The sequence below is a fragment of the Triturus cristatus genome, chromosome 5_1 (assembly GCF_964204655.1).
Source record: "Triturus cristatus chromosome 5_1, aTriCri1.1, whole genome shotgun sequence".
NCBI classification, from domain to species: domain Eukaryota; kingdom Metazoa; phylum Chordata; class Amphibia; order Caudata; family Salamandridae; genus Triturus; species Triturus cristatus.
The window spans coordinates 539,833,376-540,121,733 of NC_140587.1; positions in this window are offsets into that span (position 1 = coordinate 539,833,376).

Genomic DNA, 288,358 nt, shown 5'->3' on the forward strand with positions numbered 1-288,358 from the left:
GCCTGGGAGAGAGAGTATGTGAGAGAGTGACTGAGAGAGAGTGTCTGTGAGAGTCTCTGTGTCTGTGAAAGAGTTTGTGAGAGCGTGTCTGTGAGAGAGTGTCTGTGAGAGTGTCTGTGAGAGTGAGTCTGTGAGAGAGAGAATGTCTGTGTGAGAGTGTCTGTGAGAGAGTGTCTGTGAGAGAGTGGCTGTGAGATTCCGTGAGAGAGTGTCTGTGAGAGTCTCTGTGTCTGCGAGAGAGTCTGTGAGACAGTGTCTGTGAGAGAGTGTCTGTGAGAGTGAGCCTGTGAGAGTGAGAGTGTCTGTGTGAGAGTGTCTGTGAGAGTGAGTCTGTGAGAGTGAGTCTGTGAGAGAATGTCTGTGAGAGTGAGTCTATGAGAGTGAGTCTGTGAGAGTGAGTCTGTGAGAGACTCTGTGAGAGTGAGTCTGTGAGATTGAGAGAGAGTCTGTGTGAGATAGTCTATGAGAGAGTGTCTGTGAGAGTCTGTGAGAGGGAGTCTGTGAGAGAGAGTCTGTGAGAGAGTGTGTGTGAGAGTGTCTGTGAGAGAGAGTCTGTGAGAGTGGGTCTGTGGGAGAGTGTCTGTGAGAGTGAGTCTGTGAGAGTGAGTCTGTGAGAGAGTTTGTGAGAGAGTGTCTGTGAGAGAGTGTCTGTGAGAGTCTGTGAGAGAGTGTCTGTGAGAGTCTGTCTGTGTCTGTGAGAGAGTCTGAGAAAGAGTGTCTGTGAGAAAGTGTCTGTGAGAGAGTGTGTGTCTGTGAGAGTGTCTGTGAGAGAGTATTTCTGTGAAAGAGTGTGAGAAAGTGTCTGTGAGAGAGTGTGTGTCTGTGAGAGAGAGTCTGTGAGAGAGTCTGTGAGAGAGAGTCTGTGCGAGAGAGTCTATGAGAGATTCTGTGAGAGAGAGTCTGTGAGAGTGTCTGTGAGAGAGAGTCTGTGAGAGAGAGTCTGTAAGAGAGTGACTGTGAGAGTGTCTGTGAGTGTATGTGAGAGTGTCTATGAGAGTGTCTGTGAGAGAGTTTGTTAGAGAGAGTCTGTGAGAGAGTTTGAGAGAGAGTCTGTGAGAGAGAGTGTATGAGAGAGTCTGTGAGAGAGAGTCTGGAAGAGTGTCTGTGAGAGAGAGTTTTTGAGAGAGAGTCTGTGAGAGAGTGACTGTGAGAGAGTGTCTGTGAGAGTCTCTGTGTCTGTGAAAGAGTCCGTGAGAGCGTGTCTGTGAGAGAGTGTCTGTGAGAGTGTCTTTGAGAGTGAGTCTCTGAGAGAGAGAGAGTGTCTGTGTGAGAGTGTCTGTGAGAGAGTGTCTGTGAGAGAGTGGCTGTGAGAGTCTGTGAGAGAGTGTATGTGAGAAAGTGTCTGTGAGACTGTCTGTGAGAGAGTTTGTTAGAGAGAGTCTGTGAGAGAGTGTGAGAGAGAGTCTGTGAGAGAGAGTCTGTGAGAGTCTGTGAGAGTGTCTGTGAGAGAGAGTCTGTGAGAGAGAGTCTGTGAGAGAGTGACTGTGAGAGAGTGTCTGTGAGAGTCTCTGGGCCCGATTCATAGAACAAACTTAAGACAAAATCCTAAACTTAGTACCATTTTGGTATTCACAGAATGCACCTACTACTTCTGGTATTCACAGAATGAACTTACTACTTTTGCGATTCACAGAATAAACTTACTACTTTTGCTATTCACAGAATGGATTTAAGACTACTAACTTTACGTCCGCACTCGGGCCGGAAATTCCGGCCCGGAGGCGGAGCTTCCGGCCCGGAGGCAGGGCTTCCGGGCCGGAGGCGGAGCTTCCGGCCCAGAGGTGGGGATTCCGGCCAGTGGCAGGGATTTAAAATCTCCACCTCTGGGCCGGAAGCTCCGCCTCCGGCCCGGAAGCCCCGCCTCCGGGCCGGAAGCCCCGCCTCCGGGCCGGAAGCTCCGCCTCCGGGCCGGAATTTCCGGCCCGAGTGCGGACGTAAAGTTAGTAGTCGTAAATCCATTCTGTGAATAGCAAAAGTAGTAAGTTTATTCTGTGAATCGCAAAAGTAGTAAGTTCATTCTGTGAATACCAGAAGTAGTAAGTGCATTCTGTGAATACCAAAATGGTACTAAGTTTAGGATTTTGTCTTAAGTTTGTTCTGTGAATCGGGCCCACTGTGTCTGTGAAAGAGTCTTTGAGAGCGTGTCTGTGAGAGAGTGTCGGTGAGAGTGTCTGTGAGAGTGAGTCTGTGAGAGAAAGAGTGTCTGTGTGAGAGTGTCTGTGAGAGAGTGTCTGTGAGTGAGTGGCTGTGAGAGTCTGTGAGAGAGTGTCTGTGAGAGTCTCCGTGTCTGTGAGAGAGTCTGTGAGACGGTGTCTGTGAGAAAGTGTCTGTGAGAGTGTCTGTGAGAGTGAGCCTGTGATAGTGAGAGTGTCTGTGTGAGAGTGTCTGTGAGAGTGAGTCTGTGAGAGTGTGTCTGTGAGAGAGTGTGTGTGAGAGTGAGTCTATGAGAGTGAGTCTGTGAGAGTGAGTCTGTGAGAGAGTCTGTGAAAGTGAGTCTGTGAGATTGAGAGAGAGTCTGTGTGAGATAGTCTGTGAGAGAGTGTCTGTGAGAGTCTGTGAGAGAGAGTCTGTAAGAGATAGTCTGTGAGAGAGTGTCTTTGAGAGAGAGTCTGTGAGAGTGTGTGTGTGAGAGTGTCTGTGTGAGAGTGAGTCTGTGTGAGAGAGTGTCTGAGAGAGTCTGTGAGAGAGTGTCTGTGAGAGTCTCTGTGTCTGTGAGAGAGTCTGTGAGAGAGTGTCTGTGAGAGAGTGTCAGTGAGAGTGACTGTGAGAGTGAGTCTGTGAAAGTGAGAGTGTCTGTGTGAGAGTGCCTGTGAGAGAGAGTATGTGAGAGAGTGACTGTGAGAGAGTGTCTGTGAGAGTCTCTGTGTCTGTGAAAGAGTCTGTGAGAGCGTGTCTGTGAGAGAGTGTCTGTGAGAGTGTCTCTGAGAGAGAATGTCTGTGTGAGAGTGTCTGTGAGAGAGTGTCTGTGAGAGTGAGCCTGTGATAGTGAGAGTGTCTGTGTGAGAGTGTCTGTGAGAGTGAGTCTGTGAGAGTGAGTCTGTGAGAGAGTGTGTGTGAGAGTGAGTCTATGAGAGTGAGTCTGTGAGAGTGAGTCTGTGAGAGAGTCTGTGAGAGTGAGTCTGTGAGATTGAGAGAGAGTCTGTGTGAGATAGTCTGTGAGAGAGTGTCTGTGAGAGTCTGTGAGAGAGAGTCTGTGAGAGATAGTCTGTGAGAGAGTGTGTGTGAGAGTGTCTTTGAGAGAGAGTCTGTGAGAGTGTGTGTGTGAGAGTGTCTGTGTGAGAGTGAGTCTGTGTGAGAGAGTGTCTGTGAGAGAGTGTCAGTGAGTGTCTGTGAGAGTGAGTCTGTGAGAGAGTGTCTGTGAGAGTCTGTGAGAAAGTGTCTGTGAGAGTCTTTGTGTCTGTGAGAGAGTCTGTGAGAGAGTGTCTGTGAGAGAGTGTCAGTGAGAGTGTCTGTGAGAGTGAGTCTGTGAAAGTGAGAGTGTCTGTGTGAGAGTGCCTGTGAGAGAGAGTATGTGAGAGAGTGACTGTGAGAGAGTGTCTGTGAGAGTCTCTGTGTCTGTGAAAGAGTCTGTGAGAGCGTGTCTGTGAGAGAGTGTCTGTGAGAGTGTTGTAAATTGAAACGACGATGTGATTAAGCATTTACTAAAGACATTAATTCCCTTCTCTAGATCATGTTTTCTCCGTTATGTTGACCGAAGTTTGGACTCCATTTTGTATTGTTATGCTTCCACGTGTTCCCCACGAGAAGAGTCCAACCTCTGTGTTAGTTGCTCTTGTAATCTGCCTAGTAACAGTCTATAAATAGCTCCTTTGTCTATCTGGCACATGCCCAGACTTGACCACATCTGTTATCAGTTAGCCTTGCTTGACCATGTTTTCGCGGGCTCAAGGAGTGTGTTAGTTCCGCCCACATATTGATTCAGTATCGAAAATGACCATAAATGGTAATGTTCTTCAGCCTCATGTTGTATCCACCCACTTATGAGCCCCTCTATTCTGTATAAAAGGGGACCATGTACGTAAGTTCTTTGTGCTACTCTATGCAATACTGAAGAGTGTTGTGTGGATTGTAGGACCACCCTTAAGGGTTAATAAATGCTGTCTTTGTACTTTGCAGTTTCCGTGCCAACTTCCTTATAGATTCCATTACAGGAGAGCGAACCCTTGTGTCCTGCGGGCCTAGCTGGGGCCTGTTTTCATCAAGAGTGTCTGTGAGAGTGAGTCTGTGAGAGAGAGAATGTCTCTGTGAGAGTGTCTGTGAGAGAGTGGCTGTGAGAGAGTGGCTGTGAGATTCCATGAGAGAGTGTCTGTGAGAGTCTCTGTGTCTGCGAGAGAGTCTGTGAGACAGTGTCTGTGAGAGAGTGTCTGTGAGAGTGTCTGTGAGAGTGAGCCTGTGAGAGTGAGAGTGTCTGTGTGACAGTGTCTGTGAGAGTGAGTCTGTGAGAGTGAGTCTGTGAGAGTGTGTCTGTGAGAGTGAGTCTATGAGAGTGAGTCTGTGAGAGTGAGTCTGTGAGAGAGTCTGTGAGAGTGAGTCTGTGAGTTTGAGAGAGAGTCTGTGTGAGATAGTCTATGAGAGAGTGTCTGTGAGAGTCTATGAGAGAGAGTCTGTGAGAGAGAGTCTGTGAGAGAGTGTGTGTGAGAGTGTCTGTGAGAGAGAGTCTGTGAGAGTGTGTCTGTGAGAGAGTGTCTGTGAGAGTGAGTCTGTGAGAGTGAGTCTGTGAGAGAGAGTTTGTGAGAGAGTGTCTGTGAGAGAGTGTCTGTGAGAGTCTGTGAGAGAGTGTCTGTGAGAGTCTATCTGTGTCTGTGAGAGAGTCTGAGAAAGAGTGTCTGTGAGAAAGTGTCTGTGAGAGAGTGTGTGTCTGTGAGAGTGTCTGTGAGAGAGTATTTCTGTGAGAGAGTGTGAGAAAGTGTCTGTGAGTGTATGTGAGAGTGTCTGTGAGAGAGTGTCTGTGAGAGAGTCTGTGAGAGAGAGTCTGTGAGAGAGTCTGTGAAAGAGAGTCTGTGCGAGAGAGTCTATGAGAGATTCTGTGAGAGAGTCTGTGAGAGTGTCTGTGAGAGAGAGTCTGTGAGAGAGTGTCTGTAAGAGAGTGACTGTGAGAGTGTCTGTGAGTGTATGTGAGAGTGTCTGTGAGAGTGTCTGTGAGAGAGTTTGTTAGAGAGAGTCTGTGAGAGAGTGTGAGAGAGAGTCTGTGAGAGAGAGTCTATGAGAGAGTCTGTAAGAGAGAGTCTGTGAGAGAGTGACTGTGAGAGAGTGTCTGTGAGAGTCTCTGTGTCTGTGAAAGAGTCCGTGGGAGCGTGTCTGTGAGAGAGTGTCTGTGAGAGTGTCTGTGAGAGTGAGTCTGTGAGAGAGAGAGAGTGTCTGTGTGAGAGTGTCTGTGAGAGAGTGTCTGTGAGAGAGTGGCTGTGAGAGTCTCTGAGAGAGTGTCTGTGAGAGTGTCTGTGAGAGTGTCTGTGTTGGAAGGCGTACCCCGGGGAGTCGGCGAGACCACCAAGGGGGGCCCTCACACTGTATGAAGTAGCCAAGCGCTGCCGAGAAGTCTCCTGAGAGATCCTTCTCCTATCACCTACTAGCACAGTAACACCACCACACAGGACTCACGGAGGTTGTCTTACGACAAGCAATTCTTTATCAGCAATAAAAAGGTTACGAGGTCAATATTTACACGAAGGGATCGAGGGATCCACCAAAAGTCTCAGTGTCTCTTTGGAAGGGTAGGGGTAGCGGGACAGTCTTTGGCAGGAATGCGGTACGAGGGTACCTGGGGCCCAGTTCTTATCCTCAAGCTGGAGGACCTCCGGATCTCGGAGGGGTCGAGCCGCGACGGCGTCAGCAGGGCTCTGGCGTACAGTTCGGGGACAGCCGCGATTCAATCAGCAGGGCTCTCAAGATGGTTTCTGCTCAGCTCGAGCCACGACGTCGTCAGCAGGGCTCCGAGGAAGGTTTCAGCGAGGTTGGGCCGCGACAGCGTCAGCAGGGCTCCGATGTTCCAGGTGGTTCAAAGTGTTCACAAGAAGGAGCCGCGATGCAGTCAGCAGGGCTCGTGATGGTTCCGACAAGAGTTCTTCTCCGTAGGGTCAGCCACGATTCAATCAGCAGGGCTCTCGACTCCGGGATACAACTGCCGATCTGTGGCGGCGGCGCCCCAGATATAGGTCTGGAGCCCTTTGATGTCCGGACCCATGCGCCCGGGGGGGGTGGAGAGGCCGGGTGGAGGTGGCCAGACGCCCAGCAGGAGAGGCGCCAGGCCCAAGGGAGTTGCAGGGCGATCACACCTCGAGAGGGGAGGACAGTTGGGGGTCCCATCGATACTGTCCTCCGCCGGGGGCGATGAATGGTTCCTGCGGCACCCCCTGGCCAGTCCGTGGTGCCGGGATGTCGGGGCTTCGCTGGGGTCGAGGCCGGGTTGAGCGGGGTCGCGCTGGCTGGTGCACAGAGTCACGTGGATGTCAACAAGATGGCGGAGCCACGAGGGGTATGCGACCGCGTGCAGCTCAGGATGAAGGGCCTTGGTGTAGTTCAGACGGGTGGCCCGTGAAGGCCGGGTCGGGGAACGGGCACAATCCATGGGGTTAAGGACCACGCCACGAGGCCGGGTCCAACAGTCTGTGAGAGAGTTTGTTAGAGAGAGTCTGTGAGAGAGTGTGAGAGAGAGTCTGTGAGAGAGAGTCTATGAGAGAGTCTGTGAGAGAGAGTCTGTGAGAGTCTGTCAGAGTGTCTGTGAGAGAGAGTCTGTGAGAGAGAGTCTGTGAAAGAGTGACTGTGAGAGAGTGTCTGCGAGAGTCTCTGTGTCTATGAAAGAGTCTGTGAGAGCGTGTCTGTGAGAGAGTGTCTGTGAGAGTGTCTGTGAGAGTGAGTCTGTGAGAGAGAGAGAGCGTCTGTGTGAGAGTGTTTGTGAGAGAGTGTCTGTGAGTGAGTGGCTGTGAGAGTCTGTGAGAGAGTGGCTGTGAGAGTCTCTGTGTCTGTGAGAGAGTCTGTGAGACAGTGTCTGTGAGAAAGTGTCTGTGAGAGTGTCTGTGAGAGTGATCCTGTGAGAGTGAGAGTGTCTGTGTGAGAGTGTCTGTGAGAGTGAGTCTGTGAGAGTGAGTCTGTGAGAGAGTGTGTGTGAGAGTGAGAGAGAGTCTGTGTGAGATAGTCTGTGAGAGAGTGTCTGTGAGGGTCTGTGAGAGAGAGTCTGTGAGAGAGAGTCTGTGAGAGAGTGTGAGAGAGTGTGTGTGAGAGTGTCTTTGAGAGAGAGTCTATGAGAGTGTGTCTGTGAGAGTGTGTGTGTCAGAGAGTCTGTGAGAGAGTCTGTGAGAGAGAGTCTGTGCGAGAGAGTCTATGAGAGATTCTGTGAGAGAGAGTCTGTGAGAGTGTCTGTGAGAGAGAGTCTGTGAGAGAGAGTCTGTAAGAGAGTGACTGTGAGAGTGTCTGTGAGTGTATGTGAGAGTGTCTATGAGAGTGTCTGTGAGAGAGTTTGTTAGAGAGAGTCTGTGAGAGAGTTTGAGAGAGAGTCTGTGAGAGAGAGTGTATGAGAGAGTCTGTGAGAGAGAGTCTGGAAGAGTGTCTGTGAGAGAGAGTTTTTGAGAGAGAGTCTGTGAGAGAGTGACTGTGAGAGAGTGTCTGTGAGAGTCTCTGTGTCTGTGAAAGAGTCCGTGAGAGCGTGTCTGTGAGAGAGTGTCTGTGAGAGTGTCTTTGAGAGTGAGTCTCTGAGAGAGAGAGAGTGTCTGTGTGAGAGTGTCTGTGAGAGAGTGTCTGTGAGAGAGTGGCTGTGAGAGTCTGTGAGAGAGTGTATGTGAGAAAGTGTCTGTGAGACTGTCTGTGAGAGAGTTTGTTAGAGAGAGTCTGTGAGAGAGTGTGAGAGAGAGTCTGTGAGAGAGAGTCTGTGAGAGTCTGTGAGAGTGTCTGTGAGAGAGAGTCTGTGAGAGAGAGTCTGTGAGAGAGTGACTGTGAGAGAGTGTCTGTGAGAGTCTCTGGGCCCGATTCATAGAACAAACTTAAGACAAAATCCTAAACTTAGTACCATTTTGGTATTCACAGAATGCACCTACTACTTCTGGTATTCACAGAATGAACTTACTACTTTTGCGATTCACAGAATAAACTTACTACTTTTGCTATTCACAGAATGGATTTAAGACTACTAACTTTACGTCCGCACTCGGGCCGGAAATTCCGGCCCGGAGGCGGAGCTTCCGGCCCGGAGGCAGGGCTTCCGGGCCGGAGGCGGAGTTTCCGGCCCAGAGGTGGGGATTCCGGCCAGTGGCAGGGATTTAAAATCTCCACCTCTGGGCCGGAAGCTCCGCCTCCGGCCCGGAAGCCCCGCCTCCGGGCCGGAAGCTCCGCCTCCGGGCCGGAATTTCCGGCCCGAGTGCGGACGTAAAGTTAGTAGTCGTAAATCCATTCTGTGAATAGCAAAACTAGTAAGTTTATTCTGTGAATCGCAAAAGTAGTAAGTTCATTCTGTGAATACCAGAAGTAGTAAGTGCATTCTGTGAATACCAAAATGGTACTAAGTTTAGGATTTTGTCTTAAGTTTGTTCTGTGAATCGGGCCCACTGTGTCTGTGAAAGAGTCTTTGAGAGCGTGTCTGTGAGAGAGTGTCGGTGAGAGTGTCTGTGAGAGTGAGTCTGTGAGAGAAAGAGTGTCTGTGTGAGAGTGTCTGTGAGAGAGTGTCTGTGAGTGAGTGGCTGTGAGAGTCTGTGAGAGAGTGTCTGTGAGAGTCTCCGTGTCTGTGAGAGAGTCTGTGAGACAGTGTCTGTGAGAAAGTGTCTGTGAGAGTGTCTGTGAGAGTGAGCCTGTGATAGTGAGAGTGTCTGTGTGAGAGTGTCTGTGAGAGTGAGTCTGTGAGAGTGCGTCTGTGAGAGAGTGTGTGTGAGAGTGAGTCTATGAGAGTGAGTCTGTGAGAGTGAGTCTGTGAGAGAGTCTGTGAAAGTGAGTCTGTGAGATTGAGAGAGAGTCTGTGTGAGATAGTCTGTGAGAGAGTGTCTGTGAGAGTCTGTGAGAGAGAGTCTGTAAGAGATAGTCTGTGAGAGAGTGTCTTTGAGAGAGAGTCTGTGAGAGTGTGTGTGTGAGAGTGTCTGTGTGAGAGTGAGTCTGTGTGAGAGAGTGTCTGAGAGAGTCTGTGAGAGAGTGTCTGTGAGAGTCTCTGTGTCTGTGAGAGAGTCTGTGAGAGAGTGTCTGTGAGAGAGTGTCAGTGAGAGTGACTGTGAGAGTGAGTCTGTGAAAGTGAGAGTGTCTGTGTGAGAGTGCCTGTGAGAGAGAGTATGTGAGAGAGTGACTGTGAGAGAGTGTCTGTGAGAGTCTCTGTGTCTGTGAAAGAGTCTGTGAGAGCGTGTCTGTGAGAGAGTGTCTGTGAGAGTGTCTCTGAGAGAGAATGTCTGTGTGAGAGTGTCTGTGAGAGAGTGTCTGTGAGAGTGAGCCTGTGATAGTGAGAGTGTCTGTGTGAGAGTGTCTGTGAGAGTGAGTCTGTGAGAGTGAGTCTGTGAGAGAGTGTGTGTGAGAGTGAGTCTATGAGAGTGAGTCTGTGAGAGTGAGTCTGTGAGAGAGTCTGTGAGAGTGAGTCTGTGAGATTGAGAGAGAGTCTGTGTGAGATAGTCTGTGAGAGAGTGTCTGTGAGAGTCTGTGAGAGAGAGTCTGTGAGAGATAGTCTGTGAGAGAGTGTGTGTGAGAGTGTCTTTGAGAGAGAGTCTGTGAGAGTGTGTGTGTGAGAGTGTCTGTGTGAGAGTGAGTCTGTGTGAGAGAGTGTCTGTGAGAGAGTGTCAGTGAGTGTCTGTGAGAGTGAGTCTGTGAGAGAGTGTCTGTGAGAGTCTGTGAGAAAGTGTCTGTGAGAGTCTTTGTGTCTGTGAGAGAGTCTGTGAGAGAGTGTCTGTGAGAGAGTGTCAGTGAGAGTGTCTGTGAGAGTGAGTCTGTGAAAGTGAGAGTGTCTGTGTGAGAGTGCCTGTGAGAGAGAGTATGTGAGAGAGTGACTGTGAGAGAGTGTCTGTGAGAGTCTCTGTGTCTGTGAAAGAGTCTGTGAGAGCGTGTCTGTGAGAGAGTGTCTGTGAGAGTGTTGTAAATTGAAACGACGATGTGATTAAGCATTTACTAAAGACATTAATTCCCTTCTCTAGATCATGTTTTCTCCGTTATGTTGACCGAAGTTTGGACTCCATTTTGTATTGTTATGCTTCCACGTGTTCCCCACGAGAAGAGTCCAACCTCTGTGTTAGTTGCTCTTGTAATCTGCCTAGTAACAGTCTATAAATAGCTCCTTTGTCTATCTGGCACATGCCCAGACTTGACCACATCTGTTATCAGTTAGCCTTGCTTGACCATGTTTTCGCGGGCTCAAGGAGTGTGTTAGTTCCGCCCACATATTGATTCAGTATCGAAAATGACCATAAATGGTAATGTTCTTCGGCCTCATGTTGTATCCACCCACTTATGAGCCCCTCTATTCTGTATAAAAGGGGACCATGTACGTAAGTTCTTTGTGCTACTCTATGCAATACTGAAGAGTGTTGTGTGGATTGTAGGACCACCCTTAAGGGTTAATAAATGCTGTCTTTGTACTTTGCAGTTTCCGTGCCAACTTCCTTATAGATTCCATTACAGGAGAGCGAACCCTTGTGTCCTGCGGGCCTAGCTGGGGCCTGTATTCATCAAGAGTGTCTGTGAGAGTGAGTCTGTGAGAGAGAGAATGTCTCTGTGAGAGTGTCTGTGAGAGAGTGGCTGTGAGAGAGTGGCTGTGAGATTCCGTGAGAGAGTGTCTGTGAGAGTCTCTGTGTCTGCGAGAGAGTCTGTGAGACAGTGTCTGTGAGAGAGTGTCTGTGAGAGTGTCTGTGAGAGTGAGCCTGTGAGAGTGAGAGTGTCTGTGTGACAGTGTCTGTGAGAGTGAGTCTGTGAGAGTGAGTCTGTGAGAGTGTGTCTGTGAGAGTGAGTCTATGAGAGTGAGTCTGTGAGAGTGAGTCTGTGAGAGAGTCTGTGAGAGTGAGTCTGTGAGTTTGAGAGAGAGTCTGTGTGAGATAGTCTATGAGAGAGTGTCTGTGAGAGTCTATGAGAGAGAGTCTGTGAGAGAGAGTCTGTGAGAGAGTGTGTGTGAGAGTGTCTGTGAGAGAGAGTCTGTGAGAGTGTGTCTGTGAGAGAGTGTCTGTGAGAGTGAGTCTGTGAGAGTGAGTCTGTGAGAGAGAGTTTGTGAGAGAGTGTCTGTGAGAGAGTGTCTGTGAGAGTCTGTGAGAGAGTGTCTGTGAGAGTCTATCTGTGTCTGTGAGAGAGTCTGAGAAAGAGTGTCTGTGAGAAAGTGTCTGTGAGAGAGTGTGTGTCTGTGAGAGTGTCTGTGAGAGAGTATTTCTGTGAGAGAGTGTGAGAAAGTGTCTGTGAGTGTATGTGAGAGTGTCTGTGAGAGAGTGTCTGTGAGAGAGTCTGTGAGAGAGAGTCTGTGAGAGAGTCTGTGAAAGAGAGTCTGTGCGAGAGAGTCTATGAGAGATTCTGTGAGAGAGTCTGTGAGAGTGTCTGTGAGAGAGAGTCTGTGAGAGAGTGTCTGTAAGAGAGTGACTGTGAGAGTGTCTGTGAGTGTATGTGAGAGTGTCTGTGAGAGTGTCTGTGAGAGAGTTTGTTAGAGAGAGTCTGTGAGAGAGTGTGAGAGAGAGTCTGTGAGAGAGAGTCTATGAGAGAGTCTGTAAGAGAGAGTCTGTGAGAGAGTGACTGTGAGAGAGTGTCTGTGAGAGTCTCTGTGTCTGTGAAAGAGTCCGTGGGAGCGTGTCTGTGAGAGAGTGTCTGTGAGAGTGTCTGTGAGAGTGAGTCTGTGAGAGAGAGAGAGTGTCTGTGTGAGAGTGTCTGTGAGAGAGTGTCTGTGAGAGAGTGGCTGTGAGAGTCTCTGAGAGAGTGTCTGTGAGAGTGTCTGTGAGAGTGTCTGTGTTGGAAGGCGTACCCCGGGGAGTCGGCGAGACCACCAAGGGGGGCCCTCACACTGTATGAAGTAGCCCAGCGCTGCCGAGAAGTCTCCTGAGAGATCCTTCTCCTATCACCTACTAGCACAGTAACACCACCACACAGGACTCACGGAGGTTGTCTTACGACAAGCAATTCTTTATCAGCAATAAAAAGGTTACGAGGTCAATATTTACACGAAGGGATCGAGGGATCCACCAAAAGTCTCAGTGTCTCTTTGGAAGGGTAGGGGTAGCGGGACAGTCTTTGGCAGGAATGCGGTACGAGGGTACCTGGGGCCCAGTTCTTATCCTCAAGCTGGAGGACCTCCGGATCTCGGAGGGGTCGAGCCGCGACGGCGTCAGCAGGGCTCTGGCGTACAGTTCAGGGACAGCCGCGATTCAATCAGCAGGGCTCTCAAGATGGTTTCTGCTCAGCTCGAGCCACGACGTCGTCAGCAGGGCTCCGAGGAAGGTTTCAGCGAGGTTGGGCCGCGACAGCGTCAGCAGGGCTCCGATGTTCCAGGTGGTTCAAAGTGTTCACAAGAAGGAGCCGCGATGCAGTCAGCAGGGCTCATGATGGTTCCGACAAGAGTTCTTCTCCGTAGGGTCAGCCACGATTCAATCAGCAGGGCTCTCGACTCCGGGATACAACTGCCGATCTGTGGCGGCGTCGCCCCAGATATAGGTCTGGAGCCCTTTGATGTCCGGACCCATGCGCCCGGGGGGGGCGGAGAGGCCGGGTGGAGGTGGCCAGACGCCCAGCAGGAGAGGCGCCAGGCCCAAGGGAGTTGCAGGGCGATCACACCTCGAGAGGGGAGGACAGTTGGGGGTCCCATCGATACTGTCCTCCGCCGGGGGCGATGAATGGTTCCTGCGGCACCCCCTGGCCAGTCCGTGGTGCCGGGATGTCGGGGCTTCGCTGGGGTCGAGGCCGGGTTGAGCGGGGTCGCGCTGGCTGGTGCACAGAGTCACGTGGATGTCAACAAGATGGCGGAGCCACGAGGGGTATGCGACCGCGTGCAGCTCAGGATGAAGGGCCTTGGTGTAGTTCAGACGGGTGGCCCGTGAAGGCCGGGTCGGGGAACGGGCACAATCCATGGGGTTAAGGACCACGCCACGAGGCCGGGTCCAACAGTCTGTGAGAGAGTTTGTTAGAGAGAGTCTGTGAGAGAGTGTGAGAGAGAGTCTGTGAGAGAGAGTCTATGAGAGAGTCTGTGAGAGAGAGTCTGTGAGAGTCTGTCAGAGTGTCTGTGAGAGAGAGTCTGTGAGAGAGAGTCTGTGAAAGAGTGACTGTGAGAGAGTGTCTGCGAGAGTCTCTGTGTCTATGAAAGAGTCTGTGAGAGCGTGTCTGTGAGAGAGTGTCTGTGAGAGTGTCTGTGAGAGTGAGTCTGTGAGAGAGAGAGAGCGTCTGTGTGAGAGTGTTTGTGAGAGAGTGTCTGTGAGTGAGTGGCTGTGAGAGTCTGTGAGAGAGTGGCTGTGAGAGTCTCTGTGTCTGTGAGAGAGTCTGTGAGACAGTGTCTGTGAGAAAGTGTCTGTGAGAGTGTCTGTGAGAGTGATCCTGTGAGAGTGAGAGTGTCTGTGTGAGAGTGTCTGTGAGAGTGAGTCTGTGAGAGTGAGTCTGTGAGAGAGTGTGTGTGAGAGTGAGAGAGAGTCTGTGTGAGATAGTCTGTGAGAGAGTGTCTGTGAGGGTCTGTGAGAGAGAGTCTGTGAGAGAGAGTCTGTGAGAGAGTGTGAGAGAGTGTGTGTGAGAGTGTCTTTGAGAGAGAGTCTATGAGAGTGTGTCTGTGAGAGTGTGTGTGTCAGAGTGTCTGTGTGAGAGTGAGTCTGTGTGAGAGAGTGTCTTTGAGAGAGTGTCTGTGAGTGTCTGTGAGAGTGAGTCTGTGAGAGAGTGTCTGTGAGAGTCTGTGAGAGAGTGTCTGTGAGAGTCTCTGTGTCTGTGAGAGTGTCTGTGAGAGTGAGTCTGTGAAAGTGAGAGTGTCTGTGTGAGAGTGCCTGTGAGAGAGAGTATGTGAGAGAGTGACTGTGAGAGAGTGTCTGTGAGAGTCTCTGTGTCTGTGAAAGAGTCTGTGAGAGCGTGTCTGTGAGAGAGTGTCTGTGACAGTGTCTGTGAGAGTGAGTCTGTGAGAGAGAGTCTGTAAGAGAGTGACTGTGAGAGTGTCTGTGAGTGTATTTGAGAGTGTCTGTGAGAGTGTCTGTGAGAGAGTTTGTTAGAGAGAGTCTGTGAGAGAGTGTGAGAGAGAGTCTGTGAGAGTGAGTCTATGAGAGAGTCTGTAAGAGAGAGTCTGCGAGAGTCTGTGAGAGTGTCTGTGAGAGAGAGTCTGTGAGAGAGAGTCTGTGAGAGAGTGTCTGTGAGAGAGTGGCTGTGAGAGTCTCTGAGAGAGTGTCTGTGAGAGTGCCTGTGAGAGTGTCTGTGAGAGTGTCTGTGAGAGAGTTTGTTAGAGAGAGTCTGTGAGAGAGTGTGAGAGAGAGTATGTGAGAGAGAGTCTATGAGAGAGTCTTTGAGAGAGAGTCTGTGAGAGTCTGTGAGAGTGTCTGTGAGAGAGAGTCTGTGAGAGAGAGTCTGTGAGAGAGTGACTGTGAGAGAGTGTCTGTGAGAGTCTCTGTGTCTATGAAAGAGTCTGTGAGAGCGTGTCTGTGAGAGAGTGTCTGTGAGAGTGTCTGTGAGAGTGAGTCTGTGAGAGAGAGAGAGCGTCTGTGTGAGAGTGTCTGTGAGAGAGTGTCTGTGAGTGAGTGGTTGTGAGAGTCTGTGAGAGAGTGGCTGTGAGAGTCTCTGTGTCTGTGAGAGAGTCTGTGAGACAGTGTCTGTGAGAAAGTGTCTGTGAGAGTGTCTGTGAGAGTGAGCCTGTGAGAGTGAGAGTGTCTGTGTGAGAGTGTCTGTGAGAGTGAGTCTGTGAGAGTGAGTCTGTGAGAGAGTGTGTGTGAGAGTGAGTCTATGAGAGTGAGTCTGTGAGAGTGAGTCTGTGAGATTGAGAGAGAGTCTGTGTGAGATAGTCTGTGAGAGAGTGTCTGTGAGGGTCTGTAAGAGAGTGTTGGACCCGGCCTTGTGGCGTGGTCCTTAACCCCATGGATTGTGCCCGTTCCCCGACCCGGCCTTCACGGGCCAACCGTCTGAACTGCACCAAGGCCCTTCATCCTGAGCTGCACGCGGTCGCATACCCCTCGTGGCTCCGCCATCTTGTTGGCATCCACGTGACTCTGTGCACCAGCCAGCGCGACCCCGCTCAACCCGGCCTCGACCCCAGCGAAGCCCCGACATCCCGGCACCACGGACTGGCCAGGGGGTGCCGCAGGAACCATTCATCGCCCCCGGCGGAGGACAGTATCGATGGGACCCCCAACTGCCCTCCCCTCTCGAGGTGTGATCACCCTGCAACTCCCTTGGGCCTGGCGCCTCTCCTGCTGGGCGTCTGGCCACCTCCACCCGGCCTCTCCGCCCCCCCCCCGGGCGCATGGGTCCGGACATCAAAGGGCTCCAGACCTATATCTGGGGCGACCCCGCCACAGATCGGCAGTTGTATCCCGGAGTCGAGAGCCCTGCTGATTGAATCGCGGCTGACCCTATGGAGAAGAACTCTTGTCGGAACCATCACGAGCCCTGCTGACTGCGTCGCGGCTCCTTCTTGTGAACCCTTTTGAACCACCTGGAACATCGGAGCCCTGCTGACGCTGTCGCGGCCCAACCTCGCTGAAACCTTCCTCGGAGCCCTGCTGACGACGTCGCGTCTCGAGCTGAGCAGAAACCATCTTGAGAGCCCTGCTGATTGAATCGCGGCTCTCCACGAACTGTACGCCAGAGCCCTGCTGACGCCGTCGCGGCTCGACCCATCCGAGATCCGGAGGTCCTCCAGCTTGAGGATAAGAACTGGGTCCCAGGTACCCTCGTACCGCATTCCTGCCAAAGACTGTCCCGCTACCCCTACCCTTCCAAAGAGACACTGAGACTTTTGGTGGATCCCTCGATCCCTTCGTGTAAATATTGACCTCGTAACCTTTTTATTGCTGATAAAGAATTGCTTGTCGCAAGACAACCTCCTTGAGTCCTGTGTGGTGGTGTTACTGTGCTAGTACGTGATAGGAGAAGGATCTCTCAGGAGACTTCTTGGCAGCGCTCGGCTACTTCGTGCAGTGTGAGGGCCCCCCTTTGGTGGTCTCGCCGACTCCTCGGGGTGCGCCTTCCAACATTTGGTGGCCAGCGACGGGATCCGAGCCGAACGCAGTACGTACCAGCCAGTACCCACTAGCTACCCATCCAAACGAACGGCATCATGAGCAGCCAGGAAAACAACGCGACAATGTTGTTCCAGCCCGAACGGCTGGAGGAATATACGCACAAAGAGTTAAACAGTTCTGCAAGGACAAAGGCATTGCAACCACCGGCCTAGGTACCAAAGAGGAGATGCAGAAAGCGCTAAGGGCATGGTGGGAGGCCGGGGCAGGCCCCTCCCAGGAAGAAGATCCCTTGCCCCTGACTGAGACCACATCAACCGCACTGACTCCGGCAACCGGAGGAAGAAAGAGCCTAGAAACCGGCCTCTCCGAAGACGAAATACGAGAGCGGGAGAAGGTCCGGAGCCACGAGCTAGAGCTCACACGACTGCGGCTGGACGGCGAACTCCAGCTGGCAGAAAAGAAACTGGCCCTAGAGCAGCTACGGCTTCAAGAGGAGATAGAGGAGAAGAGACGACACCGGGAGTTGGAGGAGAAGAAACTGACTCTTGAGCACGAGCGCAGTCTCAAGGAGCTCGAGATCAAGGCCAAGAACGGAGGGACCAATGCCCCCAGTACTAGAGACACTCTACCGCCTTCCGAGACCAAGGTACATATCCCGAAAGAGGTCGTCAAGGAGTATTACAAGAATGACGACATCCAACAATGGTTCAAGGCCTACAAGGTGGCCATGACCTCTCATCGGGTGCCCCGAGAAGACTAGGGCGCGGGCCTGTGGGGGCGGTTCCAGAGTGAGGGTCGAGACACGCTGCTCCAGCTGCCGGAGGAGGTGATGACCTCCTACGATCACATGAAGGAGGCCCTGCTCACCCGCTACGGGCTAACCGCGGAAATGTATCGCCAGCGGTTCAGAGACTGCAAGAAAATCCCGGGTACCACATGGGTGGAATATGTGGACTTTTTCAGTCGGGCCCTAGAAGGGTGGATCAAAGGGAGCAAAGTAACCACCTACGGGCAGTTGGTCGACCTCATCGTGTGGGAACATCTCTCCAACAATTGCTTCGTGGAACTGAGACAGCACCTCCTCGACAGCAAAATGACCGACCCGCGAAAACTTGCCGTCGAGGCCGATCGATGGGTCAACTCCCGGGTCCCCCGGAACTCAATGGGGGAGTACCAGAGGAACCCCAACGGACCCCCCCGCCAGCGCGGCGGAGGAGGAGGGCCGAACAGGAACCGAGACCCTCCCGTCGGGGCCCCCCGGAGCCCCCCTCAAGGGCCACCGCAGCAACAACTCTCCCCGAGCCTAGCCCGAAGGGGGGCGGGCCCGGCCTGACCCAGACCACGGCCACCAGTGACCTGCTACGGCTGCCAACAAACCGGACACTATGCCAGCGATCCGGTCTGCCCCCTGAACCGAAGAAACGGGGCCGGCGGGCCCCCGCCCGACAGCTGGCAGCCGCCGCCCTGGGAGAAGGAGAAGAGGAAGAGGAGGCCCTCGACCGAGGGAACACTGAGTGGGAGCCGGCAGCCATGTCCCTGGTCTGCCTGGGTAGCCGAGAAATGGTACCCTGCACCCCCATCCCAAGCAACACCCAGAAGTACCGGCAGCAGGTCACGGTCAATGGACAACGGGCCGAAGCCCTTCGTGACACAGGTGCCAGTATCACCGCTGTCCGCTGCCACCTGGTGACCCCTGAACAGATTCTACCGAATGTACTGTGCCCCGTACGGATGGCCGACAACAGTGAAAGCCTGTGCCAGATGGCCCTGGTCCCCTTCGAGTGGGGAGGGGTGACGGGCCTGCTGAAGGTGACGGTGCGCGACGACGCCCCGGTCGACTGCCTCCTGGGGAACGACTTGGAGAGTTCCCCATGGGCTCAAGTAGAGCGACAAGAGCACCTCCGAATGTTGGGACTGGCTGACTGGGCCTGCGCCATCACCCGGTCCATGACCGCCCGGGCCCACCGCTCATCCTCGACCTCCGGGGCCGCCCAAACCGAGGGGCTCACACCCCCTCCCACCAGCAGCGAGGAGGAGGCGGACACCGACCCTGGACCCAGCGAATCCTCCCCCGAAGAGATGGCTTCCCCGAGCGCCCTACCAGAGCTGACACAATGGCGACACGAAGGGGGCCCCACCCGAGAGCAGTTCCAGCAAGAACAGCAGTCCTGTCCCTCTCTCGAAGGGGTCCGACAACAGGCATCCGCGCAAGCCAACGGTGACCAGACCGGCACCCACTGGGTCTACTGGGCCGAGGGCCTGTTGTACAGTGAACAGAAAGTGGCAGAACTCGGGGCCAGCCGCGCGTTGGTGGTCCCCCTCCGCTTCCGGGAGTTCCTTCTCAACCTGGCACATGATGTGCCCCTCGCCGGACACTTGGGGCAAGACAAAACGTACAGTCGTCTGGTGACCCACTTCTACTGGCCCCGGATGCGGAGAGACGTGGACAACCACTGCCGGTCCTGCCAGACCTGCCAAGCCAGCGGGAAGACGGGGGGTCGGGTCAAGGCCCCCCTCCAGCCCTTTCCAGCCGTCAGCACCCCGTTCGAACGGGTCGGAATCGATATTGTGGGGCCCCTGGACCCCCAAACCGCCCTGGGCCACCGCTTCATCCTGGTCCTCGTGGACCACGCCACCAGGTACCCGGAGGCGGTCCCGCTAAGAACTATAACGGCCCCTGTGGTAGGCCGGGCCTTGATGGGGATCTTCTCCCGAGTGGGATTCCCCCGCGAAGTGGTGAGCGACCGCGGCACGAACTTTATCTCCAGGTACATGCGGTCCCTGTGGCAGCAGTGCGGGGTCACATACAAGTTCACGACCCCCTATCACCCTCAGGGGAACGGACTGGTTGAGCGGTTCAACCGAACATTAAAAGGGATGATCCAGGGCCTGGAAGAGCCCCTCAGGCGGAAATGGGATGTCCTGCTGCCGTGCCTCCTGTTTGCCTATCGGGAGGTCCCACAGAAGTCTCTGGGGTTCAGCCCGTTTGAACTATTGTATGGACACCCGGTCCGCGGACCGCTCAGCCTGGTCAAGGAGGGCTTGGATATGAAGCCCCAAGGCGCCCCTCCTGACGTCTACCGATACCTCCTGACCCTCCGAAACCAGACCCGCAAGTTCCGAGCCATGGCCGAAGCCAACCTCGAGGCCAGCCAGGAGGACATGAAGCGGTGGTACGATCGAAACGCCTCCACCATAGAATTCGAGCCAGGTCAGAAAGTATGGGTTATGGCCCCGGTCGAACCCGGCGCCCTCCAGGACAAGTGGACCGGGCCCTTCAAGGTGGTGGAGAAGAAAAGTCCCGTCACCTACCTGGTCGACCTGGAGTCCCCCCGGAACCCCCTCCGGGTCCTACATGCTAACAGGCTAAAACCCCACTTTGCCCGGACCGAACTGAGCCTGCTGCTGGCGACCGACGAGGGGGGCGAGGACGACTCCGAGCCCCTGCCCGACCTCTTGCAGTCCGACATTCATGATGGATCGATCGAAGGGGTCCAACTCGCCTCTTCCCTGACTCCGGAACAGCGCAACGACTGCCAGCAATTGCTGCGGGACTACGCAGCCCTCTTCTCCCTCACCCCGGGGGTGACCCACTGGGGCGTCCACGACGTTGACACCGGGGAGAGCTCCCCCGTGCGACACAGAGCCTACCGGGTGCCTGACCGAGTGCGGGCCTGCATCCAGGCCGAAGTAACGAAGATGCTGGCCCTGGGGGTCATCGAACCCTCCGACAGCCCGTGGGCCAGCCTTGTCGTCCTGGTGCCCAAGGCCGCAGCTCCCGGACACCCCCCAGAGTTGCGATTCTGCGTGGACTACCGAGCCCTGAATGCCATAACCAAGACAGACGCCCACCCGATACCCCGGGCCGACGAGCTCATCGACCGCCTGGGGGCCGCTCGCTACTTTAGCACGCTGGACCTCACCGCCGGGTACTGGCAAATCCAGCTCACCCCCGGCGCCCAAGAAAGATCCGCCTTTTCGACCCCGGATGGGCATTACCACTTTCGGGTGATGCCCTTCGGAATGAAGAACGCCCCGGCCACCTTCCAAAGACTGGTGAACAAGGTTTTGGCCGGGCTTGAGGCCTTCAGCGCGGCCTATCTCGATGACATTGCCGTGTACAGCAACCACTGGGCAGAGCACCTCCTTCACCTTAAAGCCGTCCTGAACGCCCTCCAGCGGGCCGGGCTCACAATCAAGGCCAGCAAATGCCAAATCGGCCACGGATCCGTGACCTACCTGGGCCATCAAGTGGGGAGCGTGCAGGTGGCCCCCCTCCAAGCGAAGATAGATGCCATCCAGGCCTGGGAACCCCCCACTACCCAGACCGCTGTCCGGGCCTTCCTGGGTCTCACCGGATACTACCGGCGGTTTATCCGGGACTATGGGAGCATTGTTGGCCCCCTCACAGAGTTAACGTCCAAAAAGCAGCCCAAGAAGGTGCACTGGACACCCCGCTGCCAAGCAGCCTTCGACACCCTAAAGACAGCCATGTGTACGGCTCCGGTGCTGCAGGCCCCGGACTACAATAAGGAGTTCGTAGTGCAGACGGACGCCTCCGAGTATGGGATCGGGGCCGTCCTATCCCAAGCCGACGAAAAGGGGCTCGACCGACCAGTGGCCTTCATCAGCCGACGACTACTGCCCCGAGAGCAACGATGGAGCACCATTGAGCGTGAGGCCTTCGCTGTAGTGTGGGCCCTCAAGAAGCTCCGGCCCTACCTCTTTGGTACCCACTTCCGGGTCCAGACCGACCACCGGCCCCTGCGGTGGTTAATGCAAATGCGGGGCGAGAACCCCAAGCTGCTGCGGTGGTCCATCTCGCTACAAGGGATGGACTTTGACGTCGAACACCGGCCCGGCAATGACCACGCCAACACCGACGGCCTGTCCCGCTTCTTCCGCCTTGACGAGGAGAATCCCCAAGGAGATGGGTGACTCTCCATGCCTTCGGCTGGGGGGGACGCCTGTTGGACCCGGCCTCGTGGCGTGGTCCTTAACCCCATGGATTGTGCCCGTTCCCCGACCCGGCCTTCACGGGCCAACCGTCTGAACTGCACCAAGGCCCTTCATCCTGAGCTGCAAGCGGTCGCATACCCCTCGTGGCTCCGCCATCTTGTTGGCATCCACGTGACTCTGTGCACCAGCCAGCGCGACCCCGCTCAACCCGGCCTCGACCCCAGCGAAGCCCCGACATCCCGGCACCACGGACTGGCCAGGGGGTGCCGCAGGAACCATTCATCGCCCCCGGCGGTGGACAGTATCGATGGGACCCCCAACTGCCCTCCCCTCTTGAGGTGTGATCGCCCTGCAACTCCCTTGGGCCTGGCGCCTCTCCTGCTGGGCGTCTGGCCACCTCCACCCGGCCTCTCCGCCCCCCCCGGGCGCATGGGTCCGGACATCAAAGGGCTCCAGACCTATATCTGGGGCGACCCCGCCACAGATCGGCAGTTGTATCCCGGAGTCGAGAGCCCTGCTGATTGAGTCGCGGCTGACCCTACGGAGAAGAACTCTTGTCGGAACCATCACGAGCCCTGCTGACTGCGTCGCGGCTCCTTCTTGTGAACCCTTTTGAACCACCTGGAACATCGGAGCCCTGCTGACGCTGTCGCGGCCCAACCTCGCTGAAACCTTCCTCGGAGCCCTGCTGACGACGTCGCGGCTCGAGCTGAGCAGAAACCATCTTGAGAGCCCTGCTGATTGAATCGCAGCTCTCCACGAACTGTACGCCAGAGCCCTGCTGACGCCGTCGCGGCTCGACCCATCCGAGATCCGGAGGTCCTCCAGCTTGAGGATAAGAACTGGGCCCCAGGTACCCTCGTACCGCATTCCTGCCAAAGACTGTCCCGCTACCCCTACCCTTCCAAAGAGACACTGAGACTTTTGGTGGATCCCTCGATCCCTTCGTGTAAATATTGACCTCGTAACCTTTTTATTGCTGATAAAGAATTGCTTGTCGCAAGACAACCTCCTTGAGTCCTGTGTGGTGGTGTTACTGTGCTAGTACGTGATAGGAGAAGGATCTCTCAAGAGACTTCTCGGCAGCGCTCGGCTACTTCGTGCAGTGTGAGGGCCCCCCTTTGGTGGTCTCGCCGACTCCTCGGGGTGCGCCTTCCAACAGAGAGAGTCTGTGAGAGAGAGTCTGTGAGAGAGTGTGAGAGAGTATGTTTGAGAGTGTCTTTGAGAGAGAGTCTATGAGAGTGTGTCTGTTGTGAGAAGTTGGCCTGATATGTAGTGCTCACTATTCTAGTGATCACTGTGTATCATTCCAAACGACCCTTATTGATGATTGGTTGTAAGTCAACCTTATAGACCAGCTATCCTAGTAGCGTGGATACGAGCAGTCTTAGGCTAAACTCTAGAGGGCGTGTTAAGCCAGCTGTTTACCATCACATATACCCCTTGAACACCAAGTGAAAGGACACCACACAAGTTGTTATGAAAATAAAAGGATATTTATTTATAACAAGACTACCCTGGCTCTTTATGAGTCAGGGAGCTAAGCACACTACAAAACTCTTAGGAAAATACTTCAGTTGCACAATTTACACAAATGCCCGAGGGGCACGAGAGACCATCTACACTAACAGTGAAATGCGAATGGTTAGAGTCTGGAGGTACTGATTCCGGAGTGTTCCGATCAGTGGGACTAAACGAAAAAGGAACTGGACACTTGTAGAGCGAACCTGCGATGGAGCACCGAGATGCTCGAGTTACCTAGCCCGGAGGCTGCGGCTGCGTGAAGTTCGGCAAGATGTCGGGAGTCCTCGTGTAGTCTCAGGAGCCTGAAAGAAGAAGTTGCTGGCAGGCGACCAGTGACGATGTTCAGAGCGATCCAAGCCTGGATCGGTGATGAAGGAAACCTGAAAGCAGAGGGGACTCAGTTCTCAACCGCTAGCCAGCGATCGTGTGCGTACCAGGGGGGTACCGGCTGAAGTCACCTCGACCAGGTGAGTGGGTGACGTCGGACTCGGCTGTTCCTCGGACCAGGAGGCGTGGCGGCGACCAGGATGGAGGGCGAGCTGTCCCACGAAGGTGTCTGCTGTCGATGATGCTGGGCCCAGGAAGGGGCAGCGGATCTTGGCAGTGGCAACCAAAGCGGGGGAGTCAAGATGGCGTCGGGAGTGGACCAGGAGGGTCCGTGGTACTCCTCTGTTGAAGGGGAGCAAGAGCCAGTCTGGAGCAACCAGACCGGTGATGCAAATAATCTTGGAGCGTCGTGAAGAGGGCCACAAGCCGGTCGGCAAGTGGTCGGACAACGCTGGGAACAGCAAGAAGCGGAAGGGCCCCCACGCAGATCTCGTGGATGCTGGGGAGACAGACTTCGATGCTGGAGCTGCTCAGGGTTTAGGGCTTCTCAAACCCTAGGTGCACTCACTCGAGGGTCCCTCGGTGGGCGTGCTAGATAAGCGTCGTGCAGGTTCTGAAGATAGCCGGTCCCGCAGGTCTCGTCACACCTACGACTCTCAGCTGGGCTGATGAGGTAGGTAAAAGGTCAGAGATGGCAGGGAACTCGGGTCTCGTCGAGCTGGGCAGTCTTGATCCGTAGGAGACGTACAGCAAACCGCAAGCGCTTAGGTGGTGCCTGCTGGTGCAGGGTGGCTACTCCTTAGCCACAAGGGAGAGTCTTCAGAAATAGTCAAGAGTTCCTTTCGTGGAAAGTGGTTCGTGATTCGGAGTTATCCGATTATCTGATTATCCAATTTGGGAAGGGGACTCGCTCCTACCTTTATTCTAAGAAAAGGGGCTGGCCCGTGACTAGGTTCTACCTATGGGTGGAGCCAGGACGGGGGTGGTTACACCCCTATCCTTTGTCCGGCTTCGCGCCAGCTCAGGGGCTGGTGTGCCCCCGAAACTGGTTTGAGCCGGGCTATGCACAGTGTGCACCGGGGTGCCACTTGCAATCACCTTCCTTTCAGCCCTGCCTACCTGGGATACACAAACCCTGTCTGGGATGGTGCTAACACCGCCCTCGACAGGAAACCCTTTGTCCAAGCTCCCCTTGCTGGAAGGTCCCCCAGCAGCAGGAGGTCAGACTTGTGTCTGGTGGCAGCATCCATTTTGTGATGCTGAGGCTTGAGTCAACTTTAACCGGGGTTCAAGGTTACTTCCATGTCGTGTCCCTCTAAAAGGGGGGAATGCTAACCCCGTCGCCAGGACTGGCGAGGGGTTCGTATTCCCATTCGTATGACACCTTACTCGACATGTGTAGGTGATGTGATGCCAAAGTTAGCAAATAACCGCAAGGATTATAATGCATTAAAAGTAGTTGGCCCGCGTCACCATGGAACGGCTATTAGGACTTGGTTCCGCAAGCCGTCGACGGGCTCAGCTCGCGCCAGAGCACCGTCCCACATGATTCCCTGCACTCTGCCTTCAGGATTGATAAGGCCTGCTATAGGAGTGACTGATAGGAATCCATGTGTCCATTTTAGGGTTTAGGTGTAGGAATACTACACCTACAGCAACGGGTGATTACACCACGTGGCCCCAGCTGTCGTGCAGCCAGTTGTGTCAGATTTGGGCGGCCATTCCAGGGGTGGCATAATACATGCTTCAGCCCCTGGTAGGCCCTGGGTACACCGATGCCCTGGATACCTGTGGTATGCTGAGACAGGGACTGACAAGGCGGCCCAGTTCCAATTAGTGGATGCACCTAATGTACATGTGTGTTAATTTCGAGAGAGAACAGCTAGGCTGTGGGTCTGATTGGCAGGCCCACAGCCGGAGAAAGTCGTAAACCAATGAAGCAAAAGCAAAAAATCTGGGTGATCATAGGATTGCAGACCCTACTCTCCTACATCTGTGAGAGTGTGTGTGTGAGAGTGTCTGTGTGAGAGTGAGTCTGTGTTGGACCCGGCCTCGTGGCGTGGTCCTTAACCCCCTGGATTGTGCCCGTTCCCCGCCCCGGCCTTCACGGGCCACCCGTCTGAACTGCACCAAGGCCCTTCACCCGGAGCTGCACGTGGTCGCATACTCCTCGTGGCTCCGCCATCTTGTTGGCATACACGTCACCCCGTGCACCAGCCGGCGCGACCCCGCTCAACCCGGCCTCGACCCCAGCGAAGCCCCGACATCGAGGCACCACGAACTAGCCAGGGGGTGCCGCGGGAACCATTCATCGCCCCCGGCGGAGGACAGTATCGATGGGACCCCCAACTGTCCTCCCCTCTCGAGGTGTGATAGCCCGGCAACTCCCATGGGCCTGGCGCCTCTCCTGCTGGGCGTCTGGCCACCTCCACCCGGCCACTCCGCCCCCTCGGGCGCATAGGTCCGGACATCAAAGGGCTCCAGACCTATATCTGGGGCGACCCCACCACAGCTCGGCAGTTGTATCCCGGAGTCGAGAGCCCTGCTGATTGAATCGCGGCTGACCCTACGGAGAAGAACTCTTGTCGGAACCATCACGAGCCCTGCTGACTGCGTCGCGGCTCCTTCTTGTGAACCCTTTCTGAACCACCTGGAACATCGGAGCCCTGCTGGCGCTGTCGCGGCCCAACCTCGCTGAAACCTTCCTCGGAGCCCTGCTGACGACGTCGCGGCTCGAGCTGAGCAGAAACCATCTTGAGAGCCCTGCTGATTGAATCGCGGCTCTCCACGAACTGTACGCCAGAGCCCTGCTGACGCCGTCGCGGCTCGACCCATCCGAGATCCGGAGGTCCTCCAGCTTGAGGATAAGAACTGGGCCCCAGGTACCCTCGTACCGCACTCCTGCCAAAGACTGTCCCGCTACCCCTACCCTTCCAAAGAGACACTGAGACTTTTGGTGGATCCCTCGATCCCTTTGTGTAAATATTGACCTCGTAACCTTTTTATTGCTGATAAAGAATTACTTGTCACCAGACAACCTCCTTGAGTCCTGTGTGGTGGTGTTACTGTGCTAGTACGTGATAGGATAAGGATCTCTCAGGAGACTTCTCGGCAGCGCTCGGCTACTTCGTGCAGTGAGAGGGCCCCCCCTTGGTGGTCTCACCGACTCCTCGGGGTCCGCCTTCCAACATTTGGTGGCCAGCGGCGGGATCCGAGCCGAACGCAGTACGTACCAGCCAGTACCCACTAGCTACCCATCCAAACGAACAGCATCATGAGCAGCCAGGAAAACAACGCGACAATGGAGTTCCAGCCCGAACGGCTGGAAGAATATATGCACAAAGAATTAAAACAGTTCTGCAAAGACAAAGGCATTGCAACCACCAGCCTAGGTACCAAAGAGGAGATGCAGAAAGCTCTGAGGGCATGGTTGGAGGCCAGGGCAGGCCCCTCCCAGGAAGAAGGGCCCTTGCCCCTGACTGAGACCACAGCAACCGCACTGACTCCGGCAACCGGAGGAAGAAAGAGCCTAGAAACCGGCCTCTCCGAAGAAGAAATACGAGAGCGGGAAAAGGTCCGGAGCCACGAGCTAGAGCTCGCCCGACTGCGGCTGGACGGCGAACTCCAGCTGGCAGAAAAGAAACTGGCCCTAGAGCAGCTACGCCTTCAAGAAGAGATGGAGGAGAAGAGACGACACCGGGAGTTGGAGGAAAAGAAACTAACTCTTGAGCACGAGCGCAGTCTCAAGGAACTCGAGATCAAGGCCAAGAACGGAGGGAACGACACCCCCGGTACTAGAGACACTCTACCGCCTTCCGAGGCCAAGGTACATATCCCGAAAGAGGTCGTCAAGGAGTATTACAAGAATGACGACATCCAACTATGGTTCAAGGCCTACGAGGTGGCCATGGCCTCTCATCGGGTGCCCCGAAAAGACTGGGGCGCGGGCTTGTGGGGGCGGTTCCTGAGTGAAGGGCGGGACACGCTGCTCCAGCTACCGGAGGAGGTGATGACCTCCTACGATCACATGAAGGAGGCCCTGCTCACCCGCTACGGACTAACAGCGGAAATGTACCGCCAGCGGTTCAGAGACTGCAAGAAAATCCCGGGTACCACATGGGTGGAATATGTGGACTTTTTTCAGTCGGGCCCTAGAAGGGTGGATCAAAGGGAGCAAAGTAACCACCTACGGGCAGCTGGTCGACCTCATCGTGTGGGAACACCTTTCCAACAATTGCTTCGTGGAACTGAGACAGCACCTCCTCGACAGCAAAATGACCGACCCGCGAAAACTTGCCGTCGAGGGCGATCGATGGGTCAACTCCCGGGTCCCCCGGAACTCAATGGTAGAGTACCAGAGGAACCCCAACGGACCCCCCTGCCAGCGCGGTGGGGGGGGAGGGCCGAACAGGAATCGAGACCCTCCCGCCGGGGCCCCCAGGAGTCCCCCTCGAGGGCCACCGCAGCCACATCTCTCCCCGAGCCTAGCCCGAAGGGTGGGCCCGGCCCGACCCGGACCACGGCCACCAGGGACCTGCTACGGCTGCCAACAAACCGGACACTATGCCAGCGATCCGGTCTGCCCCCTGAACTGAAGAAACGGGGCCGGCGGGCCCCCGACCCGACAGCTGGCGACCGCAGCCCTGGGAGAAGGAGAAGAGGAAGAGGAGACCCTCGACCGAGGGACCACTGAGTGGGAGCCGGCAGCCATGTCCCTGGTCTGCCTGGGTAGCCGAGAAATGGTACCCTGCACCCCCATCCCAAGCAACACCCAGAAGTACCGGCAGCAGGTCACGGTCAATGGACAACGGGCCGAAGCCCTTCGTGACACCGGCGCCAGTGTCACCGCTGTCCGCTGCCACCTGGTGACCCCTGAACAGATTCTACCGAATGTGCTGTGCCCCGTCCGGACGGCCGACAACAGTGAAAGCCTGTGCCAGATGGCCCTGGTCCCCTTCGAGTGGGGAGGGGTGACGGGCCTGCTGAAGGTGACGGTACGCGACGACGCCCCTGTCGACTGCCTCCTGGGGAACGACTTGGAGAGTTCCCCCTGGGCTCAAGTAGAGCGACGAGAGCACCTCCGAATGCTGGGACTGGCTGACTGGGCCTGCGCCATCACCCGGTCCATGACCGCCCGGGCCCCCCGCTCATCCTCGGCCTCCGGGGCCGCCCAGCCCGAGGGGCTCACACCCCCTCCCGCCAGCAGCGAGGAGGAGGCGGACACCGACCCTGGACCTAGTGAATCCTCCCCCGAAGAGATGGCTTCCCCGTGCGCCCTACCAGAGCTGACACAATGGCGACACGAAGGGGGCCCCACCCGGGAGCAGTTCCAACAAGAGCAGCAGTCCTGCCCCACTCTCGAAGGGGTCCGCCAACAAGCGTCCGCCCAAACCAACGGGGACCAGACCGGCACCCACTGGGTCTACTGTGCCGAGGGCCTGCTATACAGTGAGCAAAAAGTGGCAGAACTCGGGGCCAGCCGAGTGTTGGTGGTCCCCCTCCGCTTCCGGGAGTTCCTGCTCAACCTGGCACATGACGTGCCCCTCGCCGGACACTTGGGGCAAGACAAAACGTACAGCCGTCTGGTGACCCACTTCTACTGGCCCCGGATGCGGAGAGATGTGGACAACCACTGCCGGTCCTGCCAGACCTGCCAAGCCAGCGGGAAGACGGGGGGTCGGGTCAAGGCCCCCCTCCAGCCCTTTCCAACCATCAGCACCCCGTTCGAACGGGTCGGAATCGATATTGTGGGGCCCCTGGACCCCCAGACCGCCCTGGGCCACCGCTTCATCCTGGTCCTCTTGGACCACGCCACCAGGTACCCGGAGGCGGTCCCGCTAAGAACTATAACGGCCCCCGTGGTAGGCCGGGCCTTAATGGGGATCTTCTCCCGAGTGGGATTTCCCCGCGAAGTGGTGAGCGACCGAGGCACGAACTTTATTTCCAGATACATGCGGTCCCTGTGGCAGCAGTGCGGGGTCACATACAAGTTCACAACCCCCTATCACCCTCAGGGGAACGGACTAGTTGAGCGGTTCAACAGAACATTAAAGGGAATGATCCAGGGCCTGGAAGAGCCCCTCAGGCGGAGATGGGATGTCCTGCTGCCGTGCCTCCTGTTTGCCTATCGGGAGGTCCCACAGAAGTCCCTGGGGTTCTGCCCGTTCGAACTATTGTATGGACACCCGGTCCGCGGACCGCTCAGCCTGGTCAAGGAGGGCTGGGAGACGAAGCCCCAAGGCGCCCCTCCTGACGTCTACCGATACCTCCTGACCCTCTGAAACCAGACCCGCAAGTTCCGAGCCATGGCCGAAGCCAACCTCGAGGCCAGCCAGGAGGACATGAAGCGGTGGTACGATCGGAACTCCTCTACCATAGAATTCGAGCCAGGTCAGAAAGTATGGGTCATGGCCCCGGTGGAACCCGGCGCCCTCCAGGACAAGTGGACCGGGCCCTTCAAGGTAGTGGAGAAGAAAAGTCCCGTCACCTACCTGGTCGACCTGGAGTCCCCCCGGAACCCCCTACATGCTAACAGGCTAAAACCCCACTTTGCCCGGACCGAACTGAGCCTGCTACTGGCGACCGACGAGGGGGGCGAGGACGACTCCGAGCCCCTGCCCGACCTCTTTCAGTCCAACGTCCATGATGGATCGATCGAAGGTGTCCAACTCGCCTCTTCCCTGACTCCGGAACAGCGCAACGACTGCCAGCAACTGCTGCGGGACTACGCAGCCCTCTTCTCCCTCACCCCGGGGGTGACCCACTGGTGCGTCCACGACGTCGACACCGGGGAGAGCCCCCCCGTGCGACACAGAGCCTACCGGGTACCCGACCGAGTGCGGGCCTGCATCCAGGCCGAAGTAACGAAGATGCTGGCCCTGGGGGTCATCGAACCCTCCGACAGCCCGTGGGCCCGCCCTGTCATCCTGGTGCCCAAGGCCGCAGCTCCCGGCCACCCCCCAGAGTTGCGATTCTGCGTGGACTACCGAGCCCTGAATGCAGTGACCAAGACAGACGCCCACCCTATACCCCGGGCCGACGAACTCATCGACCGCCTAGGGGCCGCTCGCTACTTGAGCACGCTGGACCTCACCGCCGGGTACTGGCAAATCCAGCTCACCCCCGGCGCCCAAGAAAGATCCGCCTTTTCGACCCCGGATGGGCATTACCACTTTCGGGTGATGCCCTTCGGAATGAAGAACGCCCCGGCCACCTTCCAAAGACTGGTGAACAAGGTTTTGGCCGGGCTTGAGGCCTTCAGCGCGGCCTACCTAGATGACATTGCCGTGTACAGCAACCACTGGGCAGAGCACCTCCTTCACATTAAAGCCGTCCTGGCCGCCCTCCAGCGGGCCGGACTCACAATCAAGGCCAGCAAGTGCCAGATCGGCCACGGATCCGTGACCTACCTGGGCCATCAAGTGGGGAGCGGGCAGGTGGCCCCTCTACAACCGAAAATAGATGCCATCCAGGCCTGGGAACCCCCCACTACCCAGACCGCTGTCCGGGCCTTCCTGGGTCTCACCGGATACTACCGGCGGTTTATCCGGGACTATGGGAGCATTGTTGGCCCCCTTACAGAGCTAACGTCCAAAAAGCAGCCCAAGAAGGTGCACTGGACACCCCGCTGCCAAGCAGCCTTCGACACCCTAAAGACAGCAATGTGTACTGCCCCGGTGCTGCAGGCCCCTGACTACAATAAGGAGTTCGTGGTGCAGACGGACGCCTCCGAGTATGGGATCGGGGCCGTCCTGTCCCAAGCCGATGAAAAGGGGCTCGACCGACCAGTGGCCTTCATCAGCCGACGGCTACTGCCCCGAGAACAGAGGTGGAGCACCATCGAGCGGGAGGCCTTCGCTGTGGTATGGGCTCTCAAGAAGCTCCGGCCCTACCTTTTCGGCACCCACTTCAGAGTCCAAACTGACCACCGGCCCCTGCGGTGGCTAATGCAAATGCGGGGCGAGAACCCCAAGTTGTTGCGATGGTCCATCTCGCTGCAAGGGATGGACTTCACCGTGGAGCACCGGCCCGGCAAGGACCACGCCAATGCCGACGGCCTGTCCAGATTCTTCCGCCTCGGCGAGGAGAACCCCCAAGGAGATGGGTGACTCTCCCTGCCTTCAGCTGGGGGGGACGCATGTTGGAGCCGGCCTCGTGGCGTGGTCCTGTTCCCCCTCGCGAAGCCGCACGAGGTCCCCTGCACCTCGGGGCTCCTACATTTTGGATTGTACGTGACTCTACGCACCTGCCTACGTGACCCCGCTCCACCCGGCCTCGGTCCCAGCGAGGCCCGACATCGAGGCGCCAACCCCTCGCCAGGGGGATACCACGTAAACACTTCCCACTCCCGGCGGAGGGCAGTATCGATGGGACCCCCAACCGTCCTTCCACACCTAGGTGCGATCGCCCCACAGCTCTCTGGGGCCTGGCGCCTCTCCTGCTGGGCGTCAGGCCGCTCCCAACCCGGCCTCTCCGCCCCCCCGGGCGCAAGGGTCCGGACATCAAAGGGTTCCAGACCTATATCTGGGGCGACCCGGCAACAAGACGGCAGTTGTATCCCGGAGTCAAGAGCCCTGCTGATCGGATCGCGGCTGACCCTACGGAGAAAGACTCATCCTGGAACCACGCTCTGAGCCCTGCTGACTACGTCGCGGCTCCACCGTGCTTAAAGACCTTCACGAACCTTTGGGGCCCTGCTGACGCTGTTGCGGCCCGACCTTGTTGAGACTTACCATCAGAGCCCAGCTGACCTCGTCGCGGCTCGACCGAAGCAGACCTACCACCGGAGCCCTGCTGACTGTGTCGCGGCTCGACCCAAGCGGAACTACCACCCGAGCCCTGCAGACACCGTCGCGGCTCTCCACGTCCGAGCTGCTTGGAGACCAGCACGCAAGGTCCGGCGCAGAGCCGCTCCGTACCAGGCTGGTACTAAGACTGTCCCGCTACCCTGTCCCTACAAAGACATTGAGACTCTTTCCGGATCACTCGATCCCACTGTAAATATATTGAGTGTGCTACCATTGATAAAGTACCGAGATAAGCAACTGATCCGGAGTCCTGTGTGGTGGTTTTACTGGGCCTAGTACGATCACAGGAGAAGGACCTCTCCTAGGAGGCTTCTCAGCGGCGCTCGGCTCTACCTTTGCGGTAGGAAGGTGCCCCGGAGTGGTCCCCCCGACTTCCCGGTGGTCCTCCCTCCAACACAGCTCAACTTGCAAACACATGACGATGCGTAAAACGCGGTCTTTGAAACATGTCGTTTGTGACAGAAAATGCAACTGAATCATTTAGGGACGGTGAAACATAGCATTGCGGGCATGAATCAGACCCTGTTCAACCCGCGAACACATGACGATGCGTACAACAGTGTCTTTGAATCATGTCGGTTTGTGACAGAAAATGCAACTGGGAAATGTCAAATCTTGGGAAAACAAGCATTGGCCATGTCATAAATAAAAAAAATCAAACTCATTAGCCACACCCACCAATCCACCTATTTGAAGGGCAAAACAGATGACCATGATCCTTTGCAACAGCATAACTGACCAGAAGACACCAAAAGAGCCACTGCTCCCTGCCACACACACACACACATCAACCACCAAACAACTGCCACACATTATTTGGGGAGAAAGGACACCCTCAAACACACACTCCTTTACCCATTCACACTCACCCACACCTTCACACTCACCCACACCCCACCCTCACCATTCTCCCAAAGCAGTCACATTTCACAGATAAGGCGTTGGAGGTACTTGTAGAATAAATACTCAGAGTAGAGCCACAGTTATTTGGGAACCAAGTCCAACAGACCTCCCTTTCCCAGAGAAATAGGATGTGGGTAAGGATAGTTGACAAGGTGAAGCACCTTGCCTGCGCACAATGGATGATATCAGGAACAGGTACTATGATGTGCGATGGAGGGTCAAGAAGCTAATTGCAAGAGAACACACCTTAAATCAATGGACTGGCGGTGGCCCTCATGCATCACCCGTGCACTTTACTTCCTGGGAGGATAAGGTACGTTCCATCCTTCCGCCGAAGGGTATCTATGGAATACCAGGAGCACCAAGGCCTAGTGAGTACCTACTCAACTGTCAACTAATGTTAATAATTACACATCCACACACATCACTGTCAAGGACACAGTGATACAAATCAGTGTTAGCAAAGCCATAACAATATGGAGCACATGTGCATGTGATGTGTATGCCAGTTTGACAAACAAAATACCTGTAATGTAAGAGTAAATTTAACTATTTCATGACATGTACCAACTTCCCAAAAATTCCCAGCAGGGCTTTGTGCTCCAAACAACAATCACCACTGTCAGCCATCTTGCCAGCACTGTTTTACTCACTCACAGGGAAGCTGAGTCACAGGAAGGAAGGTAGGGATGGCTGGAAAGGTGAATGTGGGCACAGGCCTCATGGAAGTTGTAGTGACAGATAACAATACTCCTCCCACATAGCCCAACAACCCCACCTGGAAGTATGCTCCCCTCACTGTGAGTGGAAAAGTACCCTTCAAGATGGCTGACACTGGTGTTGGAAGGCGGACCCCGAGGAGTTGGCGAGACCACTCAGGGGGGGCCCCCACACTGTACGAAGTAGCCGAGCGCTGCAGAGAAGCCTCCTGGGAGATCCTTCTCCTATTATGTACTAGCACAGTAACACCACCACACCGGACTCAAGGAGGTTGTCTCAAGATGAGCAATTCTTTATCAGCACTTTAAAAGGTTACGGTTTCAATATTACACAAAAAGGGGATCAAGGGATCCGCAAAAAGTCTCAGTGTCTCTTTTAGGAGGAAAGGGGTAGCGGGACAGTCTTAGGCAGGAGCTTGGTACGAGGGTACCTGGGGCCCAGTTCTTATCCTCAAGCTGGAGGACCTCTGGGTCTCGGAGGGGTCGAGCCGCGACGGTGTCAGCAGGGCTCTGGCGTTCAGTTCGTGGGGAGCCGCGACCAGGTCAGCGGGACTCTCAAGATGGTTTCTGCTCAGCTCGAGCCGCGACGTCGTCAGCAGGGCTCCGAGGGAGGTTTCAGCGAGGTTGGGCCGCGACAGCGTCAGCAGGGCCCCGATGTTCCGGGGGGCTTCAAGGTTTCAGCAAGAAGGAGCCGCGACGCAGTCTGCAGGGCTCGTGGTGGTTTCAAGCAAGAGTTCTTCTCCGTAGGGTCGGCCGCGATTCAATCAGCAGGGCTCTCGACTCCGGGATACAACTGCCGGTCTGTGGCGGGGTCGCCCCAGATATAGGCCTGGAGCCCTTTGATGTCCGGACCCTTGCGCCCGGGGGGCGGAGAGGCCGGGTTGGGAGCGGCCAGACGCCCAGCAGGAGAGGCGCCCGGCCCAGGAGAGATGGAGGCCGATCGCACCTCGGTGTGTGGGGACGGTTGGGGGTCCCATCGATACCGCCCTCCGCCAGGGCGATGAGGTGTTCACGTGACACCCCCTGGCCAGTTCTTGGTGCCTCAATGTCTGGGCCTTGCTGGGGCCGAGGCCGAGGCCGGGTTGAGCGGAGTCATGAGGACTGGTGTGCAGGGTCACGTGGCAGGCGACAAAATGGCGGAGCCCCGAGGTGTAGGTGACCTCGTGCGGCCCGAACGGGTAGCTCGTGGAGGCTAGGGCGGGGAACGGGCCCAACCCCCGGGAAGTCAGGACCACGCCACGAGACCGGGTCCAACACGCGTCCCCCCCAGCCGAAGGCAGAGAGAGTCACCCATCTTCTTGGGAATTCTCCTCGTCAAGGCGGAAGAAGCGGGACAGGCCGTCCGCGTTGGCGTGGTCATTGCCGGGTCGGTGCTCAACCGAAAAGTCCATCCCTTGCAGGGCAATGGACCACCGCAGCAGCTTGGGATTCTCGCCTCTCATTTGCATTAACCACCGCGAGGGCCGGTGGTCGGTCTGGACCCGAAAGTGGGTACCGAAGAGATAGGGCCGGAGCTTCTTAAGGGCCCACACTACGGCGAAGGCCTCGCGCTCGATGGTGCTCCATCGTTGCTCCCGGGGCAGCAGCCGTCGGCTGATGAAGGCCACCGGGCGGTCGAGTCCCTTCTCATCAACCTGAGACAGGACGGCCCCGATCCCATATTCGGAGGCGTCTGTCTGCACGATGAACTCCTTACTGTAGTCAGGGGCCTGGAATACAGGGGCAGTGCACATCGCTGCCTTGAGAGTCTCGAAAGCTGATTGGCAGCGGGGAGTCCAGTGCACCTTCTTGGGCTGTTTCTTCGAGGTAAGCTCTGTGAGAGGCCCAACAATGCTCCCATAGTCCCGGATGAACCGCCGGTAGTATCCAATGAGGCCCAGGAAGGCCCGCACAGCGGTCTGGGTAGTGGGGGGTTCCCATGCCTGGATGGCATCGACTTTTGGCTGGAGAGGGGCCACCTGGCCGCTTCCCACCTGATGGCCAAGGTAGGTCACTGATCCTTGGCCGATCTGGCATTTGCTGGCCTTGATCGTGAGCCCGGCCCTTTGGATGGCGGCCAGGACGACTTTGAGGTGAATTAGGTGCTCAGCCCAGTGGTTGCTGTACACGGCAATGTCATCCAAATAGGCCGCGCTGAAGGCCTCGTGCCCGGCCAGAACCTTGTTTACAAGTCTCTGAAAAGTGGCCGGGGCGTTCTTCATGCCGAAGGGCATCACCCGAAAGTGGTAATGCCCATCAGGGGTAGAAAAGGCGGATCTTTCTCGGGCGCCGGGGGTGAGCTGGATCTGCCAGTACCCGGCGGTGAGGTCCAGCGTGCTCAGGTAGCGGGCGGACCCCAAGCGGTCGATGAGTTCGTCGGCCCGGGGTATAGGATGGGCGTCCGTCTTGGTCACCGCATTCAGGGCTCGGTAGTCTACACAAAATCGTAACTCCGGGGGATGGCCGGGGGCTGCGGCCTTTGGTACCAGGACGACAGGGCTGGCCCACGGGCTGTCGGAGGGCTCGATGACCCCCAGGGCCAACATCTTCGCTACTTCGGCCTGGATGCATGCCCGTACTCGGTCGGGTACCCTGTAGGCTCGGTGTCGCACGGGGGGGCTGCCCCCGGTGTCGACGTCGTGGACGCACCAGTGGGTCACCCCCGGGGTGAGGGAGAAGAGGGCTGCGTAGTCCTGCAGCAGTTGTTGACAGTCGATACGCTGTTCCGGGGTCAGGGAAGAGGCGAGTTGGACACCTTTGATGGATCCGTCGTGGACGTTGTTCTGCAAGAGGTCAGCTAGGGGCTCGGAGTCGTCCTCGCCCCCCTCGTCGGTCGCCAGCAGCAGGCTCAGTTCGGTCCGGGCAAAGTGGGGTTTGAGCCTGTTAGCATGTAGAACCCGGAGGGGGTTCCGGGGGGACTCTAGGTCGACTAGGTAGGTGATGGGGCTTTTCTTCTCCACCACCTTGAAGGGCCCGGACCACTTGTCCTGGAGGGCGCACGGCTCAACAGGGGCCATGACCCAGACTCTTTGGCCTGGCTCGAACTCGATGGTAGAGGTGTTCCGATCGTACCACCGCTTCATGTCCTCCTGGCTGGCCTCGAGGTTGGCTTCGGCCATGGCTCGGAACTTGCGGGTCTGGTTTCGTAGGGTCAGGAGGTATCGGTAGACGTCAGGAGGGGCGCCTGGGAGCTTCGTCTCCCAGCCCCCCTTGACCAGGCTGAGCGGTCCGCGGACCGGATGTCCGTACAATAGTTCAAACGGGCTGAACCCCAGGGACTTCTGCGGGACCTCCCGATAGGCGAACAGGAGGCATGGTAGTAGGACATCCCATCTCCGCCGGAGGGGCTCTTCCAAGCCCTGAATCATCCCCTTCAGGGTTCTGTTAAAGCGCTCGACCAGCCCGTTCCCCTGAGGGTGATAGGGGGTTGTGAATTTGTACGTGACCCCGCACTGCTGCCACAGGGACCGCATGTACTTGGAGATGAAGTTCGTGCCCCTGTCGCTCACCACTTCGCGGGGAAATCCCACTCTTGAGAAGATTCCCATTAAGGCCCGGCCTACCACGGGGGCCGTTACAGTTCTTAGCGGGACCGCCTCCGGGTACCTGGTGGCGTGGTCTACGAGGACCAGGATGAAGCGGTGGCCCAGGGTGGTCCGGGGGTCCAGGGGCCCCACGATATCGATCCCGACCCGTTCGAACGGGGTGCTGACGGCTGGAAAGGGCTGGAGGGGGGCCTTGACCCGACCCCCCGTCTTCCCGCTGGCTTGGCAGGTCTGGCAGGACCGGCAGTGGTTGTCCACGTCTCTCCGCATCCGGGGCCAGTAGAAGTGGGTCACCAGACGGCTGTAAGTTTTGTCTTGCCCTAGGTGTCCGGCGAGGGGCACGTCATGTGCCAGGTTGAGAAGGAACTCCCGGAAGCAGAGGGGGACCACCAACACGCGGCTCGCCCCGAGTTCTGCCACTTTCTGTTCACTGTACAACAGGCCCTCGGCCCAGTAGACCCAGTGGGTGCCGGTCTGGTCCCCGTTGGCTTGTGCGGACGCTTGTTGTCGGACACCTTCGAGAGAGGGACAGGACTGCTGTTCTTGCTGGAACTGCTCACGGGTGGGGCCCCCTTCGTGGCACCATTGTGCCAGTTCTGGTAGTGCGCCGAGGGAAGCAATCTCTTCGGGGGAGGGTTCAGTAGGTCCCGTGTCGGTGTCCGCCTCCCCCTCGCTGCAGGCGGGGGGTGGTGCGAGCCCCTCGGGCTGGGCGGCACCGGGGGCCAGGGACGAGCAGGGGGCCTGGGCGGTCATGGACCGGGTGATGGCGCAGGCCCATTCGGATAGTCCCAGCATTCGGAGGTGCTCTAGTCGCTCCACTTGAGCCCAGGGGGAACTCTCCAGGTCGTTCCCCAGGAGGCAGCCTACTGGTGCGTCGTCGCGGACAGTCACTTTTAGTAGGCCTGTCACCCCTCCCCACTCGTAGGGGACCAGGGCCATCTGGCACAGGCTTTCGCTGTTGTCGGCCGTCCGGACGGGGCACAGCACATTGGGTAGGATCTGTTCGGGGGTCACCAGGTGGCAGCGGACAGCGGTGATACTGGCGCCGGTGTCACGAAGGGCTTCGGCCCGTTGTCCATTGACGGTGACCTGCTGCCGGTACTTCTGGGTGTTGCTTGGGATGGGGGTGCGGGGCACCATTTCTCGGCTGCCCAGGCAGACCAGGGACATGGCCGCCGGCTCCCATTCGGTGGTTCCTCGGTCGAGGGTTTCTTCTTCTTCTTCTCCTTCCCCCAGGGCGGCGGCCGCCAGCTGTCGGGGCGGGGGCCCGCCGGCCCCGTTTCTTTGGTTCGGGGGGAGACCGGATCGCTGGCATAGTGTCCGGTTTGTTGGCAGCCGTAGCATGTTACTGGGGGCCGTGGTCCGGTTCTGGCTGGGGTCGCCCCTCTTCGGGCTAGGCTCGGGGAGAGGGGTTGCTGCGGCGGCCCTCGAGGTGGGCTCCTGGGGGCCCCGGCGGGGGGTCCCGGTTCCTGTTCGGCCCTCCCCCTCCACCGCGTTGGCGGGGAGGTCCGGTGGGGTTCCTCTGGTACTCCCCCATCGAGTTCCGGGGGACTCGGGTGTTGACCCATCGATCGGCCTCGACGGCGAGTTTTCGTGGGTCGGTCATCTTGCTGTCGAGGAGGTGTTGCCTTAGCTCCACGAAGCAATTGTTGGAGAGATGTTCCCAAACAATGAGGTCGACCAGCTGCCCGTAGGTGGTGACTTTGCTACCCTTGATCCATCCTTCTAGGGCCCGGCTGAAAAAGTCCACATATTCCACCCAGGTAGTACCCGGGATCTTCTTGCAGTCTCTGAACCGCTGGCGGTACATTTCCGCGGTTAGCCCTTAGCGGGTGAGCAGGGCCTCCTTCATGTGGTCGTAGGAGGTCTTCACCTCCTCTGGCAGCTGGAGCAGTGTGTCTCGACCTTCACTCAGGAACCGACCCCACAGGCCGGCGCCCCAGTCCTTTCGGGGCACCCGATGGGAGGTCATGGCCACCTCGTATGCCTTGAACCATTGTTGGATGTCGTCATTCTTATAGTACTCCTTGACGACATCTTTCGGGATATGTACCTTGGCCTCGGCAGGCGGTAGGGTGTCTCTATTACTGGGGGTGTCGGTCCCCCCGTTCTTTGCCTTGATTTCGAGCTCTTTGAGACTTCGCTCGTGCTCAAGGGTCAGTCTTTTTTCCTCCAACTCTTGGTGCCGTCTCTTCTCTTCTATCTCCTCTTGTAGCCGTAGCTGCTCTAGGGCCAGTTTCTTTTCCGCCAGCTGGAGTTCGCCATCCAGCCGCAGTCGTGCGAGCTCTAGTTCGTGGTTCCGGACCTTCTCCCGCTCTCGTATCTCCTCTTCGGAGAGGCCGGTTTCTAGGCTCTTTCCTCCTCCGGTTGCCGGAGTCGGTGCGGTTGATGTGGCCACGGTCAGGGGCAGGGGACCTTCTTCCTGGGAGTGGCCTGCCTCGGCCTCCAGCCATGTCCTCAGGGCTTTCTGCATCTCCTCTTTGGTACCTAGGCCGGTGGTTGCAATGCCTTTGTCCTTGCAGAACTGTTTCAATTCTTTGTGCGTGTATTCCTCCAACCGTTCGGGCTGGAACTCCGTGGTCGCGTTGTTTTCTTGGTTGCTCATGACTTCTGTTTGTCTGGATGGGTAGCTAGTGGGTTACTGGCTGGTACGTACTGCGTTTGGCTCGGATCCCGTCGCTGGCCACCAAATGTTGGAAGGCGGACCCCGAGGAGTCGGCGAGACCACTCAGGGGGGGCCCCCACACTGTACGAAGTAGCCGAGCGCTGCAGAGAAGCCTCCTGGGAGATCCTTCTCCTATTATGTACTAGCACAGTAACACCACCACACCGGACTCAAGGAGGTTGTCTCAAGATGAGCAATTCTTTATCAGCACTTTAAAAGGTTACGGTTTCAATATTACACAAAAAGGGGATCAAGGGATCCGCAAAAAGTCTCAGTGTCTCTTTTAGGAGGAAAGGGGTAGCGGGACAGTCTTAGGCAGGAGCTTGGTACGAGGGTACCTGGGGCCCAGTTCTTATCCTCAAGCTGGAGGACCTCCGGGTCTCGGAGGGGTCAAGCCGCGACGGTGTCAGCAGGGCTCTGGCGTTCAGTTCGTGGGGAGCCGCGACCAGGTCAGCGGGACTCTCAAGATGGTTTCTGCTCAGCTCGAGCCGCGACGTCGTCAGCAGGGCTCCGAGGGAGGTTTCAGCGAGGTTGGGCCGCGACAGCGTCAGCAGGGCCCCGATGTTCCGGGGGGCTTCAAGGTTTCAGCAAGAAGGAGCCGCGACGCAGTCTGCAGGGCTCGTGGTGGTTTCAAGCAAGAGTTCTTCTCCGTAGGGTCGGCCGCGATTCAATCAGCAAGGCTCTCGACTCCGGGATACAACTGCCGGTCTGTGGCGGGGTCACCCCAGATATAGGTCTGGAGCCCTTTGATGTCCGGACCCTTGCGCCCGGGGGGCGGAGAGGCCGGGTTGGGAGCGGCCAGACGCCCAGCAGGAGAGGCGCCCGGCCCAGGAGAGATGGAGGCCGATCGCACCTCGGTGTGTGGGGACGGTTGGGGGTACCATCAATACCGCCCTCCGCCAGGGCGATGAGGTGTTCACGTGACACCCCCTGGCCAGTTCTTGGTGCCTCAATGTCTGGGCCTTGCTGGGGCCGAGGCCGGGTTGAGCGGAGTCATGAGGACTGGTGTGCAGGGTCACGTGGCAGGCGACAAAATGGCGGAGCCCCGAGGTGTAGGTGACCTCGTGCGGCCCGAACGGGTAGCTCGTGGAGGCTAGGGCGGGGAACAGGCCCAACCCCCGGGAAGTCAGGACCACGCCACGAGGCCGGGTCCAACAACTGGGGACTGGTGTGGTGAGCACTAAGCCCCAATGGGAGCTGCGTGCAAATCAAACTGCAGGCCCCAGAGTCAGTCATCTTGCCAGTACATTTCCATTTAGTCTCAGAGACAGCATAGTCTCAGGTGTGATGTTTTGGCTGGCTGTGAAGGTGTTTTGAGGACAGGGCCTGATAGGAGTTGAAGTTAGTGCAAATACCATTTTGTTTCAAATCAACAGGGAGGGAAACACTTTCATTGGACAGATCAACCTTCTGCTCCTTCATCTTACTTTATAACCATTTAGGAAACAAATTAGTATGAACTTTACATCGCCTCAATAGTGCGAAAGGTGCTTCTTCTGTGGTACAATGAGTGACAATATAATTCCAAACTTTCTTTTCAGAAATTTGCCTACCTTCTGTCCAGAATTTGCAGCTGTTTGTATGCCTTCTTTGAAAATTGTATTAGTCCTCTACCTAAAACCATTAGAAATGGGAGAATATAGATCTACTGTATGATGTTTTACATCATGCTGTTTGAAAAATGAGTGATTCTTCTCAGAAACAAAATGTATGGCATTATCAGAAATTATTCCTGTTGGTGACTCTTCCAGGTTGAAAACATTTTCTTAAAATGAAATTACAGTATTAGTACACAGAGATTCAACAAAGGAAAAATAAATCAATTTTGAAAAATAGTCTATCAGTTCAATTAAGTACTTCATGTTAGTTAAAAGCAAAGAGAAGGGAACGAAAAATCTAAAACTACTTTCTACCATGCAACAGCAGGAAGCGGCAAAGGATACAAAGGAGCTTCTTTTGTTCTACAATGTTTGGCCAAAATTAAACAATCAAAACAATTGTCAATCACAACCATCACATTGTTATCTGAAGAAGGCCACCAATAAAATTGCTTAATTCTTTTAAATGTTATAGATATACTTGGGTGTCCTTGGTGAGTCAACTCTATTAACACATGTCTCAAAATTTCAGGTGGAATAAAAACCTCACCCCTCATGACCATTCCATTAACCATTGATGACTCCCCTGAAATCTTGGCAAATGTTTTAGGGTCACCAGATAACATCTAGTTTCAGACCAACCATGCACAATATATATTGAGAAACTTTACTCACATTTTCATCACATTGAATTGCTTCTAACCACCTAATTTCCGTAATCTTGCTTCCCCATAAATTTATTGCATCAAAAATTGCAACCACATGCTCCATGTCCTTAAGTACTTCCTCAGTGCCCACCTCGATATCTAAGAACATACATGATAAGCATCAGCTGGGAAATTCCACCAGAAAGGTGCTTGACTTCAAATTTGTATTCCTGGTGTTTTGACACTAAACTTATTAATCTTGCAGACGTTTTACTAGAACCTTTACTGCTAAGTATGTGTACAAGTGGTTTGTGGTCTGTGACCAATTCAAATTTGCATCCCCAAGTATACATATTTATTTTTTGCACCAGATACATACAAGACAGTGCCTCTCTTTCTATAGTACAGTAGTACTGTTTAGAATTGTTGAGTGTTTTTGAGGCAAACCCAATTGTTAACTCTTTTCCATTTGACCACTGACTGAGAACTGCACCTAAACCTGTCCAGCTGGTGTCTACAGTAATCACACACTTGTGCACAGTTTGATAGGCATGTAACACTGGTGCCAGAAACCGGTCCTAGGAAGCTTGTTTCCGGTCCAGGGAAGGCATGGCTTGGCAGTTCGGGCTGGACTGTTCCCATGAGGCACAGGGTCAGACTGATTTGCATATGGCCATGTCTGAACTGGGGTGGCAGAGTGGGCTAAAGAACGGTGATGGATCAAACCCAGATCTGTTGACTGGGTGTGAGTGTTTGATTGGTTCTGATGCTCCATCCATCACCACCCCCTTTTGTACCGCTTTGTTTGCCATAAGTTGGCAGGGTATGCTCAGACGTGAGTCCCTTGCTCACTTTGCCACTGGATTCAAGCAAGCCTGGCTGAAGACGGCTGAAATGCCAGAAACCGGTCCTAAGAAGCTTGTTTCCGGTCCAGGGAAGGCATGGCTTGGCAGTTCGGACTGGACTGTTCCCATGAGGCACAGGCTCAGACTGATTTGCATATGGCCATGTCTGAACTGGGGTGGCAGAGTGGGCTAAAGAACGGTGATGGATCAAACCCAGATCTGTTGACTGGGTGTGAGTGTTTGATTGGTTCTGATGCTCCGTCCATCACCACCCCCTTTTGTACCACTATGTAACACTGGTGCCTCCACAATCATTCACTTTACTTTACAAAACACGTCCTACAACTCCTTTGTCCACACAAATTTCACCCCTTTTCTCAACAAGACTCACAATGGTTCTACAATTCAAGAGTAGCTTTGTACAAATTGTGCATTATACTCACTTAATCCAAGAAAAGATTGGAGACCATCCCTCTCTTTTTTCATGTTTTTGCTTCCTCAATGGCCTTTAAAAGATAAAGTGCAGGTGAAATACCCACAGACAAAATGTGGTGACCTAAACATTTTAACTTTGGAACCCCAAACTGACTTTTTTTTCTTCTGATCGTCATGCCAGTTTCTGGTGACACTTTCAAAACCTTGTGGGTCAGCCTATACTTGGCAAATACCAGGATGTTGTCCTGATAGGCCTGCACACCCTGCATATCAACAAATAGCGTATGCGTTAACTTTTGAAAAGTATTTGCCACTGACACTATCATAAAAGGAAGTCTCCAAAATGTATAAGCACCAACATTGTCAGTTCCTGTGAAGCTGACATCAAGGCTATCTGGTGATATGCAGAGTGTATGTCAATTAATTTTATTTAATGCACATAAAGTAGCACATAGCCTCCCTTCTTCCTGGCTACAACAATGGGGGAAACCCATTGGCTCAATAATGTCTTGTGAACACAAGTCTTTCAGCATACTCATTAACTCATCCTTTACACTAAGAGGAACATTGCTTAACTTTTGAACCACTGGGGAAGAATCTGGTTTCAGCTTGATGTGATGTTCGAAACCCTTTCTCCTGAAACACATCTCCAAACTTTAGCAAGATATTTTCAGTATCAAGTATACAAGTTCCCATGAGGCACAGGGTCAGACTGATTTGCATATGGCCATGTCTGAAATGGGGTGGCGGAGTGAGCTAAAGAATGATGATGAATTAAACCCAGATCATTTGACGGGGGTGATTGCTTGCAATGTTCAACACTCCGTCCATCATCCCCTTTGGTTTTGCTATCTAAAAGTGTTCCCATCTCTCGTCCTATCTATTTCCTTCTACATTACCACCTTGGGATTTCCCTTTATTGTTGAGAGCTTTAGAGTATCCCACTTTTGAGCACTTGTAAATTGTGCATTTAAAACATCTTACTTCTCAGGTTCTCTTCTTGGTCACAATCACTCTGCTCAAAAACTTGGGGAAATGTCTGCCATATTGGGTCGTCCTCCTTTCTTGTGATTTTGGGAAGATGCTGTTGTCTTAAGATTGAATCCTGCCTTTTTATCTAAGGCGAACTGTAAGTTTCATACTTTGCAAGAGCATATTCTTCCTGTCTTCTATCCTTCTCCTTCTTCTGAAGATGAATAAATCTTGAGTTTGTTGAATGTTAAGCATGCCATGTTCATTTATCTTATTAGATCCAGCAACTTCACAAAAATAGATTCTTTGTTTATTACTTTTGGCCTTCCTAGAAGAGTTAAGAAGGCTTCTAAGAAAATTTGGGCCAGTGGATTAAGGAAACAATTTTGCTTGCTTATTTGAACTCAGAACAGTCTGTACCACATAAAGTACAAGGTTGCTCTACACGGAGTGTCGAGGCTTCATGGGAAGAATTTCAAGCTATTTCTTTGGATGAATTCTGCAAAGCTAGTACTTGATCCTCAAAGCACACCTTTATAAGATATTACAAATGTCTAAATGTTCAGAGCATTAATAAAAAAAAATAGATTAGGAGTATTGCAGTTTGTGGCACCCTAATAGATCATGAGCTCCTGCCTTTATGGGATTTTGATCACATTATCTGCAATTAAATCACATGGGTTTGCATTTATATCAAGCTCATGTTTATATTTGTGTTGTGTTTGATATTACCAAGGCCTTATTGGCTTTCGTACACATCACTGTTTATTGACAGTGTCGAAGATGAAGGACATAGAGGTTATGCCTTGATAATTTACAGTAATCTTCATTACTCTTAGTCCTACTCATCCTCAACCCAATCATTCTATCCTGCACACCCTCCCTAATTCCCAGGTCTTTGACAGAGCTTTGGATTACAAGAATGCTGAGGGAATGCTATTGCATTGTAGGACCCAGCTGTGGGTGGGTAGGGTTAGTGAAAGCATTTCTGTTCTGATTAGTGACTCATTGGTTGAATAGGGCGAGTAAGAATAAGAGTGATGAAGATTACAGTTAAGTAATCAGGCATTACCCAGTATGAGCCATTATTAAGTAGAACATTGAACAAACAAGTCCTGACTAACCAAACACAAACAAATACAGGCAGTGGATGAAAATCCCAAAGCCGTACGGTGAGTCCACTCATACGCCTACTGTTTTAGGTGTCAAACAAATAGTAGAATTGTGCTATGCAAATGCTTATAACGTACCAAAACAATGAAGCACACCATCCTGTCCCAAGCCCACTTGGGACCCTATTTAGTTTGGGTGCAAACAGCCATTTTTGCTACTTGGCACAAATACTAATCTTGTTCCCCTCACACACTTTGCCAGGATTACATGGTAAGGTTTGCATGGGGAATACTGCAGCCTTCTAAGCACCGTAGCTCAGAATGAATGAAAACATCTAGTGTTACTGCGCTATCTCACATATTGAGTTTACACTGTGCCCTGCGGAATCAGAATTTGAAGGATGAAGTATTACTGGGGCACTGGTTATGACGCCTTACATTAAATAATCGGGAACAAAGCAATCTTTGTTAATAAAGCAGAAAGGAACATCTGTATTTCAATCACTTCATCTGATGGAAAATCACCTCCACTGCTGCTACGTGAGGATCTTAAACAGCACCAATGTGCCCATCCCACTCAAGTTCTGCACTTTCCAAGTGAGGAGAGGGGTACTCGTTACAGACTTGACTCGCATGTTGGTGGGGTTCCCACTCGAATTTCCAATCATAACACCCTGTGCGCGAGCACACGTGAGTTAACAGGTTGTCAGTAGCTTGTCGAGCTGCATGACTTTCCTGAGCCCAGCATGGAGATTCGTGAACAGTACTTTGGATAACCCTGCCTGAGTGCACAGAATCCCTGGGTACAGCCCCAACGCCAACAAAAATACAAGCATTTGAAGTACATGAAAAGCATTCAGTTTTGCTTTTCAGGCTAATCTACTTTTTGGATAAAGAGAGGCTTTCATTTCTGATTAGGTTTGCAAAATAAAAAAATTACACATGCTCGGTATATTTATTTCTCTTCTAATCAAATAAATATAACTTGTTTAGGACTTTATCCAAAAGTATAACCGCATTTGGCAATGCCTCGTATTTACCAGTGTGTCCCAGGAGAAGACGCATTTAATATTTTGACCACAGAAAATAAATGCAATATGATTTGTTATTCTAATTGCCCCAGCACCAAATAAGCAGTGTGTAGGCATATGTGGGACGTCTAAGTAAACGGACGAAAAGGCTCCAGCCATGCTTCACAAATAAAAGGATCCAATGTGCTGAAAAACTAGATCACAAAAAAAGCTCACTAAATATAAAGCCTCCTTTAGAGAGAGAAACGGCCGTCAATGTTACTCTTCAAGGACATTTCTGCTGACAATAACCGCAATTATTAGTTTACAATCTTTATTAAACTGCCCACCCATGCATCTGCAGTCTCTCCGGTTGTTTCTCAATCTTTTTTTGAGCCATTATCCATTAGTCGGAACGTAACAAATGGTTTTTACTCTCACCTCCTCTCCTTTTACACCTTCTTCTTCCCATATTACGGTATGGACTCATTTCGACACATTGGATCTTCCTCCGGTGCATGCTTAGTTAGAGCCCTGCAGTGCAGGCTCGCCTTCAGATCAGAGTCACGGGAGGCTCTTCCTCTTTTGAAAGATAGTTTATCACCTGTCTTCCAGATATCTTGAAGTCATCATTATCTTTCGGCAGCGTGCCAGATCCTTTTAAGGCTGGGATTGTCCTTCCACTTTAACCCCTTCGACGCGCATGACGGAACGGTTCCGTCATGCACGTCGGTTGCGCTGTGCGCATGACGGAACCGTTCCGCCATGGCCCCGCCCGCGCATGGAACCTTCAGCGTGGCGCGGAAATCCGCGCCGCGCTGAAGGGGTTAATTTGAATTTGAATTTCAATTGGCATTTATTAAGCGTAAGCTGTCACTCCCCAAGGAACATCCTGGCGCTGAGGAATAGACGATAAGGGAGGGTCCTATGAGAAATCCGCCTGTGTTCCGCTTAAATTAGCACGAGGCAGCAGACATCGGAAGTGTTGTATATCCATGTTTTCAGTGCTTTCCTAAAGTGGGATTCCGTTTCCTGTAGTCTTAAGTTGATTGGAAGTGTGTTCCAAGCTTAAGACCCCAGGACGGCAACAGTTTTTCCTCCTTTTGTTATCCGTCTAAAGATGGGCGGTCTCAGGAGGTTAGCTGTGGATGACCTAAGAATCCTGGTGGTGGTATATGGGGAGAATCGTGCTGAGAGGTACCTAGGTCCTAATTTAAGCATGGCTCTATAAGTGATTAAAAGAATCTAAAAAAGGATTATTTTATGAATCGGAAGCCAATGCAAAGTTTTAAGCGCCGCTGTTGCAGATGCTCTGCGTGGGAGCCTCAGAACAAGGCGCGCTGCAGCGTTTTGGACCACTTGCAGTTTTTTTATTGTGATTTTATTTGCCCCCGCAAAGAGGCTATTGCAATAGTCCAAGCGCGAAAGAATTAGGGCCACTGCTACTGATTTCTTTGCTGGAAGCGGGATCAAATCAAAAAATGTCCTTAATGATCTAATTAGGCTAAAGCAGGTCCCTGCTGTGGCTGACGCATGCGGGAGAAAGGACAACGTGGAATCGAACTGTACCCCTAGATTTTTAGCTACTTTAACCATGTCTGGTGGGGGGGTAGTTCCCTCTGGCCAACACCTATCCGGAAGGAAGGTAACATTTCTCCCAATGGGCAGAATTTCTGTTTTATAGGTATTGCATTTCAAATGGTTATCCCTCATCCACTGTATAACTTGCGATAAACAGCAATTAAAGTTCACTTCTGCATCTGTGTTATCGTTGTCGAGAGATACGATCATTTGAGTATCGTCTGCATAAGACGTTACTTCGATTCCGAAGGAGCTTATAAGAGAGATGAGTGGGGCCATATAAATATTGAACAACAGAGGGCTCATTGAGGAACCTTGCGGGACTCCTGTTGTTATGATTTTCTCTGTCGAGAGGAAGGTACCTAGGGTCTTTGTCTACGGTTGGTTAGGAATGATTTAATCCAATCTAGAGCAGTACCTAAAATGCCGCCGCGCTCCAGTCTCTTTAAGAGGATGTCATGCGAGATAGTATCGAACGCAGCCGACAAATCGAGTAGGATCAGGACTGCTTTCCTGCCCTTATCTGCTAGAGTTTTTAGCGCCTCCGTAACTTCCAAAAGGGCTGATTCAGTTGAGTGCTTTGGTCGGAAACCCGATTGTTGTGGATGGAGAATATTAGCTGATTCAATGAATCTTGTGAGTTCCTTATGTACAAATTTCTCTGTTATTTTACCCAACACAGGGAGCAGTGAAATGGGCCGGAGATTAGAGAGCACTGAAGGATCAATATTCTGTTTCTTTTTGAGAGGTTTTACCAGGGCAAGTTTCCACTCATCTGGTACAGTACCCGTACTTAGTGAGGAATTTACAATTTGGTTTATGACAGGGTTGACTATATCAATAATTTTATGGAGAATCATGGGAGGACATGCATCTAAAGGAGACCCTGATTTGCAGGCCATGATGGCCTCATAAGTTGATTCTAGTGGTACCGGTTTGAAGGTCGTAATGCAGTGGGCACTGGGGCAGAGAGCTGACTCTGTGGAATCATTATTGCTGGGAGTGATTGGAAAATTCTTTTGGATATTGAGAACAAGGGGCATGCCGCAGGGTTCAAAACTCCCTGCGTAGAGTCATGAAGACCTGTACGGATATCGCTTCGAGGGTCACGGAGGCTGAGTCCCGGATTTCTACTCTGGAGGATGACTTAGCTACCCATAAAGCCTCTATGGATTCAATTCAGTCACAGAGGGGTGACATTGAATGGAAATTGGTTGATTTGGAGAACCGGGCACGGAGAAACAACCTTAGAGTCCTGGGGGTGCCTGAAGGTTTGGAGGGGCAGGATACGCGCCAGTTTATCATAGATCTATTTATGGAAGCATTTCCAGAAGTCAAGGAGTGGGACTGGCGGTTGGAGATCCAGCGCGCCCATCGTTTTCCCTTTAAAATAAAACATCGCCCTGGTCAGACTGTTAATAGGCCACGTGCAATTCTAATATGCCTACATAATTTTTTGGCGCGAGAGAGGATTTTTGATTTAGCCAGGCCTGATAGGCAAAGATCTGGGAAGGGATGTCAGTTTTTTGTTAGGCCAGATTTTTGCCCAGCAACAGTGGAGCGGAGGTGGCAGCTCCGCCAGCTGATTGCCCCTTTCCAGTTAAAAGGGGCACAGGTCTTTTTGCTGTTTCCCTCCAAATTGAAAGTAATTTTTCATGGCCAGACAAAATTCTTTGAGTCTGAAGTACAGGCTAAGGGATATCTTGACACGCTATAATGTTATAATGTTTGTTGATGTATCTCGGAATCTCAGTGCAACAATAGCGGGATTTGGAGTCCCTGGGTTAGAGTGATGTTTCTCGGGGGGGGGGGCCTAGTCTGCACCAGCTTCTACATCATTGGGACGATGTTCCCTGCCCTGTTTGGGGGGTGGTTAGGGTTTGGGTGGTGGGGTGGGTCAGTAGGGGTGAGGGGTGGGAGGGTGGTTGGGGGTAGTGTGTTTGGGGGAGAAAATAAGCTTGACGTTAATTTCTTGTTTTTTGGCATTCGTGGTTTAAACCAACAAAATGAAAGTATCTTCTTTGTCAGTATGTTTTGGTTAAAAGATAATGGGTAGTATCTCTATTGTGACATGGAATATATGCGGTCTCAACAATGCTAGGAAGCGAGCCTTATTCACACAGGTTATTCGTTCTTTCCAGGTCGAGGTACTCTGCCTGCAGGAAACCCACGTCCCTTGGAATAATAGAGAGTATCTTAAAATCCCAGGGTTTGATTTGGTAACATGCTCTCGGCAGTCCTCTATGATAAGGGGGGTGGCTATTTTGATGAAGTGTGGGATAGGATCATGCTTGAGGCATAGTCAGGACGTTGGGGGTCGCTGGGCAATTGCGCATCTTTTGGTAAATAATTTTAACTTGACAGTTTGCACGGTTTACAACTCAAATTTTGACGATCCTGAGTTATTAGACTTCCTAAATGTTGAGTTGGCTATGTGGCCCCAACCTATTTGTCTTTGCGGGGACTTTAATATTAATATGCCAGAAAGCTTTGACATATTAAAAGGTCAGACGTATTTAGGTCAAAAACCTAGAGTGTATAGAGCCTTGCAAGCCCTCGTCCAAGAACATTTTATGATTGATCTGTGGTTCTACTATTGCAAAGACAAGGAAGGGACTACCTATTTCTCTGCTCCCCACAAAAAAACGGTCAGGTTAGACTATTTTTTTCTTTCAGATCAGTTAGTATCTTCAGTTTCAATTTCAATTCTTCCCAGAATATTGTCAGATCACAATCCGTTGGTTATGAAATGCAATATATCAGCAGACAGGCGCATTTTAAGATCTTGGACGTTTGAGCGCAAGCTTCTTCTGGATCCTAATTATTTGGATCATATGAGACCATGGGCAACTGAGTTTTTGAATTTTAATAGGGGCTCAACTTCTAATAGCATATTCTGGGACTCGTTTAAATCTGCTATACGAGGCGAAACTAAAAGTTTTTCTTTTTTTCGCCATAAACAAATAAAAGACCGAATTAAGGAGCGGATGGAAGAATTACGTAGATTTGAAATTTTACTCACCACTACTATCAGGGAGGGTGGGGACATTGTTATAGCTCAAACGCAGGTTGCACAGACTAAAGCTTCACTGCAGGAGTTTTTTGGACAGGACTTGGCGGCTAAATATCTGCAGTTCCGCTCGACAATGTTTGAGTATGGTGAGAAGTCTGGGCGGGTTCTCGCCAAGCGACTTCAACAGCGTGGATTAGCTAACCGCATCACTAGGATTGAGGATCCCCTGGGAGTCATTTATGATACCCCCGAAGGGGTTCTTTCGGTATTTTGTGACTTCTATCGTTCCCTATACTCCGAGGAAGCCACTTCACAAACATTGGACCTCGAATTTGCTGATTTTATCGAGAGTCTGCACACAGCTAAAATTTCAGACCATCAGAATATGGTTTTGATGGCCCCAATCCAATGGGAGGAAGTGATTTCAGCAATGAATTCATTGGCTAGTGGGAAGGCTGCGGGCCCCGACCTTATCCCGTTAGAATTCTATTGTACATTTTGTTCAGAAATACAGGACGATTTTCTGCGGGTTTTGAGAGATGCCCAGCGAGGAATTATTCCTGATTCTTGGCGCTTCACCTCTATCATTCTGTTAAAGAAAAAGGATAAACCTGAGCTGAACCCCGCCTCCTTCCGCCCAATCTCATTGATAAACACGGATAGCAAAATTTATTCAAAGATCCTGGCGAGTAGATTGGCTTTGGTTATAACTCCCCTGGTCTCTATCCGCCAGCACGGATTTATTCCTGGAAGGGACACGGCGGATCATGTACGCCGTGTCATTGCTCTCTTGGACTGGGCGCAGGTTAGACATTCCCCTCTTGCAGCTATCCTGTTGGACGCCGAAAAGGCGTTTGACAGGGTAGCTTGGGAATTTTTATGGAGAGTTCTTCGGTGGAAGGGCTTCTCCGTTATCTTCATTCAGGCTCTCCAATCACTCTATATTGCTCCTCAAGCAAGTCTGTCAATTTCAGGTAAGCTTTCAAGACCATTTGCAATAAATAGAGGTACTAGGCAGGGTTGTCCCTGCTCGCCTTTGTTATTCGCTCTTTATATTGATCCTTTTTTGAGTAAAATAGAGCTATCCACTAGGATCTTACCTGTTGAGATCAATGCAGTTGACTTTAAGGCATTAGCTTATGCCGATGACATTATAATTATAACAAGGGATGTGTCTCTGGCATTTTCCGCTATTAAGAACTTAGCTCAGTCATTTGGACGGCTTTCAGGTTATAAACTTAATGTCCAAAAGACTCAGATTATTCAGTCTGCATCTATGCCACCTACGGAAGTACCGGTGGTACAGACTGCAACATATCTGGGGGTTAAAATCTCGGCAGCAGTAGAACAAATACCAGATATGAATATTCTTCCTATTATTGATGCTGCCAGTCTTACTTTACGTAGGCTAGACAATCTCCATCTCTCTTTATTTGGCAGAAGGAATGTGCTAAAGATGCTGATCGTGCCAAAATTTCTATACATTTTTAGGACTATACCCCTGGAGTTCTCGAAGGCTAGTCTTAATAGCGCAGAAAGATGCTGTAACAGATTTATGTGGAGCTATCATATGCCTCGAAGAGCTGCTAAATGGATGATCCTTACATTGGACAGAGGAGGTTGGTCAGTCCCTAGTCTCTCTTTATATTATTGGGCCGCTTTACTTCAACATCTGGCTCCTCCATTATTCGGGCTCCGCAGTTCACTTCCCTTATCCTGCAGTCCTTCTATTTTCGAGATCAGCTTAGGACAAGAGGTCAAGGGGGTGCTTCTTAAGGTCCTCGAGCCGAGTTATTATAAAAAAACAAAATTCAAGGTCATTACAGCAATGCATTCTGCCTGGAGGAAGATCTCTCGAAAATGGGTAATACCTAAAATAAATTTTTACACTCCATTGACTGCTGCTAGGTTGCTACCATCAATCTTTCAAGACTCAGTCACAATTAGGTGGGGAACTCAAGGTATTCTTACGCTGGGGGACTTACTCTGCGAGGGTAAAATGGCCTCTTTCGCATTTTTAAAAGATAAATATGCTTTGAATGCGTGTGATTTTTTTAAATATCTACAGCTACGCAGCTATATAGACCGTCTTCTGATCAATTCTCCTAATGCATTAAGTAAGAATGCTCTCATGGAGTTAATCTTAAGGAGGACTCGTCTGAGTATCCTTTACCAAACCTTGCTAAAAGGTCTTCCTGATGATCTTCTATTCCAGACGGCTAAATTAGGAGGCAAATTTGGAAAGGCAAATATAGATATCGCTTATGCATTGGATCTGTCTAATTCTGTATTAGTTTCAGGCAGTTTACGTTCACAAAGTTATATGGCTATGTATGATTTATATTTTACCCCAGCCAAGATTTCTAAATGGGGTGGTGGGGGTGTTCAGGGGTGTCCTAGGTGCGGCTCGGGGGCAGCAAATGATGTTCACATGTTTTTTTCATGTACTAAACTGTATAGTTTTCTTCAGGATATCCAAGTGTTTATCAATAATTCACTGAACATTCAGGTAGAACTGTCTTCCGAATTAGTAATTATGGGCTACATGACAGATCCTAGTATGGAGAGACCATTTTTTGAATCTGCCTTTCTCTGTATTGCAATGTCTGTAGTTCGCTTATGCATAACTTCTGAATGGATCAGCCACTTAGCCCCGTCTTTTTTGAATTGGAGAGCGAGAATGCTGGCCCTCTATAATTTGGAATCAGCAGTCATTTTAAAAAGCGGGAGAAGAAGGCGGGATAAGGGCCTAAAGATTTGGGCCCCTTTTTCGATTTGGTATAGCAAGTAAATTGGTTGGGCCAAGTGTTATATTTTTTTTCTCTCTCCCCTTTTTTGTTGAGACTGCTTGTTGTAATGTTCCGGACAGTGATTTTATATTCGGTACTGTGAACCATGATTGCCTTAGCTTTGTGCCCTTCTGTTCTTTCTTTGTTAAGTCAAGCGAAAATTAATAAAAAAAAATTTAAAAAAAAAAAAAGAGAATCTTTTCTTCAAAATAGTTTGATATTTTATTACACAAAGTTTGTGAAGGGGGTAGTTCTTTCTGCAACACTTTGGGGTTGTTGAAAGATTTTACGATCGTGAAGATTGTCTTTTGATCTAAATTGGCCTCCATTATTTTCTTTGAATAGTACTCTTTTTTTGCAATTTTAATATGATAATGATAAAGTTTCCTGCTCTTTTTATAAGCTGTTCTATGTGCACTATTATACGACCTTCTCCATTTACGCTCTTGTTGCTTACAATTGGAATGCTTTGATGCTAAATCGATCATGAACCAGGGAGCCTTCTGAGTTTTTGGTTTCTTATTCTTGTTGTGTTTCTCTAGTGGTGCTAGCTCATTACATACGATTGTAAGCCAGGAGTGGAGACAGCGCGAGTCCCTCCCTGGGTTTCCTGTCATAGGGGGTATGAGTGCCTGTGCATAGGTGATCAGCTTTGGATTATCTATTAGTTGGGCCCATTTGCGTCTGGGTTGGGAGTCAGAGGATTGTTAATCAGAACAACCTTTCTGTGGTATCCCAATTGTGAGTGGTATCAGAAAATGGTCTGACCAAATCAGCGGGACAGGGGTATCTACTGTGAGTGCCGTGAAATTGGAACAGACCCCATCTAGGATATGGCCTGCCTGATGAGTTGGGAGCTCCACCAATTGTTTTAATGTAAGGAGCTCTATACTTTGATGGAAATTATCCGCTCCTGGTGCAAGCCTAGATTCCAAGTGAAGATTGAAGTCACCAAGCAACGTAAAATTAGCATATCTAAGAAGTAGCTGACTTAGGGAGTCTCCAAGCGAGTCTGTGAAGGTGGAGCTTTGCCCTGGAGGTCGATAAATCAGGGCACCTGAGAAGGACATGGAGGCATTAAGGGAGATGCAAAAGCCTAAGCTATCTGCACCCTTAATAGTATCAAGGTCAAAGCTAGAACAATGCAATGAATCACGTAGAATAATGGCCAGCCCACCACCTCTGCCATCTAATATATCCTTCCTGTAAATTTTGTAATTCGGTGGGAGTGCTTTTGCTACATCCGGATTACACCAATCTTTCAACCATGATTCAGTGAAAAATAAAAAATCAAGTTGCCATTCGAGGATTAAGTCCCTAACATCTTGACAATGTTTGCTAAGTAATCTTGCATTAATTAGGCCTCCTTGAATTTTGGCTTTGTGTGATGTAATAGGTAGGCTCATCTTATTTATTAATATGGTGGGCCCAAAAGAAAGTCCAGTCTGCACTTATAGCAGGAGCAGGCCCCCCATATTTTTTTCAGGTACAACTTGGCATTTACAATGTCCCTTAAAATTAAGGAGCTTTAACGCCTCAGAACTATATACCCACTGTGGTTGAGGTCAGGCAGCGTTCCCAGCCCTTGTCACGTCCTTGGGGCGGACGAGCGCAGACGGGCTTGCCTTTGGCGCGCCTTCAGCATGCCAGCCGCATGCCTGCTACGCATCCGGCCCAGCATGGAACTAAAATAGCTGGCCGGGCGTGGGAGGGGCTTGGTTCAGGTTTCCCTACCGGAAGTTCCCCCAAGCCGGGAATCAGATCGGCCAAAATGGGGTGTGGTCGCTTCCCTCCAATCAAACGGCTGGAAGCCGGCATTGGACCGGGGAAGCGGAGACAGCAACAAATTCAGTACAAGTAAGTGAAGTTAAAACAACATACAGATTGGTAAAACCTAAGTGCAATATCAATACATTTCACAGTAAAAACCCGGTAATTGATTTAAAAAGTGGCAGACTTTAAAAACACACTGACTGATCGCGATTGAAAAGTGCTGGTCGTGAGCCCAAATTTAAAATGAATGAGAGTCAGGAAAAATTCTTACGGAGCTGTAGCACAATACTCTGTGAGGATTACTCTCCCCTACATATTCCGCTGCGCGTCCGGCCCAGCATGGAACTAAAATAGCTGGCCGGGCGCGGGAGGGGCTAGGTTCGGGTCTCCCTACTGGAAGATCCCCCAAGCCGGGAATCAGATCAGCCGAAATTAGGGTGTGTCTGCTTCCCTCCTAACAAACGGCTGGAAGCCGACGTTGGACCGGGGAAGCGGAGACGGCAACAAATTTAGTGCAAGTAAGTGAAGTTAAAACAACATACAGATTGTTAAAACCTAAGTGCAATATCAATACATTTCACAGTAAAAACCCGGTAATTGATTTAAAAAGTGGCAGACTTTAAAAACACGCGTATGTAATTGATGTGAGGAGATAGTAGAATGAAGAGGCAAGGAAATAGAAGTAGGGACAGATTTGTGCTGCATAGCATGAACAATCCAACCTACACAAGCCAATAAGGTACTAAAAAACATAAGAACACACAATGTTATGCCACATTGACTGTACACTAATTTACAATATTTCTTTCTCATCTCTTCCTTCTTATTATTCTTTCCCAATTTGACATCCATCCTCTAAAATTGTTGCTCACGGCAATCTTCCTTACTCACTTGGCTGTGATTATTAGTCGTCCTATGACACTGCAAGTCCTGGGGGCCTAGCCACTATACAGGTCACGAACCAAGACTCCTACCGTGACCCTGCAACCTTCACAGATGATACATGTCACGAAAGAGATGAAAATCTCAGGTGTCCTTGACCAGTCTAGGCCTTAAATTATATCGAGTTCTGTTCAGTACAGTTTGGTCCTGAAATAGTGTCTGTGGATCTGTAGTGTTCAATCGGAGATGTGGCGGTACGGCTTCTTGTAAAACGTTGTCATCTTCTTTCTCTGACCGAGTTCCATCTAGGTGTGCACTACTGAAAGGTACAAACCGGGGGACCCTTTCGCCTTCAAAATCACCTACACCCTTACGGACCCACTGGTCAAAAGGCAAGGGCAAGGGCACCTTTTTGCAGTGCACGTCATGGATCCAGTTCTTTTTCCCTTCGACTTTCACTGCTGTACGTGTCACGAGAAGAACTTGTCGAGGCGCCTTCCAATGAGGTTCCAAATTCCTTGTCCTCTGAAATTTTTTCACACAGACCCAGTCTCCCGGTTGGATAGAATGACCTGGGTCTGTGGAGGCCTCTGGTAAAGCGTTTTGAACCTGTTGGTGGAGAACACGTAATTTAGTGGTGAGGTCATGTAAGTAGTCAATCAGCATTGGATACTGTATGTCAGAATACTTTTTAGGGCGAGGGACTCCCCAGACATTAGCCGGGCGCCCAAAAACAACCTCGTATGGGCTGAGTCCCAAATGAGAATGTACAGCTGTTCTAGTGGATAGGAGAGCCAAAGGTAAAGCATCGGGCCAGGCAAGTCCCGTGCTAGCCTGTACCTTTGCAAGCTTAAGTTTGACAGTGCCGTTATAGCACTCTACCAAACCCGCTGATTGGGGATGGTTCGCCACATGGAATTTCTGCCTGATACCAAGACCGGCACACACCTTTTTCATAATTTGGCCCACAAATTCACTTCCATTGTCACTCCAGACAATGCGTGGCAAACCAAACCTAGGGAAGAACTCTTTCAGAAGAACTTTGGCAGGGGGAACAACCTTTACAACGCAACTTTTACAACGCACTACCATTACAACACATTTTTTACAACGCATAATCCATTACAACGCATGACATTACAACGCATGACACTACAACGCATTTTTAAAAACTACCTTTACAACGCATTCCATTACAACGCATACTACCATTACAACGCATACCATTACAACGCATAATATTACACTATACTATCCAACACTTACCCTACTGATGCACCCCCTGGAGTTAGAATAGTAATTTGTACCCCTATACTATCCAACACTTACCCTACTGATGCACCCCCTGGAGTTAGAATAGTAATTTTTACCCCTATACTATCCAACACTTACCCTACTGATGCACCCCCTGGAGTTAGAATAGTAATTTTTACCCCTATACTATCCAACACTTACCCTACTGATGCACCCCCTGGAGTTAGAATAGTAATTTTTACCCCTATACTATCCAACACTTACCCTACTGATGCACCCCCTGGAGTTAGAATAGTAATTTTTACCCCTATACTATCCAACACTTACCCTACTGATGCACCCCCTGGAGTTAGAATAGTAATTTTTACCCCTATACTATCCAACACTTACCCTACTGATGCACCCCCTGGAGTTAGAATATTAATTTTTACCCCTATACTATCCAACACTTACCCTACTGTTGCACCCCCTGGAGTTAGAATTGTAATTTTTACCCCTATACTATCCAACACTTACCCTACTGTTGCACCCCCTGGAGTTAGAATAGTAATTTTTACCCCTATACTATCCAACACTTACTCTACTGTTGCACCCCCTGGAGTTAGAATAGTAATTTTTACCCCTATACTATCCAACACTTACCCTACTGTTGCACCCCCTGGAGTTAGAATAGTAATTTTTACCCCTATACTATCCAACACTTACCCTACTGTTGCACCCCCTGGAGTTAGAATAGTAATTTTTACCCCTATACTATCCAACACTTACCCTACTGTTGCACCCCCTGGAGTTAGAATAGTAATTTTTACCCCTATACTATCTAATACTTACCTTAAATGTAATTTAATATTATGCGTTGTAATGGTATGCGTTGTAAAGGTAGTATGCGTTGTAATGGTAGTGCGTTGTAAAGGTATTTTTTAAAAATGCGTTGTAGTGTCATGCGTTGTAATGTCATGCGTTGTAATGGATTATGCGTTGTAAAAAATGCGTTGTAAGTGCATGCGTTGTAAAAGTGTGCGTTGTAACGTCATACATCCTTTGGCAGTGGACAAAGCAGTGTTGTCTTTCAGGGGGTAGGCCTCTATCCATCTGGAGAAGGCACACACCACCACCAAAACGTATTTGAGATTGTTGCATCGTTCCATGTGAATATAATCAATTTGCAACACCTCAAAAGGATATGTTGGGGGAGCAAAATGACCTGCTGGAGTTGGGGTTCCCTTTCCTGGATTATGCATCAAGCAAACGATACAATGCTTCACTAAATTATCTGCACATTTTGGAATCCCTTCGTTCAGCCACACTGGAGCCAGAAGCTTACATATTCCTTTCGCACTGATGTGGGCTGGACCATGTGCCATAGCAACTACAGGCAGTACATAGGCATCTGGTAACAGCCAACGCTAATGTTCTGACAATTCTATCCAACATCCCATCGCATCTAACATTCCTGTACTCTCTTTCCACTTACTCAACTGTTTCTCTGTAGCCTCTCCTTGAATCGATCTCACACTCTCTATTGTATCCTCACACATTCATTTTTCCTTGACCCAATTTGCAGGGCTCGCAACATACATGCGACTTATAGCATCTCTGGCTGTTTCTTTCGCTACCTCATCCGCAAAAGCATTCCCGCGACCAACATCATCAGTAATCCTCTTATGCGCACTACACTTGCTATCTGGGTAGGCAAAGCAAGTGACTCAAGAAGATCAGTTACCAACTGACCATGCTGTATTTTAGTACAGTGGGAGGTAAAGAATCCTCTTTCCTTCCACAAACGACCAAAACTATGTGCCAACCAAACGCATACTGGCTGTCGGTATATACATTCACTCTCTCCCCCTTAGATAACACACACGCTCTGGTCAAAGCTATCAGTTCAGCTGCCTGAGCTGAATTATGTCTGATGCGTGCTGTATTCACGATTGTATGCAAGGTGGTAACAGCATAAGCTGAAGTTGTTTCACCATTAGGGAGTTTAAAACAAGAACCATCCACCCATAGGATCCCATCCGGGTCCATTAGTGGTGTATCTTTCAAATCAATCCTACCTTTTGTCTCCTCCTCAGTACGGAGAAAACAATCATGTTGTTCCTGAATACCTTTCTCCTCTGGAAGAGGTAACAATGTGGCTGGATTTAGAGTGTTACATCGTTTGATGTGCACATGACTAGCCAAGAGCATCAGCTCATACCCAGACAAGCGAGCACTTGTAAGATGCTGCGTTTTCGTCCTATTTAGCAAGGTATCCACTGCATGTGGTACCATAACAATAAGAGTGTTATCTAGCACCACTCCAGCAGACTGACAAATAGAAATTGCTGCTGCTGATGTAGCTTTAAGACAACTAGGCAATGCCTTGGCTACTGGATCTAATGTAGCCGAAAAGTAGGCTCATGGCCGCTGCTTGTCTCCAAATCGTTGTGTTAAGACTGACAACGCACAACCCTCTCTTTCATGGACATAGAGCGTGAAGGGCTTACTGTAATCCGGAGTACCCAACACAGGAGCAGAGCAGGGAGCAGCATGTAAATCAGAAAAACTCTTCTGATATTTGTCAGTCCAAGGAAGGGGTTTGGGTGTGTCTTTCAAAGTGAGTGCCAACAAAGGTTTAGCCAACAAAGAAAAATTTGGAATCCACTGTCTACAATAAGAGGTAATGCCCAGAAAGGCACGCACTTCTCCTTGTGTGGATGGCACAGACATTTGTGAAATTGCTTGAATAAGTTCTGGGGTCAGTCGCCTGTTGAAAATTAAAACAGCGATATGATTAAGCATTCACTAAAGACATGAATTCTCTCTAGTTAAAGCATGTCTTCTGTCTTATGTTGCCTAATGTCCGGACTCCATTTTGTAATGTCATGTCTCCACGTGCTCTGCACGAGAAGAGTCCTATCTTCGTGTTAGTTGCTCTTGTAATCTGCCTAGTAACAGTCTATAAATAGCTCCTCTGTCCGTCTGGCGCATGCCCAGAATTGACCGCATCTGTTATCAGTTAGTCCTTGCTTGACCATGTTTTCGCGGGCTCAGGAAATCGTCAACTCCGCCCACATATTGATTCTGTATTGAAAATGCCCCTAAAAGGTAATGAACTTTGCCTCATGTTGTATCCACCCACTTATGAGCCCCTCTGTTGTGTATAAAAGGGGACCATGTACGCAAGTTCTGTGTGCTACTCTATGCAATACTGAAGAGTGTTGTGTAGGTTGTAGGACCACCCTTAAGGGTTAATAAACTTTGTCTTTGTATTTGCAGCTTCCGTGCCAACTTCCTTCTAACTTTTGTTACAGGAGAGCGAACCCTTGTATTCTGCGGCCTAGCTGGGGCCTGTACTCATCAATTGGCGCCCGTCCCGTGGGGCTCATCGGCGACTCGGATGCTCGAAGGACTGGTCGTGACGAAGGTGAGGAATTCGGACGGGGATGTGATCACTGCCAGCGGCGGTTTTAGCCCTGGCATCCCGAGGTTTTCTTCCTTCCCTTCCGAACTGACCTTCTGGGTGGCGCCGGTCATCGACTGAGACCTCTTCTGTCGGTCTGCCGCGACAGCCGTTTGGGCGAATTTTGGAACTTGGCAGTTGGAATCTGGACACTCTTGATTGTAAGAACCGTTGTACGGTACTTGCTCCGAGTTTTGAAGCCTGGGTTGGCTATTTGAGTTTGATTTGTGATGACCGGTCATATTTTGTATTGATTACTGTGAGAATATATGTGTTGCAACACATATAGACAGGTAATGTGGAGATATTTCTCCGAAGTTGTGTAAATCTGAACGGCGCAAAGTTTAAGTGCCATTTTTGATAATACTGCATATTTTGCATAATTTTTGAGCATGCCTGCTTTTAGCGCACTCCGTAAGTGGTGCTGCTGCTTTGGAAACCGGTTACATCTCGAGGAATCTGCTCCAGCCCCCCAGAGGGGACTCCTAATAGGGATATGTATGTGAAGCATGGTCTTTCCTCTATAATGTACAGCACAGTGTGGAGGAAATACACCAAAAAGGATCCTGAGCTACGATGGCCTTTGTATGGATCGTTTGATATGCGTAAGATTGAGTATGTGGAACAGTGTATGTGTAAACGGCGTGCTCGGCAAGACATGTTTGAATGTGTACGGTTATGGGTGAAGGAAGTGCGTGAGCGAGAGAAACGTGAGAAAGCGTTGATTGATAAAGAGCAACGGAAAAATTATCATGTGAGAGCCCAGGAAGCGAAGCGTCGGGAGGAAAGAGAACTGGCGGAGAGGCAAGAGAAAGAGCGTAGGTTGCAAGTCTCGGGTCAATATGCTGTCCGCCAGCCACTTTATCCTGTCCTTACTAATCTTGAAGATGATTTTTATTTATTAGATTGTTCTCCGCCCCCTTATGTTGGCGCATCCGCCCCGAGATCGCAGGATTCTGGATCGGTTTCGGATAAGGTAGACACGCGGTCCATGTTATCAGTTGAGCGTATGGGTGAGCTTCGGAATATTTCTCTTCGTGCGCTTAAGGGCAAGCTATCTCTTTCTGAATTATTGGAATCTTTGGATCATTGGCGGGATAGAGAGAAGCTGTATTTTGTTGAAACTTTTTCTGATGAAGTGATTACTGCCTTTCGGAAATATTCTGATGTTTTCGAGCCTGAAGCTGTAGTATTGGATGCTAAAGCATTACGTAACGGTGTTTTTTCTCCCTCTAAGGCACCTGATGCGGTCCGACGGCTGTTTGAATTGCGGGACGCGGCGTTTTAACTTAAAGAGAGAGCGCGCCTAAAGGCAGGGGAGAAGGAGCAATCGGATTCACACGTCGGCGGCGAACGATCATCTACTTCCCATTCAGATAAGAGCGAACTAGTGCATGCTAAACCGATGCGAGAGGCGGCACCTTTGTATGTTCCTCCTAAAGGAGCAGGAACTAGTTCAGATATATCTTCCCCCGATGCTAGGGGTTATTTTGTGTATAATTGGGTTTATACTCCCTGGCATAGAGCTGATGTTATGGCATTAAAGAATGCACTGCCTGACCCCCGCAAGAATCCAGCGGCCTTTTACGAAGAGGTCGAAGGGGCCTTGAATTCTTATACTATGACTTTAGCGGATATAGATTTGTTTTTTGGGCTCATTTTACCACCGGATATGTGGCGATATGTGCGGAAGGTGGATGATCAAGCCGCTTTTAAGGCCAAATGGTCTGAGATTGAGGATGTGGATAGGGAGAGAAAACCCGCGCAAAAACCACCCCAGCTTATTTTAGATCTTCCTGCTGCTATCCTGACTAAATTGAAAACAATTATCCCCCCTAAAAAGATTGATTGGAATATGTTAGCATCATGCAAACAGAAGGTTGATGAATCAGTGTCAGACTTCTTTACACGCTTTGAGGAGACATTTCATGATTTCAGTGGTCAGTCACTTACGGATGATACGGGTCGACATCTTTTTGTTGATAAATATGTGGCGAATTTATTACCGGGAATAGCAGCTCGTTTAAAAGCGAGTGAAAGTTCTTGGTCCACTTCGTCTCCGGCATCCCTCCTGACTATGGCTCAATATTATGAGCGTCAGGAACAAGAAGCGAAGGGGCATGAGGAGAAGAAATCGAAAGATTTAAAAACTAAGGTGATGTTAGCACAAGTGTATGGTCCGCCTCGTCGGGGTGTCGAAAGAGGTAGGGGAGGATTCTATGGTCCCCCTTCGGGTCGGTCAGATGTTAATAGAAATCAATGTGCGTATTGTAAACAGTCGGGTCATTGGGCTAGAGATTGTCCGGTATTATATGCATCTCGTCAGGGACGTGGTCAGGGACCACCGAGAGGTAGAGGGGGCTTTTCGAATTTCAGAGGGAATTCCAATGATCGTGCTCGTTTTGAGCCTAACGTGCAGCAATGAGATAGACCTAATGTGTTTGATCGGCAACACCAGTATCAGATGTCTGGGAATGACCGCTCTGGGTACCATGATTCGCAGCATGCATAGGATTGCGTTGGATGGGGGTTGGAATCAGTTGAAGTACCGGTTGATCAGAAGGGTCCTTATGTTTCAGCAAATGTTTCGGGTTTTACTGATCGGTTCCTAGTTGATACAGGAGCTACTCGCAGTGCACTGTCCAAACAATTAGTTCCGAGGGCTCCCCCGTCTGGCTTAATGGTTACATCGGTAGGGTTTGATGGTACACTCTCTCGAAGCCCTCTTTCCCGACCCCTTGCATTTCATGTTGACCGCTTTTCTGCACCCTGTCCATTTTTGCTTGCTCCGAACACGCCCGACAACATTATGGGTCTTGATATGCTTAAGCACTTCAGAGCTACGATCCGCTGCTCCCCTACTGGAGTACGTGTGATCTTAAACGATAATCACCCCATGACAGAACGGATGTGTGTGGTTGCTGAGGATACTGTCTTAGCTTCCCTCCCTCGTACTTTGTGGGCTACTTCGGATACTGATGTGGGACAGATGGTGATTCCGCCTGTCCACATTAGTGTCCAGGAGGGTGCGGTGTTACCGTGTCTCCCTCAGTATCGTATTTCCCAGGAGGGGGAGGAGGCACTCATACAGATTGTGCAGGATCTGATTAAGGTGGGTGTAGTGGAGGAAGTTCCCTATAATGTCTGCAACAGTCCTATTTTACCCATTTTGAAGAAAGATACCGATACCAGGGTTTATCGTTTTATCATTGACTTAAGGGAAGTGAATAAGATAGTGATACCTCAGTATCCAGTGGTTTCTGATATCACGACGTTACTCACTTTGGTCCCGCCAACGGCGACCACGTTTTCAGTTATTGATCTGAAAAAGGCTTTCTTTTCGATTCCTATTCACCCTGATAGCCGATACCTTTTCGGCTTCACTTTGAATAATAGGTCTTATAGATTTTGCAGAGTCCCCCAGGGTTATACAGAAAGCCCTAGTATTTACAGTCAAGCATTGAAAAGGCAATTGGATTCCTTTGTTTTGCTCGAGGGTGTCGCCCTTATACAATATGTCGATGACATCTTGTTGGCGGCCGACACTCCTGAGTTGTGTGAGCAGTGCACGTTATCTTTGCTTGCCTTTTTGGCATCTCATCATCACAAAGTGTCCAGGAAGAAATTGCAATTTTGTAGACCAAAGGTGACTTATTTGGGTCACCTTTTGTCTAAGGAGGGGCGTGCACTCACACCAGATCGTATTCAAGCAATTTTGGACACACCAGTGCCTTCCACACAGAAGGATGTGCGTGCATTTTTGGGTCTTGCTTCTTTCTGTAGGCAATAGATATTGGGGTTTTCACACATAGCTAAACCATTGTTAGCCCTTTTGACAAAAGACACACCTATTCCTCTTCCCTGGTCAAATGAGTGTGAAATTGCCTTTCAGCAATTACGACAAGCCCTTTGTTCAGCACCAGTGTTAGGTACCCCTGATTATACGAAGCCCTTTTCACTGTATGTGCATGAGAAAGATGGATGTGCGTTATCAGTTTTAGTGCAGATGCACGGCGACAAGCAGCGCCCTTGTGCATATTTTTCGGCCGTACTTGATCGTGTTGCCCGAGCATTACCAGGGTGTTTTCGCTCGGTTGCGGCGACAGCTGTGTCAATACGCCAAAGTGAGGGAATTGTGTTATCTCACAAACTGTTGGTATTAGTTCCCCATGCTGTTGATGCCCTGCTTAATCAGACAAAGACGCAACATTTGACCAGTGCTCGTTTAACGGGATATGAGTTGACGCTTTTGGCTCCTCATATTACGTTAAAGAGGTGTGCAACGTTAAATCTGGCCACATTGTTGCCGTTCCCGGAAACTCAGTCTGAAGCACGAAAAGCACATGACTGTGTTCTTGTGACTGAGGAACAGACAAAGGGTCGTATTGATCTCCAGGATACGCCCTTTACAGATGTAGATGGAGAACTGTGGGTGGACGGATCATGCCTGAAGCTACCAGATGGTACGACTTCAGCAGTGTATGCAATTACCACATTACAAACAATAGTGGAGGCAGCATGCATACCGCAGAAATCAGCTCAAGCAGCGGAACGATAGCATTAACACGAGCATGTGAGCTCAGTGCAGGATTGTGTGTGAATGTTTATACAGATAGCCGCTATGCCTTCGGAGTAGCGCACGATTTCGGCCTACTCTGGAAAGAGAGAGGGTTTCTAACGTCACATGGAGCACAGATAATGTATGGAGAGTTAGTTCACAACCTTTTGACTGCATTAACATATCCAAAGAAGATTGCTATAGTTAAATGTAGTGCCCATAAGAAGGTGGTTGATAAAGTTGGAGAAGGGAATGCTTTAGCAGACTGGGTGGCACGAGAGACTACGATGCAGCCTGACTCTACTGCAATGTATGTAGTGAAGTCACAGGCAGAGAGATGGCACGATGCTAGGAGAGAAGTGTTGGAGATACAGAGGACCGCTTCTGATAAGGAACGGGAGCAATGGTCCAATGATGGAGAATTAGATGATGAAGGGTGTTGGAGAAGTAAGCAGATGGATAAATGGAAGTTACCCACAGCCTTCGTACAACCTATGGTTCAGATGGCACATGGACTAGCGCATGTCGGAGCTTCCGCAATTGTCAAATTACTCACACGAGTTTGGGAGCATCCGGAGATCGCTAGTATGGCAAAGAGGATAGTGCAGACCTGCATGATTTGCCTGAGGTATAACCCAGGAAAGGGTACACGAACTCCAGCAGGAGGATTTGCGACACCTACTGCACCCTTTGAGGTTTTGCAGATGGATTACATTCAGCTTGAGCGCTTTAACAATCTGAAGTATGTTCTAGTAGTGGTTTGTGCCTTCAGTAAATGGGTTGAGGCATACCCTACGAAAGACAATACTGCAATGACTACAGCCAAGATGCTATTGAAGGAGTTCTTCCCTCGATATGGTGTTTGTAGATTGTTGTGGAGTGATAACGGACCTCATTTTATAGCAGACGTTATCAAGTATGTCCTGAAAGGCCTGGGAATTACTCAGAAGTTTCATGCAGTGTTTCACCCTCAGTCTGCGGGATTGGTTGAGAAATATAACGATACTTTGAAGCTTAAGATCGCGAAGATCCAAGCTTCGACTTCTTTGACTTGGCCAGATGCTTTACCACTGGCATTATTGTCAATTAGATCGATACCGCATTCTCGGACCGGTCTCACACCCTACGAGATCGTGTTCGGTCGCCCAATGAATATTTGGGGTCCACCAAAACCGAAGTCAGTGTATGATGTACCTTGTGTAATGATGAATGATTATCTGGCACAGTTAACGGATAATTTGGTTTCTATTCATCAACAGGTTCGAGAAGCGCTCCCTGATCGGTCCACGGGTGAAGGTCATAATCTCCGACCTGGGGATCACGTTATGATCAAGGTGTTCGAAAGGACGAACAGTCTGGAGCCGAGATGGGTTGGTCCTGAGCAAGTCCTGCTCGCAACGAGGACAGCTGTGCGAGTTTCCAATCGGAAGAATTGGATCCACTCTTTGCACTGTCGTAAAGTGCCGCCTGGATTGGTGGAGCCTGCTGTGTTGACCGACCATCGAGAGATCCTGACTGCGGAGAAAGGCCGTGCTGTGGAACCGGACGACACTGAGGAGCTCTTCCCGGACCAAGCGATTCCTGGAGGAAGAAGATATCACCTCAGACCAAGGAAGTGATTGTTGTATCCAAAGACGTTGTCAGAACGGCCCTTAGGTTAGTGAAACGGAGAGCCACTGAGGCAAGGGGGTGGATCAGCCCTGCATTAGTGTAGTGGCACCCATCTTGGCCCGCTGGTGAAGAAATCAACGGCTGCCTAAGGGGAAGAGTTCTGACAACCTTTTTAGTTTCAGGAAGATATTGACTTTTTACTACAAGATGGAAAAGAAGAAGATTCTTTGTGCGACGAGTTTTATTATCATTGTAGCTATTGTTGGTATAACCACATGGTTTGTCGAGGATGTGACTCCTGCCCGTGAGTTGCTTGTTTTGACCACTCCAGTGCCTGAGGAGCACTACTTTTATACTCTTCCATATCAAGAATTGAAGCATCGTCAGTCTTATTTGAATTACACTTTCATCCAGATGTTGCATCATACCCATGTTGCTACAAATGCTACGAACTGTTGGATATGTGGTATGATGCCAGCTCATCAGAAGAAAGGAGGAACGCCGTTCATACCTCTTCCTTTCTCTCATAATGGCTCTTGTAGAGCATGGTACACTTTGCTTTTTGCCACACGGAAACCTACAGTGGGACGATTACTTTTCAGACTCAATAGGGAATGTCATCAAGATAAAGATGGCTATCCACAGGCGAATGGGACAATATGGGAATGGGAAGAATATCGACCAGACAATGGATCGATCCCTTACATTTTCACGAACACCAGAGACACTGTAGGGAAAGAACAATTTGTGATTCAAGTGGCACAAGCTCAAGTGGACCTGTGTGTCCAGAGTGTGGGTTATATTCCTGTTGGTGTTAGTGACTGTATTATTGTGTTAAATATCGATGGATTAAATAATAGTACTTTCTTAGCCTCCCATAATACATACTTTGTATGTGGGAATAAGGGTTACTATCGTTTGCCAGCCGGTTGGTCCGGAGTATGTTATGTAGCATTTTTATTACCTCCTGTATTCTTAGCACCTGCATCTTATCATAAAGATTTGAAGTTGTTGAATAATGTGACTGTAAATAGGTATAAACGTACTCTATCCATTGATGATGTTGATCAAACTGATACTAGCTTACAGCAGTATGTCGATTTTAACCTAGGATTGTTTTTCTTTGTTGGAGCTGCCCTAAATAGTAGGAAGGTTTGAAGATTAACAAGAGTTGTAGAGGCTGTGACGAATCAAACCGCTGCTGCTCTTGGGAATCTTACGGAAGAATTACAAATTACTAGAATCGTTGCATTGCAGAATCGTATGGTATTAGATGTTATGTTAGCTGACAGAGGTGGAGTATGTAAAATTATCGGAAGTAGTTGTTGTGTATTTATTCCTGACCATACGCCATCAGTTTATAACGCCATTAATAAATTGCATAAAATCGCAGCTGAGATTCATACAGAAAATGGCACTTGGTCCTTTTCTGAATGGTTTTGGGCATTGATCACTACATGGGGATGGAAGATTTTAACTGGTCTCTGCATTATTGTGGCAATTCTGTTTTCCTGTTGCATCTGTGTCCAGTGTGGTCCCTTACTCTGTTCTCTATGTGTGTCATTATGTATTCCTGATAAGAAAGCTATTGCCAATGTCATCTATCAGAAACATTTAACCAAAGAGGTGGAAGAGATGATGAAAATTGACATATATGATGATTATCCTAATAAGCCGAATGTCTTCAGTAAATGCTGAAAGGGTCATCTGTTGAAAATTAAAACAGCGATATGATTAAGCATTCACTAAAGACATGAATTCTCTCTAGTTAAAGCATGTCTTCTGTCTTATGTTGCCTAATGTCCGGACTCCATTTTGTAATGTCATGTCTCCACGTGCTCTGCATGAGAAGAGTCCTATCTTCGTGTTAGTTGCTCTTGTAATCTGCCTAGTAACAGTCTATAAATAGCTCCTCTGTCCGTCTGGCGCATGCCCAGAATTGACCGCATCTGTTATCAGTTAGTCCTTGCTTGACCATGTTTTCGCGGGCTCAGGAAATCGTCAACTCCGCCCACATATTGATTCTGTATTGAAAATGCCCCTAAAAGGTAATGAACTTTGCCTCATGTTGTATCCACCCACTTATGAGCCCCTCTGTTGTGTATAAAAGGGGACCATGTACGCAAGTTCTGTGTGCTACTCTATGCAATACTGAAGAGTGTTGTGTAGGTTGTAGGACCACCCTTAAGGGTTAATAAACTTTGTCTTTGTATTTGCAGCTTCCGTGCCAACTTCCTTCTAACTTTTGTTACAGGAGAGCGAACCCTTGTATTCTGCGGGCCTAGCTGGGGCCTGTACTCATCACGCCTTCCCTCCTTCGACAAGAGATGACCTAAATAGGTATCCTCTTGGTGGGCATATTGTAATTTAGAAGGTGAAACCTTATGGTGAAGGTCAGACAAGTGACGCAATAGTGCAATAGTCACGTTCTTGCAAATATCCTCTGAATCAGCAACAATCAATAAATCATCCACATACTGAATAAGGGTGGCACCTGGCGGCAAAGGAAAAGCATCAAGCTGGCACTTCAGAGCTTGGCTATAGATGGAGGGACTTTCACAATAGCCTTGGGGTGCGCGCTTGAACCGGAAACTTCGGCCTCCTAAAGAGAGGCCAAAAATATCCCTACTCTCTTCAGCAATGGGGATGCTGTAGAAAGCATTTTTCGGATCAATAACAGAAAACCAAGCTGCCGAGGCAGGTCTCATAGTTAACAGGGCAGTGATATCTGGAACAACAGGAAACTGTGGTACAACAATTTTATTAACCTCCCGGAGATCAATAACAAAGCGATAAACAGGAGGCTGAGAAGGATCAGTGCGTTTAAGAACCGGGAGAACAGGACTATTGCATACATTTCCCCTCGTCTCCTCAAACACACCCTTCGGAACCAAATCATAAATAATAGCAAAAAGCGCTCTTTCACCATCATTGGGAATTTTGTATTGAGGGATGCGTTGCAATTTAGCATTGGGCTTGAGGGTAACGACATAGGGTGGGATCTCAAGACAACCAACATCATTTGGACCCGTAGCCCAAAGTGTTGCAGGGAGAGAGAGCAATTCAGGTGGAAATTGATCTTTAGACAAATATATTGGAGAAGTCAGTTTCTGCCCCAAAGCGAGATGTACACCAGAAGGAGAACAATATATCGTTGAATGCAATCTTTTCAATAAATCCAAACCCAACAGATTTTCGCCACAAAAAGTCGTTAAAAGAAGCGGGGCATCCAAATCATAAGAACCAATTGAAATAGGCAGAGGACAAGAGACCGGGCTATGAACTGGGGTGCCCGAAAATCCTACGGATACGTTTGTTAAGCCAGACAAAGGTGCCCCAGGGAGTTTGGAGTGAATAATAGAACTTCTCATCGCACCAGTATCTAAAAGAAATGGCTCTGAAACACCCATTGTAGTGACATTAACATAGGGCCCATTCTGATCTACTGGAATTGATACAACTCCCTCACTTTGTCTATGGCTGTCCTAGTTAGCATGAAGACCATCATTCTCACCTTCAACATAGTAATCATCATTGTAATACTGTGTATACTGAGTATTTTGCTGATCAAAGTAGTTCATAGAATGTGGAGGTGGAAGGGAACGCTGTGTCTGGGGCGACATACCTCGACCTCTACCCCTGGGCGCTAACTGGGAACCACCACGACCTCGTGGAGTAGATAGTCCTCCATTACGCTGTAATAAAACCGGGCAGCCATTCTTAAAATGACCTTCCTCCCTACAATAGGCGCATTGGTTAGGACCTAACAAAGGCCGCGGAATATAGGGCTCAGGCTTTTGAAACACCCTCTGAAACTGGGAAGGCTGTTGAAACTGGCGCTGAGCAGAGCGAGAAGGATAAGCTTGTTGCAGAAGAACCTTCGTTTTGAATTCTTTAGTCTTTTTCTCTTGCTTGTCTTTTTCCTCTTTGTCCCTGTTTTCGTAATATTGAGCAGAAGAAGAAACAGCCCATGAACTTTCAGAGTCTTTTAATTTATGTGACAACTCGGGGAGCAAATTAAATACGAATTTATCTACAAATAATCGCTGTCCACCCTCCGTAGTCATATCCTGACCACTGTGATCAATAAACGTCTCCTCAAAACGAGTGAAGAAATTGGAGACACTCTCATATTTCTTCTGTCTACACGCAGCTAATTTATCCCAATTAACTCGTAAGGCGGGCATCATTGTTTTCATTAAAGTAATAATCCTACCAGGGAGTTCTGTGATCAAAACATCAGGCTTAGCACCACCCACTTGTGCTTTATCCGAGGCAGTTATAGCAGCCCATGTACCACCCAATACTTGAACGTGATCCTCTCTACGAATCCGAGCCCATAACGCTTGTGGGACTACATTTCCCATCAACATGTCAATATCGGCTAAATTCATAATACAGGCATCAACAGTCTGGGACAATTCTTTATAGTAACCAGCAGGGTTTTTACGGGGATCCGGTAAAGATTGTTTGAGGGCCAAAACATCAGATCTCTTCCAGGGCACATGTACCCATATATGCTGGAAGTGAGCGGGAATAGCTGAATTATTACCTGCTTGCGCAACCTCTTCCCTCCATATCGGAGGAACCTCTCTCATTGGGTAATGTTTCAATGTCTGCCGAACAGCAGGATCAGAATCAAGAAAAGTTTGTGAAGAAAATAAGGACCTAAAAGTAACAAGTGTCCTTACAGCGTCCTCAACCTTAGAACCCACAATGAGTCCTTTATCGAATTAGCCTGAACATCCAACAGACCCTGGGGAAGTAAACCAAAATCCATATCCTCCCATCCTTTAGCAAGAGTGTCACACATAACATTAAATACATATCTCTGCGTGGGCGCATCCCACTGATGAAAGGTGATCATGATATCTTACACAGTACACTGGGGACCCTTCTCGATCCATTTGCGAGCGAGAGAGTCCAACGCCACCCGTTCGTCGGAACCTGGAAGTTGACTACGAGACTGTCTTCGAGAAAAAGCCGGAGACATGTTCCGAGTCCCAAAGAAAGGGGACAAAAATCCAGAGACAGTATCTGTTATTCGTTTGCGCACAGTAGGAGAATTAAACATAAGGACAGGGGACAAGGTATTAGGCGATACAGGAGAGGAACTGGCAGTTATAAGGGGAACCGAAGGCAAAGGAGATTGATGTTCAGGAGATGGAGACAAAGGAATCGGTGGCACAGGAGGTGGGAGTGGCAATACCGGAAGGGGCAAATGTGGAAGAACCGGAACAGGTGGGGGGACAACAGGCAACTGAACAGGTTGTAACAACGGGGGTGCATTAGCACCTTCTACATAGGGTGGAGGCAATCTCAATAGGTGAGACATCAAAGGGTCTTCCTCCAGATCCTTACTTTTATCAGAAGGGGAATTAGGCAACACCGGATAGCATCTATCTATTGCCATACGATGCTGTCTCTCTGAAATTTCCATTGCATTATCAATCTCAATATTTTTAAACTGCTGGGCAGCCTGTATAATCGTCATATTTTGTGCTTTCTTATCTCGTTTTGCCTGCTTAATTTCTTTCTGTTTGGCTTCCTTACGCCAGAGGCGGAAAGAGTCAAACATTGCCTCATACGGATTGTTGTCCTTGTGCTAAGCCTTCCCAATATGTCAACAGTGCTGTGGTAAAAAATTACACGTCTCTGAAAATGGATTTGCAGGTGGCCACTATCACATTCTCCTGCATGTTCCTTTTAAGAAAAATCACTCTCGTCCCCAAATATTTCCAAAGATGGTCATCATGCCACCATCACTGCACATGTGGCATAACTGATGACATCTCAAATGACATCACAGATGATATCACGGATGACATAACCCACAGATCCACTCACACACCCACTCACACCCCTATACAACCTCTCCTACACCTGCTCACAAACCCACACAACCACTCACATGCCAATTTAGAGACCCATACAAGTACTCAGAAAACCACTCACTCCTCCATATAGTCATACACACACCACCGGCTCACTCATACAGGAACTCACAAAACCACTCACTCACCACACAGCAAGTAATACAACCAGTCGCTTACCTATAAAGCCACTCACACAGCCACACACTCACTCATACAGCTACTCATACACACACTTATTTACTTAAACAGCCACTCACATACCCACTCACTCGCTTATACAGCTTCTCAACAGAACAACTCACTCACCCATACTAGCACTCACATTCCAATACAACCACTTACATACCCATTCACACATCTATACAAGCACTCACACATCCTCAAACTCACCCGTACATCCATTCAGACAGACACTCTACAATACAGCCCCTCATACATTAACTCACGTAAACCAGCATCCAATCAACCAGCCACTCACCCATACAGCCACTTACACAGCCACACACCCACTCAAACAGCCATTCAGACACCCAGTCACTCACCCATACAGTCACTTACACAACCACCCAGTCACCAATATACTCACTCACATATCCACTTACTCACCCACACAGCTAATCACACACCCATTCACACACCCCTACAGCCATTCAGAAACCCACTCACAAATGGATACACACAGTGACACAGCCACTACAAAATATATGTTAGGAATTGTATCACTGATTACTAGTACACAAACTCTACTAAATTAAATAATGTAGTTGTTTACTATATGTACTTCACACTCATAAATGTTTATAAAACACAGTTAATGCTGGATGTCATCAGTGATGTCAATGACCATGTCATGAGTGTTGTAATATGTGAGGTCCTAAGCAGTGCATTGCGGTGGTGTAAATGAAAGTTATAGTTAGCTCAGGTAATATATAGAGAGATAGATATAGATAGATGGAGTAAGAAAGAGGGTGAAATATAGAGAGAGAGATAGTACACACGCGAGTTGGGAACCCTGGGTAGGTTCCAAGTTTTAGCAGCTCCTTGATATAGAAAATTCCCCCCAGGCCTGCTCAGGGGGCCCACGAGCACCTCCAGGGCTAAAAAAAGCATTTTTTAAACTAAATAATATTGGCCAAATTTGTGCTAGGTGCGTGAATCCGGCTGAGAAAAAAAAAAACGAATCGCGGGCTCCCGTGCTTTGTTTTCTATAAGCCCCTGGGTGGGCCAGGCTCCGGGGGCAATGAGTATATATGTAGTGGGGGCCCCCACAGCCCCGGCGACCACCACCTTCCCGGGGCTTGGCAAAAAATGCATGGGGGCTGCTGCCCCCTTACGCTGCCCCAGGGACCGCCACCTCCCCATGGCTTTGCATACATTGGGAGGGGGACCCGTTGCCCCTCTCCTGGAGGCCTCCTTAGCCCTGGGGACTGCCACCCCTCAGGGCCGGCATCTGCAATCTCATGGGGTGCCCACTCCCAGGATATTGCTGTTTGCTATGGCAGGACGGGAGCACAGCCCTGCCATAGCAAACACTGCTTTGCTTCATTCAAGCGAGAGTAGGAAACCTGCTCTCGCTTCAACTAAGCAAAGAAGAATTGCTTTTGGGCAAGGGGAGCTGCATGTCAGCTCCCCTTGCCCATGTTAGCAGCTCCCCTTTCCCAAAACAATTTAGGAGTTTTTCATTACCATGACATGAAAAAGTAAAACATATATATAGGCCTGGGTGGTGAATTTGCTCAGTTCTCGGAGTTTGCGGAGTTTTCTGCACTCTGCAGAGCTCGCGGAGTGCAGAATACTCCGCTTCGCGTTGTGCAGCTGAGTTTTTCCCCCGCTAGCGATCGCGAATAGTAAGTTTTGCGATCGCGAATGGTAAGCTCGCAAGCGCAGGAAAACCAGCACAAACTGCAGTTCACACTGTACTACGCCAATTGCGGAACTTCGCAAGTTTTTTAAAACTTCGCGGAGTTCCGCATAGCAAAACGCCACGACTCATGCCCAACCTTTTAAGTACATTGCACAGTGCCTTCTCAACTGTGTAGGACTTGCCCAGAGGTGACATATATAATAAAAAAGAAGATTTAGGCCTGGCAAAAGTTTATTTTGCCAGGTTGAAATGGCAGCTTAAAACTGCACACACAGGCTGCAGTGGCAGGCTTGAGACATGTTTAAAGGTGACTTAAGTGAGTGGGACAAGTAGTGTTGCAGGCCCACTACATCATTTAATTTACAGGCCCTGGCAACATGTAGTATCACTTTACTAGGTAAATTAGTAAATTAGATGTGCCACTTGGGTGTAAGCCAATTTCACAATGTTTAGAGGAGAGAGAACAAGCATTTTAGCACTGGTTAGCAGTGGTAAAGCGTGAAGAGTCTACGTATCCAACAGAAATGGGATTAGAAAACAGGAGAGTGAAGGCAAAATGTTTGGGGATCATCCTGCAGAAAGGAGCAGGTCCAACTGACCCTACTCAAGCCAAATGCCAGGGTAGACTAATCAATACCTTGATGGGCTTCCCTGCTCAGGTGTTAGTGCAGCTCTGGAAAACAAAGACTGTTCTTGCCACCAAATTGTAGAGCTCCTGGTAATCTTGTACTTCACTGCCCTTCACCCAACCATCCAGTGCCTTACAAAAGGAATCTACACAATCTACCCAGGACTGATGGAACAGCTTCTGGCTGTCCCTAAAATTCAATCTGTACTTCACTGCAATGAGGTCGAACTTCCTGACAAGGGTGTCCTTCATAGGGGGATACCTCATCCTGTATCTCATCTCTAGGACCAGTAGAGCATCCCTCCCTTCACTAGATATGTACCTCTGGAGACTGTCCCCCCAATCCTCCTCAGGGATCCTATTAATCTCTAGAGCAACCTCATAGACTTCAAACCACTTGTCGATGCCATCTCCCACAAGAAAGTTAGGCATCAGATCAAGAGGGGAGATGGACCCTCTTATCTGCAGAGGGCACTGCGGGTTTCCTGCCACCAGTATTGCTGGACTCCACTTGTTTAGCTCTTATGTCCAGCTGCCTGGGACTTAGCTCATGGGATAATCTCCTCTGCTCCATGGCTAGTCTCTTTTCCTCCAGCCTCAGCTTTCTTCTCCTGCTCTTCCAACTTAAGTCTGGCCACTGGCCGACAGAACTCCCTTTCTGTTTTCCTGTCCACGAGCTCCCTTGGGGACAGACCTTGAGAAGAAGGCATCTGGTGCACACTCTGAAGTAGGAGAAGGTTCTGCAGGTTTTCCTCTGAAGTTCTTGGTGTTGCCTGCCTCTTCTGCTCTGCCTCCAAGCTAGCTAAATGAACAATGCAGTAGTAATAAATGTTTTGTGTGAATCCAGGGCACAGCCTATTCTGTTGCAAATGTGGCTGTGCCCAGGCCCCCCACCCTGCCAGTTGATGACTCATCCAGGCACACCTAAAACGTCTATTGTGTGGCTGTCTGGGAGAAATAATCAAAGTCCAAATGTCAACTACACCCAGGCTTGTGACCCAGGAACAGGCTGCAGGCACCAACTAGGACAGGAAAATGCTAACTTTCTAAAAGAGACATTTTCAAAATTGTATATTAAAATCTGACCTTAACATTATAGAGTATTTTTAATTACAATTTCTTAGACACCAATGTTATCCTAGGGGAGAGGTAGGCCGCACAATAGTGATAAACACATTTGTGGGTTTTTCATTTCCAGGACATGGAAAACATAAAAGTATATGCCCAACATTTTAAGTACATTGCACCGTGCCCACTGGGTGGTACAAGGCTTGCCCTGGAGGTGACCTATATATAATAAAAAGAATCTTTATCCCTGACAAAAGGCTTATTGTGCCAAGTTGAAATGGCAGTTTAAAACTGCACACACAGGCTGCAGTGGCAGGCCTGAAATATATTTAAAGAGCTCCTTAAGTGGGTTGCACAAGTAGTGCTACAGGCCCAGTAGTAGCATTCATTTTTCAGGCCCTGGAGACATGTAGTATCACTTTACTAGTATATTAAATGTGACAATTGGGTGCAAGAACATTTCACCATGTTTAGGGTGAGAGTTCAAGCACTTTAGCATTGGTTAGCAGTAGTAAAGTGCAGAGAGTCCTGAAGCCAACAACAGGTTCAGAAAGCAAGATGCGAAGGCAAAATATTTTGTCTTCTACGGAAATCATTAAGAGTTTGGATTTTCTGAATCTTCATCGAAAAGGTTGAAAGGAGGGCCCTGAACGACCCCTAAAAAATGAAGGATTGATCACATGAAGGATATAACACCTAATACTTGGTCTTAATAAACCAAAAACCCTTACGCAACCAAGAAATAAGAACCTCCACTAAAGACAAATCACCCCAAGGTTCCCTAAATGTTCTAATAATTGACAATCACATTTTTAAGGTAGAGGTCAACAAATCTCCTTTTAAACCCTCCTGTGAAAACCGTGCCTTGATCTTAACCCCTTCTGTGCCCATGACGAGCTGGACTTGTCATGGAGCACAGTCGCTCTGTGCCCATTACGAGTCCAGCTCGTCATGAGGCATTCCCTGGGGAATCCCTCTGGTGCGGGCACCAGAGGGATTCCCTTTCACTGAAAATAGCCTCGGGAGTTGGGGAAGAGCTTTCCCAGGTCCCGAGGCCCCCCCCAGCTTTCAGTGTAATGACGATCGGGGCGCACGTCGCGCCGACGTCATTACACTGAAACTGAAACTGAAATGACCCTAGAGGCTCATTTCAGTTTCACTTTCTACGTGCTCAGGGGACTATCTCAGCCCCCTGAGCACGTAGAAAGACTGGAGAGGTATCGTTGGAAAGGGGAGAATCTCCCCTTTCCAATGGTACCCCTCCCCAGTGGATCCGTGCTTGGGGATCGCCACAGGAGGGTGACCCCCAAGCAGGGATCCACCCACTAGACACCAGGGAGGGGGGAGCGGCCCCTTGGCAAGGGCCTTTGCTCACCCCCTAATTATGTTGGCATCATGGAGTCTTTTTGCCCCCCCTGGGGGCAGATGGGGGCAGTAGCCCCCATGGGGGTAAGGAAACTTTGGGGGATCCACGCAAACCATACATCCCTGGAATCCCCCGGCTGTCTAGTTTTCAGGAATGTGTGGGTTTGGTAGGTGTCCCTAGGTGGCCGCCGAGCACCGGGCCAAAAACCCAAGTGACCCCCCTTGCAAAACCAGGTCGTTTTGAGGTAGGCAATTTTCATGTCGCCTCAATACATTTTGGGCGCTTGCCTGTCGCGGGTACTTGGGTCTCCCACACGAGTGAGGCACCGTTTTTATTGGGAGACCCGGGGGAACGCTGGGTGGTAGGAAATTTGTGTCAGCCCGGTGATGCCACAACTTTCCCACACAAAAATGTGTCAAAAAGGTGATTTTTTCAGCTAAATTTGAGGTTTGCAGGGCATTCTGGGTAGGGAAACGTTGGGGGATCCACGCAAGCCATACCTCCCTGGACTCCCCTGGGTGTCTAGTTTTCGGAAATGTGTGGGTTTGGTAGGTTCCCCTAGGTGGCCGCCGAGCACCGGGCCAAAAATCCAGGTGACCCCCCTTGCAAAACGTTTTGGGCTCTTGCCTGTCGCGGGTACTTGGGCCTCCCACACGAGTGAGGCACCATTTTTATCGGGAGACCATCGGTAGTGAGGTTTACAGGGCATTCTGGGTAAGGAAACGTTGGGGTGTCCACGCAAGCCATACCTCCCTGGAATCCCCCGGGTGTCTAGTTTTCAGAAATGTGTGGGTTTGGCAGGTTTCCCTAGGTGCCGGCAGAGCTAGGGTTCAAAAACTACAGCTAGGCACTTTGCCAAAAAAGGTTCATTTTTCACTGCAAAATTGAGGTGTGTCCACGATGCATTTTGCGCCGTTTCCTGTCGCGGGCACTAGGCCGACCCACACAAGTGAAGTACCATTTTTTTCGGAAGACTTTGGGGAACACGGGGTGGGTGGAAATTTGTGGATCCACGCAGATTCCAGAACTTTCCACTACAGAAATTTGGGGAAAATGTGTTTTTTTTGGCAATTGTTTAGGTTTGCAAGGGATTCTGGGTAGCAGTACCTGGTGGGAGGCAGTCAAGTCACTCCATCCTGGATTCCCCTGGGTGTCTAGTTTTCAAAAATGTATAGGTTTGCTAGGTTTCCCTAGGTGCCGGCAGAGCTATGGTTAAAAAACTACAGCTAGGCACTTTGCCAAAAAAGGGTCATTTTTCACAGCGAAATTGAGGGGTGTCCATGTTGCGTTTTGCGCCGTTTCCTGTCGCGGGCACTAGGCCAACCCACACAAGTGAGGTACCATTTTTCTCGGAAGACTTTGGGGAACGTGGGGTGGGTGGAAATTTGTGGATCCACGCAGATTCCAGAACTTTCCACCACAGAAATATGGGGGAAATGTGTTTTTTGGCAATTTTTTAGGTTTGCAAGGGATTCTGAGTAACAGAACCGGGTGGGAGGCAGTCAAGTCACCCCATACTGGATTCCCCTGGGTGTCTAGTTTTCAAAAATGTATAGGTTTGCTAGGGTTCCCTAGGTGCCGGCAGAGCTATGGTTAAAAAACTACAGCTAGGCACTTTGCCAAAAAAAGGGTCATTTTTCGCTACGAAATTGAAGTGTGTCCACGTTACGTTTTGCGCTGTTTCCTGTCGCGGGCACTAGGCTGACCCACACAAGTGAGGTACCATTTTTCTTGGAAGACTTTGGGGAACACAGGGTGGGTGGAAATTTGTGGATCCACGCAGATTCCAGAACTTTCCACCAGAGAAATGTGGGGAAAAAGAGTTTTTGGGGGCATTTTTTAGGTTTGCAAGGGATTCTGGGTAACAGAACCTGGTGGGAGGCAGTCAAGTCACTCCATCCTGGTTTCCCCTGGGTGTCTAGTTTTCAAAAATGTATAGGTGTGCTAGGTTTCCCTAGGTGCCGGCAGAGCTAGGGTTAAAAAACTACAGCTAGGCACTTTGCTAAACAAGGGTAATTTTGCATTGTGAAAATGTGTTGTGTTCACGTTGGGTTTTGAGCCGTTTCCTGTCGCGGGCACTATTCCTACCCCTACAAGTGAGGTACCATTTTTATTGGGAGACTTAGGGTAATTCAGATTTGTAAAGAAACTGTTATTACCTATTGACTTCGATGCATTTCTGCCTTCCAAATGAAAGACATTGTGTAAAAAAGAAGTCATTCTAAAAAAATGACTGACGATTCTCATGCTATTATGAGTATTCCCAATTTCGGAAATGTGCAAATATCTACTGTTTCTAAACTCTATATGTTGTTCCCATTTCAGAAATACATAGGTGTCTTTCATATCGATTTTTCCATGTACACATTTTTACAGAATAATTACTATATACCCGGTACATAATAAAAAACCATTGCAAGTTGCTGCTCAGTTTTTGGCTCTGGGTTCGTCGGGTTCTTGGTGAACCTACAAGTCCTATATATCCCCACAACCAGTAATGTCCAGCGGATGTAACGGTATATTGCTTTCAAAGAGCTGTCAAAATTAGAAGAAGTTACAGGTAAAAACGTTGACACAAAAGGCTTTTTTTTTCAACTAATTTTCAATTTATCCTATATTTAACTGTTAGTTTCTCTAAAGAAACCTTGATGGATCTACACAAATGACCCCTTGCTGAATTCAGAATTTTGTCTACTTCTCTAAAATGTATAGCTTTCCACGATCCATTATTGCTTTCGTACCCATTTTTACCATTAACTGGAAGGAGGTTGAAAGCACAAAAATGCCAAAACTGTGTAAAAAATGTTGGGTTTCTGACAAAAGTCTGGTATCCCCTAAAAGCTGGGAAAATGGTAATTTCAGCCCCACAAACCCTTTTTTGATAACATTTGCAGGGAGAAAGCCAGATGCTTTCATTTGCAGACAATTTTTCCCATTTCCCCCCCAAAAAACTAAATTTTGCTGTATTTTGGCTCATTTCTGTGACCCCTCCAGGGGAATCCACAAACCCTGAGTACTTTCAAAATCCCCATGATGTTGGAAGAAAAGGACGAAAATTTGGCGTGGATACCTTATGTGGTCAAAAAGTTACAGGGGCCTCAGCGTGCACTACCCCAAATAGCCAAAAAAGGGCGTGGCACAGGAGGGTTAAAAGGCCTGGCAGCGAAGGGGTTAAGAGTACAGCGAAGAACAGAGTACTATCCCGATACCATTTGTTAATAGAAGCCTAATAATGGTCATAATACTTTTAGTGGACTATATTCTAGAGCCCTGAATTAAGAGAGAATCAGGAAGAGACTAATTTATCTCAGCTTCAGAAGACCTCTCCTTTCAACTACCAAACAAATAACCTGAGAAATTGGAAAGGGGCCCAAAGCAGCAGAAGATAATATAGAGGACAAGGGGCTAACAGTCCCTGTTGAACTGAAGAACACTGTCTGTTACTACAATTTGTTGGACAGAAGGGAATAATAGTGAATTTGGCCAAAGAAGGAGAACTATAATTGTATCTACCTTGTCCCTGTATCTTTTTGCTAACGTAATTGGGGAAAGGCAAACCATACTACTGATGCAGCGGAGTTTACCAGCTCTATACATACATACACACAACACTCATTTGGGCACATATACATTCATACATTCAATGAGCTAGCAAATATCCGCTGGTCATCAATTTTGATTTACCTCAGAAAAATCTTTACACCCGTATTCATACCATCCCTTTCTCCTAAGTAAATGTACTTTTGTCAAAAGATCTAGTAGTAGATTAGAATAGGGAGGAAATAATAATAATACATTTAGCTTTTATTCAAAGGACCACAGACTCAATAGGAGTTTTAAAGGTTAATCAGAATAAAAAAATATGTGAGTCAAATCAAAATACACGTAGATAAATTAAATTCTCCATCAGGAAAAAGTAGTACAGTTAGCTTATAATTGTGATGACAGTACCTGAGGAGAGAAAGAACAGAGAGAAAATACAAAGCACAACCCCACAGAACTATATTTACCTAGAATGGTGTGAGGACCTAGGCATCAGAGTATCAAGGATTCAGGACAGGTTCAGGACCAGGAACGTGACCTCTTCTAGTGTAACACCAGCGTTACACCCCTCTCTGGTGCTACTCTCTCCGGCTCGGGCTCGACCGGACCCCTTCCTAGATATGCCTCCTCGGTTGTTCCGCGATCTTTCCCTAGTGTTGGATTCTTCAATCAGATTGCAGCAAAATCGGACAGCATCTCAGCATAGCATCGGCATCAAGGGGGGTCTAACTAACTAGAACTTACCTCTGTTATACCAATTCAAATGTATGATCCACCCCCAAATGTTTCAATTCCATGTAGACCCCTCAATTTGATTGGGCCAGGCAATGGGGTGAGGACATCACACCATACTAAGTTCAATAACTTTCTTTAGTTCTATTGTCTAATTCCCCGCCCCTTAATTTTAATACCCACAAGCTTTATTCCCACAAACATTTCATATGTGGATCGATAAATCTGTAATACAATGTTTCGTCTTCTTCCTCTCGTAGGGTCAGAAGTTGATCTTCCCATGTCCTTGCTGGGCACATGGGTTGGCAGCCATTCAATGTCTCTATTGGTCTCGGAACAAGGAGGTATAACGCATGGCTAGTTGCTGCAAGGGGACAGGGACTTTGATCACTCTCCAAGGCCCAAATACGAGCTATTAATAAAGTCAGAGAAGAACATGTTAGAATACAAAATTAAATGAATTCACTGGATACCACTTCTATTCTAACCCCATTTACTTAATATATATTTTGCATTAATGGCTTAGTAAAACTTGCATAGGTTAGTTTCAGCACGGCATGTGTGTTAATGCGAAGGTTTCGAGTAGCCATGTTAGAAGCTATTGCGCAGCTGCAAAGATTTCCCACCAAGCGACAGGAGACGTCATACTACTTAGATGTAGTAGACACATGCGCAGAAGAGTTCCCGCGTCTTTAGCGGCCATTTTAAGGATACTTGGGTTACTCATTAGTAAAGCACATAGAAAAGCTTCTCCTAGATACAATATGTAAAATGTGATGCAAAGTTAGTACTCACAAACAGGTTGGTTGTGTTACAGGTTATTTGAGAGGATTGCATACGAGCAAGTTTATTTTTACAGAAAACCTTGCTCCATCACTACCTTTGGCCAAACATTCAAAAGAGCATCTATTCCTATTGCAACAACATCCTGAACATGTTAAAAAAAATTGGGTAAGAAGGCATTGTGTCACTTGGCATATAGCTCTATCTCAGGGAATCTGCACAGAAAACATGTCTTTTGAAATCAAGCATGGTGGGAACACCCGACATGGCTAATCTGCTTGGATATTGTCCACCCCAGATGTGAACTGCCTCAATCGAAAAAAGATTCTTCTCTACCAATCATAGAATCTGAACTCCTATAAGGCTCAGTGACTGAGGACCCAGACCAAAATAGACCATTTTAATGCACCTGGACCTTGATATCTTGGTATTGGTTCAGAACCTTGAAAAATAACACTTCTAAAAGCAACACTTTCCAACAAATAATTCTAATAGTAAAAACATCAAAAAAGGAAACTTCCCAAAGTGTTTGTTCTTAAAATATATTACATTAAGCCTAGTTTTCAGGGACAAAGGTTTTAAGGGTTAGAGGTAAAGGTCTAAAGTTAAGTATTGAAGGTTAAGAGTGTACAATTGAGAGTGTAGGTTCAAACGTTAAGGTGCCGATTACGATCCGGTAAAAAAATTCCCCGTGCGATTCGTATCCGGTCTTTTTACCGTACGAATCGTACAAGTGCCGTACGAACTGGCAATCATGATTCGCATGGTAAAAAGTCCATACGAACCGCATCGGGAATGATTTCCCACACGTCCTCGGGTCAGAAAATGTGTCCGACACGTCCACGGACGATTTACCGTACAAATGTGAAAGGTGAAGTCCGACCGAGGAATCACGATCCATCCCGTGCGTCCGATGTTACAACCGTATGGAAAAAACACCGTCCGCACCGAACTCCCATTACAACCATGGAGACATGTGCCCGCATACGTGCCCAACACTCCCCCCCGCCCCCGTACGTCCGAGACGTACCCCCCGTGTATGTACACCCCCACCCGTGTATGTACACCCCAGTACGTTCGAGTCAAACCCCCACCCCTGTACGTGTCGTACCAACGTCTATGTACACCCCAGTACGTTCGAGTCGAACCCCAACCCCTGTACGTGTCCGACCCCCATGTATGTACACCCCAGTACGTTCGAGTCGTACCCCCACCCCTGTACGTGTCGTACCAACGTCCATGTACACCCCAGTACGTTCGAGTTGAACCCCCACCCCTGTACGTGTCCGACCCCCATGTATGTACACCCCAGTACGTTCGAGTCGTACCCCCACCCCTGTACGTGTCGTACCAACGTCCATGTACACCCCAGTACGTTCGAGTCGAACCCCCACCCCTGTACGTATCCGACCCCCATGTATGTACACCCCAGTACGTTCGAGTCGTACCCCCACCCCTGTACGTGTCGTACCAATGTCCATGTACACCCCAGTGGAACCCCCACCCCTGTACGTGTCTGACCCCCATGTATGTACACCCCAGTACGTTCGAGTCGTACCCCCACCCCTGTACGTGTCCGACCCCCATGTATGTACACCCCAGTACGTTCGAGTCGAACCCCCACCCCTGTACGTGTCCGACCCCCATGTATGTACACCCCAGTACGTTCGAGTCGTACCCCCACCCCTGTACGTGTCGTACCAACGTCCATGTACACCCCAGTACATTCGAGTCGAACCCCCACCCCTGTACGTGTCGTACCAACGTCTATGTACACCCCAGTACGTTCGAGTCGAACCCCCACCCCTGTACGTGTCTTACCAACGTCTATGTACACCCCAGTACGTTCGAGTCGAACCCCCACCCCTGTACGTGTCGTACCAACGTCTATGTACACCCCAGTACGTTCGAGTCGAACCCCCACCCCTGTACGTGTCGTACCAACGCCCATGTACACCCCAGTACGTTCGAGTCGAACCCCCACCCCTGTACGTGTCCGACCCCCATGTATGTACACCCCAGTATGTTTGAGTCGTACCCCCACCCCTGTACGTGTCCGACCCCCATGTATGTACACCCCAGTACGTTCCAGTCGTACCCCCACCCCTGTACGTGTCGTACCAACATCCATGTACACCCCAGTACGTTCGAGTCGAACCCCCACCCCTGTACGTGTCTGACCCCCATGTATGTACACCCCAGTACGTACGAGTCGAACCCCCAGCCCTGTACGTGTCCAACCCCCATGTATGTACACCCCAGTACGTTCGAGTCGAACCCCCACCCCTGTACGTGTCCGACCCCCATGTATGTACACCCCAGTACGTTCGAGTCGTACCCCCACCCCTGTACGTGTCGTACCAACGTCCATGTACACCCCAGTACGTTCGAGTCGAACCCCCACCCCTGTACGTGTCCGACCCCCATGTATGTACACCCCAGTACGTACGAGTCGAACCCCCACCCCTGTACGTGTCCGACCCCCATGTATGTACACCCCAGTACGTTCAAGTCGAACCCCCACCCCTGTACGTGTCCGACCCCCATGTATGTACACCCCAGTACATTCGAGTCGTACCCCCACCCCTGTACGTGTCGTACCAACGTCTATGTACACCCCAGTACATTCGAGTCGAACCCCCACCCCTGTACGTGTCGTACCAACGTCTATGTACACCCCAGTACGTTCGAGTCGAACCCCCACCCCTGTACGTGTCGTACCAACGTCTATGTACACCCCAGTACGTTCGAGTCGAACCCCCACCCCTGTACGTGTCATACCAACGTCCATGTACACCTCAGTACGTTCGAGTCGAACCCCCACCCCTGTACGTGTCCGACCCCCATGTATGTACACCCCAGTATGTTCGAGTCGTACCCCCACCCCTGTACGTGTCCGACCCCCATGTATGTACACCCCAGTACGTTCGAGTCGCACCCCCAACACAACCTCCTAAGTACGGAGCGCACCCCAGGCCTCAACATCACAACCGCATGTACGAGTCGTACCAAGCCACACACAAGGACAGCACCGTACAACCAAATGGCCCATGTACACACCGTACACACGCTCAAAACGCACGTACACAACCAGGACAAAACCAAACAACACAAGAATACACTATTCGAATGGCACAAAGCCACTAAACATGGCCAACAAACACTAAAAAAACACATCCACTGACCTGCAACTGCCAAAAACAAACAGAGGCCCAAAACACCACCACTCCTTATAACACACCCACCCAAACTTCAAACACAGCCACACCCACCCATGGACCAATAAAAAGGGCCCACACACACAAACCATGAGCCTTTGCAAGAGACTCACTGCTGCCAGACACCACAGAACCATACTACAAGCCTCACCACACCTTACACTTGCACACCTTCACACAACCACCTCCACAAACACCCCCTCATCACATTCACACACACACACACCTGCACAACCACACCCAAACACCCACAACCATCCACACACACCCCCCACCATCCACACCCCTAACCATGCCCACTAACAAGAATCCAAAGTTCAGTAACCGAGAGTTGGAGGTCCTTGTTGATGAAATCCTCAGAGTCGAGCCACAGCTCTTTGGAACATTGGTCAGACAGACCAGCATTGCAGCAAAAACAGCCATGTGGCAGACCATCGTCGATGCTGTGAATGCTGTTGCGGACACCAGAAGGACCAGGCAGGAATGCCAAGCCAGGTGGTACGATCTGCGGAGGAGGGTCCGAGCCAAGATGCTGGAGGAACACAACCAGGCCAACGCCACTGGAGGAAGGCCCTCCCGCAGACCCGTACACTACCAGCCCTGGGAGGAGAGGGTGATGGCCATACAGCCGGTGGAGGCAGTCGAAGGATTAGGAGGACTCCGAGACCCGGGTGAGTACACAAACAACGCACCTCACATGGGGGGAACGTCATCCACAACCAAAATCACTAACAGGCACGCAACCACCCCAAGCTATCGCATGACTCAACCACACTACATGAACACGCACATGCCACTGCCGCCACCATGCCCCATGCACCCAGCTGGACAATGTCAAGTCACAGGCCACACAAGACACCAACACATGACACGGTAACCCGGATGGCGGGAGGGTGGGCCCCAAAATTCACATAGTGCAACTCAGAAGCAGACAACAATGCCCTCTGCCCATATGGCCTAGGTCACAGCCATACAAACACTGTATCCCCACACAGGAAAGACTCGCCAGCAAATGGCGGACGCCTTGCATCAACACATGGGGGTGAAGGCACTGTTTTGCACATGACAGCAGCTAATGAACAGCCAACACTGTGAAAGAGTGGCAGCACACACAACCACAGCAGCAGCGCACACACAGACACTACACCCAATGGGTGCCTGGAGATCAGAAACAAACTCACAGCAACAAGCCAAGGGCCATTCAAAGGACCGGAAAAAGTGTGTGTCTAGGAAGCTGGGCTGAGGTGACAGAGGGAGGGAGAGGGGGACAGAGAGGGAGGGAGAGGGGGACAGAGAGGGAGGGAGACACAGGAAGACGGACAGAGGGAGGAGGCTGACACACAGAGGGAGGGAGAGGGGGACAGAGAGGGAGGGAGACACAGGGAGAGCAAATCAGCCGTGTGGTGTGTGGGGATGTCTGCTCGTCAGCAGGTAGACTGCGTGCATGTAGCCAAGGGTGGCCAGTGCCAGAACCCCCCCTCTTAACCATGGCAAAACACAGGGCCATGTCACAACCTGTTCAGGAGCACAACGACAGCTACCTGCATTATATAAGTGCGTGGATCCACTCCATGTGCACATGTACAGTGCTACACGGAAGGCGCCAATGCATGGCTCGCCACACCTGCCCACTCCACTGCTGACTGCAGTCACACTTGACGCAGCAAGTAAGACTGTGCCACACATAGTTAAAGGGGCCAAAGTGGTGCCCAAGGGACACACCCATGCACAAGTGCACTGTGAGTGGAATGCAAGACAGATCCTAATTCCAAGAGGAAAAGTGCCAACTTTGAAACTGATGAAACATGGATGTTGCATGGACCAAAATTAACATTGTCTCTCTCACACACAGGTCAACGTCGTGGTTCACCCCCCAACACTGGGGGGGAAGACTCACAGGACCCGGATCTGCGGGAGCCCGATCCCACCGGCAGCGACGACTCTCACCACTCTGTGGACGACCCCGACCGACCTGGCACCTCTGGTGTCCAAGCACCTGCAGCACCTGCGTCAGGTACAACTGTGCCAACCACCACCCCCACTCCTGCCACATCCCAGGAGACACCCAGGATCCCTGCCCCACCACCACAATGCAGCCAGGCTGGCCAGGAGGGACACGGTGTCCCGGGCACCCAGGAGGAGGCAGGCGACAACGCCAATGCCACCCCTCAGGGGTCCCGGAGACCCAATGTACCCACAAGGGCAGGCCAGGTGCAAGTGGGCAGGGGTGGTGGGAGTGGAGGACGGCGGAAGCGCGAGCCTGACCAGTTGGCTTGGGAACCAGTATTTGCCCATGTCCGTAACATCATGGACACATACCGGCAGGACACCACGGGCATGGCCCAGGTTGTGTCCATCCTCGAGGGGATCAAGACCCAGCAGGCCCAGCAACATGCCAGTCTACTGCAACACCAATGGAGGATGGAGGACAGACAGGCTGAGCAAGTGACGGTGTTCCAGGGGATTCACGATACACTCCGTCGGATGGCCGACAACATGGGCAACCCTCCCTGTGCCAGACGGCGTAGAACATCACCACCCACAGGGAGGGATCAGGAGGAGGAGGAGACATCCGACGGAGCATCCCAAACATCGTCACGGCCTGCTGCTGATGGTCCCCGCAGGAGGCCGGGTCGTCCACGGAAAGGACCGTGAGGGTCGGCGCTACATCACCATCTCCCAGGACACCTGGCCTGGCACCTGGCCCACTGGAGCAACAGCATCACAGCATCAAGAGACATTCTCTGCCACATGGCCCTGCTGGTCACTGTCTGACCAATGTTGACAAAGACTGTGGCATGGACTATGAGGATTTCCAATGGCAAGGACACCAACTCCCCTACTGAACTTTGGATTCCAAACTCCCGGAAAGCCCCTCACTTTATCCCCCCCCCCCAAAAATAAAAATTCACACCATGAAGAGAAGATGCCTGCTGGTTGCATTATTACCTTACATGTGTGTTGTAAAGTCTAAACATGCCTGAGCTCTCTTTTGACTCCAACCATCCACACCCTGGGGCCTGAGTCTGGCACAGGACACACGGGTCACAGTGTATTAGGCAAGACAGACATGGAGCACCATACACACCCGTGATGGGCCCAACCAGCTGAGGGGGTGGCCGCACAACCGTGCTGACAGACACATTGAGTACAGCAACAGTCATGCGCAGAGGTCAGGGATCATGTCCAGGGTCCTGGGGGGCAACCAGGAATGTGTAGACAGGTGGCAGAACCATGTCCTGCAAGCTTGAGTCCGGTGGATGCAGAGAATGGGGGCCTGGCCAACGTTGGATGCATGGGGATGGCACATGTCACAATACCCACACAGTCATGGACATCATGCACAATACACAGTCTCAGCCCACACACACAGCTTGCATCTTGCTACTCGACACATCGACACATAGCCACTATCAGGGAAAACCATGCCAGACATGCTGGATGCACCGTGGCAACACACCAGCATTGACGGAGAAGAGGCACCTTGGAGGCATAGGGACACCTTTATTAGTCATGTTTTCGGGATTGCAGAGGCAACTTGAAGTACACATGAACACATCTTGTGGAGTAACATGTGGGTCCAACACTGGAACCCCCCTTCTGCAGCACAAATGCGTGATAGCCATGGAACTGGCACACAATTGTCGGCTAACAGCTAAACACTCACAGCTGCTCACGGAGAGACTGCCATACACCATTGATCCGCTGATGTGGAAGTCCCACACCCTGTCAAGCCAATGCTAACCGTATGTGTCCGAGGGCAGTGTCACACACATTGATGCCATCATCACAATCCACTATCCCATCACTGATGACTGTCAACCAGGCAGACCATCTATTCAGGTGTACACTAGGGGTGGGCGGAATTTGCGTAATCGCGTTACGCAAATCTCCGCGAAACGGTAAAAAATCTCCGCGAACACGCAGAAATTCCGCGAACAAGCGGAATTGCTTGTTCGCGATGCTTTTTTCCTGTTCACAATCGCTGTTTGCGTGCTCGGGGAGAAATATCTCACGAACACGCATTTTGAGAACGCGAACAAGCAAAAATTTCGCGAAGTCGCGGAAAGCGGAATTTTGGGCAATTTCGCGTTCTCCGCAGAACACGAAATTACCCAAATTCCGCGAACGGAACGGAATTTACCGCCCAGGCCTAGTGTACACAGCTGCATGTCGTGTCCCATGGTGATGCTACATGGCTGCAGAGGAACCAAACATCGACAGGGGCAGTGTGCATACATCGTGAACAACTGCCACACCCAATACACCCCTGATGCATCCCTTACCCTATGGAGACTTCCAAACGTGTCCGTGCCTGTAACGCTGCGTCAGCCCACGATGACGTGTCCATGAGGAATAGCAGTGCCACAACAATGCAAGCAGCAGACGGCATGCGCAAGTACCTGGGGAAGAGAGACACACAAGAAGTCAGCCACAAAAAGCACAGCCACTTGCATGTGCATTTACTCGACACATGTATGGATGACAACATGCTAGGTCACAATTATGACTGGGGAAATACAACCATCACTGCCACCATCACTCCAGTGACACACCCACACACACCTCTGACTCACGTGCCATACATGCAGGTGGAGACACACATCACAACACATGCCACACAGGGACCAATGCGTGCACACTCAGACACTGGTACTCACCACTAAGCAAAGAAGTCACGTATGAGCCGAGTCCGGATGTCCTCTTGCGGCTCCACCTCCTCCACATCACTAGCCCCATTGCCAAGCCCTTCGTCCTCCATGGGTGGATGGTCCTCGTCATGTTGATCCAGGATGAGTGGCACAGCTCTCTCAACTGCCATGTTGTGCAGCATGCAGCAGACCATGAAGATTTTGCAGACCTTCGCAGGGGCATATGGGAGCGCGCCGCTGGTCTTGTGGAGGCACCTAAATCGGCTCTTCAGCAGGCCAAACGTCCTCTCTATCACTCGCCTTGTCCGGCCATGGGCGGTGTTGTAGCGGAGCTGGGCCGGCGTGATGGGGTTGCGGAGAGGTGTGAGCAGCCATGGCATGTTGGGATAGCCAGCGTCCCCTACATGGGAAGCACATGGACATCGTTAGAAGTGGTGAAGCGGTCGTGCTGGTAGGCTATGCAAAATACAGGACAGACAGACTGTATCCACCAACAACACATGCTCTTTCGTTGCGCAGCTGCATCATCATTTCAGGCATCCTGCTACGCCTCATGATGTAGGCATCGTGTGCTGATCCTGGAAAACGAGCACAGACATGTGAAGTCACCATGTTGGACTGACACACCACAAGGGCATTGATGGAGTGGTAGTGCTTTCGATTGCGGTACGCCACCTCCCGTGCGTGTGGTGGTACCAAAGCTACATGTGTCCCATCTATGGACCCAATGACATGGGGCATCCCTCCCAGGGCATAGAATCCACGCTTGACCGCAGTTAACTGTTCAGGGGTTGGGAACTTGATGAAGTCATCCAGGTGAATCAACATGGCCTCTAAGAAATCATGCAGCACACGGCAGAACATGCTCTGGGACATGCCACCAACATGAGCTATGGTATTTTGAAAGGTACCCGTGGCAAGAAAATGTAGGGCAGCCATTACCTTCAGCTGGGGTGTCAGTGCCGTAGGATACCTGTGCTGCGGTTGCAGGTGTGGTGCCAGTCTCGCCGTCAACTCCAGAATCAATGGTTGGGGGAAGCGGTAGAGCCGGATGCTGTCATTCTCCCGCATGGCAGCCAAGTCCGGAATTGCTCGGGCAAGAGGCGGCGCTCTGCAGTAATTTGGAAGTGACAAGGAAGAGTGAGTGCACTACGACAACAATTCATATGTACTGAGCACATGTTAATCTGTCAATACACATATGCTACATAGGGAGTCAGGTATGTGCTACATGCCCAGGACACGTATGGATGCAAGGTGACACTCCTACCAAGATCAGCTACACACGGAGATTGAGAACCTCCCCATGCCATGCCATGGGAATAGCTGTGTCCCAGTGCAAGTGAACAGCCAGACGCAAGACAGGAGTGACATACGCCCACACATCAGCAGAAGTAGGATGCCGATTGCAGAGACTGGTAGCGGAACACTAGAGCCACAGGTCACATGACATTACACTAGGACAGCCCACACACCTTGCCATGAAGGTGCACATGTCATGACTCACCACACATTCATTGTGAGGATGCAGACATGTCCTTGTCACGCTACTCCGTGTCCCATGTATACATGTGCACCTCACATCCGATACCACATGTGGCATGGTGTGCGGAACAGTGTGCAATGTCAATCTACACACAGACACATGTTGGTTGCTGCAATGGCTGCAGCTTTTGAGGGTGCTCCAACATCAACCTGATGGGAAGCCCCCACACATACATGACATAGTCACATTGTGCACCGTGGGTAGTGACAAGTCAGGTGTGGTGACCCCTGTACCGGGCATCAGGGGACACTTCCGTGTGTTGGTGTCCGCGCCATGCCAGTGACGCTCACCCCAAGTGTGCAGTACGACATGCACACATGTCAAAGGAGTCAAGGGCATGCCTGACACACATTGCACCATCACACAGTACATCTGTAGACATCTCATCATACATCTGGTGCCTTCTCGACTCAGGAGTAATGTTCCACATCACAGGCCGTCACACCTGTGCCCCACACATGTAGTAATGTACAGACGATGCCTTGATGTCAATTAATGGACAAGTATGTCCATTCATGGACAAGTATGTCCATCCATGGACAAGTATGTCCATCCATGGACAAGTATGTCCATCCATGGACAAGTATGTTTATCCATGGACAAGTATGTCCGCCCTATCCCTACCTGTGTGCCGCCTGTCACCACTGTGATGTGTGAAAACCGCTGTACTGCTGCGAAGAGGGCCTGTGTACGTTCCCATATCACTATGGGAGTGCTGCCGTATGTGTACCAATCGTGATGGCGAGCTTACAGGCATGTGTACGGCCCGTACCACTACGAGTACGCATACGCAAGAACACCCATAGTGGTAGGGCCGTACGCACGCCTGTACGCTCCCTATCACTATGGGTGTCCTCGCGTATGCGTACTCGTAGTGGTACGGCCCGTACACACGCCTGTGCACTCCCTATCACTATGGGTGGCCTCGCGTATGCGTACACGTTGTGATAGTGAGCGTACAGGCGTGTGTACGGGCCGTACCACTACGAGTACGCATACGCGAGGACACCCATAGTGATATGGAGCGTACAGGCGTGTGTACGGCCCGTACCACTACGAGTACGCATATGCGAGGACACCCATAGTGATAGGGAGCGTACAGGCGTGTGTACGGGCCGTACCACTTCGAGTACGCATACGCGAGGACACCCATAGTGATAGGGAGCGTACAGGCGTGTGTACGGGCCGTACCACTACGAGTACGCATACGCGAGGACACCCATAGTGATAGGGAGCGTACAGGCGTGCGTACGGCCCTACCACTATGGGTGTTCTTGCGTATGCGTACTCGTAGTGGTACGGACCGTACACATGCCTGTACGCTCCCTATCACTATGGGTGTCCTCGCGTATGCGTACTCGTAGTGGTACGGGCCGTACACACGCCTGTACACTCACTATCACAACGTGTACGCATACGCGAGGCCACCCATAGTGATAGTGAGCGTACAGGCGTGTGTACGGCCCGTACCACTACGAGTACGCATACGCGAGGACAACCATAGTGATAGGGAGCGTACAGGCGTGTGTACGGCCTGTACCACTACGAGTATGCATACGCGAGGACACCCATAGTGATAGTGAACGTAGGCACGCGTGTACGGGCCGTTGCAATGCATTTGGGGTGCCCTAGGGCCCCGGAACGCACCGTACATGTGTGTGAAGCTCCAAATTACATAGGGGCACATGAGGGACAAGTATTAAGGCCTACATGCATGCTGGTTGTCATGGAGACCAAGTTCAAATTTTTAATGTGTTCTGGAAGGTGCACAGCAGAAGTCAGTTGGAATTAATCTACTTTGTTGCAATGTGTTTGTGGGGCTGACATCATGCAGGAGAATGAAACTGATAGAGAACCCACAGACTGCTAGGTTTGAAGGGATTGGAGGAAACATAGGATGCAAATGTGAGTGACCAATCACTCTGTACTCCTGTGCATGAGATGGGCCAGCAAGGCAGATATAAGGCAGCCAGGTCCCATGAGGGAGCACTTGCCTGCACATCTTCATATTCCATGACCCAGCTGCTGCTACTGATTCCCTGGAACCATGTCAAGGGCTGTGGAGAGGTCACAGCCATTCACCCTGGAGGAGAACATGGCTTTGGTGGATGTGATCCTCCCACAGTACCCCATGCTGTATGGGCGACCAGGTTATCAGGTGAGTTCAGTGTCCACTGGCACAGACTGTGTCCCTTTTTAGTGACTGTGACTTCAGCCATTGTGTCCAGGTGTGACACACATGCCATGTACTGTAGGGGGGTCCCAGGGGGGGGGAATGCCTGATGTCTCCCAGCAGTGCCCTGAGACAGGAGGGGTGGGTGCCTATCACTCCCAGCAGTGCCCTGAGACAGGAGGGGAGTGTGCAGAGTCCTCCCAGCAGTGCCCTGAGACAGGAGGGGAGTGTGCAGAGTCCTCCCAGCAGTGCCCTGAGACAGGAGGGGAGTGTGCAGAGTCCTCCCAGCAGTGCCCTGAGACAGAAGGGGAGTGTGCAGCGTCCTCCCAGCAGTGCCCTGAGACAGGAGGGGTGGGGGCCTATCACTCCCAGCAGTGCCCTGAGACAGGAGGGGAGTGTGCAGAGTCCTCCCAGCAGTGCCCTGAGACAGGAGGGGTGGGGGCCTATCACTCCCAGCAGTGCCCTGAGACAGGAGGGGAGTGTGCAGAGTCCTCCCAGCAGTGCCCTGAGACAGGAGGGGAGTGTGCAGAGTCCTCCCAGCAGTGCCCTGAGACAGGAGGGGAGTGTGCAGAGTCCTCCCAGCAGTGCCCTGAGACAGGAGGGGTGGGTGTGATGCACAGTGTGAGCCTGGATCATTGATTGTGTAGTTGCCCTCATTCCACCTGTGTCCTTTCAATGGCACGTACTGCTTTTGGCCTTCCCCCACAGGATCATGTCCCTATGACAAAGGTGCAATGCGTTGGATGCATACTATGCCTTTTTGTAAACAGCAAATGTGTTCTAATCTGTGTCCCCGTGACATGTGCAAGGTGTATTGATGTAGTGTCACTTGTTCATCCTCACAGGTAGACGCCTCTGCCAAGGAGCAGATATGGCTGGACGCCGTCAGCGCCGTGAGGAGTGCGGATGGTCGGAGGCGGCACCTGTCCCAGGTGAGGAAACGCTGGCAGGATATCCGGTGCTGGACGCGGAGGATCGCACGGCTCCTGCTGGGGGACTCACCTGAGAGCCACAAGAACCGCGGGCGCCGCCGTCTCTCCCACATCCAGAAACGTGTGCTGGCGGTGGTCTTTCCTGACTTGGACAGGCGTCTACAGGACATGCAGCAGCTGGAAGGGGGTAGGTACATGTGTGTGTTTGTTGTGTTTCACCAGCATTTGTAAGTGCACTGTTCCATGGATACACTTCCAGGGTTTATGGTGCTGTGCAGATCCTGTTACCCACAGTGTTGCAGGCCTCTCCTGCCTCCCTTCCCCACCTTGCAATGTGTTCCCTGGTCTCTGTGTAGTCACTCCATCACAAAGTTATGTAGCCTGACACCTTCTCCAAGTGTACAATGCCTGCAGCATCATGTGTGGGGGTGGTGTGTAACAGGTTTAGTGACCTTGCCTGTGCCGTGTCCAGTTCTGGACTTGTGGGTTCCATGTCAGTTGGCACTAATGCTGATTTCAGACATGGGAGTTAATCTCTTGAGTGCGAGGCCTTCCAGCAGGCATGTCCCATGTGGTGGCCTTTGACATGATGTGCATGAGTGTGCATTACGCATAGTGCAGGGATGTTAGCGTGTGTTGCAGTCATTTCCATTCAGGAGCATGGAGTTGTGTGGCCACTACTGTCCCCAGGGGCATCTTTTCCTAGGTATCATGTGTGTAATCCGAGAATGTCAACAATCTCTGTGTCTACAGCATAGGTTGTGCTCTGTGCCCTTGTCCCCTGGCACCATGTTTATTGACGTGAGATGTATTACATGTGTCCACTGTCCAGCCTGACCTGATTTTCAAAGTACATACTCACGGTGGCCATTGCCTGTGTGTCTTGTAGCAATCATCTGATGATGCCCATTTGTACATGATTCTTTGGACAGGCGCACCTTGGGTATTTGGTGTGCAATATTGAATAATTGCATCCCATGTGTATTTCACCCAGACTAAGAGATGTAAGTGCTTCCTGTGTCTCCACAGATTTGTCTCATGTAGGGGGTGGGTGGGGCGGCCATGGCCTACATGCCAAGACCTGTCATCTCCTTGCTCGGACTGGCCAGTGTGTGATGTTTGTCTGGACATACACTCAAGGTGCAGCGTGCCAGTCAGGGTGGGCATGTTCTCAGTATTACCTAGGCTGCATGTGCCTCTAGTTCCTGGATTTGGTCCCTGCTCATCCCAATTTCCTGCCACGCTGTGTGGTGGAGATGCAGTGCTGTATTATCCCCAGGGCCTTGCTCCTCAGTCAGAATACCATGTCATCTCATTTGCTATTGTGTCATGCTCTCCATAGTTTTTCCATGGCATGGTGGGTCACACAACTGTGTCTTGCAGGGCCTACGTATGTACCTTGTTTTGTAGTTGTAACTCATCCTTTGTTTCAGGCTATGCACTGTAACCTACGTAGATTGTACTCATGTGACATATGTATACAGGTGTATGATTACTTTCTGTCTCTTCACCCTGCCCACAGCATCGTCGGGGGACACGGAGGGAGACATGGACACAGACGGCGCGGAGGGACCGAGCACCAGTGCCAGCGGTGACATCGGGGCTGGCACTTCGAGTGGGACTGAGGCGGAGGAGAGTGAACCCGGGGACCTGTCGACTGGCACAACAGAGTATGAAGCTGACGGGTCCGAGGATGATCTCTCCGAGTGGGCAGTGGCTGCACCACCATCTGACAGCAGCCCTACATCTGGCACCGCCCCCTCCATTGGCATCAGCCGCCTCCCACGTGCTCGTGTCGCTTCCCAACGTGCCCGGTCACCACATGTCTCCTTCCTGCCAGGCACCGCACCCCCTGACCCTGTCTCCACTGCTGCCGCCAATGCTGAGTCTGTGGACATCCAGCGGCAGTTGCAGATTGGTCAGACTGCGATCCTTAATGTCCTCCATGGCCACAGCCATGTCCTCAACAACATGGAGGCATACTTGGAGGGCATTCATTCATCGCAGGCTGACCAACGCAATTTGCTGAGGCTCATAGACTCCACACTGACTGCAGCAATGGGTCTCCTGCAGCGCTACGTCCCACCCCCAACCCCTGCTCCTTCAACACTTCCCACTCCCATGTCTGTCCCACATACACCCAGACGTAAGCATGCACCCACCACAACAGACACAGGCACCACACCAGCAGGAAAGGTCCGCCGCACACCTCCTGACACGCACACACAGGGTGCAGTAGGCACACCCACTGGGTCGGGGGGCAAACGTGTGACACGCAGCCAGAGTGGGAGTCCGCATTCCACCCAATCCACTCCCTCCAAATCCCCTCCCCTCAGCTCTCCTGGCCACATCTCCCCCAAAGACTCCTTCATTGCCGCTCTGTCCCTGAGCCCCACAGTGACACCACCCCGCAAGCGGTCAAGGAGGTCCCCGGTCAGGGTGCTTGAGTCCCCCCCCTGTCCACACCCTCCCCCAGTGGCGCTGCGACCCATCCCTCTGACCCCCCCCTCCTTGGGGCCTGTGGTTCCTTCGGGTGCAGGGGAGTCCCTGGAGGACCTTGCTAAGGTGTGCAGCGAGATCCTGGCCTCCGCCTTTGGCCCTGCCCCACCCCCTGTGGTGGAGTCCTCCATCCCTGCACCGACGACGCCTACCCTTCACCCTCCTGTCCCTGCGGTGCCTGTTTCTTCCCCCCCACATGATGCCCTGACCCCTGTGGAAGACAACGGATTGTAACTGTGCAGGCAAGCTAGGGGACACGCATCCCACTGTGTCCCCCATCCAGCTGGGACTCCTGGACTGCCCTATGGCCTTAGTTAATGTTGGACTTACGTCATACTAGTTTTTTGCTCATGCTGAATAAAGCTATTTATTTTTTGCCCTTGGAACACTCCTGCATTGCTGGCATTGCTGTTGGTGGGGCTGCTACATGGCTGTGGGTGTTGGTCATGTGTTGGGTGTGTGGGACATGTAGTAGTGTGCTGCTCATAGGGGGGACCCTGGGATCTGTGTGCCATCACACGGTGTTAGCTACCTTTCTCCATTCATGTAAGCAGTTGCTGCATGTTGCAATTGTCCCAAGGTGTATTCCTTCCTCTGTGTACCCTGACTTCTTCCCTGCAGGGTGTCCCCTGACTTTGGCACAGAGCTGTGTGTCCATTAGCTGGGTGTGTGACGTAGTCCTTCACCTTTGCACATGCATGCTGAGCGATGTCTCCACCTGCATCATTCGTGGCATCCTTGGTAGTCATTGTACTTGTGTATGTGGCCTATTGACATGACTTCATGTGTACATGTTTTCTTTTCTGCGCTATGCATGCGTATACTCCCAGCCTCGCACACATGTGGTACATGTACTGCAGTGTCTTTGTGCACCTGACTGACATTTGTGGGCATGGTATCTGTGACTACTCCAACCTTTGCGTTCCATGGGCACTGCTGGGAGTGATGGGCCCCCACCCCTCCTGTCTCAGGGCACTGCTGGGAGGTCTCTGCACACACCCCTCCTGTCTCTGGGCACTGCTGGGAGGACTCTGCACCCACCCCTCCTGCCTCTGGGCACTGCTGGGAGGACTCTGCACACACCCCTCCTGCGTCTGGGCACTGCTGGGAGGACTCTGCACACTCCCCTCCTGTCTCTGGGCACTGCTGTGAGGACTCTGCACACTCCCCTCCTGTCTCAGGGCACTGCTGGGAGTGATAGGCCCCCACCCCTCCTGTCTCAGGGCACTGCTGGGAGTGATAGGCACCCACCCCTCCTGTCTCAGGGCACTGCTGGGAGTGATAGGCACCCACCCCTCCTGCCTCTGGGCACTGCTGGGAGGACTCTGCACACTCCCCTCCTGTCTCAGGGCACTGCTGGGAGGACTCTGCACACTCCCCTCCTGTCTCAGGGCACTGCTGGGAGGACTCTGCACACTCCCCTCCTGTCTCAGGGCACTGCTGGGAGTGATAGGCCCCCACCCTTCCTGTCTCAGGGCACTGCTGGGAGTGATAGGCCCCCACCCCTCCTGTCTCAGGGCACTGCTGGGAGTGATAGGCCCCCACCCCTCCTGTCTCAGGGCACTGCTGGGAGGACTCTGCACACTCCCCTCCTGTCTCAGGGCACTGCTGGGAGGACTCTGCACACTCCCCTCCTGTCTCAGGGCACTGCTGGGAGGACTCTGCACACACCCCTCCTGCGTCTGGTCACTGCTGGGAGGACTCTGCACCCACCCCTCCTGTCTCAGGGCACTGCTGGGAGGTCTCTGCACACACCCCTCCTGTCTCTGGGCACTGCTGGGAGGACTCTGCACCCACCCCTCCTGCCTCTGGGCACTGCTGGGAGGACTCTGCACACACCCCTCCTGCATCTGGTCACTGCTGGGAGGACTCTGCACCCACCCCTCCTGTCTCAGGGCACTGCTGGGAGGACTCTGCACACACCCCTCCTGCGTCTGGTCACTGCTGGGAGGACTCTGCACCCACCCCTCCTGTCTCAGGGCACTGCTGGGAGGTCTCTGCACACACCCCCCCTGTCTCTGGGCACTGCTGGGAGGACTCTGCACCCACCCCTCCTGCCTCTGGGCACTGCTGGGAGGACTCTGCACACTCCCCTCCTGTCTCTGGGCAATGCTGGGAGGACTCTGCACCCACCCCTCCTGCCTCTGGGCACTGCTGGGAGGACTCTGCACACACCCCTCCTGCGTCTGGGCACTGCTGGGAGGACTCTGCACCCACCCCTCCTGCGTCTGGTCACTGCTGGGAGGACTCTGCACCCACCCCTCCTGTCTCAGGGCACTGCTGGGAGTGATAGGCCCCCACCCCTCCTGTCTCAGGGCACTGCTGGGAGTGATAGGCACCCACCTCTCCTGTCTCAGGGCACTGCTGGGAGTGATAGGCACCCACCCCTCCTGCCTCTGGGTACTGCTGGGAGGACTCTGCACACTCCCCTCCTGTCTCAGGGCACTGCTGGGAGGACTCTGCACACTTCCCTCCTGTCTCAGGGCACTGCTGGGAGGACTCTGCACACTCCCCTCCTGTCTCTGGGCACTGCTGGGAGGACTCTGCACCCACCCCTCCTGCGTCTGGTCACTGCTGGGAGGACTCTGCACCCACCCCTCCTGTCTCAGGGCACTGCTGGGAGGTCTCTGCACACACCCCTCCTGTCTCTGGGCACTGCTGGGAGGACTCTGCACCCACCCCTCCTGCCACTGGGCACTGCTGGGAGGACTCTGCACACTCCCCTCCTGTCTCTGGGCACTGCTGGGAGGACTCTGCACCCACCCCTCCTGCCTCTGGGCACTGCTGGGAGGACTCTGCACACACCCCTCCTGCGTCTGGTCACTGCTGGGAGGACTCTGCACCCACCCCTCCTGTCTCAGGGCACTGCTGGGAGGACTCTGCACACACCCCTCCTGCGTCTGGTCACTGCTGGGAGGACTCTGCACCCACCCCTCCTGTCTCAGGGCACTGCTGGGAGGTCTCTGCACACACCCCTCCTGTCTCTGGGCACTGCTGGGAGGACTCTGCACCCACCCCTCCTGCCTCTGGGCACTGCTGGGAGGACTCTGCACACTCCCCTCCTGTCTCTGGGCACTGCTGGGAGGACTCTGCACCCACCCCTCCTGCCTCTGGGCACTGCTGGGAGGACTCTGCACACACCCCTCCTGCATCTGGTCACTGCTGGGAGGACTCTGCACCCACCCCTCCTGTCTCAGGGCACTGCTGGGAGGACTCTGCACACACCCCTCCTGCGTCTGGTCACTGCTGGGAGGACTCTGCACCCACCCCTCCTGTCTCAGGGCACTGCTGGGAGGTCTCTGCACACACCCCTCCTGTCTCTGGGCACTGCTGGGAGGACTCTGCACCCACCCCTCCTGCCTCTGGGCACTGCTGGGAGGACTCTGCACACTCCCCTCCTGTCTCTGGGCACTGCTGGGAGGACTCTGCACCCACCCCTCCTGCCTCTGGGCACTGCTGTGAGGACTCTGCACACACCCCTCCTGCGTCTGGGCACTGCTGGGAGGACTCTGCACCCACCCCTCCTGCGTCTGGTCACTGCTGGGAGGACTCTGCACCCACCCCTCCTGTCTCAGGGCACTGCTGGGAGTGATAGGCACCCACCCCTCCTGTCTCAGGGCACTGCTGGGAGTGATAGGCACCCACCCCTCCTGTCTCAGGGCACTGCTGGGAGTGATAGGCACCCACCCCTCCTGCCTCTGGGTACTGCTGGGAGGACTCTGCACACTCCCCTCCTGTCTCAGGGCACTGCTGGGAGGACTCTGCACACTTCCCTCCTGTCTCAGGGCACTGCTGGGAGGACTCTGCACACTCCCCTCCTGTCTCTGGGCACTGCTGGGAGGACTCTGCACCCACCCCTCCTGCGTCTGGTCACTGCTGGGAGGACTCTGCACCCACCCCTCCTGTCTCAGGGCACTGCTGGGAGGTCTCTGCACACACCCCTCCTGTCTCTGGGCACTGCTGGGAGGACTCTGCACCCACCCCTCCTGCCTCTGGGCACTGCTGGGAGGACTCTGCACACTCCCCTCCTGTCTCTGGGCACTGCTGGGAGGACTCTGCACCCACCCCTCCTGCCTCTGGGCACTGCTGGGAGGACTCTGCACACACCCCTCCTGCGTCTGGTCACTGCTGGGAGGACTCTGCACCCACCCCTCCTGTCTCAGGGCACTGCTGGGACGACTCTGCACACACCCCTCCTGCGTCTGGTCACTGCTGGGAGGACTCTGCACCCACCCCTCCTGTCTCAGGGCACTGCTGGGAGGTCTCTGCACACACCCCTCCTGTCTCTGGGCACTGCTGGGAGGACTCTGCACCCACCCCTCCTGCCTCTGGGCACTGCTGGGAGGACTCTGCACACTCCCCTCCTGTCTCTGGGCACTGCTGGGAGGACTCTGCACACACCCCTCCTGCCTCTGGGCACTGCTGGGAGGACTCTGCACACACCCTTCCTGCGTCTGGGCACTGCTGGGAGGACTCTGCACCCACCCCTCCTGCCTCTGGGCACTGCTGGGAGGACTCTGCACCCACCCCTCCTGCATCTGGTCACTGCTGGGAGGACTCTGCACCCACCCCTCCTGTCTCAGGGCACTGCTGGGAGGTCTCTGCACACACCCCTCCTGTCTCTGGGCACTGCTGGGAGGACTCTGCACCCACCCCTCCTGCCTCTGGGCACTGCTGGGAGGACTCTGCCCACTCCCCTCCTGTCTCTGGGCACTGCTGGGAGGACTCTGCACCCACCCCTCCTGCCTCTGGGCACTGCTGGGAGGACTCTGCACACACCCCTCCTGCGTCTGGTCACTGCTGGGAGGACTCTGCACCCACCCCTCCTGTCTCAGGGCACTGCTGGGAGGACTCTGCACACACCCCTCCTGCGTCTGGTCACTGCTGGGAGGACTCTGCACCCACCCCTCCTGTCTCAGGGCACTGCTGGGAGTGATAGACCCCCACCCCTCCTGTCTCAGGGCACTGCTGGGAGTGATAGGCACACTCCCCTCCTGTCTCAGGGCACTGCTGGGAGGTCTCTGCACACACCCCTCCTGTCTCTGGGCACTGATGGGAGGACTCTGCACCCACCCCTCCTGCCTCTGGGCACTTCTGGGAGGACTCTGCACCCACCCCTCCTGTCTCAGGGCACTGCTGGGAGGACTCTGCACCCACCTCTCCAATTTCACAATATGTACGCTCATGACATACACGGATGTGGGTACGCTCCATGCATTCGAGGTGGGGGTACGTGTCGTACTTACACTGTTGGGGTGGGGGTACGCTGCATACGTACGCGGGTGGGGGTACGGGTCGTACTTACACTGTTGGGGTGGGGGTACGCTCCTACGTACGCGGGTGTGGGTACGGGTTCTACTTACACTGTTGGGGTGGGGGTATGCTCCATACGTACGCGGGTGTGGGTACGGGTCGTACTTAGACTGTTGGGGTGGGGGTACGCTCCATATGTACGCGGGTGTGGGTACGGGTCGTACTTACACTGTTGGGGTGGGGGTATGCTCCATACGTACGCGGGTGGGGGTACGTGTCGTACTTACACTGGTGGGGTGGGGCTACGCTCCATGCATTCGAGGTGAGGGTACGTGTCTTACTTACACTGTTGGGGTGGGGGTACGCTCCATGCGTACGCGGGTATGGGTATGTGTCGTACTTACACTGTTGGGGTGGGGCTACGCTCCATGCATTCGAGGTGAGGGTACGTGTCTTACTTACACTGTTGGGGTGGGGGTACGCTCCATACGTATGCGGGTATGGGTACGGGTCATACTTACACTGTTGGGGTGGGGGTACGCTCCATACGTACGCGGGTGGGGGTACGAGTCTTACTTACACTGTTGGGGTGGGGGTACGCTGCATACGTACGCGGGTGGGCGTACGGGTCGTACTTACACTGTTGGGGTGGGGGTACGCTCCATACGTACGCGGGTGGGGGTACGAGTCGTACTTACACTGTTGGGGTGGGGGTACGCTGCATACGTACGCGGGTATGGGTACGGGTCATACTTACACTGTTGGGGTGGGGGTACGCTCCATACGTACGCGGGTGGGGGTACGAGTCATACTTACACTGTTGGGGTGGGGGTATGCTGCATACGTTCGCGGGTATGGGTACGGGTCGTACTTACACTGCTGGGGTGGGGGTACGCTTCATACGTACGCGGGTGTGGGTACGGGTCGTACTTACACTGTTGGGGTGGGGGTACGCTCCATACGTACGCGGGTGGGGGTACGTGTCATACTTACACTGTTGGGGTGGGGGTACGCTCCATGCATACGGGGTGGGGGTAGGGTCCGTACATATCCGTCCCCACGTTATGTGATGCTTGTGCGGGCCGTAGCCAGGCCTTTGCCACGTGGGTACGAGCCGTCCCGCCATTGTTGGGGTGACGTGGGTGTGGGCGTGGTACGACTCGTACCCACGCTCTTCAGGCGTGGGTACGGGACGTACCTGTCTGGTTGTGTTGCCGGTTCGTGTCGTGACGGACTTCCGTTGTGGCGGTCGCTGGCTTAGCTGGACACGCCCCCACCCCCTCGTAGTGACCAGGGCATGGGAGTCAGGTATGTCCTGGGCATGTGTGCTGTGTGACTTTGGTGGGGGGTTTGTGGCCTGCCCTGGTCCTGCCACCCCCACATCACCCCACTTTCCCCCCTCCCTTAGTTGTTCTGACCTTCTGCGGCGTCTGCGTCCGAACCTGTAGAGGAGGTCGACTGCTATGAGGTCCGGGATGACACGTAGGTTCGGGTCCATGTCTGTCCGTCGCGTACGGGTCCTCCTTGTTCGCGTTGTCCTGTCTGTCCGTCGCGTACTGGTCCTCCTTGTTCGCATCGTCCTGTCGCGTACTGGTCCTCCTTGTTCGCGTCGTCCTGTCTGTCCGTCGTGTACTGGTAGTCCTTGTTCGCGTAGTCCTGATTTCCCGGCAGTTTTTGGCAGCCGGAAAATATTCACCGTGCGGGATGACGTCGGTGCGAATCGTAATTCCTGGTTCGTGAATGGCAGGCTGCGAGCGTCCCGATGTCCGGTCGGCGCTTTCCCAGATCGCATTTGTAGGTTTATTTTGTTCGGTCGGGCTTTTTTACGATTCGTACGGAAATGGTGTTCCCGTGCGAATCGTAATTCCATGTTTGTATATTTTGACGACCGGGTACGCGTCGGACGGAGAATATGCTCTGTCCGACGGTTCGTACCCGGTTTTTACAGGATCGTGATCGGCGCCTTAGGGTATTAGGTAATGTGGCTAGGATTTTGGAGTTTCGGTTGTAAAGGATAGGTGTTATGATAATGGGCTAGGAGTGTAGGGTTAATGGCATGGTGATGCAATTAAGGGTTTTGGGTATATGGTTAAGATATTTCTAGTCTATTGGCTCAAGATAAAAAGTGTAAAAGTTACTTTTCACTGTAACACTACACTACACTTAAATAATTTCTGTGAAACACATTACAGTTTCAAAGTAATGCAATGTCAAAAATGAACTAATGACATACTTAAGAGACAAATTAAAATCACTAGGTTCAACTGAGGTTTTGTGGCAAAAACTTGAAGAGCGTGCCCTACTGCCATAATTTCTTTTCATTTGAAAGATTGTCTCTTTTACTGCCAAGACCACACCCAGGACTGGAATTATAAACAGAGTTGTTGCTTGAAAGAAAGGAGACCCCAAAAAATCTCCTGTCATCAAGTCCTCAATGGGAAATAAAATAACAGTGAGTACGACTTGTGACCTATAAAGTATGTTGACTTCTGTTTTTGATGCCATTCCCTGGCTTATGCCTTTTCCTTCAACAGCAGTTTTTCATACATGTTGCAAAAACCTGTCTGTCCTAGATATAGAAGATAGGATAGGCCTATCCTAAACCATGCTCCCATGTATTTAACTCTGGGATGGCTGAAGGTGAGACCTTGAATGGTTAATTAAATGTCTGAATTCAACGGTAGTATCCTTGAGTTTTTAAGCAAATGAAGGAGACTATATCAGGACATTATCCAAATATGGGGGAATCTTGACACCACCCCCCTATTGCAGAGAAGGGCTATAACAAAAGCAAACCTTTAGTGAATACTTTGAGAACGGTTTTTAGACCACAAGGCATATATCTGGAATTGCCAGTGTTTCCCTCTCTCTACAGTAGGTAATTCTGATGAGAATACTCTGATTTAATGTGTAGCTATACATCCTGTAAGACTATCTTTGTAAAACAGCCTTTCTTTCATATCAATTTACTTTTTTATTGAAGATAGTTCAAAAGTATTGTGAAAACATGCTTGTTGTCACCTGATGTGGTACAAGATGGGCAGCTTTCTCCAATAGCTTCAAGGAGATTTGCTCTTTTAAAGAGCTATTCTTCATCTAGTCCCTAGACCAAGGGGTTTGAATGAACCATGAACCTGGAATGGTAAATCAGTCTATCATGTACCCTTTTGACATTATTGCCAGGACCTCCACGGATCTTGAAACAGAATTAGGCATTCTTTGGTCCATTATATCCTAGTATAGCCAGGAGCACTGGAGCACGGATGTGGATTCCCTCTGGTTTCTGGAGAAGAGCAAGATGATATATATGCTTGGGAACTTCGAATTAACAGCAGGAATGAGTGGAATGAGAGCTGATGGTACTTACAACACCTTTTGCAAAAGGGTTATTACTTCTCTTGAAAGATATATATTCATGTTGGACAGGTTGAGTGTGCATTTAAATCTTAATGTACTTGTGTAAAATGTATTCGAACTCTCCAGATCTCCAAACATGTAAAAATGAATTACCTGAAGAAGGCATCTTAAGCAAACAGACAATTTGAGATGCAGCAATTCTCCATCACCAAAAATTCAAAAGAGAAATTGGTGAAACCATTCCTATGAATTAAATTCTAAGTTGTTCCTCATCAGGTTGGCTATCAAAGAACAAATAAGTAAGCCTGATCAGAGTTCACGGAGTTCCGCTATGAGGAACTCCGGCAACATGCAAAAAAATCTTTGCCATTCTATGCGGATTGCATTAGATAAATGCTGTTTGCGGTGAATGTTAGTGCTGGGTGTTAGTCCGCACTGTGCAATCATCGTGACTGGCACCATGCACAGCGCATGCAGGCGCTGCTTCCTTTCTGCCACTCGAGCAGATTTTTTACTTGAGCGGCAGTTTTCTCAAAGCGAACGGACGGATTCTCAACATGAGCGGTCGCGAGCAAACGCGACCACTTGCAATGCGAAATCTGACCACCCGCGTTGAGAAATCTCACCAGAAGGTTGGTCTTCCACGCTCACCAAAATGACGATGACGAGCGTGAAGGAGGTAAAAAACACCGCTACTAACTTAGGACTAACTTTACTATTCCTAAACTGAGAAAAATCCTAACTTTAAGACTTTCGGTATTCACAGAAGGCATTTAGGAGTCTTAAAGTTAGGAGTCCTAACTTTACTACTCCTAAACTGAGAAAAATCCTAACTTTAAGACTTTCGGTATTCACAGAAGGCATTTAGGAGTCCTAAAGTTAGGAGTCCTAACTTTACTACTCCTAAACTGAGAAAAATCCTAACTTTAAGACTTTCGGTATTCACAGAAGGCATTTAGGAGTCCTAAAGTTAGGACTCCTAACTTCTGTGAATACCGAAATGAGTAAGTGCCTTCTGTGAATTCCAAAATGGTAGTAAGTTTAGGATTTTGTCTTAAGTTAGCTCTGTGAATCAGGCCCTTAGTCTTAAATGAGTGTTAATGGCTGCTAGAGATGAAGAGCATGCCGTTCACCAAGCTGCTGACATGGAGGCTGGAGTTGCCCTGAATGAATCAGTCATGAGTGTAAAAAGCAAGTCAAAGCAAAAGACTGAAGGACACAAGGTGATGTCTACACATATAAATAAGTTATGTTTTAGATGTGGATTTTCCAGACGAACACAAATGTCACTCCATTGGACAGATGAGTAAGGGCTGTTGAAGGAGAACCATTTTGTGATTTTGTGCAAAGCGAAGGAAATAACAAATGCATCACGGCACAATGACAAAATGGCTGCTGGAATGTGCCAGAAACAAAATTCGATGCGCACCCACAAGGCCCAGCGGAGATGTCAGGTACGACAAACCGACACTGTATGAAGTTGATTGCCACCTAAATCATTGTCAAACAGTTCATCCATATCAGTATCAAGTGAAAGTGAAGAAGATGGTTATGCCAGGTCAATGATTACTTCAGGAAAGCATTCGCATGTTGGACTAGCTGCATGTGAAGAAAAATGTCAGTCAAAGAAAAGCCGACATGCCAAATCACCAAAGTGATTCAAGCATTGTCTGAAAATTACTCTGAAAGTAAATGGTTGCTCAATACCTTTCATCGTCATCAGTGGTGCGTCAATAAAGATGATACCTGACAAGAAATATATTGAATTGCATCCCTTACCACAACTTATGCCATCAAAAACTCAAGGTTCATTTGCAGCAACGATAAAACACAAGAAAACAAAGGTGCAAACACCCATCCATGTGCTTCAAGAGATAGCGTCAAGTGCCTGACTGCACAGCTTCAGCACAGTTGCTGATATGGGACTGATTTCTTTGACCTACAACCTGAATGCTCACCATGAAATAGTAAGGCCCTGATTATGATCTTGGAGGATGGGATGATCCATCACAAATGTGACAGATATCTCGTCCGCAGTATTACAAGTGCCATAGGTTACATTGGGACTTGTAATATATGGCGGACAGGATAGTAGTTACATTTGTGACGAAGTATCCCATCTGCCAAGATCGTAATCAGGCCCTAAGTCAATTCCCTTCATTGTTTCATGGTTTGGGAAAGATTAAGACTATGAAAGTAAAGTTATATATTAAAGAGGATGTCCGTCTTGTTGCTCAAATACATAGGCAAAAGCATTTTATTTAAAATATGCTGTTGAAATTGAACTTGAATCATTACTTGAACATGATATCATTGAGTGTTCTATTGGTCCAATGCCATGGGTTTCTTCCATCGTGGTAGTGCCCAAATAGGGCAGTGAAGGAGCGGTACGTTTATGCGTTGGCATGCGTCAGGCAAACAAGGCAATTGAATGAGAACGAGCATCCAGGTTCACATATTTCTGATATGATAACACAATTAAATGGTGCAAAGGTCTTCTCTCGCCTTGCTTTAAAAAAAAGGTTATCATCAGTTCGAACTCGATTGCAGGTACATTGCAACCTTTCCTTCACATGTTGGTCTGTTTTGATACAGAAGAATATGTTTTGGTGTGTCATCTACTGCAGAACTGTTTCAAGACATCATTCGACTTACCATGCAGCCTGTCATGAATGCATTTATTTATAGTAATGACATATTGGTTTTCAGAGCTACACAAACAGAACATGATAAAGCTCTTACAAAAGTATGTCTTTTACGTACCGAAGAAGGTTTGACTTTGAATGCAGACAAATGTGAATTCTATAAGACAAAACTAAAAGTCTTTGGCCATATCTTTTCTGATGGGGGTATGACAACAGAACCTACTAAAGTACAAGCGCTTTCAAATGTTGATCTCACGCAAGATGTTTCTATGGTTCGTTCAATTCTTGGCAGGACCAGTTACTGTTCTAGATATATACAAGACTTTGCCACTGTAAGTGGTCCACTGAGAGAATTGACAAAAAATCAATGTTTTATTTCAGTAGTCACATAAATGTGAGAAAAGTTTTGCGAAAATGAAAGAAGCCAGAGAGAATGCTACCGCAATGGCTTATTTCAACCTGAAACTTTATCCTGAGGTTTTAGTTAACGCTAGTCCAATTGGGCTAGGTGCTATCCTTGCACAGCAGACAAACGAATATTCGAATGCATTTTGTGGCATACGCAAGTAGTTGTTTGCCCGAACCAGAACGTGCTTATTCATAACTTGAGAAAGAAAGTTTAGCCGTGGTATCTGCGTGTAAACACTTGCATGTATTTCTGTATAGAAAGCCTTTTATACTGATCACCAACCTTTACTGAAAATATTTGGCATTCCAAATTATGCTGAATACTTTTCCAGAGTGCCCATTCAAGGTCATGGCACTCCATTCAAGTCAGCTGAAGCTTATATAAACTTCATCCTAAAATCAAACTTAACAGCTGCCATTTTGTTAGCCCACATCATCGCTGCCACGAGCCGCAATAGTGACATAACGTTGAAGACTTACGATATTCACAGAAGGCATTTAGGAGTCCTAAAGTTAGGAGTCCTAACTTTACTACTCCTATACTGAGAAAAACCCGAACTTTAAGACTTTCGGTATTCACAGAAGGCATTTAGGAGTCCTAAAGTTAGGAGTCCTAACTTCTGTGAATACCGAAATGAGTAAGTGCCTTCTGTGAATACCAAAATGTGTAAGTGCCTTCTGTGAATACCAAAATGGTAGTAAGTTTAGGATTTTGTCTTAAGTTAGTTCTTTGAATCGGGCCCCTTGGCTTTTGGTTGGATCAGGAACTGACCATGGAGACCCAAGCACGGAAGGTGGAAGGCACGTGCTTCGGGCTATTAAGAATGCTTCGTAAGATCCTCGTGCTTCTCCCTGCAGTTAAGGAAAATGGTCATACATTCCTTGGTCACCTCACGACTGGATTACGGGAACTCACTCTTCTTAGGCTTGCCCAAATATGTCATTAGGAAGTTATAGGTAGTTCAGAACGCAGCAGTCAGGCTCCTGTGTCAAATCCCAATGAAAGAATAAGTTTTGGCTCACCGCAGAAACTTACACTGGCTTCCGATTGAGGCCAGAATTAGGTTTAAAGCACTTTGCCTAACCCACAGAGCTATAAACAACAAAGGGCCCAGCAAGATTAGTAAGCTGGTGTGCCTACATTTTCCCAACAGATGCCTGAGGTCAGCTTGTGAGCGCCTGCTCAAAACCGCCAGAATAAAAAGGACCAGATGGGGGGGGGAGAGCTTTTTCCCACCTGGCGTGGAACTCACTCCCGCGGGAGATTAGATTCACATCCCCAGAGGTAACATTTAGAAAAAAAATTAAAACATGGTTGTTTACTGAGGTCAAATAAGTGCCTGTTATCTCGCTGCCATTTCATGAGTGCACTGCCTAGCGCTGGGAAGCCTTTGGGTAGCCATGCACTCTATAAACCTTCTTAACATTAACATTCTAAAATCTCGCAATGTCCACCTTTTAATAGTTGGGAGTTCAAAGGCTTAATATATAACCATCAAAAATTACTCCTCTGTGGCCGCAGCCAAACGGGCTAGTTGAGTGATTTATGAGCATGCTAAAAAAAAGCCTTGAAGGGTGCTACACTGAAAAAAAAGCTCAATTTACAAACTGTTAAACTCTACATTGCGAGCTTACTGTTCAACACTTCACTCAACCACCAGTGACATTCTACATTTATGTTATGGAGAGCAAAGACAACAAAGATACCCCAGTGGACCAATAATAGAGAAAGAGATGAGAATGCATCTTGTATGATGGACTTGGTTCAGAAACAAAAGATGAAAACATATTCTTACTGAAAATGACATGCGAAAAACATCATCTTCCAAGAAGGAGACAGAGTATTTGTCTGGCAGATGCGGAAAAGAAAATCTGATGCCCCTTTTAATGCAGAACCTTTCCAAGTGGTGTCAACTAAAGGACATATTGTGACCGTGCAGTGCCCTGGGAAGTGCATTACCAAAGAATCTTCTCACTTTTGGCGTTTGATTCCTAGTTCATTAGATCTCCATGGTGAAGGAGAGACTGATCTGATTCTGAAGCACCATTGACTGCTGTTGCCATTTCACCATCACATCAGATCTTGGATCATGATGGTGACAGGTCTCATCTTCGCACAACACTTTCGGGTCGAACATATACATAGCCAAAGAGATTTAAATGTATATATGTGTATATCTTTTGTAAAATTGGTGAATTTTCGTTTAACAGAGGGGGAGGTGTAGTGTCTTGTGAGTTAACAATGCCTGAACCCTTTTGGCTCCTGATAAACTCCCTATGGCTATGATGTAATTATTAGAGTGTTTTGCAGCAAAGGCTGCTTTAGAAAGTTGAGTTTGCAGTTACATGCAGACGAATAAAGACGTGTTCTACCAAGCTCTGAATGTGGTGTGTTCATTCACAGGTACCCCGGCTGGGAAGACGTTACAGGTGGCAAGTACACTGAAGTTGACTGCCATTGCTATGAAGTATGCTCTTTTCACATCTCTCACATCACTCGCGCCAGCTATGAATGAAATTGTTCTGCATTACTTAGAAGTTTATGCTTGCTCTGCTGATTCATACCACTGCAATGTGTTACTCCTACCCTGTTTCAATCATGATAACGTGCTCCACTGCATCAACATATACTACTGCACTTCCTACACAAACGTTTCTCTGCACAAAAATACCATACACATAATAAATAGTTTGGCAAATATAAAAATATACGTGCAGTTGATGTAGATGATTGGGTTTGAAAGTCAAACATATTTTCAAGACTCTTTCGTACAAAACTAATCATGTAGAACGCACAGGATGTCTTGGTTTTATAACCATCAGTTTGAACTGAATTACTTGAGAATGAATGCTTCCACAAAATAATACATGGAAGTTCCAAAACCTATTGGTGATTTTTTGCAACTCGAGAACCTGTTACTGACGTGATGATCAACCACCACCTCACCACTGGCATATACAAGTTGAATAGAATAAACACTGTCTGCAACGGACTGAACCACATAACCTGAATGAGTTTATATTATACTGCCATAGCGCCCCCACCTGTTTCTGAATATGTGAGATTTTCTCACAGGGTTTTTGTAACATTTTTTTAATACTGCCCCGAAACACTGCAATAAGGCTCATAAATGTTTAATGAATATTGTTGCATGCATATATATATTTTTTTTAAAAAGGATTGACAACAAATTTCAAGAAGAGTAAATAACATAGTTAGTCTAATTAAGAAAAGGTACCTCAAGCTGCTTTCTTAGACGTTATTCTCGTGCATGCAGAGTCATATTAAGACCTTTGGATGCCCTAAGCACTTCAAAGATTTTGGTTCCCCCAGATATATCTAATTCAACAAATAAACAATAATAAAGCGCAAAATAAAATGTAATTTTTCGAAATGAAACAAAACTTACAGTATGATGGAAAATTATGTTTATTTTTTTGTATGATTTCACTTTATTTATATTTGAAACGTTTTCTCCGAATTTTTCTAATTACAAAGTCTTTGATCAGATCCTTCAAACTAATCTACTTCTATACTTAGTAGAGATAAGGCATCGAGCCTGCCTTGTTGCATAGTTGTTCTGTGGGGATTTTTTATATTCAACTGAGAAAATGGACCCTCAGCTGAGCAATTCGTGACCATTAATGTTAAAAATATAGCAACGCAAAAGTCTACATTTGGAAAGGCATGCTCAATAATATCTTCTACAATTATTTTGCAAAGTTCATCATGACTGAATCTTGTTTTTAAATTTTTTGTTGCACTGAACTTAAGACACACATGAGTGAAACTGCTGAAGCTAAGCTGGGAAATGCGTGTTCAAGTCCTCTGGGTAAGTATCAATCAGATTTTGACAGCACTGAGAATATCTTTTTAATTTTAGTTGATGATGATATGACATTATGTGGCACATCACTTAGAAAAGAAAATCTCTGTGCTATTTGTTTTATATAATTCTCCTCTTCTCATCTCAGTTTCAGGTTTGTCAACAATTGTGTAAAAGATGGTGGTGCAAAATGTATCTCTGACATTCAGGTACACTTCTGGGAGCCCCTTTTAGTGGAACCTGATTCAACTGCACCATTTGCAGTTTTGCATCATATGGTCCATGGTAAATCTGGCAATGGAAACCTTCTGTGGTGCCCCCTTTCCCTTGATGCCCTAAGCATGGGATTATTTTGCTTGATGGTTTATCCACCCCTGCCTACACATGAAGGTGGTGATTCACAGAACTGCACTTGTGCTTTGCTTAAGAGCAGAAGCACTGCTGTCTGCAACCGCAGTTGATGGATACTGAAAAGAATCTGCGAATATTATGGTTTCAGATGAAATTACAAATCTAAATATAAAGATGTATGCTGTTCCTAGAGGGTGAGAATGGATAAAGAAGGCATACAACGATCTAAGAATCAGTGAAATCAGGAGAAACTTCCTCCTTTAGGAAAAAGACCCTCACACATCCAGCCAGCTAGATGCCATGCTTCATCATCAGGTCTGCTCCGAATCGGGGCGGCGCTGCAATCCCCGATCGGCGCCCTTATCGGGGCCTTTTGATGGAGATCTTTTTTCCTTTTAGCCGGTTGGTGTAGTGCGGGTGAGGGCCCTAAGTGTAGTGTGTTCTAATGAAACTTTAAAACAAGTAGTGGGGGCCCAAAATAACAAAGTTTAATAAGCAGGGTCCCACTCTTGACTAAAACCAAAAAGAAGCGCCTCCCTGCTGCAAGGTAGTAAGGTTGGCGCTAAAAGAGGTCAACATGTTTCTTGCTATGGTTAGTTAAACCGCAATTCATCAGGACCAAACAAAAAAAGTTCACACACTTACTGGTAGTGATAGCACCTATTGAGCACTTACCACTATTACAGCACCCTAATAAGTGGTTACTTTAGTTGGAGAAAAACCTAAATGCACCCCATAGTGATGCGTAAGGGGCTCCAACGAATCAGGGCTGGACTATAACACTGAATAGTACAGTGTTTTCTTTCCTTGATGCGGGAAACGGTTACTCCTACCCTTCGTCCAGACCGATTCGGGGGAAATTACATCTGAACAGTATCTTCCAGGTGGTAAGGGGCAGTGAGAACTGCTAAATGCTCCCCTCATCAAGGGAGAAGACTCCCATGGTGAGGGAGCATTTTCTTTATCACTTCAAAAAGAAAATCCCATTTCAGGATTTTCTTTTTGAACATACAAAAGAAAAGATTTTGTGCAGGACTCTGTCATGGTGTCGGAGCTCTGCACCAAACTGTAAACAGCATTGGCAGGAACCACCATGACAGCAGTTTCTGTCAATGCTTTAGAAGACCGCCAGCTTGACGGTCATTTCTAAATTTGTCTGGCGAAGTAGTCTCAGCCCAGCGAATGTTAAGTCCTCAGCCAGGCCAATGGAGATTACTTCACCCATCAATAATTTAATTGGGACGTGGATTTTGTTTTGCCCTAGTAGTATGAGGATCATGCACTCTCCATCTCAGAAAACCTCTCTTACTCCAGATATTAAAGAAGCATTTGAAGGGTCCTGGCATAATTATAAAGAAGTGGCTCAATGCAGTACAGCAAGCAAAGTTGCTGCGCTGCATTGCGTCACCCAAAGAGAGCAAAACAGGACCGTATCTTCAAAGAAATGGAGCAGATCTGCTCTATTTATGCGTAGGTGCACTGTGGGCTGCCAAACACCAAAGCAGCCACCCTTGCTCCACAATGTAAGAGTGTCTGTGTTGTGGTCATGATGGTTTTTGTACAGGAAGGAATGCCTTGCTGCGCAAAAAATACCCTTTGAGACTATTTCCGATTTTTTATATGTGTTGCAGATGAGAGCGGTGGGGCCAGGTGAGATGGGATTTCGAGAGACGACCACGATGGAAAATTAATTATATATTTAATTTCCCCTTGTGGTCGTCTCTCGAAATCCCCCCTCACCTTGCCCCACTGCTCTTACCTGCAGGGGCCTCGGCTGCTGCAGAATGAAGCACACCAACAAAGAGGATGTAACATGGAGAAATAAAGATTTTCCTCCTCTTTATACCAGCCTCAGGCAGGTGCGCCATTTTGGAGAAATCCCATGTCTACATCTTTCAGTAAATATGAGTTTGCATCAAAATCCTTTGGTAGATGCAGGAGAACACCCATGCACCACTCATGGAATGACTACCTGATGCAAAGTAATGCAAGGCAGATAAGCTGCCTTGTGCTACTCTTTTTGCAAAACCAAGAAAATCAAAATGTGTGTGGCCTTGTAAATACTGTTAGAACTGGTTAGTAGAGGTATTCACCCTGTCCAAGCAGGAACCACCACTCTAGTCAGGTTAAGCTAGATACACACTAAAAGATATCCTGTAGAACAGTCAAGCTTATCTAAAGGGGCATTGTGTAAAGTAATCATGCTCCTTACATTCCTCTGCTTCCACTACAGTCTGCCTTCAAACCCATGGCTACTGGTTATTTATGTGGGCCTCAAGACGAAAATGTCAACATCACCTAAGGACCCTTATTCAGTTGCTGGATTCAAATAACCCCCCTTGCCCATTTCATAGCAGATAGAACCAACATTATCAGAACCTTTCTTTTCTCTTGTACAATCCCTGGATCTTTTAAACATGCCATTTTCACTCTTCTCCCAGAAAACTTCCAGCGGACCCCAAAGGATTTGGTCAACTTCTTGTCTTAAACCTATCTCCATACTTCCTTTCCTCAGCAAAATAATGGCAGGAAAGATGATGTGACAACTTTAAGAATACATGGAACTTAACCAAATTTTCTTACAACCAACATCGTGGGTTCCTCCCCACAAGAGCTCCTTTTGTGATAGGATGATGGAAACAAGATTGATCTTATACTTGACCTTTTCACTAGTTTTACAACTATGAGCCATACAACTCTGCAGGACAGGCTTAAACACTGGGAAAGAATGACCATTCATTTCTCATCAACCGTAGCCAAGATGTAAGCTTGGGTCATTCAAATCGTCCACAAGCCCCTTGTCATACAAAGTCATACAAGAATCATCCATTCGATATCTCCTGCTCAATATTGATGTACACCACCTGGTACACCTCCTTCAGCAGTCCGAAGTGAATGTTGAAATTCATGTTGATGGCACACAAATCCTCTTCCAATTGAAAAAATGGTCCAGGAAATCCAACAAACGACTTTCTGCTTGGATTGTTTGTTCTACTGGATAAAGTAGCACTTCCTGTGTATGAATTTGTTGTGAACAACATTCTAGAAATCAGAAACATTAAACTCAAGGCACTAAGTCTGGTCCTTAACCCTTGATACACCTTGTCCTTTTAACCAATGAGGTAAAAGCTCCCAGGACCAACCCTGCCCACTTTTTCAGGAGTTCCAGTTTGGTTACTGTGAGGGCATTTTCAAGATAGAAAAAGTCTTTGGCCACACTAAACTTGGGCTCTGATAGCTGCGGGCTGGGGGTTTAGGAGGTGGAGCCACAGAAAAATCACCATTGTTTCCCCACACCTAACAATATAATCAAGTTTAAAGCAGGCACTGTACCCAAAGCTAACCTAGAGACAGAAGTCTGATATGACGAAAAGCAGGGCCCTTCAGCAATCAGATAAACAAGAATTGTCTTGGCATCCTGTTCGCTCCTGTTCAGGTGTGCCTCAAGTGTTACATGTGACTCAAAAGACCTGTCAAGCAGGATTTGACAGTATGTAGTCACAGGATGTCCACAGCCCCCACTCTGATTATATGGTGGAGTTCAGAGGAGGTATTTCTGCCCACTCAGATAAGCCTATTGTTTTCTTCTGGGAGGCACTTCACATCTCATCCACACCTTATACAGGCCAAGAACAGGCTGAGACAAACTGGAGAGCTAATGCAAATTTGTCTCTAGGAAATTCAAAGGCGGAGAAAGATTACTTTTACTAATATTTATTAAAAAATAAACTTCATCATCAAACTAGATGTATAACTATTAAAAACATTTGCTTAATTATTTTTATAGCTGATCTAATTTATTTAATGTATTTATCAATTACCATCAGCAATAGTCTTAATATATAAAAATCTCATTATTATCCAAAATTTACATTTAGTTATTATATGACAGATAGTTAAAACAGTAAAAAAAAAACTATTATCCCACAATTAAAATATCCATTTCTATTCTCTCCTATAGTATCACAGACATAAAGCCATTTGGCAGGGAGAACCTTGGCATACTGGATTTATATTAATAATCAATATCCATTTAATTTATTTTAGCTGAAAAAATGAATTTCATATACCTTTTATATATGTATATATTCCAACCAATAGATTCCTAGCACCCCAACATTTTAATTTAATTTAATTTGTGGCCATACTGCCCATACATAGGAGGATGCAGAACAATATATTAAGGGTTTATCTAACCTCAAGCATGGAGGCAAAGCCTCCACTACATACCCTCGGCCATATAGACCAAATAGAGGAGAGGGCCACAGTCTATGAGCCCTCTCAAACTTTGGGTAGAATAACAGAAGGTGTTCCAAAGAATCTTTCCCACCAAGCATACAATCAGAATAATCATCACCCCCTTGGAACAAATCACATCTTACTAGGTATACCCTAGTTGGAAAGGTGCTCAGTCTGAACTTTATGTATAATGGGCCTTTTGTTCTGGATAAATCGCATTTTGGTATTCTTTGGTCCCTAATTCCATTTTATTTATGGGGTACCCTGCCAAGAAACTGCCTCCCTAATTTAGATAGATTTTCCACTAGTCTAAGAGTCCTATATTGACTCCAAACTATATCTATCGCATCTGGGCTAATCTAGGAGGAGTCCTTCTAGTAGCATCCTAGCTGTAAAGATGTTAGGAGGTTTTTAACACATCACAACCAATTACTACTGCTTCTTCCTCCATATGTAGCCAGGTCCAAAATTGGTTATTTTTGTGTAGACAGACCATACATAACACAGGCTTCAGCGCGGTCTGAGCTGCTGTAGTAGATATACCAAGCTCAAGGTACAGAGGCACTAATGGGGTTGCGAGACCTAACAGTAAAAAGGACCTTAAGAAATTATTTTCTGCTACTTATAGCTTGTTTGGGTTGCAATACCCCTATTTCTCTGCTGCATACAATACAGCTGAAGCGACTTTTTGCTGAAAGATTTGTAGAATTATGCTGATTGATTTGCTGCCAACCTTTTGTTTGAAGCCGAACATAGCCCTTGTAGAGGGTACATGCCTTATCTATTTGGGCTTTCCACCTTAGCTGATTATTTAAGCATATGCCCAGGTAGTTGAAATGAGATACACACTGTATTGGCACATCATGGACCCTAAGGTTTTTTCTAAGCTCAAGAGTTGGTTTTACTAGCATGTCCTTAGTTTACATTGTATTCATAATTAGATCTTTTGACATGCCATAGGCTATAAAACTGTCCCATATCTAAGAAGTGCATTTTCAGTCCTAGCTCACGAAACCCGAAGCCACATCAGCTGCAAAAAACATAATTAGGACCTTCTTGCCAACTATGATTTGAACATCTGCTTTTAATAAATGGTCAACCACATTGTTTGAAAATAGGCTAAATAAGGACCGGTGCTAAAACACCACCCTGCCTGACTTCTTTTTTAATCTCAAACATATCACTGCATTACCCGAAAGTCATTACTGGACTATGGCCATGTTATCAGTATGCAATCCAATATATTCTACTCAAGATAGTGTTGTCTACTGCCCTTTTGTGTAGAGACAACCACCACTTCTCTTGATTAACGAAGTCAAAGTCTGACTTCAGGTCTACATAGGTCAGAGTCCTTGGAAATTACCTAATCACAGTATATGTGAAGGCAATCATATATAAGTGAACTGCTTGGTCCACTATTCCAATCCCAAACTTTAAGCCAACCTGTGATTCAGTCAGAACATTCTTGGCCTAAAGTCTGTTTAGAAGTGCTTTACCAAGTATCTTCCCTGCATCATTCAATAATGCGTTCGGACAGTAATTGGATGGATTTCCTCGACTACCTTTATTGTGCAATGGAACAAGAATAGCAAACCACCACGAAGTTGGTATCACAGCAATTGTGGAAGCAGCATTGAAAACCTTGATAAGAACACAGGACCAGAATTTTGGCTCCTTATCAAACAGGTCAATCAGACTTAGGTCAGTACATGGTGCTTTATACCTTTCCATACTAAGAAGTGTTCTGTCTACTTCTGGGACCAATATGTTAAAAAAACACATTTTCCCACATTGAGAGCTCATTTGTTTCCATGCAATTGTCACTTACACGTCAATCTGTCATGTATAGGTTCCTAAAATATCTCAGACATTCCCTGGGCCCAATATACCAATTCTGTTTGTTCACCATTTCCTTCCCTACATCAGAAACATTTTTCGAGAACGTTTTTGCATCCCAATCCATATCAGATGCTACCTTCAGTTCTATCAAAGCTCTGGACTGTGCTGCCGTCTTTTTTCCTTCTCTCTAGTAGAATATGTTTATTCCCTCCTATATTTGAAATAAATCTTCATTTGATGGTAGGAGATGTTGAATAATGAATGCCTAGAAACGTTATATTTCATATTTTAGTCCTCATGGACTAATTACAAAAGTCCTGTATAGCTGGACTGTGGTTGGACTTTTTGATCGAATCAGACCTTAGTTTTATCTCAGTCAACATGGCTTCAAAGCAATCTACAATGGAAGGATTACTCACCACAGTTTCATCTCAGATAAATGACCTACCTGTCCCATGTTACTGAGTAATGGAATCTCATTCTGGTTTTTGTCACGGTTCCAAAGGACTGATTTCCTGTCTTTGGACAAGATGACATCTGGGAAATAGCTAAAAGTACTCTGTTCTGTATTTTTTTCACTCGACACCCCTCCCCCTTTAAAATACTGGTGTGTTACAATGGGATCACAAGTGCTTTCAACCCTTGGTAGAACTTCCAGGTTAGCCATTCCTTCCATTTTAATTACATAATTGTCAATAAGGGAGGATTTGGCGACACAGTTGTAGATGTTACAATCCTGCGAATCTTACTTGGAATGACCGATCAAAAAACGCAATCCAATTTTATAAGAAACGTTAAAAAATGTAACGCTTATTGCTCAGTCTTCTCCAACTTGTGCTTCGGGGTACCTCGGCACAGGTCCTCTCAGTGACCACTTATTGACAATGTCATGTGTGGGAAAGGTGTTAAAATCCCTGTAGATCAACTACAAATAATATTTCCTGGACATATTGGAATCTTTAAGGCGCTTCACATAATCCTCCAGACCACGCCAAATACCTGTGAACCTCTGGGGACCAACGTGGAGTGGTATATACAATAAAAATATCTATACTACTTGTTTCTATACCCACTTCTGTTAGGCTCAAATGTAGAATATTAAACTCATTGCACCATGTCTTTAATTGCTAAGATTTGCAACGTACTTTAAAGGAAACCCAAATGAAATTCCTCCCACCCATCATTCTTTTTTTAATTGAGTAGCTCGTTCATTGAACTCACAAAAACCATCTACAACATTCTTAGGTGGAGCTCAAGTCTCTTAAAATCAGCAGATCCCATATAAACTGACAATGTTAACCCAATCCTCATCCTCCTTCTTGCTTTTAAGCCCAGCAATGTTCCAAGATAAGATCCTGATCATGTCCTTTATAAAAGCACGTTTTCCCTTTACTGTGCATTCCCCAAGCAATTGATAATCAACGTTCAGATATAAAAGGTTATATAATATAGCCTTATAGCCTGCGGTAGCGGGCTATACCGGCTATTAAAGGCCCGCTCCAGTGTTAAAGGCGAGGGCCTTCAACAAGGGAGCGGGATTTTAATAGCCGGTATAGCCCAGCTATGAAGGGCTATAAGGCTATTAGAACATTCTGCCACTAGAGGGCAGAATGTTCTAGCAAATAAAACAAAGGCAACTCGAAGCCCTAGGGGATTTAGATCCCCTCGAGCTTCGAGAGGCCTCGGTGAAAACATTGTAATGTTGATTTGCAGGTCTTTACCGGCCCATAGAAGCACGGAGCACTCCATTGTCTTCAAAGGAGTGCTCCATATTCCAATGTTCTAATAGTGCCTTATAGCCCGCTGTAGCAGGCAATGCCTGCTGTTAAAGGGCCGCTGCAGCGTTAAAGGCCCGAGCCGAAGGCAAGGGACTTTAACAAAGCAGAGGGACTTTAAAAGCCGGTATAGCCCTGCTACGAAGGACTATAAGGCTATTAGAACATTCTGCCACTAGAGGGCAGAATGTTCTAACAAAACAAAGCCTTCAGGGAGCACGAGGGGACTGAAATCCCCTCAGGCTCCCTGAAGTCTTTGTTCACAGCCAGAGCTGTGAACAAAGACACATTGGAATGTTGGTGCTCCAGGCTTATACCAGCCATTATAAGCCCGGAGCACTCCATTGTTTTCAATGGAGCTCCCAACATTCCAATGTTCTAATATAGCCTTATAGCCCGCCGTAGCGGGCTATACCGGCTATTAAAGGCCCGCTGCAGCGTTAAAGGCCCGAGCCGAAGGCGAGGGACTTTAACAAAAGCAGCGGGACTTTAATAGCGGTATAGCCCTGCTACGAAGGGCTATAAGGCTATTAGAACATTCTGCCACTAGAGGGCAGAATGTTCTAATAAATTAAACAAAGGCTTCTCGAAGCTCGAGGGGATTTAAATCCCCTCGAGCTTCGAGAGGCTTTTGTAAAACATTGGAATGTTGCTCTGCGGGCCTTTACCGGCCCGTAGAAGCATGGAGCACTCCATTGTCTACAATGGAGTGCTCCACATTCCAATGTTCTAATAATTAGTCGTGCTCACAATTTCTTTTGCTATTTGCCAAGGCTAATGCTAGCCATCCTCACTAGTAGTCTAGGGGGATACCTTTCATCAACCCCTAAAACGAGCATGGTTCGCATAATGTGACATGTGGTTATGCCCCGGATGTCCCTCTTGCGGAAGTGAAGTCACTTCCTGCCCATGTTACAAGCTATTGATGTCACTGGTGACCCCAAACCTGAAAGTCCCTCCTCTGGAAATGAAGTCTTGGGGGCATCACTTCTGGCTCATGTGACGAGGTACTGATGTCACCTGTGACCCCTAATCAAGAAGTCTCTGTTCTGGAAATGAAGTTATGATGGCTACTGAGATGGAAATAACTTTGCACCCTGCCCCACCACCACCCTCCCCTGTAGTGCCATCACTTCCAGCCAGTGTAACCAGAAAGTGATGTCACCCATGACCCCTAACCTCGGGAGTGCCCAGGAACTCAGACCCTGGAAGGGACACTGTCCAAAACCTATCCCAAGGCAATGTACCAGAAATCACATAGCTGTTAACCATGAGAGTCCAACTGCCTTTTTCAAAGGAAAAATAAATGAGAATATGAAGGAATGTGTGTATGTGTGTACATCACTGCATAAACACACACATGTACACGTACACACACACACCACATAAACAGGAGTTTTTGGTCAGTTCTCTTGATCAAATGTTTGAAATAAATGAAAAAAGTAAACCTTTGCACTGTGGCCAAGGCCAGCCATATTGGCTTTGCCAATGCTTGTAGTTAATGTTCTGAAATCATTTATTGAGCCTACATTCTACTAACGTTTAGGATTTGTAATGGGAAAAGATGCCTATGTTCCAGATAATTAAACTTTTCTTCCGATGTATGAGGTAGTGTAAGAGGTTTGCCAAATCCCTCTTCCAAGTAATTCTACACGTTCAAAGGGTACGTTTAAGATTGCCTGAATTAGACTTACATCATTGACTATTTTAATTGTTTTTTAAAACTAGGAAGGGCACTACCATCTCCCCTGCAGACCATTTCACTTAAAATATCATGATACAGTTCTAGAAAACGCCACAGCTACATTGTGAAGAATTCTCCAAACCCCCTTAAATGCTTTGGCATGCACACTACTGCTGATGTGTTCTGCTAAATGAATGTGTTTCCTTTTGCCTGGCCTCATATTGGAAGATCCAAGCTACTTTTTATGGCAGTCAGTACTGGAGTAACACAACTTTTCCATTAACAGGCCTTCTGAGGTGTTTTGGCTTCTTAGCTTTGTCTGGTGTAGCAACGACTGCCCACTTTTTTAAACTGGCAAGGTGCATTTTGTTTTCCATTCCATGTTTCCAAATAATGTGCTTTGTCCTTTCTAGTAATCCCATCCTAAATGACTCGTGCTGGCATAAAGTTTGTCCCCAACAGCTGAGCATGAATTAACCTCCAACTACAGGTAATAGCTATTTAGAAAAAGTGATAAAACTGAAAAATATCGTAAAGTACAGGAAAGTGCTTTCACATCCTATTAAACGCGCTCATGAACTCCTTGTCATATCTGATGATTTTTTTTTCTAATTCAAAACTTATCTGTTAACACTCATTTCATCCTTCTCATGTCACCCGTTACCTTATCCGTTATTATCGGTCTTTTAAAAAAGTTGCTTATTTGATAAAAATCCTTTTTCTCTTCGTTTTTTTTTTGTTTTTTTTAGGGAAAGAGCCCTCTGTATGGTTAGGCACTGTCTATTGCGTCCTCATGTATACTATTTATGCTGTCCTGCTCCTTTCCCGCACATTATTCAGTCAAGCATGTTTAATAATTCCACTTGAGTTATGGAAAATCACATCTTTTAGTAGACATACAGGGGCATATTTACAAGGAAATGAAGGAACGCGGAGCTGCGGCAAATGTTGCAGTGCCACGCTCCGCCATTTCCAAAATGCAGTGATGCGCCTTATTTACAACAATATGGCACAACTTGTGTTTTCCGTACCGCTAAAAATATCATCCTAGCTCAAATGCAGACACCCTTGCCTCACAGTGCAAGGGTGCTTGAGTTGCAGGTAATGATTGTTTATGTGCAGTAAGGTTTCCCTTCCTGCACATAAACAATCAATAATGGCAATTTGTTGCTTCTATGTGTGCTGCATTCTGCAGCACATATAGAACTAGCAAATCGCCATAATGTAATGATTGTTTATGTGCAGGAAGGGACACCGTACTGCATATAAACAATCATTATGGCATTTTGCTCTTTCTATTTACACACAGATAAAGCAAAAACAAGGAGAAATACAAGTATTCCTCCTCGTTGCGCCATTCTAACACCTGTAATTGCATGACATTAGTTTTTGGTGCTGCCTCAGATTTACACCTCTTAGTGTCAAAAAGCAATGGGTGTTGTGGTGGAACGCCCAAGCAACACCCATTGCACGCCGGTACCATATTTACAAAGTGGAGTTAAGCGACAAAAAGTGGCGTAGCACTACTTTGTAAATATGGTGCATGGCACTGTGCCACCAGAACAACAAAAAAGTTACGTTCCAGTGGCGCAATCCCCTTGTAAATATGCCTCGTAGTTTTGTTGCAGCAGGACCTGAACATGCCCAAACTGAACTGTTTCCTCAATTGGCGCTGAAACCAAGAATTATGCTTCTGGAGTCTGTGTTTTTTACGTGTCACCTTATACAGGTCATGCACTGTTACTTGTGAGTCCTTTTGTAAAATTAAACTTAACAGGAATTTAGAGCCCACCCATTACTTGCCATTGGTTGGCTTCATTGTTGCTCTAATTTCCTTGCTTCATATTTGTAAGTGCAAGCCATTTTTCTTTATCTCTTCCTGTGTTTGTTTCTTTGATGAAGCATAGACCAAGTACTGATTAATGTCTTTATTAGAGTTCCTCCACTGATCGCTCTTGGATTGAGGCACTTCAACACTGCAGCGACTGACTTATTTAATGTTTAAAAGCACTTTGTTTGTTTTCTAAATGCAATCTTTTTTACAACCTTGGTTTTGCATCCTCTAGGGGGACACTGTATACACTGACTTATTTCATGTTTAAAAGCAATTTCTTTCTTTTCAACATGCACTTTCACCTTTTTATTATGGCAGGTCTAGCAACTGCATGTTTTCTGTGCTTTGTCTCTTCTACATGCTGACATAGTAGGCACGGAAAGCAGTTTGTGCCATATCATACCATATAATGACAGTCCACACCACATCTTACCATATCTTTCCATACTATAGAATGACAGGCCATACCATATTATACACTGACAGGCAGTACCGTACCATTTTATACTAGACAATACCATACTCTGAGACCTGTCACCTTTAGGGGGATTTTCCTCCAACGTTTTCCACTTACCTACACTTTTTGCTGGCCTTAGTGCTCTTAGCACTTTATCACTACTAACCAGTGCTAGAGTGCATGTGCTTCTCCCCTAAAATGTGGCTACATTGGTATATGTCGGATTAGCATATTTAGTTTACTTATAAGTCCCTTGTAAAGTGGTTTACATATACCCAGGGCCTGTAATCTAACTAATAGCGGGTCTGCAGCAATTGTTGAGCCACCCACACAAGTAGCCTTTTAACCCTTTCGCTGCCAGGCCTTTTCCCCCGCCTGTGCCAAGCCTTTTTTTGGCTATTTGGGGTAGTGCGCGCTTAGGCCCCTGTAACTTTTTGACCACATTAGGTATCCACGCCAAATTTGCGTCCTTTTCTTCCAACATCATGGGGATTCTAAAGGTACTCAGGGTTTGTGGATTCCCCTGGAGGGATCACAGAAATGAGCCAAAATACAGCAACATTTTGGGGGTTTTCGGAAAAATTGGAAAAACGGGCTGCAAATGAAAGCATCTGGGTTTTTCCCTGCAGATGTTATCAAAAAAGGGTGTGTCGGGTTGAAATCACCATTTTGCCAGCTTTTCGGGGATACCAGACTTTTGTCAGAAACCCAACATTTTTTACACAGTTTTGGCATTTTTCTGGGACATAGCCTAATTTTGCTATTTTTTGTGCTTTTGACCTCCTTCCAGTTAATGGCAGAAATGGGTATAAAAGCAATAATGGATCCTGGAAAGCTATACATTTTCGAGAAGAAGACACAATTCTGAATTCAGCAAGGGGTCATTTGTGTAGATCCATCAAGGTTTTTTTATAGAAACTAACAGTTAAATATAGGATAAATTGAAAATTATTTGATAAAAAAAGCTTTTCATGTTAATGTTTTCACCTGTAACTTCTTCTAATTATGACAGCTCTTTGAAAGCAATATACCATTACATCCGCTGGAAATTACTGGTTGTGGGGATATATAGGACTTGTAGGTTCACCAAGAACCCGACGAACCCGGAGCCAAAAACTGAGCAGCAACTTGCAATGGTTTTTTATTATGTACCCGGTATATAGTAATTATTCTGTAAAAATGTGTACATGGAAAAATCGGTATGAAAGACACCTATGTATTTCTGAAATGGGAACAAAATATAGAGTTTAGAAACAGTAGATATTTGCAAATTTCTGAAATTGGGAATACTCATACTAGCATGAGAATTATCAGTCATTTTTTAGAATGACTTCATTTTTACACAATATCTTTCATTTGGAAGGCAGAAATGCATCGAAAGTCAATAGATAATAACAGTTCCTTTACAAAACTGAATTACCTTAAGTCTCCCGATAAAAATGGTACCTCACTTGTGTGGGTAGGCATAGTGCCCGCGACAGGAAACGGCGCAAAACGCAACGTGGTCACAACTCAATATCGCAGTGAAAATTTACACTTTTTTGACAAAGTGCCTAGCTCTAGTTTTTGAACCCTAGCTCTGCGGGCACCTTGGGAAACCTAGCAAACCTATACAATTTAGAAAACTAGACACCCAGGGGAATCCAGGATGGGGTGACTTGACTGCCTCCCACCAGGGTCTGTTACCCAGAATCCCTTGCAAACCTAAAAAATTGTCAAAAAAAACACATTTTCCCCACATTTCTGTGGTGGAAAGTTCCGAAATCTGCGTGGATCCACAAATTTCCACCCACCTTGCGTTCCCCAAAGTCTTACGAGAAAAACGGTACCTCACTTGTGTGGGTCGGCCTAGTGCCCGCGACAGGAAACGGCGCAAAACGCAACGTGGTCACAACTCAATATCGCAGTGAAAATTTACCCTTTTTTGGCAAAGTGCCTAGCTCTAGTTTTTGAACCCTAGCTCTACGGGCACCTTGGGAAACCTAGCAAACCTATACATTTTTGAAAACTAGATACCCAGGGGAATCCAGGATGGGGTGACTTGACTGCCTCCCACCAGGGTCTGTTACCCAGAATCCCTTGCAAACCTAAAAAATTGACAAAAAAAACACATTTTCCACACATTTCTGTGGTGGAAAGTTCCGGAATCTGCGTGGATCCACAAATTTCCACCCACCCCGCGTTCCCCAAAGTCTTACGAGAAAAACGGTACCTCACTTGTGTGGGTCGGCCTAGTGCCCGCGACAGGAAACGGTGCAAAACGCAACGTGGTCACACCTCAATTTCGCAGTGAAAAATGACCCTTTTTTGGCAAAATGTCTAGCTGTAGTTTTTGAACCCTAGCTCTGCGGGCACCTTGGGAAACCTAGCAAACCTATATATTTTTGAAAACTAGACACCCAGGGGAATCCAGGATGGGGTGACTTGACTGCCTCCCACCAGGGTCTGTTACCCAGAATCCCTTGCAAACCAAAAAAATTTACATAAAAACCACATTTTCCCCACATTTCTGTGGTGGAAAGTTCCGGAATCTGCGTGGATCCACAAATTTCCACCCACCCCGCGTTCCCCAAAGTCTTATGAGAAAAACGGTACCTCACTTGTGTGGGTCGGCCTAGTGCCCGCGACAGGAAACGGCGCAAAACGCAACGTGGTCACACCTCAATTTCGCAGTGAAAAATGACCCTTTTTTGGCAAAATGTCTAGCTGTAGTTTTTGAACCCTAGCTCTGCGGGCACCTTGGGAAACCTAGCAAACCTATACATTTTTGAAAACTAGACTTCCAGAGGAATCCAGGATGGGGTGACTTGACTGCCTCCCACCAGGGTCTGTTACCCAGAAGCCCTTGCAAACCTAAAAAATTGACCAAAAAAACACATTTTCCACACATTTCAGTGGTGGAAAGTTCCGGAATCTGCGTGGATCCACAAATTTCCACCCACCACGCGTTCCCCAAAGTCTTACGAGAAAATTGGCACCTCACTTGTGTGGGTCAGCCTAGTGCCCGCGACAGGAAACAGCGCAAAACGCAACGTGGTCACAACTCAATATCGCAGTGAAAATATACCCTTTTTTGGCAAAGTGCCTAGCTCTAGTTTTTAAACCCTAGCTCTACAGGACCTTGGGAAACCTAGCAAACCTATACATTTTTGAAAACTGGACACCTGGGGGAATCCAGGGAGGTATGGCTTGCGTGGATCCCCCAACGTTTCCTTACCCAGAATGCCCTGCAAACCTCAAATTTAGCTGAAAAAATCACCTTTTTCACACATTTTTGTGTGGGAAAGTTGAGGCATCACCGGGCTGACACAAATTTCCTACCACCCAGCATTCCCCCGGGTCTCCCTATAAAAACGGAGCCTCACTCGTGTGGGAGGCCCAAGTACCCGCGACAGGCAAGGCCCCAAAACGTATTGAGGCGACATGAAAATTGCCTACCTCAAAACGACCTGGTTTTGCAAGGGAGGTCACCTGGGTTTTCGGCCCGGTGCTCAGCGGCCACCTAGGGGAACCTACCAAATCCACACATTTCTGAAAACTAGACACCCGGGGGATTCCAGGGAGGTATGGCTTGCGTGGATCCCCCAACGTTTCCTTACCCAGAATGCCCTGCAAACCTCAAATTTAGCTGAAAAAATCACCTTTTTCACACATTTTTGTGTGGGAAAGTTGAGGCATCACCGGGCTGACACAAATTTCCTACCACCCAGCGTTCCCCCGGGTCTCCCGATAGAAACGGTGCCTCACTCGTGTGGGAGACCCAAGTACCCGCGACAGGCAAGGCCCCAAAACGTATTGAGGCGACATGAAAATTGCCTACCTCAAAATGACCTGGTTTTGCAAGGGGGGTCACCTGGGTTTTTGGCCCGGTGCTCAGTGGCCACATAGGGGAACCTGCCAAACCCACACATTTCTGAAAGCTAGACACCCGGGGGATTCCAGGGAGGTATGGCTTGCGTGGATCCCCCAACGTTTCCTTACCCAGAATGCCCTGCAAACCTCAAATTTAGCTGAAAAAATCACCTTTTTCACAAATTTTTGTGTGGGAAAGTTGAGGCATCACAGGGCTGACACAAATTTCCTACCACCCAGCGTTCCCCCGGGTCTTCCGATAAAAATGGTGCCTCACTCGTGTGGGAGGCCCAAGTACCCGCGACAGGCAAGGCCTCAAAACGTATTGAGGCGACATGAAAATTGCCTACCTCAAAACGACCTGGTTTTGCAAGGGGGGTCACCTGGGTTTTTGGCCCGGTGCTCAGCGGCCACCTAGGGGAACCTACCAAACCCACACATTTCCTGAAAACTAGACACCCGGGGGATTCCAGGGAGGTATGGCTTGCGTGGATCCCCCAACGTTTCCTTACCCAGAATGCCCTGCAAACCTCAAATTTAGCTGAAAAAATCACCTTTTTCACACATTTTTGTGTGGGAAAGCTGAGGCATCACCGGGCTGACACAAATTTCCTACCACCCAGCGTTCCCCCGGGTCTCCCGATAAAAACGGTGCCTCACTCGTGTGGGAGGCCCAAGTACCCGCGACAGGCAAGGCCCCAAAACGTATTGAGGCGACATGAAAATTGCCTACCTCAGAATGACCTGGTTTTGCAAGGGGGGTTACCTGGGTTTTTGGCCCGGTGCTCAGCGGCCACCTAGGGGAACCTACCGAACCCACACATTTCTGAAAACTAGACACCCGGGGGATTCCAGGGAGGTATGGCTTGTGTGGATCCCCCAACGTTTCCTTACCCAGAATGCCCTGCAAACCTCAAATTTAGCTGAAAAAATCACCTTTTTCACACATTTTTGTGTGGGAAAGTTGAGGCATCACCGGGCTGACACAAATTTCCTACCACCCAGCATTCCCCCGGGTCTCCCGATAAAAACGGTGCCTCACTTGTGTGGGAGGCCCAAGTACCCGCGACAGGCAAGGCCCCAAAACGTATTGAGGCGACATGAAAATTGCCTACCTCAAAACGACCAGGTTTTGCAAGGGGGGTAACCTGGGTTTTTTTCCCGGTGCTCAGCGGCCACCTAGGGGAACCTACCAAACCCACGCATTTCTGAAAACTAGACACCCGGGGGATTCCAGGGAGGTATGGCTTGCGTGGATCCCCAAATGTTTCCTTACCCAGAATGCCCTGCAAACCTCAAATTTAGCTGAAAAAGTCACCCTTTTCACACATTTTTGTGTGGGAAAGTTGAGGCATCACCGGGCTGACACAAATTTCGTACCACCCAGCGTTCCCCTGGGTCTCCCGATAAAAACGGTGCCTCACTCGTGTGGGAGGCCTAAGTACCCGCGACAGGCAAGGGTCCAAACCGTAGTGCGCCTCAACAGGCAAGGGTCCTAAACGTAGTGCGCCTCACTATGTTTTGGGCCCTTGCCTGTCGCGGGTACTTGGGCCTCCCACACAAGTGAGGCACCATTTTTACCGGGAGACCCAGGGGAACGCTGGGAGGTGGGAAATTTGAGGGAGCCCAGTGAGGCCACAACTTTCCCACACAAAAAGGTATGAAAAAAGTGATTTTTTCAGCTAAAATTGAGGTTTGCAGGGGATTCTGGGTAAGGAAACGTTGGGGGATCCACGCAAGCCATAACTCCCTGGAAGCCCCCGGGTGTCTAGTTTTCAGAAATGTATGGGTTTGGTAGGTTTCCCTAGATGGCGGCCGAGCACCGGGCCAAAAACCCAGGTGACCCCCATTGCAAAACCAGGTGGTTTTGAGATAGGCAATTTTGATGTCGCATCACTACATTTTGGGCCCTTGCCTGTCGCAGGTATTTGGGCCTCGCACACAAGTGAGGCACCATTTTTACCGGGAGACCCAGGGGAACACTGGAAGGTGGGAAATTTGAGGGAGCCCAGTGATGCCACAACTTTCCCACACAAAAATGTGTGAAAAAAGTGATTTTTTCAGCTAAAATTGAGGGTTGCAGGGGATTCTGGGTAAGGAAACGTTGGGGGATCCACGCAAGTCATACCTCCCTGGAATCCCCCGGGTGTCTAGTTTTCAGAAATATATGGGTTTGGTAGGTTTCCCTAGATGGCTGCCGAGCACCGGGCCAAAAACCCAGGTGACCCCCCTTGCAAAACCAGGTGGTTTTGAGATAGGCAATTTTGATGTCAACTCACTACGTTTTGGGCCCTTGCCTGTCGCGGGTACTTGGGCCTCTCACACAAGTGAGGCACCATTTTTACCGGGAGACCCAGGGGAACGCTGGGAGGTGGAAAATTTGAGGGAGCCTGGTGATGCCACAACTTTCCCACACAAAAATGTATGAAAAAAGTGATTTTTTCAGCTAAAATTGAGGTTTGCAGGGGATTTGGGGTAAGGAAACGTTGGGGGATCCACGCAAGCCATTCCTTCCTTGAAGCCCCCGGGTGTCTAGTTTTCAGAAATGTATGGGTTTGGTAGGTTTCCCTAGATGGCCGTCGAGCACCGGGCCAAAAACCCAGGTGACCCCCCTTGCAAAACCAGGTAGTTTTGAGATAGGCAATTTTGATGTCACATCACTACGTTTTGGGCCCTTGCCTGTCGCGGGTACTTGGGCCTCCCACACAAGTGAGGCACCATTTTTACCGGGAGACCCAGGGGAACGCTGGGAGGTGGGAAATTTGAGTGAGCCCGGTGATGCCACAACCTTCCCACACAAAAATGTGTGAAAAAAGTGATTTTTTCAGCTAAAATTGAGGTTTGCAGGGGATTCTGGGTAAGGAAACGTTGGGGGATCCACGCAAGCCATACCTCCCTGGAAGCCCCCGGGTGTCTAGTTTTCAGAAATGTATGGGTTTGGTAGGTTTCCCTAGATGGCCGCCGAGCACCGGGCCAAAAACCCAGGTGACCCCCCTTGCAAAACCAGGTGGTTTTGAGATAGGCAATTTTGATGTCACCTCACTACGTTTTGGGCCCTTGCCTGTCGCGGGTACTTGGGCCTCCCACACAAGTGAGGCACCATTTTTACCGGGAGACCCAGGGGAACGCTGGGAGGTGGGAAATTTGAGATGGACTTCAGTATGGATTGTGGTGGACAGGCCTTCAAGGTTAACCCACAATTGACACCACTAGGGTACACCTGCTTGTGCTAAGACATCAAGCCTTCTAAGGTCTAGTGGGGCCTTCTACAGTCTAGCATGGGAATGTACTCCCTCAGTACAGTGGTGTGGTGGACTGGTCATGAATGCGGAACCCGGTTCCCCAGTTCCAAATTCCACAGCTCTGGCCATAGTGCCACATCCCCACTGAACACCATACTTGCCCACTGAGAGAAACTCGCACTGCCTTCAGCTATAACCTAATTGTGCCTGCTATAAACACTTGGATGTGGCTCAATTCAAATTATGCACTTGATAAGAGTAATATGCTGCCTAAAAAAAAAAAAAAAAGCAACCACTCATAGGGAATACAAAGCATGTGAAATGTAAGCAGAAACAACATGGTTACCTAAACGATCTCTCACTAACTATTCAGAAATCAGCGAGTGGTTTCACCTGAAAAGTTATGGACATGACTAGAGGGCCCTGAAGGGAACCGTTTCACTGTCCATTGCTTACATCCTTACAAAACGTAAGCAGTATGGTATAAAAAGACCACATCCATAAACACAGAGCCATGGTACACATTGTGTTTTCCAATCCACCCATCAACCAGGTATTGCAGTACCTCCAGGAATGGTACACTTTCCCAAACTGGAAACAACAATGCTCTTCAAAGAAAGACGAGAAAATGAAAGTAGCACTTCACTGGCAAACTCTGTAAAGTGATGCTGGTGTATTTGGATGTAAAAAAAAACAATCGGCCACTTTGCAACCCCTCCGTCTTGCTATTAGTTAGGTATCATATAAGAAATTCTATTTCTCTACATGCTGCTGCACTTTGGATTTGAAAAACTAAAAAGAAGGGCATTTCTCGTATCCATTTCACAGGGAAGCAACTAGAAAGACGAGCATTTTCAAATTTGGATCCATTTCACAGGGAAGCAACAACAGGCACACACGAACGAAGCCGAGCCTCGTGGCATGCCAAAGTGCCCCCACTCTAACCCAAACCCACTGATGCAAAAATCATGATGCTGCACTTTGGATTTGATAAATGAAAAAGAAGGGCATTTCTCTGCATTTTTAGATCCATTTCACAGGGAAGCAACTAGAAAGACAAGCGTTTTTCAACTTTGGAAACAATTTACAGGGAAGCAACAACAGGCACACACGAACGAAGCCGAGCCTCGTGGCATGCCTTAGCATACCAAAGTCCCCCCACCCTAACCCAAACCCACCGATGCAAGAAAACCCCCTCCCCAGCCCCAAAACTCACCTTTACTCTCTGTGGCGCAGGAAGCAAATGGCTTCCTGCGCCTCGGAGAGCAAAGGGAAACCTCCAATGACGTCAGCGCGGCTCGCGCGCTGACGTCATTGATGACGCGGGGGGGCGGGGGGAGGCAGGGGAAGGTCTTCCCCTGCATTCTCAGTAAAAAAAAAAAAGATCGACCACTCACGGGGGGAGCGCCAGCGCTTCCGCCGTGGGTGGGTGTCATGACGAGATGGTCTCGTCATGGGCACAGCGCGACTGTGCACCATGACAAGACCATCTCGTCATGGGCACAGAAGGGGTTAAACCTGTCTCAGGCCTGCCATTGCAAGGCCTCTGGGTGCAGTTTATAACCACTTCGACTTGGCATTTAAAACCACCTGCCAAGCATTAAACTACCCTTTTATTACACATAAATCACCCCTAAGGTAAGCCCTAGGTCACCCGAAGTTCAGGGTGCTGTGTAAGTAAAAGGTAGGACATGTTAGTTTAAGTTGTATATGTCCTGGTAGTGACAAACAGCTAAATCAATTTTTCACTACAGTGTGGCCTACTCCTCTCATAGGCTAGCATTGGGAATTCCTTAAAGCACTTTTAAGCTGTAATTCCTGTTTAGAAAGGAGTAGCTAAATCATCTTTAGTAGTAAAGTTGAATTTGACATTACTATTTTAGAACTGACACTTTTAGAAAGTGAGCATTTCTCTGCTCTTAACTTAGCTCAGTGAGCCCGATTCACAGAACTAACTTAAGACAAAATCCTAAATTTTCTACCATTTTGGTATTCACAGAAGGCACTTACTCATTTTGGTAGTCACAAAAGGCACTTACTCATTTCGGTATTCACTGAAGTTAGAAGTCCTAACTTTAGGACTCCTAAATGCCTTCTGTGAATACTGATAGCCTTACAGTTAGGATTTTTCTCAGTTTAGGAGTAGTGAAGTATTTATAAAGGTGTCTGCAGCCTGTCTCCAATACATGTCTGGGCGGGATGACAGATACACTTTGTGCATTACCTCTAGACAGCCACTAACACAGGTAAGAAGGGTCTTACAGAGGACTCATCTGCATTCACCTGTGTTCTGATAGCCTTCCTGGTCAGGAAGGAGGAGAGGGAGCTGACACTAACATCTGAAGAGGCTGTATCCTCTCTCCACACAAAGGGCTGATTACCCCCCACAGATAGCCTGGCAGACAGGGCTGGGATGAAAGGGGTCCTGTGCACTTCAAGGAGCAGCTTTGAAGTCACCCCCACTTCAAAGGCACATTAGGGTATAAGTACTGGGGCTCTGACCCTACCAAGACAGTGCACTACTTGGCCTATGAAGAAATCGGCCAGGAGTAAGGACTGCTGTGCAACAAGGATTGCCACTCTGCTTGTCTGACTGTTCCAAGGAACTTCTTCACTGCAGTGCGGGCTGCCTTCCGGACTGCTGAGCTCTGCCCTGCTGACTGGACCCATATTAATTGAACCCAGAATGACTCCATTGGCTTACTGGCTTGCCTCCTGTTTCCTGAAGTCTCAGGGTAATAAAAGACTTCTTGAAACTCTGCTGGCACTGCTGCACTCTGCCATCTGTGTGTCCTACCTTTGCCTGAGGTCCCCCCTTCATTCCTAAGCCTCAGAAGTAGGATCTTGCTGATTTTTTACCATGTCGTCGATGCAGCGGGGATTTTGTGCTGATCGGAACCAATACATTGACCTTCGACACCGAGGCAGTAGATTCTCAACGACAGTGATTCTACAGACGTTGTGGCTCAACAACAATGGTCTGGGTGGCTTGATGACAATGCATTGCCTGCATCATAAAGGGGTTTGTTGATGAAGCTCCATTGGGGGTGTGGATTGGCACTGATGCTTGCATCCATCCAATGGATCTATAACAATGTGATACCTCCTCGACTCATATTGAGTCTTTCGACATCAATGCTTTGCTCCATCCAAGGTAGTTTGTCAGTGGGACCTGTCTGAATCCTGTAGCCGATCTGCCCTCCACTGCAGTTGGCCTGAAATTTGGATTTACCCCAGTCTAGTGCGACCTCAAGGAACCTTTTAGCGATATTGTCTTCTAAGCACTGTTTTTGGTATATTTAAAAAAAAAAATAGATTTTGTCTTTTTGGTCTTGAGTTTCTCATAAAATATTCTTTCTTTATCTAAACCTGTGTGGAGTCTTTTGTGGTGTTTTATTGTGTTAACATTGTGTGTTGCACTAATACTTTACACATTGCCTCTTTAGCTAAGCCTGACTGCTCTGTACCAAGCTACCAAAGGGTGAGCGCAGGTTATCTTTTTGTGAGTATCTAGCTTACCCTGACTAGAGTGGTTATTCCTGATTGTACAGGGTGTGTATTCTGACAAACAGAAATCCCATTTCTAGCATTGCTAATCCGCGGTTCTACTGATTGGATTTCTGTTGTTTTAGTGTAAAATATTTTATCAAATTTTACTATATATTTCAAAAGTGTTGTGGGAAGTTTCTTGTCTTGTGTTTTTACTTTTGTTACTGTTTGGAGTGCTGCACAAATACTTTACACATTGCCTCTAAGTGAAGCATGACTGCTTTGTGCCAAGCTAACAGTGGGTTAAGCACAGTTTAATTTGGAGTTTGCTTGTGACTTCACCCTGACAGGCATTGTGGTTTCTGTTTAGTAGGGTTTCACCCCCTCAACCAGTAACCCAATTTACTACGCATACCATATCACACCATACCATACCATACCAAGGCCCTGATTTAGATCTTGACTGATTTGGTCCCACCATTGTTTATCCATTGGGCTCTCAGTTGGGGTCCGCCCACTCTGTTTAGATGCTGGCGGGTTGATGGATGAAAGACTGTAGCAGTGCTGCCGACTCAGTCGGATCTTTCTCTCCGCTTCTATGGTGCTATAAACAAAAGCGGCTGTCAGAGGTTGTATAGCTAGTTTGTCTGCTGGTCCAATCACGATGTACCTTCCCACAGATGCAAATGTGGTGATGAAACCTCCACACCTGAGTTGGCGGATTGGAAGGGATAAAAGACAGAAATGTACCTTCTTCCTGTTTCAAACATCCTTTTCTGTCATGGACCCAATAATCTAAGTCCTGCCATTGCTGCTGCTACTTGATAACGAAGCTAATCAACCCCGTTCTTGCCGGAATCAAAGGTAGCCATCTTTTTTAGTTGTTACCTTTTGACTCAAACAATATTACATGAATGTGAAATGCATATGTGTGTAATGTGGTAGTTTAAGAAAGTAAAAGAAACACACCTGCAGAATATCATTATCTTCTTTTAATTTGATGCACGCTCAATTCATGATAGTGGGCATGTAAATCAAAATTGACATCAATCCAAAAAGAAGAGACTTATTTCTATGCCGGTTAGACCAGCTTGAGCAATCCTGCGAGAGGCGGTCGGACCGCCGCGGTCTCGACAGAGGCAGTCGCTCTGACCGCCGGGTTAGAATGCATGCATACAGCCAGAATTCCAACTGCAGGGGTCCTTCTGACTCCAACAGGAAATTGCGACCGCAGAGGTGTCTGAAACAATCAATGGTTCCAATTGGAGAGTGGAGCGCCTTATGAACCACCCGCCCTATAATGATGCGCCCTTCTGGTGAGCCAACTGTGGTGGTCCAACCCAGTGGTGTAGCAATCGGGAGTGGTCCAACATGGGAGGCACAAGTTTTGGGTGCGACGGCCTCCCCCTTCTCTTACCTGCAGCCGCACCAGGTGGCAAACCAGGGTTCGTTCACCAGCACCCCCTCTTACGGCAGCCATGGGGCAGCAAAGTTGGGACAGTCACGGTCATCTGAGATAGTTGAAAGGGAGGTACATAAAGCCGACATGAACCTCTGCACAGCTTCTCACATCCTGTGCCAATATGGCGCCTACTCTACATGTCCAACTTCGACACTATCATGGACGCAGCTTCCAGTAAGTGACACACTTACCCGTCTACATGGATTCTACAGCAAATCAATGCCCCGCCATGGAAAAGCTGGGGCGTACGTTTGTCTGCATGATTAGGGGTGTGTGAGCACCATGTTCCCAAGTCATTATGCTGGGATCTTACAATACACATTTCTTTACAATATGGACATGAGGGGGCTTGAAGGGACCTTGGAAAGAGCGAGTAGTGAGAGTTATGTAGCAGGGTTAGAAGTGTTACGGGGTCTGTCGGCGGTTAGCACATGCAGGTGAAAAAAGTTGATGCAGAGAAGAGTGCCAACGGACTCTCCGTGTTTGCCCTCACACTTAGGGTGAAAAATATATTCAACTCTGCAACAGTACCACCTTCCACTGCAGCAGGTGTAACAAAAAAGAAACTCGTAATAGACCATTTCCCAGTGTTGTCAGAGCCGAAGAGAAGCATCACCATAATATCATGCAATTCAGTCAGCCTAATGACTCCTATGACTAACACTACTAACAACCATTGGCAAATCCAACCGTCCTGGTTTCTTGTAGATGCAAAGTAAGTATTTGAATCTGATAACTTGATGTTGTGCCTTGTTAAAAGAAGGAATATATAGTTTGTTTGGGACAATATGGCAATCAAAGATGTTCAGCTTATATGCTTGTAAACCACGCTCTCATGTAGATCTACCATGCCACTGTGAGAGAACCACCCAAGAAACTCATCCCATTCAAAATCCTTTTGTGGAGAACACAACAATCACAAGTAAATACAAATTTCACAACATTGCACAAGTCTACCATAACATAGAAGTGGGTAGGTCAAACATCCCTGGTGAAAATCCTTAGACACTGCACATCACCTGACTGAAAGCACTTCTAGCCAGCTTTGACAAATAGTACACATCAATAATGGTGTTGAGACACTACATACACCCCCACTGGAGCCACAATACTATAGATAAGGCTAGGGGCATTGCATTTCTGGTCCAAACATATCTTGTGGGCCCCTTTAGGCAACATCACAGAATGTATATTCCCATCACATATGAATGGTCCTCCCTATGTCCAGATCAGTGACAGTGTACAGGTACGCACTCACAAATTCAACATGTGTGCACATCTCAGAAGCTGGTGTGATAAAGTGTGTAATAAACAATGTTAAAAAACAGAATGCCTTCACGAATACCATAGCTATCATCTCATGTGACACCCTCACATTGTCCATAAGCTAGGTCATGTTGTGACCAAAAATACATCAATATGGATAGAAAATTAAACACACTGGGCCTAATTCACAAAATTAAACTTAGACCAAAAGTCTAAGTTTAGACCTGAAGTCTAAGTTTAGACCAAAAGTCTAACTTTACTACTACTGAAGTTAAACTTTTGGTCTAAATTAGGCTTTTGGTCCAAACTTAGACCAAAAGTCTAACTTTAGTAGTAGTAAAGTTAGACTTTAGGTCTAAAATTAGAATTTTGATTCAAGTTGACTTTTTGGTGAATCAGGCCCACCCCAGTGCTAAAGCACTGTACTAAGCCTTCACACATCACCCACATGAAGAAGGAAAGTCAGGTAAATGGGATTCCCACAAACCATAGTCTCATATATTTAAATGCCACACTGTAAAGACTCCCTGCAGATGTGGGTTAGCCAAACCAGTGTGACTCCTCGAAGGCCAAGGCCACAGTACAGATTGCACCTGCATCAATGTCTCCTTGTCTATAGGACCTGTAGCATTTAATATAGTAGGGGCGACAAATATTGCCACAAAATTGCATGCACACGTGCTTAATGTGTAAGAGCAAGTCCTTCAAACAACACTACAGCAACAGCAGTTGTCAGACATACATGAAAAATGTGTGAAAAAAACACATGTAAATGCTTGCATGTGCCTCCAAAGTAACAAATAACTATGGCTATACTACACCCCCCATGTGTTTTGTCAAATACCTACTTTGCACACACTAAACACGTATCTACCCTTCATCTCAGGTAGTACTGCAAGCCTGAAGACGTGGACTTTGGGCAAGGCGAGATGCTATACTTTTCATAGCAGATACCATGCAAAGCAATGTCTGCCCCAGTGGATATCATCCCACATATAAATCCATTGAACATTGACCCTCGTCCTTTGTAACTCTATAACTTGTTCAAAGGTCTGACTATGCTTACTACTGCAGCTATCACGGTCAAACAAGCACAACTGTTGTCACACATCACAAAATATAGAATACCAGCAATTAGCATCAGTGGCAAAGGCAGGACAAAGCTCTACATAAACTATAAAGATTTTATTTTATCCAACATATCAGTGTCCGAAAACAAAGTCCAATGGGCAGTCCAAAACAGGGAATGTGATCCTGCCCACTGCTGTGCCACATAACTTGCCAACCAGATCACTGCCAGGGAAACCTCCACAGGAAAGGGGCATCGATTGGGTGATCCAGGCACCTCTGAGAAATAATTCAGGTGAACTGGGGTTTGATTTGGGGGCTGGGTTGGTCCTTGGGAGGGTTGTGCTTGGGATTGGGAGGGTTGGGTTGGTCTGTGGAAGTGTTGGGCTTGGGATGAAAGGTCTGGTTTGGGGTGTGGGAGGGCAGGGCTAGGGTGTGGGAGGGCTGAGTTGGATCATGCAGGGTATTTGGCAGACTTTAAGGTTAGTGATGGGTATAGGGAGGGGCGGACAGGTTTAGCACCTTTTTTTCTGCTTTGAAGATCTGGGGTGGGGCAAAGGCCCTTTGGGTTTTGGGGTGGGGTGGGTTGGTATTTCTTACTCCCATTGGTGGTAGGGAGTGGTTTAGTAGGGGGGCAGGTTTTTAAGGGTTGACTTTCAATTGGAAGGGTAGGTTAGGGGTGGCAAACCAGACCTTTTGGGATTTGAGGGGGCAGCTGTGGCAGGGAAGAGGTCAAGGGCAGACTGGATAAGTTGTTTTGGAGACTAGAGAGGAGGAAAGGCAAGGGGTTGTGTGTTGGATGTAGAGGGATGTGATCTCTGAGGTGTGGATGTGTGTTATGTGCATGTATGTCTTTGTGTCTCTGATGTATATTTGGGTATAGAATATTTTTGGTGCTTGGTGTTGTGTGATGTGTCTGCGGCTTGTGGTGTGGCTGTGGTGTTTGGGTGTGTGATGTCAGTAGTGGCTGTGGCTGGTGGTGGCGTGGGTGTGGTCTCTGCATGTGTGATGTCAGTAATGGCTATGGCAGGGTCTAGGGGTGTGGCAGGGTCTGGGGGTGTGGTGTCTGTGTGTATGTCACTGGATGTGGTGGTGAGTGTGGTGAGTGCCTGGTGAGTGGTTGTGCTGTCTATTTTCTTCTTATGTTTGTCTTTGAATGTGCTGCATGTAAATGTTGAGATGGATACTTGCTGATGTGTGAGTGTGCTTTGGGTAGGTATAGGAATAGGGATAGTGGTTGGGGAAGAGGCAGCAAGTAGGATGGAAAGTTCGAAATGTTGGAAGGATGCCGTGAGTGTGGAAGCCAGAGCCTGAAAAGATTTTTGTAGGGCAGACATGTCAGCGTGAATGCCTCCCTGGTACGAGACCATCTGAGTGAGCTGGGGGGGGGGGGGGGGGGTTTGCACCTGTATGGCATTCAGCACTGCAGTCTGACCCACAGAGATCTGCCTCAAGATATCAATAGCCTCCACACTCAGGGCACCAGAGGAGACAGGGGCAAGGAGTGTGGTGCCTGGTGGAGAAGAGACTCTTCCCATCTTAGGGGAGCGAGTCCGGACAGCTGTTTGGGGAGCAAATGTAAATGTAAATGTAAATGTGCAGATATTTATATAGCGCAAATCACCAACCGGTCTCTAAGCGCTTGCTTAGGGAACCCGTCCTGGTATTCCCCTGTGAGATAACCCAGCAGGGCATCCACAAGGTGAAAGCCAGGCATCCCGCCGCGAGGGGCCATTGTGGAGATTAAGCAGCAGGGAGGGTGGAGATAGAACAGGGGTGGCGGACATGGATGTAGCGGACGCAGGTCCAGTGGGTCCACCTCCACCGGGGAGTGGCCACTAGAGCTTGACGATGAGGAAGACATCATGTTGCTCTGTCAAGGCATTACTATCACCCTCTGGGCCACTAGCTCCCTCTGTGTCACTGTGGTAAGGGGAACCACTATGGCCAGCTACTTCCCCAATGGCCTTGTCCCGGTCTCCTTCGCTGCCCTGGGTTGATACTGAAATTAGTATAAAAATACGTTTATTGCAATTACCTGAACACACTAGGCAAGCATATCATTATACAACACATTACATAATAGCACGGATCACAATTTGTACAAGGATAACTGGATTGGCTAGAACATTGGCAGGAGAACATACATGAGTACTACATGACCTGTGCACAGTCAATCATAATGGTGTCATAACCGCAGTCTGCACCAACTGCATGTGTGACCATGTCCCAAATTCACCCTCATGTGTGTAGCAGGAGATCTCATCACCCTGTCAACCTGGACCCTTGTAGGAAACCATATTAACCTGATGTCAACAAATGAGGTGTCCACATGGAATGCACAGCTACCTATCCACAGAAGTCCCTGCTATCAGCAAATGGTCAGCAGTCCCTAACCTACAACATGTAGAACTGCTGGGCTCCTGCTACAGAGAAGAAGCAGCAAAATGTGCCGAACAATCAGTTGACTTGGAAGTGCCCATTCCACACTGTTCACACTTCCTAAATGGCACTTTCACATCTGTCCACTGCCAGATGAAGCATTTGATAGATGCACATGAGTAGCCTAGCTAGGTGCCACATGTAATACAGAAACGTAGAGTGAAGACAACCTGGCTCCAAGTGGTGTGTGATTGCAGCCCAAATAACCACAGTATCCGAGTCTGCCTATGAACATCCCCAGTTAAGATCGGTTCATGTGCGCACACCTTTTTCACATTGCAAATCTCAATGCCATTAGAACACTAAAAGTACATAAGGCTTTGTAAATATCCAGTCCATTAAGTGGCCTTAAATGTGTCCACAAGGGAAGGGGATTCACTTTAGCTCCCATGTTTTGCTAACACAAATACCTATGTAGTACTGAGTGCTGACACACACATATGAGCCTAACCTGTCATTATATCACTCCCTGATTCATATCACCAGCCACAAAATGACCCTGCACAGATATAAGTGTGCATCCCACCTGATTGAATACACCCTTCTCGATGGCATGCAAAGTAACCTTGTTTGAAAGTACTGGAAGTGTTTCAACTATTTGTGTAATTGTCTCAACATTTTGACCTGGCTAATGACATCCATCAATGTCATTAGGTATGCGTGACTCGCCCTCCCATGTCTACACACCCCTTTTTGTGGTTAAACCTACTCTGTATACCCATTACTGATTAATAATGTCATGTACAGATTGGACAACATATACAAACAGGATGGATTCTGATTGGAAATCTTGTAGACTCATAGATCATGTGTGGAACAATTGCACATATGACAGTACAACACGTAAAGATATACATGCCAGGAAGTAAGCATCAAAACAGACAGCACCAGTTGTGTTAGCCACCTCATGATAATGCACATTCCCCACTTACCAAGGGGATGTCGTGCACAGTGTCTGCATCCAAAGTGCATTGTATGCCATGCCACAAGTAAGTGGTCCACCATTACATGAGACACAGTAGTGAGGGAGCATCACTCTAGACACAAGGATGGCAAGTGGCCTCTTTGGGACTACTGTCACACAGAACTTCATAAGATTATGTAGGTTATCTGTGACAATAGGCAGCCATGTGGATGTTCAACTATGGAAACACTTTTTTGACTGGATCCTGCTTACTTCCTGGTCACATGAACAGGGGTCTGTGGTAAACACCATGCACTTACTACCAGACCTACACATGCAAAAACGCTCCCATTGCATGGGACATGAGTCACCTTCAGCCTTGATGGGGAAATAGCTGCCTGTAACAAAAGATTGTTGGTCATGCATACTGTTTCACTCAGGTCAATACTCACCCCCTCCTTGCTACTTTTGGGCTCTGAACTGCCCATCAAGGTGTGGCAATGCCACTGCCAGTATGTGTGCCATTGGGAGGGGGTCAGGGTCCACCGCGTGCCCCTTCTGCCTGGGGAGGACAGCCCCAGCTGGACCTTCATGATCTTCCAGGTCCAGCATCTCAGGTCCTCCCACCTTTTTCTGTAGTGATCACTTTACGGACGAGAGACCCAAGTGTTCGCACCTTCCAGGGGATGGCTTTCCACATGGACTCCTTCGTACGAGTATTAGAATAAAGATCACCCTGCGCACAAAATAAATCCAATGTAATGTCCAAATATCCAACAAACTCTTGATCTGGGTCCAGAAACAGTTATTTATGCAGTTGTATCACATCTCCAAGAGATCAGTCATCAGTGATGTCATTTGAGATGTCATCAGTGATGTCACTGACCATGTCATGAGTCATGTAATATGTGACGTCATCAGCAGTGCATTGCGGGGCGCGAGTTTTTGTTAGCTCTACTAACTATAACGTTTGAATTTCTCTGGTTTTGTACGAGTGAAATGTCCAACTAACTATAACGTCCCTGAAACCTATGGTTTTTTCAGTGAATTTCAAAGGTTTTTTAAATGCTAATTTCTAATTATAATGTTCATTAGACCTATAGTTTTTTCAGTGATTTTAAATTATCATTCTATTCTCAACCTGGTGAAAACAGCCGATATCACCAGTTTCCCAGCATTGGTTTCCGCAAAAAAAAAATTGCCACAAATGAGAGCAACAACTAACGCTAATAATATGCAGAGTAGGCGTTCCTGTGCAAAAATAACACGAAAACACCACTTCCCGATATTTTCAACGAGCAGACAAATCTGCGGTGCGCTCCAAAAACAGGCGATAAGCTTAGTTGGCAGTAGGAATGTAACATCTGCCTTTTACTGGTGTAAAGTAGGACGACTACCTACAGTACGAAAGGGAGCCCAGCCCAGAATCACATCTGAAGACCAACACATGTCATTGAGCTACTGATCATGCACCTCTGACACCCAAGAAGGCCACAAAACTCACTGCCATCAGCCTCAGGACTTCCCCCCTGCACCACCCCCCCTACTACCACCGAGGCTGCGCACAACAGGACAGCGGACCTTCCAAAAACGGCATGGCCCCTCAGCCACACAATAGCTGAATGTTGCGAGATGTGGCAACCAAACATGTGTGAAGGACGCAAGTCACCCACCAATAATAATTCACACAATACCAAGTGTAGCGGTGATGTGCTGGACAAACCTCACTATGCAGAGCACAAACCTCTCCATGTGTACATATACTGCTGGTGCTTGTAGTGTTGTGGACAGTGGATGCAACCATGTTACCTCAGGCAGTGGGGAAGATCTTGGTCATGTACCAGTGTTGTCGTCCCCTGTAAGTGGAAGCGCAGTGGGCAGGTCCAAAATACGCAACTCCAGCGTAGAAGTGTGACTAAATAGGCAGGGGCTCTGGGTTTGAAATGCAAAAACAACAGTTGATAGACAGAATGCAGAACAATGTCATACATTCACCCCAGTACAGAGATCTGGGCCTAAATCCATCATTTTTTTGCTCACCATGCAATTCCAGTTTGAACCCAGCCATATGCAAATCAGTCTTGACCCTGTGCCTCATGGGAACAGTCCAGCCCAAACTGCCAAGCCAGGTCCTCCCTGGCCTGGAAACAAGCATCCTAGGACCAGTTTCAGAGTTTCACCCCTCTTCAGCCAGGATAGCTTGATTCCAGTGCCATGGAGAGCACAGGACCTACGAGTCCTCACGATCTTAGCTATTTCATCCAACACTGGGGCAAGCAGGTCTGCGTCCAAATATATTGCATACAATTTAGCCTGTGGTCTGTTAGACCCAGATGTTTTCCCTTAGCCATCCCAAGTCTCTGCTGCATCAGAGGGGAGTTTAGGCAATCCCACTCCCTCCACATAGTCCTGCAGTTTATGTTCCTCCACTCCTTCTCTCACTCTACGTAATTCTAAAATGTATTTTTGCAAAGGCTTTATTAATCTCTTGTTGAGAATGCACTACATTTTCATCCATCATTTGTAATCATAGAATTGGGCCATCTCTCTTTTTCGGAATGATCAACCATGGTAAAATGTCCCCCATCTTGTGATCTTCATTGTGTGCTTTGAAAAAAATATGCTCTGTAGTTGAAGTCCCCTATCATTTTCAATTGACTGTGCAAGTTCCTCTTTCTCCATTAATAACTTCTCCTGCAGTGTGGGGTCTTCTTGTCTCTTTTTCTCTACCTCCCTCAAGTTGTCTTCCTGCGCTGCTGTTTCTCTGGATAATGTTGGTCTAACCCCTACCATAGTCTGAATACAGTGACCCCTTATGACTGTTTAGAAGGTTTCCCATTTAATAAGCCCTGATTACACTGTTCCTCTGTTCTCTTATACGTGTATCTGAATTGTCTCATGTGTCTGCTGTCCAAAGGCCTAGTTTTCTAATGTCTTGATTGCAAACTCCATATAGAGATTTCTGCCCTTGCTCTGTCCCAGCACATCCTTATAAGTATGGGGATGTGGCCCAAGATCTTTCTGCATAGATTTTCGGTTGATTCTACCAACACATGCAGGTGTGGTCAGCACATTATTTTGTTTAGCCTAACACAAAGGTCTTTCTTGAAGAGTGAAAGGAACAATCCCTTGAGATTTGGATGAAGAGCTCTCAAGGATATGGTCCCATCATGGCAGCCATTCCCTGACTGCCTGGCAGCTCTTGTTGTCTTCGAGGAGGGCAGTGGTGGGTGCGACCTGTCTAGTTCTGTGCCAGTGATACACTTAAAGCTGCCCCCATGCATAGTCCTCTAAGTGGGTAGATACCTCAGAAAGGTCACCTGTTCGTGGTTGTGAGGATGTATGTTAACAATATGAATATAATTCCCATCCAGTTTACCACTGATCATAATGCATCACCATCCCTGGTCCACAAAGGTTCCGGTGATTTGGAGCGGTATCTCTGGATAAATCCTGATTAAGAAACCTTAGCATAGGCAGAACGGTTTGTGTTAAATAACTGCTCAGTCCATAGTTTTTGTAATGCCATTCCTTCTGCTTGGGAGAAGTGTGTTTCCTAAAGGTGGACAAGGTGCAATTCTTTTCTCCTGATGTATGATTAGACTTTTTACCTTTTTGATAATTTTCCAGTCCCCTAATGTACCATAGAAGAAATTTAAAATATGCAGTGCAACTCAGTGCCATGATTAGTAGATTTTAAAGGCTTTTTGATGGGCTCGGTGAGCCCTGGCAGTGGGCATGTAAGGACCAGCATGGTACGTATGCCACAACTGTCTCAATTTCAAATTTTGGACTCTATTGGCCCTCAATGTTTCACCGGGTACCCATTTAGCAACATGTAATATACATTTCTCCAACTACACGTCCTAAGCATTGTCTGCCCTGATGGCACTACCACTTCTTGGACACTGGGGTCTCACTGAAGTATACAAATATGCATAGAAAAATAGCAAAAATCTACTTTAGATATATACAGAAGTGTTCCTCTAAGCAGTAACTATGAGGACAGTACGTAAAGATGCACCATGGGGAACGGGCAATGGAGTAATGGTACAATTGAAAAAGTAATATTGCATTAGAGTTTCTTGAGAAAAAAAAAACAGGAGGAGTCATTCATCTCTATCCTGGACGAGGTTTGTGAGCACTCAACAAGGTAAGGATTGTAACAGGGAAGGCAGGTGAGGTGCAATAAATGTAAACGTTCTGAAATGAGATTACGTAGCTGTGTACGTTAAGAGAAAAACAATAGGATGGATGAAATGCTTCGTGGCTGGTAATTACTTTGGGCTGCATGCCCATCATCATATGTTTGCTCACTGTGCCAATATAGACAGGGAGCAAACAAAGACAAATCATTTTTGGCCTCACCCCAAAAAGAACAATCAGGCCATATCCCCTCTATACAGGAAAACCATCTGAGCTTTAATATGTCAATTCTAGTAATTGAGCAGGGAGGTCACCATTCTTTGTGGTGTGTGCTCTATGTCTCGACACGGACATTGCAGAGCATCTGAAGTCAAAGAGTATGCATACCATGACTATGTGTTGACCTGGCCCCTTGGACATCTGTGGCATATTATATATTTATGATGCTTATGCATGTGTGGTACCCAGTCTACTGAGGGAAGTTGTTGCTGGACCCAAAATGCATTCATACAATTAGGGTCTTTTGGGCTTCCATAACCAGCTAGAAGAACTAACGGTCCAATTTATAAAGGTAAGCGTAGACCTGAAGTCTCAGTTTAGACCTGAAGCCTAACTATAAACGTGAAGTCTAAAGGCCCGATTCATGAAGGTGAACTTAGACTTCAGGCCTAAGTTTACCTTTGTGAATTGGGTCCTGATGTACATATGTGCAATGATCTTGAGAGTGTTAAAAATGTGTTAAAAACTGTGGTCACCAGTAGCATAATTGTAGAGAGACAATATTTGAACAAATTGTCACAAATATAATGTACATATTATAAGCTGATGGTCAGCAGTAGCACATTTACAGACAGAGGAAACAATATTTGAACAAATTTGCCACAGAGTTTTTTTTTAACATAAAGTGCTATTGTGCTTGTCGAGAGCCTTGTTCAGATTAGTTTCTCATATAGGAGTAAACAGTTTACCAAGTTGCAATTAATCTGCGGATCGTTTGGATCAAGATACTTTAGTATAGCAGATCTGCAGGTGCAGATGCCCCTAGCATTAAAAAATTTTTTAGCAATAAAAGTCGATTTGATTTTAAAACGGGACATATGCAGATTAGATCAGCAAAGTCCTGCTTTGTTGCACCACATAGGGTGCAAGACGGTCGCCCATTGTATTTCCAGGCTTCTTGATCAGCATTAGTCGGTAGTGACCCAAGACGTATTGCTTGCAGCTTTCTTTTTACATATAGAGAGTATGTTGTACTCAAATATGCTGCGGGTTGTAAAATCGAGTACGATTGCAGTACCATCCACGCATGGGAGCGCTTGCTAAATATGATTTATCTTCCATTAGCTAGTGCCTTTTTTCTACTTTATTCAGTGTTTGTCGAAATGTTTCCAAAGTTCCGTTTCCAAAGATCTGTCAAATTCATTGAGTTTATTGATAACTGCAGGTACTTGTTGTAGGCTGATCAAGGATCATCTTCCTGTGCCTTCCAGATAGCAGTATTAAGTGGATTCTGACGGTTTGACTGGATTTTGTACCATAGTTTTATTGTCTTGTACCTTCTGGCTAGATGTTGGTGCAGTAGTCCAGATTCCAGCAGATCTGTGCTGGAGAGGAGTTCCACAGTAATGCAAATACTGTTTTATATGTCTTTATTTGCAGTCTCTCAAGGGTTGCTGCATCTTTGCCGTGTTGGATTTCACTCGCATAGGCTAGGGTGGGCAGGAGTTTCGCTTGGATGACTGCTAATAATGGTTTAAACAATGGACCACTTAAACTCTTTGCTATGGTGCAGAAGGCATATATCAACCCATTTCCTTTTTGAGTTAAATTATCGTTGTGTATTTTGAAGTTAAATCGGTTGTCTATATGAAAGCCGAGGTATTTGTAATTTGTGACTATCTCCAGGTTCATGTTACCAAATGTAGGGGCATGTTATCAAGCATGGCGTTAAAATTACCGCCGCTTTAGCGGCAGAAAACTGCAGCTAAAGCTGCGATAATGGGCTTGATAATATGCCGTAGAGAATTCCAATAGAAGCCCATGTTGACACCAGAACACGGGCTTCTATTGGAATTCTCAAAGGCCTATTATCAAGCCCATTATCGCCGCTTTAGCGGCAGTTTTCTACCGCTGAAGCGGCAATAATTTTAACGCTGTTTCTTGATAATATGCCCCGTAAATGGTTGTTGTGCTTGGAATCGATGGCTTATGGTCATAACTTTTGTTTTTGCTATGTTTATTTCTAATACGTTTTCCTTGGTGAAATGTTCCAGTTCATTAACCCCTCTTTGGAGACCTACTCTTCTATGACTTAGCAGAACTATATCGTCTGCATAAGATAAATGCATTAGTCATAATGGACCTAGGCGTGGTGGGTTCAAGTTTGCCTGGTCCAACCTTGGCGACAGATCAGCCATGAAAAGATTAAACAAGTGATGGGCTAAAACACAAACTTGTTTCAGTCCTAATTCGGTATGTATTTTCCTTGTAAGCCTGGTGCGGTCTGCTACTTTAACTTGCATCCGCGTGTTTGTGTACAGCTGTATTATGGCTCGGAGGATTGGGCCTGGGAGGCCCCAGTGCCTTAATTTGTTTCTTAGGATTCCTCTGTTGACTCGGTCAAATGCGGCTTTGAAATCTATGAACCATAGATGTAGATTTTATTGCTGTTGTATGGTCTTCCCTGCTATTTAACCTAGGGCTAAAATGTTTGTGATTGTGCCAGAGCCCCTGCGAAATCCAGACTGGTTAATTGGGATTATGTTGTTATTATCTGACCAGGCTATCAGGTCTCTAAGAACGAATGAGGCATAATATTTTGCTTCTAAGTCAATTAAAGCAATCATTCTGTAGTTGACTGGTTCTGTTCGGTCCCCTACGCTATATATAGGATTCATCATAGAGCCTCTCCAGTTTTCTGGAAGTATGCCTGAGCTACTCACGTTGTTGCATAAACAAGACAATAGGGAAGCCCAAAAGTCAGGGTCCAATTTGAAAATTGCCTGAGGGACACTGTTTGGACCCAGGGCACCATCCATTCCGCCTGATCTTATTACTTTGGAAACTTTGTCTTTTGTGTATTGTGTTGAGAATTTTCTGTTACATAGTTTGCAACTTTCGGGACATAATGTGTTTTTTCTGATGTCTTTTTAAAAATGTATGATGGTTTGGCCTGTTCAGTTACACTATTTGAATTCGGGAGGATAGTATTGGTCTTGGCCTTCTTGTAGTTAAGTATGTTGTTAAATTGTCATCCTTCGTTGGCAGGTGTTTAGGGCTTTTTGTAACATAGTGCCTTTTATATTCCACTTTCCCAAAGGCGTTTGTTAAGTAGCGTATCCATGATGGCTCTGTAACACAGGGAGCGTTAATTATTTTTGATGATCTTGTAAGGCCACTTACTTGTTCCCAAAAAGTTCTGCCATTTAAATGGTTAGCATTAAAAAGGAGTTTGGACCAAAAGTTGTCTGTTTGCATTTTCTTTTCTCTCAGATTTCCTTTTTGTACTGTTTCTTAAGGTTTTTGATTTTTTCCCTGGTGCTTTTAGACACGCTGTACCCCTTATGAATCTAATTACGCCTCTTAATTCTTTCCTTGTACTCCAGGCTTTTTTCCCCATACATTTAAGCTGCATCTGCCATGGTCTTGTGGAGTAGTTTATTGGAGGGGCATAATTTATCAGGTTTGTCAAAAAGGTTACCCAGGGGGCTATCTGGGGGCCCTCCATGGGATAGTGTTTTATTATCAGTTCCTTTACTTTGGTGACTATTTCAGGGAGAGTATTACTCGACCATCTTATGCGCTTTGGATTGGTTGATGAGATTTGTCCTGCCTCTGGAGGAGCTGTCATGAGCCTTGGTGGGGAGATGAATAATTCAAGATGCTGGTATGAATGATCTCTTTTGATGGTGTATTTAATGGAAAACTCCTTCACTAGAGCGAGCAGCGGTAAAGTAAGTATTGTATAATCTATGATGGACCGTGCCTTCGCAACATTGTATGTGAAGTTCGGAGGTGTGTCCTGTTGGGTTCTTCCATTTATTACTCTAATGCCAAGGTATTCTAGATTTGCCACTAATTTCTGTCCTCTTAAATCATATCATTTGAGGGAAGGGGGTGCTTGAGTTTGCACTGCCCATATTGCGTTTTCAGTGGTTTAGTGATCATCTTCCTCTGGTGTATATATTAGAATAGGATTAAAATCGCATGTTATTATTATTTCCCACAATGGGTTCTCAAACCTTATTTCCGTCATTATGTTGATCAGTTTTTTATTATTTAGGGCGTTTTTCCTCTCACTCCTTGGATGTGCATATAGATTTATAAGAATGATTGTATTTGCTAATTTGCTGTACCCTAGATTGATGTTAATCAATTGCATATCAGATGTTGTTGTTAGCATTTGAGCAGATGTGATATTTAGAGCTGTGGAGATGTAGATGGCCAGGCCAAGGATCTTGTTGCCTCTATATGATGTAGGGTGTAGCCTGCTACTTGAACTGGAGTGATCAGCCATGTTTCTTGAAGGGCAATTAGGTCATAGCTTTTCCATTTGTCTGGTGGTGGTGCAGGTGATCGTATTTTGCTCCTACAATGTTCCACGATAAGAGTTTTAATGCCGACTGTTTCTCGTTGTTTCTATTGTTGTCAAGTCAGTCCCTTTGTGGATAAACCCAGGGCCTGCAATATTCATCCTGAGTTTTTTTTTGTGTTTTTAATTCTGCCTCTCGAGTCGCCTCTTGCATTTTGTAATATGGAATATACTGAAGTTATACTGTGTGCATATGATCGATTGTTGGGTGGTCATAACAGGGGTAAGGGGTAGCATCGCCTTGCAGGCTTAGAGAGTGTTATACCCCAGTCTTTGAACTGTTGGGCTGCGTTTAAGATCTTGAGAGTGATTTACTGCCCGTGTAAAATTTGTATACATAATCAGGGTGTGATCGCTTCTATAAATTTTGATGTTCAACCTAAACATGTGCTCGACACAGGTTAGAGAAATTACGGTTACAGTGTCTTGATATGATTCGTACAAGGCTTGAGCTAAAAGTTGGGATGAAGGTCAGTGTACCATTGTTTCTGCAACACTAAGAAGGTGCATATTTCCATAAATGACGTGGAGAAAATGTAAGCGATCGCAGGTCTTACGTCAACCTGTTCACAATAAAGCATGACATATGTGGGGCTAACAGTATTCGAATTTCAGTTTTAAAAGGCAGTTTATTTGCAGCTCAACAGAATCAAATAAAGTATTAAAATAAATACTAACCAAAGATAATCGAAAGAGAGGTGGATCATAAAAGCTGTTCAATTCAACTCAACTGTTTATATTAATATCACAACTTACTTTTTAATTACTTACAATATTAATTGCGGCAATTCCATATAAGCTTTCTTAAGCCAATTGTTTTCAGACCTTAAAGACTGACCTAATTTATTTTGTTATTTGACTACCAAAACACCTACTTGACAGCGAAAACGGATGTGGCTAGCGTTTTCTATTTCTTGTTGTACAAGTAACATTATTTCTCTGATCTGTTTCTTTACTGTAATCAGAAATACAAGGACTGACTTTTTAGCAAAGGTCATCAGAAGAATGAAAGTCTGCATCATTCAAGCCTACCAAGTCAGTTACCAGTGCCTGCAGGTCTTTCAGAGCTGCAGGTCCATCATAAACTCCTCCCATGATGATATCAAATAACAAATTAGTACTAATTCTAGCAACCTCCGAAGTCTAAATGGATACATCTGACGATAAAGGTGCAGACCTGTGAGGGAATATTTCAAATTTCAAATTCAATGGCTGCTATGTATCACTTTGCCACTGGATTCAAGCTAGGCTGGCTGATGAGGGCTGTTAGCCCGTAACCGGTCCCAGGATGCTTGTTTCCGGTCCAAGGAAGACATGGCTTGGCAGTTCGGGCTGGACTGTTCCCATGAGGCACAGGGTCAAGACTGGTTTGCATATAGCTATATCTGAACTAGGCTGGCGAAGTGAGCTAAAGAACAATGATGGATTCAACCCAGATCTGTGACTGGGGTGAGTGTCTGAAAAGTTTCAGTGCTCCGTCCATCATCTCCTTGTGTTTGCTTTGTTCAACCCAATTTGGCAGGGTATGCCCAGACGTAAATCCCTTGCTCACTTTGCCACTGGATTCAAGCTAGCCTGGCTGATGAGGGCTGTTAGCCCGAAGCCAGTTCCAGGATGCTTGTTTCAAGTCCAGGGAAGACATGGCTTAGCAGTTTGGCCTGGACTGTTCCCATGAGGCACAGGGTCAAGACTGATTTGCATATAGCTCTGTCTGAAGTGGGGTGGCAAAGTGAGCTACAGAACGATGATGGATTCAACCCAGATCTGTGACTGGGGGTGTTGTATTCCGCTTTAGGTGTCCGTATATAGGTTTTCCTGAAACATGTCCTTATATAGGCACAATTCACATTGCCCTTATATAGGCATAATGATCCCAGTCCTTATTTAGGCATTAGCCATGCTATTTAAATACTGGCATGGTCACCTACATCCGTCCAGCCCAACGTCAGAACGAGTAATTAGAAACTAGACCCTTAAGCACTTGGGAGTTCCCCTAGCACAGGATTATTGATTTCTCCAAGAACTCATTTATTATGCATTAACCGCTATTCCTTAAGGGTTCATTCCTGACGTCTTTTCTCCCCAACTTTACGTCAATGCTAACATTCCAAGTCACCTACCAGGTATAAATATACCTTCCCTTGCCAAAGCAAGTAGGAGGAGACCTCGACTTTAGAGGAGCCCGTGTCCCGACCTGACGCACTGACAAGAGACGCTGTCATTCCTGCTCGCAGAGAATCCAGCTTCCAGTGTTCTGACTCCCTTCACGGGGTGTTAGAGTTTGAGACCCAGAAAGAGATTCCCACCTATCTCATTCTCAAGATATGGAGCTGACTAGAACCTAGAGGAACTCTTGGCATACCAGACTTGGCATACCAGACTATAGCATACCAAACTATAGCCTACCATACTATAGAATACATCACCTACTTCTTACCTTGTACTACACTTAGGTTAGGTACACCGGGAAAGAACTAGTTAGAGAAGCATCTGATGAGTACTCGTATGTTTAGCTTATGTTATTTATGTATATGAATATATGTGTCATAGCTAAAAGATAATGCTAGCGCAGTATTATTTCTTTCTACTGCTTACGCTGTACATAATATATCTTGCATACTGTCTTACGATTGTAACAGCTCATATCTCTTACACGAGAAACAAGACTGTTCAATAAATCCTTTTATTGAAAACGCCCATCTATTCTTTCTGTGTAACTCTGAAGAAACTAAGCATGCACAATTAGCTGAGTGAAACTGTTATCTGTTGTTTCCATGATTCTGAAAGTGTTCCGATTCTAAAGGGAAACAAAGTTGTCATGTTTATGCGGTTGCCAGAAACTACTCCCTTCTTGTTTACAAGGAGTTTCTAGTGGCCTCTGAGTTATCTGGCACAAAATAATTAAGTTTAATAAACTCGATAGGGGCATACTGACCTCAGTCCTATGCCAAATCTATAGGGTAGATTATTCCAATGCGCAGAGCCTATTAGGGAAATAGGAACTACACTACAGGGGTGAGTGTCTGAAAAGTTTCAGCGCTCCGTCCATCATCTCCTTGTGTTTGACATGTAGTCCCAGTAATGGGGGCTGTTCACCTTTTTCATGATGATTATAAATTATTCTAAAGTTATTTTCTAATGATGCTAGTCCCGGACTACTATAATCTATGTTCCTGTTTGTAAGTGCACTCATGGTAACACGCTGCTTGTCTGGTATCTATTGATGTTTATTAATCTAATGGGCGTATAAAAAACGTGTGTTCCTCCCTAGAATTGACCCTAAACAAGGGAACATTAATATTGTTATAATAACATGTAGTGATCTTTCGATAGCAGAAGCTATAAAAATGGCATATGGAAAAAATTAAAATGTATACATCTGTGTGAACAGACTTTGCCATTTACGTCTGGAATGTTCATGTGGGCTATGGTGCATTGGGCAACAACATCATGTGGGGCCAGCCGCGGCCTGTGGAGGGAGTTCCGTGGGGCGGTAAGGCGGGGCGGGGGAGGGGCAGGGTGGGGGGTTCTAAACACCGGAAGATGCATAATTGCAGGTAAGTAAACAATTAAATAAATAAAACGAATTTCGTAGCGCACGCTGCATCGCAAAATGTGATGCAGCGCATAACAGGTCATGCACTATGCATTTAATTAGGCAGCATGTTGCACAATTTCAAATGAACCATATCAAATTGCTTATTTTGCACATGTGCTTAGTCTTGCACATATAATAAACGTCAGTGTTTTAAGCACAATGTTTTATCATGCTCTCTTAGTTGTATAAATCGAGATTAGATGATCATGACACGAGGAAGTGATTTAATCCTTAATTTTTTAATGGATTTTAATTAAGTGATTAGACATGCTTACATGTCAGCTCAGCCGTTTTTCAAAAGTAGTCTGTTGTCTTTGTGCATTTCATTAGTATTCACTGGGCACTTTAATTGTTTCTGAAACCTGAAGCTGTATCTTGTGATCAATGCTAGGCTTGGCCAAAACGAGTCGAGGCGATTTGGGAAACAAATGATCTTGCACTTACTCATGGTGTATGTATCCTGACGACCTACCTCTGTATGGACACGACGCAACAGGTGCGGAACAATAATATATATATATATATATATATATATATATATATATATATATATTACCTACTGGCGGTCGCCAGTAGGTAGTTATAGTTAGGACCACGTTTCCATAGGAAATCCGCAACATTCTATTTTGAATAACTTTTGCGCCGGTCGACGAATCCTCGCGAATTTTTCAAAATAGGTGGGGCGCTACATTCCGCTCCTTCCCTGAAAGTCTCGGGGGGATTCGTCAAGCGGGGGCTGAGATAAAAGGGGGGTCCCAAAACGCGTTTTTCCCATGCATTTTTCCATAGGACCTTTAGACAGGGCTACAGCCCGAACGTCTGAACAGAATTACTAGAAATTTGGCAGAGAGGTAGTCCTCAGGTCAAGGAAGTGCCTTTTGTAGGTTTGGTGTAAATCTGTTCAGTAGATTCTGAGAAAATAGCCTTTAAATCAATATATATATCTGAGCCAGCTTACGGTGCGCTTACGGTACGCTTACCGTACGCGTACGGTGGCGTGCGCGAGCGCGATTCTGATTGGCTCTTAGATCTTAGTAAACATTCGAATCGGTCGAAACCAGGAAGCGGCGGCCGCTATTTCGTGTGTTTCACTCAGAAAAAAAAGAGTGATAACAAGAAAAGGGGGCAAGGAGGAGAGTTACAGACCCCCTAACATTTGTAGGGGGGTCAAAGAAGGACAGAAAAGTACAAAGAAAACATTTATTGATTTAAAAAAAAATCACGGGGTACGCGTACGGTAAGCGTACGGTAAAAAAATAAAATAAAAAAAGAAATGAAATGCAGATTTAAGTGTTTAGATATTAGGGGGCTCTAAAAAGAGCCGTTGTGTTTATGAAGTGATTTTTAAGTGGTACCTACAAGTAAGTACCAATGCAGAGTCTAAGGTTCAAGAGGAAGACTCTGTTCCCTTCATCATTGAAGTGCACACCATCTCCTCTATAAATGTCTTGCATGTTGTAACGCAAGTTGTTGTGGTAAATGGAACCCATACCATAGTCACGGAGGAAAGCAGAAACAGATTTGTTGACGTGCTTTCTTGCTTTGTCAATATGCGGACAGAAATGATTGGACCAGTTCCATTTTTGCCTTTGGCATATGTTAGAAAACACAAAGGCAGTTTTAGGGAAAAGTGAAAACAGTTGTGCAAAGGTGTCCTTCATAAGCATTTCCAGACCTACCCCAGTCAAAGTGCCTAGGTCATTGCCACCACAGTGCACTATTATGAGGTCAGGGTGTTGGTTTTGCATGAAGGATTTCACCAATGGCATCAATTGGTGCCACTTTAACCCTCTCTGACCAATCCATTTAATGTCTACATTTGGCAAAGCAAGGTCTCTCACCATACCTGTTTTCTCTGCAAACTTTTCACTCCAGAAGACATAGCTGTGCCCTACAATCCACACTGTGAACATCTTCAAAGGAGAACTGGATGCACTCAGGAGGTGTAATTCAGTAGAATGGTAAAAAGAAATGAAAGACAGTTTGGAAATGGAGGCATACATATTTTTTTCATTAAAAAAAGAACTGATTGGCTGTTTCATACCATTCTAGAATAAAAACTAGGCTGTATGTGTAAATTAATAGAAGCATGTTTTGTATTGGTACAGAAAAATGTGTTACCAAAGAACAGTACTATGGATTTGCTGTTAGGTTTGAAAAGTCAAGCACTCTTGCTCTGTGGAATTGAAACATTGTTTGGCGAACTTCTGACCTAACTCCACACAGCAGTGTTCCATGAGCTGTTGCTATGGTAGCAGGCAGAAGTCAAGTTGGGGGAAGGGTACTAGGCAGAAGTCAAGTTGGGGGAAGGGTACTTTTGGAAAAGGGTTGGTTTTCAACCAATAGAAATGTGTGATTACATTTGAAAAAAAGGGGGAAGCACTGAGATTTGAAATTAACATGTATATATGTGGAAAAAGAGAGGGAAAGTTTGCCATTATCTGGTTCTGCTGAGAGGAGAGAGGTGTAAAGAACAGAGATCCTGGCTCTGATAATCTGCTGTTTGAGTGCCACATTTCTTTCACAACTAACTAATTTTAAAGGTGAGTTTAGAGTTTGAGAGGGGATGTATATGGTAAATTAAGAAATGAATAATAGAAATGCAATTCTTTTTGTTGAAGTTGTGTTTATTATTTTCTGTTTTGGGAGAAATTTAAATGTGAGGAACAAGTAAAATAATATGGACTATGTTTTCACAATAAATTAAGGTGTACTGGTATAAAAAAAGAATAGTTTAAGGGTTTGAGGTTGGACTCAGTAATGCAAATACATTCAGCATCACTAAGGCTGGTTGCCCTTGCTGGAGTGTAGGCAGTCACCCAGGTTACAAATGGTGCTGGTCTGAAAAAGCAGTTTGGACATGTGCTTTTTAAAAAATCTGAAAAGTGGATTCATAATGTGTCAGTCTGTAAAAGTGATTATCACTTGCCAAAAAAAAGAGCAGTAAGTGTGCTTTCAAATTGGCAAAGAAATTTCGTTTTGTGACTAATGTGAAAACATCACTCTGTGTGTAAATAGGAATTGCAGGCATAGATTTATTGCGTATTGCTCTGGTGATTTCACAGTTGCATTAGATGGAAAGGGGGAGCCATTTTTTGGTGCAGAAGCAGACTCTTAGCACACACCCAGCTGCTTACCATGTGGAATCATGCACAGTATTCACAAGCGAGTGGGGTTTGAGGTTGTCAGTCAGTAATGCAAATACATTCAGCATCACTAAGGCTGGTTGCCCTTGCTGGAGTGTAGGCAGTCACCCAGGTTACAAATGGTCCTGGTCTGAAAAAGCAGTTTGGACATGTGCTTTTTAAAAAATCTGAAAAGTGGATTCATAATGTGTCAGTCTGTAAAAATGTTTATCACTTGCAAAAAAAAAGAGCAGTAAGTGTGCTTTCAAATTGGCAAAGAAATTTCGTTTTGTGACTAATGTGAAAACATGACTCTGTGTGCAAATAGGAATTACAGGCAGAGATTTATTGTGTATTGCTCTGGTGATTTCACAGTTGCATTAGATGGAAAGGGGGAGCCATTTTTTGGTGCAGAAGCAGACTCTTAGCACACACCCAGTTGCTTACCATGTGCAATCATGGACAGTATTCACAAGCGAGTGGGGTTTGAGGTTTCAGTCAGTAATGCAAATACATTCAGCATCACTAAGGCTGGTTGCCCTTGCTGGAGTGTAGGCAGTCACCCAGGTTACAAATGGTGATGGTCTGAAAAAGCAGTTTGGACATGTGCTTTTTAAAAAATCTGAAAAGTGGATTCATAATGTGTCAGTCTGTAAAAGTGTTTATCACTTGCCAAAAAAAAGAGCAGTAAGTGTGCTTTCAAATTGGCAAAGAAATTTCGTTTTGTGACTAATGTGAAAACATGACTCTGTGTGCAAATAGGAATTACAGGCAGAGATTTATTGCGTATTGCTCTGGTGATTTCACAGTTGCATTAGATGGAAAGGGGGAGCCATTTTTTGGTGCAGAAGCCGACTCTTAACACACAGCCAGCTGCTTACCATGTGGAATCATGCACAGTATTCACAAGCGAGTGGAGTTTGAGGTTTCAGTCAGTAATGCAAATACATTCAGCATCACTAAGGCTGGTTGCCCTTGCTGGAGTGTAGGCAGTCACCCAGGTTACAAATGGTGCTGGTCTGAAAAAGCAGTTTGGACATGTGCTTTTTAAAAAATCTGAAAAGTGGATTCATAATGTGTCAGTCTGTAAAAGTGATTATCACTTGCCAAAAAAAAGAGCAGTAAGTGTGCTTTCAAATTGGCAAAGAAATTTTGTTTTGTGACTAATGTGAAAACATGACTCTGTGTGCAAATAGGAATTACAGGCAGAGATTTATTGCGTATTGCTCTGGTGATTTCACAGTTGCATTAGATGGAAAGGGGGAGCCATTTTTTGGTGCAGAAGCCGACTCTTAACACACAGCCAGCTGCTTACCATGTGGAATCATGCACAGTATTCACAAGCGAGTGGAGTTTGAGGTTTCAGTCAGTAATGCAAATACATTCAGCATCACTAAGGCTGGTTGCCCTTGCTGGAGTGTAGGCAGTCACCCAGGTTACAAATGGTGCTGGTCTGAAAAAGCAGTTTGGACATGTGCTTTTTAAAAAATCTGAAAAGTGGATTCATAATGTGTCAGTCTGTAAAAGTGTTTATCACTTGCCAAAAAAAGAGCAGTAAGTGTGCTTTCAAATTGGCAAAGAAATTTCGTTTAAGGGCCTAATGTGAAAACATGACTCTGTGTGCAAATAGGAATTACAGACAGAGATTTATTGCGGATTGCTCTGGTGATTTCACAGTTGCATTAGATGGAAAGGGGGAGCCATTTTTTGGTGCAGAAGCAGACTCTTAGCACACACCCAGTTGCTTACCATGTGGAATCATGGACAGTATTCACAAGCGAGTGGGGTTTGAGGTTTCAGTCAGTAATGCAAATACATTCAGCATCACTAAGGCTGTTTGCCCTTGCTGGAGTGTAGGCAGTCACCCAGGTTACAAATGGTGCTGGTCTGAAAAAGCAGTTTGGACATGTGCTTTTTAAAAAATCTGAAAAGTGGATTCATAATGTGTCAGTCTGTAAAAGTGTTTATCACTTGCCAAAAAAAAGAGCAGTAAGTGTGCTTTTAAATTGGCAAAGAAATTTCGTTTAAGGGCCTAATGTGAAAACATGACTCTGTGTGCAAATAGGAATTACAGGCAGAGATTTATTGCGTATTGCTCTGGTGATTTCACAGTTGCATTAGATGGAAAGGGGGAGCCATTTTTTGGTGCAGAAGCAGACTCTTAGCACACACCCAGCTGCTTACCATGTGGAATCATGGACAGTATTCACAAGCGAGTGGGGTTTGAGGTTTCAGTCAGTAATGCAAATACATTCAGCATCACTAAGGCTGTTTGCCCCTGCTGGAGTGTAGGCAGTCACCCAGGTTACAAATGGTGCTGGTCTGAAAAAGCAGTTTGGACATGTGCTTTTTAAAAAATCTGAAAAGTGGATTCATAATGTGTCAGTCTGTAAAAGTGTTTATCACTTGCCAAAAAAAAGAGCAGTAAGTGTGCTTTCAAATTGGCAAAGAAATTTCGTTTAAGGGCCTAATGTGAAAACATGACTCTGTGTGCAAATAGAAATTACAGACAGAGATTTATTGCGTATTGCTCTGGTGATTTCACAGTTGCATTAGATGGAAAGGGGGAGCCATTTTTTGGTGCAGAAGCAGACTCTTAGCACACAGCCAGCTGCTTACCATGTGGAATCATGCACAGTATTCACAAGCGAGTGGGGTGTGAGGTTTCAGTCAGTAATGCAAATACATTCAGCATCACTAAGGCTGGTTGCCCTTGCTGGAGTGTAGGCAGTCACCCAGGTTACAAATGGTGCTGGTCTGAAAAAGCAGTTTGGACATGTGCTTTTTTAAAAATCTGAAAAGTGGATTCATAATGTGTCAGTCTGTAAAAGTGTTTATCACTTGCCAAAAAAAAGAGCAGTAAGTGTGCTTTCAAATTGGCAAAGAAATTTCGTTTAAGGGCCTAATGTGAAAACATGACTCTGTGTGCAAATAGAAATTACAGACAGAGATTTATTGCGTATTGCTCTGGTGATTTCACAGTTGCATTAGATGGAAAGGGGGAGCCATTTTTTGGTGCAGAAGCAGACTCTTAGCACACAGCCAGCTGCTTACCATGTGGAATCATGCACAGTATTCACAAGCGAGTGGGGTTTGAGGTTTCAGTCAGTAATGCAAATACATTCAGCATCACTAAGGCTGGTTGCCCTTGCTGGAGTGTAGGCAGTCACCCAGGTTACAAATGGTGCTGGTCTGAAAAAGCAGTTTGGACATGTGCTTTTTTAAAAATCTGAAAAGTGGATTCATAATGTGTCAGTCTGTAAAAGTGATTATCACTTGCCAAAAAAAAGAGCAGTAAGTGTGCTTTCAAATTGGCAAAGAAATTTCGTTTTATGACTAATGTGAAAACAAATGTAGTAATATATTTAATTAAAATAAAGGAATTTTTTTTTAGTTTTTTTCAGGTATTGCTGAAGAGCAGTGAACAAGATTTAAGATGCCTACAAAATCCAGAGTAAAAAAAGACCACAAAAAAAACCTATATTTGAAGACAACTGGAGGACCTAAGTTAGTTGAAGATGCTCATGTTGGGAAGAAGAAAAATTCTTCTGGTAAGCAGACAAAAAAATTTCTAAAGAACATATTCAAAAAAAGGAAAAATGTACAAAATGTCTGTACTGGAAAGAATGATTTCAATCGAAAAGCACAGGAAAAAATTGAGAATTTAGTTAATGCAAATATACCTTCTGCAACTAAAAAGATTAACTTAAACAGAAAAACAGCGTTTAAAGAGATACGTAGAAAAATGTTTCAGAGAAGAGTTATGTCCAATTTAATAAAGGATGTGAAGAAATATAAGCAAAAGGCTAAGTTTTAAAAGAGAAAAAAAGAAATTGAAGCCATTGCAGCAAAGGCATTAGAATTAAAAAGGAAACTATTCATTTTAATTTTGAATAGGATGCGTACATTAGACAAAATGGTTAATGTACTGAAATCACATAGCAAAAGGAAAAGAGTAGTGAACAGAACAAACTTTTCTAAAGTGTTTTTAGGAAAATGGATGCATAGTTCAAGTAGTGAACCTTTTTTTAATGAAGAGAGTTATTTTCAAAGTAATAGTTTGCTGCATGCAGTTGACACCAGAGGTCGTGCTTATGAAGTGAAAAATGGTTGCATAATGGAGAAGGAGATAATGGTTCCAAGAGATGAGGTACAAGTGATGGCGGATGAGGCTATGGGGAGACGTCCTAAAGCCCCAGTGTACACTCGGAATTGTAGTAGTATTTGCACTGTGCGTCAGGAATCTATTGATAAATTTCGTGAGTTTCTAAGAGAATATAGTAAAAAAAGTGTAAAACAGAAGATTAAGGTGCTTCAAAGTTTGGATCCATGCAGAGTGAGAGAGAATACTGGTTTGCAGGGTCATTCTCTGGCTTGTCTATCTAGAAAAGTGTGTAATAGTGTTTTCCATCATTTTAGGATGCTGGCTGTTCATCATACTGAAATGAGAAAGTTTGTGAGACGGTTGTATTTTGCTAAAAGTCCAGCAATAAAGTTAGATGAATTGAATAGGGCTCTGTTCCGTGGAACGGTATCAGATGTAGAGAAGGTTGTTGATGAAATTCAGTTTTGTTACTTTGGTCCTGAACAAAACAGTGCAGAGAAGGACACAGTAAATGAGGAAGAAGTGGAAGAGAATGTAGAACCCTCTGTAAGTAAGACATTTAATGATCACATAACAAAATTTGCAATAATCTCTAATGAAAGACCAAATATTACTTGTATTTGTTGCCGCAGAACTCATTATAGAAAACAAACCAGGTATGTTGATCTCTACAGAAAGAGTGAAAATGAAGATAATTATAAGTGGAAGGATTTTGCCACATATATATTTCTTGAAAATTATTTTGAATTGGGTGAAGTTCAGCGTATTTGTAAATACTGTTACAACAAGTTAGAGGAAAATAGAATGCCGACCAGAGCTGTACATAATAATTTAGAATTGGATGCTATTCCTGCTGAACTTTCTGAATTAAATACATATGAGTCTATACTCATTCAATGTGTTCATCCGTTCCAGACCATAGTACGTATGGAGCCCAAAACTGGTAAATTACCTCCTTCAGATTTACTGAGAGGTTTAAAAGGTAGAGTGGTGTATTTGCCCTTGGATTTGAAAAAAAATATGGAAACTATTGATGCGGACACTTTGGAAACTGAACCATTAATTATTCTGGTTAATGGTGTACCTACAAAGAATAAGAAGATTTGGCAGGAGCTGGTAGATGTACGGAAAGTACAAAGAGCAAATTTGTATTTGAAAAGGAATAACAAATGGTATGAATCAATTTATATAGAAGAAGAAGAAGAAGAAGAAGATTTACAAGAAGACACAGAAACACCAACTGGACAAATTGAAAAAGTGGACAAGTCAAAGGAAGAAGAAATTTATGAACATTTTAGCATACATCCTCTTCATTCAAAAGAAGTTATGGGAGACAATATTGATCTATTTCAGATGAAGAAAGCAAAAGGAACTCCCGTGAGTGTATGGGAGGAGAGCTTGGAAGCTCGATGTTTTCCCCAGCTGTTTCCTAAAGGAAAAGGAGGACGATACGATGAACGTCCGGAACAGATTCCAGCTTCTGAGTATCGGACTACAAGACTATATGCTGAAGATCCCAGATTTCGACAAAGTATTCCTTATTTGTTCCATCTTTTATTTGAAAGCGACTTGTCTGCATTGTCTTATGCAGTAAATCACATTTTAAAAAGTGGAGTACATTTGCAAAATGTGTCTGCTAAGGATTTTATGGAGAAAGTGCAGCACCGAGATGATCATTTGGAAACACAACTGATCAATCTGATGACTTGTCAGCGTGGGACAAATGAATATTGGTACCGACGCCATGGTGAATTAAAATGCATGTTACGGAATTTAGGAACACCAACATGGTTCGTTACCCTAAGCTGTGCGGAGTACGCTTGGGATGATTTACTGGATTTTCTACGAGAGGCAAATTCAAACATTAAAAACATCGAATACAAGACAGCAGGAGAACTGTGCTCATTGGATCCGGTTAATGTTTGCAGATATTTCAATCATAGATTTGAGGCTATGATGTCCTTCATCTGCAATAAAAAAAATCCACCTCTAGGAGAAGTAGTGGATTTCTTTTGGAGAAAAGAGTACCAGGCAAGAGGTGCTCCTCATATTCATATGCTGTTGTGGATCAAGGATGCCCCAAAGTTTGGAACAGATACTGATGAAGCAGTGTTATCTTACATTGAAGAATATGCAACATGTGCTATACCAAAAAGCACAGAAGAGAAAAAGTTAAAGGAGCAAGTTTTACGTTTCCAAAGTCATCGGTGTGGAAAATACTGTCGACGGAAATACAAGAGCAAAGATAAATACTACACTAAATGTCGATTTGGATTTCCTAGACCTGTTCTTTCAAATGGAAGAGTTAACAGTTTTATGTCATCTGTGAGACATACTATCACAAGAAAATCACCTAAGAATACCTACAACCTTAAAAGAAAAGAAGAATCAAAAAATATAAATGACTACAACCCAGTGATTTTATCCATGTGGAACGCTAACATGGATATACAGTATGTAGCTGACAATTCCATTGCTGTTGCTCGATATGTAACGTCTTACATTACGAAATCAGAAAAAACAGAATTGAAGGAAATGTGGGAAGAGATTTCTAACGAGAAAACTGTCAGTAAGAAGCTGTACAGTTTCAGTTTGAAGATGTTATCACATCGAGAAATTGGATCCTACGAATGTTCAGATAGGTTATCTTCTGCAAGTCTCTACTCGAAATCAAGAAGAATAATTTGGGCAAGTTTAGGCCTTGCAGCAATGAGAAATCGGGTACTGAAATCTGTTGGAGAAATTGAATATTTGGCCGAGAATGACCCAGAAAGTACAGATATTTTGAAATCAAACATGTTGGACACATATTATCCCAAGAGAAGTCATCATCTGGAGAACATGTGTCTCTATGAAGTGCTGCAGAACTACATTTATTCACGGAAAGCCGCAGAAGACATCAACAATGGAAAATATAAAGTCATTGGTGAGGAAGGATGTTTGGTGAAGCAAACAAAAGGAAGTTTGATAAATCACCGGAAGCTGAGTTGCGACACTACTGACAAAAAGGAATTTTACTACTTGGCTCTTTTACAGCTGTTTAAACCATGGCGTACAGAGGATGAACTACTGGGAGAATTTCAAAGCTATGAAGATTCTTTTAATGCTTGCAAAGACAGCATACAATGCAATACATTCACAACTTATCTGCAAATGTTAAATGAAGAAATTGAACAGGAAACTACAATTGCAGCAGAAATAGCTAGAGACAGTTCTCAGGACAGCCAAAGTTCAGGAACACTCAGTCAAGATCCCCTAGGACAAACAATCGTTGAAAATGAAGCATCAATAGCCATGAATGAAGTGGAAACGGCTATGAATCAAGCTCAAGGAGAATTTATAGACTTACAAAATTTGGAAAGACAACTGAACGAAGAGCAGCAACAAATTTATGAAGAGATCAGAAAAACAATTGAACACGGATTTCTACATGAAAAAAAAGAGTGCTCATGCACATCATTTCATCCAATCAGGATGTATGTAAGCGGACAAGCTGGAACTGGAAAAAGTTTCCTAATAAAAGTCATCAGAAGCTACCTACAGCAAAAAACGGATTCTACTTTGTCTTGTGTGGTTACTGCTCCAACTGGGTTAGCAGCATATAACATAAAAGGAATCACTTTACATCATTTGCTAATGTTACCAGTGGAGCATGAGAACAAAATACAATACAACAAGCTAACTGGAGAAGCATGCTTGGAAGTTTCAAGAGTATTGAAGAAGATGCAAGTTCTCATTATTGATGAGGTGAGCATGGTATCAAACTTAATGCTTGCCTTTGTGCATTTAAGAATGCAGCAAATTCTGAAGACAGACTATGACGTGTTATTTGGAGGAAAACACGTCATAGTTTTTGGAGATCTTTTGCAACTTACTCCAGTTAAAGGACAACCAGTGTTTAATACTGTGACACATGAAGACACGAAGAAGTCATTGGGAAGCATCGGTAATACAAATATTTGGTCCTTCTTTGAGTACAAGGAACTTACAACTAATATGAGGCAAGCAAACGATGAAGAATATGGAAGTATTCTGAAAGATATCAGGATTGGACTACTCACAGAAGCTGGCAAAAAAGCATTACAGAGTCGGCTGCTACATAATTTATTTCCAAAGGAAGAAATAGTTGCAGAGAAGATATACAAGAACATTGCAGAAAACAAAAGTGTCATCTGCTTAATGCCAACTCTACGTGAATGCTCAATATTCAATGAGGAGCTTTTGAAATTGGAAAAGGAAGATATCAGGAAATTGGAAGCAGTGGACAAAATTGAGGATGGAAGAATTACTGTCACATTAACAGGCACACTGAAAAATAAATTGGATTCACTAGAGAAGAAAATTTCCAAAACAGCTGGATTAGAAAAAAATCTATATGTTTGCATGAACTGTAGAGTATTTTTAAGGAGAAATTTGGATGTTGAAAAAGGTTTAGTTAATGGAGCTATGGGAAGAGTTGTGGGTTTTATTAATTATCAGAAAAAAGATGGAATTGAATGTTTAAAAATAAAATTTGATCAGATAGCAGAAGTTAAAGACATTTGTCGTTGTTCAGTTCGTTTCATGCTTGTGAAAGATTTATATGTACGTAGGAAGCAGTTTCCATTTTCTCTAGCATATGCTGTAACTATTCACAAGTCTCAAGGATTGACTGTAGATTGTGCATTTGTGAACATTGGTTCAACTGTGTTCAAAGAAGGTATGGCATATGTTGCTTTGTCACGAGTGAAAACATTATCAGGTTTATTCATGATAGACTTTGATGACTCAAAAGTTAGTGCTGATGCAAATTGTGTAAAGGAGTATAATAGATTAAGAAGAAGCTATGCTCCTCATTTAGGTCAGTATCCTGTGTTGGAGAAACGTGTAGTTTCTCGTAAAAGGAGAAATGAGAATATCTGTAATGAAGATGTAGAGAGGAGGAAAAAAAAGAGGAGTGATGTAATTGCAAGCAAAAAGAAAAAGGAAAATGAAGAACAGGTTGTAGGATGTCATTTTGAAAATAGCTCTGGTGTCAACTGCTACGCAAATGTAGTGCTGAATGTTGCATTTTATATGGAAAGTGTGCAAGAGCAGATAATAGTAAATCAGGGAAAAAGATTCTGTTCTGAGTTGAGTCTCCTTTTTCAAAAGCTGAGTAATGATAAAACTCAAATAGAAAGTGCTACTGAAATTAGAAAACTTTTAGATGTATGTTCAGGACGAACACAGTTTTCTCAAAATGTACAGCAAGACGCACAGGAATTCTTGATGTTTTTTCTTCAGGTACTGGAAGAAGAAGGGGTTCCCATTGAAAATGTATTTGGTCTGTCTTATAAATGGGAACATAGTTGTGAAAACTGTTATAATATATGTGGCTCTAATGTTGATTCTGAAAGGTTTATTTATTTAACATTGCCAGAAAGTAAAACAGTCACTTTTGCTAAATTAGTTAAAGATGCTAATCATAGCATGGAATGCAGTGAGTGTCAATCTGACATGTTTTCAACGTTAATTTTAAAGGAATACGGACAGTATGTAATTTTAATGATGCAACGCTGTAAAGCTGATGGTTCAAAATTAGATACTTTAATAAAGAAGTTTACAGGACAGCAATTATCAATTTCAGGGAAAACTTTTGTAACAGTTGCAATAATTTTCCATGATGGACCTACTGTAACTTCTGGACATTACACAGTTTATCTTAAATGTGAAAAAGGCTGGACACTGTGTAATGATTCCCAATTGATTTTTAAGCAACGTTTGCCTTTTGATTTAGCAAATTCCTATCTAATCTTCCTGAAACCTAAATTTTAGAGAGATTTGGCAAGATCTGTACAAAACAATTTTACCATTTTATTGGATTACCATTGGAATTTTAAAAAAAAATGATTTTACAAATTATCATTTGGCCTAATGGAAAGGTAAGCAATTGTAATGTGGACTTTTTCAATTTTTAATGAAACTTTGGAAAACCAAAAATTTAGAAAAAATCGGTAACATCTGCACAATTTAAATTTTGGAATGTTATTGGATTGCCATTGGAAATTTATTCAAAAAAGATTTTTAAAATTACTATTTGGCCATGCGGAAAGGTAAGCAATTCTATTGTGGACTTATTTAATTATTAATAAATCTTTCGGAAACCAAAATGTTACAGAGAATCGGTGAGATCTGTACAATTTAAACTTTAGATTTTTATTGGATTCCCATTGGAAATTTAACAAAAAAAGAATTTTAAAATTACTATTTGGCCTAAAGGAAATGGAACCAGATGTTTTGTGGAGTTATTTGAGATATATTATTGTGATTATACTTCTGGAACAAAAATATCAGACGGTATTTTAAAGAAATAAGTATTGATATTAGATGATATTTTATAAGAATATTAAGCATTTCTATAAAGTTATGTTTATGCAAAAAGAGATTGTGGGCTTTTTTAAAACAATTTTTTGAGATTGTTAATTTTTTTTTTGCCTGCTGTTAAATGATGAATGCAATTGCTTTCACAATTTATAGTGAAATGCAATATTTTCTGAAAACAGCAAAAAAAAGGCAAAAATATTTTTTGAAAAATATGTAAATATGTGTACTGTATTATAAAATGTTTTATTAAATATTAATACTTTTTTCTTTTTTTTCAGATTGAGATTGAAAATTTTCGAAAACTAGAACCATTTTTAAAGCAATTAAAAAAAAAATTAAATGAATAAATCTTTTTTTGAGTGGGTATGGTAAGTCAATAATGTCATGGTCCCTTTTTTCCACTTCTCTACAATCACATTTTCAGTTTTTAATTGTAGTCTATCAAGGACCTTGTAATTTGATAATTGATTTTTAGTGTTTTTAAAAAAAAAAAAAAAAAATTACGCGTACCGTACGCGTACGGTAAAAAAAAAAAAAAAAAAAGTTTTTAAAAACATATATAAAAAATAGATGAAAGGTAAGGTTGGCTCTTAAAAGAGCCGTTGTGTTCATGCAGGGACAGAGGAAAGAAAGATTGGGAATATTAGACGGTACGACAAGTGTGCTGATCTATTTTACAGTTCACTAGGGAAATACTGGTCTCCCTATAAGTAATTAGATCATGACAAGTGGCGCACCGTACTTCAACCCTCGAAAAACGAGGGTTAATTTCCAGAGTACCAGAAAAAGGAGATGCTCCCCCCACAGATGAAGGGCTCACCTGACCTGCAGAAGAAGGACTCGGCCCTGCAGATGATGGTCCAGGCTGAGCTGCTGTGGATGTGCTTGGTTGATTTACTGAAGGGTTACCTTCAGTAAGTCGAGCATGTGTCCTTCTGTGTACATCCTTAAGGTGTCTCATCATGGTGTGATTCCCAAAGGAATACTTCCTGCCAGGATTCCCTCTTGAAAGTACACGCTTACACAGCTTACAAGTCACTAAGGGTGCATTTACCTTTTGCTGGCCTTCTGGAAAAGTAAAATACTCCCATACGTAAGAGGTCTTTTGTTTCCTCGCTCTCTGCCTCAAGGTAGTGCTGCTAGCCTCACTCTCAGAAGAGCTCTGCTGTTCTGCCATCGTATCACAAAGACAACCCAGCTCCTTCTCCTAAGGGATCACAAGCAGAAATGAGGGGAATGGGTGTGGTGTAGGAGAGTTCTAGAACTGAAAGTAGTTTCAACCAATCAAAAGTTGTGTTTCATGATCACATGACCCACCGTACGCTTACGGTGCGCTTACGGCAAAAGTACGCATGCGCGTGAAAAAGACACGCGCTCGCGCGCATGCGCATAACAGTCACTCCCCAACACTTCCGCGTAACGTGCGCGTGTAGCGTACACGCGTACGCGCCCCACGCGGAGTACGCGCGGCTACGCAAATTGCGTAACTATACGCAAACAGCGTAGATAAATTACGGACATTGCGTAAACCGTATGCTTACCGTAAGCTTACCGTACGCGCACTAAAAAAAAATAAAAAAAAAAGGAAAAAATGTATTGCTAATAAATTTTACCTGTTTATTTTATAAAAAATGTAAAATAAAAACATATTGTAGAATTTTAAAAATGTAACCATACACTTTAAAAAAAGGATAGAAAATTAAAATAAAAATATGTAAAAAAAAAAGAAGAAAAAAAAAAAAATTAGCATTTAAAAAACCTTGCAAATTCACTGAAAAAACCATGGGTTTCACATACGTTATAGTTAGGAATTAGCATTTAAAAAACCTTGCAAATTCACTGAAAAAACCATGGGTTTCACACACGTTATAGTTAGGAATTAGCATTTAAAAAACCTTAGAAATTCAATGAAAAAACCAAAGGTTTCACACATGTTATAGTTAGCTGGACATTTCACTCGTAAAAAACCATTGAAATTCCCCCGTTATAGTTAGTTCAGCTAACTATAACTCGCGCGCCCGCAATGCACTACTGATGACGTCACATATTACATCACTCATGACATGGTCAGTGACATCACTCATGACATCACTCATGACATCTCAAATGACATCACTGATGACATCATCCTTGTGATAGAGTGTAGACCTCCTCTCACCCTAATATAACCTTTGATACACACATTTAAAAATAGAGACTGACATTTTCAAAAAAATGGACATACAAATAACAGTTACAACAACCTATTCAGTAATTCTAAGATCCACATACACATCCACTCATACACCAACAATCCTATACAGTCACTCATACATGTACTCACACATCATATGTACTCATACACCTAAACATCCTGTAACACAATGCCACTCATTCATAGAGTTACTCACACATAGTCACTCATGCTAATAAAGAATCAAACATCCATTTACCTGCATATACAGTTATACACACACCACCACACTTACTTTTACAGAAACTTACACATACTTAGTCTTTTAAATAACCACTTATAGAAACACATACTTATTCATACAGGCACTCTTCCAATCTCTCACTCGCACATATACTTACTTATATACACCAATAGTCATATATACTAGTTTAAAAAATATGTAGTTACTCATAAAGACACTATTGAGACAGTCATTCACTCACTAACACACCCATACACACACTCATCCACCCATACGGTCCTACACACATGCTGTCTTCAACACATACAAACAGTGAGTCACTCATTCATGCACCTATGCACTACATAATAACCCCCACCGAACCATGAAGACACTCACACACTCATACTGATACTCAAAAAACCAACTAATAACCTATATAGACACTCATGTAGCTACTCACCAACCCATGCAGCCACTTATATACAAAGTGAGAGACTGATACAGGTATTTACAAATTTAAACATTACTCACTTAGCCATGTATTCATAAAGATACACTTAATCAGTCAGTTACACAATCAATTTTTAAAAAACAAATCATCAATTTAGACACTTATATACTCATTTATTCTTCCATCGACCTTGAGATATACATATATTAAACATATTTAATTTTCAGAAAAACACACATTCACTGGATGATGTCATCAGTGATGTCATTTGAGATGTCATCAGTGATGTCATGAGTGATGTCACTGACCATGTCATGAGTGATGTAATATGTGACGTCATCAGTAGTGCATTGCGGGCGCGCGAGTTATAGTTAGCTGAACTAACTATAACGGGGGAATTTCAATGGTTTTTTACGAGTGAAATGTCCAGCTAACTATAACATGTGTGAAACCTTTGGTTTTTTCATTGAATATATATATATATATATATATATTATCTACTGGCGGTCGCCAGTAGATAGTTATAGTTAGGATCGTGTTTCCATAGGAAATCTCAAAATTCTATTTTGAATAACTTTGGCACCGGTTGACGAATCCTCGCGAATTTTTCAAAACTAATGGGGCGCTCCGTTTAGCTCCTACCCTGAAAGTCTCGGGGTGATTCGTCAAGCGGGGGCCGAGAAAAAGGGGGGTCCCAAAACGCATTTTCCCCATGCATTTTTCCATAGGACCTTTAGACGCAGCTACAGCCCGAACGGCTGAACTGAATTACTTGAAATTTGGCAGAGAGGTAGCCATAAGGTCAAGGAAGTGCCTTTTGCAAGTCTGGTGTAAATCTGTTCAGTATTTCCTGAGAAAATAGCATTTAAAAGCATATCAATATCTATACGCGCGCAGGGTGCGCGCACCGTGCGAGCACCCTAACGTGCGCGAGCGTAATTCTGATTGGTGGTTACATGTTAGTCAACGTTCGAATCGGTCGAAATCAGGAAGTGTCGGCCGCCATTTTGTTTGTTTTCAGTGCGAGAGTGAAAAAGGAAGGTGGCGAACGTGAAAAGGGGGCAGGGTAGAGAGTTCCTGACCCCCCTAGCCTTTGCCAGGGGGTCCCTGAAGGACCCCGAAGGCAAAAAAAAAATTTTTTTTTTTTAAATCGCGGGGGTGCGTGCACCGTGCGCGCACGGTGAAAACCAAAAAAAATATATATATATAAAAAATAATAATACATAAATAAATTAGCATTTAAAAAAACGTACAAATTCACTGAAAAAACCATAGGTTTCACACATGTTATAGTTAGGAATTAGCATTTAAAAAACCTTGCAAATTCACTTAAAAAACCATAGGTTTCACACATGTTATAGTTAGGTGGATATTTCACTCGTTAAAAACCAATGAAATTCCCCCGTTATAGTTAGTTCAGATAACTATAACTCGCGCGACCGCCACTCTATCACAAGGATGATGTCATCAGTGATGTCATGAGTGATGCCACTGACCATGTCATGAGTGATGTAATATGTGACGTCATGAGCAGTGGATTGCGGGCGCGCGAGTTATAGTTATCTGAACTAACTATAACGGGGGAATTTCATTGGTTTTTTACGAGTGAAATATCCACCTAACTATAACATGTGTGAAACCTATGGTTTTTTAAATGAATTTGCAAGGTTTTTTAAATGCTAATTCCTAACTATAACGTGTGTGAAACCTATGTTTTTTTCAGTGAATATATATATATATAGATATATATAGATATATAGATATATTATCTACTGGCGGTCGCCAGTAGATAGTTATAGTTAGGACCCTGTTTCCATAGGAAATCCGCAACATTCTATTTGGAATAACTTTGGCGCCGGTCGACGAATCCTCGCGAAATTTTCAAAATAGGTGGGGCGCTACGCTACGCTCCTACCCTGGAAGTCTCGGGGGGATTCGTCAAGCGGGGGCTGAGAAAAAATGGGGGTCCCAAAACGCATTTTTCCCATGCATTTTTCCATAGGACCTTTAGACACAGCTACAGCCCGAACGGCCGAACAGAGTTACTTGAAATTTGTCAGAGAGGTAGTCCTCAGGTCAAGGAAGTGCCTTTTGTAGGTCTGGTGTAAATCTGTTCACTAGATCCTGAGAAAATAGCATTTAAATCAATATATATATCTGAGCCAGCTTACGGTGCGCTTACCGTGCGCTTACGGTAAGCTTACCGTACGCGTACGGTGACGTGCGCGAGCGCGATTCTGATTGGCTGTTAGATCTTAGTAAACATTCGAATCGGTCGAAACCAGGAAGCAGCGGCCGCCATTTTCTCTCTCGCACTCGGAGGGGGGGAGGAAAAACAAAGGTGGGAAATATGTAAAGGAGCATGTTGGACAGCTCCTAACCACCTAGCATTGATTAAGGGGCCCCACAAAACCCCCCAAGGCAAAAAAATTAAAAAAAAATTCTTCGAAAAAACGCCGATTACGCTTACCGTACGCGTACGGTAAAAATTAATTATAAAAAAATCAATATCCACACTCACCCCTCCCCCGTGTGCAAAAGGTCCCCGAAGGTCACCTTTTGTGCATGGCCCATCTATCAAATGAACAATTAATAGATTAATTTTCTCAACGACGCACATAATATGTCCTCCGTGTGCGGACGATGCGCGAAGCGCATCGTGCGTACATGGCCCATCAAGCGTAACGTGGGCACGTGGTGCGCGTAGCGCACCGCGTGCCCACCGTGCGTGCACGGCACTAACTGCGTAAAGTGGGCGCGCGGTGCGCGAAGCGCACCGCGTGCACACTGTGCGCGCACGGTGCGCGAAGAGCACCGTGCGCGCACGGAACGAACTGCGTTAAGTGGGCGCGCACGCCACGAACGGTGTAAAGTAACTTAGCATTTAAAAAAACGTACAAATTCACTGAAAAAACCATAGGTTTCACACACGTTATAGTTAGGAATTAGCATTTAAAAAACCTTGCAAATTCACTGAAAAAACCATAGGTTTCACACAAGTTATAGTTAGCGGACATTTTACTGATAAAAAACCATTGAAATTCCCCCGTTATAGTTAGTGCAGGCAACTATAACTCACGCGACCGCAATCCTCTGCTGATGACATATGTGTCTTTATGAAAAAAAAATATTTGTAATATATGTATAGCTAAATATTTATGGAAGAAGACATGGGTAAATAAGTGTCTAAATACAGTATTAGCATCAGCAGAGGATTGCGGTCGCGTGAGTTATAGTTGCCTGCACTAACTATAACGGGGGAATATATATATAGATAGATATATATATATATATAAATAAAAAATACATATAGGGAACAGTATGAACACCAATCAGAAAATAGAATCAGTGAGAACATGTAGGCATATGGTCGTTAAGTGGATGGAAAGTTCAATCCTGAGGCAATCAGATCTACTCTAGGATATCACTGTGGTCATGTATTATTTGTCTTGACTGGTCCACGGATCTCATGATTCAGCCCATATTTATCACTCCTCAGTCTAGAGACCCAACGTTGAACGCTCTGGAAGAAGACTGATTCCTAGGAGCCCATTGTTGGTGCAAAGGTCGGTTTGTGCATCACCACTCACATTATATAATTTTCTGTCTGAGCTAGGTTCAAGAAAAATCTGGTGAGCTTCATGTTCGATTTTTTAAACCTCACAGCGCTCCAATGTTCAATTATCCTATTCTTGACCTTACGGGTGGTCATATCTATTTAGTTAAATTTACATGGGAATCTGAATAGACAATTACTCCTTCCATATTGCAATTGGCATATTTTAGGAGTTCCCATGGTGTTTTAAGTCCTAAGTCAATCTTGTGCATCACATTGGTATATGGACAGACTGAACAAGAGCCACAAGGGTAATGTTCCTTCACAGGAGGGAGGGACCACAAAGTATTCTGATTTGTCTTCCTCTGATCGAGTCGTGGTCTAGTCTGGACAATCATGTTGTTTTAGGGCAAACAGAGGTTTAGCTAGATTCTTGACTCCTGTGTTTACAATAGGCCAATTCTTATTTACCACCTTTTTCATTGTGTTTGTGAGATGGCTATACGTATTCACACAGACACGTCTTTTTGATCGTTGTTTTGAATTTGTCTCCACCAGGGTTTCTCTGGTGTTATTTCTAGCTCGTTTGCCCGCTCTGTTGATAAAGTCTTGTGGGTAAGATTTCTGAGAAAGGTGACTTGTGAGTGTCACCTCATGTTCTTTTAATTTATCAAGATCAAGGGAAAAGGAGAACAGGAAGAGATACACTTGTCATTTGGAGGTAGTGTATGCTGCTAAAGCTTCTGTTTTTTTCTAGTTTCTGCTTGGTTGTGTTGATGCTGGGTCTTTGAAACTATAGAGATAAGGAACACATTCAGAGGAGTACCTGTACGTAATCCAATAAGCATTTTAAAGGGATGGGACACAAGACAGTTATGTTTGGAGCTGTTTCATGTCCATGGCAATGAGTGCTTGTTCCAAAACCTAATTTGTGCTGTACTAATGAAACAGGATTCTGGAGGTGGCAAAGTGTGACAAGAACATTTGTGCATATTTATTGTGTTGCATTTTGTTGTGGTGATGTGTTCTGTTTTTTCTGCTGCTGTTTTTGTGATGCATTATTGCAACAGGATTTTGTTCTGCTGTAGTTTGTTTGGTTTCTGTTTTCAGGTGATGTGTCGTGCTACGTTTTAAATGTGTTATTTTGCTTTGTGTATTTATTCTGCTATTTTCTTTTCTTTACTATACATATTTCCACAAATGTGCTACATGTCCAGCCAATAACAGCACATGCCTGTAAATCTTCTGTGACAAGGAGCCATTTTCCACTTTCAAATGTGGTTAAATTGAGCTGCTTCAGCTCTTCAACTACTTAAGACACCAGCCAGCCAAAGTTTTAAATCACAGTGCCCAAAGAATTACACTAACTAAATAAGGCGTACACAAAAGGATTTAGCTTTACCTATATCTGTGGGTCAATTATCACAGTTCTTAAACCATAAGCGGTGCACAATGCTGGAAATTGCAGAGAGCAGTATCATGAAATATAGTTCATATTTATATGGATGTCTGCTGCCTCTCTACTCTAGAGTTATACTCTGATCCTGATTGGCATTTTGATAGCTGGCAAGCACAGCTGCAGGAAAGGTGATATACTGTACCGTTTTAGGTCAAGAAACAGTGGGCCATTGTCTGGAGAAGAGTGGGTGTAATTTACGTAGGATGTTTAGACAAAATATTGGAGAAAAAATAACATGTGGACAAAATATCATGTCAATAATATTGAGGACTAAAATGTTGTGAAGATAAGTTTCTATAGGTAAGCAATATTTGTATTATATATAACTCCACATGTATACATGTATGTACCATGACACTCTCTCTCTCTCTCTCTCTATATATATATATATATATATTATCTACTGGCGGTCGCCAGTAGATAGTTATAGTTAGGACCGTGTTTCCATAGGAAATCTGAAAATTCTATTTTGAATAACTTTAGCGCCGGTTGACGGATCCTCGCGAAATTTTCAAAACTAATGGGGCGCTCCGCTCAGCTCCTACCCTGAAAGTCTTGGGGTGATTCATCAAGCGGGGGCTGAGAAAAAAGGGGGGTCCCAAAACGCGTTTTCCCCATGCATTTTCCCATAGGACCTTTAGTCGAATGTACAGCACGAACGGCTGAACAGAATTTCTTGAAATTTGGCAAAGAGGTAGTCCTCAGGTCAGGGATGTGCCTATTGCATATATGGTGTCAAACTGTTCAGTAGTTCCTGAGAAAATTGCAGTTAAAAGCACATAAATATCTATAGCCAAGCCCCGTGCACGCACCGTGCGCGTGCGTAATTGTGATTGGTGGTTACATGTTAGTCAACATTCGAATCAGTCGAAATCAGGAAGTGTTGTCCGCCATTTTGTGTGTGACAGTGAAAAAGAAAGGTGAAGAACGTGAAAAGGGGGCAGGGTACAGAGTTCCTGACCCCCTAGCTTTTGTCAGGGGGTCCCTGAAGGACCATGAAGGGTGAAAAAAACATTATTATTTTTTTTTTAATCGCAGGGTGCGCGCACCGTGCGCGCACGGTGCGCGCACGGCGGAAAAAAAATCATAAAAAAAATAGATTTAAAATTCAAATTTAAGTGTTTAGATGTTAGGTGGCTCTAAAAAGAGCCGTTGTGTTAATAGAGGGACAGAGGAACAGAAAAATGGCAAAAATTATAGGGTGCCGCACGTGTGCTGCTGTATCTTGCTCTCTATTAGGGGAATGCTGGTGTCCCCATAAGAGAGAAGAGCATTGCACCGTATATGCACCCTCTTAAACAGAGGGTGTATATCCAGAGGAACAGAAGCAGGTGAAGCTGCCACTGCAGATGAAGTGCTCGGCTGAGCTGCCGATGATGTGCTCGGCTGAGCTGCTGCAGATGTGCTCGGCTGAGCTGCTGGAGGGTTTTCTCTAGCAGCTCGAGCATAAGCCACAGGATGTACATCTCTAACGTCCCTGATCATAGTGAAGATACTAAAAGAGTATTTCTTTTTAGGATCTCCTCTTGATAAGACACGATCACAAAGAGTGCAGGTGACTTTTGGAGCATTCACCTTCTTCTGCCCCTGTGGAAATGTAAAAAATTGCCATATAAAAGAGTCTTTCTGTTTCCTCTGTCTCTGTCTCACAATGGTCTCCTGCTCACTCCCAGAAGATGACTGCTGTTCTGCCATTCTCAAGTACTGGAGTACTGGAAAAGCTGCTCAGCTCCTTCTCCCAGGGAATCAGAAGTAATAATCAGGGGAGTGGGTGTGGTGTTGGAGGTTTCTGGAACTGAAACTACTATAAACCAATGAAAAGTGTTGTTTCTTAATCACATGACCTGAAACTACTATAAACCAATGAAAAGTGTTGTTTCTAAAACACATGACTTGCTGTGCGCGCACGGAGCACGAACGCATGCGCGTACGCGCATGGAGCACGCACGCATGCGCGTACGGAGCACACGCGCATGCGCGTACGTGCACGGAGCACGCACGCATGCGCGCACGGAGCACGCGCGCATGCACGTACGGAGCACGCGCGCATGCGCGTATGGAGCACGCACGATGTACGCATGCGCACGTGGAGCACGTACGAATGCGCGCACGGAGCACGTACGCATGCGTGCACCGTGCGCGCACCGTGCGTGCACCGTACGCGCACCGTAGTTATTGGTATTGGAGTATGTATGGTTTTGAGAATGGAACTCTGAAATTTTGTGTCGGTGTATTAAAGGTTATATTAGGGTGTGAGAAGATGTGGTAATTTATCACATGGATGACGTCATCAGTGATGTCATCAGTGATGTCATTTGAGATGTCATCAGTGATGTAATGAGTGATGTCACTGACCATGTCATGAGTGATGTAATATGTGACGTCATCAGCAGTGGATTGCGGGCGCGCGAGTTATAGTTAGCTGAACTAACTATAACGGGGGAATTTCAATGGTTTTTTACAAGTGAAATGCCCAGCTAACTATAACATGTGTGAAACCTATGGTTTTTTCAGTGAATTTGCAAGGTTTTTTAAATGCTAATTCCTAACTATAACGTGTGTGAAACCTATGGTTTTTTCAGTGAATATATATATATATATATATATATATATATATATTCCAAACGTGACCTTCACTTCACTCGGTCACAAATCGAGGCGCACACTAGAGAAATTATTTTTTCAATATTTATTCACCACACGACTTCACGGACAGACGGGTTTCGGTTGCACGCCTTCCTCAATGTCAATGGGCACCAAAATTCTCGACATTTTAAAATGCATTGAACATAAACATAAAGAGAGGCAAAAGCAATTAAATTCATTACAACAGAAAAGGGACTATATACAGCGACTGTAGTCTCGGTTGCTACAAATGTAGCAGCCATTTTAAAGTGGTTAAAATTCATTAATTTTCCTTCACTTTTTGCAAAGTGGCATTTTATCATGCAATCAATTCATCAAATGTTAAAAGTTTCTTTCATTTTCGAAACTAGAAAAGCTTCACTTCTGCTATTCAACATTTAATCATTTAATGTGTAATTCCGCCCTGAATGGGTCTTACTTGACTTGCAAAATTATTTATTGAAGCAAGCTGCAACTTGTCTTCATATTTGTGCCCTGAATGGGTTTATTTACAAATTGAGTTATTATGATTTTATTTTTCCTAACAGATTGCACCAATGCATTCCCAAAGCACTTCTACATTCCATTTTTCCTTGCCCTTTTCTTACCTAGTGCCATTACTTCAAGGAACTATGAGAAAAAAGGTTTTCAGTTACTCATATCCCAGTACCCTGTTGTGCAACAATTTCTATACTTCCAATTTTCACTCTAGCTAGCAAGTTAGACATGAACCCAGAGTTCTTCCTCATTATTAAAAAAAGAAAGTATATATATATATATATATATATATATATATATATATATCACAAGAAAGTTACCCCACAGGTGGAGGCACAACCCAGGGCAGCCCACATCCCACACACACGGCTCCTCGAATTCACCGCCAGCGCATTTCAGGCCATTCGCCCTTCTTCATGGGCGGTCTGTAATTCAAATGAAAGGCAAGCATGAACCACCAGCATATTCCCTCTTTTATTTCAATCACTCCTTAAATGGGAATTGAGGGAATTCTGGGTCTGGTAGTTTTAACAATCAACTTCAAATGAAGTGCTGCCATCAAATCCATTTGAAATATAAAATCAATTCAGTCAGAGTTAATCGTGAGAGTGGAAAATGAAAATGAAGCATGCCCCGTTCCGCTCGCCGCTCAGAATCTATGGCGGTAGCAGACCCACACGGTTAAAGTGGTGGTGCCATCTGTGACCGGGGCCGGTCACAAAAGTATCACAAGAAAGTTACACCACAGGTGGAGGCACAACCCAGGGCAGCCCACATTCCACACACGCAGCTCCTTGGATTCACCGCCGACACGTTTCAGGCCATTCGCCCTTCTTCATGGGCGGTCTGTAATTCAAATGAAAGGCAAGCATGAACCACCAGCGTATTCCCTCTTTTATTTGAAGAACTCCTTAAATGGGAATTAAGGGAATATATATATATATATATATATATGTGTTGTTTTGTTTCACCTGTAAAGGTGTTGGGGTCTTTAGCCATTCTAGGCACAACTTCCTGACACTATAGGAAGTCACTACCCCTGGGTCATCTGTGTGTACATAGAGTCGGTCGAGCCTATGGATACTAAACCCTTCAGTGGTACCCTTGAATCTTGAGTTACACATATTTGTCTTTTATACAATCATTGACACAAGCAGACACTCATTTATACATCCACTCTCACATTCACTTACTCTCACATAGTTACTAAAAAACTCCAACACTCACATATACTGCCTTTCACATATGCAGTTACTCACCCCTATACCACTGAGATATCCATTCACTCACCGACACAGCCATACACACACTCACTCACCCATACAGCTCCTCGCAGATGCACTCATGAAACCATCCTCCTAGTGAATCACCCACTCCCAAGAAGCAATTCTTTATGTGGTTAGGGCAACATTGAGATAATTGCGCAGAATAAAAAATATGATATCTTACTACTTCTTTTCTCTCTGTGATACCTCATATAGCAACTATCTGATGCCCAAGTTCTCTTTGTTTTGTTAAGGACATGCCGTCTTGGAATGATGCATGCTTGGAAAAATGTATTGTCTCCGGTTACCATAATCCGAAATCTGAAATAATTATCTCCCTCTATGGATATGGGAAGATTGTGTTCCAATCCTCTGGTACAACCATCATGTTTCCATCACATTGTTTATAAAATCTAAAAGTCATGCAAGCATCCACCATGGCTAGGGACAGTAACCTTGATAGCACGAGCACTATATCTACATACTAGGACAAAACTAGTTTACCTTACACACTCACCCCATCTCTCTATTATCACCTACACACCCGTTGATGAATTAAGCCAGACATTGTAATGCCACCATGAATCAATGTTCTTTTGACCATAAGCTAGCACAAAGCTGCTTCTATGCTGACACAGACTGAAGTACTGTCATGGACCAAACCCAAAGCCCTTTCAGTATTCACCACCACCCTTAGATACAGCCTCCCTCAGCTTACCTTCTCCCTGGTTCTGACCAGCTGCATCAGATTTAGAGCACTGAAACTGACTGACCTGAGTCTCACTCAACCACTCATGTGCATGAATCGCATGAGTGGCACAATTACTTGCCTCACACTTCATTCCAGCTACTTACTTCTGACTAGAGCACAGATCACTTACCTGCTCACTGAAATGAGCTGATACACACCAAACTGAAGCAGAACACCTGTATGAGTTGACACAAAGTTGTCAAACCACACTCTCGACTTCTCTCTTGCTAAAGGACTCTTCTCCCAGGGACTGCTCTCCTACTCTCCCCACCACAGATGTTACGTTCCTCAATACACGTATTCATGAAAAGATCAGCAGGCAGAACAACCCAAATGCTTCAGACCATTCTACATGTACACTACCTCTAAGGCATCGGACACAACAAAATCTCTGCAATTATCCATGCTGAGGACCCCAAGTCTATATATATGGACGATTTCAGGAGGATCAAATTCAAAACCAACCAACTAGATGAACTACTGGCCTCAGCAAAGTCATTATGGGAACAAAGGGATGAGACTGACATAAATGAGATAACGCACTGGGAACAATTCATTAAAACATTAGGAGCAAAGCACAAGGCAAGAGCTATTCCAGCCTTAACAACACTCAGGCCTTTAGACCGTCAAGACAAACATTTTCTTATCACTAAAACTCCAAATCTTTGCAATCTCAAGAAAGCAATAAACAAAATATTACGCAGGCTTTGGCGTACAGGGCAGGATCCGAGTTTACAAAGGGAGCTAGCGCAACTCAAAGCAGTAAAGAAAAAAATAATCTGGCAGTTAAAAAGGGATTCGGCCGAAAACCTGTGGGCTAGACTGTTACATGACTCAAAATCAAACATCAGCGCAAGATTCTGGTGCACAATAAACAGCCTAGCCAATCCGAACGCTTCAAGAATCAACTCACACCTGACAGAGGAAGCTTGGGTCTCTCAACTGCCGCATCACTTCAATTCTGATCAGAAGCAGAGCACACGCTATATTCTTGAGGCAATCCCTTCCAATCAAAATGTTACCCCAGGAAACGACCATCTTTCATTCACAACTCACCAGATCAAGGCCAGGACAGCTAAAGGCAAGCGGGAGGGCGCCCCAGGCCCTAATGGGATTCCACCAAGCTTATACAAAAAAGATCCGGAATATTGGGCTTCCAAACTGCTACCGTTGTTTGCTCAAATTGCAGGAGGAAACACCATCCTGGACTCTTGAAGGGGGTCAATCATATCCCCAGTATACAAGAAGGGGGATAAGAACTTAGCAAACAGCTACAGGCTTGTGGTTTAATAGATATAGAGGTGAAATATTACGCTGGCCTACTTTTGGAAAACCTCATTGCCCTGACAGACGACAAAATCAATTATACCCATTAATCAGATGGGCTTTTGCAAGGGCATGGGAACAACTGCAAACATACTTGCCCTGTCCCTAATGATAGATGGTGCGAAATTAGCAAAACACCCTCTATTCATGTGTTTTTAATTGACTACTCATCAGCGTTTGATAAAATCGACAGGAGTAAATGATGGCACAAGCTCAAGGACAAAAAAATACCATCTGCTCTCCTAAACCAGTTAATACTTCTCCATACAAACACGTGGGTTCAAGTCAAGCTAGGAGATGGTACGTTCCTGTCTCTGAAAATCCCAACAACCATGGGGCTCAAACAAGGGTGCGTCTTGGCGCCAACACTTTTTAACTTGTACATGTCTGATCTATCGTCAGTACTGGAAACCTGTAACTCGCATGCGTTAAAAATTTGAGGGCTGCCACTTTCCAACCTCCTGTATGCAGATGACCTCATGCTGGTTAGTCGAACTCCCATTGGCCTTCAACATCTACTAGACACAACCAGTAGATATTCAGCAAACAATGGTTTAACAAGTAACTACGACAAAACAAAGTTAATGAGGATTCATCCAAGAAAGAAAACCTCTAGCTTCCACTGGCACCTGGCTAACTCAACAATAGAAGTAGTTGACCAATACAAATACTTAGGAGTATTATTAGACCATAGAGGCACACTTAACTCACAAAAAGATGTTATCAAAGAAGAGGCAACTCTATTGCGGCAGCAATGAAATCTATCAAACATAAAACTACCAGCCCAAATCTTACTCCACTTTTACAAAACTGGCAAGCAAAGCTTATTCCGGCAATCACTTATGGGAGTGAGTGCCTGAGGGGAAGACAAGCGGCCATATTAGACAACACTGTCTCAAGAGTGGCCAGAATGATTTTTAATCTACCTAGGTATGTTTCACCAGCCCAAATGAGGCTAGAATTTGGCCTACAAAGCCAAGAATTAGCCCGCAAAGGAGCTTACGCCAAGAACTGGTACAGGATCAAAAGGGCCGAAGCAGAAACTTTGAATTCCTACCTATGGAACGAAATACATCGAAAGAGAGACTGCCCAGCTATAAGCTATCTGATAGCATCAAAAGAGCTCTGGGCCTGGAGGAACTTTGGGCAGCCTCCGGGTCCTACCATTGTTTTAAACAAATCGTAAATAAGACAGTGAAAAAACTATCCCTATTAGAAGACAAGGCGGCACACACAGAAAGAACCCAAGGATGGTTTGTGGTGCAAAGCTATGCCAAGTCCTCTCTGCAACCGTACATAAGCTTAGGTTTCAATTGGAGGAAGAAAGAAAAATATCTTCATCTCTGAATGGGCATTCTACCATCATTGCTGCACCTTCCCCCTTGGAAACAATCGCCTGGTCAGCCAACATGCCGTTCATTCGAGGGAGCCAATGAAAGTGTATTACATCTTTTGTGCATCTGCGGAGAACTACAAGTTAAACGACGTCAATTACTGAAGCCATTCTTTGTAAGGAATGGGATAAGAACCTGCAGACAAGCTGTGATGGCATGCCTCGGAGGTGGAGACGTTCAACTAGCGTGCCGCTTTGTGCAATTTATGGGAGCAGTAGGGGAGAATCTCGGGGGCATATGTATCAAAATCTCCATTTGCGATTCTCAAATAGCGATTTTTTGAGAATCGCTATTTGAGAATTGCAAAACGGGATGTATTTAAAAATTCGCCCATATTTTGCGAATTCTTAAAATTCCTTAATTGCGATTAGCAAATTGCGAAATCGCAATTAAGGAATACCTTCCCATTCATTCCTATGGGCCAGGAGGCGCATAGCAATGAATGGGAAGTCTTTCTCAAATTGCGAATCACAATTTGATAATCGCAAATTAAGAATAATTTCAAAGGTGCAAGGGTGTCATGATGACACCCTGATGCACCCCTGAAATTAGCATGTGTGCGCATATGGCGCACATACATGCCCTAAGGGCATGTATGTGCGCCACATGGCACTTTGAAAAATGCCAAAAAGTGCATTTTTCAAAGAAATCGCAAATTACCACCAACTTGAAGTTGGTGGTAATTTGCGACTTCTTAAGGAGAAATCGCACAACTTGGGTACGTGTTACATAGTCAAAGTCAAAGTCAAAAAGCTTTATTTGTGTAATTAATTAAAACTATTACAAAATGCACATAGTGAATACAATTACAATAAATAAAACCTCTTATTTTCATTTTAAAAGGTGATTAATACTGGAATTAAATAATTACTCTTTACTATCAGAAGATGTACTTATATTGTCCAGAAATGAAGAAAGGAGTTTTATTGCTTCTTCGAGGAATTTGACTCCACGGCAAGCTAAAATTATCGAGGAGCCACTGAGCCAACAAGTGACTGCCTGTCTGCAAGATCGAATGTTAAGCACATTTAAAATTTGTTTCAAAAATAGGCGTCTCTGTTTTAGCAGGGCCGGGCATATACAGAAAAGATGATCCAAGGTTTCTGTATAATACCCGCAGAGGCGGCATTGTTTCGTCTGATGCAGCGGTTTCCAAGATGGTAATAGATCTTTTGAGACATGCATCCCCATCCGATAAGCTATAAATACGTTTTTGAGATGGGCATTGAAGTGGGAAGCTAGGTAGGGCAAAGGTTTTGAGGGTATGAAAGAGTTCATGATAGTCCAACCATGCCGACGTTTTGCCAATGTCTGTTTATCTTCCATAAATGATTTCCTTTTAGCCGCCGCATTGGCTAGTTTACTAAACATGGCCTTTTCAGACCCTGATTTCCAGACTGAATCCAACTCCAGCATTTCCACACATTGTTTCAAATACTGACCCCAAATATTTGGCTTTTCAGATTCCCCACGTTGTTTTATTTCCTCCCAGCTCAGCCAATCCAGTGTGTCTGTGTGAGCAGATCGAAGTTTATAACAAAGTTTCACAAAACTGCTCATACTCCGATATTTCTGGTTTTGCAGGCCAAATTCAAGCCTAACTTGTGCGGCCAAAGCAGATTTTGGCAGATTGAAGACCGCTTTATAAATTTTAGTCTGTAAATGTTTAATAGATCAGCCTCCTTCCCACACCATGTTACCAAGCCGTAGGATAAAGTCGGAATTATCTGGGCTGCCATTACTTTTAGTTGGTGGCTATAGTTGGGGCAATCCATTTTAGCTTTGATGGAGCGATGGGCAAAAATAAGGGCTTGGGCCTTTGTTTTTAATGCAGTTTTATGATCACTGTGACTGCCTCCCTTTGTTATTATTAGGCCCAAATATTTATAGTTCTCTTGTTCTTTTACTGGTAACCCTTGTGCCGTCCATTTGTATTTTAATTTCTTCGGGTCAGCCAGCCGGACAACTTTTGTCTTTTCTTTATTTAGTTCCAAACTTTCCTTTTCCAAATATGAAGTTAGTTTGTTAATGGCTCTTTGTAAACCGATTGGGGTTTTACTCAACAACACTATGTCATCAGCATATTGAAGAAAGTAGATTGGGTTGTTAGCCAAGTGGGGGGGATGACAATCTGCTGACTCGATTGCCATAGTGAGGTCAGCCAGAAAGAGATTGAAAAGGGTGGGGGCTAAAACACAGCCTTGTCTTAGACCTTCGTGCGTTGGGATGTATCCTGTTGTGCAACCTCCATTTCCCAATTTCACCTTTGTCCAAGTATTTTCGTATAAGGCTTGAATAGCTATTAAAAGCTGGTGAGGCAGCCCCCAATTCTCCAACTTACTCCATAAGCGCTCTCTATTTACTCGGTCGAAGGCAGACTTGATATCAATAAAACAAGCATATAGCCGCTTACCTTTTCCTGCGGCTTGATCTATTAGAATTGACAGGCAGGTTAAGTTTGTTATTGTTCCCATTCCTTGCCTAAATCCAGTTTGGAATTTTGGCATGATCTTTTTTCCTAGGATCCAAGCTTGTAGTTGTACTAAGATGCAAGAGGCATATAATTTGGCCTCTACATCTATTAGAGATATCAGTCTATAATTCGAGGGGTTTCGGTGATCACCGCTCTTAAAAATGGGATGGATGATACTCCCTTTCCAGGAGGTGGGTAACTCTGCATGTTTGAATATTTGGTTAAACATTGGTGTTAGTGTCTCCGACCACTGATCCGGGTCGTGCTTAAAAATTGCGTTTGGCAGCCCGTTAGGTCCAGCTGCCCCCTCTGTCCTTAGTCTTGAGATTATCGTGTTACATAGCATTTAAGGAATCGCAATTTGCGATTTCTTATATGCTTACGCAAAATTAAGAAATCGCAAAATTAGCGATTTCTTAATAATGCGATGCGAAAATGGCAAATACATCTCATTTTTCGATTTTGTATTCCCAAACGCTTTTTTTTTGCGAATCGCAGCGTTTGTGAATCCAAAATCCAAATTGAACCGGGACCAGGGTTCAATTCCCCGCCTCGGCGGGTCTTGGGCTCAAAAATTCCACAGACCTGATAATTCTCGCCTCGGTGCCTATTCCAATCATGGAGTCCCACTCGGCAACTCTGGGCAATAGCTTGCTTAATCTCCACAACGGCCCCCACAACGCTAAGGATGCCTGGCCTCCACCTTGGGGGTGCCCAGGAGTGGACGCCCCACAGGGAAAGCCAGGATGGGTTCCACAGCGGTATTCGTACAAGCGCCTTGAGACCCTTGCGGGTGAGTAGTGCGCTATACAAGTATCAATTTACATTTACATAATAAGACTTTCTAGTGTCACCTCACAGCAAACAACATATATTTAGGTTGCCCCTCAACAGAAGACATAAGCTCCAGCAAAACAGTCAACAGCCATCACTGCTGCAGCTGTTCATAAAGCAACTGATAATTGCACACTTTCCCTCCACTGAGAACTGAGTACTTCTTTATCAAATTTTAAGTCTTCTAGATTTTATATCCCGTCCTATAAATTCTCATGAACTGAAAAAAGGACAGTATTAGCAAATCATTTGAAATTCCGTCAATATACTGAAAGGCTGAAACCCCTTATCAATGTACTGTATTAGATAACAATTATCGATAATTGCATCATTGATGTTAGCATAATGCACAGATATTTTATGAAATGTTATCTTTTATTAGTCTTAAATCATTGACTTTGCTGCTACAACTTTTCTTTTATGAGAAATTGTAAAGGTTTTAATTGACCAGACAATAAACTATTACTTATATTGGGCATCCAACACATTGGTATACTCTGTGATCACAAATCCACAAACACAAACTAATACTAGTCTTCGGAGCTAGACATCCAAAACACAATTAAAGATCAGTCTGTCCAGTGACTCATCTCCTACACATCACCTCAAAGATTAGTTCCTGAACTGTAAGTCTGTAGTTTACAATGCAATCTCCATATTTTCTCTCATCCGAGAGCAGATATGTTATTGCACTAATGGAAATCTGATTCTGCTCATTCTCCATATCACTATCATACCACTAGGATACAATATCCTCCACCGTCATATTAAAAAGAAATAGTGTGTGGGTCTGCCTTTACTCACCAGGAGAACCTTAAACTGATTACCTCAATAAAATCCTTGCCATTCTGAGGCCTCGCTGTGGATACTGCAAAAATAACAACAAAATCACTGATGCTGAACATTGTATTCCGACAAGCGACCGCAAAAAGAGTATTATTGATGTTTTTCTTGAATATTCCACTGTTCAACTCGCCTCCTCCGCGGAAATTTCAGACTTTACTGGGAAAAAGACCCAGACACTAACAAGTACCTCCTCAAATCCTTGCCGTTTGACAACAATCTGCTACAACGTTTCATCTTCACTACCCCCAATATAGTCCCTGCCCTGGACCTGATTGTCAGATCTTAAACCCTCTCAAATTGCATTTGTCAGGTCAATCCTTCATTGCTGAAAAGGGAGACCTAAATCATAATGTCGTCTCGATATCCATGGTGCCATTGGTGGCTCATACTTCACTGTATACCCTTTGGAACGTTGTTAACATATGAATGCAAAATATCTTATCACTGCATTTAATTAAACTAAAGTTGTTAAAAAATGCGGAGATTCAAACACATTAATAGCAAGCACTGACAAAGCCAATAGTTCAGGAGATTATTTGTTACCATATGCAACAACTTGAAGCCACTCCTTTTGTCGTATGCAAACAGAGGCATTCACAAATAAGCCCAAGCCATTTATGCCATTTTCCTGTGCAGCATGTCTCTTTCCATGACTGTCTGTGTCCTGTTTTGTAGTCCCAGGCTCACAGTCATGGGGCAATGGACAGAGATGTGGCCTAACGGCCAGAATTTCTGACAGTGGAACCATGTTTGAGTCCTGGCATCGGTTCAACATCCTGCGATTCTGAGCAGATCACTTTATCTCCACATGCACCAAAAAACACACCTGACCTTGTGTAATGTAATTTGGTGCTTCATGTAAAGCGCTCCAATGCCCCTGGGCTGAGTTCGCACTATATAAAAAAAATTGCATTGCGTGATGGTATTGTTAGTTGATGTGGTGGTGTCCGATAACAAAGACCCTATTCTAGTGTTTGGAAAGAACTATCCATTCGGTGAAGCAGAAATAAAAAGTTAACTGTGATAGAAATTCAATTTTTAATAATAGTGGGCAGTAACGAACTTATATTAATATTAATAATTTCCTTAGGTATTAGACGGGTCTGAGTAATTTAACATGTATTCTGGAACGTTTTAGGTCTTCTGGTATTTGTTTAGTATAGTCTTGGTCTAGAGTTCGGCTGACTCTCAATAAATAGTTTCTTTTCTGTGCTCACGCATGGTGCTTAGTGTTTTCTTCTGGCCTGGGGCCATTGTCTGCTTCCTGTATGCTTCGTTTTCGTTAGGATGGGTTTGATGAAGAAGACGTTGATTGTGGGTGGTGACTGTTTTTCTTTTCTTCTTTTGTTCACTCTTGTAGGTGACTTTAGTGAGTTTGATTACCTTTCAATAGCATATCAAAATATCGTCCTTTTCTTGACACCGCCCATCGCCCAATTCGTATCCATGGGTAACATGAAATGCTTTTATTTAGAGTATTCATTTCTTACAGTAGCTCTTCGCATTAAGGGGCATATTATCAAGCACGGCGTTAAAATTATCGCCGTTTTAGCGGCACCGCTAAAGCAGCGATAATGGGCTTAATAATACAGAGAATTCCAATAGAAGCCCATGTTGACACCAGAACATGGGCTTCTACGGGAATTCTCAAGGGCATATTATCAAGCCCATTATCGCCGCTTCGCTAAAGAGGCGATAACTTTAAACCGTTTCTTGATAATATGCCCCTAAGATCTCTTGGTTCAATCTTGTTTTTTGTAAATTGTGCCGCGAAATGGACTGCTGCACCGCAGCGGAGGCACATTCTATTTTTTATATTTCATATATTAATGTGTTTATTCTTCCTTTTGAAATATATTTGATTCTAAGATAATATTTATCTCAAAGATAGACGGCTGAAAGAGCTTGCTTTCCGTTTGGTTGTAATGCCATGAAAGCAGCACCATTTGAGACCTGCTGGCGAGGACATTGCTGGACACATCATTTACTGTAGTTTCCCAATGTACTGTACGAATGTGTAACAAAAACACATCTCTGTTGACTTTTACACTGTAAATGAATCATACAGTGAAAACTTATGTCTACTGGCCTGCGAGCATGGAATAGTTGGGTGGCATACTTCCATATGCAATGATGTAACTTGAAGCAATCTAAAAGGAGCATAGGTGGTGCATTAAGGACGTGTATTTTGGAGCCTAAAAGACGCAGATGCGTTCTGAAATCCATATATCAACCAGGCCGTTTGATTTCTTTATGTGGTGTGAAAAAATTCAGATGGTGGAAATATGAACAATTTTCAGAGTGGACTGTAATTAGCAATGTAAAGTCACTGCTTTTTTTGGAACTTATTTACAAATGTTGTAACGGTGCATTTATATATGTTCAAATTAATGTACATAAGTTCAACTTATTTTTTAAATCACCTAAAAGGATAGTTTCGGTCAGGGTGCTGATTAAGGATGCAGAACTACGCAAAAACATTTGCACTAAGTATAGCTTCTATTTAGTTCGCAATTTAGACCCTGGGCTAAATTAAGCATGAACGGCTATTGCACCTGCTTCGTGCAGGTTGATATCCCACGTTTGTGTACTTTGTCCCTTAGCGAATCATAAGCAAGCACAATTTAAGGTCAAAGTGTGCCAAAAGCTAGTGCAAAAGCTGAGCACAAAAATTGTTTGTGCTTAATGTGTCTAAATCGGTGTTAGACCCAAGTGCCCATTGCTGGTGCAATTCCTTATACGTCGATAGTAACCGTGCCGAGTATCAAAAGTTTCTTAAATGATTTCTTGCCAAATGAATGTCTTGGTATACAAAATGGGTAATAATGAATGCAAATGCTTTTTGTGCCAGTTTTGTGGGCATTAAGAGGCCTATTCATAAAGGTATACTTACATATGAGTAAATTTACATGAATAAATTTACTCTTAAACTATTGAGTAACTTTGCTACTTTGGCCTATTCACCTTTAACAAGTGTAAAGTTACTCAAAATTGCAGACTTACATGTCTTCACCCCACTAGAACAGGAGATAAAGCCAAATGTACAACTGTAAAGTTACTACAGCCCAAAAGGACCCGTATTGAGTCCAGCACCACACATGGACAACAAAATGAAAGCAGGGACTTAAAGAAAAGGAAAAAAGAAAGTTAAATTAAATTATTAAGAATGGTTAAAATATAAATATATTTAATTCAAGACTAAGCAAATACCTAAAAATTACACATATACTTTATTCCATTTCAAGATACTTTGCTAAACTTCTTTACGTTTAAAAAGTACTGGAATAATATTTTTTATTAAAATATAATTAAATAACTTTTAAATAAACCTACACACCACTTTATATAATTAGTAATACATAATCAAAAAATACTTAGATGGGATTCTTTTGTTATTACATTTTTTAAACATTTTAAATTCAATTTAATATATATAATTACATTCAATATTTAATTAAAAATTAGGTTGATAATAGTGTAGCATTTTCTATTTTGTTCTACACTTAAAATAATGATGTAACATTAATTTACCTTATTGTTTTACATAAAAATATGTTTTATAAGTTTAATCAACCTTAAAAAATGTCCCAATACTTTACCTCTAGGTGATCGTTGCCCTGATAGCAGAGATCTCCCTTGGCAAAGTATAGGGCAAAGTAAACAAGGTTAAACAATATTAAACAAATTAATGACAATATTTTCATTTTAGTGTTACGGCACATTATGTTTTTATATTACTTATGAATGCTGGACAAAATAAAAAAGTTACAACATTAACACAATTATTTGAATTGAAATCTAATAATTTTGAGTACACTCATTTTATTTAAAATTATTTGTCTGAAATTCAAATAAAAAAATCCCACCTTAAGTAAAAAGCATTGTTATTTACAATGCCAATAGCTCTAACTCTCACAACTGTGAGACCGATTGGATTGCAAATGCTTGTTCATGGTATTACAGTGAGAGGGGACTGTTTTGTTTTTGACAAAACACAGCACGTGTGTTTGTTCTGATATTTTCAGCTTCATACTTTTGAGGATTGAATTCTAGAATACTCCAGGTGAGGTAACAGTGCCCTTGCGGTGCTCAATTTATATTTCGACTGGTCTTTAATTGACCCTAATTAGTAAATGTTGCCTTCACTTAAGCCGATGGTTTTGAAGCAATCCAGCTTGTCATGTTGTGCGATCCCTTAAAAACGCTTTCACGTCCCTGTGCTTCATATTATAAGTTCTCTAAAAAGTGAAGGACCTTAGAAAACGATTAAACACTGGCCTTGATTGTGATACAAGAATGTCCACTTGTGTTTAGGAATGTCATTATCATAATGCCTATTTTGAATCCACACCAAATAACAATGTCTTAAAAGCTTTTTATAAGCAATATGCTTACAAATTAAATTTGTAATTCCTGTTTGTAAACATGCATTCAGTCTAACTCACTCTCTCTCACTCTCTCTGCCTTCCCCTTTTTTCCTAATAGTGCACAAGATTTCCCTCAAAGAGAATCAACTAAATAGTAGTACATCGGTTATAGTACATACTGGAAATCCATCTATGGCCACTATGATTGATCTAGTTCTGAAAGTGTCATTGAAAGGAGCAGGGAAGTCATTACTTGCAGATCCGGCTGCATCTACCAAGGCACCCCACCCTATATCTATTGGTTTAACATAGGGAATATGCACCCACTTGTCATAATCAGCTGTAGGCATATCTGGGAAATTCTGTGTCACTTAGGGCTTCATTACAAGCACCATGGTAAACTCAATTTACCATTAGGTAGAGATATCACACAGTAATTCCATCTATCCTTTATTTTCCAGCCACACATTTGGCTTCTAGAAGGGGAAATGCCTGGTTCAAGCTCTAGGGGGAAATGGACATTTTCTGCATGAGTTGGATGTGGCATGGAGTTAGCAGGTATGTATGCTGAGTCACAGCAGCTGTGAGTATACAGCACAGCTACTAGCTAGCTTGCGGTGCAGCACATAGTGACACTGACTGTAATGTGACAGAATACATAGATTGTTTTCTGTATAACATAATGTATATCAGTATAATAACTGTATATTAAGATTCTTATGGTGAGGGCAGAGGTTGATGAAAGGCCCAGTTCCAGAATGGGGAAATTTGCGGACACTGGGTAGGCAGTGGGTGAAGGTCTATTGATATGGTCAGTGCTGCTGGAACAATTTTCAAAGTGGGGGTGCTGTCATCAAAGGGAAGGGTAACAGTGCACAAAGAACAAGTGTTGCAAATTTGCAACAGCCTATACCCATTCAGAATGAAAATGGTAAGAGTATCTAGCTGGTGGAGCATTTAGGGCACACTGTCACAAATATTTTACTCACGAATGGCATGGTAGTGTAGCACACTGTCATCAACATATAGCCCCATTTCCATAGCAATAGCGTTTACCTTTCCATAGACAATTGTGCAGTACGTTCTATTGATAAAATGATAATGCATACAAACGTGTGGAAAAGTGCTTATTTTGTTATTTCCTACCTGCTGCTATATTTAGAAATATTTGTAAAGTATATTAGTGGGTATTTACATTTTATTAAGTTAGAAATGTGTTTGCATTTCACAACCTTTTTCATAGCAGTCTCTGTACCACAGCAAGGTTATCGCATACTACACATTACAAAATCCACTCATTTTAATAGTAAGTAATAGTAACCTGGACTTCTGGCAATGCCTACTATTTATGTGCCAACACCAAAACTAGGATTCCTCTTCAAAGGAATATCTTTTTCACCTAAAATGATTTTCACAGGCATCGTAGTATGCATTAACTTGGCTTTAGCGTATAAAATATGTGGTTGGTTGCCACTACTATATTATGTTATATTTTTATTTTCAGCATCTGGTAAAGCCTAATGAACTTAACTTATTCTTTGGGCAAAAAACAAGAGGGTGCATTACCCAACCTCCTGTGCTGCTCTTGCACCCCCACAATACAACAACACCAGCATTTAAGGTAAGGAAACTGATTCACTATTATTTTTACATGGTAATTAAGTGCTATGTATGTGGACTACGTAGTGGGTGGGGTGGGTGCACATCAGTATCAATTTGAGGCATGGAATTGTGTAATCAATATCAAAAGATAGATTGGAATGTTGGGAATTCCATTGAAGAAAACAAATTGGCTCAGGGATTGTAATGGCTGGTGCTCCAACATTCCAATGTTTGTATTTCTGTTTCTCCCTTTGTAATTTAGAACATTCTACCTCAGTGGATGGCATGTGATAATACCTTTATAGCCCAGCTGCCTCTGGCTATACCAGTTGCTAAAGGCCCTCTCCCTTGCCTTGTAAGAGGCCCTCATCTGTGGCTTGAGATATATCTCTGCTTCAGGGCCTTCAGCAACCAGTATGGCACACCGAGCCAGCAGGCTACAAGGCTATATTTTTGAACAGTCATGTTGTGTAAAGGATAGCTTTTGGAGATATATTGCGATAATGCACAAGATATGCATTTATACAGAAATATGAGTTATGTTTTGCACCAAACCTTATACATTGTACTTTGATTATTGACATGTAATTATAATATTGGTTTAAACACCATAAATACAGTACAGCAATTACGTGCAAAGCCATTCATTGGACTGAGACATGAAGACAAACTAATTGCAAATGAATTGGGACCTGACTGTCCAAACATAAAACTACAACAAGTTGCCCAAGACAGGGGGAAGACGTACAAACAAATAATTCTCATACTACTGGTACACAAAAGTATATTGGTTTACAGGGAGTACTTAAACAAATTCTCTGTTCTGCTTCCCCTGCTTGCTGTTTATTGGTGACATTCCTAGGCCAAAAAAAGAAGTAACAGACTTGAAGCATTTGTCTGAAAAAATAAAGAAGCATGCACACTCAAAAATCCTAATGAAGAACTTTACAAGACTGGGAATGTTGGGATAAACACTGATTAAAGCCCACATAAGTGACGTGTACTAAAAGCAATAAAGAAACACAATGAAGCAGTTGATAGGAATAGACACATACTTTAAAAAATAATTGATTGTATTAGTTTCTGTGGTGCTTTTGAATTGGTGCTACGAGGGCATAATGAATGTGAGAGTTCCTCATATCCAGGTATATTCAGAGGCCTTCTTGATTTTACTGCAAGCATAAACAGTGAAACGGAAGCACAGTTAGCAAGTGCCACAGTCTTCAAGAGCACCTTCCTCTAAAACAATACCAAATTAACTGCATGAGTGCATGCTAGAGATTAAAATCTGCATTGTGCAACAATTGAATATTATGGACTTTGTGGCTATTCAGGCTGATGACACCCCTGAAGTGGCCACCAAAACACAGATACTGTCTTTGTGCAAAGAGCTATCATTCAGTTTGTCATCAGCATGAAGAAAGTCAGAGAAGGGATTAACAATTTAGACAGCAGGCTGCCAAACAATTCCAGTTTCTCAAAATGCAGAAAGGGTGAGGAGAGGGGGAGAGGATGCCGGGTAATGGCCAGAGCGGCCGACCTTAAAGCCGGGGAGCCAGGTTTGAATCTTGGCGGGAGGCTCAAGTATCCTGTGATTCTGGGCAAATCACTTAATCCCCTTGTACCTGAAAAAGGAATGTGTCTGTCTGTAATGCAACTGGTGCTCAAGTAAAGTGCTCTGATGCCTTTGGCTAAAGTGTGTTCTATATAAAACTGCAAAACCCAAACAAACAAAACAAAAACATCAACAGTCTGGTCTGAATTGCAAACGAAATATGTGACACTATGGTTGTGTTTGTAAAATAATGTTTTTCTTTTACAAAGCATTTGGTGAGTGACACATTTCTGCAAAGTGATCAGTTTGCACATTATGATATTTCCTTCTCTGATCAAGCATTGAATGATGCGGTGGAAACTTATCCTATTCTCAACAAAAAGGATCTAAGAACTGAGTTAAATATACTGTACGAAATGCATGTATATCGGCAGGTCACCTGTGCCATTTATTTGCTCACTTTAATTCAGAAACTTAAAATGGAAGAATCACTTACAGAGACAGTGGCTTTACTAAAAAATTGCCATTACCCCTCCTATGACTGAGTCTGAACAATGTTTTTCAACTTTAAACGGAATCAAGACATTCTTGAGGAAATCCCTGACTGAGGAAATACTAAATGCTTTAGCAATGCTCTCTATAGAGAGAGACTCTGTTAAGAGAATCACAGGCTTTAATGTTCAAGTCATTGAGAGTTTGTAGCTATTAGAGACAGACCTACTGATTTTGTCTAGAAAAAGTGAGCAATGTGTTAATCCCAACACTTCTTGAATGCTCGTAGGTTGTGACCTGCTTAGTTGTTCCTCATGTGTGGTATAGATATTGGAATCACTGAAATTATTTTTGTATGCCTAACTTCAATCTGTCTTACGTTTATCATATGGTTGCTCTGAAACCTAATACTGAGCATTTGAGACATTGCAGAGTCCTTCATTTTATGATTTTGTTTTAACAGCACCTCTCTTATTAAGTTGTGTGGGTTCATGCATCCTTTTGCAGTTGCGATCTGATCCAAAACACTCATTGTTTTCATGATAACTTTGTTCTGCCTTTCAAGATAAGAGGGGTGCTGCAGCAGGTTACGATGGGTTGCTTGGGCCACTACTTTATAAACAACAGCTTCATCATTTACAATGTTGTAAATGATGCAGCTGGTTTTCATGATGTAGCAGAACAGGGAGCTAATGGAGTGCCAGCAGGATGTGTGAGATGTGATCATATTGCTTCATTCCATGAATGAGACGTACAGTGCCTTGTAGGGTGCCCTATTGCTTTTTATTGTTTATTCCTTGCTGTCTCATTGTGTCCAGTGCAACAAATCACAATAACTTGTATTTCCTCAGTAGATTTCATTTGTAAAAGTACATCAATAAATAGAGAAACCTGTGGGGTACTTAGCATTGCTATCTGAAAGTCTGGTATGAAGTTCTGCAGTTATACCGAATAAGCAGCTACCTATGTCATTATCATATAAAATATGGTTACTGATGTCCTAACTACACTTTAACAATTGCTTTATTAACCGTCTTGCTTTCTCGAATTTGCGTGAAAATGCACCATTTGCCCAATCTTTTTCCAAAAGTTGCTCGGGAGAAAACCCTGAGACGGGGGAAAAACCCAGATGACGGTCGTGCTTGCTCGCTACGTTTGCTCACCACAGGCCACTGATTGCAAACTTTTAGACCACACTACTTTCAAATGTCACCAGTAAGCACTAGTCACAATCTTTTGGGCGTCCATCTTAAAATGGGTTTTTGCTGTCTTAAAATCATTTTTTGCCATTGTAGGATGGATGCCCGTGAGAGCACATTCACACACATGCACAGTGGTCACAGTGGTTACTATCTGAAGTAGCAGAAACTCAATAATAGTTGCCACTACACATGCATACTAAAATGGTTATAAGCCCATTTTACAATTGTCAACCACTAATTTCACAGCAGACACCCAAAAGGTGTTTAAAAATGATAAAAATAACTGGGAAACTGGGCCCAAGCATGAAGGAGAGTGGAAAGCAATGGACTGAGCTGGGATGTTGGTTGGGGAAGCAACACAGAATGCTACAGAACAAGGAAGGGGAATGGGAAAGAAACATGGAGAGTGATGTTGAACGTTCACATAAATAGGAAGGAAAGCCATTGAAAGGAGCAGAGAAGTGAGATAGACAACAAAGTCATTCATTTATGAGCAAGGTTTGGACATTAAGCTCACTTTGTGTATATTGAACTACTGAGAAAGGCAAAGATCTAAAAAGGAAGAGGAGCCCCAGCATACACCAAACCTGGCTGCCTGGAGTAAGAGGAATTCAAACATCCAATTAGCTGCTGCTATACAGCATTCATCAATGAATAAATGAAAACATGGAGGGTGGTGATGGCAATTTCACTGCTTTAATTCTAGATGTCTGGGTGGGTGAATGGGTGTGCCTCATAATCTGCTCAATGCGCCCATGCTGGCTAGGAAGAATGCTGATGGCTCAGGCCAGGTGACTTCTGCACAAGATGTCTGCCATGCGGTAGTAAACGCTTACCCAGACAAAGAACAGACACACAGTTTTCAACCGCCATTTCAGAGATGTGTTAAAATGCAAAACCCATAATGTATTTTGCTTCGGGCCAAATCAAGATATAGCCGTGGCTCAGCTGGTAGGGCAAATTTACATATCCTCCCTGCGTCACAGACCCGTCATCACCCTGACTCATTCATACACGCATTCATTGGTGGGGCCCATAACACCAACACTCATACGACTTCACTTTGAATCTGCACACAGGAGGAATGAAGCGCTGGACATGTGGGGGGGTACCTTATTACCTATAGAAAGAAATATTTACATTATCTACATATTATACATCGGCACTTATAGAATCCTAACTTTAACGTCAAGGCACTCCACCACTTGGTCGATGGACCAATTAGTTGGACTGGTTGATGGTGATTTAGAACCAGCCAAAACACATTTAAAGTCTCAGAATCTTTGATCAATACCCTTTAAAGAATCACAAACTCGTTCTTTGTTAATAAATGTTTAGTTTATCTAATTAAATTCACCTTCTTTGGCATGATCATCATTATACTTAATCAGAATTTTAATAACATTGGCATAAATCAGTATAACAGTTATATTTACCTAATCTCTGATTTTGGCGACCATTCTCCCGCAACCTATTAGCCCTGCATAAATCAAATCTCTTCCGATTAACCCTCCAATCGAATGCAGGCTATAACCCCAATCAGTCCGGGAAAAAGTTCTTTCGCTCAGCACGACACAGTCCCAAAGATCTCCAGGGACCCAACCTTCGTGCAAGCAAATCGGTCAACGGGATTAGGATCACACTCCTGGAATGCAACAACCTTACACCCTTCTACTAGACCCCCTTTTATAATGAATTTTGGGTAACATGCTACATTTTCTGTATTGGGAATGGCTCTGATTGGCCAAACCATCAAAATTTGCAATTTCAGACTGTGGTCACAAAGTTCCTTGTTTCTCATAGTCTACTGAAGATGTCATCCCATGATTTGGACAGTTCTCATGCGAAAGGGTCCGAAGTATCAATATTTCGGCTGCTATGGACAGGTGTCCTTTGTCTTCACTGTCAGTCACGCTAGTTGGGCTTTGGCAGTCCTCCACGTTCCTATCCTTGACGAGGAACACTGTGACTTGGTCAAAGGACGCCTGGAGATCTTCAGTGCCATCCCAAGGCTGCGCAGTAGACATCGCGCTTACACAACGGTGGCCACTTCCGAACTCCATTTTGGATATTGCGGCCTAGTAGGCCCGAATGCCAACTTAAGCGAAACAATCATAAGGAATAATTAATATACGGAAATGAAGATTCTAATGTTTAAACCCACACTAATCCCTTTATATATTAGTATTTTCCTAGCTTATAGCAACATTTAAAGCAATAATGCTCACCATTTTGTCCCAGACGGAACGCAAAACATCACAAAAGCAATATAAACCATGCAATTTTCTATATCAACACAATCTACCGTTAATATGCGTACCACAGTTATTCATTAAGGTTATTTTCCATGCAATTTGCATTTAGTCCCGCGTGAAATTCGTGTTTATTAAGGTGTGAGGTTGATTAATTAAACCACAGCAAACAATTAATACACGTTAATAGTTAGAAAATTACGTAATTAGTATTTTATCATCCAAAATAGAGAAGGTATATAAAATTCCGTTTACCTGCTCCACCAATCCCCCCTTTGGTGATTTTTAATATCACCACAAATCCCCCTAAATTTCAATTTACATTTTTATGGAAATGATGTCTCGGTGCCCTTACAACATGTTACGTTACATCACTGTTTCCCCCATCTCATCCTCCTTTGCCTTCTTATACATACTTTCTTTCCATCCTTCCAGATCTATATCTCCCATTTCTCTTTCCTTTCTTTCTTTCTCTCTTTTTCTGGTTACTTCTCTTTTTATTTTATTTTGTAGTTTTCTTCTTTTTATACATACACACCCTAATCTCAGTATTAATACTAATAATAACACACAAGTCACTGGAATTAGAATATTGCCTGCAAATGTACTACCTAATTTAATCAAGATGTTTTTAATAGTAGATAACCCTTTACCAATCTTCTCCCAAACACATTCAACCTCCAATGGAACAATCTCCTCATGCAAGTCTGTTATATTCTTAATATATGTCTTTAAATCTTGACTCTCGTCAGAAATATAAGTACAACAATGTTGCACTTTCAACATTCCACAAACTCCTCCCTCTTTGGCCAAAATAATATCAAGGGCAAGTCGATTTTGCATTACCATGGCTCTCATGGCTACCATTTCGGTATTTACCAGTAAAAACCCTCCAGCAGTGCTTGTCGATAAACGATCCACTACTGTAGACAATTTTCTGATTTTATGTGCAGTCAGAGATATTCCAACTGCTGGTATCAGTGCTCCATAAATATCCCCTACGATTTCTGACCAACTTTCCCTCCTTCTATGTATTAGTTGTCTACCTATCTCATGCGCACCATCCTCTCCCCTTCCCACATGAAATATCTTCGGGAAGACCAGGCGTAGGTAACATGTGCCATACCAATGGTCCCCACAGATAAAATATAACCCAGGGAATACCGTATCGTTTCCTCCTAAATCCCCATCTTCCCCTGATTCTATATGTATCATGGCATTCACTCGCACCTATAAAATAGTTATCATACACAGTTTCATTTCTTCTGATGCACAATTTCTCTCTATGAGGCCAATCTAAAGCCATAGCTGGACTGGTTTCTCCCTTCAAATGTTTTTCTCTTTCTACATCCCAAACCGTCTTCAATCCTTTTCCCTCAGGTATCTTTCTTTGCATCTTAATTCTCCTCTGTCCCACTATGTCCAAAAAGGTCTTTTCTTCCTTCTTTAGACTACAAGTAAGATTATTCTTAAACACTGCCTCTAAAGTCAATTCTCTAGTTTCTAAGAAATATTCACCTAAAACTTTACCAGGTTTTATCTTATTCAATTCAAGAACTACAGGTACTTGTGACAAAATGTTATCTACATCGGAAAAATAGTACTCTAATTTCCCTGTTTTGTAAAACAAACTTGCTAACACACTACATGTTATTCCATAGGTCACAGGAAGGTGGGGATATGTAACACCTTCTGACACTGATGCAGGTAACTGCATACACACATAACAATCTCTAACGTCCATGGTTTTTACATATTCATACAATAGCTTCGAGAAAATGTTAGAAAAATCTGTTATAGACCTATCCTTATGTAAGTCAGTTTTGTCTATCAATCTAGTTGCATGAGTATCATGAATCCTTTCTTCATTCGTCTTATTCTCAATATGACCCTCTATTGTTTCTAACGTTACTTTAAATGAAACTATTAAAGCTAATACACTCCATAGAAGCATTAGTAATCCTGTACAACAACAACACACTTTGCACCATCTTCGAAGGAAGACACATGTAGATTTTCTACCTTCTGTGTTTGCCATTTCGGAAATTATTAGGGGTGGGCGGAATTTTCAAAATTAACCTTCGCAAATTATCGCGAAAATGTTTAAAATTATCGCAAACAAGCGGAAATATCGCGAAGATGCGGAAGTTTTTTTCCCGCATGTTCGCGAGATTTTCTGCATGGTTGCGGGTCGTTAACTTACCCCTGTGGTTGCTTGCGGGCGCAGCCATCTTGTTTTGAGTTGTCTCGCGGTGCATGATCGCGAGAAGAAAGACGTGATCGCGCGACGCATGACATCACTGCGGGCGCGAACTGTCGCGAGACAGCGCAAATGGCTAAAAACAATACAACATCTCATGGAGAACGCGACCGGATCAAGAAAACTTGTCGGCGAACGCAGGGATTCAGGTAAGGCGATCGCGCGCGCCAAGAATGTATTATTTTACAGCGCGAGCAAGAAACAAATTATCGCCAAGCTGCGGAAACCGGAAATTTTGACATTTTCGCACTCTCCGCGGAACGCGAAAATGTCAAATTATCGCATTTTCCGTTAACGGAACAAAATTTTCGCCCAGGCCTAGAAATTATCATTGTCTTTTGACTTAGCCTCGTCCACCCACAACTAGCTTTGTCTAAACCCAAGGCTCTGAGCGCCTACTTGGTTCTTTTCGGTTAAATGTCTTATCCAATAATTAAATCTGTCTTCAACTTCCTCTTGTCACTTCAGTCCGGCATTTGATCGTCTTTCACTTTGTTTTCACAATCTTGGTTCAGAATTTCCTGAACATCCGTCTCTTCTCCGATATTGGACAAGATAACTCTCAGGATTTCCGAATCTTCTTCCTCCTCAACCACTTCCGGTACAGTTACCCCTAGACTCTCCTGGCTGTCTGCTTCCTCTTGTACTTCAGGAAGTGCCACATACGTCCATTCCGGTGACTTATACCTCTGGTTGGGTTTCTTAATTCATTTTACCTTCTCCAAGTGTGTCTGGTCAGTATCTTTTGAGTTTTCTTGGCTAGACACCTCATTCACTTGTTCTGCTTTAAATGACCTTACTCGTGTCAATCGATACCTCAGTCTTTTTACTTTGTTTGGCCAAATTTCCTCCTTTGCCGGCCTTTTCAACTTATTTACCTTTTCACCTCGTTCGGTTTTCCAGGCTCTCTTTCTCAAGACTCGTCCTTCTTGTACTTCTCCTTCACTATCCTCAGATTCGGTCTCAACTTGACTTTTACCTTCTGTAGATTTTCCTTCCACAACTTCCTGTTCTTTATCTAATTTTGTCCCTCCTCGTGTTTCTTCCACGCAATCTTCCTGCTGACTAACTGTCCCTTCTTCTACCTGGGTGTGTGGTTTCCCTACACCTCCTCTGGGGTCTTCCGCAACAATCTTGCCCTCTCTCTCTGTATCTGATTCCTCACCTTCTACTTCTACGACCTCCGGTGGAATTTCTCTGGCACTTGCATATGGAGCCTTTTTATCAAGAATTTCGTTTACAGTTTCTCCAACATTCTCCTTTACACTTTCCTGTATTTTCTCTTCTTCAGGATCTGACTCTGAGCTGGTGTCAGAAATCTCCAATCGCCTTCTTAATGGCAAATTCTCTGGTTCTGTAACTTGACTTGGTTCCAACTCTCCTCTTTTTGGAGCTGGTCTGGCTCTTGCTTCTTCTGAGTCCGACTCAGAACTGGTATCGGATTCTCCAAAGTACTCTTCTTCAGGCCTACCCACTGGACTAGGGATTTGCAGAGTATGACTTGCATGAATCCAATTTTTTACTCTCGCGCATTTCACAGCCGTCGTCGTGGTCAGAATCACTTGACGTGGCTTTCCCCAACGTGGGACCAGGCAATTTCTTCTTCTATGTACTTTGATCCTTACCCAGTCCCCTGGACTCAAATCATGGGCGGGCTTCTTTTCAAGTGTGGTTGCATCCGATCCAACATGATGAAACACAGAATGAACGGAATCAGCCAACCCCTTGCAATAATCCAACACAAAGTCATCAGATATAGGCAATAGTTTGTTGACAAGAACGAAAACATGTCTCATTGCTCTACCCATAATAATCTCGTGAGGACTCAGTCCGGAATTCCTGTCAGGGATAGATCTAATAGTCATGAGCACTAGAGGCAAGACATCAGGCCATTTCAACCCTGTGGCCAAACACATTTTTCCCAATCTGATTTTAATGAAGCCATTCACTTGTTCCACCACTCCAGATGCCTCTGGACAATGCAGTTTCTGTTGTACATTCAATGCTTCACAAATCAATTTTATGATTTCATTCTTGAAATGCTTTCCTATATCTGACTCGATCGTAACTGGGAAACCGAATCTGGGAATGAACTCTCTCAATAGGAGTTTGACTACTGTAACTCCATCACTCCTTCTGGTTGGTTACGCCTCTACCCACTGTGAAAACAGACAAACCACCACTAAGACATATCTTAGCCTATTACATGGGGGCATTTCAATGAAATCAATCTGCATTCTGGTGAAAGGACCTCCTTCCCATCCTATTGTTCCCAAATTCACCACAGTCTTTCTTCCTGGATTTTATTGCTGACATGTGAGACATCTTTGACAAAGGCTCTCCGCTACAAGCCGAAACTTGGCATTATACCATGTCTGTTTGAAAAGTCTGATCATAGCATCCCTTCCTACATGTGCTTGTCCATGGTACATCCGTGCCATGGTAGAGACCATGCTATCAGGCATGACTATTCCTCCATCCCGACAAACCCAAACTCGGTCTGACTCTCGGGGTGCGCATCCTGATTTTATCCACTGTTTCTTTTCCTCATCTCCTGCCTCTTCCTGCAACTGTCTCACCTCTCCCCACGTATTTACGGTGTTATTAAAAAGTAAGGGACATGAGTTAATTTCCTTTTCCCTGTTTCTGTTTATCGAATTCTGATTGCGCGCACAATATTGCGCTATGTCGTTTGCGAACTCATTTCCCGCCGACACATAGTCAGTGGTCTTCGAGTGGGCAGCACACTTTACCACTGCTAATTGCTTAGGCAGCTGTATCGCCTAGAGCAACTTCCCGACCACTTCAGCATTCCTTATAGAGTGCCACTCGATGTCAAGAATCCCCTTTGGGACCATATTTAGCCAAAGTCGTGTACCACTCCGAAGCCATACTGACTATCCGTAATCACAGTGACTCTCAGATTCTTTCCCAATTTGCACGCTCTCGTTAACGCAAACAGTTCAGCAACTTGAGAGGATATCACTCCTTTCAAACAAGACGCTTCCAATACAGCCGCTACAGTACACACTGCATATGCCGCACTCAAAATCCCTTCATCTGTTCTCAAACTTGATCCATCCACAAACATCACATAGTCACTTTCTTTCAGAGGTACATCTTTTATGTACGAACGCGGCTTGGTGCAATAGTCAAGCACTTCCAAACAGTCATGATCCACATCATCTTTTACTTCCAAATTTTCAGCAACGGGCAACAACGTTAAGGGGTTTACATTGAGACACCTCACAAAGCTCACATTCGTTGCTCTCAAAATGACTTTCTCATATTTAGTTAGACGACTATGCGTCATAAATTGGGTGCGGCTCCTGGTCAAAAGGATTGCCACGTCATGCGGTACAAACACTCTCACAGGATATCCCATCACAATTCCTTCACTCTGTTCCAAGCTCTTACAGGTAGCAGTCACTGCTTTCAAACAACCAGGCAATGCCACAGCTACAGGGTCTAATACAGCCGAAAAATATGCAATTGGTCGTCTCAATTTTCCATGTTTTTGTACTAACACAGAAAGTGCACATCCCTCTCTCTCACTGCAATAGAGCTCAAACTCCTTCTCATAGTCAGGCATTCCAAGAGCTGGGGCTGAACACAAACTGTCTCTCAATTGTTTAAAAGCCTTCAACTCTTCTTTGTTCAATTCAAGGGGGTCTTTCACATCTCTCTTCGTCAATCGCACCAAAGGTTTTGCAATCAGCAAAAAGTTGCTGATCCACTGACGGCAATAGCCAACCATTCCAAGAAACATTCTCACTTCTCTTTGAGTCATTGGTGCTCTCATTCCTTTTATTATTCTGATACTATCTGTAGTCACTTTCCTCAAACCTTTCTCAATTTTATGGCCTTAATATTGTACTTCTTTTTTGCAAAACTGTAATTTCGATGGGGATACTTTAAGTCCTCCATCTGCCAAATGATTTAACAATGCAACTGTATCTACCACACAGGCTTCTCGGGTTTTCGATGCCACCAGTAGGTCCTCGATGTACAGCACTAGTACTGAGCTCTCAGGCATTTTTAGATCTTCCAGGGATTTCTTTAGAATCTGATTAAATATCGATGGACTTTCTGTATACCCCTGTGGAATTCGGCACCATGCCAAGGTACGCTCGCCGAACCGGAACGCAAAAATCTGTTGGCTGTCAGGGTGCAATGGGATGGAAAAGAATGCATGACACAGGTCGATGACCGTGTACCATTCTGCATCATGAAGAATCTGGTATAGGATCACTGAAGGATTTGGTACTATGGGACAACATGGTACAACAATTTTATTCACTTTTCTCAGGTCTTGCACTATTCTGAAGGTTCCGTTAGGTTTCTTCAGACCAATAATTGGTGAATTACATGGACTGCTCATTATCTCTCTCAAAATACCCTGTTCGATCATTTTGTCTATTATAGGAGTGACTCCTGCAATTATTTCGGGTGTCAATTTATACTGGGGAATATTTGGGTAACTTATTCCTTCCTTTACGGTTATTTTTACAGGATCTAAATTTCTCATTAGCCCCATATCTTCTCCTGTGAAATCCCATATCTCGGGTTTTACTGTTTTCTTCAATTCCTGAGGCAATTCTTCTGGGTCGAATACAGCAAATGCCTCAGTAACCTCGGATTCCAAATTGGCCATAGTCATTTTGTACAGTACATCCTCATCAGGAGTTTCAAAAGCTATGCCATCAGGAGTACAGAAATCGTGCAATTCATTTTACACAACAAATCCCTTCCTAACAAATTTACAGGGCTGGTATCACACACAACAAAGCGATGAATGTCTGAAAAATTCCCTATTTTAACTTTAACTGGTTCAGTAAGATACATTTTTATCTGTCTGTTTGAAACTCCGACTACTTGGATCGTATCATCCGAGAGAGGAAGATTTTTAACATCAGCTGATCTAACAGTTGACCAAGTAGCACCAGTATCTACTAGGAAAGTAATATTTTCATCATTTATCTTTCCGTCTACAAAAGGGCCTGTCTGGTCTACTTCTAGAGATGCGCCAAGTACGCACTCTTCTTCTTCTCCTCGACACCGTCAATAACTCTCTTCTGACTCACTCTCAACGCGTTGCAGCCAATACTGCGAAACAGCACTAGCGCGCGGTAGCTTTGTTACCTGTTCCTCGGTGTAGAATCCTGTCTCATTACTGTATCTCTGAGGGTTTACGCTCTGAGGAAAAGGTGACTTTGGCACCTGACACTATTGGGCAACAACCTGCTGCTGTGGTTGACAACTCACCTCATTCTGCACCTGTGGATTCAATGATGCATTATCGCCATTAGCACTTGGGGGCAATTTACACTCGGATTTCCAATGCCCTACCTTTCTGCAGTTATGACACAGCCCCTTCTTTTTGGCTTCTTCTAAACTAATCTGTCCCTTTCCTTTTACAATATTAGGTTTTAGTTTTACATGAACCATGCCATTTGCTTGTTCAATCAGTTGGGTTTCCTGTCTTTCCGCTACCTTAACCTGAGCCCACATGGCCTTCTCTTTTAACTTGCGTTGCTTGCCTTCAATTTCGTCACTAAAATATTTTGCATGTCTCAGTACTTCATCTATCTTTTTATTTTGCCAATCTACTGTATGTTGTTTAATCATTTTGCTTACCCCAGGTCTTAACCCATACACAAATCGATATACAAAATGACTTAAATCCTTCTCACTCAGTTTTTCATCACCACTGTATTGCTTAAATACCAATAGTAATCTCTCATAATAGGCATGTACAGATTCTTTTACTTCCTGGTGAGTTCTATCAATCTTTACCCAATTTGTTTTCTTGGGGGCACTTTATTCTTCAAGAAGGTGATTACCTGCTCATACCTTCTCATTACTTCTGGATCAGGGGCACCTGTTTTGGGATCCCTAGGATACTCTTGAGTGGGCCAACCAATTGTAATTTTACATTCCGCCCATAGGTCTGCCGGCACAATTATATCGAACAGACCATTTATATCTATCCACAGTACTTTGGATAATTTGACAAATCTTTCTACTTGTTGGTACCACTCCACAGGCTTCTCGCTGAGTCTGGGAAAATCATTTGTAAATGATAAAATGTCCTGTCTAGTCCAAGGAACATGCACATACCCTCCTCCTGGGATCTCCCTCATGGGACACTCTGTTACCACCGTTTCCTTTTCTCTTACCGCAAACGCTGAAAAGGTCTTATCTGTTGTCTCATCTCTTTTCCTAAACCACCTACTTTTCCACCTATTTCCTTAGCAAGGCAATCAGTTCTTTGATTTGAGTTAGTCTTCCTGCAGTATTGAAATTCTCAATATCCTTTTTAGAGAAATCTACTCTATATGGTTTCTGTACTGTTCTTATTTTTTCAAAATCAATACCCATTTCACTTGCTGTCTCTTCTAGCTTCTCATGCAAACTTCTAGCTCTCCAAGTTATACTTTTACATAGAAACATCAACTCTTCGTCCTGATATGCTTTTAATTTTTTAGTTGGAATCGTCCCTACTATTAATTCTTCCAGCATTATTTTTTGTTTAGCCACATCTAAAGGTTGAGGTTCTGTATCTTTTCACTGTAAACTCCTTAACCAGTCACTCAATTCGTCAGAAGTGGGACCTACAGGAATTGTTTAATTTCTTACTCGCTCAACACGTCTCTCTGGGGTCTCTGGTGCTGATTCTGTAGTCATTAGCGTTTTACTTGCTGGGCTTTGATTCAGTGTCAGATTTCTAGGAGTACTTAATCCTGAGGTTCCTACTAATTTTCCCCATGGATTTTCTCCCAAACTTCTTGCTTCTGTCTCAATTGGTTTAATATTATGGTATGGAATGGTCAAACAATGCTCGCTATCCTTCTGTTTATCAAAGACAGGCATCACTGGTCCTATGGTTACAGGCGCAGTTACAGCTTCCATATTTTTAGTCAATTCCCTAATTTTCTCAGTTAGTTCCAAAGTAGTCCTAGCCAATTCTGCTGCATTTTCATTTACCATCCTAACGGGTTGTGATATTTCAGACTCTCTAAAGGGATTATTTTTCCCTAAGTCAGGGGGCGTTTGCTCAAAAGTTTTACTTTGTGTAACTTCCTTTACTGGCGCACTCGGCATCAGCAACGTGGAGTTTGGTTGGTACGAGGGAGGATTTTTATAAAACATGTCTTCAAGCACATCATAATAATAATAATAATAATACGGCATTTTCTAAAGCGCAAACAGCTACCTCACAAGGAGGTGTCCCGGCGCTAGGAGAGCAGGCATAGCCACAGGGACCCATTTTGAGCACTTAGCGCGGTTGGGTGAAGAGCCAAGTCTTCAACATCTGCTTGAAGCAGGATTCAGAGGGGGCCTGCTGAAGCGCTGGGGGCAGGGTATTCCATAGCGCCGCCACATTGGCCGAGAAGGTTCTTCCTCCCAGCCAAGCTCTTTTTGTTCGTGGAACTGCTAGCTGAACACGGCAGTTGGAGCGGAGGGAGCGGGCCTGGGTGTATCTCGGCAGCCGAGCTCTCAGGTAGTTTGGGCAGGTGCCATACAGAGATCTAAAGGCCAGCGTGAGTGCCTTAAATTTGTTCCTGCTGGCTACTGGTAACCAGTGAAGTGAAAGAAGGTGCGGAGAGACTGAATGCTTGAATGGAATACGCATTAACAGTCTCGCAGCCGCATTCTGGACCATTTGCAACTGCTGAGTTAGATACTTTGGCAAGCCCAGATAGAGGCCATTAGCGTAATCCAGCCTTGATGTCACTGTGGCATGGATTACTGTTTTTCGGCAACCCTCTGGTAGGAGTAGCAGAATCTTCCGTAGATTCCTCAACTTGCACAGACAGCACCCAACTACCTGCTGGATATGCGAGGCAAATGACAGGCTGTCGTCCCATCGCACCCCCAGATTTTTTGCCGTTTGGCTAGGCGAAGGGGCCGGTCCCATCGCCGCCGGCCACCAAAGCTCCGAGGGTGGAGGGAAGCCTTTTCCAAAGAAAATCACTTCCGTCTTGTCTGCATTAAGTTTTAATTTGTTGGTGTTCATCCAGCACGCAACGTCTTGGAGACAGCCCTTGAAGCTCGAAAAGGCCGCCTCCGACACCTCTGAGTACGGAAACACCAGTTTGGTGTCATCGGCATACGAGATTGCCTTGACCCCCCAATTGGCAATCAACGTAAAAAGCGGAGCCAGGTAGATATTAAATAATAATGGGCTAAGTGCCGATCCCTGAGGGACGCCACAGCTGAGAACCTTAGGTGTTGAAGAGACGGTCCCCAGTGCCACCTTCTGGGTTCTCTGAGTCAGATATGACTGTATCCATCCCAGCGCCTGGTCCTGGAGGCCTACCTCTGCCAGTCGCTTTAACAGCCTCGCGTGGTCAACCGTATCAAAAGCAGCCGATAGATCCAGGAGAACCAGCATGGCTGAGTCTCCCGAATCCATCGACCACCTCACTGACTCTACCACCTCAATTAGTGCTGTCTCGGTACTAAAACCGGGTCTAAAGCCTGACTGCGTCTCGTGCAGTATCCTATTTTCCTCCGTAAATTTACTTAACTGCCGCTGGATTACTTTCTCAAGCATTTTGTCCGGCGCTGCCAGCAGGGAATTCGGACGAAGGTTACTAAGGTCCGTGGGATCCCCATTTGTTTTTTCTTTAATGGGAGGAGGGTGGCGTGTTTCCATATCTCCGGGAACACCCCGGAGGAGATGGACATATTCCAGATGTGCTGTAAAGTGGGAGCCACAAAGTCAGCTATTGTGCTCCAGAGCTTAGGTGGACAGGGGTCGTCAGGTGACCCTGACTTACAGCGTCTTAGTTCCTGCATGACCAAGGTCAGAACTATAGCCTGAAATTGAGCCAGAGTTTCACCAGCCACCTCTTGACAACCAGGTCCGTCTTCACGGTCCTCCTCTCAGGGCCGAAGGACTCATAAACTCTCTTAATTTTGCAGTCAAAGAATTCTGAAATGCTATCGCACAATGTGGCCGACGGGGGTACCTCCCTCTCAATACACCTGGGTTTGAAAAAGGACTGTACCACCTTAAAGATTTCCTTGCTCGAGTGTTCTGCCTGCTGAATCGACGCCGCAAGGAACTGTTTTTTGGCCTTTCTAACAGCCTTCTGCGGTTTTTTGGAGGCTTCCTTGTATCGGGCTTTTTCCAGGGTCCCGTATTTTACCCTCCAGAGCCTCTCTAGCCTCTTACACGCTGCCTTCTCTACTCTAAGGTCCTGTGAAAACCAGGGAGCGGAAGGGGATTCCCTCTTGGACATTGCGCGTTTTGCCGGTGCAATGGACGACACCATGTTCCCAATCCAGTCATTAAACAGCTCTGCATCTGTATTGGCATTTGAGGTTAGAGTTGGTTTATTCTGAGCCAGAACTGGGCCCATATTGGCAGGGACTAGCTTCTTCCATTGTCTCCTCATAAAGGAGCACTTGCTTGTCGCAGGTCTCTCGGCTGCTAAATTTATTTTAAATGGAATAAGCGAATGGTCTGACCAAACTAACGGCAGTGCTGCCTCCACCGCCATATTTTTAATGTTGGAGAAAATTAAATCAAACGTATGACCCGCTCTATGTGTGGGGCCATCGTTGATTAGTCTCAAGTTGGCTGCATTCAATGTGGCCCTTAGTGTCTCTGCAGGGACGCAGCCCGCCTTATCCACATGGATGATAAAATCCCCTACTGTGAGGAAATGAGGATGAAGGAGGGAGCTCTGAACGATCACCTCCATCAGAGCTGTCAGGTTGGGGTCATCCCCACCAGGAGGGCGATATATAACTAGTCCCGCTAGGGATAGCTGAGGTCCCACCTGAAGGCAGAAGTGTAGTCCATCCAGTCCCGGAATCAGGGTTGGAGCGGAGGATGTTAGTGTAAACTGCTTCTTAAATATAACAGCCACACCCCCTCCTCTTCTAGCGCCTGCCCGGTTAGAAAAACACATTTTGTAACCTGGGGTACCGCCAGCGCGATGGCGGTCACATTATCTTCATTGAGCCAGGTCTCTGTTAAGAACAGAGCATCCCACTCATGACCTTCCAATAGAAGCCAAATGTCGTCTGCATGCTTGGCTGGGATCTACAATTCGAAAGGCCAGCTCTGAAACCTCTGCTAATGAGCGGCTTGGGCTTGGTATACCCCTCCGCCCCCACACCGCCCATCGCTCCCAGAGGTTTCCCGCAAGCCCCACATGCCTGAGGGAGGGCGACAGACCTTAGGTCTGTCCTATGAGTGCAACACTCAGCAGCCGTGTTAAGCGCCCACAGATCTTCCCGCGACCACACGATCCTCACCTCTGAAGCCCCCTCACTGACAACATGCCTGGCCCCGACCACAGTCTGGTCGCGGACGGGCGCAGACGGGCTTGCCTTAGGCGCGCCTTTGTCGCGCTGTCGGCGCGCCCGCTGCGCGGCCGGAAGCCCATCCCCACTTAATGGTGGTCCCAGGAAGTGAGGTAGCGAGGGGGAGGAGTCGCGTTTCTCCGTTCAAGCGGCACAGAATCGCCATGACGGACCGGGGACCGACCAAGGGTAGGTAGAAAGTGCAGAATGTGCTAAAGTTCTTACATCAATTCACCCCCCATTAAAAATAAAAATAAAACGCACAGTTGTATCAGCAACACAGGAGCAATATGTCGGTATTTAAATCACTGCCACAGTCGCCTGAGTAAATTGCTAATCACACAGTTTAAAAAACAACACACCAGCGCCTGACTCGCGCTGCTCTCACCCTCATCCTCCGACTCATTCACACCATACTTGTAGCCTTCTGACCCTGTATTGTTTCTCTTCTCTGTACATTTTCTACCACTGGTCTCTTCGGCATTTCTCCACGGAAACATTCCATCAGCCATGTTCGCACTCTGCCATCTCCTCATCCTATCATCATGACTTTCCTGTCCACACGGTCTCCCAAACATGTAATTATACCTTCTTCCACTCCGCTGTCGTTCTCTATTATACATCTCATCTTCCCATTCCGTTAAAGCTTCATACTGAGTAGGTCTAGGTCTCGGTTCTAACCTCATCATCTTTTCTCTTAAGTTCCTTAATACAGCTAGATTGAATGAACCATTTTCTGGAAATGCTAGAACTCCATCATCTTTTGTATACTTGGCCCAATTATCTAGCCAGATACATGTATGATACCCATATTTCGCTACTATGAAGGATGCGGGTGATTTCGGTGGAGGAAGCAACTGTCCCTCTCTAGTCACAATCGGCTTATCCTTTTAAAATAAATTCTTGATCTTCCCAAACCACGACTTTTTCTCTCTCTCGGGTGGATCATAGTACATCATTTTGACTTAATCTGTAGTCTCAGCTTGCTAGACTTCTTGAATCGGTCTACTACAACTATCCTGCTTGCTGTCTGATCGCAGCAAGACTCGCACTAACGCACCAATCAGGAGCGTCTACGTCACACTGGCAATCCTCCATTCCTAGCGCGGCACACACCAGTACACCAATCCTGTGCATCCACGCCCCTCCACAGCTGGCCAATCCCAGCGCGGTCTTACTGAGGTCAGCCTTTTCCTCGCTACTCCGGTTTCTGCTGACCCCTCCTTTACAAAAATGTTATCGACAATTTTTCTTCACAGCTTACCTCTGCCCTTCCACGATATTATTCTCTGGGGATAAAACACATGTGGAGACTACACTGCGCCTGAGAATTGAGGCCAGAGTTTCACGAGAGAACTTGTTGCTATTTCACTCATGCACTCTCACACAGAAATGTCCCGATAACACACGACGATGTTACCAATCCAAAACCAGACAATGCGTCATGCGACTCCAATCCCCACACGTTTTTCCCGTGTACCTACAGGGCATCCAACTTCCTACATCCCGGAAGTCTTCAAAACAACATAGAACGCAACGTGACTCAACATAGAATGTCAGGACATAAATCAACAATCAATCAATCATCAATAATCAATAATCACCAAACCAATACAATAAAACCATCAATCTGCTACCAGAAACACTGCTCCAGCGCGAAAGGGCAAATTTACATATCCTCCCTGCGTCACAGACCCGTCATCACCCTTACTCATTCATACACGCATTCATTGGTGGGGCCCATAACACCAACACTCATACGCACACAGGAGGAATGAAGCGCTGGACATGTGAGGGGGTACCTTATTACCTATAGAAAGAAATATTTACATTATCTGCATATTATACATCGGCACTTATACAATCCTAACTTTAACGTCAAGGCACTCCACCACTTGGTCGATGGACCAATTAGTTGGACTGGTTGATGGTGATTTAGAACCAGCTAAAACACATTTAAAGTCTCAGAATCTTTGATCAATACCCTTTAAAGAATCACAAACTCGTTCTTTGTTAATAAATGTTTAGTTTATATAATTAAATTCACCTTCATTGGCATGATCATCATTATACTTAATCAGAATTTTAATAACATTGGCATAAATCAGTATAACAGTTATATTTACCTAATCTCTGATTTTGGCGAACATTCTCCCGCAACCTATTAGCCCTGCATAAATCAATTCTCTTCTGATGTAACCCTCCAATCGAATGCAGGCTATAACCCCAATCAGTCCAGGAAAAAGTTCTTTCGCTCAGCACGACACAGTCCCAAAGATCTCCGGGGACCCAACCTTCGTGCAAGCAAATCGGTCAAAGGGGATTCGGATCACACTCCTGGAACGCAACAACCTTACACCCTTCTACTAACCCCCCTTTTATAATGAGTTTTGGGTAACATGCTACATTTTCTGTATTGGGAATGGCTCTGATTGGCCAAAACATCAAAATTAGCAATTTAAGACTGTGTCATGTTTCTCATGCTCTACTGAAGATGTCATCCCATGGTTTGGACAGCTCTCATGCGAAAGGGTCGGAAGTATCAATATTTCGGCTGCTAGGGACAGGTGTCCTTTGTCTTCACTGTCATTCACGCTAGTTGGGCTTTGGCAGTCCTCCTTGTTCCTATCCTTGACGAGGAACACTGTGACTCGGTCAAAGGACGCCTGGAGATCTTCAGTGCCATCCGAGTCTGCGCAGTAGACATCGCGCTCACACAACAGTGGCCACTTCCGAACTCCATTTTGGATATTGCGGTCTAGTAGGCCCGAATGCCAACTTAAGCGAAACAATCATAAAGAATAATTAATATACAAAAATGAAGATTCTAATGTTTAAACCCACACTAATCCCTTTATATATTAGTATTTTCCTAGCTTATAGCAACATTTAAAGCAATAATACTCACCATTTCGTCCCAGCAAGAACACAAAACATCACAAAAGCAATATAATCCATGCAATTGTCTATATCAACACAATCTACCGTTAATATGCGTACCACAGTTATTCATTAAGGTTATTTGCTATGCAATTTGCATTTAGTCCCGTGTGAAATTCGTGTTTATTAAGGTGTGAGGTTGATTAATTAAACCACAGCAAACAATTAATACACGTTAATGGTTAGAAAATTACATAATTAGTATTTCATCATGCAAAATAGAGAAGGTATACAAAATTCCGTTTACCTGCTCCACCAATATATCCGTGGCTCAGCTGGTAGCAGCCAGTGAGCGATCTTCACATGGCTATTGACTACTTTCAACAAAATAGAATGCAATCTATGTATCGGCAGCTGTAAATATTGAATGGCAGTTCACCCTGTTGTATGAGAATGTGGTGCTAATCCTCAAAAATGTGCACTACCACTCACAGTTTTGCCTCCCCTCTACTCTTCCTTTCCCTTAATTTTTACCTAGTTCCCAGCACTTTGGGGCATATTTACAAAGAAGTGGTGGAGTGTGTGGTTAGCCTCCTTGGCTTAACAACACGCTCCGCAACTTCTGAAACGCAGGGCTGCACCATATTTACAAGAATATGGTGCTTCTTTGCATTTCCCCCCGCTCTGGCGCTAAGTTTAGCAGCCTAGCTCCAACGCAGGAACCCTTGCACATAGTTCAAGGGTGTCTGCATTGGGGAGAAAATTATTTATGTGCAGGAAGGTCCACCTTCCCTGCACATAAACAATATTTAAAAGCTGTTTTGTAACTTTTGTGTGCTGCTTAATGCAGCACACATAGAAGTTGCAAAACCGCATTTAAAAAAAATTATGAATATAGAGTGAAAGGGGGCCTTATTTACGAGGCAGCGTTATGCCATGTTACCTGGCTTAGAGCTGCCTTGTAAATAGGGTGAAGTCCCTATCGCCACCACAGCGTCACTAAAAGTGACGTTGTGGTGGCGGTAGGGGCTTGTAAATATTCCCCTTTGTTTCTACATATTACCATAGGCCTTATACATGGTCAGCAGTGGTGGTACTAGAATATGTCTAAATGACATTAAAGAATTGAAATACAGAAATAGAATGCAATCGTCCCACACGTTTTCAGGTATGCGCTCTTCACAGGGCTGTGCAGGCCTTTCAATCTACTGGTATTTCCCCGGTGGGCTGGTGCTCTTGGAACACCGTCCCGTTGCCTCTGCTACTTTCCCCAGCTCTGTGCGGCTAATTGCAGTAGGCATGGGGAGGCCTCAAGTGAGAGAGAGAGTGAAAGAGAGAGAGGGGAAAGAGGAAGGTTCAGAGAAAGCAATCGGAGAGGCAGAAGAGCAGGAGGAGAGCAGGGCAAAGAGAAATGATGGATAGAAAGAGAGAGCAGGAGAGAAGACCAAGGAAGTAGGGCTGGTATAAGCATTTTTATAGGGCAGCTCATGTTTCTCCCCCTTCCACCATGCCCCCACCCCGCGCCACAAGGAGTTAGCTAGTCTGTCCCAGTTTTGTGCTTTCTGCTGATATTCCATTTACTTAACGCTCATTGGTATTTATATACTGGTCCTTTAGTTCTTATTTGAAAATATTGGCATGGAGGACATTTTCATATATTTAACACAGTATCCCCCTTTTATTTCAAAATTATTATTATAAAGATATGCACTGGTGAAACTGTATTTTGCTGATAAAACTTGTTTCTAGAATGCTGAATACATTTTAAAAACAGGCAATGGAAATCCAGTAGCTTTGGCGTTGTCTAACTAAAGGTTTTTGGGTGGTACTATTAATGCCTTACTTTTGGCCAATAGAAACTTTACAGTAGCTGTCTACATTTAAAATTGCAGATGCACAGGGCTACACATTTAGCCCTTCCGATACGTAAAAATAAAACATCCATTTTCAGCACGTTTTCATGATCTAAATTGTCTGTGATGCTGTTAATGCTCAACAGTAATGTGATGTCATTCCTCATGCTAATGAGCGATTTGGAATCCTGAAAACTTGTGGTCGCAGATTGATGGCAGGTATGCGAATATTTTACTGTATACATTAATCTATGCTTTTACATATATGCTTATATGCCTGTCGTACTATAATGCATAACTATAATGCTAAACTACTCTTTATTGTTCGTTTCTGTGCTTTCACATATGTCTTAACATCTGGGGTATTTTACCTCCATCCACGCTGTCCCTAAGCAGCTCTGATTTGAAATCCTGTGTGCCTCCCCACATTTTTTGGCCATTTCTTTGGGATGGAAGTGGGCTCCAATGCCCTGGCTGCAGAATAATGTGACTCTCTGTTACAAGGCCCTAGACCCAGATTTATCAAGTCAAGGAAAACGCAAAGGCTTTGGTAATATGTACAAAGTCACACAAGGGGCAATTTGCACCACCTTGTGTGGCTTTGTAAAGAAATGTAATACAGCTCAATGGCTGTTCTGATTATATGACAATTGCAGCTAGGAGGCTATCCATGAGTGGAGAGTTGGCATTCCCATGCATCCACCCATGGATTTTGGTGCATTCCCAGATTTACTAAAGGTAGTATACCTGGGAATGTGTCAAAATGCTGCGCCTTCCGCAGAGAGGTGTAACATGGAGAAATAGCTTTATTTCTCCTCATCATTCCATTTTTCTACATGTGCTGTATTCTGCAGCACATAGAGAAAGAGGAAAATGTCTTGTAGGATTGTTGTTATGCAGAAATGCATCTTTCCTGCACAAAAACAACCCTGCCCGTATCACAGGCTGTTTTGTACTATGGTGCAAGGGTACCCGGGTTGGTGAAGCAGCACACAGTGCACCAGAGCTAGAAGACAGAAGAAATGATCCATATCTTTTTGAATATTGAGCATTTCTGCTCTCTCCCTTTCACACAACTCAGCATAGCAACTTTGCTTGCTCACCTGCGTTGCATGAAAAAATAATAATTTGAACATTGAAATATGGAGCACTCCATTGAAGACAATGGAGTGCTCCATGCTTCTACGGGCCGGTAAAGGCCCGCAGTAACATTCCAATGTTGTTTTCACAAAGGCCTCTCGGAGCCCGAGGGGATTTAAAACCCCTGAAACCCTTTGTTTAATTTGTTAGAACAGTCTGCCCTCTAGTGGCAGAATCTTCTAAAAGCCTTATAGCCCTTTCTAGGGCTATAAGGGCAATTAAAGTCCTGCTCCATTGTTAAAGTCCTCACCTTCGGCTCAGGCCTTTAACACTGGAGCGGGCCTTTAATAGCCGGTATAGCCCGCTACGGCAGGCTATATGGGTATTTTATGCCCCCTCCACAGTGTCACAGAAAGTTAATTAGCAGTATTGGGGAAATAAAGGTTTTGTAAAAATTGGCACACCATGTGCTAGAAAAAATGTCTTTCAAAATATTTTCTTAAGCATGCAACTTCTGTTTGCTGTCTTTCATTAAACTAAACTGGGGCTGTGTGTGTGTGTGTGTGTGCATGGGTGGGTGCGTGCGTGTGTGTGTGTCTATCTGTGTGTGTGTGTCTCAAAGACTAGAACTAAGAAATGTTGCAGCTATCAATTTTATTCTTATATATTTTGAAATATGTGTGTGTTGTTCCATGTTGTAGCAGTGCGCCCCAGGAAGCATTATGATTGTTTTTTAGTTGATACTTGGCGTCTGGTATTTCCTTGTAACAGTGACCTATACATGGATTTCCTGAATGTACATTTCCTACATTGTTTATCTATTTTTTTCCAGCTAAATAAAAACGTCCAAAATGCTGATCCTAACCAGTTTGACTTTATTGTTATTTTACTATTTAGAATCGCACCAAAAAGAGTGCGTAGCTGATACACAGAAAATAGCAACAGTCTTTCCTTGTCTTCGTGATTTATTTGTAATTCAACTAACGATATTTCGAAAGTAGCTCATGTGGTTTGCAAATATCACCCTCAGTTATGAAGAGGCGATATATCCCAGGATAGCAAAATATTTCCAAACTGTGAATAAAAATGAAATAATTCAATGAAGTTCCAACTTTAGTCAATATTCTGTAGCATGCAACCGAGATTGTTTTCCACCCTTTTCTGCTGTATTTACTACAGTTGCTTTGAGCATTTGTTCTGCAATTCTAAGATGTTGATGACTCTTGCAATATTTTAACTGGTAATATAGCGAAATATAGTATTTGAGGTGAGGAGTCTAAATAACACACTTACAGCCATTATTGCACTATGTGGATTTTAATGTTCTTAATCCTCGAATATCTGGGAGTAATTCTAAGTGTAGATTACATACTAAGGGACTGATTTTGAAAATTCTATAACTGGGTTTACAATGCCTAATCATTTTCCTTCTACAATAACATATGTTGCAGGATTATGGGAGGTATTTCATTTTATTATTGCCCTCTTATAAAAGTCAAACTAGACCCCAGCAAGAGCAGCAGCACTCTGCGCATACAAATAGTTTTGGTTAATAAGCAGGTAAAATTGCAGTTTGTGGCTAGTGTCCTAGCAGCGAGTCTTAAGTCCTGATTATTGTTCCCGTGCAAATCACCTCTGCAAATAGCACACCTACTAATTACCAATTTCACAGTGTACGTATAATATATACTCGAAAAGTATACTTCAGACATGCACCTATTGAGTTGGAACACACAGACTTTTGCTCATGATTCCGCTCTCTCCAGGTATGTGCTAACCATAATTACACGCAGTTTACACTTTTTATTTGCCACAAAATAGGGAGAAAATCCAGCATGAAGCATAATTTGCACCTGACTTGTAACCCAATTTTGGGCACAGACTTTAATTTCCACTTTAAATTAACGACCTGCTCATGAACAGGGCCTTAGCGCTTGATTAAAAAGAGCAGAGTGTTAAACATACATATTAATTTATTTATTTTATTTATATCATTTATAGAGCGCATGAATCACCCCGGTTGGGGTATCTCCGCGCTGTGGCGGCGTTGGGAACAGCAGAGTAGGTGGATCAGAACAATGAAGTTTTTAGTTTTTTCCTAAAGGACATGTAGTTTGTGCATTGACGAATGTCCATTGGTAGTTGGTTCCAGAGTTGAGGGGCTGGGTAAGAAAAGGCTTTGCCTCCTAATCTGGTTTGCTTAATGCGCAGTATGATAAGGAGATCCTTGCCTCCTGACCGGAGGGTTCGCGAGGGGGTCTATCTGACCAATTTGTCCGACAGATATTTGGGTCCCATTTTATTTAAGGCTTTAAACACCATGCAGTTGACCTTGAATTTTATTCTTTTACGTATGGGCAGCCAGTGTAGTTTGCGGAAACGGGGGAGTTAGGCTGTTCTGGGGGGGCACTGGTTACTAGATGGGCTACTGTATTCTGGACTAGTTGCAGCCTGCTCAAAGAGGTTTCCTTTGCTGTAGTCCAGGCAGGTTAGGACCAATGCATGTATCAGGGTTTTACGTGTGGAGGAGGTGAAAGACTCTATGGAGCAGGCTTAGTGCATGGGAGCATGCTCAAGTGGTTGTAACAACATGTTCCTCCAGGTTTAATTTGTGATCTATTAATACCCCTAGGTTCTTGACCACTGGTTTTGGGGCCGGTGCTGGTCCCAGTTCCACGGGCCACCAGTTGGGTGACTATCTGGTTACTGCATCTTTGAATAGCATGATTTCAGTTTTTTTCTGCATTCAAATGAAGGAAGTTGTTGCTCATCCATTCCGTTATGGTTTTCATGCACTCTGCAAAGATGTCCTCGATGTTAGTGGTGTTTTTGTCGAAGGAAAGGAGCAGCTGAGTGTCGTCCGCGTAGGATATAGGTATGAATCCAATGTTTCTCAGAAGAGTCTAAAGTGGGGCAACATAAATGTTAAATAATGTGGGGCTAAGGCAAGAGCACTGGGGGATGCCCGTAGAAACCGTGGTGGTCTGAGATTTGAACGGACCTAGGATTACAGTTTGGGTTCTCTCCTTCAGGAAATCCACAATTTAATGCATTGTCCTGAATGCCTATGGCTCTTAGTCTCTCTAGCTGGATCTGGTGTGAGATGGTGTCGAATTCCGCAGACAGGTCGAGCAGTATGAGAATTACTGCTCGGCCAGCGTCCGCATGCATTTGGATGTCATCTGTGACATTAAGCAGAGCTGATTCCGTACTGTGTCTGGGGTGGACGCCTGACTGTGAGTGGTCAAGGCACTCAGAGGATTCAATGAAAGTAGACAGGTGTGCATTAATATGTTTTTCAAGTAGTTTGCTATGGAGAGAATTAGAAGCGAGATGAGTCGGTAATTTGAGATCACGTCAGGGGTAGTTTGGTATTTTTCCTAATAGGCAGATTCTGAGCGGCTTTCCACTCCTTTGGAAGCTTGCCTTCCTTTATTGAACTGTTTAGAATGCAGCAGATTGGGGCCGCAAGCTGAGTGGCGAGTACTCTGGAGATTTTGGCTTGGATGAGATCGGTAGGAGATCCAGATTTGGTCGATTTCAGTAGGGATTCTGGGGCATATTATCAAGCACGGCGTTAAAATTATCGCCATTTTAGCGGCAGAAAACTGCCGCTAAAGATGCGATAATGGGCTTGATAATATGCAGCAGAAAATTCCAATAGAAGCCCATGTTGACACCAGAACATGGGCTTCTATGGCAATTCTCAAGGGCATATTATCAAGCCCATTTCGCGGCTTTAGCTGCAGTTTTCTGCTGCTAAAGCGGCGATCCTTTTAACGCCGTTTCTTGATAATATGGCCCTCTGTGCCTTGAATGGTGTGCAAAGGGAATTCCTCTAGTATATTAGTGCTAGGTGAAACAGGGGGAGGTTTGAGGCAAGAGTTAGGGCGGGTGCTGGTGATAGCGGTAATTTTGTTGTAAATGTTATCGATTTTTTGTGAGAGGTATCCTGCAATACTGTCACATAGAATCTGAGTTGGCGCTTCTTCCGGGTTACAGGCTTTGGGAGTGATGAGAGTGTTAAGTACCTGGAATAGGGTTTTGGGAGTGTTATCTGCCTGCTTGAGTTGGTTGGCGATATATTTCTTACATATGGTTTTGTAAAGACATCAGGGAACATGCATGTGGAGGTCAGTCTTTTCAAAATACAGCTTTCGGTGCTTGAGTAAACAAAAAAAGATACAGAGCTTGCATGTCTTGCTGGGTAATGCATGTGATGAGAAAAACGTCTATTAATTGATGGCTAAGTTTGGAGTAGGATAATAATATTGTTTTTTCATAAGCCCTTTCTCCCACCTAGGCCATTGCGCATTGGTGAGGAATCTATCCATGGTTTCTTACAGCAATTGGGGGAAAAACCGTTGATCACAAACTGACCCCTTAAAGGGAGTAGTATCTAAATCGCAATGGGGAAGGGGTTCATTTTAGACCGTTTCCCTTTGGTGAATCCACAGGACCACTGCCAACTCTTAAAAAAAAATTATTACAACGCAGTCCTGTTTCCTTTAGTTGTAGTTAAAAATTCTTTATTTATACTCAGTCGCTGATATGGTGGTCTTCTGAACCTTGCAGGCCGCTATCCCTGTGATTGTGACCAATTGCAGTGGGTCACAAATTGTGACCTACCTAATGATTATTAATTATACAAGTTGTTCTGCGACACTGGTGATTTCTATTTTGTAAGCTATTTGTACATAAGCTGGTTCACAAAATACTATTCCATTTGCAAAATGTGGGTGAACAATTTGCAACCACTTTTGCAAATAGGAATATTAGTACATAAGGGCCACAATTCCCATGACATTTCTCCATTTTCTATCCTAGAGATCATGTAGATTAATAGTAAGCCATGTGAAAGAGGACAAAAGACACATAATAAAATGCAGAACAAATCAAAACATTCACCCCCAGTAAAGAGATCTGGGTTAAATCCATCATTCTTTTGCTCACCATGCCACCCCAGTTTAGACCTGGCCATATGCAAATCAGTCTTTTTTTTTTTAAACTTTATTTTTGTGCAGGCATGAAAAAAATTACAGATGTGACACGTCCCAATCCCCATGACAAACTTACATCTTGTTATGAGATCATAGCCGTTATGCGCCCACCCCTACGGCCGGGCCGCAACACCGAGGTATGTCCAGTAGAGTACACGTGTATCTCACGTTACGCGTCTCGCATGCAATCCCACGATCCTGCTTTTGTACTATTTTTCTCCCACAACACCCCTCCCCCCCGTCCCCCATCCCTCCCCACAGAACCCATAGCACGTCTCCCTCCAGGGTGGACCGACCGCTCCCACGTCCCTCCAACTATGTGTCACCAGTCCATCGGTGTCATACTTGTAGAATGTGTTAATGTTTGACCCCCTCCCTCCACCTAGTATAGGACCTCGCCTGTACGGCACCTCCAGAGGACCACTGTCACTGTCTTGTCCTGGCCCTCCTCGTTAGCAAGTGGTCCCTCCCGCCCGTCCCCGCCATCTACCCCTCTATGTGTGTCCTCCTATGTGTCCCACCTCTAGGCCATGGTACTGCCTCCATTTGCTCCATATCTTTCGAAATTTCTTGGGACAGCCTCTCGCTTTGTATGTCACTCTTTCTGCTGCCATATAGAGGTCCAGACCTCTCCTCCATTCCTCTATCTCCGGCCTCTCAGCCACTCCCCAGTATTTCGCAATGTCCCTTTTCGCTACCACCAGCGCCAGTCCCAGGAAAATAATATGTGGGCGCGGTAGATCTACTTCGGTCACCACTCCCAGTAATGCCAGTTTCGGGTCTAGTGTTAGCTCCACTCCCAGCACCTCCCCCAATTCTGTGAAGATGTGAGACCAATACGTCTGAATTTTCTCACAGGACCATAGAGTGTGGTAGAAATCTCTCTGCTCCGTTTTGCAGCGAAGACACGTGGCGTCTGTTATTCTACCCATCTTGTGGAGACGCCTCCGGTCAAAGTATGTCCTGTGTAGTATATTTAATTGGATCAGCCTCAGCCTTGATTTAATGGCGACTTCTCGTGGGTGCATCAATATCAGCTCCCAGTCTAGGTCCTCCAGCTGCCCTACGTCCGCCTCCCATTTATCCATGAGTTTCGTCAGATTTCCCAGCATGTTGTTTGTGAGGGTTTTATATGTAATCGAGACTGCCTGGTGTACCATCTGCTCCTGTAGGAGTCTCCCTTCCAACGGTGAGTATTCCGGTATGCCCTGTAGTGATATCTGCTGTGACTTCCAAGCGTGAACTAGCTGCATGTGCTTGTATCGTTGTGTGTGGTGTAATCCGAACTCTGCCTGCAGCACCGTGAACGTCTTCAGCTCACCTCTACTAATCACGTCCCCAATGGTGGAGATCCCTATGTCATCCCACCTTTGGAAGCCTCTCAGTTTATGTATTTCCTTCAAACATTTACAATGCCACAGTGGCGTCTGACGCGTTGGCTTCCCTTCCCATCCCGTGGCTCTAGTCGCTCGGGCCCATGCTCTAAGCGTAGTCAAAGTCGCTGGCAAGAGCGTTCTCTCCGCCTTTCCCCCATACAGATAGTGAAGTATGTTTTGTGCGGATAATTTATACCTCTCTAAGGCATAGGTTGGGTGATCTGCCGGTGCGTGCAGCCAGTCATTAATGGGGGTCAGGTGTTCCGCCCAATAGTATGCCTCCAGGTTCGGTAGTGAAATCTCTCCACTGTATTGATGTCGCTGGAGAGTCTGGAGCGCAATGCGTGGTTGTTTGCCCAACCATATGAATGACCGCAGGTCAGCGTGTATTCTAGGGATAGTATTAGTAGGGAGCGGATAATACTCATTTTGAAGTGCGTAGAGAAATTTGGGTAAGGTAATCATCTTATACATCGCCGCCCTCCCCAGTAGGGCGAGTGGCAACTGTCTCCATCTCGTCATATCCTCCACTGCCTCCTTCAGTATTCGTTCCACATTTCTCTGGAACGAGAGCCTTTTGTCCAGGGTGACATATACCCCCAGGTACTGGAACCCCTCAGCGGTGGTGAGGAGACGTTCCGGTAGCGTTACCCCCTGTACTGCTCCCCGTGGCGTGTACAGGACTGATTTGTGCCAGTTGATGGCGTGGCCTGCCATTCCCCCAAAATCTTCCAACTCTCTGAATAACTGCCCTACGGATATCTCGGGGTTCGTGATATACAACAGTACATCGTCTGCATATAACGAAATCTTTTCTTGAGTATCCCCCGACTCGGTGCACCTGAAGCCATGTATCTCCGGGTTCTGCCGAATTTTGGCCGCCAGTATTTCTATGGTGAGAGTGAAAAGGAGAGGTGACAGCGGGCAGCCTTGTCTGGTGCCCCGCTCCACCCGGAATTCGCGCGATAGGCACCCATTCACTCGTACCCTCGCCTTCGGCGCCGCGTATAGCAGCTCTATCCATTTTAGGAAATGGGGGCCAAAGCCGAACCGTCGCAAGACCGCCGTGAGAAAGGGCCAATGTACCGCATCGAACGCTTTTTCCGCGTCCAAGGACAGGAACCAGTGCGGCTCCGTTCTACCGTGTATTTCTTGGAGCCAGTTGTGGGTCCGTCTGAGGTTGAGTTTTGTCGCCCTATCCGGCAAAAATCCGGATTGGTCTGCGTGTATAAGGCCCGGGATCACCGTTCGTAGACGCGCCGCTAGAATTGTTGCCAGTATTTTTACTTCCATATTCAGGAGGGAAATGGGGCGGTACGAGGCACATTCCTCCCTCGGCTTTCCCTGTTTGTATATCGGCACTATGGTTGCCAATGCTAGGTCCTGTGGGAGTCTCCCTAGTCCGTATGCGTCTACATAGAGCGCCAACAGGTGGGGCGTCAATAGGTCCGCCGTCCTTTTAAAGAATTCCGCCGGGAACCCGTTTGGCCCCGGTGTCTTCCCCGTTTTTAGTTTATTGATGGCTACGGAGATCTCCTCCCGTGTGATTCTCGCCTCCAAAGGGGCACTGAGTTCCTCATCCAAAACTGGGAGATCTAGATTTTCCATATAGAGTAGGGCCTCTTCCACCGACCCGAGGTCCCGGCCCCTATAGAAGGTCTCATAGTGCCGCGCGAAGGCCGCTGCTATGCCCCCGTCGGTGGTTTCCAGGCCTCCCCCTTCGTCCCTGATTCGCTCCACCCACCTCGCGGCTTGTTCTTTCCTGCTAAGCCAGGCCAGGAGCTTGCCTGACTTGTCGCCCACATCATATAGGCGGTGTAACGTGGCAAGGGCCTGTGTCTTTGCCTCATTGGAGACCAGCTCCCTATACTCCTTCTGTTTGTCCTGCAGTTGCCGCAGTATTCCCTCCTCTCGGTTTACAAGGTAGTGCCTTTCTAGGGTCAGGATTTCGCTTTCTAACGCTGCTGCCTCCCTGTCCTGTTTGTTACGCTCATCCCGTAGTCTCCCCCTGAGTCTATCTCGCACCACAGGTTTCATGGCTTCCCAGAAGACAATGTTGGATTCCACTGAGCCCTTGTTCTCCGCAACATACACTTTTATGTCCGCCCTCAGACCCCGCACTATGTCAGGGGATTGAAGATCCCAGGCCGCCAACCGCCATTCCGTCTCACGCCTTTCGGTGGTCTTTCCTAAGAGCGCATAGAGGGGGGAATGATCTGAAATTCCCCTTGCCTTGTATGCGATCTCGTCCCCTTCCGACAGATACTGTCGTGCCACAAAGATATAGTCCAGCCTGGAGAAGGTTTTGTGTGCCCCTGAGTAAAAGGAGAATGCCTCTTGCGTCGGGTGGCGCCACCGCCATGCATCGGTGAGTCCCATGTCCGCCACGTATTTCGCAAGAGTTGTTTGTGTCCCCCCTCGGTGGTGTGCCCCCGAGCGGTCTAGTTCTTCCGACATGACATCATTAAAGTCCCCCCCACTATTTGCATCGTATCCGCCGTTTCCAGTAGGATGGCCGCTACTTCCCTGAGTGTGCGTGTTTGGAGTTTCGGAGGGGCATAGACTGAGATGATTGTCACACGTTGTCTGTTCCACTCCCCCTGTACTCCCACATATGTACCCTGTGTATCGCTCCACGTACGCGCCACGGCGAAGGGGTGTGTTTTGTTAATAAGTATTGCGGCTCCCCTGGCACCTGACGTGTAGCCCGCATGATTCAAGACTTTGTATCTCCCCCTAGCTATAAATGTACATTTTCCCGCCCTAAGGTGGGTTTCTTGCAGGAGGATGAGATCCGGGGCGGTCTTCTTTATGTAGGAATTCACTAATCCCCTTTTTATTTTGGAGCCCAGACCATTAACATTCCAGGTCAGAATGGATAACCCCTTGCGTATACCCTCCGTGTTTGTTAGTGTATCTGCCATATTGTGTACGTCTTCCGGAGGCCACTAGTTGCCCCTAACGGCTGCGTGTGACAGTGTGGACACCCATTCCTCAGATCGTGCCTCTTTGTGCTATCCATTTTCCAACTCCCTCCCCTGTTACCCCAACTCGTTGAAACTCCCCCGTGCCCCCTCCCGCCCCCCACCCCACCTCTCTCCCCTTCCAGACTCGTCCCCATCACGGTCCAAGCTGTTAGTAGAAGTCGGTCTGTCACCCCCCCCCCCCCTCCCTCCCTCTACACAACTGTTATTGCTAACAAATAAACCGTGCCTGAGAACACAAAGAAAAAGTTAATGGAAGGGAACAAAAAAAAAGGGAAAAAGAAAGAAACAACAACTGAAAGGGTGCTGGCCACTTGCGTGTCATGACCGTGTCCCGGCCGACAATCTAACCCTCCACATTTCCCAGGGTCACGACTGTGAGTCTTGCGTTGTCGGTACTGTGCTGCAATGTTTATCTGATACGTCCTGTTCCAACTGCCGGATCTCTGCTTCCAGTGGGTGCAAGGAGCGCTGTTCAGTGCCTGACACCTCGCCCTCTCCCTCCGAATCCCTGAGGTGTGCTCCTTCTCCTTCCGATCCTGTCGGGTCCCGAGACCCTTCCTGAGGTCTGTGTGCCGTCCTCGACGTCCCGGGTGATTCCGATCTCCCCCTCCTGGCTCCTGCCAACGTGCGCGAATGATATGGGGTGCCTGTGTGTCTCGAGTAGAGTCTCCTGGATCTCCTCCTCTGCTGTTTTGGCGTGTCCCACCGCGCCTTATCCTGTGCCGCCCTCACCAGCTCCTCTCTCCCTGCCGTTTCCCGACTATTTAGGATCGGTCTCTCCTCCAGCCAGTGCCATGCGTCCTCTGGCTGGCTGAAGAAGTGTGCCTTATCCCTGTAGATGACTTTGAGTTTCGCCGGGAAGAGCAGCATATACGTAATGTTCAGTGATCGCAGTTTGACCTTCACCGAGTCAAAGGAGCGCCGCTGCTTCTGGACCTCCTGACTATAGTCCGGAAAAATCATTACGTTGGTGTTCTCCACTCGGATTTCGCCCATTTTCCTCGCTTCCCGCAATATTAAGTCTCTGTCCGCGAAGTTGAGGAAACGTGCGATTACTGGCCGGGGTCTCGCGCCCTCCGGAGGTTTCGCCAGGAGCGCCCTGTGCGCTCTTTCGACCATGAAGCAGGAAGAGAAACGGGCTCCAGGGAAGGTGTCCGTGAGCCACTTGTGCAGGAAGGCTGCCATGTTGTTCCCCTCGATTCCCTCTCTAAATCCCACGAATCGGAGATTGTTCCGTCTCGCCCTATTTTCGGCGTCATCCACCTTCCATAGCAGCTGTCTGTGCGACGCCTGGAGCTCCGCCATTTCTCTTCGAAGGGTGATTATGGAGTCCTCAGCCTCTCCAATGCGTGTTTCAGTCTCGGACACCCTGGCGGAGAGGTTCCTGAAGTCTTGTCGCAGTAGTGTGACCTCAGCGCCCACTTCCCCAATTTTCCCCTCCAACGCGGATCGGGATTCCTGAATGTCCGATCTCGACGCCTGGATTGCCGCCAGTAACCTGTCCGTGTCGGAGGCCCCTTCCGCCGCCGTGCCTGCGCCGTCTTTGGAGGACCTTGGCGCTGCGAAGAGGTCCAGAGTGCTTTGTTTGGGGGGCTTGGGTGGGGGATCCCTCTTCCCCATCTTGCCTGATTCCGTGGTGGGCCCAGCTGCCAGCGCCCTGGGCCGAGTGGTTGTAGCAGTCTCCCCGTTGTGTGTCCCACCGGGATCCAAAGTGTCTCGATGCCGCCCGTCGCGTGTCCCGCTTCCAGTCCTGTCGCGTATCTCCAGGTGCCCCTCCGCGCTGCCCGTCCCACCACTCCTCAATGCTGCACAGTGCAGTGCGCGGCGGGGCCCCTCCAAGTCAGCTGTAGTTGGCCCAGCGGATGCAGCGGCACGTCCAGCAAGCTTCCATCAGACCCCCGTCTCCCCCGCCGCTGGTTGGAGTCTCCTCTCTCCCCACCTCCGTGGGGCGGCGGTGAGGGCGTGAGGAGTGTGTGGGGGGGGGGGGGAAGGGCCGCCAGCTCCCGCTCCGCTCACTCACCGAGTGCATCTGTAGTCGCGGCCGCCATCTTGGTGAAGGTGGACTCACGGCGTCCGCTGCTCCCTCGCTCTAGCTGTATCCTGCGAACCACCTCCGTGCCTTGGCTGTAACCGGTATGGGCAGGGAGGTCCCTTCTCCCGCCGGAGAGACCGCAGGACTTGTCGCTGGCCGTCAGACCGGTGGAGTGGCCGCCATGTTGGGTAGGTGCGCCTTCCTTCTCAGCGACACCCGCCGCCCCGGGCCACTCAGCGCGGGGCCCGGCTTCCCTCTCTGGCCCCTTCGAGGCCGCCTCACCGCATATCACCCTGGGCTCCGGTCCCTCCTCCGTCCGCTCTAGTGCCGTCGTCCGTCACCGGAGTGCCTGCGCTGCGTACTGGCTATTCGCCCTGCGGGCGACCCTGTAGTCCCCCGGGCTTGTACGACACTCCGGTCGCTGCTGGCGCCAGTGTCCGAAGGTGACTCGTCGCTGGCAGGTAGGCTCCTGTTTCTGTCGGGCTGCGGGACTCCTCCTCGGGCCGTTCACCTCGCCGCCATCTTGGCCGGCCGTTAGCCCTTCACCATGGGCGCCGTGTCTGGATCGGCCAAAACTTCCTCTGTAGGCTTCGGTTTCGGTTTTTTTTACTCTCGTCCCTCTCCATGCATCCACCGACAGCCAGTGTGCGAGTTTAGGCTGGTGGAGATAAGTAGTTCGTCGGATCTATAGACGTCGGCCGGGAGCTCCCGGGAGACACGTCTAGCCCTGCATGCTGCTGGCCACGCCCCCCCATATGCAAATCAGTCTTGACCCTGTGCCTCATGGGAACAGTCCAGCCCGAACTGCCAAGCCAGGTCCTCCCTGGACCGGACACAAGCATCCTAGGACCGGTTTCAGGGATTCACCCCTCTTCAGCCAGGATAGCTTGATTCCAGTGGCACAGTGAGCCTAGGACCCACGTCTGGGCATACCTGGCGCACTTATGGCAAGAAAGCAAAAGACACACAATTGATGGACGGAATGCAGAAAAAATCAAAACATTCACACCCAGTCAAGAGATCTGGGTTAAATCCATCATTCTTTTGCTCACCATGCCACCCCAGTTTAGACCTGGCAATATGCAAATCAGTCTTGACCCTGTGCCTCATGGGAAAAGTCCAGCCCGAACTGCCAAGCCAGGTCCTCCCTGGACCTGAAACAAGCATCTTAGGACCAGTTTCGGGGTTTCACCCCACTTCAGCCAGGATAGCTAGATTCCAGTGGCACAGTGAGCCCAGGACTCACGTCTGGGCATACCTGGCACACTTATGGCGAGAAAGCAAAAGACACACAATTGATGAATGGAATGCAGAACAAATCAAAACATTCACCCCCAGTCAAGAGATCTGGGTTAAATCCATCATTCTTTTGATCACCATGCCACCCCAGTTTAGACCTGGCCATATGAAAATCAGTCTTGACCCTGTGCCTCATGGGATCTGGGTTAAATTCATCATTTCCGTCCCGTGCTCTCCATGCCACTGGAATCAAGCTATCCTGGCTGAAGAGGGGTGAAACCCCGAAACCGGTCCTAGGATGCTTGTTTCCAGTGCAGGGAGGACCTGGCTTGGCAGTTCAGGCTGGAATGTACCCATGAGGCACAGGGTCAAGACTGATTTGCATATGGCTGGTTTCAAACTGGAACGGCATGGTGAGCAGAAAAACTATGGATTTAGGCCCAGATCTTTGTACTGGGGTAAATGTATGGCATTGTTCTGCATTCTGCTCATCAACTGTTGTTTTTGCATTTGTCACCCAGAGTGGAAACGGTATGCCCAGACGTGCATCTCGTGCTCTCCATGCCACTGGAATCAAGCTATCCTGGCTGAAGATGGGTGAAACCCCGAAACCAGTCCTAGGATGCTTTGTTTCCAGTCCAGGGAGGACCTGGCTTGGCAGTTTGGGCTGGAGTGTACCCATGAGGCACAGGGTCAAGACTGATTTGAATATGGCTGGGTTCAAACTGGAACAGCATGGTGAGCAAAAAAACAATAGATTTAGGCCCAGATCTCTATACTGGGGTGAATCTATGACATTGTTCTGCATTCTGTCCATCAACTGTTGTTTTTGCATGTGAAAGAGGGGCACAACCCGTCACAGTATGTTTATTTCAGTAAATATAAACCATAAAATTTTCTGCAAGGAAGCACATTGAAATGTTAAAATCATTAATACACATGATAGTAAAGAAACATCATAATTTCTCACAGTGTGTATGTTGGATTTGGCCCTTTTGACAGGGTCATCTCAGAACTTTTACCTTCCTTCTGTATTTTGTCTGACCTATTGTTGGTGGTTAAATGACTCATGAGTCCTTATCAGTGCTAAAGTGCATGTGCTCTCTATGGTAAACTTTGTAAGATTGGTCTACTCCTGTTTAGCATATGTAATTTTCCTATCAGTCCCTTGTACAGTGGTATCTCATATACCCAGGGCCAGTAAATTAAATGCTACTGGTGGGCTTGCAGCGCTGCTCGTGCCACCCACCAAAGTAGCCTTTCAAACCTGTCTCATGCCTCTGCCATTTCAGGGCCTGTGCGTGCAGTTTACTGCCAAAGTTATGTGGCACATAAAGTGGATGCCACGTCTGAAACTCCCCTTTTACTACATATCAGTCACCCCTAAGGTAGGCCCTAGCTAGCCTTATGAGCATGGTGCGGTGTAGGTAAAAGGTAGGACAAGTGCCTTAACTGGGTGGCATGTCCTTGAAGTGACAAACAGCCTAGTTGGTTTCTCACTGCTGTAAAACTGCCTTCTCATAGGGATGCATTGGGGATTCCCTGATATGTGCTTCAGTGGTGATTCCTGACATGAGAGGGGTAGCATGATCAAGTTTGGTATATTTGGAATAGCGGTGATAAATGCTGCTTATTGGTGAAAGCAGATTTATAATTACTATTTTAGAAATGCCCTTTTAGATGTAGCCATTTTGGTATGCCACATGTCTTTGTGCCTGCCTGTTGTGAATTGAGTGTCTGGTTCTGACTGACAGGAGGAGAGGAGATGTGCATTCACTCCAGCCAGTCTCTGGGTGGGTTGAGGTGTGTTCTGCCATGCCGGGGGACTCAGCGCTAGGCTGAATAGACTTTGGCTGAAATTAGAGTAGCAGGAGGGGTTTCCCCTGGCACCTGAATAGGCCTGGTCTGCATTTGGAGTGGTGGGAGGAGTAGCACCTTCACCTGAATTTGGCTGTGATTGCCTTCCACAATGATGGATCCAGCCCCCTGTGGTGTGTCTGGAGCCAGGGCTTACACTTAGAGTGCCCTCAGAACTGGTTTAAACTGGGCTCAGGACCCTGTGTGCTGACCTGCCCGGGCCCTGTCCTCTGCTTATTCCTGACCAGTGTGTGGGGAGCGCTTCGTTTTGGCAATGGCCCTGACCGCTGTGTCCTGCACTCGCGAAGCGCTTTTAGTGGGAGTAGCTGGCGAAGAGCAGCCCCCTCTCTCCTGCCACGGGGAGAAAGCATGAGGAGAGCTGTATTCTTTTCTTCGCCCCTGAAGTGCGGGGTCCTGCACACTAGAAGCACATAGTGGGCACTTCCCAACTTGTCGTACAAGCCTGAGCAATGGGCTCCAACTGTGCGTGCAGCAGGCAATGTCACACCTTGACGAGGAAGCCACCGAAACTACCGGAGAGTTCGCCCCGTAGCCACAAGAGTGCCGGAAGTCAGTCGGAGGAAGCCTTTTCATAGGCGGGGCTCCTGTGAGGAAGAGTAGAGCCCTGCGTGCTGCCTGAGCCTGTTTGTGGGCGGGGCCAGTGGTGAGATGGAGCCAGAACCTCACGGGCTCTGTGTGCATCCAAGGAGGGGTCTTCCCCGAAATATGAGCAGAGAAGCTCGAGGAGAGACCTCGACAGATGCCCCTGACCAAGATCGCTTGACATTTCCTGGTATTGTCGGGGCTACACCGCCTGATCGCGGACAGCCACACTGTTACTTGCAGCATCGGGGGAGTTCATTTTTAGGAACAAGGTCCGGGTGAGTTGCACCACACCTCCTTGCTTGCGGTGTTGTGCAGAACTGGGTGAGACCTTTACGGAGGCCCTTGGGTACTAGAGTTGCCACCTTTCCTGGTGTAGGTGGGCACGTGGCCCAGAAGCCTACAAAAAGGACACCAGGTGCCCTAAATGAGAGCGCAGGTGTAGCACTGATTGTGGTGCTCATGCCGCAGCGTGTGGGCACCCTATAAGTGGTTATTGTGGTGCACGGTTGCTATGGTTTAGGCCTAATGCTTTTTCCTTACTGTGCGCACTGCTACAAGTGTTTTGTGTTGCACTACCGATGCTGGTGCTGGATATCACTAGTGTGCACTGTGGATAATGATGTTCTGCATAAACATGCTATGCTCAGTGTAATGTTATCATGAGTTACTGGTTGTCCTAAAAGTGATGATTATGATAATGGCCCAATTGGCCAAGTGCTATATGTAATCCCTGTGAAGTCAGGACAAATGCCTGGTGGCACAGTGTAAAATATGTGATTAGGTTCTAATGTGTTTTTATATATAAGAAAATGCCTATTTTTACATAACCTTGTGTGGAGTTTCTTTTGTGGTGTTTCTAGTGTGTGACTGCTGTGTGAGTTGCACAGACGCTTTACACATTGCCTCTGGGATAAGCCTGACTGCTCTGCCAAGCTACCAAGGGGGTGAGCAGGGGTAATCTTCATTGTGTAACTCCCTTGTCCTCACTAGAGTGGTGGGTTCTTTCTGGCTTAGGTGCATACTCTAGCGAACCAGAAACCTAATTTCTAAAAGTCTGTTATTATTTCAACCATATCTCCAGGTTAAAGTGCGAGATAGTAGTGCAAATTTCGCTGACTTGCAATACAGTAAAATTAAAGCCTAGTAGAAGGAGCATTACCACAACCAAATGTTCTTATTTCCTTAGGCAGCAGTACAATTGTAAACTAATGCAAATGGCTTCACCACATCCAAATTTGACTTTTTTTTTCTTAGTCAGCAGCAGAAAAATTTAAATATTGGAGCAAATTTCACAAAAAAGTGCAATAACAGTAAGATTGTAGGCTGGTGGAGGTAATATCATGACTCTCACAGTATCTTAAATTGTTCCAGTCATGTTTCCAAATTAAAGTGCAAATGCAAAAGTTGTCAGCATGTGCAAATAGTTCCTCCACATCCGTATGTTTGTTTATTTAGGCAGAGACAGTAAAAATAAAAATATTAGGGCAAATGTTCCTTGGAAGGGCAGACACTGTAAATTTGAGGACTGATGGAGGTAGTATCGTCTCTCACAGTGTCTTGTGATATTCAGCCATGTTCCAAGTGAAAGTGCAAAGATATAAGTGCAAAACTAGCTAAATGTAGAACGGTGTCAGTGCAAATCTTGCTAAAAGTATAATGCAGTAGAATTGAACTTGGTACAAACAGAATCTCAACATCAGTACAAACTGATTTCCTTGTTCAGAGAATGATGACGCAAGAGTGCAGTCAATAGTATTGTAAACTTATACAGTGTTACCACATCTGTGCATTCGTAGTAGTGCGGACAGTGTTGCATCCTCATAACAGCAGTTCAGATTGTTTATTGTGCTTGCTGCAAAACAGTCATCGGGCCTTTTAGTGCCAATAACTTGTCAGCTTTTATGATGAATTCTGTGAAGGCTGCTATTGCTTGGAGGGATTCAACCTTTAAACAAAAAAGTAGCACATATCGGCATGATCGGATGCCATGCTGATTGAAGATTTTTCACAGTAAAACCTTTTGTTCAGTAAAACAGCGTGGGGCAAATTGATGAAATATTAGTCAAGCTGTTTTCATGTAGGTGGCAAAGTATACACTTAGTGATGAGAGGTTTTGAAAGCAATTTAGGGATGCAATCAATTCTTAGGCACAGGCAAAAGCGCAAATGATCTGACTTGTTTTTGTAAAAAGATCTAAGTAAAATTGTTAGATATGGCCGCAGGCAGGGCTGCTTGTAGAAGCCAATGATGGACCATGCATGTCTTCTTTTGCTAAACTCCTCTGTACCTGCTCGAAGGTCTGAGCCCAGCTGTTTTTATGTGCAGGGGCGGCCGGCACTGATTGGGGGTGGCGGGGCAGGGTGGGCGGGGTGTAAGTCACCATCCCACCATCTTCTCTCCTGGAGAGTCTTCTAAACAGGATGCACCCAGGCTGATGCTCCCCTGAGCCAATCACAATACTGCAATGCAGTGTTGTAATTGGTTCCCCTAAGCCAATCACAAGGCTCTCTGAGTGGCATGGGTCGGCGCTCAGACAGGCGCTGGGGGCCTGGGCATGTTCTCCATGCAGGCTTTAATGCAGCCTGCATGGAGAACATGCAAAATGCACACAACCTTTTGGCCGGCCCGGGAGTGCCGGCCAAGCAGTCATGCGCACCTTGGAGTTGGGAAACCATTCCTTCCCTGCTCCTGTTATTTGAGCAGACCTGCCCTGCCCGCAAAGCTGCCATAACCTCAAGCTATTATCATTTTATTTTTCCTTTCTTTCACTGCTGCAAAGCAGTGGGGCGACGCTCCTCCACCTTAGCGGAGGAGCCGCCACTGTGCATTTGTCTGTAGGCCAGTTTGAATTTCTTTCCATAACATAAATGTGGCTTGATCTGAGAATCGTAATAGCCACATGTACTTGAGTATGGAGTCTTTTGTGCTAAATCTTGGCTGGTCAGGCTAAATTTCAACTGAATCTGGGATGACGATGCGATCTGGGGAAGGTGGAAAAGGAGGCGGAAAACGTTGCTTTGTGCAGAATTAAGGAAGGTCCTGAACTTTCCAGGGAAGACTTTTTTCCAAAAACTTATTGTTGGGATAAACTTGGGTTTTATCACTGTAAGAAGTAGCAGAAATGTTGGGCTGTGTAATTTGCGATGTAATGATTGGGACACTACAGTCAGGGAGGCAATTCTTGGCTTCAATAAGTTAAGATGTAATCAATATGACAAGCGATCCTGTGGCCAGACACCAAGGTTTTTATAGGATGGGCTTCTTGAGACAGGTTGTCAGCCCAGCAAACAGCTCCGTTCCTTTTTAACCTTCCTGCCAAACACCACAACCTGATTTTTAGTAAGGTTAATAGTCATTTCCTTATAAGTACAGTAGTTATGGCGATTATTTAGTGACCTTGTAGCCCATCTCTGACTCAAACCAGTGAAAATCGATGCTTTTACAAGATTATCTGGGGTCTTAAAAACACATATGGAATCCTAAACAGCGATCATCGGATATCACATTCAGCATGTCTAATAAAGCTAGACTTAGACACCAAGATGTGGGCAGTCCAAGAACTAAAAGCAACAAATACACACAAAAAAACGATCAGCAGCCCACTCCACTTCAGAACTATCCTCATCACCTAACATAAACCCCGTGACTATACTCCTGTCCCAAGCATGGTGCAACGCCCACAAACAGGCTGGAGAGGATCCACATATACACCCATTGCACCCCATGGTGGAATGCTTGAGGGCTCTATAAAACTATTGGCACAAATACATGTTTTAAGGTCCTTAACTGGCTGCAGAAGTATGAAGACCCTACACCTCCATGGTACCATCCTTCATGAAGGAGGAGTCAGGGAGAGACAAAAGGACAGGTTCTGTCTAGAATCGTCCCCACCCTTAACAACTAAATCTGCTGACTCACCCACTGTCCCCTGTCATCCACCAAGTGGCAGTGCTAAGGAAGAACTAATCAACAATACCTTGCACACAAGTCCTTATAGAAGCAGCCCTGTCTCCTTTTCCCATTCCCTTTAGTGTCTGGGTCTCCTCCCTTCAGCTCCAAGAATGCAGGCAATACACTTCCATTGTGTGGGAAAGCTGTGTCCCTACTTGCTTCGTTCACGACAGCACAGAGCCTGCTACTGTCCACACTGTATGAGCATGTACTTGAGATGCACACAGGATGCCAATGTAACAGTCTGTGGGCCAGATGTACGACCCATTTTTGCATGCGCAAACGGGTTTGCGACCCGTTTGCGCGTGCAAAAACCTACAGGGCCATGTAAAAACCCTATTTAGTGAGTCACAATTTATTTGCGACTCGCTAAATAGGATTTGTGACTCGCTATTAGGAAGGGGCATTCTCTTCCTAAAAGCGACCCTAATTACCATGTATGACTGTTTTGCGACCGCAAATGCGGTCACAAAACAGTCGCAGTTTACCACCCCTCACAGATGCTCTGTCTGTGGTGGGTAATCAGTTAACAACAGCCACAGCTTTTACAGATTTGACTTTACAGACTGCTGTAACTGGATTTTATCTTAGTTTTCTGTGAGAACATGATACAAGATGCGCTGGTCAATGGTTCCATCAGAATACTTGTTTCCATTGTAAAGTATGAAGACTTCCCAATCAAAGATGGCGGACAATAGTACTTACAGGTCAAGTTGGAAAGAGACTTTATTTAACCCTGCTCAGGTAAGAACACTTTCCCTGACAACTGTGCATTGTATTGGCTTTCTCTGTTCTTGTACAGGTTTGCACCCAGCTTTCCCACCATATTTGTTGTTTTGGCCTCTCTCTTTTGTTTCCTTCGAAGGATATCCTGCTTAACTTCTCCACATCAGCATATCAGCCCTCTACCACTACCAATCTACTCCTGAAGTCCTGCTGCTATCTTCTCTTCCTCTCATCTGAGTCACCTGCTGGAGTGACTACTCAAGGTATGAGTGACGCCTTACCAGTGGACTACAGTGCTGAGTACAAACAACTAATTCAGTTATTACCAATAATATTGTGTCACCAACTGATGCACACAAATAATAACACAGAGCCTTATGCATAGTGCTTGTTTGTTAAGTACTTGGAATTAGGCTCACAAGTAGGAACATGGTCAGTCTCAGCATACTAGAGAGTCCTGACAATCCTGGCAAGAATCCACTCCAGGACATGGCTCAGGTTATTACTAAGATGCAGGCCTACCTCGAAATTGCTAGCCATGAGAAGGCATTTTTGTTATGTGCATTAATCAAATGGAAATGCCTCCCTAAATTTCTGTGAGTTCAACCAAAGTAGCAGACTCTTTTTTAGTTTCTGGTATTAGCGGAAGTCACACCACTATAATTCCTTCAGCATCTACCAGCCAGCTTGAGTGCTAATCAGGGAATCTAATATAGTTTCTGTCCTTTTTAGCTCAGGTTCATTTACATTTTGTGTAGAGACCTCAGTATTTTGAATGAGGAATTGTAAAGCAAACTCTAAAGTCACCCAACCTCATTAAAAAGCCTCAGCTTTGATGGCCCTTTGACTTTCCAATTATGGCTAGTTCTTACCATAATTCATAGTAATATTTGGAAGACACCAAACCTTACCGACAGCCCATATAGGACTTAGTATGATTAACCAAGTAAATAAATATTTTATTCCTTATATTAGTCAATTCCAGCAGCTAATGACTAAAACCATTGATAGATGAAGTGTTGGCTGGTGCTCTTATCGAAGCCTTAGGCCTTGCTTAAAGGATGCTCTCTTTGTGGTGGGGAATCAGTTAACAACAGCCACAGCTTTTACAGACTTGACATTACAGACCAATGTATAACACAACAAGGCACTGGGAAGTTCCAATGACTTAAAGGGTATGAGAGGCAAAATTGTGTAGAGTATATCCTCCCTACAAGTAACTATATTCACAAAAAATACTCTAACGGACCTAGAGAGGAATCCAAAAAACTGTCTGGGTAATTAAAATAGATAAAAGTGGGTCTTATAGGAGTGTTATGGTCCTAGGACCCTAGTGCCGACATGTTTCAGTCCAAAAAAAAGGGGCCAAAAAATGGTCCAGGACTTTCTTCAGGGCAAGGATGTAACTCCCCTATGTGAGTGAAATTACTGGTATGGGGTGTCCCTATCCTATCAGTATGGTGGGGGCAGAGTAGCTGCTCCACGTGATATTACGTAAGAGTGGGTGTGTGTCAACTGCCAGGCTCCATCTGAAAAGGAAGGTAGAGACAAACAACATATAAAGATAACGGCGGTATGATTTCCGCCGTGTTCATTTCCCCTTTCGCGGTGTAGTGATAACCGCAGGTGGACATGCGTGGGTTCGTGCGCATGCTTCTATTAAGAGGAGTGTCCTCTTTTTGTGCCACTCAAGATCAATTCACTGTAACATATCATTGTATATGTGACAGGCATTCTGTGCGAGTGGCGATTCTATTCGCATGCTAGCGATATCAGCGTGATGTCTGTACTTGAAAATAGCATGCACCAAGTGTCTCCAGTCTCTAGTGCACACAGAACGTAAATATATTGGTCCAGGTGATTCCAAAAACCTATCTACGAGTTTGTTTAAAAATACATTTATGATATATAAATACACAGGCATACAACACATTCACTCATACTCAGTTTCCAGTTATACATTACCCAATTCGGGGAGGTTGACTGTATCTCACAGGACCAAAAAGTCAGAACGGGTGGTCCTGGGGGTTAACCGTGAAGAGAAGGTGGGTCAACGAGCAGAAAAAGTAGGTCTGCCATTGTGTGTAAAGGGGATCCGAATGGGTGGGGTCGGTAATGGCGAGTGCTAATCACGCAAAGGTGAAGTCAGAAATCGCGCTGATACGGAGTACTTACTTATTTAAGATCGGTCGCCCTGCCTGCTACCTATTTGGTTCTGGTCCTCGGCTTTCGCAAGTTCGTTGCATTGGTGTGGCGCTTAAGTATCATAAAAGCGCGCTGAGACATCGGGCTAATTGAGACCGCGCCCCCCGGGTACAGGAAATGACGTGGGACGTCACGACGTGCATGACGGAGGACGGAACTCGTGTGAAGGGATTTGTAGTTTTACAGACCAATGTCCAATTACAGAGAAGGAGAAAGGAAAAGAAAGATCCTGCTTGTCTCATTTGATATGCTCCTATGCGGGAAGTCTCTGAAGAAAAGACGGGGAGTGACAAACCGATGCAATGAGGAGGAGTAAGTGAATTGGACTAGTGTCTTTATTGTGGTAATAAAGGACCCTTCGTGTGACAATCTCCTCTCATGTCGGGAAACTGGGGGCTTATTTACAAGCCCCTTGCGCCGCCGGTGCGTCACGGTTTCCCATATAAAAGGTGACGCACCGGCGGCGCAAGAGGCTAGTAAATAAGGCCCTGGGTGTTTTGTTTGTAGAAGACAGACTAGGGGGTAAGCATTTGAAATGCTTCACATTCTTCTTTCCTGAAGTCTCACTTCTATTTACACGTCTAAGTACAAATGATCACTCCCGGCAATTACATATCTCTCCATGTTTTGGAAGACTTCAATGTGTCTGATTTTTTTCACGGACCATACCTTTCAGGAGCAAGAAGACATCAAAGAAATTGACGGTACTTCTCACACAATAGGGGGAGTGCAAGATGATACTAACCTGCTTATGAGCACCATCCGTTTGTGTGCATGTGAAAACCATTTACTTTAATATCATCAACTCTCAGGCTTTCTCCGTTGTTCTGGAGTCCACTGGGTTAATTTTCTACACCCCATTGTGTAGATAGGTTTTATCTCCAGTTATGATTTTTGCCATACTTGACCTCAGAGTATCATACAGTCTTGTTAGAATCAGACAGGGAGTTGAGTGGAAGGCACCATTTAATACACGTTATGGGAACCACAAATATCTGGTCGTGTCATTCGGCTTGTCCAATGCCTGTGGTGCTTTTCAGTACTTTGTAAACAACATTTTCAGGGACTTATTGGATACTTTCATAGTGGAGTAACTGGATGTCATCTTAGTCTTCTGTGAGAACATACAGTAACATAAGCCACATCACGGAAGGGCTCACAAGACTCCAAAAAACCATTCTCTTTATGCTAAATTGCAGATCTACCTTTTTCAAGAACCACAGACCTTCTTAAGACATCAACAAATGAAATAAGGTATTGGAATGGATAACGCTGAAGTACAAGCTCTGTTAGAGCGGCCTTCGTCTACCAAAGTCGAGGAAATCCAGACATTTGTGAGTTTCAACAACATTTTAATGACATTTTATTGAAGAAGTTTTCAATGATTCGATCTATTGTCAAGCTGACTAAACAAGAAATTATATTTAAGTGAGTAACTATATTAAAAATGACAGGGAGTAGCTGGTAATAAAGGAAGCCATCACCCATGGCAATATTTTTTAGAAGGGCCTGATTATACGCTCACTGTAAGGACAGATAATAAAACTGTGTAATATTTAACATCTATGAAATATGCCAACACTTATCATGCTTGTTGGTCCCTCTTCTTTCAATTCCATTATGACACAACATATCATTCTGATTATTGCCAAGGGAAGGCGGATGCCTTATTAAAGCAGGGTGCCAAAAAAGAAAAGACAGCTCCACCTCCAAGCATATTAGCTATCTCCAATGTACCCAAATGCTTATTGGATTCTTTTTTGAAGCAGGCCAGAAAAGCTTAAATATCCATAAATCAGGTTTGACAATCAGTCTTAGAAGCCCAGGTTTGTGGTCCTTAACACCAGAACCTGGGCTTCTATTGGAATTCTCTAGGGCATATTATCAAGCCCTTTATCGCCGCTTTAGCTGCAGTTTCCTGCCGCTAAAGCGCCGATAATGGTATTGCCGTTCTTGATAATATGGCCCCTTGTGTCTTCACTGCAAGTTTCAGAAACAGGTGCTAAGATGGTGTCATGACACTCTCACAACTGGCCAACCCGATCAGTAAAGACACAAGCTTTAGTTAGTTGTAATTTTTGTCGGGAAGAACAAATCTTGCAGGCAAGAATTGGGCACAACAATGTGTTTGTATTCACAAGCCACGCCTTCCAAGCCAGCCCAGTGGTTTTTATAGTTGAACCTCCATATTCTTGTGAATTTGCCACACTTTTGCTAGTCATAGACGGCTTTTCTAAGACTGGACATTTTATTCCATTGAAGAAACTTCCCGCATCAGTTCAACTATCCTAGGATTTTCTTGAACACATCTTCTGATTTTATGGTTAGCCAGGTGCTATCATCATCCATAAGGGTTCGCAGTTCACAGTCCATTTCTGGACTGGATGATTGAAGAGAATAAGTACCGTCCATTTTAAATGGACTAATCATCGCTCACAGACCAATGGAGAGAAAGAGAGATTGAATTAAGCACTTGAACAGTATCCAAGTAGTTTCCTGATGAATCACCAGCCAGGTTGGCCCAGGAGGATACCTCTGGTTTAAATTGCTTATAAAAACTTCTTACACAGTTCACTATGAATATCTCGCTTCTATTGCACATTCCAAATTCATCCTCACATGCTACCTCATACTGTATAATCCTCCAAGATTCCTGCAGATTACTGCAGATAAAGAATGTCATGGACATTGCATGAACAAATACTAAAGGCTAAGGCACTAATAGGTCAGGCCTAGAAAGACTCTCACCTCAGTCTGGGTCTTGGGGGGGTCCCAAGCCAGGATGATCTGTATCTTGTCCTATAGGGTCAGCACCTTGCTCCCACTGAGTTGGTAGCCCAAGTAAACCACAGACCCTTGCCCTACCTGACGCTTCCTGGCCTTGAAATTCAGGACATCCCTCTGCAGAGCCTGCCTCACATCAACTAGAACTGAAAACCTCAATGTTGTCGACATAGGAGGCACTGAAGTCCTTCTGTCCAGCTAGGACCCAGTTGACCAGCCTCTAAAAGGTGGGAGGGGCATTCTTTAACCTAAAAACATCACTCAAATTGGAAGTTGTCCTCTGGGGTGGAAAATCCAGACCACTCCTTAGCCCCTTCATTAAGGCTATCAGACCTCTCCTTAGCCCCCTCGTTAAGGCAAGCTGCCATTAGCCTGATGTTAAATCAAATGTACCCAGGAACTTGGTAGCTCCTTACAGGTTGAGGAGCTCATTGGATTGGTGGAGGGAGTGAGCGTCAGTCTTAGTGACTGAGTTGAGCCCTCTGTAATTCATACAGACTTGGGCACCAGGACTACTGGACTGGACCAATGGCAGTTGTAGTGCTCAATCACCTCTAATTCCAGCATCTTGGAGACTTCTTCATGATACTGGCTCTTACTTTATTAGACAGCCTGTAAATGTTGCTTTTCACACATGATGTTCCCAGTGTCAATACCATGATACAGCAAGTGGTGAGCCCTGTGGTAAGTGAGAAAAGTGAGATGAACTTTACCAACAAGTAATGACAATCCCTGTGTTGCTCTGGGGTGCGTGCTAAAAAACATTTGTTTTGCTTTGTTTATTTAGAAGCACACACAGGTACCCATCAACGAAATCAGCCCCCAGCTTGGCAGCATACCAAAATGCCCAGTAGCCAGTCCGGCCCTGAACACAAGGGGCCCGATTCACAGAACAAACTTAAGACTAAATCCTAAACTTAGTACCATTCTGGTATTCACAGAATGCACCTAGTACTTCTGGTATTCACACAATGAACTTACAACTTTTGCTATTCACAGAATGAACTTAGGACTTTTGCTATTCACAGAATGGATTTACGACTACTAAACTTACGTCCGCACCCGGGCCGGAATTTCCGCACCCGGGCCGGAATTCTACACCCGGGGCGGAAAGTCCGCACCTGGGGCGGAAAGTCCGCTTACGGGCCGGAAAGTCCGCTCACGGGCCGGAAGTTCCGCTCACGGGCCGGAAGTTCCGCCTACGGGCCGGAAAGTCCGGCTACGGGCCGGAATATCCGATTGCGGGCCGGAATATCCGATTGCGGGCCGGAATGTCCGATTTGGTGGCCATTGATCATGTGAGCCAAGGGTGAACACCTGTCCAAGTCCCTACCATCCCCCACCATGCATCAGCTGACACACTCCAGCCAATCCTAGCTCGGCAGCATGTATAACTGCAGAGCAGACACACACAAACCCTTTCAACATGTCACTGAATGTGTTTGTTGCACTGCCCCTTGCCATGCGGCAAAACAACTTGAGGAGGAGGAGGAGGAGAGCCAGAGCAGAGAGGATCTTCAGACAGAGGATCAACTTATTTGGAATGTCCAGTGAAGATGTAAGGGCCAGGTACCGTTTCCCTCCAGAAATCATCTTGGATATGGTATGTGAGTGGGAGCAGGAACTTGACTCCGTGACCTGCTGCTCACATGCAATACCAGCATACCTAAAGATCCTATCTGCGCTCCATTTCTATGCCACTGGCTCATTCCAAAGGGTCTCCAGTGACCATGTGGGCATATCCCAGGCGAGCCAGTCGCGGTGCCTGCATCAGGTACTGCGATGCATCACTGCAAGATCCCACCACCACATACATATGCCACCGACACTGGCCCTGAGACAAAGGGCAGCACGAGATTTCTTTCTCATTGCACAATTTCCACGTGTGCTGGGTGCAATTGACTGTACCCATGTGGCCCTTCAGCCACCCCGCCACATTGCACACATCTTCTGCAACAGACACCGATGGCATTCCATCAACGTACAAGCTGTCTGTGATGCCAGAGGGAGGTTCATTGATGTGCATGCGGTGTTCCCCGGCAGTACCCATGACAGCTTCATATTCCGCATGTCACCTCTTGCCCGGCGGATGGCTGCGGGAGAATTTGGCAACATGTGGCTACTGGGTAAGTACCAAGCGCTAGAAAGGAGGAATATGTGTTTTTGAAATGTCTGAATGCCCCCCAACATTAACCATTGTACTATAAGAATCATAAAGCTAGATACAGGGCCCAACTGACAATGCATGTAATACAGTATAGATCATGTCCTGTGCAATTCAAAGAGGGAAATGTAACCAACTGCCCTTTCCCCTCTCCTCAGGTGACGCTGGGTATGCACTCACCCCACATCTCCTCACCCCTTACAGGCGTGCAGACACTGTACCACAGCGTAGGTACAATAGGGCACACATACGGACTCGAGCCATCATAGAGCGCACTTTTGGTCTGTTGAAGTCGCGATTCAGATGTCTCGACCGTACAGGGGGGGGGTGCTGCAGTACTCCCCAGAAGTAGTGTGCAAGATCATTTTAGCCTGTTGTGTCTTGCACAACATTGCCTTAACGCATGGCTTACAGATACCGCTGGAACCTCGGCTAGCTATGAATCTGGGAAACCGGGCCATGGCACATAACCGAGGTCAGGGCATGCAAGTCCGTGAGCAGCTCGTTGCCACGTTTTTCACATGAGCAACCTGTAGTGGAATGGACTAAATGTGGATTGCTGTCTGTTGCCAATGATGAAACTTGGATATACACGACTGTGTCAATAAATTCCTTCCTGAGGCAACTTTGCAAGCCACACTAACTGCATGTTAATCACAGCTCTTGACAGTAGTCAAAAGGTTGAGCCTGCTTCAGCACATGTGCCCATGTCAGCGATCAGTGTAGTGGATGTCCCTAAAGAATCTATTGCCGCAGATGGAAGATGATACATGTACTGAGAGACCTTGCCGGACCTCATGAGGATGGGTCACTTAATCAGAAAAGGCCATAACCATAGCATTGTTGGCCCTGTGCCATCAACAGATGTGACTCCCCCACAAATGATGCGCCCATGACGTGAGTGATGCAATGGGTCAATCAGACACCATGGGGCAGATTAATGTGGGACTTGCGCCCCTTTCACGCCGCCGTTGCGTCACTTTTGTGACGCAGCGGCGGTGCAAAGCCAGCGCCATGCTGGGGTGTATGTTCTATATGACGCATCTGGGAGATGCATCACGTTCTAAAGGCCTGCGCCACATGTAGGCGTTCTGGCACAGGGGGGGGGCCTTCCGGCGCAGGAACGCCTCCTAAAAGTGGCTGGGTGAAATCTACAATATTTCACTCTGTCACTTTTAAGGCCATGCTGCATCAAAACCCTGCGCCTGCTTGAAGCAGGCGTAAGGATTTACGCAGCATCATAGGGATAGGGCACCCCCGTGCCTTACTGGAGCTGCGTTGCGCTTGCGACGCAACTCCAGCAATGCGCCGCCTTTCCAACGGGGGATGCGTCACGCATCTGCACATCCGAGCACCACGGTGCACCGCATTGTCAATGCGGCGCATCTGTGTTGGCGCACGGGTGGGCAGATGCATCGCAACTCTTCTGACGCATCTCTGCTGATTAGCAGAGATGCGCCAGAAGTCGTAAATCTGCCCCCATGTGTCTATGATATATCCACACTTCTCCAACCCAATGTTCCGTAACACATCACACAACTCTGCAAATGAGCACCTAATATGGACTACATGTACTATAATGCAAAGCAGGAGAAACTGAAACTGAAACTGCAGAAATGTCTTGAAATGGTCTCTTCCCCCTCTTGTCACATTTTAATAATTCTCACATGCACTGTCTTTTCTTTTTTATCCACAACAGAACAGCAGGATGGCAGTAGATTTGATTCCTGATTGTGGATGGATCTGGATGAATACAAAATGGCTGCCAACTATTTCCTGTGATGTATTTCCTGCCTCCCACTCCCTGTCAAACATTTCCTGTATGGAATTATATGTTCCGGGTAATTTTCGGAGTTTACGGCCAAAAAGCGGAAGCTCCGATTACGGAGCGTACGGCCCGTGTGCGGACCCCCCGCTCCGGAACCGGAAACTGCGCTTACGGGCCGTAAACTCCGAAAATGACCCGGAACACAAAATTTCATTCAGGAAATGTTTTACAGGAAGTGGGAGGCAGGAAATACATCACAGGAAATAGTTGGCAGCCATTTTGTGTTCATTCTGAGTCATCCTCTATCACAGACAGATCCTCTGACATCCTGCTGCTCTCATCCTTCTTATTATCCCCATAATGGCTGAGGGTTACGAAGAGAAGGCACCCCCTTTCACTGAAAGTGAGTTGAACATCTTGGCTGAGGGGGTGCTGGGCAAATTTCCTCAGCTATATGGGGACCCTGAACACCAGCTGAGCAAGCAGCCCGGGCCAGGCTGTGGGCCAACATCGCCGAGCGCTGCAGTGCAGTGGGAGTCCACACCAGGAGTGCGAGGGCATGCCGCAAGCGCTGGGAGGACCTAAAACAAGGCTGAGGAGCTGGTGGGCCAGTCTTCCCAGCACCATGTGCATCGTCCTCGCCTATCCCCACTGTACAGGAGGGTCCTGCGAGCAGCTTGGCCGACCATCCATGCTCAGCTGGAGGAGCATGAGCAGCAGGGACATGGTAAGTGCATCATATGCTAAATGTGTCTGGGAGTATGATGTGAGTGAAACAGTGCTGTACCATTGTGTGTCCAATGCTTCCATTCACAGATTCCGTGTCCATGCAGCAGTCACCAAGCTTAAAAAGGCACACTGTGGCATATGGACTGTACAGGGCAGAGTGCATTTTGGGAGTTGGAGTTTCGTCATGACACCTGGCTAAATGAGCCATAATTGTGGATTTATACTGAAATCTGCTCTTCCCGCACCACTACAATTGGCACTAGGAAATCATGTGTGCATTGGATGAGCAATGGTACAGACACTGTCCAGTGTGCGCATGGCAGGCCAAAGGGTATTGGATGCTATGACTTGCATTGCATTTTTAGAGTTTGGGTTCCAATTGTGACAAAACATCATGTGCCATGGAGTCAAGACAGACTTTGACATCCTTGCATCACTCTTAAGTGCTTCTAAATTTGCAAGGGGTGTCCACTGACAGACGTCTCAGCCTCAGTGGCCTGTTTCACATTTCACATGTACAGGTAGCTGTCACTAAATTCCCCCAGTGTTCAGCGGTGTACTGCATTACCATATCAGTCACCAAAGCCAATATGTGCCACTGGATTGTCAGAACATGTGTGGGGACAGCCAAAGGCTAGACTCACAATTTAGCTACAGAAATAGCCCAGAGCCTCCGTGCATGTGTGACCCACATTCGCCACTTGTCGTGTCCCATACAATGCTACAAAGCAGATGACACTTGTCCAGACCTTAAATAGCTGCGACTCCCTATGAATGGCCATAATCTGAGATTCTGGACTTCATGTTCTCCATTGGTGGACTGCTTTTGGAACCTGCACATGTAGCTGTGGCAGGACACACAGATCACCAGAATGCCAGGTTGAGGGTTGGCCAATACAGTTGTGTATGCCACACACATCCACGTGAGATGGCCATGTCAGACTCAATCCAGCAAATGACGGTGAACATACACGTAATGTCAGCTCATAGACACTGACAACTATTGAGTGTGATCAGAGGAAAATAAGTCTGACCTTGGCTCCTCTATGAATGTGTCTCGTCCTCCTGCATGACACAAACATAATATTCGGATTTTGCTTACATTTCAGCAGGCACAGCTGGCGAAACAGAAGGGCAGCAGGACCAGGTCCGGAGCGCGAGGCCACCAGTGCGGCGGCGGCTACACCCTCTTTCCACCAGCAAGGAAGAGGAGGATGAGGAGGGACCCTCAACATCACGAGGCAAGGGGATTGCGCCCACCCAGACTGACAAGGGACACCCTGATGCTGGTGCCACATCCCGGGTGGAGGCTGCAGACATTGAATCGGGGGGGGGTGAACACGACACCTCGGACCATGAGGTGTTGGAGAGCTACTCTCCTCAGGACTCTTCACCTGTGGTCCCTGAAGAGGTGTCCTCGGGGCAGGCCAACAAACAATCTGGGCCTGCCATCAGCCCCTCCCTACCTCTAGAGTCCCCCATTCCATCGGGGGCCCCAGCTACATCCCCTGCAACCAGTCCCCCTCATCGTAGCCGCCAGCTCCACAACATCATTGGCTCCGGACCTCAGGCACCACATCCCTCCTGTCCCACCCAGGCCCCTCCCGGTGTTGTTCCTCCTGTGGCTGTGCCAGTGGACTTGATGTGGATGTGTGTGGGTCAGCCAGACATGTCCGCTCGCATCATGCTACAAGTGTGTATTGAGGTACGCATGATGCGAGAGGACATGCTCCGAACAATGGCCACCCTCACCACCAGCATCAATTCACTGACCGCAGCCATGTCGTCTGTTGTCTCCCCAATCCCTTCCCATACCACCGTCAATGTCTCCCCCTGTCCGTTGGCCCACGCTGTTTCCCCCCGTACTCCTCGTGTGGCACGAACCCAAGTGGTGCCTGTTCCTGCACCCGCCAGACGTGTGCCTGCATCGGACTCTGAGGATCTGGACATTGTGTTCCTAGAGGATGACCAGAAGGACACTTGACTTTTGACGTGAACAATTATTTCATTTTCCCCTTGTAAATAGACTGTTTTCCCTGACGCTCCCTGACGTGTTATATTTTTGTTGCCCCACCCCAATCCAGGTTCCCATCTCCCTCTGCATTAAGATCATCATTTGTTTTCCTTTCTCCCTTCCAAACGGACGGTTGTTCTTTTGTACCTTCTTAAAATACAATTAGGAATACTAATAACTTCCACTTGTTTGACTTCATTCTGAATGTCTGGTTCTGAATATGGACACATATTTGGTGAGTCATCTGCTATGCACATAATGGCTTGTTGCAATGATGGGTTACACTTGTAACTGTGTCACACACACACATACCTTCTCACATCTCGCGGCCACCTACATCGTTACACAGGACATGATACACAACAGAATTTTATTTTTGGTAGGTGTTTATTTGGTGCACACACAATCACGTGGTTACATTGTCCTGGGTTCCTGTCACTGGTGAGTGCGACGCCGCAATTTGGGGGGGGATGACCGCTCGGAGTGCTCAGGTCTGGCTCGCCGCCTACGTGGAGGTGGGTACCGTCCAAGGGACTGTCCAGGGTCATCTACATGTGCTGGGGCAGATGGTGTATGCACACTTGATGGTTGTGCCTGGACAAGGGCAGGTTGTGCACGTAGTGGGAGTGCCTGTACAGGTGGTGGTGCTGGTTGGGCAGGTGGCGGGAGTGCCTGTACAGGGGTTGCTGGTGGTTGTGCACGTGGTGGGAGTGCCTGTACAGGTGGTGGTGGTGGTTGTGCAGGTGGCGGGAGTGACTGTACAGGTGGTGGTGGTTGGGCAGGTGGCGGGAGTGACTGTACAGGTGGTGGTGGTTGTGCAGGTGGCGGGAGTGCCTGTACAGGGGTTGTTGATGGTTGTGCAGGTGGTGGGAGTGCCTGTACAGGGGGTGGTTTTGGTTGTGCAGGTGGTGGGAGTGCCTGTACAGGGGTTGTTGGTGGTTGTGCAGGTGGGGGCAGTGCCTGTACTGGTGTTGATGGTGGTTGTGCAGGTGGCGGGAGTGCCTGTACAGGGGTTGGTGGTGGTTGTGCAGGTGGCGGGAGTGCCTGTACAGGGGTTGGTGTTGGGAGTGCCAGTTCAGGCCGCTGGTGTGGATGTCTCCCTTTGCTCTGTTGCTGTGCAGTTGGTACAGGTGTGGGGATGTGCTGTCCTGTGGGCAGATATGATGGCTCCCCTCCCTGCGTTGACCGTGAAGGGAAAGGTTGGCTCACTCTCAATATGCCGTCCATCATCTTCATGGCCAAGGCATGGTGTCTTGCACTCTCTTCCCTTTGGATGGATAGCATGTCTCGCATATTTCTGGACATGTCCTGCCAAGTCCTATCCATCCTATCCAACACTTGGCTCAGCCTCTCCACCGCCTGAGGGAAGTGGACCATGTCCTGCAGGGAGTCCGACATGTCGGACAGGGTAGCCCCTATGGCACTAATGTCCTGCCTCACATCGCTCTGCTGTTGGAAGAAGTCCTGCTCCCACTGGTCATCACAGCCAGGTGCAGGCCCTCTCTGCAGCTGTCTGCCATGGATGGGACGAGCAGGTCCTACAGCAGTGGGGGGGTGGCAGGTGGGAGCCTGTGGGCAGGTGAATGGTGCCCAGGGGATTCCGGCAGCACAACAGGGCTGGTACTACCCCCAGATGGTGGAGAGGATGGCAGGGATACACTGTCTAGGGAAAAGTGGGTAGGGGAACCACCATGTTGGTCCTGGACGTGAGGACTGTGAGGGAGTGATGTCTGTGTTGTGATGCGTGGGTGCTGTGGCTGGTTTGCTCGAGTCTGGGGACAGGCCATGGTATGCTTGGGAGGGGGCTGACGGACGTTGCTTGGCAGAGGAGTTGATGCCCTGACCGATTTAGCCAATCTGGCATGATAGCGCGCATTGGCATCTTCATCGTCATCAGACATGTAGTCCTCATCATCCACCAAGTAGACGTCCTCAGGAAATTCATCCTCCTCCTCCTGAGCAGTGCTTGCAGCCGACATCACAGCTTGGAGGATCAGGGGATTCTCCCCTCTGATTCCCCGTCGGCCCGCACTGGTCATAGGCCTGTCATCCTCGTCATCAGCATCCCCTGGAACAGAGGTTGCAACCGTATTAGGGATTGACCTGGTATGACATGTGGTGCAACACAAGGGTTTGTATTAACTGTACTTTGCATCAACAGATGAGAATCATGTGACCTGTGTAGGGTACCACCACAAATGACAGCTCACACCATAGCACTGAGGTGTTACATAGATACAGGCAAACTCACCAGCTCCAGCCACAACTCTCTGTCCCTTGGTGTTCCCCCCTAGTGTCACCTGCTGGACCTGTCTCCTCACGGCTTTTGTAGGCCTAGCTGTCCCTGAACCAGCAGCTGTAGAGGGAAGTGACAACATTCTCAATTATCTGCATCACCAATTGTCAGACAGGCACATGACACTCCTGATTTGTATTTCACTTTGTACACAACAACTGCTGATTGCATGCAGAGGGGAATCAGGATCTCTGTCATGGCTTTGGAGTCGAAGCCAGTGACACACCTCATGCCAGAATTACCTGAAGGACAGGTGCGCGATGGTTTCAACGCTGCAGCCAGGCTGTCATGCAGTCCCCGGGATGGTGCACGCTGCTGTGGTCTCATCCTGTCAGCAGCTGTGATAAGACATACAGGTCTATATTTTTCAACCACAGATGGTAGCTCTGAGCCAACATGTCATTCTCAATGACCATTTGTGGGTAATCCAGAACAATGTGCAGCATGTTTAGCTCCTGAACTTTACATTTGGGCACCTGCTCACATGCAGCAGTTGCCAGCCGTTTCCTCCACACAGCAGTGACATCAATAAGATGGCACATCAACAGACACACCTCATGCTAGAATTACCTGAAGGATGGGTGCGCGAGGGTTGAACTGCTGCAGCCAGGATGTCATTCAGTACCCGGGACGGTGTCCGCTGCTGTGGTGTCATCCGGTCAGCAGCTGTGATAAGACATACAGGTCTATATTTTTCAACCACAGATGGTAGCTCTGAGCCAACATGTCATTCTCAATGACCATTTGTGGGTAATCCAGAACAATGTGCAGCATGTTTAGCTCCTGAACTTTACATTTGGGCACCTGCTCACATGCAGCAGTTGCCAGCCGTTTCCTCCACACAGCAGTGACATCAATAAGATGGCACATCAACAGACACACCTCATGCTAGAATTACCTGAAGGACGAGTGCGCGAGGGTTGAACTGCTGCAGCCAGGATGTCATTCAGTCCCCGGGATGGTGCACGCTGCTGTGGTGTCATCCGGTCAGCAGCTGTGATAAGACATACAGGTCTATATTTTTCAACCACAGATGGTAGCTCTGAGCCAACATGTCATTCTCAATGACCATTTGTGGGTAATCCAGAACTATGTGCAGCATGTTTAGCTCCTGAACTTTACATTTGGACACCTGCTCACATGCAGCAGTTGCCAGCCGTTTCCTCCACACAGCAGTGACATCAATAAGATGACACATCAACAGACACACCTCATGCTAGAATTACCTGAAGGACGGGTGCGCGAGGGTTGAACTGCTGCAGCCAGGATGTCATTCAGTCCCCGGGATGGTGCACGCTGCTGTGATGTCATCCGGTCAGCAGCTGTGATAAGACATACAGGTCTATATTTTACAACCACAGATGGTAGATCTGAGCCAACATGTCATTCTCAATGACCATTTGTGGGTAATCATGTACAATGTGCAGCATGTTTAGCTCCTGAACTTTACATTTGGGCACCTGCTCACATGCAGCAGTTGCCAGCCGTTTCCTCCACACAGCAGTGACATCAATAAGATGACACATCAACAGACACACCTCATGCTAGAATTACCTGAAGGACGGGTGCACGAGGGTTGAACTGCTGCAGCCAGGATGTCATTCAGTCCCCGGGATGGTGCACGCTGCTGTGGTGTCATCCGGTCAGCAGCTGTGATAAGACATACAGGTCTATATTTTTCAACCACAGATGGTAGCTCTGAGCCAACATGTCATTCTCAATGACCATTTGTGGGTAATCACGTACAATGTGCAGCATGTTTAGCTCCTGAACTTTACATTTGGGCACCTGTTCACATGCAGCAGTTGCCAGCTGTTTCCTCCACACAGCAGTGACATCACTAAGATGACACATCAACAGACACACATGTATAAGAAGATTACTGATAGGAAGGGATAAATGACCCGGATTCCTCCCCATTAGACTGCTTTCACCTTAGCCATTCAGACTTACATATTTCCAGAGTCTCATGTTGTTTGTTATCAAGTCAGAAAGGGTTTCATGTGTGAGATTAGCAACAGTCAGGGACATGATGTTGCTCATTTGTGCTTCCCCACGCATGAAGTCACACATATTTGTATGAGAGAACACAGATGTCTTATGTCCATCCTTTGAGTGTCCTCTCTTTGCGTACTCTATTTCCCAGATCATGGTACTACTTAGCTTAGGACGATTGGTGTCTTGTACAGCAGACATCCAAACCTCATATGTCAAACACTCACCTATACATTTGAATACAGTAGGAGAGGAGGCAAGCAGAATGTAACATTTGGTTTATACTCACACATTGCGGATAGGCTGAGAGGCTTTGATGCCTTCTGCCTGCACTGGATTAGCGTGTTGCTCTTCAGCCTAGTCATTTAGCAGGTGTAACTGCATGAAGATTCACCTTAGCAGGCCCTAGATTCATCTCAAAGGTACACTACTGGCATCAGTGTTGGCCTCAGCCATGCTATTTTCATCATGGTGTTTCCTATCATTGAATTGCAAGCAGGTTGTGTTTTGGTCACTTCATATGACTCATGGTACTATTGAATGTCCATTCTGCACTCACTTGGCATACATTTTGTGTCATCCTTTCATTAGCCACCAGGGTCTGATCTTGCATGGGTTCAAATGCCATATGTGAGCATATTGTGATGCAGGACAACAGTGTTGTAATACACATACAACATACGGCGGACGTGAAAGGCACATTTCATGAGCAGTCAGCCTGATATATTCTTGGGTTCCCCTCCCTTGTCCCAGCACCGGAACAGTGTTTGGGCCCTGAACAGATGTCACAGCCAACCTTGTAGCAGAAGTCAGTGTGTGTCTTTGATTCTGGGAGGACCTCGTTGTACCTACAATTATAAGTGTGTTTTGCTACTTTACATTCCTGCAGCCACATGTGATGCACTAGATTTCTGGCACAAAGGATGAGCACAAGCAGTTGTGGGCACCAGCGTTGCTGAAGTGTGTTATACGTAAATTCATGATTGCTCCCACATGACTTCGAATGGGCCCACTACCTGGATGCAACCAATATCACAATGACATGTCTACGGATCCTGATGTGAGGTCCACTATCGTGTTTTGTTGATGGGCAACACAAAAGCCAGACAATGTAAGTGGTACATGACCAGCTGTGTGGACTGGGAATTTGATCTATATTGGAAACATTCAAAGTTGGACAGTGTATGCATTGTCAATACTAATGACCCTGGGATCTCACTTGTTCATCATTGCCATATTTCAGTCAATTAGTTTGATTGATTACGTCTACAGACACCATTACAACATAGTGGGGACACCCTTTTGAGTAGTTGTGGCACTCGATAACAGGATTGGATTGCCAGGTCTGGGGCTGTTGCAGAAAAACATGTCATGTTCCGCAATTACGAAGGTTTGATGAGCCAAGACATGTAATATATTGTCTTCAGCTGTTCACAATTATAATTAGCTAAAGGTGGATGTCCATTGACAACGCCAATTGTAATGCAGCTATTTGTTCATCTCTGGTTGACTTTCATATGTGGGCACTATATGTCCCTCGGTCACTCCTGACAATGTATGCATTTTGACCATCTCCTGGCCACTTTGACTTACCAGTCGGTGAGGGTGGTATGCCTATCACTGTACGGTGGCGATTCCTCCCAGTCAATGCAGGGACCTCTGCTGCGGCAGTTGTCTGTGCTCTGGCTGAATGTGTCAATGGGTGAGAAGAGAGAAAACTAAACATCTGGAATATGTGCTTGTGGAACATTTCTGTGATTTCCCCATTTCTTCTGCATGCTAACAGTGTTATGCAGTACTGCCGCTGACTGGGCAGGTAGGAGCAGTGGTGCATTGGGGACGTAATGGCGTGGCAGGGTGGAAAATGTACAACAGAATAGGTGTCTGATTTTTGGATCTGATGATTCTCTCACCTTCTGCTTTGTGTTTTAAGCTGGCACAGGGTGATTAACTTCTTTGATATTTAGTGGCATGTTTCCACGCCCCTTGTAATACATTTACACCGCAGTTGCGTCACTTCTGTGACACAGCGGTGGGGTAATACAGGTGACACATGTAGAATTATTCACAATGTTATGCATCTATGGGGATGCCTCACGGTGTGCGGTCCTGCGCAACATTAAACATGCATCAGCTGTGATGTAGACAGGGTGTGTGTTTATTTGGTTATGCCTCGTACAAGTGATGCATTGTAATCGACAGCATTTCACATAGTCACTTTTCATAGGGTGGTGCCATGCAAACTTAAATCAGTTTGAGGCACATGTAATGAGTGACCCTGAACGTTAGGTGTAGGCGGTCCATGGACATTATTGGAGTTGCGTCACACTTGCGACACTACTCCAGCAGAGCACCCCCCTAATGCCATCAGTTGCGACACCCATCTGTCTATCCCAGCGCCACAGTGCACCGCATTGTCAAAGTGACGCATCCGCGGTTGCGCAAGAGTTGGATTGCGTGTGGCATTGTTACTGGCGCATCTCTGCTGATATTTGTCAATTGCTACTTAGCGGGCTGGTGTATTACTGCAACTGGGCAGTGCCCATGTTTTCTGAAGTGGGGGTGGGATTTGCCATTTCCATCGCTAAGGATTGTGGGACTTGTAGTGCTACATACAGAGGGTGACACAGGAGTCTCTGACTGACGGATTTATTTATACACTTTGGACTACTTCCTTATTCACACTGACAGTGCAACACAGACATTCTGTTCATGCACTTTATCTTTTCATCCCACTTACCTGGTACCACGTAGCGGACGTCACTGACAGGCAGCCCATGGACCAAGTGGGGGTGTATGGTTGTCAGGATATCCTCCTCCAGTGGGGTGAGGCGGATGCGTGGTCCAGAGTATGCAGCTGGGAGGATCCGTTGTAATTCAGTCCGGGAGTATTTCTCCTTTACCCTCAGCCGCTCATCCTGCCATTTGTTTTTTAGGTCCTGGACAGTGCGCCTCTCCTCCCCCAATGCTGTGACAGCAGTGGATAATTGCTGCCACAGGGCTGCCTACTGTGTCCCACTGGTGCAGTAGGGTGGGAGTCTATAGAGGCGTTTGTGGTGCCTGACAATGAACTCCACAAGCATGGTGGTCTCCTCTGCTGTGTAGTTCCTCTTTCTCTTCAGGAGGTCCATTTTTCTTAGCCGGTGTCAGCTTGCAAACACACACTCTGTGTGGCCAAACCTGTTCCTTCACTGTGTGCTGCTTTTAAATGTTTTTTGCTGCTGGTCAATCAGTGCTAATTGGCTTCAGCTGGATCATGGTGGGGGATGGTAGGCACTAGCAACATGATGGCTAACTGGAGCTGTTGGCTGGGATTGGCTGGAGTGCGTCAGCTGATGCATGGTGGGGGATGGTAGGGACTTGGACAGGTGTTTACCCTTGGCTCAAATGATCAATGGCCACAGTTAATGTAGTCTGGTCCCAATTCTGATTTTCCGGCCCGAGAGCGGAATTTCCGGCCCGAGAGCGGAGTTTCCGGCCCGTAGGCGGACTTTCCGGCCCGGAGGCGGACTATCCGGCCCGCGAGCGGACTTTCCGCTCCGGACCCGGAAATTCCGCTCGGGAGCCGGAAATTCCGGCCCGAGTGCGGACGTAAGTTTAGTGGTCGTAAATGGATTCTGTGAATAGCAAAAGTCCTAAGTTCATTTTGTGAATAGCAAAAGTAGTAAGTTCACTCTGTGAATACCAGATGTAGTAGGTGCATTCTGTGAATACCTAAATGGTAGTAAGTTTAGGATTTAGTCTTAAGTTTGTTCTGTGAATCGGGCTCAAACACTTGAACACCTCACTAAACACCGATGTAAGAAATTTGTTTTTTGGCTGATGGAATGGAAACCCCACTCAAGCAGCGCCCAAAATCCTTGTCAAACTGTACCACAAAAGTCACTAAATTAACCTGTGCTTCACCCTCTGGTAGCTTGACACAAAAGCAGTCAGGCTGACCTTAGAGGCAATGTATATAGTCTTTATGCACTACACAGACAGTAATAAAGTGAAGACACAACACAGGAAAATCACAAACCCATTTGAACCAATAAAGTAAAGTTTAAGAAATACAATGACACCAAAATTAACAAAATCCAATCAGTAGCACAAGAGATATTGATTGAATAAGGATTTTGGTGAAAATAGTTCCAAGAAGCAGAACGCGTCACTCGTAGTTATCTGGTTGCGTGAGACGGGGGTAAAGTCACAAGTTCAGTCTGACCGTAATGGTTTGCATGTCTAATACAGAGACCAGGTTAGTCGCACTGCAGAGTTACCGTCTGAAATCTGGTGCAAAGAGTTACGTTTACATTGGAGCAAGTTGCGAGGAGGAGGCTTTCCGCATGACGAGCCACTCAAGGATCGCGGAGGGTCATTGCTGTAGCATGAAGAGCTGGTCGTCGATGGAACTTTGCGCTGGTTGATCATTGTGGATGGTCACAATGAAGTGCAGGGCTCGCATTCTGGGTCATCACAGATAGTTGCTGTTGGCACACAGAGCAGGTCTCACCAGAGATTTGTGTTTGCGCTCAAAATCATTATTTTGCTATGTCGAAATGACAGTTTAAAACTGCATTACAGGCTGCAGTGGCAGGCCAGAGACATGTTTTATTTATTTATAGCATTTGTAAAGCACAACTGTCACCAAACGGGTGTCCTGGAACTGAGAGCTTATGTGCAGGCAGAGTACAAAAAAAGGGATTAAAAAATAACGATGAATGAAAAATAAATCTTCCCCCTCTCCTTATTTCGTAAGTAGAAGTCAATATTGTGTGGCTACATGGGGTGCCTCCCCCAACCTGATCAAGAAGCATATTTAAACCATACTTAGGGTAAGCATTCCTCAGGAATTTTGTGAGATCTTTTTTGACTGAACATACGTGTATTGCCTTTGTTCGCAATGCAGTGTCACCCTTGCATTTTTCACGTTGTGTGAATCATTATAATTCAGACTGCATGACTTACAGCAATGTCATATGCCAGCAATGAAATTTGTGAAGAAATTATTTACTCTTTTTACTTTTGATTTCACACTTATGCCTTTTGTGCAGGTAGGAACTTCCTTTCCTACATTTGTGCATTTATTTCTAGGTAGAGTTAGAGGCAGGGAACCTCTTTGCCCTGACAAACGCCCCTGACCTGTTTTTGCCATCAGCGAGGGCAGAAACATGTTGTCCTGACTCAAGTGAACAGGTCTTTGAACCTAATCACCACCCACCCATTTCTGTTTTTAAGTATACCTTATGTACCCACCATTAAATATATTCCTTAGTTTTTCCTCAAGGTTTTTATTTTTAGCTGATCTGAATCCAACTTTTTTCTAATACACTTTTTAAGAAAAACTCTGTCTTATTGAGATTGAGTCCTCACAGGTAGTATTATCTTACCTATGTGGCCTGAGATTGCCAAGGATGAAGCTTGCCACAAGATGTGGGAGGGTCATTCTGCATCATACATAGAAAGAGGAATATGACTCTAAGGATGTTTTTTGTGCAGAAAGGTGTCCCTTTCTCCACAAAACCCATCCTACCAGTAATGGAGGCACATGTGCAACACGGTGCATGGATGCCTGTGTTGGTGCTAGGCAGCCACATGTGCTCCCTTGCTGGAAGAGAGCTGAAAAGTGCCATGCCCCTGTAATATGTTACAGCAAACAAATGATGGTCGGAATGCTGACAATGCAAACATTCTCCCCCAGTCTAAAGATCTGGGTTAAATCCATTGTTCTTTTGCCTCTATGCCACCCCACTGTGGACCCAGCCATATGCAAATCAGTCTTGACCCTGTGCCCCATGGGAACAGTCCGGACCGAACTGCCAGGTCAGGTCCTCCCTGGACCAGAAACAAGCATCCTGGGACCGGTTTCAGGGTATGTCACCCTTCTTCAGCCAGGCTAGCTTGAATCCAGTGGCACAGGGAGCAAGGGACCAACATCTGGGCATACCCATCCCACTTAGGGTGAAAAGTGTTACAGCAAACAAATGATCGACGGAATGCTGACAATGCAAACATTCTCCCCCAGTTAAAAGATCTGAGTTAAATCCATCGTTTTTTTGCCCACTATGCCACCCCAGTTTGGACCCAGCCATATGCAAATCAGTCTTGACCCTGTGCCCCATGGGAACAGTCCCTGTAATATGGCACTTGTCAGCTCTTTCCCATTCATGCAATGCAGCACAGCAACTTTCATTGATGCATTGCGGTGCATGAATTCTCAGTAAACCTGCTTGTCTATCTTTTAGTTACACCATCTCTAGGTCTAGGTACATTTTTAAATATGACCAATAATCTGCATCAGCTCCATTCACGGATTTGGATGACCATGTAGAAGCCTAAGAATTAAATTGACACCTCAAACGTCTTGAATGAGTATGGACAAGTTATGCTACATCACCTAACAGTTTTGAATTCTACTAAAATTCAGGCAAATTTTTGATATAGGAACTTGGGGCCTGATTATAAGTTTGGTGGTGTGGGAGTGTGGCGGCACGCCACGCCCCACTCCTGCCTCACCAAACTCGACTGCCGGCCACCCTCCAGATTACAAGTTTTCTCGTTGTCTGGTGGGCGGTTCTTTGACGTTTCCACGGCAGTGTCATTGAAAAAGGCACCACAATAGAAACGCTAAAGCAAGTTCCTGCACAGCATGACCTGTTAAAACATTGCCATGCAGGTACTGGGTGTGTATGCAAAAAGGAGGGCACAACATGTGCCCCCCTGCATGCATCCCCATAGCCTGAGGCATTAGAGGGCCCTGTAGGGCCCCCTTAGTTTCCTCACCGCCAGCAGTTTCATTGTGTGAACACTGCCATGAGAAAGCTGGCAGTAAAGAAACTTGTAATATGCTTGGTGTGGCCGCCTTATATTGTGGCCTCACACCGCTACTCCACCACCAGGGATCGTGGATTCCTAGCGGCTGTGGCGGTCCCTTTGTGGTCATACTGTCGAAGTTAAAATTTGGAATGCAGATATCCTGGGCAGCGGGTAACCACCGCACCAGATATCTGGTGCGGCGGTTAACCACCTCACCTCCGGGGCTTGGTGGTCCTATGGACTGCCAAACTCATAATCTAGCTCTAGGTTTTAGTGTATATAAGTAGCTCAGCCACATGCTTTCTTTCTTCATGCGATTTGGTTGCTGCTGAGTCTTCATATTAATCCTAGCTCTGGAAAAGAGTTTTTGGGGAGATAGATAAGGAAGCATGTTTTTGGTTTTTCTGTTATGTCAGTTATATGTTTGCTTTGATAAATTTTATTTTGTTGTGGGTTTCCTTCGATTTTGGGAAATGTCCATTATATTATGATTTTCCTTCTCTGAATAGGGAAATATTTTTTTTTGTTTTTTTTTTTCTAATTAAGTATAGCCTCTTGAAGATGCTGCGCAGTCAATGTGTCTAAAGAAGAAATACAAGTACAAGGAAGTATCTCAAGATGTTAGAACACAGCAAAATGACCAGTTCTCCCAATTTAATAACTTCTACTAATTTGAGGTTTTAACTTTAAGAAGAAGAGGTTGAAACTGTGAAATGCAAAGTGCCATATGCCTGTGAGGAGGGGCACACTTTCTACCAGTTGTTCACCACAAACTTCATGATCAAACTATGGTGTAGGAACTGGAAATGGCTCACCATTTTGTGCTTCTGTTTGAAGTATTACATTTGGGTTTGGAATGTAGTTATTCATGACAGGGGGAGCAGCATGCATTGGCGGACTCGCTCACCGGCACCAATGAGCTGAGTGCTGTTTAGAATGGTATGTTCTAATTTATTTTGTCTTCAAACAAGAACCACCCTGTGAATGAGAATGAAAGTGCAGATGAGAAAGCAAGTGAGAATTAGCAAGATAGCAGCAGAAGAAAATCAACACTGGCAAGGTCAATAGGTCTGCTGTCAGCGGCCCGCATTTTGGCTTGTTTTGCTCTGTCATGGTTTATGCAAAACGTTGATGTTGAGGAAGCTGTCTGGTCCTCATCAAGAAGAAATTGTCTAATAGTAAAAATATTTTTGGTTCTCAAATGTACATATTGCCTTAGTACTCCCTGGTACTTAAAGGACCTACTTTGTGTGTGGATGTGCTCCTTGTAAAAGAGAAGAATACTGTCATTTACAGTGAGTTTCGTCAATAGCTAAAGTGAGCTGAACCAATTCACCATGCAGTATGCTTCAGTGGGAAGAAGAAAAATGTAAATGACAAAATAACAGACTAATGGATGAACAGGGCTAGCTGAAAGCCCCTGTAAAAAGGAATGTTATTGATATATTAATTTAAAAAATCAAAAGATCTTGGCTAACATCAGAGCTAAAAAGTGCAAGAAAAAGATAGGAAAATAGTGATTAGTGAGAAAGCAGAGAGTAAAAGAACCTACATGAATGAGATAAAGAAACAGAAAGTGTGGGGGGATGGAGGAAAAGAGGCGTGAGGTACAATTAAGACTTGGCAGCCTTGCTGTTTTGCAATGCTGCCATTCTGCAGCAATAGCCGCTTAAGAAAATCTTTGAACTCTCTTTTTTAAATTTTTTCAAACAAATAGGTCAGCAGATGACTGTCAGCTTTTTGTTTTGTGTTTATTTAACATGATTTTTATAAAACTTTATTGTAGGGGAAGCTGTCAGGCCTGCAGCAACCTAAAAATTAGTATTGGCTAATAGCGAAAATATTTTTTGATCTAAAAAGCACATGTTGCCATAGGGCCTCATTACGAGGGCTCGTGTCCAACCTCCATCATTTCAGGCTTGAGACTGTCAGACAAGGACTCGCGGTCCAGACAGCCCAGTTAGTATACGAATGCCTTGCAGGTGGTCGCAAACATCCCTTTTTCCATTGCTGTTTGTGCTGCAGCCCATAAAAGGGCCACAGCACAAGCCACAATTGAAAAGGGGATGTTTCTGAACATTCATGCCCCGTTGCTAGACACCATTTGGTGCCTGGCACGTAGTAGATCAGTGTTTGGGGGGCACCACATGTGCCCCCAAGGCCAAATAGAGGAGGCCTATGGGGGCCCTGCTATAGGCCTCAGAAGTCCTTTTCCAACAGCCTTTACATGTCAGTAGGACTGCCATGAAAAGGCTGTTGGAAAGGGAAATCCTATTCCCTATGGCGTTGCCCATTGTAGAGATTATGGTCCGACCGATGTCCCGATGGGCTCCTTGAGGCTGTCGGAGGCATCGGTCTGTCCCTCAGCCCTCTGCGGTCTGACCGACCACATTGTAATGTGGAGGTCGGGCCACTATCCTAATCAGGCCCATAGTGTTCTCTGGTACTTAAAGAAACTACTTTGTGTGTATGTGCTAATGAATGAACAGGGCTGTCTGAACGCCCATATAAGAAAGTATTTTATACAAATAATTTTAGTGAAATTAAATGATCTTGGAAAACACTAGGGCTAAAAGATGGAAGAAAAGATTGGATAATAGTGATAAGTGAAGAAGCAGGAAGAAAAATAACATGCAAAAGATAAAGACTCAGAAAGTGTAGGGTGATAGAAGAAAATAGGCATTAGGTGCAAATTGAACTTGGCAGCCTTGATATTTTGCGATGCCACCATTCTTCAGCAGAGAAGTGGGAATGGTGGCCACGGTGTTGGAGGATGGTGTATGGGGCCTACACGACCTGCCAGCACTTGCACTTGTACCCAAACTATGACACTTCATCAACGTGATTAAAGATAGTTGACTACCTACTTGTTTGGCTTCAGTACTTGTCCTGCAGCTTATAAACAGGGACTGCCTCATCAAATCTATTTCCAACCTGAAAGGAGGGTCTAGCTTCCCGGGAACACTGATCTAGGGAATCTGACCCATATGCATACCTGACTAGTAGATTACAACTCTCATTGCAGAGCTCTGCTTCAGAATCTTTCTGATCTCAGGTGGTTTTATTCCTTCTCAGTAACAGCCTAGCTATAAAAAAAAATGATCTGGGGGCAAGTAGAAAGATGGGTTCAGAAGGGGTGTCCTGACTTCCATATACATAGAGGTGCAAAAGAAGAGAAGTCCTTCTCTAAATGGCCACTACACATCTCTGTCTACACCCTACCTCTGTCCTACACATCAAAATACTTTTTTGAGTCCCACTCATTCTTCAATGGAGCCAGGTCTACTTCAAAAGGATCTCAGGAATGTTTAGTGTACCTCCCTGTATTTTCCATAAGGATTGGTTCTGAACTCCATCTTGTTGCCCATTTACACACAGGAATTTTAAAATGGATATCTGTCTCCTTTCAAATTTAATCTCCAAATTCATCCTACTATACATATGCACACTACATATGCACCCGCAATCATTTTTCCACATGGATATATAGCAGAGGACTTGGGTGAAAAGGTGCTGGCAGATAAATTCAACATGAGAAGCCACTTAACACTCTCCCACTGAAGTTGAAAGGGAAAAGTCTAATTAAACTTATTTTATTAAAAACTGGTGCAATCACTGTCAGCCTTTATCAACTAGAGAAATGACACTAGTCACTCTCCAGAGATTAGGGGTGCACTTTTGGTGCCCCTCCAGACCACAAATCTCCACTCTGAGGGGCCTATTTATAAAGTTAAATCTAAATGTGGAGATTATTGCAGACTTTTGAGTGACCATACCACTTTGGGCTATTTACCATTTATGACTGCAAAGTTACTCAAAAGTGTAGACAAAAGTCCTCCCCCCCCTGAACTAGGGGGTGGAGTCACTAAAAAGACATATACGATCTTAAAGTTACTGCTAGTGATGAATTTATGACCTTATTTGACATGGTACACACTTGGGCGGGATCCGCCATCAGGGCAGAGATTTCCCTATGGTAAAGTATAGGGGAAAGAGTGAAAGTTTATCAAACTTTAAAAAAATATACATTTTAGTTAAATATTAATGTTAATTAATTTTATATGTTCATTATAAAAGGAGAAAACATATAAAAAAGTTATAGCATTAATAATTACATTTTAAATTAAAAATTTAATTATGTTGAATATATTAAAATAAAATAGGATTATTTTTCAGAAGTTCAAGTTAAGAAAAAAATACCTAAAGTAAAAATATTATATTTTTTATTATGTATTGAACTTGTGTAGATTATTGCATAAGGATTTACTGTTAAACCTTTATGACCTTATTTGGCTTTATACACACTTGTCGGCATCTGCCATCAGGGCAGAGATTTTCCTAAGGTAAAGTGTAGGGTGAAAGTTGATGAAACCTTTTTAAGAAAATCTTTATATGTTTATTATAAATGTAGAAAAGATGTAAAAAAGGTATAGCAACAATAATTTAATTTTAAATTAAAAATGAAATGTTGAATGTATTAAATTAAAATAAATTGTTTTTTCGGAAGTTTAAATTAAGAAAACAAACACCTAAAGTAAAAATATTATATTTGTATTATGTATTGAACGTATTAAATGTGATATATAGAATAATTAAACACCATACAAATATATTAATATAAATCAATATCACAATACCTTTTAGAATGAAAATGTTATTAAAATAAATAAAAGTGAAAGAATAAATATGTCTTGTTTATAGATAACTTTTTTAACATCAAATGAAATTTATATATTTTAAATAGTTTAAATAATTAGATCACTACCTAAGTTATTTTCAATGGGAGTGAATGACAATACCAGTGGTAGGCCATGTACGGTGCTGGACTTACTCCAGGCTACCATTAACAGCCAGAGAGAGAACACATTTTGGGAAAGACAGCAGAATGAGTGGTTAAGAGAATAGGCAGGGATACGGTTAATGAGGTATTTTGGGGTTAGGCTGACCATATACTTATACATCCAGCATTACAGTTTAGAAGTAATCCTGCCCTTCACTGGCAGACACTGAAGTGATCATTTGGCTGATGTGATGTGGTTTGTATTCCTAAAGCCCTAGATTAGTTTTAGGGCCTTTTTTTTTACTTCGGCGGACCATGGGACCGCCATAGTCGTGGTGACGGTCGAACCACTGCCACACTGCAGGACTGCCCGCAGTATTATAAGTGTGGCGGTCGGACCACCACTGAACCACTGCTACGGCCATGGATCAAGGATCCTGCAGTGGACTAGCAGTAGTCTGAGGCCAAAATATGCTGGTGGTGCCGCAGCGGCACCCATAAACATATTTTTGAGTTGCCTCACCGTCATCCTTTTCATGGTAGTCGCACCACTATGAAAAGGGTATTGGTGAGGCAACAAAGGGGGCCCTACAGGGTCCCTTTGTGCTTCTGGGCCTGCGGGTGGATTCAGAGGGGCACATGGAGAGCACCCCTATAAATCTGCACCCCCTGTTCCTGCACTGGAAGGAATGCATGACATGGTGCATCTATTCCTGTGCAGGATTGTGCACTGGCGGTCCCATGTCAGTGCTGTGCTGTTTAAGAATCACAATAAGCCTTTAAACAGCAACACCACGGGGCTGCCATGCCACCTTCCCGTCAGACTACAAAGTTATTTGTAACCTGGCAGGCAGCAGCGACTCTTGGCGGTGCGGGGGCATGACGGTGGCGGGTCGCCTGCTCCCGCACTGCCAAAAGTCGTAATACGGCCTTTAGTCATTTGGATCCAACCAAACTGTGTATACCTGAAAAAATGCAGATGCACATAATACCTGCATAAAGTCAGCTGCAGTAGCCCTGTCTGGAGTTAATTGCAGCCTCGCCGTGGGAGTTGTGTTTAGATGGACAGGAGTAGGAGTATCGATCTCAGTTTGGTAATATGATGGGAGAAACTACTAGCTCCAATCCTAATCTGGCTACTACAGTTGTGCCGAAGTCACTGGTGACACCCAAGAATTATCACATCAAGAAGCAGTCAGATTATCACCATAATATTTGGAATATGCAGCATGGCTAATTTAGTTCTGCTTTGGCTGCAAACAGAATCAGTTCAGGTTTGTCATTGTTTACCTTAAAAAAGTCCTCACCTATCCATGTTTGGACTCTTTCTAGAATGATTTGCAGGTCAGTCGGTACATTTCACCCACAGAACTTAACGTACACTTGGGCATCATTTGCTTATGTTTTTACACTTATATGGCAGTCATTAAGAAGGGAAAATACTGGGGCATGCTATATGTTAATGAGGGCTGGGGTCACGTGAGAAACCCCACTTCATGATATGGCCTCTAGAGGGAGGACCCAGGGTTGCTTTTTTATAGTGGAAAAACAGAAATGATGCAAACCATTCAAAAGCAATATGTCTAGATGGGCTACAAAGGAGACTCTGCTAAAAAGAATAGGGTGGTCCACAGTCTTAAACACCACCAGGAGATCCAGCATCACAAGTAGCCAAACTGCTCCTTCATTTGCAAGCCTAATTGCATCAGCCACAAAAACAATCAGAGGAGATTTAATACCCTGAGCTACACTAAAGGTTGCAAAGGGAGAGATCTGTGAGGATTCAGATAGGACTGCAGATTATTGGTTACAATTTATTTCAGGATTCCCGCAAGCCCGGAACATTAGTGATAGGCCGGGAGTTTGTGAGGACCAAGTGGTCTAGGCTGGCTTTAAGTTGTGTGTCATCAGCACCTAAAGGGCTTTTAAGACCTTTTAAATCGCTCAGGTGGGCTAGAGGACATAATTTGAAAAGGAGGGGGAGTATTGATCGTTTATGGACACCACATATCATAGTAGTTGATGCTGAGACATCTATATTGAGATTTATTTGCTGCTTTCATTCATGTGGGTAAGATTTAAATAATTCTCATGTTTTTTCAGTAATGTTGAACCAGAGCTTCAGGAGGTATTGGAGTGTTTTGCAATCTGTAGTGCCGAATGAAGCTGTTGAAGGCAGCTGGGAGGTATAATAGAATGAGAGATTTATAGTCTTGAATACAGATAGCTATTGAATGCAGCTGAGAGGCCTACCAGGATGAGAGCAGATGTATGATGTTGATCTCTCGAGGTTAGTGCTTTTTCTCTATTGTCCATCAATTTGGATTTAGTACCTCTTGATTGTGTATCAACTAGCAGATTGTTTGATTCTCTGTAGATCTGGAGTTGGTTAGCTACCTCAGATTCAATGATCTTTGCCAGGAAATGAAGCATTAAGATGGGTCTGTAGTTGCTTGGAGTGAAGGAGCCTAGGTGCGATTTTTTGGTGTAGGGGTAAAAGGGTGGGTATTTTAGAGTTTCAGGGAAATTACCTCTGTGGGTAAACATTGGTAATGTACACAATATCTTCGGCTAAGGCTGCAATGTTCATGTTTATGAATTTAGCAGAGCATGGATTTAGCATTGATCCAGGTGGTCTCGTTTTTGATACTTTCTTAATGATGTCTTCGGCTGAGATTAGTTCGATGTACCTGAGTTTGTTAGGGAGAGGAGGTCGTTCACCAGAGTAATCAGGGAAATATTTATAGATTAATTTACTAATTACTTTTTCCAAGGAAAGCAGGAGGCCGGTTTATTGCACATTGTTTGAAAGAGCAAGTTAGAGTGTTTCTGTTTGCCACTGAAGAAGGATACTCCTTTATATATTGTAAAGAGTTCTGTGTGGGAAGGGTTTGCCTAGGAGATCTAATCAGTGTAGAAGGTTTTCTTGGTGGGATAGATTTATATTTAATGTCATGTGATGTAGAAGCTTCTTTGATCCCTTGTGCTGTCTTAGCCAGCCTCACTAAAGCTTTCTGCCTTTTTGTTTCAGCGTGATGTGCTGTTGATTGAACATGCTGTAGCTGCTTTTTTTCAATTTTAGTCTTTAGTCGTGGTGCTAGGTGATCAAATACCATTTTACATTTGAAGTGAAATTGGGTTATGATATGGTCAATATGGTTTGTGATGTCTACATGATAAAGAGATGTGTAATATGCTAAGGATCGAACATTTGGAGAAATGTTCTTGAAATTTCTCATAGACAATATAATGAGATAATGAGTTTGTTTGCAGGTGTGATGTTACATCTAGGTATTGGGAACAGATAATCTTATTAATGTGTGGTTGATCCGGGATAGTGAAAAGATGGAGAGGTTATAAGGGGTAAATTGCTATCTTCGAAGATGGAGACGTTAATCAGGTGGGCCATCAAGGATGTACCTGTAACACAGCATAATCTTTAAGTAATCAACCTGGGTCTGAGTCTGAGGCAACATCTGTAAGTTTGAGGGTAGCACTGACATGCAGAATTTGTTCTGTGGAAGTTGGGGTCAAAGTAAAGGAGTTTGAAATAGTAACTGAATAAGGGTGGGCCAGAGACAATACTTTAGCAGTCACCAGCAGCTCTTGTCTGATAATATTAATCATGTTAATCGAGAACGTATTAAGGTCCTTGCAGAATTGTAGTAAGGTGTAACACTCAGAGACAGTGTAATGGTTTGACAATAGAGTTCTTCAGTTTGATGAGATTCTCTAGATGTTTTTGCTTTTGCAACAGTTTGATCTCAGAAGTTACATTTGGCGAGTTTAAAACGTGTTTTATAACTTTTTAACAGAGTTAGATTAACTGTCTCATCAACAGTTCTCCTATGTTTAGGCCATTTTGTATTGGTTCAGTAGTTTCATTTTCACAAGAACAAGGGTGAACCAGGGTGACCAGTGGGATTGCTGTCTAGACTGAAGAGGTATGGAAGAATTTGTGATAAGATTCTTTACTTGTGATAAGAATGAATCAAAGAGGTCAATGCAAAACATAGTAGAGGAAAATAAATGGAGTCTCAGGGATTAATGGCCTACGTCAATTTGACTGTTTCAAATTTATGAAGAAATGTGCCCTGGCAGACCCAAAAACATCATGGAATAAACAAAACCCATCGACAGCAAGTACAGCAAGCTTGGTGAATAAATGGTCCTACAACTTACCAGTATGAGTTACACAATTCTGAATAGTCGCTTCTCTCAGGATAAGCCACCGAACTGGACAAGAACAAATGGGCACATGCATACTTTCTTTGACTACAATATTGACAACAGGGAAATTATCCTGTTGATAGTGAACTATTACATTGCCGCATTGAGGGAAAGTGACCATCACCCACAAATAATAACTTTGTCTTTCCTCATATCACAACAGTAATGACGAGATCGACAACCTGTGGAACTTATACGGAGAACTTCAAAAGGTTAAAATGGACAAATCACTCCATACCCACCATCATGACAGCATGTAGAGCTCTTTTAGGTGAGAGAAGTATAGACAACATATCTTCAACGACAACATGGGTGACTTTCACCGACAAATTGCTCCAAAAATCTGCCCACACTATTCGGCGATTCAATAGAGGAATTCATATTATCACCACAGCTGAGATTAAGAAACTCAAGAACGCACACAACTCTGCGCTAAGATGAGCCCAAGCAGTGTCTCTAGAGAAACAAAAACGCAGTTCTGGATAAAACTAGTTCACGGAAGTAAGAATTTAAACCCAAAGGTTTTCTGATCTCTTGTGAATGGGAGAACGAACGTTCAGAGGGGATTGAGCAGTGCAAACATTTCGGAAGAGGAATGGGCATCCTTCCTAACCACCTACTTTGAAGCCAGAGACAAGGAAGTTGACTCACCTGTCAATTTGATAAAAATGGCTCCTCTGACAAAAACAAATCAATTACAACCCTTCACAGGTACGATTACTTCAAAGTAAGGCAAGCAATTCCTAGATAGAACCGACCACACATTACCCATAACAGATAACGAAATCTACCCGCAACAACTGGAGTTACATCATCCGGACATTAAAGCCCTGGAAGCATTGGTAAAACGATTAGCCCAAATGATAATCAAAGGCCACACAGACGGAGCCCCTGGGCCAAATGGACTACTACAGGGTCTTTGTAAACAGGATACCGAGTTTTGGGCCGAACAGTTGGCAACCCTATTTGACTATTGTCAGACTACATCATGGATACCACACACCTGGCGTGGGGCTATAATACATCCAATTTATAAAGGAACACAACATCTGACCCCAAAAACTACACGCTGATAGCCCGTTTAGACATCAATGCTAAGTATTATGCCAGCCTGCTGTTGGAAGATCTGTCATTGTGGGTTACACAAAAACATCCACTCCCTTTAATCAGACAGGATTTGTAGCAAAATCAGGAACCTTAACCAATTTACTTGCAATATCAGTTTGATGGACAAAGCAGCAGCTTCAAAATCACTATTACACTTCTGCTTTTTTGATTTATAAGGCTGCGTTTGATCGTGTGCCAAGGGGGCTACTGTGGTCTAAGCTCCAGGAAAGGGGGATTCCACGTACCTTATTGGAGGCCATCATTCTGCTCCACACCAACACATGGATCCTCATAAATATGGGCGAGCAAGCATAGATCTCGAGGAAAATAAAAACATCACGTAGGGTAAAACAGGGGTGTGTGTTGGCACCTTTCTCTTCAATCTCTTCAGATTTATCACAATCCCTCGATGGCATCTATAGTCACCCTCCAAAAATTGGTGGCAACTGGGTCAGTAATCAGCTGTACGCAAACGATTTATCATTGTTCAGCTATAACATGGTAGGCTTACAGCAGCTTCTTGGCCAACTTAGCATTTATAAATCTACAAATGAACTGGAGGCGAACCTGACGAAAACAAAGGTAATACACTACTGGAGAAAAAAATATCAAGGAAGAGGGTGGCTCTACAATGGCCAAAGTATTCAAAGGGAACACTCCCACAAATATTTAGGGGTCCACATTAATATGAGGTGTGCCTTTACAAAACGACGGCAAGAGGTTGGAGCTAAAGCACTAACGTTACAGGTGGCATTTACAAAGTTAGCTAAATGGCTATCTGGCCCAAGCTTGACTCCATTTATAACAGCAATGAGGGCACAAATGTCCACCTCCTTATATTACGGTCACGAGATCATGCTAGGAAAAGAATCAAGCCTGCTGAACAAACTCATCGTAAGAATTTATAAGCAAGCACTTAGTCTACTGAAAATCTCATGTCCTGCCAAGGTAAGACTTGATTTTGGACTCTTAGATCAGCAAGCGGCAGGGGCAGGTGCCTACCTTAACTGTGCAATCAGTTACAAAATTCTGGAGCAGGCAGCCTGGAGACAATATTGTGGCAGGAATTAACTAGCTGTCCAACTAGGGTGGAAACATCACAGACACCGAGAAGACTCACTGCAGCTTTTAGAAGCAAAATATTATTGGGACAGTAACCCGTCTCAGCACAAAATGTACATTAAGAGGAGTATATGTCTCTGGTCGGTTCATTTGGACAGAGCACAAATGGCAAAACGCCAACATGCCTGGTCGATTATAGCCAGGTTTAAACCAGGTATCATGGCATCTTACTTTTCCTGCACATGTGCAGTCTTTTGGAAAAAAAGATCATGTCCCTCAGGTTGGGGGAGTGGCCCTTCCTGTACCATCGAGCCAGTTGGCGTCGCCTAAGTGACAACGCAACCTGCAGGGGCTGTCCAACCAGCAAGGAATCACTCAAACACGTGGTACGTCTGCCCAGAGCTGCTCAAAGAACACAGGGCTAACCTATGAGGAGAATGGAATAAACTCAGTGCCTGCACCTTTCGACAGACCATCATCGTGTCCTTGAATCTGGACACCACAGTGCTTGACGTTGGGTTTGCTAAGTTCGTCACAAGTACAGCAAAAAGGTTCATCTGGCTGGAGGACTAATATGCCGTCACCAGCAATACTGACTCAGGCACTCTTCAATCCGTATTCTGATAAGCCGACTGCTTGTACAGACTAACATCCTCACAGTACTTAACATTTGACAGTCATACCTTACCTGTTCATCTAAAGCCTCGCTTCTTTTTTAGATTTTGCAGCACCTCATATTTTATTATTGCCTTTACATAGTTATAAAAACTTCAGGCAAAACCAGGGGAACTGGACACAGTCCCCTGGCTGACTGCTGTCTGATGATAAGCAAGTTTTTGTGAACGGTCATTTGTTCCCCTTCACTGGTAATTATACTGAAGCTTAACTGTTTATTATCACCCCCTAAATAACAATTAATTAGGATTGTGCTAAGTGGAAGGACTTACTCTTTATACTGCAGGATTGTATTGAGGATTACGGGCCAGATGTGCGACCTCACCACTTTGCGAGTCAGAAATTGCATCATTTTGCGATTCGCAATTTGCGTCTCGCAAATAGGAATGTACAACAGTGTCTCAGACACTGTTTGTGATTCCTAATGGGGTCGCAAATTGCCTGCCTCATTATTGTTAATGAGGCAGGTGCAATTTGTAACCCCATTAGGAATGGTTAGCACTCCCAGGGATGGTGGCCTGCTTGGGCCAGCAAACCACCATGTCTGTGACTGCTTTTAAATAAAGCATTTTTTTTTTAATGCAGCCCGTTTTACTTAAAGGAAAATGGGATGCATGTAAAAAAGAAAAATGAAATGTTACTGTTTCACTTTTTAAGAGTAGGCCGCGGGACCACTGCCTGCTCTTAAAAAATATTCTCAATGCCATTCACAAAGGGGAATGGGTCCCCTGGGGTTCCCTTCCTGTTTGCGAGTGGGTTACCACCCATTTGAAATGGGTGGTAAACTGCAAGTGTTTTGCGCCAACTATTAGGAAGGGACACCCTTGGCTCGGCCGTTCCTAATAGCGATTCGCAAACCCAATTTTGCAAGTAGGTGATAGGTTACTGACTCGCAAAATGGGGTTTAAGGTCAGACCTATGATGCGGTCGAAAATGGGCCACTATTCCATTTGCGAGCGCAAAAAATTGTTGGACGTGTTTTAGCAAACCACATTATTTATAAAATAGGTCTTAGATGTATGACATCTCATTTTTTAAACAACACTGCCTGAACTTTAATGGCCCAGATTGTTTGTATAAAAATTAAGGATCAAATGGTCGTAGGCACTTTTGTGTCCCGAGGTAGCATAACAAATGTATACTATCTATAATGAGCATTGGTTCACTTTTATAAAAACATGGAGAGACACTATTGCCAATTGAATCACTCACGGAACCGGTGCTTAACCACAACTGAAAAGCTATTTTTAGATTATATTCTATGCGATACCCATGTTTTTAGTATGGCATGATACCCCTAAATTATTTCCAATACAAGTAGCAAAATTATGAGACCTGTTTTTGCCGTGTAATTTGGGGGGGTCTTAGATGCAAACACCACTTAGGGCTAATGGAAGTTAAACTCAATTATTAAGTAATCTGACCAGTTTACACAGCGTGCATTGTCCAGTGTGTGGCCTTGCAGATGTGAAGGGATTTTACATTCTGTACGAGGCGCATCTGGAAGGGCTGCCATTAAGAAGGTAGGCAGCGGGTCTGCCTAAGAGTGTGTCACTGAAAGAGCTCTAATTATATCGAGCGGATTGTAGAATACGTCCTGGTTCTTTCATGATGGCCATAACCCACAAGCCATGAAGTGGAATGTTTAGAGGACATAGTGAGAGTAAAGTGCTCAATTTTTCAGTCTCAACACAACAAGGTTCCTGTTATTAAACTTGGAAGCGCTTTTCCTTTGGTATGTGTCGTGTTACAAATGTAGCCAATAAACAAATGAAGGGGCATATCTACAAGGCGGCGATAGAAAAGTAATTTTATCGCCTAATTAGCAAGGTCACGCTAACGCGTGAAACCTTGCTTTAGCGCACAAAATCTTAACGCCCAGCTTTGCATCTCTAATGAGATGCAAAGTGGGCGTTCCTGACCTAACATGACAGGAGAAATGTCACTAAGCGACATTTCTCCTATCATCAAGCCCCACGCTATGAAGCATAGCGGCAAGAAAAGTAGCGATAACCCCTGTTATCACTACTTTCCTTTCGCCTGCTTCAGGACTGACTTAGCCATGATATCCTATGGAAGGTGGATATCATGGCTAAGTTTGTGAGGGCCTATCAACAAGCTAACACCACATTTTGTGAGATTATCGCTGGGTTTCCAGCGATAATCTCACGTTAGGCAGTTAGCACTAGTATTTTTATCGCTTTTGAGATAGGCGTTGCTAATAGCACGCTATCTCAGCGATAAAAATCCACGTTAGCCGGCGATAATTATCCTAGCGCTAAGTGCGCTTAGCGATTATTATCGCCGGTTGTTGCTGATATGCCCCAAAATGCTTAACAGGAGAATATATGCAAATAGCTCAAAAAGCCATAGGCTGCTTTAATATGCAATAGAAAAATAAATGTGATTGCCATAGTGGCAAAGCAAATGCAAATTTATATTTCTCATTTTTTAAATGCCGGCTTGCCGTCTGTCTTGAATTCTAATGACACCACATAGTTGGTGTTACAAATAGTATAAATAAAATGATGACAGGTCCCGGGAGTCAGGAAGTGTGAGCGCGTGCATCGGGCAAGGCCCCGGAATCCCTGCTGGTGCTGTATCTGAAATCACTGGAATTTCATCAGTAACTGAAGTCCTGACCTTCTGTGAGGCTCCATGATAAATTTAGATGACAGGAAGTCAAACGTTGATACTTTAAAAATACCCTCCTGTTTGTACCTTCCATTTAAGAAACTAACTATTCAGCAAAAATGCAAAGTGCAGGGCTGGTTTCCCACAACTGCTTCAGGCGTCGCTGACGGGCAGAGTTCGTGCTTCCAATTAGATTCAGCCATTCGTGGGCCATTCCAGTGACAAGTAAATAATACATTTAACAAACATGAATCTAAATAAATCAAGTAACAGCCCCCTACTGGCCTTCCTTTCAATACAGAGATTCTGAACACTGGCGAAATCATTAAATATAAGTTATTATCATTAAAAGTTTCTGTAAAAATATAAACACTCTTTAATATGAAAACTAACCAAACAGTATTTTGGGTCCGACTCTATTTTCATCATTGTTTTCAGATCCCTGTAAGCACTGTCCCCCTCTGTACTCGACATCCAGTACCACATTTGGGTTTTCCTGTTTCCTGTTTTTCATTTTTTAATTTCGTATCTTGTATGGTAGCCCTGTAAGTCCATTTTTATCTTGGTCTCTGTCGTCCTCATCAAAGGGTGCCACAACTAACCAGCAAGGTTTTTCTAACTCTTTTAATGCCTGTCTCTGTCCGAGAATCTGGCCAAGTTGTACCAACAGTGGCTGTTGGGTGAATGGAGACTCCCAATTACTCCAAGCTGTCCCTTAAGGAATATTTATTTCAATTCCTGTTGATTTTAGAAACAGATAGCTAAACAAGCACAGTTCTTCTAATGCATATCTATAATTAGGTGAAACATCATAGAGAGTATACTCAAAAGAAGGTTGTTGGACCTGGCCCTCTCTGCAGAATCACCCCCATACGTTTTGCATTTTCCCTCCACTTTTTGCTGAATTCGTTTTTGTTAGTCATAGGACCCTGTGCACTTTACCACTGCTAACCAGTGCTAACATGTGTGTGCTCTTTCCTTTAAACATGGTTTAATTGTCTTAAACCCAAATTACATATTTAATTTACTTTGTATGTCCCTTGTTGGGTGGTATACCAAATATTCAGGGCCTGTAAATTAAGTGCTACTAGTGGGTCTACTGCATTCATTGTGCCACCCATTTAAGTAGCACATCAACACATGTCCCAAGTCTGCCACTACAGCCTGAATCAAGTTTTAAACTGCCATGTTAACTTGGCATTAAAACTCCTGTGCCAAGTCCTAATCTCCCCTTTTAGTACATATAAATCATCCCTAAGGTAAGGGCAGGGTGCAGTGTAATTTAAGGCCTTGACATGTACTTTAAAATTTTACATGTCCTGGCAGTGAAAAACTCCTAAATTCGTTTTTCACTAATGTGAGGCCTACCCCTCCCATAGCATAACTTTGGACATTCTTCATTACATTTAATAAGCTGTAATATCCAATTGGGAGCTGTCTCATGTTTAGTGTCCTTGGAATTGTGGTGAAATATCCTATTTAATGGTAAAGTCCGGTTTTTATTACAGTTTTATAAATGCCACTTTTATAAAGTTGTACATTTTTGGCCATTAGGGCTTTGGTTCCTGGAGCCTGGCCTGGGTCACATGACTGGGTGTAATTGACAGTTCAACTTTATGAATTCCTCCCAGAGAGCCACTGAGTAGAGGGATTACATGTGCCTGAATGGGCACTCTGCTGGCAAGATGGGTAGGGGTGGAGCTGAGCACAGCCCCATTTGCAACTGAATAGCCATTGCTCTGCCTTCACACCAAGGGTCTAACTGCCTCACATTGTCACTGTAAACAGCTTGGAGCTAGGGCAGGAGAGTTAGGAAATCCAATGCACTTCGAAGCCATGGTTTAGAAGCTTCTCCCACCCTCCAGAACCAGGGAACCAGGGTATAAAATGGGGACCTCGGACATCAACTTTTCAGTGCACCTCTGGACCTGTGAATATTCTGCCAGGAAAAAGGATTGCTATGCTGCTAGAAGGACTACTATTCTGCTGGACTGCTGACCTGCTGGATTGCTGCCCTGTTCGTCCTGCTGATCTGCTACCTTTTGCCTTGGGACAAGGACTGGCTCTTCAACTTTCCCACACCCTCTAGAGCGACTAACAAGGGATAGTTTGCTGGCCTCCTGTTCAGTGCTACAGGGACACAAAACGCTTTCTCCATCTTGAACCCACACCTGGACCCAGCATGAGTGAGTCCTGACCCTCCAAGTGCTGGCCCTCCTGTCCTGAACATTGGAAGGGGTGCTGAAGGTGCCAAAATCCAAAAGTGGGGACTTAAAAATGTTTCGGCTATAAAACTGCTTAGAGAAAGGGGCCAACCTGCTTCTTGCACATCCACCCAAGGTGTATCACCAGTCGGATTGACTTCGCGACTTCTCACGCTACATTCTTCTCTGCAGCAGCAAATTTGTTTCAGCCCTCTGCCTCGTCCCACTGGAGATTTTAGGCTACCATTTTAGAGACTAAGAGCCTTATTGCGGCTACGGCAGTCCATTGGACCACTGCAGTCATGGTGGCAGTCCACCCGCCATATTTTGACTATGGCTGTCGGACTGCCACCGAACCACTGCTACCACCAGGGATCCACGATCCCTGGCAATCTAGCAGTGGTGTGAGGCTGGTAATACGCTGGCATATTACTAGTGCCCTCGCTGCCACATTTTTCATGCAGTCTCATCACCATGAAGTGTGTCTGTGAGGAAACAAGGGGGTCATAAGGGGCCCCTTTTTGCCACTGCGCCAGGGGATGCATGTGGTGAGGGGCACATAGTGTGACTCCTGTCTGCATGCACCCCAGTTCCTAAAGGGCATAGGCTTGACAGTGGTGTCATGCTTCATCATCGGGTTCAGGGAGCACTTTGGAGAGATAGGCCAGGGGGTCTAAAGATAAAAGTCCTCCTACGTCTCCAGGTATCCCTTTATTTTGGAGGCATAGGGGATATTAAAAAATATATATACAGGGGGATTTAAGGAGGTAATGGTCCTATGAACCTAGTGCTTTGCCTAGTATTTTGCCAACATGATTCAGCCCTTAACAATTGGCCGTGCGGGTCCCAGGCTTTTTTCAGGGCAATTCGAAGTTCCCTCCCTGGTTGCAATGAAGGCTATACCTAATTTTTCATTTGTAGGATGCAGAAATCTGCCCTTGAGATTCTTGCATTCCACCATAATAGGGCAGAAATAAGACATGAGAGAACCAGATGGGAGGTAAGTATACCTTCTATACCACTGTTGAGAATGCAGCTTTCTGCATCCTCCAAGTGAAATATTAGGTATAGCTTTCATTGCAATCTTCACTCTGGCTTTAACCCAAGGCTATCCGGCGATGATGTTTCCTCTTTGGACACCTCCTGCAGCCTTGTTCCACTAAACTTTCCTTTTGCAGTCCAAGGCTTGCTATAGGGAGGTGCTGTGGGCAGCAGACTCTGCATGCAGCAGAGTGCAACACATGCCCTTTAAAACACTGTCAAGTCAGTGTTTTTCTTCTAGGAAGGAAAAGTACTTAATTAGACAAACTACTAAATACTACACACACATTACAAATATTTACAAAATGGTAGATAGCTACGCCTATGGTGATACCATCCAGACAACATCATAACTAAGAGGGGTGGGGGAGAGGTGCACAGTTAGAAGAGGCCCCATTGATGTATCCTGATATATCCTGTATCCTGCACTGGTGGCACCTGCAAAGGATTGTGCACAAGCAAGCCATACGCCCTGATCCCCATAACCACAATTGCCTCCCATGTTATTAACAGACAATGGCGGGTGCAGTTAATACAAATCAGGCATACTGGCTTTGTGAGGGTGTCAGTTATAAGCAGAATGATACAGTCAAAAATATTTCAAGACAGAACCATCACTCAGTGATGTCCAACAATATGTGCGATGATGTACTGATAATGCATTTACTACCAATTATATTTTCAATGTTCAATACTATGTCATTTATCACTCTACCTAGTGCAAGGAATGCACAAGGCTTAGAAAAAGATGCCTGCACCCAGAGCCACAAGAGTAAAAGTTCAAGCTCTGGAAATGCTTGAAGATCTGAAAAGCATCTCCATTGAATTCCTCTACCATGGACACTTAGGAAGTCACTAGTATTTTGTCAGGTTGCTATGAGGGCCACTCCACTCTTGGGAGTCTACCAAATACAACACAAATGTTTCTAGTGTTGCCTCTAACCCTGTCTCAGTAACTAACTGAATGAAGCAGAATTGATGGCTCTCCACTGGGCCTCATTCAGCTAACCTTCTGCAGCTGATTTTTGCCCACAGCATGCTCTTTAAAGGGGCCACGAGCTTCCTGTTTTGATTTTGTTCACTTTCATAAATGAGCTCTTATCGTGTTGTTAATGTTTTCTATCTTGGTGCCCAACTTTGGTTGGGGACCATGGGGGAGTCAGCTGATGGTTCCTTCCACCCCAAAACAGGAGCCAGCTTCCTGACTCTCCAACCTATGACAAAGCAGGCAGGGATGACGATTCAGTGTTCTACCCACTCCCCCTTAACATGCACACAGAGAGTGTGAAAGCAAAACTACAATGCTCCTAAGGCGCCAGCCCTACCTTGGAGCAAAATTATAGAAGGGGTGGGAAGATCAAAAAGGTGGGGTGGGGACGCACAGCGCGCAGTGGTGTGTAGAGTCCTGGGACAATGACACAAAGCGTGGTAGATTTATTCATGGCCCAGTGGTCTCAGGACCCACTGGGCATTCAGCACTCTGGTCCTTTTTGGCCTTTTTAGATGGGGTTTCTTATGATTGTCTCCTGGTGCTGTAATCTAGCAACCAGGAATGTTAATTTTAGACCTTCTGGCCTCTAACTTTTTGTGTTTTTCCAGGAGCTGCTCTCCCTCTAATGAATGAACTGTTTCTTGCACCTAAGCTCCTCATAGCCTTCTTGTCTGGTCTTCTGGGCAGCACCCATGAGCAGTTTCTTTGTAAGGGCTCCTGGTACTTGTCAGTGTCCTGCAACTTACCTAGCAGCACCCAATGACCCTCAAGGCAGACTGCCCTTCCTGCCTGCACCACCAGGCACCACAGCCTTCTAGCCACTTGTAGGGCACATGTGTCCAATTGGTAACTGAAGGCCCTTTCTAGGGATAAGCCCCAACAGAGCAGGTCCAGATAAATCCCAAAGGAAACCTTTCTTCCAGGGTCCACAACAATTCCATATTCTACTCCCCTCCAGAGGCAGAAGAGAAGCCAGTGCCTATTGGTCGGGAGACATAGGTTGTCAGAGTTCAAGTGAGTAAAATTTCAGAGTGTCCCACCACTCAAGACGAATTCATCCATGAAGAGTCAGTATATCCATGGCTCCAGGGGATTCCAGTGCTTTTCTCAGCCTCTCCTTGTGTAGGTGTTTTTAAGAGGTGTGTAAAGTTCAAGAAAACCGTCAGTTATACGTAGTCAAAGGGGACACATAATCGCTCCACCCTGTCCCATTCCTCCTACACAGTAGCTTCGGCTTTTCAAATGGTGACTTCAGTGGTCAATAGTCACATCTCTTACAGAGCCTTAACCTTGCCCCAGCTGCCACTGGCAAACTGGTTCCTTCCTTCAAAAACTTCATAGGGACATCCTGGAGAGAATGGAGACAACATTCCGGTTGCTCCCCTAATGTTACATTAGGAACAACATGCCCAGGAGCCTGAAAGTAATTACTGTACGCAGGTTCTGACACCACCCTCTTCCGCTCCAATGAACAGTCTTGAACCCCGTCAGATGGGCCTGTCATAGTTATACTTGCCGTCCAGTAGAGCAATTACCTTGGCACAGCAATTCAAAGCCTACATTTTTAATGGCTATCTCAAAGAAATATCATGGTAACCCAAAGTAAACAAAGGAGTGTGAATATGACCAAATTAGTATTATATCTGCACGTGGGGCTTGAGGATATTTGGTTTGAATGCCAAGTTAAATGATAAGGCCTGCACAGGTCATAAACAATATATTAGAGCCCCCCTGTGAAATAAACTACCTTTGTTAAGATACTGGGCTACGTCAGACAGTTGGCCCACATGCACAGCCTACCCACATATGCGCATACATATGTACACATGTTCATATGTCCCAGCCCAGAGCCTCATACCCTAGATGTGTGGCCCTCACAACACTAAAACACTTATAATGAGACCCACCTCTACCGTAACACAAGCGAGACCCACCAGTATCACACATAGGTGTTACAATCACAGGCTACTCACACGCAGTACAATACACCACCAAGGAACACTCATTACTAATTTCATATGCCTCTGACCAATCCTGTTCTTCTCCAGCTTGGCTTATGGCAGAACAGAGACCACCAGTATGCCTAGCATCACAGGCAAAGGACAAATCCAAGGATGCAGGAGAAAGGCAAGTATAGAGAGAACATGGAACGCCCCCCTAATCTTTACATCAGCAGAGATGGTAAAAAGTATAGGCTGGACCTGATCATTGTATATGTTATTCCTCTATGTGCTGGGAACACTTTATAGCCAAATAAAGGCAGATATCCTGCCATGTACCCTAGTAAAAATAATTACTCCAGTCAGCACACAGTAGGTATGGTACATTTGATTGCAAAGCCAAACTTCAGCAAAAATACTCACAGAGCTCATGGATGCCATGCTCAGTGTAAAGCATCAGCACATTGCATTGCCATCTTATTCTCAGACAGAAAATTCAATCAAAATTCACTTTTTTGCTGAATCACATTTTCTGAATGTGTGAGTGAGCACAGACTGCACCCATGTAGCACTGTCTGCCCTCACACCTAGGATAAAGTTTTCTGAAACCACAAGAGTCAGCAATCCATGGATGTCTGGAAGGTGGGAGACACTTATCTTTGTTTCACTCAATGCTTTGCCAGAAATCCTGGTTCAATGTATGATTCAATGATTTTAAGAAGGAGCTATATCCCCAACATCATGGAAACCCATAACCTACGGAGGACATACATATTTGGTGAACATGTGGCATGCCCATGCTTGAACTTGATCAATAAAATAAAGGTTTAATGACATGTTTTCAATTATACAGTTACATACCCAACCTTGTATTAGCACAACATTCTGCATCAAACATGTCCATCTGATCACTTAACGCAATACATTCTGTGAATATACCAAGACAATGCATTGTGCAATTTGTATGCCTAACATTATTCATATTGTAGTTTGAACTTAGAGACTACAACCCACTATAGCAGAATAGTCAGTACTGTTATGCATGTATGGCCATAGTGAATGCAGACCGAAAGACAACATTCATAGGTTCATGGCCTCTGGTCTGTCTCTAGGAAGAATCCTCACACCTCTGCTCATGCCGCAACAAAATGACACCATACCAGTTATAAACATTTTAGCAGAGGAGACTTCCCTTTGCTTATTTTACTGATTTGAGCTTTAGACTTTTAGCAAATCATAAGCATGTGAGGTGTTGTGCCACAATTTATTTAGACTAGAAACCCCTTTAAATTACTTGCCATCATTTTTTTTAAACTTTGAGTACGTAAATGGAACAACTGTTCATATTTTGTATTAATTGCTAAGGAAGTGAAATGGCACATGTTTTCTAGATATATCCTGACCAGCCATGAGTGATTGTTTACTGTGATTTTATGCTGAAAATGGAAGTACTACTAACCAAGAATGGTACGTACCTTTGTTTTAATAGATCTTATGTTTGCGACAACGTGTTAGGAGAATCATGTATGTGAAACATCTCGGTAAAATTTGAATTAGAATTGAATATCTAAATCAATACTATTTGTTTTTTGTGGTCTATTGATCTTGTTGGGCACTGCTTAATTTGTTTTCACATGCAAAGCCCGAAAGACTGTCATCAATGTTTATATACATATACTTTATTCTGGATATAATATGTTATCAGGGCCAGACTGGCCGTACCAGGCACTGGGCATTTACTCGGTGGGCGGGGGGGTGGGGGCTGGTTTTGTGCCAGTGGGGGCCGGTTTTGTCACTGGGGCCCTGTGATCGGCCTCCTGTAACAAAAGCGTGAGCGGTGCTTCCTGGTAGCAACCCCCCCCCCCCTCAGGCCAGTCGAGCCGCAATCTGCCAATCTGACCCAGAACAGTCAAAACACATCAATTTCTCTGCCTAGCGATACATTTTGAAGCAACAAGATGCTCCAGTGTGGCTTGCGTCATTTCCATTTAATAATAAATGGTCCCTGAACTGTAACCCAAAATGCCGCAATCCAGCTAGTATATCTGATTTGCACACCTAAAGGACAAGGAAGACTCTTAATCTGGTAGGACTAAGCAATAGGAGACTTAACTTTGATCCTAAAGTCTGTACAGATTGGCTTCCTCCCTTTTTTTTTTTTTTTTGTCCTCATTTGCCTTACCCCCCATGTGGGAAATTCCGACCACCCTACACGACACAAAGGCGTAAGTTGTTATAGTGGTGGCAGACATGACCCAAAACCAGGGGGACTTTCGCCGACTCCATCTAGGTATATTGCAACCTGCAGGACCATTAACGGACCTAGGCAAGACCCGGTCCAGGGAGTGTTCAAGGCATAATCATAGGACCCGGGGGAAAAAATAAATAAATAAATAAAATTAAAAAAAAAACCCGGACCCTATCGCCATTTAATCAGCAGATTCCAAAAAGCCAAGTTGTGTTTGCTGCATGATCTGTTGAGGTCGGCTTTAGATGTTTCGTATCAAGACGAGAGCCACCCAGAGTGTGATGGGGCTGTTTTCTCTGTCCAATGTATACAAATTTGCCTTCTGGCCAATAGAATTGCATAGAAGAGGAAGGACCTTGCTTTGCCAATGATGTTATCTTCCAGACCAAAGATGACAAGTGGTAGAGTTATTGACAAGGATGCATTTAAAATAGAGTTTAGGGTGTTCTTCACTTCCTCCCAAAATCTAGCAATGTCCGGGCAGTCCAAGAACATGTGAACATCACATGCTTCAAGGCAATTACATTTATTCCTCCCTTTTTAGCTGGACTAAAATAGACAAAGAGGTAATCAGACTCATGAAACAAAGCCACCCTCGAGGAATATATGAATACTACTCTCTTAACATCTAAAATTATGCAATTCAAGCTCTTCTTGAGAAGAACAGAAAAAAAATATTCCTGGAAAATAACTTCTTTATTCAAATGAATATTGGAAACAACATTTGGAATAAAGAAAGGATGAGGACATGAAATACACCTTCCCAGAAACACCCTTAACAAACAATAGCAAAGCCATTGGATCAGGAAGTGACTGTCAGCTTTTTGGTTTTGCCAATGCTTGTTTGGTTTTGTCATGGTTTTGGATATGCCTGGACCTCTTCACTATATAAAACATAGTGAAATTAGCTAAAAGCAAAAATAGTTTTAGTCTCAAAAAGCACACATTGCCATGGTAGTCCTGGCACTGAAAGAAAATACTTTGTTGTTGATGTGCTTCTAGTTCGAGAGCAGAATACCATCACTCACACTAAAGTTATCCAATGGCTGATGTGAGATGACCGTCTTCCCCAATACTGCACACTGTAGTGGATGGAAAGAAAATGTGAATGGCACAACAGCAAACCAATGGAGGAAGACAGATGGTTAAAAGCCCCAAATAAGTACGGATATAATATATGTAATTTCAGGAAAATTAAATGGTCGTGACTAAAGCCAGACTTGAAAGGTAGAGATTTGAAAGATTTTCATAATTTTTTTTGTGTAATTTCACGAAATGGTGGGGAAATTATGCAAAATGAAGCTCAAATATACAAAATGCAAACTGTAATCTAGCACTATGTTTTAGTATGAAATATGTTCTTGGGTCAATTTTTGATTTGAGAACACTTTTCGCACAAAAAAATTAGAATGAAAAATAAAATTGCTGCAATCAACAGTCGCTCATATTCTGGTTGTCTCCCTTGTTCCCATGCTCCTGAACAATAATTTAGCCACGAACGTCAGTGTAATTACGCTATACGGTGTAATGGCATAATTTCCAACATTTCATATAGCATATGTAATGTGAAATTCCCAACATTACGCAAACAATGCATCAAAATGTATTATTACTTTTCATCAGGGCCTCCTAAAAAGGGGTGCTTTTAATCACTGGCACTTTTCTACACTTGTACGCTCTGGTGTAGTAGTCAAGCAAATTGGGCCATTGGCCATACAAATCTTTGATTATTGACTGGAAGTGTATTGGAGGAGCTAACATCAGCACAAAAGTTTAATTTACATGAAACCAATAGGACTCCACAAGAACATCTAAGAGGATGGTGTTCAAACCATGAAGGTTTATTAGGAGATTATTCAAAATTACAGACTTTAGTCATTTAGTATATCAATTTATCCACTAAGAATGTTCATTAAACATTATTCAATCTGAAGCTATATATTACGTAAATAGTAATGTAAACCATCACAATGTAAAGGATACAGAACAGCGACCGTATTAGTTCCATAAAGGAACTTTCCTATTCTAAATTAAACATCAAGAATGGCGAGGGGAAATTCTAAGTGGAAGGTGTGAGCCTAAATGAACCAAACTAAAGTTAATGGGGAAAAGCAGAAATGTTCAACAGACAAGCTATGGAACCAAAGATGGGAGTATCAACAGAGTTAGGGAAAGGTCTTCCCCCTGCGAAGTCAGACCAAAATCTGTGGAGCTATTCCCAACAAGCATTGGCATAGCCAATAGGTCTCGCTTTTGGGACCTTATAAGTGTTTACCCATGCAACAGATGATGTTGTTGCACCAAGGATATTGTGCTGCATAACTAAATACTTATAAGGACCCAAAAGCGAGACCTATTGGCTATGCCAATGCTTGTTTTATAAGGTGATGATAAAATGTGCAATATATACAGAAATGGGGTATGCGCACTACACAGTCACATTTCCTTTTTTACCTCCAAAACTCCGGAAGGAAAAGTCACCCATCCAAGCAGAGGCACCGAATAGCGGAAAGGAAAATCGGAGCAGTCTCCTTCATCATGTTATTGGTTGAGAAAGAAAACTGTAGTGAAACGCACATTACTTAAACAAAATCGTACATTTTGAGCATCTCTTTGTAACTTCAGAGCTCTTCAACCAATATTTACCTTATCAGACAGCTCTAAAATATATATTTTACTGCCGTTAACTCCTGATTTGGTGACAAATGGTCAAAGAAACCAAAGTTATAGGTAGGATAAAATTGGCATTTCCTTAATGGCAAAGGTGCAAATGCCCTTATGTAATATTACCCAACCGAATGTAAATGCCCTATTGGGGCCAGGAGGGCTTCATAGGAGACTGCTTCCATTGCACAGCCTTTTTGGTGTCCCACCTCACTACAGCTTCCACTGTCGAGTAATTATGAACCACAATGTGATAGTGTCAAGCAGACCACACAAACGAGGAGCAATAATTGTATTAAAAAGTAAACAACAGCTCTCTCGGTAGAAGGATAACAAGGACATTAGATGTGTGCGGGTTTCTCCGCAGCCTGTACGTGCAGTAGAGAGCTTGCATGAAATAAGCATCTCCAAGAAAGGCACAGGAAATGGCTTTATTAAATCAGAAATCAATGCTATAATTTATGGTTTGCTAAAAGGTCACCCTCTCAAACAACACAAAGAGGGTGAGGGACTATCACTCTTGTTCCCCCAGGGTTAAATCAATTAAACAACTAAAGAGTGACAAGGGAAAAGAAGGAGCAAAAAAGCACGGGCAAAAACCAAAAGGAATTGTTAAAAGAACCCTCACTCACCAACCTAGTTGGTGACATGCTTCATCATCGGGTTCCCACCAGAGAGGCCGAGTGCCTCTCTGGTGTGCTACAACGCCTGAAATACAGCGGAGCTGGTTTTTGAATGTGAAGGGGAGTGGAGTTAAAAGGTAAATGGTTTTAACCATCAACTGATTTAATGTCGGCAAACCAAAGACCAATAAAAACGTGAATTGGACAAGTTCTGGCTTGTTAGGTTAACCAGAGCTTAACCAATTAGTGATAAGGTCGACATGACATGTTTCTGCTTATGTTGCCCAGTTGGCTAAGCTTTCATCAGGACCACAAGGGTCTCCACGGCGGTATGCGCACGCTAAGGCGCACCCTAACCTGTGGAGATCAAAATGGTAAAACTCACGGTTTTACCGAATAGCCATCCTAATATTCCGGGGCTATAAATGTCTGAAAAAGAAAGAAGACAGACGTAACATATACAAAAATATAAAGAGACATAATTTTGTCGATTTACATTTGATTCGTTTTTACGCGTTTTGGTGAATAAGCAATTTGATAATCCCATGTTGTGGAGCGGGAGTGGGTGTCCCAATAGCAATTGTAGCTCAAAACGCCCAAAAACGAGTAATTACTCGTCGCAAAAAAGGGACTCATAGAGGTGTCTCCATAAGACCCTATGCACTATTTGTGTCTGCGTTCGATTACATTTATG